The sequence below is a fragment of the Saccopteryx bilineata genome, chromosome 12 (assembly GCF_036850765.1).
Source record: "Saccopteryx bilineata isolate mSacBil1 chromosome 12, mSacBil1_pri_phased_curated, whole genome shotgun sequence".
In the NCBI taxonomy this organism is placed as follows: domain Eukaryota; kingdom Metazoa; phylum Chordata; class Mammalia; order Chiroptera; family Emballonuridae; genus Saccopteryx; species Saccopteryx bilineata.
The window spans coordinates 4,796,607-5,054,412 of NC_089501.1; the positions used below are offsets into that span (position 1 = coordinate 4,796,607).

General features: G+C 38.2%; 2 protein-coding genes, 1 non-coding gene and 2 pseudogenes across 10 annotated transcripts; 1 reads left to right on the forward strand and 4 right to left on the reverse strand.

The window, feature by feature from the left end:
- Positions 1–24,108: 24,108 nt before the first annotated feature.
- SESN1 (sestrin 1) lies at positions 24,109–146,881 on the reverse strand. Of its 2 annotated transcripts, none has more exons than XM_066247675.1 (10): positions 146,171–146,881; positions 46,535–46,600; positions 45,575–45,775; positions 44,434–44,616; positions 34,126–34,368; positions 31,734–31,881; positions 30,619–30,731; positions 27,307–27,497; positions 25,904–26,048; positions 24,109–25,271 (listed from the first exon to the last, which is right to left on the reverse strand). In XM_066247675.1, the coding sequence occupies exons 1-10, from the start codon at positions 146,447–146,449 to the stop codon at positions 25,185–25,187; spliced, it is 1,656 nt and encodes a 551-aa protein (XP_066103772.1). In that variant the 5' UTR covers positions 146,450–146,881; the 3' UTR covers positions 24,109–25,184. The 2 variants fall into 2 exon arrangements, with proteins under 2 accessions (XP_066103772.1, XP_066103773.1); XM_066247676.1 differs by lacking the exon at positions 146,171–146,881 and adding an exon at positions 57,395–57,607.
- A 188-nt stretch (positions 146,882–147,069) lies between these two features.
- CEP57L1 (centrosomal protein 57 like 1) lies at positions 147,070–207,945 on the forward strand. 7 transcript variants are annotated; one of them, XM_066247680.1, is made up of 12 exons: positions 147,070–147,552; positions 148,230–148,333; positions 175,296–175,461; positions 178,356–178,535; positions 180,665–180,786; positions 190,447–190,563; positions 191,836–191,913; positions 192,733–192,819; positions 199,430–199,507; positions 199,624–199,850; positions 200,862–201,006; positions 205,163–207,945. In XM_066247680.1, exons 3-12 carry the CDS (start codon positions 175,299–175,301, stop codon positions 205,376–205,378), a joined length of 1,413 nt encoding a protein of 470 aa, XP_066103777.1. In that variant the 5' UTR covers positions 147,070–147,552; positions 148,230–148,333; positions 175,296–175,298; the 3' UTR covers positions 205,379–207,945. The 7 variants fall into 7 exon arrangements, with proteins under 7 accessions (XP_066103777.1, XP_066103779.1, XP_066103778.1 ...); XM_066247682.1 differs by lacking the exon at positions 148,230–148,333; XM_066247681.1 differs by lacking the exons at positions 147,070–147,552; positions 148,230–148,333 and adding an exon at positions 147,609–147,658.
- Positions 175,871–176,401, reverse strand: LOC136316407 (adenylate kinase isoenzyme 6-like; annotated as a pseudogene).
- TRNAD-AUC (transfer RNA aspartic acid (anticodon AUC)) lies at positions 189,278–189,353 on the reverse strand. Its single transcript has one exon. It is a non-coding gene; the product is annotated as a tRNA-Asp (tRNA).
- Positions 207,946–236,544: 28,599 nt separating the features above from the next.
- LOC136316432 (GPN-loop GTPase 3 pseudogene) lies at positions 236,545–237,046 on the reverse strand (annotated as a pseudogene).
- Positions 237,047–257,806: the final 20,760 nt, after the last annotated feature.

Below are 257,806 nucleotides of genomic sequence, written 5' to 3' on the forward strand. Positions count from 1 at the left end.
GCCATCACAAACTGGACAGGCTCTCTAAGCCTATTAGAAAAAATTTCCAGGAACAAATAGATTTTCCAAGGGCTCTTCTAATCTGGGGCTTATTCCTGATTAAAGCTCAGCAAAATTGCTAGGGACGCTCACCTTATCATAGCCTGTAATTCATAAGTATGCGTGAGTAGATTCACTCCAATAGTTGACATCATTTTAAGTATGAGGAGCTAATCTCTCACAAACATTTAAGGATATTAATATATTTTATCCATAGCAGGCTATATATTCTACTTTCAGTGAAAAAGGTCAAACCATCCCCCCTCCCTAAAACAGCTTCCTCACTATAACTAATGTAACTCATGGTGGAATACCATCAGACCTGTTCTCCTACATACTAAATTCCTCCCCCTCAGGCTCATGTACAAGCTGGTCCATTTGGAACCATAGACCTGCCTTTAAAAAAAATTGTGGTATAAAACACAACATAAAATATTATCATCCTATTTTTATTTTATTTTTTCTGTTTTATCTCATCTTACCTATTTTTAAATGTACAATTCAGTAGTGTTAAGTATATTCATGGTTTTCCATAAAAGATCTCCAGAACATTTTTATCTTGCAAAACTGAAACAACTATATATATTAAACAACTTCCAAACATTTCCCCCTCCTTCTAGCCCCTGGAAACCACCAGTCTACATTTTGTTTCTATGAATTTTACCAGTTTAGATAACTAAGTGGAATCATACAAAATTTGTCATTTTGTGACTGGCTTATTTCACTTGGCATAATGTCCTCGAAGTTCATCCATGTTGCAGCAAGACTGAATAATATCTCCTTGTATATAACACCACATTTTGTTTATCCATTTATCCATCAAAGATCATCTATTATAGGTTGCTTCTACCTCATGGCTATTATGAATAATGCTGCTATGAACATGGGTGTGAAAATATCTCTTTAAGATCCTGCTTTCAATTCTTTTATATATATACCTAGATCACTGGATCATATAGTAGTTCTAGTTTTAGTTTTTTGAGGAACCTGTATACTGTTTCCAAGGAGGCTGTATCATTTCACATTGCCACCAACAATGTACAAGTGTTCTAATTTCTTCACATCTTCATCAACAGTTGTTGCTTTGTTTTCTTGATAGTAGCCATCTTATCTTTGCACTTAAGGAATATCCCACTTAATTAACTTAATGTGCTATTGAATTATCTGCTAGTATTTTGTTACAGATTTTTGCATCAGTATTTATCAGGGCCATTGGTGTGTAGTTTTCATTTCTTGTAGTGTCGCTGGCTTTTATAGTAAAGTGATGCTGACCTCATAGAATTAGTCTGAAAGTGTTCTTCCATCTTTCTTTTTTTTTTTTTTTTTTTTGGAAACAGTTTGAGGAGAACTGGTATTAATTTTTGTTAAATGTTTGGAAGAATTCTCCAGTGAAATTCTCTGATTCTGGACTTTGTTGGAAGGTTTTTGATTATGATTTAGTCTTGGTAGGTTGAGTGTTTCTGTTATCCAATTATTGGTGTACAGTTGTTTATTGGATTCTCTTAAAATCCTTTTTCATTTGTTACATCGGTTTAAATGTCCCCTTCATTTCTGATTTTACTTATTTTATTTTTAATTTCTTTTATAAGCAGTATTTTATTTCTTTTAAATTTATTTTTCAATTACAGTTGACATACAATATTAGGTTCAGGTTTACAACATAGTGATTAGATACTTATACAGTTGTCCCTCATCATATTGTGGTTCACTTTTTGCAGTCTCACTGTATCGTGGATTTTTAAATTGTGTATATCTAATTTTGCATCATGAGTTTTTCGCTATATTGCAGGATTTTGCGGTATATTGATTATTTTATATATTTATTATTTTAATTATTTTTGCTTTTTCTAGCGTAAAAAATTGAAAACAATATAAAAACAATATAAAAATATTAATTAAAACATATTAGTATTCACTGGTGAGTACCCATATGGAATTTTATATGTTGTCAAAATTACATAGGTTTAAGAGTGTAGAAAGTGTTTAAGAGTAAAGGAAGTATTTATAAAAGTGTGGGAAAGGTTTATAAGTGTGTGGGGAGAGTTTATAAAGCCTTAAAATATATATAAATAATAAAATAAATATAAGGTCGCTACTTTGCGGATTTTCGCCTATCGCGGGGGTTCTGGAACCTAACCCCCGCGATAGATGAGGCACCACTGTATACTTTACAAAGTGATCACCTGATAACTCTATTACCCATCCTACAACATAGTTATTATTACAATATTAATGACTATATTCCCTATGTTGTACTTTACATTACTTTATATCCCCATGACTATTTTAATAACTGGCAATTTGTGCTTCCCTTTCAGCGTTTCACCCATCTCCTGACACCCCTCTCAGCTGGCGACCACCAATATGTTCTCTGTATTTATGAGTTTGTTTTCTTTTCTTTTTTTAATGTATATAAGAAGTTTATTAAAAGTATCAATTCTTGGGTTTTATTCCCAAAGAATATGATTCTTTCTATCTAGGGTTGGGCTCAGGAATCTGTATGTTTATTTTATTTTATTTTAATTTATTGTGTTTACATAGATTCTAGTGTTCCCCCAAATACATCCTCCCCTCCCCCATGTTCCCTACTACATCCCTTTTGTCCCCCTCCCCATAACACCCTCCCCCCTCCCCTCCAGGATTTGCTTATCTGCTCTCATCCCATCCTATCACCCTATCATCCCCTTTCCCTCTGTCCGCTTTCCCTTTGGTCCCTTTGATCCCACCTCTGTCTCAGTTCCATTCCTCAGTTCATATTGTTCATTGGATTCCTCAAATGAGTGAGGTCATATATTTTTTTTTTCTCTGCCTGGCTTATTTCACTTAACATAAGAGTTTCTAGGTCCATCCATGTTGTCGCAAAAAGTAATATTTCCTTCTTTTTCATGATCCCATAGTATTCCATTGTGTATATGTACCACCTTTTTAATCCACTTGTCCACTGACGGACACTTGGGCTGTTTCCAGATCTTGGCTATTGTAAACAATGCTGCCATAAATATGGGGGTGCATTTCTCTTTTCAGTTATTGCTATGGTGGTTTTGGGATATATTCCTAAAAGTAGGATGACTGGGTCAAAAGGCAGTTCCATTTTTAATTTTTTGAGGAATCTCCATACTGTTTTCCACACTGGGTACACCAGTCTGCATTCCCACCAGCAGGGCAGAAGGGTTCCCTTTTCTCTACATCCTCGCCAGCACTTATTATGTGTTGTTTTGTTAATAAGCGCCAGTCTGACTGGTGTGAGATGATATCTCATTGTAGTTTTAATTTGCATTTCTCTAATGATTAGTGATGTTGAGCATTTTTTCATCTGGTATTGGCCATCTGTATGTCCTCTTTAGAGAAGTGTCTATTCAATTCTTTACCCATTTTTTGATTGGATTGTTTACCTTCCTGGTGTTGAGTTTTACAAGTTCTTTATAAATTTTGGTTATTAACCCCTTATCAGAAGTATTGTTGAATATGTTCTCCCATTGTGTGGTTTGCCTTTTTATTTTGTTCATATTGTCTTTAGCTGTGCAAAAGCTTTTTAGTTTGATATAGTCCCATTTGTTTATCCTGTCCTTTCTTTCCCCTGCCTGTGGAGATAAATCAGCAAATATATTGCTGCGAGTGATGTCGGAGAGCTTATTGCCTATGTTTTCCTCTAGGATGCTTATGGTTTCACAACTTACATTTAAATCCTTTATCTATTTTGAGTTTATTTTTGTGAATGGTGTAAGTTCGTGGTCTAGTTTCATTTTTTTGCAGGTAGCTGTCCGATTTTCCCCAAACCATTTGTTAAAGAGACCATATTTACTCCATTTTATGCTATTACCACCTTTGTCAAATATCAATTGTCTATAAAGGTGTGGGTTTATTCCTGGGTTCTCTGTTCTGTTCCATTGATCTAAAAAAATTTTTTTTTAATTTTTTTTATTTATTTTTTATAGAGACAGTGAGTCAGAGAGAGGGATAGACAGGGACAGACAGACAGGAACGGAGAGAAATGAGAAGCATCAATCATTAGTTTTTCGTTGCATGTTGCAACACCTTAGTTGTTCATTGATTGCTTTCTCATATGTGCCTTGACCGTGGGCCTTCAGCAGACCGAGTAACCCCTTGCTTGAGCCAGCGACCTTGGGCTCAAGCTGGTGACCTCGAGGTCTCGAACCTGGGTCTTCTGCATCCCAGTCCAATGCTCTATCCACTGCGCCACTGCCTGGTCAGGCTGTTCCATTGATCTATATGCCTGTTCTTATGCCAGTACCAAGCCATTTTGAGTACAATGGCCTTGTAGTATAACTTGACATCATGAAGTGTGATACCACCCACTTTATTCTTCTTTTTCAAGATTTCTGAGGCTATTCGTGTTTTTTAGGTTCCATATGAATTTTTGGAATATTTGTTCTATATCTTTGAAGTATGTCATTGGTATTTTAATAGGAATTGCATTGAATTTATAAATTACTTTGGGTAATATGGACATTTTAATAAAGTTTATTCTTCCTAGCCATGAACACAGTATATGCTTCCACTCGTTTGTATCTTCCTTGATTTCTTTGATCAATGTTTTATAATTTTCTGAGTACAAGTCTTGAACCTCCTTGGTTAAACTTACTCCTAGGTACTTTATTTATTTTGTTGCAATAGTGAAGTGGATTATTTTCTTAATTTCTCTTTCAGACAGATCATTGTTGGTATATAAAAATGCCTCTGATTTATGAATGTTAATTTTATATCCTGCCACCTTGCTGAATTCATTTATCAGGTCCTGTAGTTTTTTTACTTCGACTTTAAAGTTTTCTATGTACAGTATCATATCATCATCAAATAATGTTAATATTACTTCTTCTTTTCCAATTTGGATGCCTTTTACTTCTTCTTATCTGATTGCTGTGGTTAGGACTTCCAGAACTATGTTGAACAAGAGTGGTGAAAGGGGGCACCCCTGCTTTGTTCCTGATCTTAAGGGGATTGCTTTTAACTTTTGCCCATTGAGTATGATGTTGGTTGTGGGTTTGTCATAAATGGCCTTTATCAAGTTGAGGTATGTTTCTGTATTCCCACTTTGCTGAGAGTTTTGATCATAAATGGGTGCTGGATTTTATCAAATGCTTTTTCTGCATTTATTAATAATATCATGTGCTTATTCTTCTTCCATTTGTTCATGTGATGAAGCACATTGATTAAATTGCAAATATTGTACCAGTCTTGCCGCTCCAGAATAAATCCCACTTGATCATGATGTATGATTTTTATCCTGTATTGCTGGATCCAGTTTGCTAATGTTTTGTTGAGAATTTTAGCATCTAAATTCATCAGTGATATTGGCCTATAATCTTCTTTCTTTGTGCTGTCTTTGCTTGGTTTTGGAATCAGAATGATGCTCGCCTCATAAAAGGAGCTTGGAAGTTTTCTCTCCTCTTGAATTTTTTAAAAATAACTTGAGAAGGATAGGAGTTAGTTCTTCTTTGAATGTTTAGTAGAATTTGCCTGTGAAGCCATCTGGCCCAGGGTTTTTGTTTGTTGGGAGTTTTTTGATAACTGTTTCGATCTCATTTGTTGTAATTAGTCTATTTAGGCTTTCTGAATATTTCAGATTGATTATTTTTAAAAAATTATATTTTTTAAATATTCTGAATATTTTTTAAAAATTATATTTTTCAAGGAATTTGTCCATTTCAGCTAGGTTGTCTAATTTTTTGGTATACAGTTCTTCATAGTATTTTCTTACATTCCTTTGTACTTCTGCTTTGTCCATTGTTACTTCTCCACTCTCATTTCTAATTTTATTTATTTGAGTCATCTCTCTTTTTTCTTGGTGAGTCTGGCTAAGTGTTCATCAATCTTGCTTACCTTTTAAAAAAAAACCCAGCTCTTCGTTTCATTGATCCTCTTTTTTTTTTTTTTTAGTCTCTATGTCATTTATTTCTGCTCTGATCTTTATTATTTCCTTTTTTCTACTTCCTCTGGGCTTTACTTGCTGTTCTTCTTCTAGTTCTTTTAGATGTAGGGTCAAATTGTTTATTTGAGCTTTTTATAGCTTCTTAAAGTATGCCTGTAGTGCTATGAACTTTTGTCTCAGTACTGCTTTTGCTGTGTCCCATAAATTTTGAGTAGTTGTATGCTCATTATCATTTGTTTCTAGAAATTTTTTAATTCTTCTTTGATCTCATTGTTAATCCATTCATTGTTTAACAGCCTGCTATTTAGTTTCCATGCGTTTGAGTATTTTTTAGTTTTTCTGTTGTGGTTGATTTCTAGTTTCATGCCATTGTGATCAGAGAATATGCTTGATATTATTTCAGTCTTCTTAAATTTGTTGAGACCACTTTTGTGCCCTAACATGTGGTCTATCCTAGAGAATGTACCATGAGCACTTGAAAAGAATGTATATTCTACTGCTTTAGTGTGAAAGGTTCTGAAGATATCTATTAAATCCAATTGATCTAGTGTGTCCTTTAAGTCTGCTGTTTCTTTGTTAATTTTCTTTCTTGATGATATATCTAGTGATGTTAGTGGGGTATTGAAATCCCCTACTATTATAGTATTGTTGTTGATCTCGCCCTTTATATCCATCAAAGTCTGCTTTATATATTTAAGTGCTCCTATATTAGGTGCGTAGATATTTATAATGGTTATATCTTCCTGTTGGATTGCTCCCTTTATCATTATGTAGTGGCCTTTTTTATCTGTTATTATAGCCTTTGTTTTAAAGTCCATTTTGTCTGATATAAGTATTGTTACCCAGCTTTTTTTCATTTCCATTTGCATGAAATTTTATTTTCCATCCTTTTACCTTCAGTCTATGTGCATCTTTTGTTTTAAGGTGTGTCTCTTGTAGACAGCGTAAGTATAGGTCCTGTTTTCTTATCCATGCAGCTACCCTATGTCTTTTGATTGGATCATTTAATCCATTTACATTTAAGGTTATTATTGATATGTAGTTGTTTATTGCCATTTTATTCTTTAAAGTTGTATTCCTCTTTTGCTATATTCTTCTCTCACCTTAATCTGTTTACAACAGGCCCCTTAACATTTCCTGAAGCATTAGTTTGGTTGTAATGAATTCCTTGAGTTTTGTTTTGTTTTTTTTTTGTCTGGAAATTCCAGCTTTTTATTTCTCCTTCAATTTTAAATGATAGCCTTGCTGGATAAAGTAGTCTTGGTTGTAGGTTCTTGTTCTGCATTACTTTGAATATTTCTTGCATTCCCTTCTGGCCTCAAGTGTTTCTGTTGAGCAGTCGGATGTTATCCTTATGGGGGCTCCTTTGTAGGTGATAGCCTTTTTTCTCTAGCAGTTTTTAATATTTCTTTTTATCATTTACCTTTGGTATTTTCATTATGATGTGTCTTGGTGTAGATTTCTTTGGATTTCTCTTTAATGGAATTCTCTGTGCTTCTTGAACTTGTGAGAGTTTTTCCTGCATTAATTTAGGGGAGTTTTTAACTATATTATAATGAACAAAGTCTCTATATTTGTTCTTTCTCTTCTTCTTCAGGAACCCCTATGATGCGATGTTATTTCTCTTCATGTTGTCACAGAGCTCTCTAAGAGTTTCCTCAGACTTTTTGAGTCTCTTTTCTTTTTTCTGCTCTGCTTCCATGCCTTTGTTCAACTTGTCCTCCAACTCGCTGATTTGATCCTCAGCTTCATCCATCCTGTTTTTAATTCCTTCCATTGTGGTCTTCATTCCTGATATTGTATTTGTCATCTCCAACTGATTCTTTTTTAATATTTCAATGTCCTTTTTTTATACTTGCTATTTCTTTATTTAGGTGTTCGTAATAACCATCCATTGTTGTTCTAAGATCCCTAAGCATTCTTACAATCATTATTTTAAACTCTGCATCTGGAAGTTTGGTTATTTCTATATCACTCAGTTCATTTCCTGGAGGTTTCTCTTGTGGTTTCATTTGGATTGCACTTCTCTGTCTTCTCATTATGTTGTGTGTTTGGGTGTATTGTTTGTAGACTGGCTGAGTCTAGGCTTGGTGTTGTCTCTGTTCCTGATCTTAAAGCAAAAAGTTTCAGTTTTTTACCACTGAGCTAATGCTATGAGTTTGTCATATATAGCCTTTATTCTGTTGAGATGTTTCTTCTACTCCACTTTGCTGAGAGTTTTTATCATAAATGGATGTTGGATTTTGTCAAAGGTATTTTCTACATCTATTGACATAATCATATCATTTTTATCTTTCACTTTGTTTATGTGATATATTAATTGATTTGTGACTATTACACCAAACTTGCTTCCCAGGAATAAATTCCATTTGATTGTGGTAATGTATTGCCAAAGCCAGTTTGCTAATATTTTGTTGAGGATTTTTGCATCTACTGAATATGTTCATGAGGAATATTGGCTTGCAATTTTCTCTCTCTTTTTATAGTGGGTAATTAGGGTAGTGCTGGCCTCATAAAATAAGTTTGGGATCCTTCATTATTCTTCAATTTTTTGGAGTAGTTTGAGAAGGACACATATTAATTATTCTTTGAATGTTTGATAAAATGCACCTGTGAAGCCATTTGGTCTAGGACTTTTCTTTGTTTGGTCGGGGCAGGGGTGCTGTTGATTACTGATTTTATCTCATTATTACTATGTCTATTCAGATTTTTTTTCATAATTTAGGCAATTTATTACATAAATTGGAAAGCAGTGAAGCATAATTTTAATAATCTTCAAAATAAACATTTTTCCCAAAGTTCTTTCATATTGCAATTTTGTTTCAGAAAACATTCTTACCTGTATAGACCTGGGTTATAGACCTGGGGGCAAAGGGACTCCTTACTTGAAAAAAGATGGAGATATAATAATGACTGGCATCCTGCTATTGTACCAGATTTAGCCTTGGTACATCCAGGCTGAGGGGGACACATACTTAGAATCTGTCTTTTTCTCTCCTATGATAACTTAATTTAACTTCTGTGGTTTCCTACACAAGATCTTCAGCACTGAGGTCAAGGTCAGAAAAAGGAAAGCATTTAAATATCTAGCCAATAAGCCTATCTTACAGTAGATCTAGACCAGAAGATTTGAAGATTTTTATTATTCCATCTGGGAATGGGAAGGGCATTTGTACTGTCCCTTCCTGTACTTGTGATGCACTTTACATTATTTTAAAATACTTTTTATATTGCCTGACCAGGCGGTGGTGCAGTGGATAGAGCATCAGACTGGGAGGCAGAAGACCCAGGTTCAAAACACTGAGTCATCAGCTTGAGCATGAGGTCATAGATATGACCCTATGGTTGCTGGCTTGAGCAAGAGGTCACTTGCTCTGCTGCAGCCCCCCACCCCAGTCAAGGCACATATGAGAAAGCAATCAGTGCACAACTAATGTGCCTCAACAAAGAATTGATGTTTCTCATCTCTCTCCCTTCCTGTCTGTCTGTTCCTATCTGTCCCTCTCTCTGACTCTGTCCAAAAGAAAAAAGATACTTTTTATAAATTTTGTCCCACCTCTTAAGAAATCTGATAGGTTATAACATGTCTCTATATTTTTCAGTTTGTATGTGAGAATTTTCAAAACCCCACTTTGTAAAGTAACTGATTAACTGGCAAGTTTGTACTTTTATTTTCAAGCTGATCCTTGTGTTTTTTTTATTTAAAAACTTTTATGAATTTATTGGGGTGACATTGGTTAATAAAATTATACAGGTTTTGGGTGCATAATTCTACAATACATCATCTGTATATTGCATTGTGTGTTCACCACCCCATGTTAAGATTTTCTGTTTCTTCCTGATTCAGTTTTGGAAGATTATATAATTCTAGGAATTTATAAATTTCTTTCAGGTTGTCCAATTTGTTGGCATATAATTGTTCATAATGTTTTCTTATAATCTTTTGTATTTCTTTGGGCCCTCCTTTTTTTCTGGGGGAGTTTGCCTAAAGATTTACTAATTTTATCATTTCAAAAAGCCAGTTTTGGGTTTTATAGGTCTTTTCTACTTTTTAAAGCTATTCTGTTTCCCTCTAATCTTAATTATCTTTCCTTCTATTCACTATAGGCTTTATTTGTTCTTTTTCTGGTTCTTTTAGGTGTGCAGTTAGACTGAGATTTTTATTTCTTGAGGTAGGCCTGATTTGCTTAGAACTGCCTTAGTTGTGTCCCATAGACTTTGCATTGTTGTATGCTCATTTTAATTTGTCTCAAGTTAACTTTTGAATTCTTTCTTGATTTCACTGTTAACCCATTCATTGTTTAGTAGCATGTTATTTAGCCTCCATGTGCTAATTTTGTATCATTGTGATCAGAGAAGCTGCTTGATATTACAGTCTTCTTAAATTTATTGAGACTTGTTTGGTCTAACATGTAGATCCTGAAAAATATTCCATGTGCACTTTAAAAAAATGTATATTCTGCTGCTTATGGGTGATATCCTCTAAAAAATACCAATTGAATCCTCTGGTCTAAAGTGGCACTTAAGGTCACAGTTTCCTTGTTGATTTTTGGCCTGGATGACTAATCTGTTGATATCAGTGGAATGTTCAAGTCCCCTACAATATACTGTCAACCTTACCCTTTTTGTCCATCGGCAGACGGTGGGGCAAAAGTAGGTTTACAGTTGTGAGTATACAAAACATTCTGTTTTTGTATTATTATTGTATTATATTCATATGAATAAGTGCAAACCTACTTTTGCCCCACTCTGTATTTGCTCCATGTATTTAAGTGCTCCTACATTGGATGCATAGATATTTATAAGAGTTACAGCCTCTTATGGATTTGATCCCTTTATCATTATGAAATGCCATTCTTTGTCTCGTTAGTCTTTTTTTCTTTTAAAGAAGTCTATTCCATCTGATAAAGTATTGCTACCTCATATTTTGCCCTGCTCATTTTCATGAAATATCTTTCTTCATTCTTTACTTTTAGTCTGTGTGTGTTTCTATCTGAAGTAGGTCTCTTGTAGGCAACATATGTATGGGCCTTTTTATCCATTCCGCCACCCTGTATCTTTTTTTTTTTTTTTTTTTTGTATTTTTATGAAGCTAGAAATGGGGAGAGACAGTCAGACAGACTCCCGCATGCACCCGACCGGGATCCACCCAGCACGCCCGCCAGGGGGTGACGCTCTGCCCGCCAGGGGGCTATGCTCTGCCCATCCGGGGCATCGCTCTGCCGCGACCAGAGCCACTCTAGCGCCTGAGGCAGAGGCCAAGGAGCCATCCCCAGCACCCAGGCCATCTTTGCTCCAATGGAGCCTCGCTGCAGGAGGGGAAGAGAGAGACAGAGAGGAAGGAGAGGGGGAGGGGAGGAGAAGCAGATGGGTGCTTCTCCTGTGTGCCCTGGCTGGGAATCGAACCTGGGACTTTTGCACGCCAGGCCGACGCTCTACCACTGAGCCAACCAGCCAGGGCCCACCCTATATCTTTTGATTGAAGCATTTGATCTATTTTTATTTAAAGTAAATATTGATAGGTATGTAGTTATTGCCATTTTATTGTTTTCTGATTGTTTTTGTAGTTCTCTGTTCCTTATTCTCTTGCTCCCTTCACTTTTATGTTACTTTCTATAGATGGTGTTTGGATGCCTTTTTTTATTTTTTGTATATCTCTTGTAGATTTTTGGTTTGTGGTTACTATATGCTTCATATATACCAAGCTATGTTTACAACCATTTATTTTCAGTTGATGATCACAAGTTTGAACACATTCTAAAAATCACTAATTTTTTACTTACCTTTTCTATCTCATGTTTTCCTCATGTGTGTATATTTTTAAACTACAAATCATCTTGCTACTTTGCCTTTTAACATTTATTGTAGCTTTATATATAGTTGGTTGATCCACTGCTTTTTATTGTGTTTGCCTTTGTCAGTGAAAATTTTTTCTCTGTCTTTTCTTTTTCATATTTTTTATCTTCTTAAAGAAGTCCTTTGAACATTTCTTGTAATGCTGGCTTAGTCTTTTTTTTTTTCCCCATGTCTGGGAAACTTATTTTCTCTCCTTCAATTATAAACCTTAGCCTTGATGGGTAATTTTGGTTTGTAGGTCCTCGCTTTTCATCACTTTGATCTATTTCATGTCAGTCCCTTCTAGCTTGCAAACTTTCTGTTGAGAAATCAGCTGACAGTCTTATGAGAGCTTTCCAGTAGGTATCTAATTGTGCTTCTCTTGCTACTTTTAAGATTTGCTTTGCCTTTAACCTTTGGCAATTTAAATATGATGTGTCTTGGTGTGGACCTTTTTGGGTCCATCTTGTTTGGGACTCTGTGTACTTCCTGAACTCGTATGTCTATTTCTGGTCAAGAGAGAAAAGTAGGTAAAACTCTATGCAGTCCCGTTCTTCTCATATGCAGTGGCTCTAGTTTTCACAGCCAGGTGTTATGGGGACTCTACTTCCTGGCAGTGATGCCTCAACTGGAGGAACTAGGTATAGAGCTGGGACCCTTAGATTCTCAGACCAGACGTCTGCAGCTGAAATACCTCTTCCAAATCTTTTTAGTGTGCATACACATGAGAGAGAGACAGGAAAGGAGAGAGATGAGAAGCATCAACTCATAGTCACAGCACTTTAGTTGTTCACTGATTGCTTCTCATATGTTCCTTGACCGGGGTGGGTGGCTTTGCCAAGCCAGTAACCCCTTGCTCAAACCAGTGACCTTGGGCTTTAAGTCTGTGACCTTTGGGCTCAAGACAGCAACCATGGGATCATGTCTGTGACTCCACAGTCAAGCTGCTAAGCCTGCACTCAAACCTGTAACCTCAGGGTTTTGAACCTGGGTCCTCAGGGTCCCAGGTCGACACTATCCACTGTGCCACCACCTAGTCAGGTCCTCCCGAATCTCAATCGACTCACCACACTATTTAAGATCTTCCCATTCTGCTCCTCCATCTCTCCTGCTCAATGTGGCTGCTTCTTTATATCCTTAGTTATAGGAATTTTGTTTAGTCTTTTGGTAACTCTCAATGATGTAATTTAGTTGTAATTCTGATGTGGTCATCTGAGGAGGTGAGCACAGAATTTTACCAACTCTGCTATCTTGACTGTAAGTTATTCTTCCTTTTTTTCTCAATCTATTTAAGAGTTTGTCAATTTTGTTGATCTGTTCGAACAAATTTTTTTTCTGTTGTCTATGTCATTTATATCTGCTCTAATGTTAGTATTTCCTTCCTTCTGCTAGCTTTGGGTTTAGAATGTTCTCCTTTCTCTAGTTCTGAGTTGTGAAGTAAGGTTTTCTTCTTTTTTAATGTAGAGATTTATAGCTGTATCTTATCATTGCTTTCACTATAATCCTTATTGTTGGTATATTGCTTTCATTTTAATTTGTCTTGAGATTTTCCAATTTGCTTATGATTTCTTTGATTCATTGGTTAAGAATATGTTTAATTATCACATACTTGTGAATGTTTTTCTTTCTGCTTTAGATTGCTAGTTTTGCATCCTGATTGAAAAAGATACTTTGTATGATTTCAATCGTTTAAAATTTGTTAAGACTTGTTTTATGGCCTAATGTGGTCAATTCTGGAGAATGTTCCATGTACATTTAAGAAGAATGTGTCTTCTGCTTTTGGGTGAAATGTCTATATGTCTGATTAGTTCAGCTAGTCTATAGAGTTGTTCAAGTTCTCTGTTTCCTTATTTCTTCTGCATGTTTTATACATTATTGAAAGTAGTATATTAAATCTTTTACTATTATGGCATTGCTATCTATTTTGCTCTTTAATTCTGTTAATGTTTGCTTCATATATTTAGCTCTGGTATTTTGTACATATGCATTTATAATTGTCATATCTTCTGGTCAATTGACCCTTTTGTCTCATATTAGCATAGCCACCTGTGCTGTTGTTACCATTTGCATGTAAAAAGCTTTTTCTGTCCTTTTACTTTCAGCCCATGTGTGTCCTTAGACCTAACTATATAGTTAGTCTTCTGTAGACAGCATAAAACTGGATTCCTTATTTAAAAACTTTTATTCATTCAGCCTATCTATATCTTTTGATTGTGGAATTCAATGTACTTATATTTAATGTAATTACTGATAGGGAAATACTATTGCCATTTTGTTGTTTTATGTATGTTTTGTAGCTTCCCCCCCTCCTTTGTGTTTCATTGATTTATTTTTGTAGTGATTTGCTTTGATTTTCTTCTCATTTCCTTTTGGGTCTGAAATATATCAATAGAAAAGAAAGGCTCTTAGCATGAATAATTTTTGGCAGAACTTACTTTTTCTAAAACAAAGAGACTTTTAGCAGAACTTACTTTTTCTAAAAAGACTCCCTTTTCCTGGCCTTGAGGCTGGTCTCTCAGGCTGTGGCCTTGGGCTAGCTTTGCAAGGTTGCAGGTATTCTCAGAATGTTTCTCCCTGAATTAACCCTATAGATAAACATTGTAAGACAGCTTGTTTCATTGCTTTGTTTTACTGCTATGCTTCCTCTCCTCCCCATTCCTCAATCAGTATGTAATTTTGTCTTTAAAAGCTAGTTCCAAACTGTGTTTGTGCCACATTGATTTGAATGACGTAAGTTTCCATGCAATTGCACAGAGGCTAATAAAGCCTCCTTAATTTCTTAATTTGGCTTCTTGATTGTATGGCAGGATGTTTGTTTCTCACTGTTCCAATACAACAAATTGGAGGCCCCAGTGAGATTTTGTGTCCTCTGGACACATTTGTCTTTTTGTCTTTGCCACACAAGTGGGCCGGCTGACCTCCTCAGTCTGACTGCCAGGAACAGAAAACCCAGCAGGGGAGGTGTCAACTGAGACATTCCAGGGTCCCACTGGTCTTTTCTGTCTGGCCAACAGATGTGGACAATCAGCATGCCCACCCTCCCATTTGGAGTCATCAAGAAAGCCTCTGGGGGTAAGCAGAGCAGATTTGCAATTTGCTCAATTTGTGGTTTGTTTGTGACTAGCTGTTTGTACTATTGTGATTGAGGATGGGACACAATCACACACAATAGGCTCTCCAGTGCCAAGATGTTGGTGGAGAGTAATTTGGAAGAGGGATTTGTGTGCCCTTAAGAGGACAGTTGCTGGGACTAGGTCTCACCTCAAACTTCTCAGGACACATTTGGATTTGTTCTCTCATGTTTGCCATCTGCTGGTTTTGTCGCTTTTGTTTATTTTTACAGGCTGTCCTATAGGACATCTCCTGGTCTGGTCCCTCTTCAGGATCTCCTTCCTGAATTCTTCACTTGATAGAGGACATTTATTTTCAAGGGTCCCTCTTGATTACTCCTGCCAAGAGCTCGTTCTTCGCTTTTGTTTTGTTATTCTGTCTCTATGCTGAAAACCCCTGAGTAAATGTGTGAATAATAAGCTCAGGTACCTGAGCCTGAGTTTCCATTTTGTGGCTCCTCACGGGCACCCCCTTCCCTTTGTCTGAAAGTTCTTTGTCCTTTGGTTCCCCAAGGTATCCAACGGGGGACATTTTAAAAAACTGGCACAAACCTCAGTTCTTGATCCCTTTTATAATCTTAGGAAGCTCATTTGTACTCATATTGTTTGTAACAATGGGGTAAGGGCAAAATAAGAGTCAAACTCCTCTTGAGTGTATACTTAAGAATTTCAAAATTGGATTTTCTGATGATTATAGTGTAAAAAACTAGGCAAGGGGAGACTTCAAACTCTTTGTGAACTAGAATAGCCATCCTTTGGGGTGAAGTGGCCAAAACAGGGCTCATTAGATCCTGGAAATATCAGAGCTGTATAGAGTGTAATAGCTAAGCCACCAGGCCACCCAGACCAGTTCCCATATATAGATTAGTGGAGGGCCCTAATAGAGAATCCTCCTCCCTGGCTGAAAGGCTGTACTGTCAGAGATGGTCATCATGTCTTGCTAGCAACAGCCCCAAAATCAGAAAAGAAGGTCCCTGTTTTACAAGCTATTCAGGAAGATTCAGAATTGCACCCTCCATATCTTTCTCCTCTGTCAGCTCCACCAGCCTCAGAAAGCCCAGAGCCAGTACCTAGGTTGACTAGGAGGCAAGAAAAGAAAAAGGAAGCAGAGCCTCTCTTACCCTTAAAAGAAGCCCCATTAACAGAGGGAAGGGAAAGGGAAGAGACTTATCTTGTTTACATTCCTTTTTTGCTCTAGTGACTTGTATAATTGGAAGGCTCAGAATACCCCCTTCTTGAAGAAGCATCAGGTTCTAACAGGACTGTTAGAATCTGTGCTGTATGCACATTGCCCCACTTGGGATGATTACCAGCAGCTTTTTTTTTTTTTTTTTGTATTTTCTCTGAAGCTGGAAACGGGGAGAGACAGTCAGACAGACTCCTGCATGCACCCGACCGGGATCCACCCGGCACGCCCACCAGGGGCGACGCTCTGCCCCTCCGGGTCATCACTCTGCTGCGACCAGAGCCATTCTAGTGCCTGGGGCAGAGGCAAGGAGCCATCCCCAGCGCCCGGGGCCATCTTTGCTCCAATGGAGCCTTGGCTGCGGGAGGGGAAGAGAGAGACAGAGAGGAAGGAGGGGGGGTGGAGAAGCAAATAGGCGCTTCTCCTATGTGCCCTGGCCGGGAATCGAACCCGGGTCCCCTGCACACCAGGCTGACGCTCTACCGTTGAGCCAACTGGCCAGGGCCTTACCAGCAGCTTTTAGTCACCTTGCTCACTACTGTGGAGAGAGGAAGAATCAAATCAGAGGCAAGAAAAGCTTTCATGCTAGGGAGAAATAGCTCTGAGGAGGACAATCGGGACCACCTTGAAAAGGTATTCCCCATTGTCCAGCCTAAATAGGACCCTAACACCACAGCAGGATGGGAAGCTCTGAACACTTTTCACCAGTTTCTGTTAGGATCAAGGGAGCTGCTAAGAAACCCATGAATTTGTCTAAGGTATCAGAAGGTATCCAGGGCCCTCAGGAAACTCCCTCAGCTTTCTTAGACTACAAGAAGCTTAAAGGGTCTATACACCTCTAGACCATGAAGCACCAGAAAATGCTAGGACAGTTAACTTAGCTTTCATATCCCAGTCAGCTCCAGATATTAGGAGGAAGCTACAAAAATTAGAAGGCTTCCCGGGGATAGTAATTTCCCAATTGTTAGAAGTAGCTCAGAAAGTTTATAATAATAGAAACACCCTTGAGGACAAACAGATTAAGAAGATGACTAAGGTAGTTGTAGCTATTTTAGAACATCAGAATAAATAGAAAGGGAACCAAAAAGGAAGAAAGCCTGTTAAGAAAAAAAAAATCAATGTACTTATTGTAAAGAAAAAGGACATTAGAGGAAAGACTGTCCAAAAATAAAGTCACAGCAGATCCCAAGAGTCCTTAATCTAAAGGAGGACTAACAGGGCCAGGGCTCCATACCTGTTAGCCCCCAGGAGCCCAAGGTAATGTTACAAGTAGGGTCTACTCAGTAGACCTCCTCACTGGCACTAGAGCTTCTCATTCTGTTCTCATTGCCCTCCTCGGACTGCTCTCAGGGGAGGAAGGACTCATATTAAGAGACTGTTAGAAGCTGGTATTCTTGTTCCTTGCCAATCCCAATGGATACTCCTTGACTGCCTGTCCAGAAACCAGGCACCAGAAACTGTCATCCAGTCCAAGACTTACAGGAGGTAAATAAATAGGTTGACACAATACACCCAACTGTGTCTAACCCCCACACACTCTCTTGAGCCTGTTGTCACCGGATTTGAAATTTTAGTCTTAGATTTGAAAGATGCTTTCTTCAGTATTCCCCTGTCCCCTGTAAGTCAGCCCATCTTTGCCTTCAAGTGGACTGACCCAGAGGCAGGCATTTCAGGTCAACTAACCTGAACCAGATTACCACAGGGTTTCAAGAATTCACCAACCCTCTCTGATGAGGCACTACATCAGGACCTGCTCACTTTCCACATCCAGAATGCACACTGCTGCAGTACGTAGATGATTTGCTTCTAGCTGCGGAAATGGAGGTGAGCTGCCAGGCTGCCACTGAGTCTTTTACAAACATTGCAGACTCTGGGGTACCGGGTGTCAGCTAAAAAGGCACAACTCTGCACCTCTAAGGTGACCTATCTAGGCTACCACATTGAGACGGGGAAGCGTACTCTCTCTTCCAGTCGTATAGAGGCAATCCTTCGAATTCCAACCCCCACTAGCAAGAGACAAGTTCAAAAATTTCTCTGGGCATTTGGATATTGCAGGTTGTGGATTCCTAGGTTTGCAGAGATAGCCAAGCCTTTATACTCCTGTACAGCAGGAAGCCAAGAGTTAATTTGGACAGATAAGGAACAAGAAGCTTTTAAACTCACAGCCATAGCAGCCACTGCCATACTAGTAAGAGAGGCAGATAAATTGACTATAGGGCAAGAATTGTTCCTGACAACCCCACATGCAGTAAAAGCTTTGCTTAAAAGAACTCCAGAAAGGTAGATGTCTAATACTAGGATCACACAGTATCAGACTCTGCTCATAAATCAGCCTCACATTAAGTTTGTCCAGACGCAGGCTATCAACCCAGCAAGCCTAACGAGGATCCAAGCATCCCCTTACATGACTACTCTGAGATACTTGACTCTGTTCAAACTGCAAAGCCAGACCTCACTGATAAACCCCTAGCTGGTGTAGAAGAACAGCTATTCACAGATAGTAGCAGTTTTGTCTTGGATGGGGTTCGACATACGAGAGAAGCTGTAGTGACTCCTGATGAGACCATAGGGGCCTAAGCCTTGCCCACGGGACATTGGCTCAGTGGGCAGAACTTATTACTCTCACCCAGGTGTTGAGGTGGGCCAGAAGAAGGGTCAACATTTACACTGACAGTAGGTATGCTTTTGCTACTGCCCATGTTCATGCAGCAATCTATAAGGAGAGAGGATTTCTAACATCTGCTGGTAAGGACATTAAAAATGAAGAAATTTTAGCCTTACTAGAAGCCATTTGGTTACCAGAGACTGCAGCCCTTACTCATTGCCCAGGGCACAATAAAGCAAAAAAAAAAAAAAAAAAAAAAAAAAAAAAGTAGTTGTAAAACCAGTAGGGCCTTTAGAAATTTTAGTAACTTTACTGGAACGCTTGTTGCCAGAGGCTCCTTTTTATAACTAACTTGAAGATTTTGCTAACAAGAAAGGAATGTCTAAAATTAAAGGAGGATAGTTATAACTGCCAGATAAGTAGTAAAAAGAAATAGGGAAAGAGGAGCTTTCCCAAAAGAACATTAGAAGATAGATTTTACTAAAGTAAAGCACCTATTAGTTTTTATTGACACCTTTTCAGGATAGGTAGAAGCTTTTGCTACTAAAAATGAGACTGCAGTAACAGTTGTTAAGAAATTACTATATGAAATTATTCCCAGATTTGGCTTGCCCAATATTAGGTCTAATGATGGGCTTGCATTTGTATCCAAGATCTCACAGCTAGTTGGAAATTACATTGTACTTACAGGCCTCAGAGTTTGCACTGCTGGTGGGAATGCAGACTGGTGTGGCCACTGTGGAAAATAGTATGGAGATTCCTCAAAAAATTAAAAATGGAACTGCCCTTTGACCCAGCTATCCCACTTTTAAGAATATATCCTATGAATACCAAATCACTGATTCAAAAGAAGAAATGCACCCCCATGTTTACTGCAGCATTGTTTACAATAGCCAAGATCTGGAAACAGCCCAAGTGTCTGTCAATGGACGAGTGGAGTAAAAAGCTGTGGTCCATATACACAATGGAATACTACACGGCCATGAGGAAGAAGGAAATTTTACCTTTCGCGACAACATGGATGGACCTGGAAACTAACATGCTAAGTGAAATAAGCCAGGCAGAGAAAGAGAAATATCATATGACCTCACTCATTTGAGGAATCTAATGAACAATGTGAACTGAGAAGCAGAATAGAGACAGAGGCGGGATCAAAGGGACCAGAGGGAAAGCGGACAGAGGGAAGGTAGAAGATGGGATCAGAGAAGGGAAAGATATTAGTGAAATTATATATACATAACATAGCATTATAGAGAGCAGGACAGGAAATCCTGGAGGGGAGGGGGGAAGGCATTGGGGGGAAGGGGCATGAGGGGGCCGAGGGGAATAAGGGGGTGGGGGGAGATATATTCGGTGGGACAGTTGAATCGATGTAAACACAAAATAATAAAAAAAAGAAAAAAAGAAAAGTAGCTTATGTGCAGCATTAGGAGAAACGTGTTGTTTCTATGCTAGTAATTCTAGTGTAATTAAAGAAAGCCTATCTTTAGTTGGGGAAAACAGAGAAAAGAGAAAAGGAATTTGAACATTCAGAAAATTAGTTCCAAAGAATATTTAATTATTCACCATAGCTAACTACCCTGTTATCTACTGCAATCGGCCCTCTTACTCTAATTTTATCTTGTCTAATATTAGGACCATGTTTAATTTCATAACAAGGTTTGTTCGAGAAAGGATAAACTCTATCAAAGTAATCAGAAGTTAATATATATCTATACAAGAAGATAGCAAAAATAAATCAATTATTTGATTAAAATTTATTTAAACCAGTAGAGAATGAACTACAGAAAAGAAAGGCTCTTAGCATGAATAATTTTTGGCAGAACTTACTTTCTCTAAAACAAAGAGCCTTTTAGCAGAACTTACTTTTTCTAAAAAGACTCCCTATTCCTGGCCTTAAGGCTGGTCTCCCAGGCTGTGGCCTAGGGCTAGCTTTGCAAGATTGCAGGTGTTCTCAGAATGTTTCTCCCTGAATTAACCCTATAGACCAGTGGTAGTCAACCTGGCCCCTACCGCCCACTAGTGGGAGTTCCAGCTTTCATGGTGGGCAGTAGCGGAGCAACTAAAGTACAAATAAAAATATAGTTTTAACTATAGTAAGTTGTTTTATAAAGATTTATTCTGCCAAACTTAGCGAAAATCGACATAAAGTACTTGGTAAGTAATTATTATATGCTTTAACTTACTGTAACTCTTGCTTTATAAATTTTATAAAGTTACTTCCCTACTTTATAAATCACCATTACTGTGGAACCGGTGGGCAGTTAGAATATTTTACTACTAACAGAGATACAAAGTGGGTGGGAGGTATAAAAAGGTTGACTACCCCTACTATAGATAAACATTGTAAGAAAGCTTTTTCAATGCTTTGTTTTACTGCTATGCTTCCTCTCCTCCCCTTTCCTCAATCAGTATGTAACTTTGTCTTTAAAAACTAGCCCCAAACTGTGTTTGCTGCCGCATTGATTTGAATGACTTAGGTCTCCATGCGGTTGCACAGCCGGCTAATAAAGACTCCTTAATTTCTTAATTTGGCTTCTTGATTGTGTGGCAGGACATCTATTTCTCGCTGTTCTGGTACAACAGTGCCAACTCTCTACAGATATTTCCTTTGGTTACCATGTGGATTGTATTAAAAAATCTTAAGGCCATGACAATCTATTTTAAACTCGTATCAACTTGAATTGCATACAAAAACTCCTTTATAGCTCTGCCTAGTCCCACTTTGTTACTGATGTCACAAATTATAAATTTTGTACCCGTCAACACAGATTCTTTATTTTTTTATGCTTTTGTCTTTCAAATTCTATTTAAAAAACTAAATGTAAGTCAGAGATCTGCCTTTTTAAAAAGTATTTTTTTTAAAATTACAGTTTACATTCTGCTTTTTCCTGCATTTCTTTATATGGAGATTTTGTTTCTTAGATTGGAGCCATGGTCACCTGTCTATATGCCTCATGAACTCTATTGAGATATGAGCACTTGCAAAATAGGCACCTCTTCAAACCTTTACAGCTTTGCCAATCAGCTGGGCTAGAACCTCTGCGACCTCCCAAACTTTTTCTGGGGACGGATCATCTCTGAGCTTGTGTGTGTGCTTTTATTCCAGGATATACATCTTTTCTTAGCTGTCTTAATTTCCCTGAGAGACTTGACCCAGTTTCTTCTCAGGAGCTCTGGTTCCATTTCTGCTGTGTTCCCGTCTGTACTTTTTCCCACCCTCTGCCTAAAATACTGTAGACTCCCTGTTCTTCTAATGCACCTACCTCTGTGCTCCCTTCTGATTTCAGTGGCCTTGAAGCAGCATCCAAACCATGCCAACCTTCCCACTAGCCCCACTTTGCGAATCTGGTCCTTCAGGCAGCCCTCACACAAAGCAAAATGTTAGACACAAGTTCTACTTTTTTCTTTATTCTAGAGGAAGAGCCAGAAATTGGGAGTTTCCTTTCAATTGCATCATACTCTGTGGAATCGTGGGAGGGGCTATGATGAGCAAAATGCCACAAACTTTTTGGTGCAGTCTCTTCCTGGCTCTGTGTTCACCTGGGTATTATAGCTTCCCAACTCATTTCCAAAGTTTGGTCCTTATATTGTTAACTCTCCATGGGGAATGAACACCTGGAGCTTCACTGGCGATAAAACTCCCCATCTACCTTCCTGTGATGTTTACTAGTCACAAATATGCTAATTAAACTTTCAGAGTATCTTAACGATAAAAAAAATGCTTAAAAAATGCTTCTCCAACACATTTTATTTATCTACATATCTACCAATGGTCTGTACCAAAATTAATTTGAAATAGCTAAATCATTAGAAAATCTTTTTACCTTTTAAATGAATTTTAAGTTTAAAATATTACCACTGTTGATATGAAGTTAAATTTAAATAATTGTGGTAAATACAGAAGTGTTTGGAATTTAATTTCATACTTCTAGTAAGAGATACTAAGTTTGACTTAGTAAAAAAGTTCCCCAAATTTTACCCCCAAGCCCTCAGATTTTAAAAATGAAATCCTGGAAAACTCAACGAGAAATTTTTTCATGATTATTTAAGAAAACATTTTCAAAATAATTATTTTTATTCCTGTGGAATGAGGATTTTGATAGCCCATACAATATTCTATTTCACCTTCCCTAATTATTTTGGAAACTATTAGCTTCAAAGATTATAGTAACATGAGAAATCCACTACATTTAGTTTTGAGAAGACAGAGTAACAGGAAGCACCTGTTAAATGGGAGGTAGTGAAATATCAACTTGTATCACATGCATACCTTTATTATGTAGGTTTAAGCACACTTTTTTACTCATTAAAATTTTCAGTCTGACTTGTGATTTCTAAGTGATTATAAATTTCAGTGGACTAAGATAATGCACTCAATTGATCTTGTTTTGTGATCACAATCTCTATTAGAAATTTTGTATTTTCAAGACAAAGCAGAATGAAGTAAAAATTTCACTATATCCAGCACAACCTTACTTGTTGGTTTCGCCTGTATTGATATGATGAGATGATCAGCAGCAGACAGAAGAGGGCAAAGGCATGATGCAAATTCAATGGGTAGGACCATGTATACATTACTGTAAGCTAACTAGAAGTGGACTTACACGTTTCTTTAAATATAAAATATACTGAAGAATCAATTGCTATTTAATTAGCGATAGTTTCATCTTACTAAGGTGTGTGTGTGTGTGTGTGTGTGTGTGTATATATATATATATATATATATATATATATATATACTCATATATATATCCTTGAAGGCAGGAGCCAGCTCTGTTCAAAATTGTGCCTTCCATTGCTACCCCCAACCCACACATTATAAATTGGTAAGACAACAGACTGAGCTCAATAAATGTTTTAATAAGTAACAGTTATAACAACAGCTTTGATTGAATTTAGAGCTATTTCTAGTTGTCATTTTTTTTGTTATGTAGTCACTCTCTAATAAGTCCTTGTTTCTAGTAATTTTTAATAATTCTATTTGAACTCTAAAACTGGTTTTTCAACTTTTTTACACTTTTTGACCAGTGAAATAGAATAATTTCAGGAATCGCTACGGCTGCAAGCAGCTTGAGCATAAGCGAATTCAACTAAGACCATCTGTCATCTGGATCTGTCATCTTCATACAACACCAGGGTTGTTAACTCTTTTGTGGACTGGCAGTTGAAAAATACTGCTCTAAAACATCTCTGCTTAAAAGGGACAACTTGTGGGACCATGCCAGTCATTTTCAAAATAAAAGCAGTCTTACCTAAAGGGCCACTTTTCTTTGTATCCTTCAAAATAAGTTCAAATTTGCCATTTAATAGCAGTCCTCTGATAACAGCATTATTTGAGTGTGCATCAACCTGGCTAATGACAGTAAATAGAAACCCAGAATTGTTACTGCTTGTGAAATCATGACTTTTTAAGAGATTGAGACGGCAAATAAAATTGGAGAAAAGTTATTCTTTATTGAAAAATACCGATAATACTGACAGACTTCAAAAGCAATTCACACTTCCAGAATACAAAGTACTTAATACATTTTTTTAATCTGTTTGCATTTCAAAGTTAGCATTTTTGTAAATTAAATTGGATAACCTGACTAAAAATATTTTCCAGCTTTATTATTTAAGGAGTGCACAACCTTTAAGGTGGGGACAATGAGGCAGGCAGGAGCAGAATGAACCTGGGTATGTGCAGTAGTCGACAGCAACATTTCCCACAACTTCCATGCTGGAAACAAAAATACTGCGCAAGATAGCTGCCCTCCAGTGTCAGTGAATCTTGGGAAACAGCATATCAAGAGATAGCCAGCTTTTCTTTTAATTTATGCATTTTTATTTAAGATTGCTTTTTGAAGAAAATCTTTAAGAATGACACAATAATTCAATGTCATCCAATAACTCAATTTAAAAAACTATACTGAAAGAATTGAACTGTTACCATAAAACGGTCTTTGCTGAGCTATGAGTAATAATTCTATACTTTTTTTTAGATGCAACAAAATTAACACATATGCAACTTTAATTTGCAACCACACAAATTATGTACGTAGGCTCAGGTAGTAGCAGTGTTCACTTTTATTACTAATAGCTTCACTGGAACAGCCACTCTATTCATTCCACCAGCAGGAATAGCAGCACCAAGATCTAAAATTCTTTACGTAAAAAAGCTTATGTCATTAATCCAAGTCTCATTCTTTTCACGCTCCAATTCTTGTTATCTTACTTAACATAAAAGCAACAGGATTTGGAGAGTTTGCTGTATTAAAACAGGTATACAGCATCTTGTACTTCAAAAAGCAAAATACTGTGAACGGCAACCCTTCTTCACAGCTCTAAACTTGAAGCTGCCAAGCATTCACTGCTCATGCCAACAGTGGTATTCCCACAGTAAATTGGCAGAAACTAAAGGAATCATGGCACAATGTATTTCTGAATTTTTATCTACCATTGGTCCTGGGATTTAGAACCTTCCCCTTGTAGACTATTTCTACTGATAATTCCATCATCTTTAATGGAGGAAAGGCATCAAGTCATATAGCGGGTAATGGCTCTCAGAGCGTAAAGGAGTTCTGCTTGCATCCTAGCTTCTACAAGAAGCAGATTAACATGAACCTGCATATAAAACACAACATAATTTAAGGTAGGGTTATAATCACTCGCAATCAGTTTTTCAGTGCATCTAATTAATAAACAAAAATCAAGTATATTTTCTGTGCCACTGAGTAACGCAGAAGTCTTTCTAAGGGTTTATTGAACAGAATAATTTCTCAAAACAAAAGCTATCTGATGTTCTTTTTGATAGGTGAGTTTTGAGTTTATATTTGGCCACATCTCTTTTTGGAGATCTGTTATATTTCAAAAAATCTAGACAGTGCTTTTATAGAATACCAATTTTCCTTGCCAAATCATCATTCAATAATTTCTACTGCAACAAATCAAAGACCAGACCACATATTTTGATCTAAAAGCAATGTAAAGGAGCTCTTATAAAACAGCCCTCCTTCTCCTAAGTGGTGACAGCCATGCCAACAATCTGAACATGGACCAGGCCACCTGTCTTCCAGTCTTGCGTCTTTTACTCTAGCACCCTAATGAGGCTCCCTCCCAAGGGGTGTCAGAGAGTTGAGCTGTAATGTTGTCTGGGTTGGTAGGGGTGATGGAAAGGTTTGAGATGCTTTAGATTAGGTGAAGGGGAATAAGAATCCCTGCAAAGTTAGAGTAAACAAGCCACAATGGGTGCGTACCTTCTCGGAGTGCTTGAACTGCCTCCAGAAGCTATCATACATTCTTTTGGTAACCTTTTCCGGAGTGCAAACAATGGTTTTGATATAAACTTTAAAGCTACGATCCAATAGCTGGTTAATTTCACCATAGTCATAATCATCATATCTGTTAAAAGACAAAGAATTACATTTTCAATGTATAATGTTTTCTTTCTACAAAAGTAAAGACACTAATAGTTAATGCCGTCTTCTTTCCCCCTCTTTGTGTAGGCAGCTGTCCTCACAAATAACTTTACAACATTTAAATGGGAGTGATGAGTGAATATAAAGGAATAAGAAACAGAGAAGTTAGGGAAGTGGACAAAAAAAATTTGTCAGTGCCTAAGCAACAATATATATTTACAGTCATGACCAAGCAATCACACTGAGGCATAAATTCAGGAAACAGTTTATGAATATTGATGAAATTAAGAAATTAACCAGATAATATTAGTTATTACTGGTACTATCATATGATATATACCTTGTAATCCACTGTATAAATAGAATTAGAATGATTTTTCTCATGTTTCCCAGTTTCTGGGGTGATATGAGTAAAAAGAAGGGTGGGGGTGTCTCAGAAAAAAGGAGGCTCTATGGATGGACTCAGTGTCTACTATCCTTAGGAGATGCTGTTCTGCTTTCAGCCAAGGTGGTCCAGGGCCCGCGTCTGCTCCACTACTGGGAGATGATTTCTAGAACACCCCTGAAATATCCTATTTTGTTTTCATTGGAAAAGGGAGAAAGTTCTTGCAAAGCTGGTCCTAACCACTCACAAGGCTAGTTAATAGTCTGGTCACTGATAAACAGCAAGAGAAAGCCTGACTTTACAACTAAAATAAGCAGAAAGTACTGTGGCATGGAGTTTGTGTGCATGTTAGAAGATGTATATAATGGCTGCACTTCCTATATAACAGAATAATGTGGCTGAATACCTAACAGGATGTGAAATGTGCATTTTGATGAAGTCTCATGGGAGTAGGGAGCAGCTTCAGAAAGAGCCTGAGAACAGCCAGAGGGGTATTATAAGGATACTAAGTTCCAAGAAGGTAGAACTATAAGTGTGTCAGGAAATAGATGATACAAAGAGAAAAGCCAAGGATGTTCAGTGACAAACTTGACCTCGTCTTCTCTATGTTTTCTAGGACCAGCTTGCTTGCATCTCCCTCCCCTTCCCTGGAAGCATCTTGTCAATGTCCCTAATTCTCCTCCTGCCAGCTAGGAAAGAGGAAACAAACCAAGCTGTAATAAATTGGTTCTCTGAAGCATAAACATAAAAATAAGCTACGGGAGAGGGGATCGTTCTGTGTGTTTGTGTATGTGTTCCAAGTACCTGAATAATTTAGTCTAATGGAAAACACATAAACATAAGAAAACAGACTAACCTTATTCCAAACATGCAGTGAATATAGTTCCAAATAGCCCGTCTGAGCGTTGAGGTATCAACATCTTTGTGCATTGCCATTGTATTATAAGTAAGATTGTAAGCAATGTGAAATTTTTCATCAATCAATTGTCCCACATCTGGATAAAGACGATTTACCAAAGAATAACCATGGTCTTCCCAGCAATAATCCTAAATACAGAGAATAGAGTAAATGCGAACAAGTAAAATGTGTCCAAGTATAGTTCTGTGTCTACTGCTCTGCAGTGTGGTGATACTATTGTCAGTTGGAATGCACTGCCGTTCTAGCTATCCCTAGCTCCCAGCTTCTCTTGAACTCCAGTCTGATGTTTTCAATTTCTACACTACAACGTACAAAAGGTTATGTTTTAGAACTCGGCAAATTTAAAAACCAATGGAGGTAGAGCACTGGCCCGGTGTGTGGAAGTACCAGGCTCGATTCCTGGTCAGGGCATACAGGAGAAGCAACCATTTGCTTCTCCACCTCTTCCCCTCCTTCTCTCTCTCCCTCCTGCAGCCATGGCTCAAACGGTTCGAGCAAGCTGAACCCAGGCACTGACAAGGGCTCTGTGGCCTCACCTCAGGTGCTAAAATAGCTTAGTTGCTGAGCAACAGAGCAGCAGCCCCAGATGGGCAGAGCATTGCCAGGTAGGGGGTTGCTGGATGGATCAGAGTGCATGTGGGAGCCTGTCTCTGCTTCCCTGCCTCTCAATAAATGAAATAAAGTAAAATAAAAAATCAATAGAATTTCTTTCCCTTACAAATAGGCTACCGTTTTCAGCTTCCTCTGTTTCCTCATTCAGCATCCAGAGGTTACTATCTTGGAGTCCTCCTTTTCTATCACTGTACCTATTCAAATGGTTCTCAAGTTTTTTGTTTGTTTGGTTTTTTTTTTAGAGAGAAAGGAAGAGTAAGAGAGATGAGAAGCATCAACTCATAGTGCAGCACTTTTAGCTGTTCATTGATTGCTTCTCATAAGTGTCTTGACTGGGCGGCTCAGACTCAGCCAGTAACCCCTTACTCAAGCTCAACACCTTGGGCTCAAGCTCAGGACCACAAGATCAGTTCAGTGATGCCATGCGCAAGCCGGATGAGCCCCAGCAACCTCGGGGTTTTGAACCTGGTACCTCAGTCCCCGGTAGGCATTCTATCCACTGTGCCACCACCGATCAGGCAGTCCTCAAGTTTTGTTTCAATATATGCATCACTCATTCCTCCTACCCACTCCTCTGATTCTCAGCCCTGTTAACTGAGTTTCCTAGTTTTCCCACATTAAATCCCCCTGATTATTTTCTTTCCACCTCTAACAAAACTTAATAATTCCCCACACTTCTATGTTGCTCCCATGTTTATTTTCCTAACACACCTCTTTGATATTATGTAATGACTCTGGTCTAAACCTACAAGCCTGACCAATTTTAAACTAATTTCCCAGTAGACAGAAGTAGGGACCTTTGCTTAAAGCTCTCCACAGCCCTGCCCATTACTTTATGACTTCCCCCTACTACATCCCTTAAACTTTGCTCAATTATTGTCCTCTGCTTATAATGTCCATGTCTGTGGACCACTCAACTATCTCAATTCCTAATCTCCCTCCATAAAACTTCCAGCCCTCATGATTTCTTCAATTCTAATCTGTTCAGAACACAATTTCACTATCAAGTAGAATATTCTATAACTCTTCCTGTGCCTATTTTTGTTCCCTTAAATAATCTTAGCTCCTTGAGCAAAGAAATATTGTATTTCTCAAATATTTTCATAATTCTGATAAAATAGTTATTACTTAACACAGGCCCATTGAAAAAGTTGGGAATATCAACTGATCTGAATTAAATATTTAGCTATTTAAATTAAATATTTATGCAATAGATTATTCTAAAAATACCTTTAAACTACAGTATATTTCTTCTAATGGACTGGAAACAATCTTATAAACTAGAGTAAATAATAAATATTTGCTAATTAGCCTGATGACTGTCAACTTTTTTTTTTTTTTTTTGTCTTTTTTCTGAAGTTGGAAATGGGGAGGCAGTCAGATAGACTCCCACATGCGCCCGACTGGGATCCACCCGGCATGCCCACCAGGGGGCGATGCTCTGCCAATCTGGGGCGTTGCTTTGTTGCAACCAGAGCCACTCTAGCGCCTGAGGCAGAGGCCATGGAGCCATTCTCAGCGCCTGGGCCAAACCTGCTCCAATGGAGCCTTGGCTGTGGGAGGGGAAGAGAGAGACAGAGAGGAAGGAGAGGGGGAGGGATGGAGAAGCAGATGGGCGCTTCTCCTGTGTGCCCTGGCCGAGAATCAAACCCGGGACTCCTGCATGCCAGGCTGATGCTCTACCACTGAGCAAACTGGCCAGGGCAACTGTCAACTTTTATTCTGGTCCTAGAGGATACAGCTACTGTTGCTTCTGAGAGACACTTGCAGAGCACTTAACACAATGCTTCCTGCAGAACAAAAACAGGGAAGGGGCCTGGTATCCTGGTGGGTCACCAGGTCCTTAAATTTCCATGGACTCAATATATACAGAAGTGTCCTGGGGGAATTTACTATGTATTTCAAAGTTAATTATTTGGGAGCTAAAGAAACTGGGCCCACCAACAATTCTATCCCTACACCACTAACTTTATATACTTTTAGAGATATGTGTTAATTTTGGAATAATATCTATATGAACCCTCCCAAGGTTTAAATTTGAAACGCCTAAAATTCTCATTGCTTCAAGTAACATTCAGTTCATATTTTAAAGGGAATTGGAATACTATAATTGTCATGCTTTATTTTCTGTGATATCTGTATTTAAACACATGTTTCAGTGATTTTCTTTTCCCTTTCTCTCCACCCACACATAATGCTTGATATGCTGAAGACATTTCTCTTGTCACTAAGGCCTGGTGCATATCAGGGCAGAAACAACCTTACTTTAACACTGGGGTCATAAAGGAATGGGAAAAAAAACAATGCTATAAATTAAAATACATTCAAATACAACATATTACATTCAAATACAAGTTATATTAGAACTTTTGAGGTTTTATATATCATCTGGAAACCCACCCATCATTGTAATTTTAATAGGTGAATGTTTTGAATTCTGAGCAAGTGATTTATGAACTTTATCAATACAATAAATACACCTTTAACAATACAATATATATACCTAAGGGAACTGCCTGTACATAGAAAAGTCACTTCTTTCTGCAACATTTTATAGTTCTCAAATCCACGTGGCTCTCTAAATCAAACTGAGTTATTTCAAACCAATCATGTGCATACAACCTGTTGTAATTTTACCTGGACTCGAAATGTTGGAACGTGCATCCCATGTCTAGAGAAATCCTTATAACCATAACTAGTATCCTCAAAGTGACGAGAAATATCTCTTGCTGGTGTACCTTCTTCATCATCTGAAATAATAAAAAAGTCACTGAAAGCTTTTCAAAAACAGGGTGCTAGTTAAAATTCATTTTACCCATGACAAGTAAAAACAGGACAAACCTTTCTTTGACCCTTAGTAACCAGTATCAGCTAAAATAGTCTTAAAACTATAAATAGTTTGCTTACCAATAAATGGAATATAGTAAAAGTAGATTTTTTGTTATAAAAAAAAATTCATGGTTAAATTTTTTAAGCTTTTCATTCAGACTCATTCTCCCTCTGGCTCCACTCCAATTTATAGATACTAGGGTCTACTTAAAAATATGAACAATCTTTTGGATAATCTTTATGGTGATAAAAATTAGCTACACTCTAACTTTTGGCACTTGGACTATTTTTTTCTTTAATATTAATGTCCTACAATATATACCATTATTTCTCTAACAGCTAAAAGGTTTTAAAATGGTGAATGAAGGAAAGAGAGGTGGGTGTAGGTGTGTATGTGTCAGTCATCATTTTTACAATGTTTCCCACACTGTTCTAAGCCTTTCTGAACTACCTATGTTTAGGAGGTGACTATAGTTTCAGGTAAATAAAAACAAGAACTTTTCCTCAAAGAAAAGCTAACATCCAACCTCCATTTACAAGGAAGACCTCATTGTACTGCACTTTGTAGATGTGTTTTTTACAAATTAAGGGCAAGACCTTCCACCAGCAAAAATACTGTGACTCACATTATTGTGATACCTGCTTTACTATAGTGATCTGGAACTGAACCCACAATATATCTAAGATATGCCTACATACAAATTAAGATTTTTACAAATGTCCTTCCTCCTAGTTTAGTGCTATTATCACTATAACTTCCTATTCTAGGTTGCCTGCTTTATTTACAAGTAGGAATATCTATGTAATCACCTCTCTAAAAGGAAAGACATATTTGGATTGATGTTTAAAAACTTTTTAAATTCTCTAAGTAAAAATTTTGTAAGCTATAGAAAATTTATCAGTATGTTAACAGTTGCTTTTACCTGAAGAGAAGTCAAACATGCTTTCTCTTTTTTCTATTTCAAAACGTGAAGCCATCTCTTCCTGACTTGCCTCTTCTTCATCTCGACATTCCTGTAATTGCCTCATCTTTTCCATGAGGGCTTCGACCTCAAAGAAGGAATCACTTACCTAAAGAGAAAATACAATTTTGATTTTAACAGAATAGAGGAGCCCTGGCCAGTTGGCCCAGTGGTAGAGCACTGGCCCAGTGTGTGGATGTTCCGGGTTCAATTTCCAGTTAGGGCACACAGGAGAAGTGACCATTTGCCATGCCACCCCTCCCCCTCTCCCTTCTCTCTCTTCTCCTGCAGCCATGGCTTGGTTGGAGCAAGTTGGCCCCAGTCACTGAGGATGGCTCCATGGCCTCGCCTCAGGTGCTATAATAAAATAGCTTAGTTGCCGAGCAATGGCCCCAGATGGGCAGAGCATTGCCCTGTAGGGGGCTTGCCAAGTGGAGCCTGGTTGGTGCGCAAGCAGGAGTCTGTCTCTCTGCCTCCCTATTTCTCTTAAGAAAAAAAAAAAAAAAAGAGGAAAATATATTTTTTATAATTTTAATATATGTGCAATCAAAACTTGGTTTAGGCCCCTTACAGAGAGACACAGATTTTAAAACAAAAAAAAAATATATTTTTTAATAATACATTCTAATATTTTTACCTTAGAAAATCAGTAATAATGTCATTACTATTAATGCTAAACTTTAAAAATTAAATTTAATATTACTTGTCAATTTAAAACAGAACTGAACATACAAATATTCAGGGTTTTTTTAAGTTAGAGGAGGGAAGATAATGAGACAAACTCTTTCATGTGCCCCAACCATGATCTACCTGGCAACCCCTATCTGGTCGCCTATGCTGGAATCAACCACGCTATCCTCAGTGCTCGGGCAACACTCAAACCAAAAGAGCCACTGGCGGGAAAGGAAGAGGGAGAAAAGGAGAAGAGGGAGGTGGAAAGAAGCCGATGGTTACTTCTTTTGTGTGCCCTGACAGGGAATCGAACCTGGAACATCCATATGTCAGGCCACGCTCTATCCACTGAGCCAACCAGCCAGGGCCAGAACTGAATATTTACAAGTTGGTCAATCAGTTTAAAGAAGCTACACAAAATATAGGTGGTTTTGCATCAGCTGTGTACACTGAGCATATTGTCAATATATGTCTATCACCTTTAAATTACAGTAGTCAACTTTTATCTTTCCAATTTACCAATTAAGAATGAAACACATCCTGACATGGCTGGAGTTGTTCACATGACCTCTACAAACGGGGCTGGCAGCTGTCACTTACTGGGATGACTACAGTAGTAACACATTTGTAGTGACAGGTCTGACCCAAGAAGACTGGCCAAGTGGTCTTAAATTTGCCAAACAATTTACACTTCTCTACTCTGCTGCATCCTTACTATGAAAGCTGGATCGAGTTTGAGGAATTTATATATATAATTAAAAATACAGTAAGAAACCTTAAAATTTCAAATCTCAGTGTTCAAACACAAAACCAATGTTTTCCCCTTTATAAATTCCTTTTGCTAGGGATGTTCTTCTCCCTGCTCTTCCACTCTCTTCCTAGCTTACATCTACTGGCCCTTCAGGTATCAGGCGACATGTTTCTTCTGAGCCCCCACCCCCAACCCAGCCACCATTATTCTTCTCAAACAGCACAGCTCTTTCCTTCAGGGAGCCAATCACGGTTTTTAATTGTTATTAAATGATACTGGATTAATGCCTGCTTCTCTAAGATTACACCTTTGTAAAGGCAGGGCACTTTGTTTCATTTATTAGTAATTCAAAACCTAGCACAGTGCCTGGCACATAATAGATATTGAAAGAAATATTGATTGCAGAATGACTGTCAGGATAATTCTACATTAAGAGAAGTACTTTCTATTTTCATAAGATTCTGACAATTAGAGAAAAGGATGTGACTGGCATTAGGAAGCCAGTACTACCATGTAGCATCATTCTCAGCCTTCCTTCCTCTCACTGCAATAGCAATTCAGTACTAGCTGGCTCTGATGGGGCATGCTGGTAGCTCCTAATCCTAAAATTACTTGAATATAACTTCTTATAGGGCAGCGGTTCTCAACCTGTGGGTCGCGACCCCCATATGTATTTTCCGATGGCTTTAGGCGACCCCTGTGTTTTGGTTGTTCAACCCCCCACCGGGGTTGCGACCCACAGGTTGAGAACCGCTGTTATAGGGTCTTATAATTTTGTGTAGTCCTTTGTATTAGACTGGTGCTGGGCATTTGGAGACAGTCAATAAATACTTGCTGAATGAACAGATATAGGGACCAAATGAAAAAATAATATAACCGCAATTATTGTGATTAATCTTAGACAATCCTGTAACAAATAAAGATACTTACCGAGACATTTCCTGCTAAGTTGACCTGATTTTCTTCCACACTGTGATTGCCATTTGTAATGTCACAGATGCAGTAGTTACTAACAGAAGGAGGTCTGAATGTGTGGCCACCATCACAATGAATTTCTGGACTGATTCCACAGCCAAATGTGAATGAGGCAAGAGAATGATAGTGTGTGAGTAGAACTACTGCATGTACCAGTTCTGCAAGGGACCAGCTGTGCTCTTCTGCTTTTAAAAGTTGCTTAGGGGGGAAAAAAATGAGAACATATTTTTAATCTGGGGTATGATGTTGGTGAAAGTATATAGTTCATCTTGGTAGTTAATCTATTGAAAACAGAATTAGTCATTCTTTAAAACTTTGTGTAAAATTACAATTTGAGATATATAGAACTCAGAATTTGCTAATTTTTATAGACATGTATTCACCAATAGACCTTAACATAATCTGAAGATAGTCATTACCATTTTGATTTTCTGAAACTCTGATATATTAATAGAATGCATTTTGCAGTATAAACATATTAAAAGCTTATATTGACATATTTCAGACACTAGATTATAAATAGGTTAATTATGTTGTTCAAAGTTTCAAACCAGAGAGGGAAAATGGCAATGGAATAGGCAGATGTTACAACTCCCATCTCCCAGAACCAAAGTGGATTACAACTTAACTTAGGAATAATCATCTTGAAAAACCAACTTTGGACAAAACTAAGAGGAATCTATAACCAAGCATCACCAAAGGAACCACACTGAACTGGTAGGAAGGGCAGAGATGTGGAAAGGGCAGTCCTACTCCCAGGAGTGAGAGGCAGCCTGGAGGGTCTCTCATGGCGGGGTGGGTTGCCCGGAGAATTGCGGGTCCTCAGCCCCAGGACCGGAACCCCAGGCTGGAGCCCCAGAGACGAGAGGAAGCTTAGGGACAGTATTTAGCTGAAAGAAAAGCCAGGTTACTGTTTGTGAGAGGGAGACAGAGCTCTTAGACCCAGGCTCTACCTTAAAGGGACTGTACAGAAAACCTCATTCACAGCCACTTACCTGGGGCTCCAGGAGCGGGGAGCACTGAGAGGACTGGAGTACCAAGAGGAGAGTGTGATCTCAGGGGCACAGGAAGAGACTGTGGGAGACAGCCACCCTGACCTCTGTACTGGGTCACTCCCCAAACCTAAAGTGATCATTTTTCCTGGGAGAACCAAGCCAGCAAAGGGAAGCAATTACCCTGCCCACCAGAGGGTCTCCTGCTCGTCAGTGCAGGGAGATGCTTAGAAGCAAGGGGTACATCAGAGACACAGGTTTTGAGTGCTGAGGTCTGGCCACATGCCCCCCCCAACCTGCTGAATACCCTCCAAAGGGTGGGAGGGCCTGGTTGTGGCAGTGGCCACGGTGCTTGGCCTGCACGGCGGAGGGGGATGGAGCCCAGTGAGGAAGCATACATAGTGGCGGAGGGGGGCAGAGCCTGGTAACCCCGGCAGTGAGCAGCTAGGGGCGGAACTGGGAGAGGCCCCCTGCATGCTTGCAGGAGGTGAAGCCCTGTGGGGTGAGGTAACCAGCATACCAGCAGGGCAGAGCCCAGCAGGGTGAGGCATCCTGTGCGCCTGTGGGAGGTGGAGCCTGGAGAGGTGTCCTGCGCACCCACAGGAAGCAGAGCATGGAGAGGCAACCCACATGGCTACTGGGGGTGGAGCCCAGTGTCTTGTGCGGCAAGGTGAGGGGCAGAACCTGCATAAGCAACCCTTGTGCCTGCGGGGGGTGGAGCCCAGAAAGGCAGCCAATGCTCCAGGGGGGAGCAGAGTCCAGAGAGGCGAGGAGTCCCCTGTGCCAGCAGAGTGGCCGGAGCTGCAGCCTGCAAGCCCACGTGCCCAGCAGTGCCGGTGCCCGAGTGCCCAAGGAGGCAGAGGCAGCAGGGGCCCGGCAGAAAGATCACATCTCAGGAATAGAGAGGCCACACACTCTGGCCAAGAGTAGATAAAAGCCAGCCTAGGAATGCAGCTGATATTTACAATGGCATCAGGGCCCAACAGAGGCAGCTACAAATTCTGAATCACCTGTAGCTCCAATAAGGTTGCTAAGGGCCAGTCCAAAGCAGTGACCCCCACAGGTCTGCACCAGGTTCTGGCCTGGGAGGTCCAGGGCTAGTAGATCCAGCAGCCAGATACAAAGAGCATCAGCTCAGGACCAAACAACCTTGTCAGAGTGGTATCTTAAGGAAAGGCTCCTCACACCTGACCACAAAGCTAAGGTATAGAAAACGCCATCACAAACAGCAAAAAGAGCAGTAGCAGCAAACAAGTACCTACAGCGGATTAAAAACAACAGCTGAAGCCAACACAACTGAAAGCTGGAGGCAGACAACACCAACCCTAAACTCAGCTTGCTACACAAACAACACATCCAAAGGAGCAACCTAGAGACAAAATAGGAAGACAGAGAAATGCAATTCAAATGAATCAACAAGAGAAATCCCCAGAAAAAGAACAGAATGAGATGGAAATAACCAAGATACCAGATGCAGAGTTTAGAATAATGACTGTAGGATGCTCAAATCTTAGAGCAACAATAGATGAACATAATGAACACCTAAACAAAGAGATTGCAGGCACCAGAAAGGAGACTGAAATCATAAAAAAGAATCAAACAGAAATGACAAACACAATATCAGAAATGAAGACTACACCAGAAGGAATTAAAATTAGGCTGGATGAAGCAGAGGATCGAATCAGCGCTTTAGAGGACAAGATAACAGAAAGCATGGAAGCAGAACAGCAAAAAAAAAAAAAAAAAGGCTCAAAAAGTCTGAGGAAACTCTAAGTGAGCTCTGTGACAACATAAAGAGAAATAACATCCGCATGATAGGAGTTCCTGAAGGAGAAGGGGAAGGAGAAGGGAAAGAACAAGGGATAGAGAACCTGATTGAAGAAATCATAGCTGAAAACCTCTCTAAATTGATGAAGGAAAAAGTCACACAAGTTCAAGAAGCACAGAAAAACCCATTAAAGAGGAACCCAAAGAGACTCACACCAAGACACATCATAATTAAAAAACCAAAGCTAAGAGATAAAGAAAAAATACTAAAAGCTGCAAGAGAAAAGCAGTCAATCACCTACAAAGGAGCCCACATAAGGATGACATCCAACTTTTCAACAGAAACACTTGAGGCCGGAGGGAAATGGCAAGAAATATTCCAAGTAATGCTAAACAAAAGCCTACAACCAAGACTTCTTTATCCAGCAAGGCTATCATTTAAAATTGAAGGAGAAATAAAATGTATGCCAGACCAAAAAAAAAAACAAAAACTCAAGGAATTCATTACAACCAAACCAATGCTGCAAGAAATGTTAAGAGGCCTGTTGTAAACAGAACAAGAGGGGGAAAAATCTAGTAAAGGAGGAATGTAGATTTAAAGAATAAAATGGCAGTAAACAACTACATATCAATAATAATCTTAAATCTAAATGGATTAAATGCTCCAATAAAAAGACAAAGGGTAGCTGCATGGGTAAGAAAACAAGACCCGTACGTATGCTGTCTACAGGAGACCCATCTCAAAACAAAAGATAAACACAGACTGAAAGTAAAGGAATGGAAAAAAATATTTCATGCAAGTGAAAATGAAAAAAAGCTGGGGTAGCAATACTTATATCTGACAAAATAGTCTTTAAAACAAAGGCTATAGTAAGGGATAAAGAAGGTCACTGCATAATGATGAAGCAATACAACAGGAAGACATAACCATTATAAATATATATGTGCCTAATATATATTAGGAGCACCTAAATATATAAAGCAGACTTTGATGGACACAAAGGGTGAGATCAACAGCAATACTGTAGGGGATTTCAATACACTACTAATATCACTGGATAGATCCTCAAGAAAGAAAATTAACAAAGAAACAGCAGCCTTAAAGGATGCATTAGATCAATTAGATTTAATAGATATCTTCAGAACCTTTCACCCTAAAGCAGCAGAATATATATTCTTTTGAAGTGCTCATGGTACATTCTCTAGGATAGACCACATGTTAGGACACAAAACGAGTCTCAATAAATTTAAGATTGAAATCATATCAAGCAACTTCTCTGATCACAATGGCATGAAACTAGAAATCAACTACAATAGAAAAAAACACTTGGAAACTAAATAGCATGTTATTAGATAACAATGGGTTAACAATGAGATCAAGAAAGAAATAAAAAATTTCGTTGAAACAAATGAAAATGAACATACAACAACTCAAAATTTATGGGACACAGCAAAAGCAGTCCTGAGAGGGAAGTTCATAGCTCTACAGGCATACCTTAAGAAGCAAGAAAAAGATCATGTAACCAACTTAACCCTGCATCTAAAAAAAAAAACTAGAAAAAACAGCAAGTAAAGCCCAGAGGAAGGAGAAGGAAGAATGTAATAAAGATCAGAGCAGAAATAAATGACATAGAGGCTAAAAAAACAATAGAGGATAAATAAAACCAAGAGCTAGTTCTTTGAAAAGGCAAACAAGATAGATGAACCTTTAGCCAGACTTACCAAGAAAAAAAAAAGAGAGGACTCAAATAAATAAAATTAGAAATGAGATTGGAGAAGTAACAATTGACACAGCAGAAATACAAAGAATTTTAAGAAAATACAATGAAGATTTGTATGCCAAAAAATTAGACAAAGTAGGTGAAATAGACAAATTCCTTGAAACATATAATCATTCAAAACTCAATCTGGAAGAATTAGAAAACCTAAAAAGAACGATTACAGCAAATGAGATTGAAACAGTTATCAAAAAACTCTCAACAAACAAAAGTGCTGGGCCAGATAACTGGCTTCACAGGTGAATTCTACCAAACATTCAAAAAAGAACTAACTCCTATCCTTCTGAAGCTATTTCAAAAAACTCAAGAGGAGGGAAGATTTCTAAGCTCCTTTTATGAGGCGAGCATAATTCGGATTCCAAAACCAGGCAAAGACAACACAAAGAAAGAAAACTACAGGCCAATATCCCTGATGAATTTAGGTACTAAAATTCTCAACAAAATATTAGCAAACCGAATCCAGCAAAACATGATAAAAATTATACATCATAATCATGTGGGATTTATTCTAGGGAGGCAAGGCTGGTGCAATATTTGCAAATCAATCAATGTGATTCACCATATAAACAAAAGGAAGAAGAATCACATGAAAATATCAACAGATGCAGGAAAAGGATTTGATAAAATCCAGAACCTATTATGATCAAAACTCTCAGCAAAGTGGGAATACAGGGAACATACCTCAATATGATAAAGGCCATCTATGACAAACCCACAGCCAACATCACACTCAATGGGCAAAAATTAAAAGCAATACCCTTAAGATCAGGAACAAGGAAGGAATGCCCCCTTTCACCACTCTTGTTCAACATAGTTCTGGAAGTCCTAGCCACAGCAATCAAACAAGAAGAAGAAATAAAAGGCATCCAAATTGGAAAAGAAGAAGTAAGATTATCATTATTTGCTGATATAATACTGTACATAGAAAACCCTAAAGTCTCAGTCAAAAAACTACTGGACCTGATAAATGAATTCAGCAAGGTGGCCAGATATAAAATTAATATTCAGAAATCAGAGGCATTTTTATACACCAAAAATGATCTGTCTGAAAAAGAAATTAAGAAAACAAACCCCCCTTCACTATTGCCACACAAAAAAATAAAGTACCTAGGAGTAAATTTAACCAAGGAGGACCGTGTTCATGGGTAAGAAGAATAAACATCATTAAAATGTCTATATTACCCAAAGCCATCTATAAATTTAATGTAACTCCCATTAAAATACCAATGACATACTTCAAAGATATAGAACAAATATTCCAAAAATTTATATGGAACCAAAAAATATCACGAATAGCCTCAGCAATCTTGAAAAAGAAAAATAAAGTGGGTGGTATCACAGTTCCTGATATCAAGTTATACTACAAGGCCACTATACTCCAAACAGCTTGGTACTGGCATAAGAACAGACATACAGATCAATGGAACAGAACAGGAACCCAGAAATAAACTCACACCTTTATGGACAATTGATATTTGACAAAGGAGGTAAAAGCATACAATGGAGTCAAGACAGTCTCTTTAACAAATGGTGTTGGGAAAACTGGACAGTTACCTGCAAAAAAATGAAACTAGACCACCAACTTACACCATTCACAAAAATAAACTCAAAATGGATAAAAGACTTAAATGTAAGTCATGAAACCATAAGCATCTTAGAAGAAAACATAGGCAGTAAGCTCTCCAATATTTCTTGCAGCAATTTATTTGCTGATTTATCTCCAGGGCAAGTGTAATAAAGGACAGGATGAACAAATGAGATTATATCAAACTAAAAAGCTTTTGCACAGCTACAGACAATATGAACAAATTAAAAGAACAAACCACACAATGGGGGAACATATTCAACAACAGTCTGATAAGGGGTTAATAACCAAAATTTATAAAGAACTTGTAAAACTCAACACCAGGAAGATAAACAATCCAATAAAAAAATGGGCAAAAGAGGCCCTGGTCGGTTGGCTCAGCGGTAGAGCGTCGGCCTAGCGTGCGGAGGACCTGGGTTCGATTCCGGCCAGGGCACACAGGAGAAGCGCCCATTTGCTTCTCCACCCCTTCGCCGCGCTTTCCTCTCTGTCTCTCTCCTCCCCTCCCGCAGCCGAGGCTCCATTGGAGCAAAGATGGCCCGGGCGCTGGGGATGGCTCTGTGGCCTCTGCCTCAGGCGCTAGAGTGGCTCTGGTCGCAACATGGCGACGCCCAGGACGGGCAGAGCATCGCCCCCTGGTGGGCAGAGCGTTGCCCCCTGGTGGGCGTGCCGGGTGGATCCCGGTCGGGCGCATGCGGGAGTCTGTCTGACTGTCTCTCCCTGTTTCCAGCTTCAGAAAAATGAAAAAAAAAAAAAAAGGGCAAAAGAAATGAATCGACACTTCTCCAAGGAGGACATACAGATGGCCAATAGGCAAATGAAAAAATGTTCAACATCACTGATCATTAGAGAAATGCAATTAAAACCACACTGAGATACCACCTCACACCAGTCAGAATGGCGCTCATCAACAAAACAACACAGAATAAGTGCTGGCGAGGATGTGGAGAAAAGGGAACCCTCCTGCACTGCTGGTGGGAATGCAGACTGGTGTAGCCAGTGTGGAAAACAGTATGGAGATTCCTCAAAAATTAAAAATGGAACTGCCTTTTGACCCAGTCATCTCACTTTTAGGAATATATCCTAAGCATATCAAATCACCGATTTAAAAGAAGAAATGCACCCCCATGATTACTGCAGCATTGTTTACAATAGCCAAGATCTGGAAACAGCCCAAGTGTCTGTCAATGAATGAGTGGATTAAAAAGCTATGTTACATATTGATATATACACAATGGAATACTATCCAGCCGTGAAAAAGAAGGAAATCTTACCTTTGGCAACAACACAGATGGACCTGGAAACTATTATGCTAAAGAAATAAGCCAGCAGAGAAAATAAAATATATGACCTCACTCATTTGAGGAACCCAATGAATGTGTACAGATTGAGACAGAGGCGGGATCAAAAGAACCAGAGGGAAAGCAGACAGAGGGAAGGAGGATGAGAGGATGGGATCAGAGAAGGGAAAAAGATTGGTGAAATTATATATACATAACACAGCGTTATAGAGAGCAGGAAAGCAAATCCTGGAGGGAAGGGGGTTGGGGGCAAGGGGGGTGTTGAGGGGAACGGGGGGGGGGGGATGTATTTGGTGGGACACTTGAATCTATGTAAACACAATAAATTAAAATCAATTAAAAAAGTTTCAAAGCAAATATAAGGTCTACCGGAAAGTTCTGTTCGTTTCTATCACAAGTTTTGACACGTAAGCACGTTTATTTAGCGCATGTGTGCCTCTCTATTTTTATCACTTAATGTATACATACTGACATAGCAAATTAACTAAAACAAAGTTGATTCACGTTAGTCTTATGTGTGAAGCGATAGTGTACCCATGGCTACTGATAAAGTTCATTTACGCCACTGTAATTTTTACGAATTTCAACAAGGAAGAAATGCTACAGAAGCATGTCTGTCGCATCCACCATATTCTCCGGACTTAGCACCCTCCGACTATCATTTGTTTTTGTCCTTACAAAATGTTTTGAAGGGCAAAAAATTCAAAAATGAAGATGATAAAAAAAAAAAATGAAGAAGATATCAAACAAGCACTGGTTCAATTTTTCACATCAAAAGATAAAACATTTTTCGCCTGACCAGGCGGTGGCGCAGTGGATGGAGCGTTGGACTGGGATGCAGAGGACCCAGGTTCGAGACCCCGAGGTCACCAGCTTGAGTGCGGGCTCATCTCGTTTGAGGAAAAGCCCACCAGCTTGGACCCAAGGTCGCTGGCTCCAGCAAGGGGTTACTCGGTCTGCTGAAGGCCTGCGGTCAAGGCACATATGAGAAAGCAATCAATGAACAACTAAGGTGTTGCAAGACGCAATGAAAAACTAATGATTGATGCTTCTCATCTCTCTCTATTCCTGTCTGTCTGTCCCTGTCTATCCCTCTCTCTGACTCACTCTGTCTCTGTAAATAAATTAAAAAAAAAACAAAACATTTTTCAAAGATGGGATATACAAATTGCCCTCACGCTGGCAAGAAATCATTAATAATAATGGCAATTATATTATTTAATAAAGTTTATTGACAGTAAGAAAAATTTGTATTTTGTTTTATTCCAAAAATTGACAGAACTTTCCGGTAGACCTTATATAATTTGTGTTTAAAATGGAAGCTACTGCATAAAATATGCCTATTTTTATTATTATTGTTATCAGGCCTCCTCAAGGAATTTTTAAGATAGTTGTTTGAATAACTTGATTATGAGTATTCATAAATCAAATTATATTTTTAAAATTATGACCAAGGTAATGTCTACAATTCTTCAGGATATTACAATCTATGTCCCTTCTGCTTCATTATCTATTTTATAACCATATATAATTTTTCATTACTAGACAATATGATAGACATTGTATTAATCATATTGAAATCTTTTATCTTCTTGATGTTTTAATTATGTAACAGAATCTAAAATGTTCTATAAAATAGGTAAGACCAAAATGATTTATTTTCAAGAATTTCTATTACATGGTAGTTACTTTTAGAGAATATCAACCTACTTTTATTATCTTTATTAATAAATAGAACCAGAAGGGAGGAATTTAAGATGGTATTTTTAAAAGATATATAATAAGATGCCACTTCACAGCTATCAGAATGGCTAAAATCCAAAACACTGATAACAACAAGTGCTAGCAAGGATACAGAGCAACAGGAATGCTCACTAACCGGTGGGAATACAAACTGGTATAGCCACTTTGGAAGATAGTTTCTTACAAAGCTAAATACAAGCTTACCATATAATCCAGCAATTACAATCCTATTTACCCAGCTTAGTTTAAACTTATGTTCACCAAAAAACCCTTCATGTGAATGTTTCCAGCAGCCCTATTCATAATTGCCCCAAACTGGAAGTAACCAAGATGTCTTTCAGTAGGTGAATGGGTAAATAATTGGTGATACATTCATACATTGTGGACTGTTTTTCAGCAACAAATGAGCTATCAAGCCATTTAAAGTCATGCAGGAATCTTAAATACGTACTGATAAGTAAAAGAAGCTGTATGAAAAGGCTATATACTGTATGATTCTACTAGATGACATTTGTGAAAAGGCAATACTATAGAGACAGTAAAAAAATCAGTAGTTGCGGGAGTTTAGGGGGAAAGAGAGATGAACAGGGATTTTTAGAGCAGCAAAACTGTTCTGTAATCCTGTAATGGTGGATCCATGGCATTATGCATTTTTCAAAACCCATAAAACTATACAACTCAAAGAATAAACCCTAAACTATAGACTTTAGTTAATAGTAATATATCAACACTGATTCACCAATTACAGCAAGGGCACCATACTAAGAATGCTAGATGTTAATAATAGAACTTGGGTGTGTGTGTGAGGGGAGGTAAGAAGTTGAGGGGGTAGAATGTGGAAACTGCCATTTTTCCATAAACCTAAAACTGCTCTAAAAATAGTCTATTTTTAAAAAAACTGATTTTAGAGAGGAGAAAGAGAGAGAAACATCAATTTGTTGTCCCATTTATTTGTGCATTCATTGGTTGATTACTGTATGTATGCTGACTGGGATCAAACCCACAACCTTGGGGTATCAGAAAATGCTCTAATTGAGCTACCCAGCCAGGGCCTAAAATTTTTTTTTAAATGGTCCCTTAGGTATATTACTACTTACCTCAATGTGTTCTTTGGTAATAAGCCAAGGTCTATGGGCTAATACTTTGTTGAGTTCTCCTAAATTTTGTAGTTTTTGAGGAGCATTCTCTAAACCATTAAGCCACTTAGGGTCCCCACCAACATGAAGGAAATCATTTACATGGAGGTTCACTAAGTAGGAGCACTGATGTCTTGCTGCAGCCTTAAGAGAAAACAAAAAGATTATTCTAACTATAATAAAATCTTGAATTACAAAGTCTTTTTTCTTTACAATGTACAAAACGGCTAATTCAGTTTTTGATTAATATGTTTTTAAATTTTCCTAAACTTTTAAAAATAAAGTTTTCATATAAACAGTTTAAAAATTCATACATCTATAGAAAGCACCTCAGAAGTATTCCAAGAACAAAGTATCTGATAAAAGTATTTGAACATCAGAAACTTTATATACCAACTTTCAGAACCTCAGAGTAAGAAAAAATTTAAGGCACCAACCATAAAATAATGGAATATTTACAAATCGAACAGGAATAGTACCACTTATGTCAATGTGAACTATTTATAATAGTGAAGTATGTATATAGTGTTCTATTTTATTGTCTTATTGTTCTATTATTCTCAAAAGTATATAAATACACATTTCTTTTACTGTTACACTTTGGACCAGTGGTCCCCAACCTTTTTTGGGCCATGGACCAGTTTAATGTCAGAAAATATTTTCACAGACCGGCCTTTAGGGTGGGACGGATAAATGCACAAAATAAAATTATGCAACCAGTGTAAAAACTGTGGTATTTTTAAATATAATTGTCAAACTTACGATATTTATTGGGCTAAGTTAAAGGAGGAACGAGCATGTTCTCATTATTCAGGCTGTATTTAAATTTGTTATTCCGACAACGTTTCATGTTATTTATTCTTTCTCTGCAGACCGGTACCAAATGGCCGACGGACCTGTACCGGTCCACGGCCCGGGGGTTGGGGACCACTGCTTTAGACTATACTTTTTAGAAAGAGAAAAAACAGACACTACCTAATAGTAATCCAACTAGAAGTCACAACGTAAGTATTATATTTATCCCTGTGTTTAAAGCATTAACTATCTCTTAAAAAGATTAATAAAGTAGGCAGGCAGAATTTTTTACTGAATGTTCACAAACCATTATTCCAATGTAGTGCCGATAATGTAGAGGTAATGGCCCATCCATTTGCAGTAGATAATGTTGAGTTTTTAAGAAACTTTCTAAATACTGTGGGTGAAAAACCATCACTAATGTAATGTTATCCAAACGACCCAAAGCAGCAAAAGAATCTGCAAATAATGCATGCATCTGTGCGTCTTCACTCCCCACTTGAAGAATCTGTAAACAAGAGAAGAAAACCATGGTTACATAAATTGTAAATTAGTATTAAAAAATATATACACACACTGCATTGTGTCATCTAGAGGCAGATTAAATTTGGCTTAAGAGGTTATAATTCTACAAATTTAACTCACCTAGGAGCAGAGAGAAGAATAAACAGTCACATATTATGTAGAAGGAAATAAACAACAAAGGCTGAACATTTAAGGCCATCTAGATGATCTGCTTGCAGACATGACCAGAATCCAGATAAAGAAGCAGATTTAAGATTATTAAACTTGCAGTTTTCAAACAGATACTAAAGCCTTTCCTTATAACAATGCCTACTTTCCTCAACTGAAGAACTAAAATTGTCTAACAGCAAACAATCTATAAACAAAGCATAGGAATATTTTCATACTCAAAATTAAAGATCCAGTAGAGCACTGATACCAACCTGTGGAGATTGTCAAGACCAAGGAACTCAGCTACGGGTGCACCTAAATAACATCTAAATATAATCCAATAGATTATCATTGGTCAAAACAAGTTTTGCCTTTCCTTGATTAAATAGAGGTGTTAGAAATACTAGAAATCAACATGACTACAACAGCTTTCTAATCCCACAGATTCACTGCCAAAGCACGATGATTAACTGTGATCAACTCTGCGTAAAACATGTTGTTGACTAACAGTTGTTCAGATGCCAAGATGTAGGTCATGAAAGCTTTTCCTTAAAAGCACACAGTTCACTATGTACTTTCACAAACAACATACCTCCTTTTCTGGGATAAATCTGCTTGGTCCATGTCCTAGTGGTCGAGGAATTCTAATTCCAAGTTCCTAGAAAAGAAAATCACACCATCTCAGGTCTCCAGCAGTAAACAACATGAACTGAGGCTACAGGAATGAGGAGGAAAACAACCAGTTGAACAGAGACAGACTTGTTTTGGTGGTTTGTTTTCATAGCCATATATACATACCAACTCCCCTGTATCACACAGCTGACAACATCTTACAATAAGACTCTGACTAAAAACAATGAAACCTGTTTCACTTAAATCAGAGTTTTGCATAAAGTACTTGGCAAAAAGTCTAGAACAGAAAGTTCAGCACATAGCAGCCAACCCTGTGGATTGTCAGTGAATCAAAATAAGACCAATGTGTTTGTACATCCAAAACACAACCAACCAAAATATCAATTCCTGTGCATCTTGGCAGGAAATGAAAAAGCAGTAACCTCTATCTAGATGTCTTAAACTGAAAGAAGCATAATTATTGTTAAATCTATAGTAATGGTTCACAGTAAGAACAGGAATATTATGAAAAATAAAAAGTAGTTATTTAAATCTACAAAAAAGAAAGTACTGCAGGACATGTTTTCTCTGTAGTTGAATAAAACAATTTTAGAGAAATTAATTTTGTTTGTAAGCCTTATAAGATTTTATTATATTTACAAGATGCCATCAAACTTGCTTATATTTTAGGGAAGTTCAAGTAATTGAGAAACAAATGGTTTTCTGCTTCTTGAAATAGTAAATCTAGAATCCTGTGCCAGGAATCTAGAATTTTATACCCTATGTGACAGTGTAGTATGGTTAACAAAACCCAAAAATCTACAGTTAAGGCCCCCCCCAATGTAGTGTGCTTACAAAAACAAAATCAAAATAATTCAATTTTTTCTTTGAGGCTTATCAATCTGGTCTCTAAAAACAAACACGCAAAAACTTCTTAGCATTTTAACAACTAAAGATTAACCCTTGCTTAGATAAGAATCACATTACATACAAAATTACAAATAATATTTCCACCCTCTCAATACTGCCAACTCCTTTATTTAATCAAGTCCTCATTATATAAACCAGATGATTTCCTTTTAAAGAAAAAAAAAAGAGAGGGGGAATAAAGGAGGACATGTGGCAGCAATTCTAGAAATCTGGTCCAAGTGAATGAAACTCATGAGCAGAATGGAGTTTTAAAAATAAGGCAGACAGGACAAAACTGAAGTGAATCTTTATTAGGAGAACTCAGGATTCAGATTCAAAGTAGGCAATATATTTGCCAAATAAATCTAAATATATTCAAAAAATCTTTTATTAGAGGTCAGTGATTTCTTAATCTGGTTATTTCACACTTATACTAAAGACAGTAGTGTTCTAACAACCATACACACACTTCATTAAAGGAGGCACTCAATTCACTGGTCTGACATGTGTTTGATTTTAATATCCTGTAATAAATGTGAAGGAAAAGAACCCCACATTCCTGCTATTCAATAAATCATCTTGATATAATTGCAGACATTTATATTAAATGATGATTCTATTAGCTTTTTTTAACTGCTGAATTTTTTTTAATCTAATTACAGTTCAAACAAAATATACTAGGCAAAACTTTAAGGCTAAAAATCAGTATTTACCCCTTTTCATTTCTTTACTATCTTATTTAAGCAAAAATGCATTTGAAGAAAATATCTATTTCAAGGGTTTATTATTCGTTTTAAAACAGATATTCTTGAGACTTTAGTATATAAAAAGGTGGCATATCAAATGAGGGAGATTATTCAACAAATGATTTTGGGACAACTGAATAGCTAACTCAGAAAAAAATGAAGTTGGACTCCTAATCATACTTTACGCCACAATAAATCATAGTTACATGTGTATATATATATAAATATATATAAAATAAATAAAAACCACACAACAGTGGAAGAACAAAATACATATGAGATGAAATAGGCCTAAGAATACCACAAAATCAAGTCATAAAATATAAGATTCATAAATTTAATGATAAAATAAAGCCTTTCACATGGGAAATATAAGCAAAGTCAAAAGCAAACAAAAAACTGGGAAATACATCTGCAACACATATATAAATTTCTTTAATACATCAAGAGTCCTACAAATCAATGAGAAAAACCCCAATAACCTGGTAAGAAGTGAACAAAGAACACAGACAATTCAAAGAAAAGGAAATACAAATGGCTAAAAAAATGATCGCTCACAATAAAACAAATGCAACTTAATTACACTAAGATATCTTTTTTTTTTACCTAAAAGACTGCTGAAAATCAAAAAGTTTGATAACAGGCCATGGGGGTGGGGTGGAGAAAATATCATTCATTGTTTATACATTTCTGATGAGAGTGTTTTAAAGCATGAAGAAAAAAGATCAAGAATTATAGAAGGAATATAAATCACAACTTCTAGGGAGGGAAATTTGCAATAATGATCAAAATGAAAATGTCACAATTCCATCCTAAGCATTAACCTATAGTCATATATTGTTTGAAAATATCATCTCCCATTTAGTTGGCTGTCTGTTTTGTTGAGTTTCTTTTGCTGTGCAGAAGCTTCTCAGTCTGATGTAGTCCCATTCATTTATCTTTGCCTTCACTTCCCTTGCCTTTGGGGTCAAATTCATAAAATGTTCTTTATGGCCAAGGTCCATGATTTAGTACCTATGTTTCCTTCTATGTAGTTTATTGATTCGGATCTTATATCTAGGTCTTTAATCCATTTTGAATTAATTTCTGTGCAAGGAGATAAACTGTAGTCAAGTTTCATTCTTTTGCATGTGGCTTTCCAGTTTTCCCTGCACCATTTATTGAAGAGGCTTTCTTTCCTCTATTGTGTGGTTTTGGCTCCTTTATCAAAGATGATTTGACCATATATATGTGGTTTTATTTCTGGGCTCTCTATTCTGTTGCATTGGTCTGTGTGTCTATTTTTCTGCCAGTACCATGCTGTTTTGATTATCATGGCTCTGTAGTATAGTTTGAAGACAGGTATTGTAATGCCTCCAGCTTCGTTTTTTTCCCCTTAGGACTACTTTGGTTATTTGAGGTTTTTTATGGTTCCATATACACCTGATGATTTTTTGTTTCATTTCTTTAGAAAATGACATTGGAATTTTGATGAGAATTGCACTAAATTTGTATATTGCTTTGGGTAATATGGCCATTTTAACTATATTTATTCTTCCTATCCACAAACAAGGAATATTTTTCCATTTTATTCAAGGGCCTAATATCCAAAATATATAAAGAACTCACAAAACTCAGCAACAAACAATCCAATAAAAAAATGAGAAAAGGACATGAACAGACACTTCTCCCAAGAAGAAATACAAATAGCCAACAGATATATGAAAAAATGCTCATCTTCACTAGCTATTTGAGAAATGCAAATAAAAACTACAATGAGATACCACCTCACACCTGTTAGATTAGCTATTATCAACAAGACAGGTAATAACAAGTGCTAGAGAGGCTTTGGAGAAAAAGGAACCCTCATTCACTGTTGGTAGGAATGTAAAGCAGTACAACCATTATGGAAGAAAGTATGGTGGTTCCTCAAAAAATTAAGAATAGAACTACCATATGACCCAGCAATCCCTCATTGGATATATACCCCCAAAACTCAAAAACATGGGAACGTAAAGACACATGTACCCCCATCTTTATCATAGCATTGTTCATGGTGGCCAAGACATGGAAACAGTTGAAATGTCCTTCAATAGAGGACATTATAAAGAAGATGTGGTACATATATACAATGGAATACTACTCAGCCATAAGAAATGATGACATAGTACCATTTAAGACAACATGGATGGACCTTGTTAACATTATACTAAGTGAAATAAGTAAACCAGAAAAAGCTAAGAACTGTATGATTCCATACATAGGTGGGACACAAAATTGAGACTCATGAACATAGATAAAAGTACAGTGGTTACCAGGGGGAAGGGAAGTGTGGAAAGGGAGGCGGGTGGGGGAATGGGAGGGGCTTAAAGAGAAACAAAATATAGGGTGACAGAAGATGATTTGACTTTGGGTGATGGGTATACAGCACAATCGAATTGTCCAAATGATATGAAGATGTTTTCTCTAAATCTATGTACTCTGGTTTACCAATGTAACCCTGTTAAATTTAATGGTCTAAATAAAAAAATAAATAAATAGGAAAAAAACCCCAAATAACCTATAGTCATATAGGATACATATGTGAAACGTTATATGTAATAGGATAACCACTGTAACATTGTTCTAATGTACTATTATCAGATATAAAACAACCTGTGTTCATCAACAGAGGACTGTTTCAATACAGTTTAATATAACCATAGACTAGAACAGTGATGTTCAACCTTTTTCATCTCTTGGCACACAAACTAATTACTAAATTCTGCAGCTCACCTTAAATTTTTTGCTGATTTGACAGAAAAAAAGTATAATTTTGGTTCATTCACACCAGAAGGCTATTACTGAGTTGGCTGTTGTCTTTTTTTTTCTTTTTTTCCACAATCTAAGGCAGTGGTAGTCAACCTGAAACAGCCCACTAGTGGGCGTTCCAGCTTTCCTGGTGGGCGGTAGCAGAGCAACCAAAGTATAAATAAAAAGATAGATTTAACTATAGTAAGTTGTTTTATAAAGATTTATTCTGCCAAACTTAGTGAAAATCTGACATAAAGTACTTAGTAATTACTATTATATGCTTTAACTTGCTGTAACTCTGCTTTATAAATTTTATAAAGTAAAGTTACTTCCCTACTTTATAAATCAGCATTACTGTGGAACCGGTGGGCGGTTAGAAAATTTTACTACTAACAGAGATACAAAAGTGGGCGGTAGGTATAAAAAGGTTGACTACCCCTGATCTAAGGGAAAAAGGTCACACTGTCTCTGACTAAATAGGTATTTTGTTTTAAAAATTCTTGTGGCACACCAGCTAAAAATCACTAGACTAGAATAACATGCAGTCTTTACAAAATTAGGCACTTCCATATGGATTAGCTTTCAAAGATCTCCAAGATATATTATGTGGGGGCAAAAAACTAGACTGTATAGTATGTATAATTATGTCATTCTTTGTGGAGAGTGGGAAAAACCTAGCAATTCCATTTCTAGGACTTTATTCTACAAATATAGTATTAGCAGCATGTAGGTAATAAAGTTTTTTAGTGAAACCCAATTAATAGCACATGGGCCTCAAATGAGGTTGAATTACATTATTTTGGGTTTTTTTATACCAAATGTATAGTTTTATACCAAACTATTATAAATCGATAGTTTTACAATTCTAAGAAAATTGCTATCTATGTTTCAGAAATACAGTATTTTCCTATAGGTAAGAAAGGGTCTTTCCTAATTATCCTATGTAATCCTCAAATCTTTGTAAGTTCATCCCTACAGGTATAGGGATTTAGTGGCCATATTGTTACCACTAGTAACCAGTGGTGGGATTCAGTAGGTTCACACCAGTTTGGCAGAACCAGTACCTAGTTTTTTGTTGAGTTCGGCGAACCAATTGTTAAAATGGCACTTGTAATTAGGGTTCTCATGAAGGCGAGTGCCTGGGCAGCCACCTACTGTGGAAATCATAAATTTACATTCCTTCCTCTTTTTTAACATTTATCTGCGCAACGGTGTATTCTAAGCACCTGCAGTAATGTTCATTCCATCTATAAATGAAAAAAATTGTGAGGATGCCAATCAAGAAGCAATATGAAGCCTGACCAGGTGGTGGCACAGTGGATAGAGCATTGGACTGGGATGTGGAGGACCTCGGTTTGAAAACCTGAGGTCGCAGGCTTGAGCACGGGCTCACCAGCTAAAGTGCGGGGTCGCCAGCTTGAGCACGGGGTTGCCGGTTTGAGCGTGAGATCATAGTCATGACCCCATGGTCGCTGGCTTGAGCAAGAGGTCACTCACTCTGCTGTAGCAACTCCTCCCCACTCCTGTCAAGGTACATATCAATATAAGAAATCAGTCAATGAATTAAGGAGCCGCAAGGAAGAACTGATGCTTCTTATCTCTCTCCCTTCCTGTTTCTCCCTATCTGTCCCTCTCTCTGTCTCTGTCACATAAAAACAAAAAAGCAGTAGGAAATACCTTAAATAACAGTTTTATTGTTTATTGTTTTTTAATATCTTTACATTAATATTTTAAAACTCATAATCTAGTTTTGTGTACCTCTTTTATTGTTCTTAAGTATTAAATGCATAAAATAATAACCTTTCAGTATATAGTTTTTTTCATACTTAAAATGGTCATTAGGACAGAGAACCAGTTGTTAATTATTTGAATCCCCCATTGCTGGGGGAAATCCATTCTTTTATGCCTGATCAGGCAGTGGCGCTGTGGATAGAATGCCAGCCTGGGATCCTGAGGACCCAGGTTCAAAACCCCAAGGTTGCCAACTTGAGCGTAGGCTCATCTGGCTTGAGCGTGGGGTCACTGGCTTGACCCCAAGGTCGTTGGCTTGAGCAAGGGGTCACTCACTCTACTGGAGCCTCCCCCCCAGGTCAAGGCACATATAAGAAAGCAATCAATGAACAACTAAGGAGCCACAATGAAGAATTAATGCTTCTCATCTCTCTCCCTTCCTGTCTGTCTGCTTGTCTCTCTTTCTCTCACAAAAAAAACCCCCAAAAAACAACAACAACAACAAAAACTATCCTTTTAAAGTAAAAAAACTAGGTGTTTTAAAACAGGATGTTAGAAAACCAAATATTTTTGGGAATGGATTATAGATCCATTATGTTAATAACCTCTTAGTGTAAGATCCTCTTCATTCCTTGATGAGGTACCAGTCTGATAAGAAAGCTTAATCTAGGCCTGACCTGTGGCGGCACAGTGGATAAAGCATCGACCTGGAAATGCTGAGGTCGCTGGTTTGAAACCCTGGGCTTGCCTGGTCAAGGCACATATGGGAGTTGATGCTTCCAGCTCCTCCCCACCTTCTCTCTCTCTCTCCCTCTCTGTCTCTCTCTCTCTCTCCCTTTCTCTATCCTCTCTAAAATGAAAAAAAAAAAAAAAAAAAAAAAAGCTTAAGCTATAAAAAAGAACTGAATATCCTGACCAGGCAGTAGCACAGTGGATAGAGCGTTGGACTGGGGCGCAGAGGACCCAGGTTTGAAACCCTGAGGTCACCGTCTTGAGTGAGGGCTCACCTGGTTTGAGCAAGGCTCACCAGCTTGAACCCAAGGTCGCTGGCTTGAGCAAGGGGTCACTCACTCTGCTATAGCCCCCCCCCCAGTCAAGGCACATATGAGAAAGCAATCAATGAACAACTAAGGTGCTGCAATGAAGAACTGATGCTTCTCATCTCTCTCCCTTCCTGTCTGTCCCTACCTGTCCCTCTCTCTGTGTCTGTCACACACACACACACACACACACACACAATAGAAAAGGGGACAGAACAGAAAAAAAGAAAAAAAAAGGAAATGAAGTCTCTGACATTCAAGGATACGATTTCATTGTTTTACCTAAGGCTAGTTCTAAGCAAAACAGAATTTTACCCAGCTCACTCTTGGCCTACTAGGGTCGATTTCCTACTAAATTGAAGAGGTGGTGAGATGTTTGTGCCATTCTGTAAAAGCAGAAAGGGAAATGGTAGGGGGAAGAGAAGAAGTGAACAAAAAGGTAGAGGGGAGGGGTAGGACATGGACAGATTTTTAAAAATTAAGTCTTTCCCAAACAGAAAGTGTCAATACCAAGATTGATAAAATGGGAAACTGCTATTCTAAAACTCATATCAACTTATTCTCCTATATTTAGAGGCAGGACTCAAAAGATGTCTTTTGTTCTTTCTCTTAGTTAATAGACTAGGTACATGAGAAAGATACAAGAACATGATATGATCTTTTCCACTTAATCTCATGCCCAACTGAGACAAAAGGTTAACCTGGGGTGCTCTTGATAAACCATGAGATTGCATCCTAATCTACCCTAGTTCAGGCACTTGCAGGAAGCAGATCACAAATTCCATCTAGCCTCCCACTGCACACAAATTGAGTTCTAACTTCTGGGAAGAGTAAACAGGTGACAATTACCTTGAAGACAGTCAGGAAGTCTGGTTCTAGAGGTAGTGTTTTTTGAGCCTCTTTAAGAGTTTTGATACCTTAAAGGTCCTTTTAGATACCACTGTACTTATACAATAGTATTTTTGGTTTCTAAAGGTTAAAAGTTTCAATTTTCTGGAAAACTCCTTTTTGAAACACTGCTTTCCCTAATCACATGACAAATTAATTACTACGCTATTTTCTAGCAGGTGTTGATAAGAAAAAAAAGGCACCACAGGTTTTCAATGGGGTAATCATAAGCCAAACTAAGTGCATTTCATAACTTCCTCAAGGTTACTTCAATTATGACTTCATCTGTTTCTGTTAAGAAACTGAATTATAGATTTTGATCAAATTTTGGCCAATCCAGATTCTGGGAAGCACAACTGCCAACAGAAAGCAGCCTTGTTGAAAAGCAGATGTAGATGCTAATCATAGCATAAATGTCTTTGGCTCTTGGTAAAGGTGTGGCTGGAAAACTAACATGGGAACTAATAGTCCTTTCCTCAACAATCCTCCTAATCAGCATCTTTTAAAGAGACAGCAATCCACCATCACAACATTGCTGCAAATCTCTGCAAATTAGTGTACAATACTAACACACTCACTTTCATAGTATGAAAACTCTTAGTAAATATTGACAGTACCACAGAAAGACTATGTATGTAATATATGTGTATGAAAGTAGTCCTAATGAGATTTTTAAATTTTGTTAAAGATACATTCATGAATCTATATAAATATCATTAATGAAAGAAGGAACTTGCCACAAATGCAAAATGAAAGCATTTGTTGGCTTATGGCATCTACCTACCACTTGCAAAACAAGTTAAAAAGTACAGTTACTCAGATCATTTAAATTATTGTATTTTTCTCACTGCACTTGGTACATTTTAAAACTATCTAGATGTTTTAATACTGATAATCACAACACTGATATTAATTGGAATATGTACTTTTTGAAGTAGTTCAAGATATAGTGTGTCAAAGTAAAAGTTCCCGTCCCACTCACTCTTTTTAGGGAGAAGAATCATTGCCTACAGCTGGGTGCTAGTCTTTTGACATTCAAAAATTTTAAACAGAAATAAAAGAAATATATAAGTGTTATAAAGAAATATTCCTACTATAACAAAATATACTACTGTTTCTTTTTAAATTGTCATTAACTCTACTAGGGAATTTAGAAAGTTCAGGTACCTCATTTTCAGTATCTGGTCTTTCATGAACTATATTCTAGAAAAATAAACACTCACTGACTTCCAAGTCCTAGATTTGTAAGGCTGACTTGGTTCCTATGTGTGCCCTATACTTTAGTAAGGAGTGTCGTTCCTGGAAAGTATTTAATATAAAAGCACTATGGAAGCTTGCTATTTGAAATAGTTGTGTTATTAGTTCTTTAGTAAAGTAAATCACTTTCCTATAAAGCACTGCTTCCTAATTTATCTTCTCACATGTTGGATGTGTTAAAAATGAAATACGACAACAAAGCTTCCTGGTTTCCTGAACACAATCCCATGGATAATCGATGTGCAAGCTAAAATGTTATCTCTTTATCTTCCAGTTTACATGGCTATATTTAGAGAGTCTAGATCTGGCAAAATCCAGGATTCTGCAACACAAATATAACCAGAAATAACATATCTATTCAAGCACAATTATTGAGAGGCACACTTCTCAAAATCAGAAAAGATCTTTATAGCCTGCAAACAGAAACTGTAAATGCTATTTCAACACCTTCACAGTGTTTTCTCTTTGGTAACATTTCCAAAGCAAGTTATAAGAGATTATTTCAGGCTGTTGTATTAACTGTAAACAAGGACGGAGCATATTATATATCCATGAGTGTTAAAACCTGGAAAAAGTATTTGCTGTTATACAACTTTCAAGGAAAAGTGTCTTCATTCAAATTTATATGAAGATACAAGAATTCTCACAATGTAGATTCCGTTTAAAATACTATGAATACTAAAACTGAGTCATTTTAGTGGGCAAAGCTGCAGAGGGATGACTTTACATTTAGATTTCTTGAACTAAGGCACTACAGCATTCTGATTTCAACTTAAATTTTAATGATTATTTCTCTACTTTGTCCCTTGTTACATTCTGAACGAAAGCCTTTCAAGGTTCAAATTTTGATATTTTAGGAACTCTCAAATGGTGCCTTATTTGCAAGCACTTAGGAAAACACAAAATGTTACAATTAGCTCTTTCTGAAGACCAATTCAGACGCAAAACGGATGGTAATAAACAAGAGTAAACGCCGTGCATAACGTCATGGATCTGGCAGGACATACCTATTCTAGTCAACATTATTTTTTAACTGACTCAATGTATTCTTTTTCTTCTTTCTCTTTCTGAGTAGGAAGCAAAGGGAGTGAGGGTCACTGGATCGTCGGGTCTGACAAGACGCTGAAGGGTAAAAGCCACAGGCTGTTCCACCGTGAGACTAGAGCTTTGTTCGGTCTCTGACTTGTGGAGACTTGTACGAAGGCAACGTTATTTACGTTTGGGAGACTTCCATCTCAGTGACCGAGACAGCTGTGTCCCCCAGCAGCAGAGGGGCCGGCCCGGGGCCACGGGAAACTGTCGCCCACCCCTCACAGGCCGCCCTGCACCTGGGGGGCGCGGAGCAGCCCGACGCCGCGGGCAGGAGGCCGTGCAGGGCCGTCCTCCCCGGGCAGCGTTCTCCAAAGATGTTCAGCCGGCAGGTGGGAAGGCGACACGACCGCCCCGCAGCCCAAGCAGCCCGACTGGGCACCCGCCCGCCGGCCCCTCCCCCGGTACCTCGTCCTGGCCGCGGCCCCCGCCACACTGCTTGCACCCTAGGAGCTCCGAGACGGCCAGGGAGGCCGCGTACGCCTCGTTCGCGGCGGTGGCCAGGCGCATGTCGGCGTGGGGACGGCTGCGGTGGTGAAGAGCAGTCTCGGCGGCTCGGAGGAGGCGAGCGTTGGGCTGCTGGCTGGGCTGTGGGCTGCAGCGCCTCAGTCTGCACGGAGGCGGGGGGCAGAGCGGCCTGGGGAGGGGCGGGGCAAGCAAACAAGCCCAGTCCCGCTGTCACTCAGCCGGCTGGAGTGCCGTGCGCACCAATTCAGACCCGTGAGGCCCTGAAGCCCTGCCCTCTTGGTGCGGAGGGGCGGGTGTTGACGGGGGTTCTGATGCGGACCTGGCGAAAAACCACCACCAGCGGCCCAGCTCCCCAGAGCAGCTAATTCTCTCTGGTCCAGGATGGGCTAGGTAGATTGGGAGGAGAGAGTGCACAGCAGCGCGAGCCCCGGCGCTTCACTGAAAGAACATGCTCCTCCTGCCCCGCAGCACCAGCAGCCGTGAGCCCCCCACCCCCACCCACCCATAGCACCAAAGAGCAACCAACCTAGACTGACCCTCACCACATTTTATAAACTATTGAAATTTCCCTTCTTCCTCTCCAGTAAATGCCCAATAGGCAGCAGAATGCAGGAACAAGAATAGGACCATGGTCTGCCTATTTTCAATGCAAAATTATTTTTGGTAAGCTATACAGAAACTATAAATATCACTCTCCTACACAGATAAGTTTTGGTAGCAGATTTCTCCCTCTTTTTTTTCAAGTATATTCGAAGGCTTTAAAATGTCTTAATGTTCCTTCATGAGCGCCTGGGGTTCTGCAGAATTTCTCTCTGAAATATGATGAGGAACTTGAGAAAACATAGGTTATAAAGTAGCACAAATAATTGACATTGCTGGATCCAGAACGTAAATCTCTCAAATCCTGTGTAACAACAGTTCTCTACATAGCTCCATTAACTTTTAAAAAATCAACTCAAATTACATCTCTTTTAGCATGTTTGCCTGTGTTTTCAAAAGTGTAGATGCTCATGTTAAAAAAAAAAAAATGTTGGTATATTCTGACAGAGGAAACAAGTGAAGTTTAAGTCAATAATTTCTGGCAAGACCTGTGGTGGCGCAGTGGATAAAGCTTCGACCTGGAATGCTGAGGTCGCTGGTTCAAAACCCTGGGCTTGCCTGGTCAAGGCACATATGGGAGTTGATGCTTCCTACTCCTCCCTTCTCTCTCTCTCTCTTTCTCTCTCTCCTCTCTAAAATGAATAAATAAATAATTTCTGGCAAGTACAGAACCAGAATTTATAAATGAAAATAAGTTTCAGTCTTAGGAGTGAGGTTACAATGTCTCAGGTAAGACTAAGTTACTCTTTTTGCTCAAACTGTCATATTTTAAAAGTAGCAGGTTAAAAATGGTTACTTTTTTTTAATCTTCCCAATTAAATAAGATAAATGTGCTCAGACACTACTATTATAAATTGATAAAGCATTCAAGATATTTTTACTGGTCAAGAAAAGCAATTTGGGGCTACTACCATAGGAAAAAAAAGCTACAGAGGCTTCCAAGCTCTCTCCCCCTGAGCATAGCTACAAAAACAAACAATATAATCAAATGCCCACTCAGCCACAAACAGGCAAAAATAAACCAAGTAAATCATCCAATTTGCAGCAACAGACATACCCTCCAAGATAAACTGATGGTAGATGAATATTGGAAACACAAATGGATTTGTATGGGCTTGTGAGCTATAAAGCCAGTTAATGAAGTATGTGAAAAATGAATGGTTCTAGAAGAGCTGGCCTGTGCTTTTCTGGAAAGAATAAAATAGTGGGGTTAGGTATCTGTTTGTGACTTTAAAAAAATAATGTCATTTGCATACTGGAGAATGCTTACCTTTCTATTTTTTTAAGAGAGGCAAAGAAAAAGCATGCATTTAGCTAACCCCAAAATGGTTTAAAATAATTAAATGCAAATTAAAACTGAAAACTATATACATATAGTAGTGTTTGATACTTAGTGCTTGATAAATATTTATTGAAGTATATGCTAAAATTGTATAGGAAGTTCCAATTAGGATTCCTTTTTTTAAAAGAAAGTTTCAGCTTATTTATTTCAGTACTTCCTTAAATAAAAAAAAATAATTTTAACATTCTAATTTATTGATTTACTGAGGACCTTCTAGCCATTAAATGTCAATATTCCTTTATGGCCTCTATAAAGATTGAGCTAAGTTCTTCAAAGAATGCTAATTTCAGCTCTTTTTGATTCATCACTCTATTCTCCAACATAAAAAGGTGGTCTCCAAGTAAATCTACACTAACCAGTAAGTCCAACAAATGTATTGGCTTGAAAATGTCACTGTGTAGATTTCATTTCTGGAAGTGTTTTGGTAGACTTAGCTGTATCAAAGTGAGGTTTCTGCATCTGTCATTAGCAGTAGTGGTCTCAACTCTAATTTTCTCAAAAACAAGCTGATACACCACATAAAAGCAGAGTGATGTCAATGACTTAATTCGAGCAGAGAACTATGAAGTATTAAGAGAGTCCAGACTTGAAGTAGTAGTTCAAGATAGGCTTCCTGAAGAAAAAAAACATCTGAGGTAGGGCTTAGGGAATTGCAAGAGAGGCCTTGGCAAGAATATTGTGTGTGTTGAGGGAGGTTGGTTGGGAGAGTAGAAACAGAGATCTAAGCAACAAAACCAGCATGTGCAAAGGCCCAGAGGCAGGGGAAAGAGAGTGGTCCATTAGGGAAGCAGAATAAAGGAAGTTCATTGGGTCTGAAGCAGAGAGTATAAAGAGTAATGGATGGAATTTAGGTAAAAGATAAACAGAAAGCAGGTGTTAAAGAGTCATTGAAGAAAATAAATTTCATTCTTAAGTGGAGTATGGAGTTATTCAAATCTTAAAGAATAGAACAACATTGTATTTGCATTTCAGCTAAGCTTTAGTAAACTATTGAATATATTGGAAAGGGCAAAACTGGAGGCAGAAAGATGAGTTAGAGAAAGGGTGTTGAGGCAATTTTGGCAAAGCAAGAGGGTGGTCTAAAGAACAATGAGAATGAAGCAAAGGGTAGGAATGAAGGTGGATTTTGTTTGAGAAAGGAAATCATGCCTCATTTTCTTGTTTTTCAGATTTAGGAGATAAATCTCAAATTATCTGCTTTTCTGATCAAACGGCTTTTCTTATTCATTTGACTTGAAAAAAATGTAGCCAATTCATGAAAGAGAATAAATGTTTTAATAGAAAGAATACTTACTCATCAGGCCAAAAGGCATAATCATGTTTTCATGGACCACATATTAAACCTTCTTTTTCATTTACCCGAATAATTAAAGTACTATAGATTTATATTCATTAGAATAGGAATTATATTTAGTAATTGATTAGAAAACACAAATAGCAATGGTTTCAGACATTGAACCAAAGAACTTTAAGAGAGGGAGTAGGGGGGAAAAAAAGGGAGGGAGTGGGAGTGGGATTTGTTCTATTTATGTGGTTTAAGCATTCTTGAAAAATGCCCTATTGTCGTTTAAAACCTTTCATTTAGAATGAATGCTGGTTTATAAGATTACTTCTGCTTCCTAATTTTGTCAAGATTTTTCTTCTCTAGCTGATATCTTCCTGTTTTTGTAAATATAGCTTGTCTGCTAAGCAGTTTTTTTCCTTTCAACATCATGTTTTGGGTACACAGAGATCCTTTTAGCACTGAACTTTAGTTTTACATTGTTTTTATTTCTTTTCTACTTTTTTCACTTCTTCAATTTAATTTTTAGAATTATATGGCTTATAAAGGAGCACTAATGTTGAAAAATCTTTGCTCTTTCCTTTTATATTTTTAATTCAAATATAATTGACAGGCAACATTACATGAATTTCAGGTGTATAACATGATTCGATTTTTGTATATATTGTAAAATGATCACCACAATAAATCTAGTTAATGTCTGTCACCATATGTAGTTACAAAATTTTTTTTGGAATGAGATCTTTTAAGATTTAGTCTCTTAGTGTAGGCTATCTTTTACAAATGTAGTTTTAAATATCCACACAGGCTTTCAGAAACATAGGCCATCCGTCTCCCATTTGTAAATAAGCAGTATTCTAAATAGTGTCAGTGGTTTTAAATTAGAAAATTATCCCCCCCCCAAAATAAGCATGTTCAATCATGGGTCAGGTTTTCCAGGCTAATGATAATAAGACCAATAATTTATAAACTGCTAGATATCAGACACTAAGCACTTGATATAATTGTTTTACACATTTATAAAACAGAAATTCATAAAGTTTGGGTAACTTATCCAAGGTTATAAAAGTAGTAAGATGCAGACTGAGTTTAGAACCTAGGTCTATCTGAATCCAAAGCAGCAGAAGCTGGGCTACTTCTTTTAATGATTATTTTTAAAATTTTGATAACTATGCATTAGCTTACGTTCTTGATTGTGAGGACAAGAGGATAGAAAGAAAGGGAAACTCAGCTCCCTTGTTTATACTCAGGATGAGATCTGGTTAAAGGAAAGAGAGAGAGAACAGAAGGGGGCACAGGGAAGGGAAGGGAACAGAAAAGTGATCTTGTTTTTTGAGAGCTTCTCTTCTCTGTCCCTGGCACTCTTCTCAGTGTCTTTTCCCAGGCATTTGGTGACTTAATGCTACCAAAGCTCTTTCAATAAATAACTCACCTGAGTCTACTCCAGTGTTTTTCAACTGCTGGTCCACGGACCAGTGCCAGTCCACCAGAAATTTCATGCCAGTCAGCGAAAGAGTTGAGCACCCTGATGTTGTATGAAGATTTATAGACCCAATGATCTTAGTCAAATTCGCTTATGCTCAGGGTGATTTCTGCCTTAGCAGTCTCCGAAATAGTTCTCCTATTTTCACTGGTCCCCAAGTGTAAAAAGGTTGAAAACCACTGATCTACCCAACCTCTTAAATGCTCCTCACATTATCCCTATTCCTTTCAGAATAACTGGTAGGCATTAAGAAGAAAACAGGATTCTTAAACTAACACAGTTTATTGTATAAAGGCTGTTATCCCACACTAATTCATTTATTTAGTCTGTCTCAGTAGAATGTAAGCTCCATAGAATCAGAATGTTTGTCTTTTTTGTTCACTGCTATAGTTCCAATGTCCTAATGTGAGCACGCAGTAGACCCTCAATAAGTGTGTACTGAATGAATGAACTCTGCAGAGATGTTTCCATTAAAAACACAAAGCCCAACTCAATTGAAAGCTTTAGTGAATTTCAAGTTCAATATTAAGTTTATAAAAGATGTGGGCCATCTACACGAACATTTTTTGAAAGCTTTGGGGCCATTACATAAGCAGACAGGCTCTGCATGGGTATCAGATTGTGCTTGGGTTCAATTCTGCTACACAGCTTCTATTTTTTTATTTTTTACAGTGACAGAGTCAGAGAGAGGGATAGACAGGGACAGACAGACAGGAACGGAGAGAGATGGGAAGCATCAATCATCAGTTTTTCGTTGCGGCACCTTAGTTATTCATTGATTGCTTTCTCATATGTGTCTTGACCGTGGGCTTTCAGCAGACCGAGTAACCCCTTGCTCGAGCCAGCAACCTTGGGTCCAAGCTGGCGAGCTTTGCTCAAACCATATGAGCCTCAAGCTGGTGACCTTGGGGTCTTGAACCTGGGCCCTCCGCATCCCAGTCCGATGCTCTATCCACTGTGCCAATGCCTGGTCAGGCCACAGTTTCTATTTTTTATAGTCTCTTATATTCTTGGGAACCCACAGATACTCCCGAGCTTCTTTGATTTTTTTCTGTACTTGCTCTTTTTCACGATACCCAGATAGCAGCTACATAGGTCAGACACTGCCTGTATACATACCATTATTGGCAAGATTCATAAACATTCTGTAACGAAGTTTGGCTTTATACATTCTCTAGCTTATCGAAGGTGAAATGACAGGAAAAGTGTCTGTTGAAATATCAGAATTAAATGGGAGAATTCATTCAGAAATATTACAGCTTTTAGAGGCTAATTACTTTTTGGCATCATTGTTGAGTTAAATAAGGACAAAGAGATTTAATATGGAATAAGGTAAGATATAGGAAAAAGGTGAATGTAGTAAAATTGAGAGTACTTTATCCCATATTTTATTAGGAGCAACTGAAGGTTTTAAAGATGGAGAAAGAGGAAATAATACTAACCAAAGAAAGGCATTTCTGAGATTATGCATATATACTAACTAAATTATATAATTTTAAAAATAGTAATCAAGGGGCTGGATTTCATCTACACCTAAAAACATGAAAATATTTTTTAAATTCTCAGAGTTCTTCTGTTAGTGGACACAGGAAAGACCTGGCTTTAATATATAACCTGTAATTTTAAATCCAAGTAATATATTAGTCTGGCACAATACAAAAATTTATCTTTTCAAAATATGTTAAAACCATTTCTAGTATCTTCTTCTTATTCTGAGTACACAGATTTGATGGAACTGAACACTTAAGTATCTATTTCCTTTATAAATTGAATTTACCTGTAGTTAAATATTTAGGCTAAATGTATATTGAGTCATCTTAATCATGTCTGAATTTTGAATGTTTTATTCACACTAATTTTGATGCAGAAAAACAAAATCCTAATGGAAATACTCTAAAATCTTTTCATCAAGTTATTTTTTACTTATAAAGGCTATGCTGACCTCCCTGTTCATGTCCTACCCCCATGATTAATACTGCCAAGCAGTGAATACAGTTCTGCAATATGTGCTTTTCTTATGCAGTTCAAATAACTCCCACTAAGTTCCTTTGTGATCATCTTTAGCTGTAGGTCCTTTAATCCTTTAAATCACCTTTCACTGACTCCTTCTAAGATCTTGCTTCCCAAGAGGGTATTAAATTGTAGATCCTTATCCTGGTCACAAAGTACAAGGCCACATCTAGAGACTACTTGCATGTTATTAGGCATTTTAGAAATAAAATGCCATTCACTGAACTTTCCCATCTGTTCTGTCTTTCCAATTCTCACCACACTTCTGTGGGCCATTTCCCCCTTTACCCAAAGAATGTGGGTAAATTCAAGGCACTGTAGTTCAGCAAATAAAAATGTTCATTTTTGCCCTGGCCGGTTGGCTCAGTGGTAGAGCATCGGCCTGGCGTGCAGGAGTCCCGGGTTCGATTCCTGGCCAGGGCACACAGGAGAAGCGCCCATCTGCTTCTCCACCCCTCCCCCTCTCCTTCCTCTCTGTCTCTCTCTTCCCCTCCCATAGCCAAGGCTCCATTGGAGCAAAGTTGGTCCGGGTGCTGGGGGTGGCTCTATGGCCTCTGCCTCAAGCGCTAGAATGGCTCTGGTTGCAACAGAGCCAGAGCGACGCCCCAGATGGGCAGAGCATCGCCCCCTGGTGGGTATGTCAGGTGGATCCTGGTCGGGCCCATGTGGGAGTCTGTCTGACTGCCTCCTGGTTTCCAACTTCAGAAAAATACAAAAAAAAAAAAAAAGTTCATTTTTGCTTATCACTACTATCTGTTTTTTTAAAACGTATTCAAAAAGAAATAATGCTACTTTAAAAATTACATTTTTTACATGAGCTTAAGTTTGAACACAATTCAAAATAATTTCATTTGTAGTACTAGGAAATCTGATTTTCCTAATTTTTGGCAAATAATTAAGAAATATTGAAATGGGATTATATATATATATATATATATGACACAAACTGGAGAAGGTAGTATTTTGTTATAACTCTAATTTAAAAAATACATTGGCATAGGTTTATGTATGGATGCCAATGCTATTATTTTTCCAATTAACAGAAAATTTAATATTATAAAACAACTTAGCTTTCAATTATTCATTACTGGTCATTTTTACTGAGTATTAATTATATACATTTAATTTATTAAAACCTATGAACAAGGAGAAATATCTTAATTTAAGATTGGGCATCTTTTATTTAGACTTAAACTTCTTAAGTTATACATATTAGGACTCTATTAGAGAGCATTAAATGAGAAGTCATCTAGTTTATTGTCTGAATCAGCAAAACAATAACAGAAGCCCTCTCCCACCAAAACAAAAAACCAAACCCAGTCTGGAAATCTCTTAACAATCCTTCTAAGTTTTAGTTCCCTCAAATTTAAAATGAAGGGAAATTGAACTTCATAATATCTCAAACTTTATTTCAGCTCTAAAGTTCTAATCTGTTAGCATAACTGCTGATTTTAATTTAGTATATGTGCTGCCAAAGCGAGCACCATAACTGCTGATTTTATCAAGAGTTATATGCTGTAAGCTAAGTAGAACCTCTGCCTATACCAGCCTTCTTTGTACATTTCAAATTCTTTCTTAGGATTCATCCCTTATAAGTACTTTAGAGATATTATAAAATATTAGGTTTGTGATTTCTTTTTAAAGGTAACCTACAAATATATATATCAATATTGAATACATTGGAAACCAACAAAATTATTATTTATTGCTCCTAATAATTCAGTTACTGGACTAAATAAAGTTTCTTCCATCATCTCTGTGAGCACATGCTTGAATTGAATATTCTTATGTGTCAGGGATTAGGAAGGGTATAGTTAGTATATTCTAGCCTTTTAAAAAATGCATGACTGTCTGCATTTTTGGAGTAAAACTATAGTAGGGAGTGAACTGCTATAGCACATGAATCCAGATTTCCTTGATATTATGCATACAAGAAAAAAATCAGAAATAATACGGCACCATAATCCATAGCCCCTTCAAATTTCTTTAAAACATAAAATGGTCTCATTGTTCTCACTAATTGGCTTGATAAATAACATAATTTTATTTACTTGAACTTACAGGTATAATGTATTAATAAAATGCCAGTTTTAGATATTATGTATTATCAGAATTCTGGTACTATTGACTAAAGAGTATGCTGACAAAAATAATGTAGTAATATACTTGAAAACCACTGCTTTACATATACACAATTCTGTACACTAGAATTCTCACAGTGAGTATGAAGGATCCATGTTAGTCTATTGCTTCCTACATTACTCACCTAAGTCTTGGGTTAGGTTTTAAGGGTCAGCAATGCTCAAAGGATTTTGCTGGTTCCAGCAAAGTGCTAGGACAATCTAGTTCAAAGTCTGATTCCCATCGATGCCAAATAGAGCCTTAAAGAGGAAAAGCTCTTAAAATCATGTTTCATGATGGTATACTAAATTATAGACCAAACTTGCCTTCTAGTAGAACTTTAATTTAGCCTGTGCTGGATCTGGTCTATAACTAAAAGGATTATCAATCCTTCTAGCCCTTCTTCAGAAAACATGAGTAAAGTCAATATTATCCTTCAATGGCAACATGCCAATATGATCAATAATAGCTTTTATCCTAAATCACAAAAAGTTGATTTAATAAATTTTTCAGTGAAATACTTTGGAATTTTTAAAAATTAACAATAAGCCCTGATCAGGTGGTGACACAGTGGATAGATCATTGACCTGGGTGCTAAGGACCCAGGTTGAAACCCTGAGGTTGCTGGCTTGAGTGTGGGCTCATCCAGCTTGAGCACAAACTCGTCAGCTTGAGTGTGGAGTCACTGGCTTGAGCGTGGGATTATAGACATGACCCCACAGTTGCTGGCTTGAGCCCAAAGATCACTGGCTTGAAGCCCAAAGATCACTGGCTTGAAGCCCAAGGTCACTAGCTTGAGCCCAAGGTCACTGGCTTGAGCAAGGGATCACTGGTTCAGCTGTAGCACCCCAGTCAAGACACATATGAGAAAGCAATCAATGAACAACTAAGGTACTGCAACTATGAGCTGATGCTTCTTGTCTCTCTTCCTTCCTGTCTGTCCCTCTCTTTATCTCTTGCTAAAAAAAAAAAAGAAAAAGATATTATTATTACATTTTTCTTCGAGAGAGATGAGAAGCATCAATTTGTAGCTGCACCACTTTAGTTGTTCATTGATTGCTTCTCGTATGTGCCTTGACCAGGGGCTACAGCTAAACCAGTGACTCCTTGCTCAAGCCAGCAACCTTGGGATGGGATTATGTTGATGATCCCCTGCTCAGGTCAGTGGCCCCATGCTCTAGCTGACAGGTCTGCATTCAAACAGGATGAGCCCACATTCAAGCTGGTGACCTTAGGGTGTTGAACCTAGAACTTCAGCATCCCAGGTCGATGCTCTACCCACTGCACCACCAGTGGTCAGGCAAGGATTTTATTGATATCCAAATAATCCTTTGTGTGTGTAACAGGCAGGTTTTTAAATAATGTATTTTTTCTCTACAATTAAAACTTGCTTTATGTCAGGAAACTAAACTTTCAAATATTCAACCAGATTTTAAAAATTAAACCACAGTACTTTAATTTGTACATTAGAAATATACAAGTATAACCTAAAATATTGCACACTAAGTTAACAAATTGGTGAGTTTAACAATATCTAAGCTTTAAAAGATAACAGAAAATAGTATGTGGATCAGGAGAAAGAGCAAAACAGTCAAAAGCAGCAGGATGTTGTTCAAATAAGGTCACATGCAAGTTCTAACTTTCCTAAGAAGAAAAAAAACAAGCTTAGCAACAGCTTCCAGCCAATCAGAAAGCAGACAAACAGGTAAGGACTCAACTGTTCCAGATACCAATGAGGTCCAACCTTTATTCAATGTTTTGTTCTTTTTTTTTTTTTTTAAGTTATATAGTGTTAGAGCAGAGCAAAAGTTATAAAACACAACATACTGTACTGGGTTAAAAGTAACAAAGATAAAATCTCTTCATCAACCCTTATAAAAATATATCAGATTTTAATAACATACTGATAATTTTGTTTTCATTACTGTGTCAGATACTATGTACATTAAACTTATGTTTAAAATATAAGTGTATTTGTAATAAAATAGAGAATTTTCTTTGTAGAGAGAGAACACGTCAATTGACTTTTTTTTTTTTTTTACAAACTCACAAACTGAATCTATAAAAAGTAAATAAAAAAGATGTAAAATAGATGCCACAGAGTTTATATACCAAGGCATATATGCTGTACTCAGGCAAAACCTTTGGCTTACCTCTTTGGAAAGCAATTTACTTTTACTTTGTACAAAAGTATAGCAAACTTGTTTATCTAGTTTCTAAGTCCACAGTGATTTAGGAGGGATAAGGGACTACTGTTTAAACTGACAGCAGAAAAGAATGATAATTAACCACTTAGTCACAAGGGAAGAGTCAGAAAAATTCTAAAAAGCAGAAATAAAAACTTGAATGCTACAGTAGCAGGAGACATTTACTATAGGGTACTTAGTTCTGTAAGCCTTAAGAAGCTCTGTTAGCAACATTCTCTGACAATTTAAGGTAATAATAACCTCCATAATAGTGATTCTTACCAGTGTTAGACAAAACACTTAAAAATATTTTTGTAAAAAATACAATTTAAGGCCCTGGCCAGTTGGCTCAGTGGTAGAGCGTTGGCCCAGTGTGTGGAAGTCCCAGGTTCGATTCCCAGCCAGGGCACACAGGAGAAGCGCCCATCTGCTTCTCCATCCTTAACCCTCTTCTTTATCTCTGTCCCACTCTTCTCCTCCCACAGCCAAGGCTCCATTGGAGCAAAGTTGGCCCGGGTGCTGAGGATGGCTCCATGGCCTCTGCCTCAGGCTCTCAAATGGCTTCAGTTGCAACACAGCAACACCCCAGATGTGCAGAGCATCACCCCCTAGTGGGCTTGCTGGGTGGATCCCAGTCAGGGGCATGTGGGAGTCTGTCTCTGCTTCCTTACTTCTCACTTCAGAAAAATACAAAAAAAAAAAAAAAAAAAAGAAATACAATTTAAAATGTGTGAGTGAATTGGCAAAGTAACCAGAAATCCTCATCAATAAAAAATGACCAATAGGAGGAATCCAAGAAAATAGTGATTACTGAGGCTGCTAGCTATAGATCCCCAGTAAACTAGAGCAGCAGCATGGAGAACAGAAGACAAAGGTTGGAAGTTGTGTGTGTGTGTGTGTGTGTGTGTGTGTGTGTAACAAAAACCCTATCATAAAGCCAAAATGCAAAAAGCTAGGCTATCAATAAAAGTATAAACTAGGAAAAACACTCATCTACAAAAGGAGATAGAAAATTTTCCTGTTTCACCTTTTGTTCCTGGTGAAGGAGATGAAATCTCCCCTGAAAATTCATAAACATAAAGCGGCTCACAGATGAAGAATCAGGGCCTAAATTCTCTATTACCTGCCTGGTCTTAAAACAAAACAAAAAATAAGGTAAAGATCCAGTTAAAATGGAGTGGTTATGTCCCCCCGGATCCAGTAAAAAATATAGGTTATCTGTAAAGGAGATAAAATTCCAATAACAAAAACTTACAATAATAAAACATACTATGAAAAAAGGCACCATTAATGAGGGACAGAAGAAGCAATAATCACCTGACTCAGACCTGTAAGACTTCAAGTGTTGGAATTATAGATACAGAATACAGGGTGAATATGTTTTTAAATTTTTTAAAGGAAATGGAATGTATAAGCAAGGAATAAGAAATCAAAAAGTAACCAGACAAATTTGAAAATGAATCAAATGCAGATTTTTATAATACTTGATTACTTAAAGTTCAATATAACATATTCAGCATAACTGAACAAAAAATTATTAGTAAACTAGAAAGTAAATCTGAAAAAATAATCCAGAATGTGGCACATATAACAGAGAGAGAGGAAATATGAAAGAAAAAAATAAAAGATATGGAGGATGAAATAGAAGGTCTAATAGACATCTAACTGGAGGTCCAGAAGGAGAAAGGCAATATTCTCAGAGATGATGGTTGAGAATTTTCTAGAACTGATTAGAGACAGCAGTCCCCACTTTTTCTCAGGAAGCACAATGAATCCCATGCAGAAGTATTGAAAGGAAATTAGTATCTTGACAAAGAGTAAAACTGAAAAATTTCAAGAAAAGGGAAAAGATCTTAAGAGATGGACCAGATGACCTACATAGGAAAAAACTAAACTGACAGCCTAATTTTTAATGATAGAAGGCAGAAGATCAAGGAATAATATCTGAAAGAAAATGCTCATTTTTAAATTGCATGACATATGAAACTATCTTTCAAGAAAGTAAATGCAAGAAACACATTTTAAGAGATAAGAAGAACCTACCACCAACAGATCCTCATAGAAACAGTGCCAGTCAAGGAAGAAATAATAATCCTACAAGGAAGGCATGTAGTTGGTAGAGGCCAGGGATGTTGCCAAATATCCTACAATGCACAGGCCAGCCCCTCACAACAAAGAAGTATCTGACCCAGACTGTTAAGTGCTGAGGTTGAGAAGCCATGGTGTAATAATATCTCATTGTGATTTTAATTTGGATAACTATTGATATTGAAGATCTTTTAATGTGCTTATTTATATATCTTTTTATGATGTGTCAGTTCAAATCTCTTGTCTGTTTCTTTTTTTTTTTTTTTTTTTTTTTTTTGTATTTTTCTGAAGCTGGAAACGGGGAGAGACAGTCAGACAGACTCCCGCATGAGCCCGACCGGGATCCACCCGGCACGCCCACCAGGGGCGACGCTCTGCCCACCAGGGGGCGATGCTCTGCCCCTGGGGGGGGGGGGTCGCTCTGCCGCGACCAGAGCCACTCTAGCGCCTGGGGCAGAGGCCAAGGAGCCATCCCCAGCGCCCAGGCCATCTTTGCTCCAATGGAGCCTCCTTGGCTGCGGGAGGGAAGAGAGAGACAGAGAGGAAGGGGGGGCGGGGTGGAGAAGCAAATGGGCGCTTCTCCTATGTGCCCTGACCGGGAATCGAACCCGGGTCCCCCGCACGCCCAGCCGACGCTCTACCGCTGAGCCAACCGGCCAGGGCCTCTTGTCTGTTTCTTAAAAAATTGGGTTGACGGTTTTCTTGTTACTGAGTTGTGAGTGTTCTTTATATATTCTGACCAAGCACTTTGTCTGGTATATGTGTTACAAATATTTTCTTCCAGTCTGTGGCTTGTCTTTTCATTTTCTATAATGGTGTCTTTTGAAGATTGTGTTTTTCATTTTGAAGTCCAATTTATCAAGGTTTTCTTTAATGTCTTATGTTTGTGTATTCTAAGAAACCTTTGCCTACCCCAAGGTCACAAAGATTTTTTTCCTGTTTTCTTCTAGAAGTTTTATAGCTCTGGGTTTTACATATTTAATAGATCACATACATTTTATTACATCTGAAAACCAAACTGTTAGTGTTTTTCATCAGGGAATGTGATTATGGGTGAATGCTATTCACTTATATATCTATTGATTTGACTATATGCTTGCTATAATTATTAAAAATTCCACATTGCAGAGAAATTTTTGGGTGGGGGCAGAAAGGAAGGGAGAAGTATAGCTCTAACAATAGGGCTAATTTTGTTTTTCTGCTCTAGGGACAAAATCTGACCCTGAAGTCTGCTGGTACATTGCATGTATGCAGTTAAATTAAGTACTCTGTGATGACTTTCTAGTACATTAACTCCTTACAGCTAAAAGTAAAGTGGTCTTTCTACCAGAGATGAGGCAAAAATATTGGAGTAAGACAGGGTTAAACAACATAGTTTTACTTCTAGTACCCTAGGGTCATAAAAAAGCATTTCTTAAATGCAATATTAGCTGATGCCATGTGGAAATCTGGGAAACAAATACCATAAAAGACAAAGAGATATATACTATGGAGTACTACTCAGCCATAAGAAATGATGATATCGGATCATTTACAACAACATGGGTGGACCTTGATAACACTATACTGAACAAAATAAGTAAATCAGAAAAAACTAAGAACTATATGATTCTATACATAAGTGGGACATAAAAATGAGACTCAGAGACATGGACAAGAGTGTGGGGGTTACGGGGTTGGGAGGAGGAGAGGAAGGGGGTTTGGGGAGGGGAGGGGCACAAAGAAAACCAGTTAGAAGGTGATGGAAGACGATTGGACTTTGGGTGATGAGAATGCAGCATAATCAAATGTCAAAATAACTAGAAATGTTTTCTCTGAACATATGTACCCTGATTTATCAATGTCACCCTTTAAAATTATAATAATTAAAAAAAAAGACAAAGAGAATCCACTATTTAAACTGACTTCGCCAATCCCAGGATCTGGAACACAACATGAACCAGGGCATGGAAGCAGTGTTTGGACAAGGAGATCCTTTCAAAAAACCTTCTAAATCATGGCTGTTTGTAGCAGAAAATAAGAACCCCCAAAACATTCCAAAATATCTGCAGCTGAAGAAATGAAAAAATAGTACTGGATCGCACAATGGTGCATATTGATGAACATGAAAGGTGTCTTTGAACTGGGTTTGAAGATTACCTTGAAAAGATGTACATTGTCTCTTATAGATTTATATTCTAAATTGTTCACTTGATGGTAATCCAAAATTCTTAGTTTCATGCCTACTTTAAAACAGAGCTTTGGTGTATAAAGATGATGATTTCATCCCTGGCCAGCTGGTTCAGTGGATAGAGCATCGACTCAGTGTGCAGACGTCCCAGGTTCGATCTCCAGTTAGGGCAAAAATGAGAAGCAACCATCTGCTCCCCCTTCTCTCTCTCTTCCCCTCTCCCAGCCAGTGGCTCAACTGGTTCAAGCGTCTTCCCTGGCACTGAGGATGGTTTGGTTGATTCCAGCATCGGCCCCTAACGACAGTTGCTGGGTGGATCCCATTCAGGGTCTTATTTCCTCTCCTCTCACTCAAAAAAAGGAAGGAAGGAAGGAAGGAAGGAAGGGAGGGAGGGAGGGAGGGAGGGAGGGAGGGAGGGAGGGAAGCAGGGAGGGAGGGAGGGAGGGAAGAAGATAATTTCAGGATACTTTTTACCCTCTCTGCTTAAGAAAATGATTTACTAAAGAAATTTGCAGAAATGTCAGTAGTAAAGGAGGAACTAAAGTAACAAGAATGGTTCTAAATTCTATAAGGAATTTCAGAGAGCTACTATTTAAGGAGTATAGCTCAGTGTTCTAGAAAGACTATTTTCCTAGCCACTGATGACTAAAGATGCTATTAAGAACAATGGAACCACAGTTTCAAACACAGTAATTAATTGTACCAAAAATGTGGTCTCCAGAATAATGCACTTGACTCATGGCAATTTTAACATTCAGAACAATTCCTGAGTAGCAGGGATGATTTTGCTTTATTAAATCCTTTTCACTGAGTGTGAATTATTGCCTAAGATGCTGTGAATACTGAATTTAAAATGTTGCCACCTTTTTAGAGGGAAAGAGCGAGAGAGACAGGGATAGACAGACAGACAGACAGGGAGAGAGAGAGAGATGAGCTTTAACTTGTTGTCGTGGCACCTTTAGTTGTTCAGTAATTGCTTTCTCATACATACCTTGACTGGCTGAGCCGATGACCCCTTGCTCAAGCCAGCAACCATGTGGACATGTCTGTGATCCCACACTCAAGCCAACAACCCCACACTTAAGCTGGTGACCCCACACTCAAGCTGGTGAGCCCCTGAGCTCAAGCTGGTGACCTCAGGGTTTCGAATCTGGGTCCTCAACGTTCCAGGTCAACGTTCTATCCACTGTGCCACCTCCTGTTCAGACTGTTGCCACCTTTCTAACCCTTTCCCTTTCCCCAAATTTCTCCTTTCCCTCAATAATAATAATATTTGTCTACTGTTTTCTTAGTGTGGAAGGAAATGTTCATTATTTTCCTATATGAATTTGTATTCAATTAAGGTCTATTTTGCTGATTTTCTTCAACCCCTCAATAAGGTTCTTCAATTTAGACAGACAGATAACATGAATGAATAGATATTAAGGTAACCAACCCTTAAAATGTTGGGCTCTCTCCTCTATACAGTATGACTTGTAGGTAAAAATTAATAATAGAGCTTTTACCTTGGCCACAGCTTTTCCTGACACTGGGACTTAGAGGCATGTGCCTGTCTCCTCTGATTCTCCACTTTTTGATCCTACATTAGCATGAGCAAGATGGCTAGCTCTGGAGCCCTCAGAAACAGCTCGAGTGCCTTACAAGACGTCATCACTAGGACCCCTGGCTCTGAGAATCCGGTCTACGGAGAGATATGAAAATCAGTAAGAAGAAAGGGGTCTGGAGAATCAAGGGTATCAGAAAAACTGCTTTAGAACTACAAATGCCCTTTGTAAAGGCACAAAGAGCACCTAGGTTCTGCCAGTAATATGTTCTTATGCATGCAGAGTACACTGGGAGAGAAGACAGTAGGAAATTTCTTCAGTGTATCAATTGATTAGGCAACTGAATTTTTTTTAAATAAGTGTTTTTTAAAATTATTTTTATTTATTCATTTTTAGAGAAGAGAGAGAGAGACAGAGAGAGAGAGAGAGAGAAGGGGGAGGAGCAGGAAGCATCAACTCCCATATGTGCCTTGACCAGGCAAACCCAGGGTTTTGAACCAGTGACCTCAGCATTTCCAGGTCGACGCTTTACCCACTGTGCCACCACAGATCAGGCGGCAACTGAATTTTTTCATGTCTCAAAATATTCTTTTCTCAGAGGCCTAAAATGACTTCATAAGTCTGAGGACAGGGGAAGAATAGGTGAAGCAGAAGAATAATAACAAGAACCAGAACCTGGATTAGAGAAAAATATATCACAAAGAAAATATACATCTGAAATTTTCAAGATTCTAAGTCTTGGAACCATAAAATCTCATATTATATAATGAATATGACTCTACATAGGAACTGCAGAATAAAATGTAAAAACTATATAGAGCAGCAGTGGCTTTAGGCGACCCCTGTGTTTTGGTCGTTCGACCCCCGCCGGGGTCGCGACCCACAGGTTGAGAACCGCTGATATAGAGCTTTACAGCCACAAATTTCACACGGAGTGACTTGCATAATTTCTCACAACACCTCATAAGATGAATCTCATTATTCCTGTGTTACCCAAGGAAAAACATGTCATGCAACTGGTAAGTGACAGAGCTGCAAGTCAAATGCAGGTCTGTCTGACTTTAGGTCCACTGCTCTGTCCTTTCCTCAGCAATTTAAAGTGTAGCTTCAGAGCCAGGCCTCAGGGAGCTTAAAACCCAGCTAATCATAAAAGACTAAGAAACAATCAAAGGACAACACTAGGCAATGTGTAACTCTGTGTTGAATCAAATGCCATAAACTGCAAATATCCAAGAGTAGAGAGCCAGTCAAGACTTGAAAGATGAGTAGAGGGGAAATTGCCATAGAGGAGAAAATAAACTGGATGAACTCAAGAAACTGTAAAGAGATTGTATTGGCTCTGGCAGGGGGATGTTAGTAATCAGTGGGAAATAGGTTAGGGTCACTTTTAGGGAACCCAGAAAGCCAGTGAAAGAGGAGACTGGACAAAGCAGGAGGCGATAAAATGGAGCCCAAGAATATTTCTGAGTAGTAGCATAAAGTGGTGAAAGCAGTGACTTTCACAAGTGTGCAAGATGAGCGCCAGCAAAGGAAATCTGTGTACTTTAAGGAAGAGGTAGTGAGACTTACCACTCCCCTTCCTCTTTACAGGCTCATGATGTTACTGAACTTCACAGTCCACCCAGAGGGATCATTACTGGGCTGGTGCACATGCTCTTTCCTCTGACTACAAGTCGGGCCCCTCTAAGCCTGGCCGTCTTCTTAACCTCAGTCTGAAGTTAGAAGTCACTGCCTTGGAGAACCTTCCTCGATGCCTCCCCACCCGGGATCAATATCCCCTGTGTTTACTCCCCCTGCTATACAGCACTTCTCTCTCTACACTGTGATTCCAAGTGTACTAGCCAGTCTCCCTTATTAAACCAGAAGCTTCAAGGGTTAAGAAATATTCCATCTTTTCTAGCACTGAATCCCTTGGCAAATAATGGGTGAGTCAGAGGAAGTGAAGAGGGGTGTAAGATCAGGAAATAGATTTAAGGGTTACTTTCCCTATGATTATATGAACAAGAAAAAGGTTGATACAGATACTGGTATGTTAAAATAGGAAATAATGTAATTTGGATGATGGCCTTAACCTCATGAAAGAGCTGTTCCAAACTTTTTTACTTCTATCTACTCAAGCCCCTTAAGGAAGAGGAGAGTTGGATCAGGGCCATGGCAAAGGTAGGAAAAAAGATATACTTTTTATAACCACTGCTTGAGGATAATAGCCTATGATTTTCTTTAAAATCATATTTTGGCCTTAAAGAGAGCAAAGAATTCAACAACTTTTACTTAACACAGTGCTTTGCAAGAACCCATACACAGTATTTCAGAGTATACAAAGATGAAAGAAACACAACTGAAGCCCTAAGAAGCCTTATAAGCTAATAAAAAAACATATACAGGGAAATTATTTTAAAGATATAAGCAGTGCTATGAATTCAGATGAAGAGAAAAAGTCAAGGGATCATTAAAATGTTTCAAGCAGGGAAATTAGGTGATTAAGCTTTGATTTTAGAAGATCAGGAGAAACCTTTAGGAGGGTCTGATTTATGGGGAGAAGCTAAGGCAGTTAGACTTTAGCTTTAAGGCAGCGCAATCAATGGTCTAGTTAAGATGTAACTGGAGACAACCCACTGAATGAGAGAACATAATCACTGATTCATCTGATAAAAACTATCCAAAATTGGCCCTGGCCGGTTGGCTCAGTGGTAGAGTGTCGGCCTGGCGTGCAGAAGTCCCGGGTTCGATTCCCGGCCAGGGCACACAGGAGAAGCACCCATCTGCTTCTCCACCCCTCCCCCTCTCCTTCCTCTCTGTCTCTCTCTTCCCTTCCCGCAGCCGAAGCTCCATTGGAGCAAAAGATGGCCCGGGCTCTGGGGATGGCTCCTTGGCCTCTGCCCCAGGTGCTAGAGTGGCTCTGGTCGCGACAGAGCGATGCCCCAGATGGGCAGAGCATCGTCCCCTGGTGGGCATGCCAGGTGGATCCTGGTGGGGTGCATGCAGGAGTCTGTCTGACTGCCTCCCCGTTTCCAGCTTCAGAAAAGTACAAAAAAAAAAAAAAACTATCCAAAATTTACAAGGAACTTACAAAACTCAACACCAAGAAAACAATAACAAAAAAATCCAGTTAAAAAATGAGCGAAGGACCTGGACATTTTTCCAAAGAAAACATATAGATGGCCAATAGACATATGAAAAGATACTCAACGTCACTAATCATGAGAGAAATGCAAATTAAAACCACAATGAGATACCACCTTACATCTGTCAGAATGGCTATCATCAATAAATCAACAAACAACAAGTGTTGGCGAGGGTGTGGAGAAAAGGGAACTCTCTTTTCTATAGTTCCATGTATAATCCCACTGCTGATATTGTGGGTATTTGCAGGTCTGTCTGACCCTTGGGTATTTGCAGTGGGATTATAACAACGAACTCCCATGCCTTGTTGGTGGGAATGCATATTGGAGCAGCCACTGTGAAAAGCAGTATGGAGTTACCTCAGAAAATTAAAAGTGAAATTGCCTTATGACCCAGCAATTCCATTCCTGGAAATGTATTTAAAGAAACCCAAAACACTAATTTAAAAGAATATATGCACCCCTGTGTTCACTGCAGCATTATTTACAATAGCCGAGATTTGGAAGCAGCCTAACTGCCCATCAGTAGATGAGTGGTTAAAAAAGCTATGAGACATTTACACAATGGACTACTACTCAGCCTTAAAAAGGGAAATCTTACCTTTTGCAACAGCATGAATGGGCCTAGAAAATATTATGCTAAATGAAATAAGCTAGTCAGAAAAAGACAAGGACCATGTGATTTCACTTAAATATGAAATCTAATGAACAAAATAAACTAACAAAAAAAATAGCAACAGAATCTTAAATATGATGAACAGACTGACAGCTGTAAAGGGGATGGGGGTTGTAGGCTGGGTGAAAAAGGAGAAAAGGCTAAGCAAAGAAAAACACTTGTAGACACTGACAACAGTGTGGGGGCCTCAGGAGGGAAAGGGGGGTAGGGTGAGGTGGAAGAAGGTAGAAGGGTACAGATGGTGGTGGAGAGAGACTTGACTTGGAGTGGTGAACACACAATGCAATATACAGATGATCTATTATACAACTGAAACCTGTATAATTTTATTAACCAATATCACTCCAATAAATTGAATATATTTTTTTAAATAAAGAGGTAACTGGAATTTAACACAGAGTGATGATGGTATAAATGACATGCAGGTAGCATATTTAATAATTTAAGAAGGTAAACTCTTAAAAATTGATTATTAATTATAAGAAGAAATTTTATTCCCTAAAAAGCCTTTTGTTTCTTTCCAATTTATATATAAACAAATATAAGGCAAAAGTGGTGTTGACAAAGACTATTTTGATAGCCTGGCCGGGCGGTGGCACAGTGGATAGAGCGTCAGACCGGGACGCAGAGGACCCAGGTTCAAGACCCTGAGGTCGCCAGTTTGAGCGTGGGTTCATCTGGTTTGAGCAAAGCTCACCAGCTTGAGTCCAAGTTCACTGGCTTGAGCAAGGGGTCACTCGGTCTGCTGTAGCCCCACGGTCAAGGCACATATGAGAAAGCAATCAATGAACAACTAAAGTGCCGCAACAAAAAATTGATGCTTCTCATCTCTCTCCCCCTTTCTGTCTGTCCCTATCTATCCCTCTGTCTGAGTATCTGTCAAAAAAAAAAAAAAAAAAAGACTGTTTTGATAAAGACGCTTATAGATAGATACCGAGGTTACTTTTATTTGTAACTGTACATTTGTAGACAGATATCTCAAGCTGTTTCTATTCCACAATGATCTTTAGAGCTTAAAGCAGCATAATTAAGTGAAAAGAATCTGAACTTTAAAATAGAACATTTGAATTCTAAACCAGCACGTTATCTCCTCATGGCTTGAACTTTTCATTTGTAAAATGAGAGTTACTTACTTTCATGGGATTGCTTTAAGAAAAAAATGTGATAATATGAAAACTGTTAGAAACCAAAGAGTTACTCTATTTACAGTGCCAACATTTTGGCACTTTCATACTATAAGGTTGCCATGTGACAGAAGAAATAGTCATGATAAATAAGAAAAAGCGTTCAGTTATAGCACTGTCTCAATTGATTCCAGCTGTGTTTCTATATAGATACAACGTGACAATCAGATAGATTATACTATTAAACACTTATAAAGAAGAAACAGTAAAGTATAATGGCTAAAAGCATTGGCATTAGGCCCAACAGCCCTAGGTTCCAAGGATAATTAAATTAGTCTCTCTTAGCCCTGATGTCCTCACAAGTACAATGGGAATGATAATACAGTGAATGACCATAGAGGATAGAGGATTACATGAAATCATATACAGTGACTGTAACAGTAAGCAGTCAGAAAAAAGTAAGTTGTCAGTAAATATCAGCAGTGGGATTATACATTAGGGCTATAATATATTGAGCTGGCAACACAATTTTACTTAGAATATAAATGAAACAAGTGTTCAGCACAGCATTTTATTCCTCTTTGTGGTGTTTTTGTCCTGAACACCAATTTTTAGAATAAAAATTATTAGGTATTGATGCACTTTTTAAAAATTAGTATTTGTACTGCTATAGGAATTCTAATTAAAATATTTACTAAGTATCTGCAAATTATTTAATGTTAAAAACAACTTAGCCTCAATGATATTAATAATAATATCGATATTTTAAAAGAAATATAATATTGAATATTTTCTCTAATTTAACAATTCTTTGGCTACCCTCTATCACTGGTATTTTTCCAAGAAAATCCATTGGTTAATGTGGTAGCAATGGCTAGTTGTCCCTGGCATCTGCTCTCTGCTTCTTCCATGGTTAAAAGACTCCCAAATCTTTCACTGGGCACACTGCCCATCCGAAAAAAGATATATTACCTAGTTTTCCTTGCAGCTAGGTGTGACCTAGTTAGTAAGCTTTGGCTAATGTGATTATAAAAGGAAATGGCATGTGCATATTAAATGTCACCAGAGTGAGGATGTGTGTGCTCATTCTTCTAGTAAATTCTTCCCTATCTGGAATGTGGATGTGATTCTAGAGCTGAAGCAGCCATACTGGACATCCGTCTTAGAGATGCAAGCCCCGTCTTGAGGCTACTGGAAAACACAGAAGGGATTCAGGTACCACGGAGCCTTATTAAATCAGTCCTGGATTGCCTTCATGTATATGAAAGAGAAACTTTCCTGGATAAAAACTCATACTGGGTTTTCTGTCACTGGCAGCCTAATCAAATCGAATCTAATTTTAAAAATACAGACAAAATAAGAGCCAAACTTTAAGTTCACTTGTTAATAAATTTGTTTTGAACTTATATATGCCCAGTCTTTTTATGCCCCCTTTGTTCTTATTCCCAATGGAGACTTGTGAGCCCCTGTAGTTAATTCCTATGATTCATGTCTATGGTGTTAAGGAGAGAAAAGGGATGAGTTCATTCAGCTCTTCCACCACTGAATTAGTTCACATCATATTCCTAACCTATCCTTTAGTCTACCTCCATTCACTGTAGGGTCCATTTTTCCTTAATCCTAGAATTTCAACTCCATAAAAGAACTGTCCTCAAAAACAGCATCTGTCTGTTCGCTACTCACTCAAACATTTGTTAGAGTGACTACTATGTTCTAGGCATTGTTAGATGATGAATAAAACAAACCCTGACTTCAGAGAGCTAAGTCAGGCAATATTTTAAAATGTAGCTTGAATTGTTTTATTATTTGTACACTATATCTCTGTGGTCTCAACTTTTCCTATAGATCAAAGTAAAAGCTATATGTATGAATCTAGAATACATGTATGAATGTGGAAGATTGGGAGAAAGCAGACATATGGAGAGGGAATAGGATGTGGGAGGTGTAGAGGAGGACTTTTAGGGGTAAGGACAAAGAAATAACTGTATAGCCAAGGAAGAAGAAGGGAGAAAGAAAAGGAACGCATATTCATTAAATTTTACTGTGCTTCATATATCCCCACAACTTCTTTCATGTATTAATGACTAACAGGGACAAGCTTATTGTTAAACTTCTAGAACTTCAAGAGCATAGCAACTTCCCTCTTTATCATTGCATCTGCCTTTGCAATACTGAAAACAAAGGCTTTCAGAAACCCTCAAAAGGCTCCCCACAATTCTTTCCCAATTTTAGTCCTATTCACAGCGCTACTCATTCCCACCTCTCATTAGAACTTTTCTCTCTCAGTGTTTCCTGAAGGAAGAGGTGATTCTGCAGAATGGAGAGGGAGTACTGTTGAAATCCCCAGTAAAAATGAAACCCAGTAGGTTTCATTTTCTCATAGAAATATGGCTAAAATAGAATGTAAAACTCATTTATGCTACTAACTCTATAGTTCAGCAACCTCATGCAGATAAAATTAACTGGGTTGTCCATAGAATTTGCCAGAATGAGAAAATAAGTTCTTAGCTTCAAATAACAATGGGGAATAATTTTTCATTTTTTCTGTTGCATGAGGTTTTAGAACTTTTTCTATATATTTCTGCATCGCTGATTCCAAATCTGAAATCCATTTTTGGTGCATACTCTAGTTTTTATGCAATTTTAATTTCTTTTTGTTACAGTTAACGGCATGCGTTGGTTTTTAAAAAAACTTTATATTTTTAGTAAACTCTTATTTTTTTTATTTTTTTATTTTTTACAGAGACAGAGAGTGAGTCAGAGAGAGGGATAGACAGGGACAGACAGACAGGAACGGAGAGAGATGAGAAGCATCAATCATTAGTTTTTCATTGCGCGTTGCAACACCTTAGTTGTTCATTGATTGCTTTCTCATATGTGCCTTGATCGCGGGCCTTCAGCAGACCGAGTAGCCCCTTGCTGGAGCCAGAGACCTTGGGTTCAAGTTGGTGGGCTTTTGCTCAAAGCAGATGAGCCTGTGCTCAAGCTGGCGACCTCGGGGTCTCGAACCTGGGTCCTCTGCATCCCAGTCCGATGCTCTATCCACTGCGCCACCGCCTGGTCAGGCATGCGTTGGTTTTTAAATTGGATGAAGTTAAAGGGCAACGACTCTTGGATTGAACATAACCACAAGGCAATTAATGTTTTACAAACATCACTTTTACATAATTGTAGTTGTTTTTAAATGTAAAAAATTATTATCTGGTAAAAACACCCTCTTATTTTGTTTTAAGATTGAATCATGGCTTCTTCAAGTAGCCGTAAATATAAGAATAGTCCTGACACCTTCCATTATATATGTGGCTGTTACACACTTCAATGTCAAAGGCACAATATTTCATCATTTGTGACACGTGCATATATTGCCTATTTTCAAGTTCCCCTTGGTGATCAAGACAAGAATTGGGTTCCTCATATTGTGTGTCATAATTGTGAGGAAATGCTTCATGACTGGACAAAAGGAAAATGCAAAAGAATGCCTTTTGGTATTCCCATGGTTTGGCATGAACCTAAGGACCACAGCAGTGACTGTTATTTCTGTCTCATCCATACAAAGGGCATTGGCAAGAAAAAACGGCATATGATCGCATATCCTAATATTCCTTCAGCAATACGACCTATTCCACACTCTGAGACACTCCCAGTTCCAGTTTTCAATGGTTTTATTTCTTCTAAGGATGAAGAAAGTGAACATGGTGATCAAGTGTATTTTGATAAGATGCATGAGGAAATGGTTGTAGAATCTGAAGGGTCTTCTTCTGATGCCAAGCAGTCATTAACCCCTCAGCAGTTTAGCCAACCCAAATTGAATGACTTAGTAAGAGATTTGGGCCTATCAAAGATAGCAGCTGAGTTATTAGCCTCCAGGTTTCAAGAAAAGAATGTAGTTCACTGGTCAGCTCAAGTATCCCATTTCAGGAAACGTTAACAATTTTTTTTGGACTTTTCTTCCAAAGACTAACACTTTGTTTACTGTCATGATATCAGTAGTCTTCTTAGCTAGCTAGGTGTTACCGTCTGAAGACAATGGAAGAGCGTTATCAGGGGTGATGGGACAGAAATATGATGGCAGACTACTGCTGGAGCATCAAAAGAGATTGTCCTCAACAAGTACACAAACGCAAGAGCTACAAATGCAAATTTTTGCCTGACTAGAATTTAAATAAGTTTTGCACAAATTTTATGATTAAAATAAGTGTTTTAATATGTTCTATTTCAAAACTGTAGACAAATTCTGATGCAATCATATCTTTTAGTGTATTAGTGTATTTATTGCATTATATAAATTATTATATTTTCACAAAGATGATGCCCAAGAAGACATTCTACTTCATTGTGTTAAACTAAATGTTGAAAATTTTACAATAAGATGAAAACCTAAAATCTTGAATTGCAAAAAAAAACCTGTAGCTTATAGAGAAAAACTAATGTCATATTTGAGATCAGCACACTTGAATTAGGTAAGAACAAGTGTTTTTGTGGATGCAACAAAAATTTTGTTCCCCAGTGTAATTATTATGAATTTTAGCTGTAGTTAAAAGGACTGTAGTATCTTTCTGAGACACAGAAAACCTGAAGGTCATTCTTCACCTAAAATATAAAGATGGTACCACCATTGCTGGACACATGGCTCCAGAAGAATGAAAAAACAAAAAATACTACCCACACACACACACAAAAAAACAACTAGTGATGTTGGGATTAGGTGCTTATTGTTGCTGTTTTTATCTCAGGTGAGGGGAAACATTTATTAAATTCTGCTAAGCCAGCCTGACCGGGTAGTGGCGCAGTGGATAGAGCGTTGGACTGGGATGCGGAAGACCCAGGTTTGAGACCCTAAACTCACCAGCTTGAGCCCAAGGTCGCTGGCTCGAGCAAGGGGTTACTCGGTCTGCTGAAGGCCCACAGTCAAGGCATGTATGAGAAAGCAATCAATGAACAATTAAGGTGTTGCAATGCGCAACAAAAAACTAATGCTTGATGCTTCTCATCTCTCAGTTCCTGTCTGTCTGTCCCTGTCAGTCCCTCTCTCTGACTCTCTCTCTGTCTCTGTAAAAAAAACCCACAAAAAACTGCTAAACCAGTTCGACTGTGACATTTAGTTCTTAATACTCTATGACATTATGCAAAGTTGTTTTTTTTTCTTAGATTGTGGCTTTAACACTTCACAAGTAGTTTCTTTTCCTGTGAACTTTCAGACAACTCTGCTTAAGCTTGAACTAAATACCTGGAGGAAGTGTTACCACAGTTTTACCTTTCTTATTTCCAGTTGAGCAATATTACTCTCAGCTTTTCTCTGTTAGGAAAGTATTGTAAGTTCACTTACAGTTCTCTTTCTAACCTAATAAAATGCTCTTAAAATAATATAGTAAAATAATCAACTATATATCTGAGACACAAAAAGAGAAACACTACCTCATGAGTATTAGCAAAAAGGCTCACAGGACACTCAGAAACTTTCTTTGGCTTTTGTTCAGCATCTGAAGTCAAAAAACTCTTACTGATCAAGGTCCCGTCTTTTTCTACAAGGTCTCTGCTCATAATATGCAGCCAAAATGTAACTTTTATTATATTCCTAATACAGTATAGGAGAGCACAAACACACTGTAAGTGGTAAAACAATCTTTCCCTCCCCAATTGGTCAGAAGTCCAGAAAAACAAGTTACCTCACTTATGAACCATCTATTTAAGACTCAATGATGCACTATATTGCATTACTATTTTCTATAATAATGTATTCTTTCCCCTGACCAGGCGGTGGCGCAGTGGATAGAGCATCAGACTGGGACGCAGAGGGCCCAGGTTGAGTGTGGGCTCATCTGGTTTAAGCAAAAGCTCACCAGTTTGGGCCCAAGGTCGCTGGCTCGAGCAAGGTGTTACTCGGTCTGCTGAAGGCCCACAGTCAAGGCACATATGAGAAAGCAATCAATGAACAATTAAGGTGTCGCAATGCGCAATGAAAAACTAATGATTGATGCTTCTTATCTCTCTGTTCCTGTCTGTCTGTCCCTGTCTATCACTCTCTCTGACTCTCTGTCTCTGTAAAAAAAAAAAATTCTTTCGATCAAAATCAACTCAAATGTTGTCCAGCAAGGTTGTAAAAATCTATTTTTTCCTCTTATTCTTTCAAACCAAATTTACAGCAAAGAAAATAGTATTCTTATTTCACATAATAAACACCATAAAGCCCTATAAACTATAAATCTCTCCTACTGGTATCTCTGCATAGCAATAATTATGAAAACTTTAATGCATAGAGATAACTCTGAAGTACTGCAAGATGTTTAAATCCCGTCTAAAAATGTTTGATGAGCAGAAGTAGATACATTTGCATAAGTTAATGTATGAATGATGCAACTCCTTTCTTAACAGCAGGTTGTGATGGCATATTAGGGCAGAAGAAAAAAGAATAGACTCTGAGCCTGAGCGCAAGGAAGGACTCTATGGGGGTGGAATGGGGAAAGACCATGGCCAAAGGTAAGATGTGCCTACTTCACAAACTTGTTTAGCATATACATATGTGTATGCTACATAAAACTTTAAGTCATAATGGCTTATTAACTATAACCTCCTACCTTCTCAACCTGACTGATTACTGACAATTTACTGCAATTTTCCTTTACCTTTGCAAATAGCAACTATTAATGCCAAAGAGTCATCTTTGTATTTTTCTATTTTCAGTTCAAGATGAAATCCAATTTAAAGTAACTTGAAGACAACAAGAACATCAAATTTGCAAATCAGGGAGTTGTCTTGAGACTGTTTGTGTTGACTACTGCAAGCCAGTGCAGGGCTATCTTTATCTTGATAAGCACCACTAAAAACATCTCAAGTGAAGGGGTCATGGTCCTATCACTAGTATTAAAAATCCTAAGTCACCAAATTATATAAAGCAGTGTACATTTACACACTCTAAACTAGTCAATCCAAAATGAAGTTGATGGAAATGGGAACAAGTATTTTCATGAGTTTACAAACTAAGTATCTATTAAAAGTTCTTTTGGCTACAAATTCAGTTTTCCAAGTCCTTGTTGATATTTCTTTTTTTCTAACTAGAATCTTGTTCATGCAGAACAAATTAGTCAAGAGAATTATTGTGCCTTCAAATCTAAAAAGGAAACGGAGGGGAGAGAGGAGAAAGTGCAGCTGAGGGGGCTTATTTCATGGCCACACACTGCTGCACTGACAGCTGAGGCTGGATTCACAAATGTGTATGTACTGAGGACTGGAAGAGAATATGGATGGCTGAGCTCCCTTAAGAATCATGACTAGGAAAACAACTAACAGAAAACACATGGCCTTTTGATACCAACCAAGTGTTATCTTTAGCATGAAAACCTTGGTAATGAGATTAGATTATTATTTGAATTGCTAGTCTACTTCAGCTATAGCTGGAAGTTATTTAAGCAACAATAACAAAGCATCTCTGCCTTCTTTCACAGAAAACAAATAGTTTGTCACATCTCTCATTTACATGATATTCCTTTTTTTATTATTTCTCTGTATACTTCTTCAAGAATCAAACTCAAGTTTTGGGGAGGCAGTGATGGAAGCTGAGAAAGAATGAAAGAGTTGCATTTAATGTTTAGGCTTTTTATTTCTCTGTCAACTTAGATGTTAAATGTGGAAAAGTTATAACTTTATCATTTTAGCTGTGCTACTCTGCTCTTTGTGTAAACATTTGTCCAAGGACTCTTGGGGCAACGCCAGCAAATTACATCAGGTGTTTTTGCCAGAATGATTAAATTAAAACAGGAGTCCTTGGTATCACTTCCTTGATTTTATTTTAACTTCTTAAAAACAAATGAAATGTTAACCATATATATGACAAACTAGTATAATCTTTAATAACATATCCTCAATTGGCAGAATGTGCATCATTTTAAATTAAAATATAAAAATAGACATTTTACTATTTCTTCTCTCCAAGAACTCAGCATTCACCTGCAAATACTTGTGCCACGAACAAGTAATCATTGTGCCATGAAAGGGATTTTTAAGGCAATGAAAGAAGTGGTAAAAGTTTCCAGAACATAATGAATCAAAGTTCAATCACAAAAATTCTTTGTTATGGGGCAACAATAGGGCCTATAATCAATATGTAGATAGCATTTTTTTTTTCATTTTTTTTTTTTTTTTTCTGAAGCTGGAAACAGGGAGAGACAGTCAGACAGACTCCCGCATGCGCCCGACCGGGATCCACCCGGCACGCCCACCAGGGGCGACGCTCTGCCCACCAGGGAGCGATGCTCTGCCCATCCTGGGCGTCGCCATGTTGCGACCAGAGCCACTCTAGCGCCTGAGGCAGAGGCCACAGAGCCATCGCTAGCGCCCGGGCCATCCTTGCTCCAATGGAGCCTTGGCTGCGGGAGGGGAAGAGAGAGACAGAGAGGAAAGCGCGGCGAAGGGGTGGAGAAGCAAATGGGCACTTCTCCTGTGTGCCCTGGCCGGGAATCGAACCTGGGTCCTCCGCACGCTAGGCCGACGCTCTACCGCTGAGCCAACCAGCCAGGGCTGATAGCATATTTTAATAATGTAGCTATGATCATTTTATAATTGATTGCTTAATTAAGAATTCTGGAATCTCTTCTTTCTTAAACTATGTCATAATTTCTGAAATATTTTAAAATTTCATCAAAAAATTCCAACATAGCATTGAGAAACGATATTTTAAATAGTAGCAGTAAGAAAAAGGCAACAGACCTGGGGTATAAATTAGTCAAACTAAGATAACCTAGTAGGCCCTGGCTGGTTGGCTCAGCAGATAGAATATTGGCCCGGCGTGCGGATGTCCCGAGTTCAATCCCTGGTGAGCACACACAGGAGAAGTGACCATATGCTTCTCTTCCCCTCCCACTTCCCTCTTGCAGCCAGTGGCTCAAATGATTAGAGCCATTGACCCCAGAAGGGGGTGGCTGGGTAGGTCTCGGTCAGGGCGCATGGGAGTCTATCTTCCCTACTTTAACTTAAAAAAAAAGAGAGATAACCTAGTAAATTTCCCAAGCATCTAACAGCCCTTGCTCAAGAGCTTATACAAACAATTTGGAATACTGATGATGAATACATCAATGCTTAGGTAGGTAAATATTCAAATATTTCTAGTTTCAGCTTAAATACCACAGAAAAATGGGAAGATTCTGGTGCATAAGATATATTTTATTAAATAGCATACATACATCGTAAATAGGAAATCTACCATAGATTATATATTTCAAGTATTTAAATTAAGACTTATTTGGAAATGATTTTTTTCTAACAATTTTAAAAATCAATTATTATAGATGAGAAACATAAAAGCCTGTTCTCCCTTGCTAAAGGACCATGAAAGAGACAGCCTAGCAAGACAGAGTGTTTTTAAACAAAAGCCACTCTACTGCAATCAAATACCACCACCACCAAACTCAGGCCCTGTTCCCACTCAAACTAGAAAAGGCTAATGGGGAGATTAGACCTCCACCGTTGCCAGGCTATAACAAGGAACCCTAAACTCCCAGCCAGGGTAGTGTCAGAGAAGGTCAAACAGGGAACAGGCACTTTCATTTGCACGGGCAGTAATACTTCTCACCCTCCACCACTGGCAATATCAGTGGAGGAGATGACCTGGACGTCGACTCATACCAGAAGCAATGAGCATCCCTCCTTCCCTGCTTGGGTGGTGCTGGAGGAGCCCTATGAAAGAGTCAGAACTTTCAACACAGCCCATGCATTAAGAAAGAAAAAAATTTAAAAATAATTTAAATTCCTACCCTCAAGAACGTAGAGAAAGCAATATAAACTGAGAAACAAGCAGAAAATAGGAATAAAGATAAAAGCAAAAGTCAATGAAATTGAAAACAATAAAAGTAGAGAAAAACCTTACAAGCTAAGTACTGCTTCTTTGAAAGAAAAAAAATTCAGAAACTTCTAGCAAGACTGACAAAGAAAAAAAATAGGGAAAACACAAATTATTAGGAATAAAATAGATGAGGATTATCATTAAAGAATCTGCACAGACCAAAAGATAATAAAAGAATACTATAAATACTCTACACTCATAAATTTGACAGTTTAGATGAAATGAATGAATTCCCAACACCACTCCTACTATGAAACAGACCATTTGAATAGTCCAATAACTATTACGAAAACTGGTTGTGATTTTTTTAAACTCCCAAAAAGATATTTCCAAGTCCAGATTTCTACTAATCATTTTTTAAAAAATTAATACCAATTTTACAGTTTCTTCCAAAAAATAAGAGCACACTTCCCAATTAATTTTATAAAGCAAGTATTAAATACCAAAACCAAAGACAGTACAAAAGAGAAAAAATAAACAAGTACAACCCTCATAAATATGGATACAAAAATCCTTAACAAAATATAAGCAAATAGAATTCAGCAATATTTTAAAAGCATTATACACCATGACTTAGTGGGATTATTCCAGGAATGTAGTAAGGCTGGATCAATATCTGGAAATTAATCAGTATGTTCACCATATTAACAGGTTAAAGAAGAAAAACCACATAATCATATCAATTGATGTAAAAAAGTATTTGGGTAAATTCAACCCTGAATCATGATTTTAAAAAAACTTTCAGCCCTGGCTGGTGGCACAGTGGACAGAGCATCATCTTTAAATGCTGAGGTCACTGGCTGGATCACAGGGTGGCCAGCTTGATCCCTAGGGTGCCGGCTGAACTCCAACATTACTGGTTTGAGCCCCGGTCAGGGCATGTATGAGAAGCAATCAATGGATGCACAAGTAAGTGGAATAGCAAGTTGATACTTCTCTCTCACACACACTCCCCCACACCCTTACCTTGCCCTTCCTCTCTCTCTCTCTCTCTCTCTCTCAAAAAAAAAAAAAAAAAAGAAAAGAAAAAACTTTCAGAAAAGTAGAAGCAGAGGGGAGTTTCTTCAATTTAATAAAGAGTGTTTACAAAATACCTATAGATGATTTTATACTTAGTGATGAAAGACTGAATGTTTTTCTCCTAAGATCAGAGATAAGACAAGGATATCTACTCTCGTCATTCTTAGTCAACAACAGTACTGGGAGTTCTAGCTTGTGCAATTACATACAAAAAGGAAATAAAGGGCATACAGTCAGAAAGGAAAAAATAAATCTGTTCTATTTGCAAATTACATGATTTTCTATACAGAAAATCCCAAGGAATTTACAGACAAAATCCAGGATACAAAATTAATATATAAAAGTCAATTGCTCTCCTATATACCAGCACTAAACTATTAAGATTTGAAATTAAAATTACAATAGCACAGAAAAAATAAAATAGTTATAAATCTAACAAAATATGAACAGGATTAAATGTTTAAACCTATAAAACTCTCATGAAATAAGTCAAACTAAAAAAATAGAGAAATACTTCATGTTCATGAATTAGAAAATTCAATACTGTTAACATGTCAATTCTTCCCATCTTGAATTATAGATTCAATGCAATTCCAGTCAAAATCCTGGTAAACTATTTTGTAGATATCAACAAACTGGTTCTAAAGTTTATATGAAAAGATGAAAGACCTAGAACAGCCAACACACTACTGAAGAAGAGTTACACTATTTGATTTCAAGACTACCTATAAACCTACAGTAATCAAGAAAGCATGGTATTAGTGAAAGAATAGACACATATCAAAGGAACATAGTACACAGTCCAGAAATAGACCCATATAAATAGTCAACTGATCATTGGCGAAAGAGCAAAGATAATCAATGAGGAAAGGATAACCTTTTCAACAAATACTGCTGGAACAATTGGACATCCATATATTAAAAAAAAAAGCCAAAAGAAAAGAAAAAACTTAAACACAGACCTAATACCTTTCTCAAAATTAACTAAAAATGGGTCATAGATGTAAATGTAGCAAACAAAATTATAAAAATATTCTACAAGAAAATATAGAACATGTAGATGACTTTGGATTCTGCAATAACTTTAGATTCAACACCAAAAGCATGATCTATTAAAGAAAATATTGATGTACTTTATTAAGATAAAAACCTTCTGTTTTGCAAAAGATACATTTAAGAGAATAAAAAGACAAGCCATGAATGAAAGAAAATATTTGCAAAACATATACAGTTAGGTACTATATAACGATGCTTTAGTCAATGATGGATCACATATATGATGGCGATCCCATAAGATTATAATGGAGCTGAATTTCCTGTAACAAATGGAAGGATATGTGGTTCAGAAGGAAATTTTCCTCTGATGGCATGGGCAATAGATTCTCTCTCACTCACAGTCCCTGAGCTTGGAATGCACAGGTTAAATCCCAGTCAGCCAGCCACTGGCCTGTTTCAGCACACAGGAGCCTGTCCCTCCCTCACCCCCCGCCCCGTACTGCATATTCACAGGTCCGCTATAGCCCTCTTAGATCTAGTCTGATGGCCTTCAGAGGACATTGCTATAAATTCTTTCTTGAGGACCTAAGATCCTGTACAAGGGCATAGGCACACAGAAGTTACCTTAACAAGTATTAAGTGCCATTGCCACTTTAGTAAAAGCTTTCTGTGGTAGCATGGAGACAACCTGCCCTGTACTTTGGAAATATTTTCAGGCTTAAGTTTTATTTCTTACATCAGTTCAATGCCAGAGAGAGAACTTTGTGTTAGATAGGGTCAATGGAACCAAAAAAATTTTCCAAAGTAAAAATATTGAATTCTCAGTTCTGTACCCTCTTCATGTTAATCCCCCCCTTTTTTAATGAATACAAACCACAAAATTTCTGACTACTGCTCCAACATGCAATAGCCAAAGCCACAGCACCATTACAAGCCCCTATGTTCCTTTACTCTCCATCTTGATTTTTTTTCCCTACTGATCCTCAGGCCACCTTTCTCTCCCCCTGACAGTCACTACTATGGTGATCTATGCCCTACTCAGCCAGTATCTCTTTCCAATCTATCCAGCCTACATCCTTGTTCATGGAACAGTATTGACAGCTTCAATGTTCTATTTCTGACCCTGTCAGAAGGGAGTTGGGGTGGGCGGGCTGTGATTCAGTGTTTATAAATCTATAATAGTGTAATAACATCCGAGGTCTTCACATTCACTTGGCACTCACTCACTCACTGACTCACCCAGATCAACTTCCAGTCCTGCAAGTTTCATTCATTGTAAGTGCCCTATACAGGTGAACCATTTTTTTTCAGGTGAACCATTTTTTATCTTTTATACTTATTTTTTCAATATTATTACTGTATCTTTATTAGATTTAGATACACAAAACTTGTGTTATAATTGCCTCCAGTATTCAGCACAGTAACATGCTATAGAGGTTTACAGCCTAGGACCAATAGGCTATACCATATCGCCTAGGTGTGTAGTACGATACCATCTAAATTTGTATAAGTGCATTTTATGATTTTTGCAATGATGAAAATTCCTAATGATGCATTTCTCAGAACGTATCCCTGTCATTAAGTGATACATGACTGTAGTTGATAAGACTTATATCTAAAATGTATAATTTAAAAACCTCTTAAAATTTAACAATAAGAAAAAACTGAATTAAAAACAACTGAATTAAAAAGTGGACAAAAGACTTAAACATGTACCTTACTAAGAAAGATAAAGCGATGGCAAAAAGCATGTGAAAAAATGCTCAATGACATCATTTGTCATCATGAAACTGCAAATTTAAATAGCAATGAGATATCATTATAGACCTATTAGAACAACTAAATTTTTTTTTTTTACACAGAGACAGAGAGAGAGTCAGAGAGAGGGATAGATAGGGACAGACAAACAGGAACAGAGAGAGATGAAAAGCATCAATCATCAGTTTTTCGTTGTGACACCTTAGTTGTTCATTGATTGCTTTCTCATATGCGCCTTGACCGTGGGCCTTCAGCAGACCAAGTAACCCCTTGCTCAAGCCAGCGACCTTGGGTCCAAGCTGGTGAGCTTTGCTCAAATCAGTTGAGCACACACTCAAGCCGGCAACCTTGGGGTCTTGAACCCGGGTTCTCTGCGTCCCAGTCTGATGCTCTATCCACTGCGCCACCGCCTGGTCAGGCAGAACAACTAAATTTTTTAAAAATTGACAATAACAAACACTGGTGAGGATGTGGAACAATAAAAACACTCATTCACTGCTGGTGGTAATGCAAAACGGTATAGCCATTTTGGAAGGCAGCTTCCTAGTTTCTTACAAAGCTAAAAATAATCTTTTTTTTTTTTTTTTTAATAAATTTTTATTAATGGTAATGGGATGACATTAATAAATCAGGGTACATATATTCAAAGAAAACATGTCTAGGTTATTTTGTCATCAAATGCTAAAAATAATCTTAACATACAATCCAGTACTCATGTTCCTTGGCTTTTATTCAACTGATTTCAAAACCTGCACATGAATGTTAATACCAACTTTATCCTTAAATGCCAAACACTGGAAGCAACCAAGATGTCCTTCAATAGGTGAATGGATAACTAAACTGTGGTATAACAATCAAAATAGTATTAAGTGATAAAAATAAACTATCAAGACACAGAAAGGCATGGATAAATCTTATATGCATATTGTCAAGAGAGCCAGTCTGAAACGGCTTCATACTGTTATGATTTCAATTATATGACGTTAAGGAAAAGGCAAAACTACAGACTATACAAAGATCAGTGGATGCCAGGGGTCTGGAGGAATAGGGGAAGGCTGAATAGGTGAAACACGGGTACTTTTTAGGTGGTGATATTATTCTCTATAATACTGCAATGGTAGAATTTTGACATTATGCAATTGTGAAAACCCAAAGAACTTTATAGCACAAAAAATAAAATTTAATACAAATTTCACAAAATCATTTAGAAAACTGAGGGATCCCAGGAAGGAATGCAGACTGTGACAAGAGAATGTAACTGAATTACAAAAGTATGAAACAACCTCTTTTGAAGGGGGTAGAGTGGTGGTTTTATCTTCATGCAGTATCAGGGTGGTTAACTCCTTCACAGACTGCAACAGTCCTCAGACTGGCAAATGAAAAACATGGGGGTACAGGAAAAGGTTCTGACCTAAGTATTGTATTTCCCCATGTATAAGACGCACCCTTTCCCAAAAATTCTGGGGTCTAATATCTGGGTGCATCTTATACAGTGGTTGTCAATATCTTTTACTTGCACTTCCCGCTTTTTTGACAGTGATGAGGAAAAGTTGTATGAATTTTATGATGAATAAAACTTGAGTTCAATAACTTTATGTAATACTATTTTTTTTCAAATTTTGGGCCCCAAAATTAAGGTGAGTCTTATACATGGGAGCTTCTTATACATGGGGAAATACAGTAACTTTAAAAATGAGTTTACAAAACTAAAGCAAAAGGAACTGCATGCAAATACTGTACTCCTATTGAAAAAGTTGTTTCCCACAGGAATATGAGTAACAATTTGGCTATTTCTGTACATGTATACTAAAATTGAAAAATTAAATAAATGGATGGTGGATGGTATGAGCCATCTTTAGAGATAAGGGGAAGAACCTAGGATGGTCCATGTGGTAACAGATTAGAATTAGAGATGTCACTACAAACTCATGATTAGTGTAATACAGAGATGGTTACATATAGAAATATTGATAGATACATGTACATACACAGATCAGTTTATACATATTTCATTATTCTGTCTGCTAAGAGGGCCTAAAAGAAATGCGTGAGCTCTGGCCAGACAGCTCGGTTAAGTAGGACATCGTCCTGAAGCACAGAGGTTGCCGGTTCAATTCCAGGTCAGGGCACATACAGGAACAGATCAATGTTCCTGTCTCTCTCACTCTTCTTTCCTCTCTCATTAAAGTCAATCAACAAAAGTTTTTTTAAAAAGCAATGCATAACATCCTGTAGCAATAAGCACAGCTAGTTGATGTCTTTAGTCATTTTGGTAGCCTGAAACTCATTAAGTAGATTCTACAGAAAGTGCTCACAGGAAATAGATTCTCTGAATTCTTACATGTTGATAATAGTTTAACAGTTTTTGTGTTTATACTTAAAAGTTATAAAGTCTTGCATGACCAAGCAGTGGCACAGTGTTTGAAACATCTGCCTGGGATGCAGAGGACCCAGGTTCAAAATCCTGAGGTCTGGCCCTTCCACATAAAACCTGAAATAGTTTTAATCAAAAGAGGACAAAGTAAAACCCACAGTTCTAGTTCAAAACAAAACAAATTTAATGAAAACTGCACCATAAGAATAAAATGCTAAAACAAGCATAAATATCCAGAGAAGAGGAAGTAAATAAAACTATATGTGTGACTTTGGTTGAAACCTATGTTAAAGATTTAAAAGAAATTTTAAAATGGAGATTCATAAATGAAAGTGTTGTAAAATATAAGAAACAAAAACAAGAATAACGGAAAGGTGGTAAGTATAGGAACAACTGATTTTTAAAACAGTGTCTCTGAAGTAAAAATGTTGGGCAATTCAGTGAAAAAGCCAAAATGGTTATTAAGCATCTGACTTAACTACTTTTTCAATTTTTAACAGGTTATGTGGCACGTCACAAACTTGCCCTAATCACATAACAGAGACAGCCAGTGAAGGACGAAACTTTAAATCTAAATGTGTTCAAACAGAGCAATAACTGGTCCAACTAGGAGCTGCTCAAGGACTGACCAGCTGTGCTAACTGAGGTGGCATTTGTCTGCAATAGCATCTATTAGGCAGCAGTAAACACATTCCCAACCTAGAAAAAACACATGGAATTTTTTTTATCATTAAAAAAAGTCATTTCAGTTTATAGTAAGTCAATTTATCATCTTGCTAAGGATAGAAACAGTATGGTAAGTCTTTAAATATTAAAAATAGACTTTAAGTATATAAAAATTATTGCAAGAGGAATAAAGTTGGAATGGTCTAAAAGGTTGATGAAATTATCTTCCTAGGAGAAGCAGACAAATACCATCTCACAAATCACAACATCAGTCTTAATGACACAATCCTAATAAAGCATGAGGAGGGATAGGAGGAGGAGGAGGAGGGGAGGAGGAGGAGGGATAGGAGGAGGAGGAGGGGGAAGAGGAGGAGGGATAGGAGGAGGAGGGGGAGGAGGTAGAAGAGGGGGAGGAGAAGGAGGGGGAGGAAGAAGAAGGGGAGGAAGAGGAGGAGGAGGAGGAGAAGGGAGAGGAGGAGAAGGAAGGGGAGGAGGAGGAGGAGAGGAGGAGGAGGGGAGGAGAACATTCCATGCAGACTTAGAGGCACAAGAAAGGCTCTGCGACAGAGGGACTTCCAGGAATCAGAGAGCAAGCAACAGTAACAAAGCCAGTGAACTAAGCAGGAACACAGAGAGTAAGGGGAAACATGGGGATGAGATAGGGTGTGGTAGGACCAAGGGAGTGAAAAAGTCCTCATGGATCACATTAAGGATGTTGTTGGCTTTGATCCTAAATGCAATGAAAAGGCACAAGACCTTTTTACTGCTTTCATTTGAAATTCAAAAACTGAAGAGGAAGAAAATTCACAAAGGTTGGATTGAATGAAGAAAGAAATAGGGGGATGAATATTTGCTCAGTTTTGAGAACATTTTCTGGGATCTATCATATCTATGTCTAAGTTTGAATACTTTAGGAACAAAAGTGTGGCTTTTAAATACCTTTTAAAATAAACTCAAAAAACCCTGGCCAGGTAGCTCAGTTGGTTAGAGCATCGTTCTGATAAGCATTTGATCCCTGGTAAGGGCATATACAAGAATCAACCAATAAATGCATAAATAAGTAGAACAACAAATCTCTCTCTCCCTCTCTCTCTCTCTCTCTCTCTCCTCCCCTCCTTCCTCTCTCTCTAAAACCAATAAAATTATTTTAAAAATAAACTCAAATGTAGATAAATTAAAAGATTTTTTTTTTCTTTCTGGGTCTAATGTGCAACTACCGAAGACAGTTCTATACAGGTCTAGAAAATGGCATTGGGCTTGGTTGTAACAGGTATGAGCCAATCGGCTGATATTTAATACAGAGGCATGTGGAGGTTCCAGGGCCCAGTGAGTAAGTAGCAGGGAGAGTTGACAAGGATTTCAGACATAGCAGTAGTCTCAGAATGATGGTATCACAGAATTATAAAAATGAAAACAGTAAATGTAACATTGAGACAAAACTGTATGTCATGTAGAAACTGTGTTACTTTTAGCAGATTAGGTAACAAACCTATTGTAATCTGTTAATATGCAGATCAATTGCTATATTCATTTAAGCAGTTCTTTGAAGCCCATAGGTTCAGAATATTTGACTCCACATTTCTGATTCCTTATTAATTATGCCAATTATGACTTTTATGATTCAACTGAATTCTATGATCAATTATCTATATAATATAGTTCCATTATAATCAATTTAATTTTTTTTCAGTTTCTTGAAACTATTTTCATTGGAATAAATTCTCTTCCCATAAATTTTACAATAAAGTTTTGATTCATCCAATCAGGTTTTTTTCTCCATATCAAATGTTATCATCCATATCAAATTTGATCAGTTCTGCCATTGTGAGTTGTCTTCTGTGGCTAGCATTTTTACCAAGTCTAATTTTCTCAAAGGTGATGAGAAAATTTGATTTGCTTTTTTTTCTTTTTGGTAAACTTATTTTATACAGTTTTAGTAGTTTTCATCTTTATTGTGAAATTATTTCTTGCCCACATTTTTCCCTTGTCAATTTTTAATGTTACCAGCAAAAATGTTTCTTTTCTTTGCATTTAGTGTTTTTTGGGGGGGTGAAAGAGGGGGTGGGTGGGAAAGGTCTGCTAAAATTCCCTGAACATAGTTCTAAGTTATTGTTCATTTAATTTTGTTGATTATTTATATCAGTGATAAACCACAAATTCTCCCAAATCTAGAACTAAGACTTCTACTTATGGAATAAAATGTAAAGGTTGTAAATCTTAGAGAATACAAAATAGTAACTTGACTAACAAAAACAGGATGAAAGAGAAAGGAATAATAAATTCATTAATTTTCTCAGTTTAGTAGAAGAGAGCAGAGTCTAAAGTTCAAACACCTAGTTTTTAAAGATTTATTTATATCTGACTTTTATAATCCTTTTAAAAAGAAGTTGAAGCATTCCATTAGAGATCTATAGTCAATATTATTTTGTTCTAAGTACAATGACTGAATAAAAAGGTATGAAAATTTGTTACATCAATTTACATGCAGTATATTCTAACTTACATGAGGATTACTACTTTTTTTAAAAATGTTCAATATAGTAGGGAAAAAAAATAACCACTTAAAAAATTTCTTGTATAGGGTGGGGTGGAGGAGGGTATATAGGGAAAAAATGGAGATGGAGGAAGCTGGACTTGTGGGGGTGAACAAAGAATATGGTGTACAGATGTGCTGTAAAATTAGACACTTGAAACCTATATAATTTTGTTAACCAGTGTCACCCCAATAAATTCAATTTTAAAAAAAATTTATTTTATTATTGTGAACTTAACCTTTTTGCACATTTGTTGGTATTTTTTGCTTATTTATAACATCTATTTTTGCCTTTTGATTTTTCATATTGATTTTAAGAGCTTTTAATACATTAAAAAATATTGTTTTTTTGCACCTGATGTAACTTTTGTTTCCAATCTGTGGTTTATATTTTAACTTTATGGTATTTTTTTTAGGTATGTAATTTTTATGCATCCATAACTATCTTTTCTGTTAAGTTTCTTCCCTTGTCTTTATTCTCCAAAAGACCTTCCCTAATTTGCAGTCAAATTAAGTATCAGTTATATTGTTGGTGTGAGGTAGGTTCAAACTCCCTTATTTTCTCCAAGAACTTTGACAGTTTACTTAGTGCAGTTATGGAACAAGACTCCAATGTATTTTTGATGTTCTAGGTACCAATTCTCACTTCTGCCCGTGGCTATGTGGCGTATCTTGCTCTTCAGCTTTATTTTCTGCAGAGAGGACTATTTTTACATGGTCTCAGGGTAAAGAGGAAAGTGAGGGGTAAGATACTCTGGTCCTAACCTCCATTTATTTTTGTATCAACTTCCTCCACCTTCCTTTCCTACCCCTCTTGGGCCCTCAGTTTATTTCAGATTCTACATTGATGTTTTCAAGTTTTATGGTATTTTTCAGAAATGTAATTTGATATTAACTACTAAAGGAATATAGGGGAAACAAATGTGGTTAGTCCAATCACCAATATGGTTCACAAAAATTTAGTAATCATTAGAAAGAAAAAAAATCACCAAGGGAAACAGTGCCTGGCAGAAATCCTTTCAAATTTTCCAAAAATTGTATGTTACTAATCTAATTGTATATGATAATATGCTGGGTTCAGTAAATGTTTGTTGTAGGGAAAATTTATCTTTTTAGGTCTAAAAATATAGCTATTGGGTGGTTTCAAATTTCAGAATTTTTACTGCCAGATTTTTTTGCAAACAATATAAAATACAGAAAAAAATAACCTAACCTAAAATTTCCTCTTAATAACCCATATTGTGATTTATAATTAAGTAAATTTCAGATATTTTCTAATAGCTAGTCACCAATAAGAGCTTTATAGATGTAACAACTAGAGAAATCACTACATTAAAAAAATTTTAATTCTGTAACTATGCATGGTGATAAATGTTAACAAGTTATTGTAGTGACCACTTTGGAATATATACAAATTTTGAATCATTGTTGTATACCAGAAACTAATATAATGTTGAATATCAATTATATCTCAATTAAAATTTTTTTTTAATTTAGGTCTCCTCTTATTCATACTTTTATTGATTAAACCTTCTCCCAGAAAGCTAAATGTTACTCTAAGAATAGGCAATACAGGCAAATTAAAATTAGTTACAGCCATCAAACACCTTGGAAGTGGCAAACAAAGGACCTTGGGACAAACTCCATTTCTCACACCCTCTGCCCTGCCTATCTCTATGACACTTGATTTCTGAGCCTCCTTAGAGAAGCCACATTACAGAGTTCTGGCCAATAAGACACAAACAGAAGTCTTCTAGCATTGTCTCTTTCTTTCCTTCTTACTGACAGAAACCTACTTATGATATAAGGAAGGCAGCTTCCAAGATGGCCCCAGTGACCCCTGCCTCCCTGCACATCTTTGCGCAGTCCTCTGCCATACTGTATCAGGGTGTGTGATGAATATGCTATGGCAGAAGTGATAATATCTCACTTCCAAGATTAAGCTATAAAAGACTATACCCCCACCGCCTGCTTTGGACCACTTGCCCTGGAGAAAGCCCACGGCTATGTCTTGAGCACCCCATGTGGTTAAGGAACTGAAGCTTCCTGCCAAAAGTCATGTGAATTTGCTTGGGAGCAGACATCCAGCTCAGCCAAGAAAGGCTTTACCGGACGCCAGCTCCAGCTGTTATCTTGACTGAACCTCATGAGAGACTCATAGCCAGAACCTCCAACCTAAACCACCCTCAATTCTTTACCCTCAGACACTGTGTGAGATAATAAGTGTTTGTTTTTAGCTAATATGTTTTGGGAGGGTGATTTGTTAAACAGCAATAGATAACAAGTACAGTCATGCTTGAAGATATAACAGCCATTTGGTGACCCTGAGAATGAGAATCACATTCTAAGGATGGTAAAGGGTCATTATTAATATACTTGAGCATCAGCATCAGCTCTGGATTACCTAAATTAAGGTTCTTATGGAGGGGTACCTCCATTTTTTTAAGCCACATAGTAAAGTTTTCTGTTACATGCAGCCAGATACATTTTTAACTGACCCACTCAACAATTCTTCCCCAAACCCAATTATAGTTTCCAAAGAGAGGTTTCTTTTATTCAAAGATCTGCCTCTGCTCAGAAGTTCATATTTCTCTCATCTTCTGGAACCCAGCTGTTCATTTTCTGACCCAGAAAAGAGACCCAGGCTGTCCTGCAGGCACTCCAGACATTTAAAAGCAATGACTAGGCCCTGGCCGGTTGGCTCCGTGGTAGAGCATCGGCCTGGTGTGCAGGAGTCCCGGGTTTGAGTCCCGGCCAGGGCACACAGGAGAAGCGCCCATCTGCTTCTCCACCCCTCCCCCTCTCCTTCCTCTCTGTCTCTCTCTTCCCCTCCTGCAGCCAAAGCTCCATTGGAGCAAAGTTGGCCCGGGTGCTGAGGATGGCTCCATGGCCTCTGCCTCAGGTGCTAGAATGGCTCTGGTTGCAATAGGGCAACACCCCAGACGGGCAGAGCATCACTCCCTGGTGGGCATGCCGGGTGGATCCTGGTCGGGTGCATGCGGGAGTCTGTCTGACTGTTTCCCTGTTTCCAACTTCAGAAAAATACTAAATAAATAAATAAATAAAAAATAAAAGCAATGGCTAGGATTATCCCTATCATTCAGCTAGCAATTACAGTTCCTTCAGGAGAAGGTCTTACTTCTTAAAATATGTCTCCCTCTGACATATCCTTTTTATACCCTTTCCAGCTATACCCCAAAACACAGAGAATTCAGGAATAGATTCTAAATTGTTGGATTATATAATCCATAGGAAAATGGGTTTCTCTTATGATACTCTGCTTTATCAAATGGATTCTAGGAACAGGTTTCAGCCAAAGAGTAGAAACTGGCTGTTACTACCATTACTGAAGTACATACAGAAAAAGGGAGGCTTCAGTTCAAAAAAATCTCCTCTCCTAAAACCCCCAAATTCTTCCTCCTAACTGCAAATCTCTCTCTAGATGCCAAAAGATCCCAAAACTGTAACATATAACAGAAGGAAAGTTTTATTTGGCACAGGAGTAAAAGTAATTTAGATCCAGTGACCTTACTTTGTTTTTTTTTCATTCCAAGTGCACAACTGCTCAGAGATAGAGGCAACATGGCCCCAGAAGAGGAAGAAAAATTACAGGAAATCCTGATCCACAATTGTCCAAAATCATCAAAGAATCTAGGCAACTGGTATTCACTCATATGAGAGCTTTCAAGTTGTCAGTAATTCCTGGCAAATGTAAGAATAGAAAATAACTTTAGCAACTCTGAGCTCTAAAAGGCTTAGAGTTCTCACGGGTCTCTTGCCCTTAGAAAAGGGGGGTGGGGTAGGGTGGGGTGGGAAGAACCTAAGTACATTTAGCCAGAAAAATAAACCTGTTCTAAGAGATAACATGATCCACGATACCAGAAATGCTATATTTGAAGAAACACCAAATTTAATAGTTTTTCAAAATGTATGCAAATATATATATAGATATGTAGATAACTTCTTAACATTTAAACAACCCAAGGAAGCCATTTCTTAAAACTTAATTTTAAGAAAATTTCATTTGAACATTGAGATGTAAAAAATATTCGGCACTCTCTGAAGCCTAGATTCTAATAGTAGCTTAATCATACATAGTCAAACAAGCACAAAATGTATTTCATAGAAATGTGATAGGTGCTATTCCAATGATCAGTAAGTAGATTTGATTATAATGTTTAACCAATTGCATATGTTCAGAACAAATACGACATGGCCTGATAAACATAGAACAGGTCCTTGATTTTAAGATGTGATCATCTGCACAACAGCTATGCACATAAAAAAGCAGAACAGGCAAGGGAAATTTGAAAAGCAATTCCCATCTCACAGAGACCTACACAGCACTTCTTATGTTATACTTAGAGAAGCTATCAGATTGATACATATTTCTGCTTTTGATCCTGTGGAATTTAGGATTAAATTCAGTTCTAATTTTTATTCTCCCCTTTGCTGTCCTACCAACCCTTCCAATAACAGACAATAACTTACTGTTCTAAAAAGTTACTTATGAGCCCTGGTTGGATGGTTTGGTTGGTTGGAGCACTGTCCCAATATGCCAAGGTTGCAAGTTTGATCCCCAGTCAGGGCACATACAAAAACAGATCAATGTTTCTGTCTGTCTCTCTCCGACATCTCTCTCTAAAACCAATGAATAACTTAAAACTAAACAATAAAAAGTTATTTATGATAATATTCCTGAGACTTTTCTGCAATTTGAGTATTTCTTGCATTCACAGGAAGACAGGCCTAGACCATAACAATGAAAGCGAATTCCACCAGAGGCAAGACAATGTGAGTAAGCTCAGGGACTTCCCCTTTGCTGTGCCATGGTACTCTTTGACCTACTTTGGTCAAATCGCCACCTTACTTCTTAGCCTCAAAGCACCAAGGCTAGGCCTCTGTTAAGCACTGTGTATTAATAAACAATAACAACACACATAGACATTTATATTAATCTGTAGAAAAAACCACACCACTAAATAAAACATTAACAAAGGATAATTTGTTGAGGATTTTCTTTCCAGAAATATATTCTAAAACATTTAAAAGGACACATACTTTTAAAAGACATATATAAGAAATGTTGTAATAGTGTTTTTTAACCTTTTTAAAAATTTTAATTTTAATTTATTGTGTTAACATATATTCATGTGTCCCACTCAATATAACTCCCTCACCCCCCACCCCCTTCTCCACCATTACTCCCCCTTTGCCCCCACCCCTTAACTCCCTCCCCCCTTCCCTCTGGGATTTGCTGTCCTGTTATCTGTATCTATGTGTTATGTATATATGATTTCACTAATCCCTTTACCTTCTCTAATCGTTGTAATAGTGTTTTGGTTTTTTTTCCCCATTTTTCTGAAGCTGGAAACAGGGAGAGACAGTCAGACAGACTCCCGCATGCACCCGACCGGGATCCACCCAGCACGCCCACCAGGGGGCAACGCTCTGCCCACCAGGGGGCGATGCTCTGCCCACCCTGGGCGTCGCCATGTTGCGACCAGAGCCACTCTAGCGCCTGGGGCAGAGGCCACAGAGCCATCCCCAGCGCCCGGGCCATCTTTGCTCCAATGGAGCCTTGGCTGCGGGAGGCAAAGAGAGAGACAGAGAGGAAAGAGCGGCGGAGGGGTGGAGAAGCAAATGGGCGCTTCTCCTGTGTGCCCTGGCCGGGAATCGAACCCCGGGTCCTCCACACACTAGGCCGACGCTCTACCGCTGAGCCAACCGGCCAGGGCTGTAATAGTGTTTTTAAACTAAAGCTTCATGTGTGCATTCCTGAGCCACAGATCCCATTTGTCTAAGTTCTTTTATTGAAAGAGTCTGTTTATAAAACTTCACAATTTCTAATTGGAGTAGGAGAGACTGGCCTGCCAAGTCCTCTTTCCTATGAGAGAAGATGAACTGTGCCTCTTTTATGGATTAATTCAGTACTATGGAGTTTTACAAAGATTCTAGAAAAGGATCATGTGAAAAGAAATAGCAATGACAGCGAACTAATCCCTTTTAGAGGGAAAATCCCTCAAAGGCAAAGACAATTCCCTCCTTCATTTACCTTTTCAGGTCAGAAAAAGTAGGCCATTGATGACTATCATTAGTACAGAATCTGTAGGATGCTCCACTCTAACTACATAGAATAATTTAATCTTATTTAAATTATGATTAAATGTGATCAGAACTGATTGTTTCACATGGAGCCACTAGTAAGCCTCAGAAAATCTGTTATTGGAAGACAGTAATTTTTTTTTACTAAGACAAGTGACCAAGAAAATCAGAAATAGTCACATTTTCCTGTCCCCCTATGTTCAATTTATGCCTTTCAGTATATCAAGAGGAAAAGTATACACTACTCTTTTTTTTCTTTTTCTTTTTAAGTGAGAGGAGGGGAGATAAAGAGATTCCCATATGTGACCAGACCAGACTCCTATATGTGATCCAATGCTTAAGTTAACTGAACTATTTTTAGTGCCTGAGGCTGACATGTTCGGACCAACTGAGCTATCCTCAGTGCCCGGGGCTGATGCTCAAAACAATCAAATCACTGGCTATGGAAGGGAAAGAGGGAGAAAAGGGGGAGAGGGAGAGGATGAGAAGCAGATGGTCGCTTCTCTTGTGTGCTCTGACCAAAATCAAACCTGGGACATCCATACGCCTGGCCAATGCTCTATCCACTGAGCCACTGGCCAGGACCACACCACTCTTTCTAACCTCTCCTCTCAATCTTTCTATCAGGATAGGATGACTTTAAATCAAATAAATGTAAATGATTAATTCAATAAATGCACATGAGACTTGATTTAATTTGTGCTTAAAATTGCTAAAACAGAAAGTTAACATTTTCTTTAAAAAATGCATTCAACTCTTGAAAATATCTTACACATATTACTCAGATGTATCTATGTGATTTTAAAATGTGTATAATCTAAAATTAAAGCAATAAGTTTCTTTTTCTAATTTGAAGTTCCCTTAGGAAGAAAGAATAATTAACTAATACAGAGACTTGTAAACCACATCTGAGCCCACAGATTAAACCTAAATAATTGAAAGGCATGTTATATAAAGAAAAAACAGCCTTGAGCAAAAAATTTTTTTCAATAAATTGACTGTCTTGGAACCTTTTATTATTGTATAATGTAAAAATAAAAAATTCTAAAATTTTAAACACCTCCAATTATGACTATAAATGTATTATTATTTTTTTCAGATTATACTTTTATTCATTTTAGAGAGGGGAAAGAGGGAGGAAGAGAGAGAGAGTAAAGGGGAGAGGAACAGGAAGCATCAATTCCCATACGTGCCTTGACCAGGCAAGCCCAGGGTTTTAAAGTGGCGAGTTCAGCATTCCAGATTGACGCTTTATCCACTGTGCCACCACAGGTCAGGCCAATGTATTATTTATTTTAAACAAAAATTATATGGGACATATCAGAACTGACTTCACCTAAGTATTCTGGGTTATGCACTAAATCTGATTTTTGACTTTTAAATTAATCCAGCAAATATTTATTTATCTTTTACTATGTACCTACTGATTTGTGGAGAAATAAATGATGAGAAAGCTTGGCATGGCTTCTACTGTGGTGGAGGAGAGACATTAAACCAAGAATGATCTAAATGTGATAAAGTATGGTGCTCTGAGGAATAGTGAGACAATGGATTTAGTCAAGAAAGTTTGAGAGAGCTAACCTGAAGAAATTACAACTGAGATCTGAAAGAGTAGGAATTTATTAGGTGAAAATCAAAGAGAAAAAGCTGTCCAGGGAGAGGAAAAGGCATGAATAAAGGCTTTCTAGTATGATTAAGCACTCAGAAGCACAGTAAACTTGAAAAAAAAACTGTAGACAGCCTGTGAACCTGGGACATGCAGAGCAAGAAAGAATACATTGAAAGACGAGGCAACAGGGTTAGTGGAAGCCAGATCATGTAGAATTTTATAGGAAAGGTGACCATTTATCCTGGTTTACTCCTGTTGACCTGGCATAATCCATACTCTCATACTGTCCCACCTTGAATGATAAGTTTCATGAGGCTATGTATACAATTTTGTCTTTGACCAAAACACCAATGGAAATCATATATAAGAATTTTAGGGGATCAGAAGATGGCAGCGGAGTAGGCGGATGCACAGACGCCCAGCTCTCAACACCAAACTGGAATACAAATCAATTTAGAAAAAATCAGCATGAAAAACCAACACTGATCTGCAAGAACAGCTCTCAAAAACCAAGGAGCAAAGAGGAAGCCACAATAATCCTGGTAAGGAGTGCCTGAATCTCCTCTGCTTACAGGAACAGAAGGAGGGGGGTGAGGCTGAGAACCCAGAGAGGATTTCACAGAGGAAAAAGAGCAGAAACTACTGCTCACAGCCACTTACCTGGCGACCCGGGAGCAAGGTGGGTTGAAAAGACCAGCTTATCTCCCAAGTGGAAAAGACAGGGAGAGGGACAGACTGTGAGGGGCTAAGTATGCAAGAAACGAAATAAAAAAGCTGACTCATTCGTGCTGGAGGCGGCCATAGCTGGGGGAGGGACTGAACCTTTCACAAAACAGAGCTGAAGTGCTTCCGGATCAGAGATCTCCGGACATCTATCCAGTTCCAATCAGCACAAGACACAGCTGAAAACAAGAAGTGGGGAGGAGGGGCAGTAACTCAGGTCTCCATGGAGATCTGAGATACACCTCCCCCTACTGAAGCTGAGAGAAAAAACCCTGCCCCCAGTGAGATTAGTTGGTGGAAGAGACCTTCAGCGTCTCAGGTTACACCCATAGCATTCCTGGATACAGTTTCAAGGAAGCCCCCTGCTGAGATCAGTTAACAAGACTATCACCTGTTAAGAAAACAAACAAATCAAGACTTCAAAGCTGCCCAAATCCGAAAGTGGATTACAAATAATAGCTGATACCAACTCACAAAGACCTAAAAATAACACAACTGAAAACTGGAGGCAGACAACACCAAGCCTAGACTCAATCAACTCTACAAATAAAAAAATAAAAAAATAAAAAAAAGAAGATGAGAAGACAAAGGAGTGCAATCCAAATGAAACCACAAGAGACACCTTCAAGAGATGAACTGAGTGATATGGAAATAATCAAACTTCCAGATGCGGAGTTCAAAATAATGATTGTAAGGATGCTTAGGGATCTTAGAACAACAATGGAGGGGCAGTTTGAAAACCTAAATAAAGAAATAGCAAGTATAAAAAAGAATCAGTTGGAGACGACAAATACAATATCAGAAATAAAGACCACAATGGAAGGAATTAAAAACAGGATAGATAGAGCAGAGGATCGAATCAGCGAGTTAGAAGACAACTGGAATGAAGGCATGAAAGCAGAGAAGAAAAGAGAAAAAAGACTCAAAAAGTCAGAGGAAACTCTTAGAGAGCTCTGTGACAACATGAAGAGAAATAACATCCGCATCATAGGGGTTCCTGAAGAAGAAGAAAAAGAACAAGGGATAGAGACTTTGTTCAATCATATCATAGCTGAAAACTTCCCTAAATTAATGCAAGAGAAACTCTCACAAATCCAAGAAGCACAGAGGACTCCATTAAAGAGAAACCCAAAGAAACCTACACCAAGACACATCATAATTAAAATACCAAAGCTAAGCGATAAAGAGAAAATATTAAAAGCTGCAAGAGAAAAAAAAGTTATCACCTACAAAGGAGCCCCCATAAGGATGACATCTGACTTCTCAACAGAAACACTTGAGGCCAGAAGGGAATGGCAAGAAATATTCAAAGTAATGCAGAACAAGAACCTACAACCAAGACTACTTTATCCAGCAAGGCTATCGTTTAAAATTGAAGGAGAAATAAAAAGCTTTCCAGACAAAAAACAACTCAAGGAATTCATTACAACCAAACCAATGCTGCAGGAAATATTAAGGGGCCTGGTGTAAACAGATAAAGTGGGAAAAGAATACAGAAAAAAAAAAAAAAGGAATACACCTTTAAAGAAGAAAATGGCAATAAACAACTACATATCAATAATAACCTTAAATGTAAATGGATTAAATGATCCAATCAAAAGACATAGGGTAGCTGCGTGGATAAGAAAACAGGACCCGTACATATGTTGTCTACAAGAGACACACCTTAGAACAAAAGACACACACAGATTGAAGGTAAAAGGATGGAAAAAAATGTTTCATGCAAATGGAAATGAAAAAAAAGCTGGGGTAGCAATACATATATCAGACAAATTGGACTTTAAAACAAAGGATATAGTAAGAGATAAAGAAGGCCACTACATAATGATAAAGGGAGTAATCCAACAGGAAGATATAACTATTATAAATATCTATGCACCTAATATAGGAGCACCCAAATATATAAAACAGACTTTGATGGATTTAAAGGGCGAGATCAACAGCAATACTATAATAGTAGGGGATTTCAATACCCCACTAACATCACTAGATAGATCCTCAAGAAAGAAAATTAACAAAGAAACAACAGACTTATTGGAAACACTAGATCAACTCGATTTAATAGATATCTTCAGAACCTTTCACCCTAAAGCAGCAGAATATACATTCTTTTCAAGTGCTCATGGTACATTCTCTAGGATAGACCACATGTTAGGGCACAAAAGTGCTCTCAACAAATTTAAGAAGACTGAAATCATATCAAGCACTTTCTCCGATCACAACGGCATGAAACTAGAAATGAATCACAGCAGAAAAGCTCAAAAATTCTCAAACACATGGAAACTAAATAGCAGGTTGTTAAATAATGAATGGATTAAGAATGAGATCAAAGAAGAAATAAATAAATTCCTAGAAACGAATGACAATGAGCATACAACAACTCAAAATTTATGGGACACAGCGAAAGCAGTGCTGAGAGGGAAGTTCATAGCACTACAGGCACACTTTCAGAAGCTAGAAAAAGCTCAAATAAACAACTTAACCCTGCATCTAAAAGAATTAGAAAAAGAACAGCAAGTAAAGCCCAAATGTAGTAGAAGGAAGGAAATAATAAAGGTCAGAGCAGAAATAAATGACATAGAGGCTAAAGAAACAATACAGAGGATCAATGAAACTAGGAGCTGGTTCTTTGAAAAGGTAAACAAGATTGATGAACCTTTAAGTAGACTCACCAAGAAAAAGAGAGAGAGGACTCAAATAAATAAAATTAGAAATGAGAGAGGAGAAATAACAACTGACACAACAGAAATACAAAATATTGTAAGAAAATACTATGAAGAACTGTATGCCAAAAAACTAGACAACCTAGATGAAATGGACAAATTCCTTGAAACATACAATCTTCCAAAAATCAATCTGGAAGAATCAGAAAACTTAAACAGACCGATTACACCAAAGGAGATCGAAACAGTTATCAAAAAACTCCCAACAAAGAAAAGTCCGGGGCCCGATGGCTTCACAACGGAATTCTACCAAATATTCAAAGAAGAACTAACTCCTATCCTTCTCAAACTATTTCAAAAAATTCAAGAGGAAGGAAGACTTCCAAACTCCTTTTATGAGGCGAGCATAATTCTGATTCCAAAACCAGGCAAAGACAACACAAAGAAAGAAAATTATAGGCCAATATCTCTGATGAATATAGATGCTAAAATCCTCAACAAAATATTAGCAAACCGGATCCAACAATATATGGAAAAAATCATACACCATGATCAAGTGGGATTTATTCTGGGGAGGCAAGGCTGGTACAATATTCGTAAATCAATCAATGTGATTCATCACATAAACAAAAAGAAAGAGAAAAACCATATGATAATTTCAATAGATGCCGAAAAAGCATTTGATAAAATCCAGCACCCATTCATGATCAAAACTCTCAGCAAAGTGGGAATACAGGAAACATACCTCAACATGATAAAAGCCATCTATGACAAACCCACAGCCAACATCATACTCAATGGGCAAAAATTAAAAGCAATACCCTTAAGATCAGGAACAAGGCAGGGGTGCCCCCTTTCACCACTCTTATTTAACATAGTCCTGGAAGTCCTAGCCACAGCAATCAGACAAGAAGAAGAAATAAAAGGCATTCAAGTTGGAAAAGAAGAAGTAAAACTATCATTATTTGCAGATGATATGATATTGTATATAGAAAACCCTAAAGTCTCAGTCAAAAAACTACTGGACCTGATAAATAAATTCAGCAAAGTGGCAGGATATAAAATCAATACTCAGAAATCAGAGGCATTTTTATACACCAACAATGAACAGTCAGAAAGAGAAATTAAGGAAACAATCCCCTTCACAATTACAACCAAAAAAATAAAGTACCTAGGAGTAAACTTAACCAAGGAGACTAAAGACTTGTACTCGGAAAATTACAAAACATTGATAAAAGAAATCAAGGAAGATACAAACAAGTGGAAGCATATACCGTGCTCATGGTTAGGAAGAATAAACATCATTAAAATGTCTATATTACCCAAAGCAATTTATAAATTCAATGCAATACCAATTAAAATACCAATGACATACTTCAAAGATATAGAACACATATTCCAAAAATTTATATGGAACCAAAAAAGGACACGAATAGCCTCAGCAATCTTAAAAAAGAAGAATAAAGTGGGAGGTATCACACTTCCTGATATCAAGTTATACTACAAGGCCATTGTGCTCAAAACAGCCTGGTACTGGCATAAGAACAGGCATATAGATCAATGGAACAGAACAGAGAACCCAGAAATAAACCCACAGTTTTATGGACAACTGATATTTGACAAAGGAGGTAAGGAAATACAATGGAGTAAAGACAGCCTCTAACAAATGGTGTTGGGAAAATTGGACAGCTACCTGCAAAAAAATGAAACTAGATCACCAGCTTACACCACTCACAGAAATAAACTCAAAATGGATAAAAGACTTGAATGTAGGCTGTGAAACCATAAGCATCTTAGAAGAAAACATAGGCAGTAAGCTCTCCGACATCTCTCAGAGCAATAAATTTGCTGATTTATCTCCACGGGGAAGTGAAATAAAAGACAGGATAAACAAATGGGACTATATCAAACTAAAAAGCTTTTGCACAGCTAAAGACAACAAGAACAGAATAAAAAGACAAACTACACAATGGGAGAACATATTTGACAATACGTCTGATAAGGGGTTAATAACCAAAATTTATAAAGAACTTGTAAAACTCAACACCAGGAAGACAAACAAACCAATCCAAAAATGGGCAAAAGAGATGAATAGACACTTCTCCAAAGAGGACATACAGATGGCCAATAGGCATATGAAAAAATGCTCAACATCACTAATCATTAGAGAAATGCAAATTAAAACCACAATGAGATATCACCTTACACCAGTCAGAATGGCGCTTATCAACAAAACAACACAGAATAAGTGCTGGCAAGGATGTGGAGAAAAGGGAACCCTCCTGCACTGCTGATGGGAATGCAGACTGGTGCAGCCACTGTGGAAAACAGTATGGAGATTCCTCAAAAAACTGAAAATCGAACTGCCTTTTGACCCAGCTATCCCACTTTTAGGAATATACCCCAAGGACACCATAGAAGGGCTCGAAAAGGAGAAATGCACCCGCATGTTTGTGGCAGCATTGTTCACAATAGCGAAGATCTGGAAACAGCCCAAGTGTCCGTCAGAGGACGAGTGGATTAAAAAACTTTGGTACATATATACTATGGAATACTACTCAGCCATAAGAAATGATGACATCGGATCATTTACAATAACATGGATGGACCTTGATAACATTATACGGAGTGAAATAAGTAAATCAGAAAAAAAAAACTGAGATGAATCCATACATAGAAGGGACATAAAAATGAGACTCAGAGACATGAACAAGAATGTGATGGCAACAGGGGCGGGGGGTTGGGGGAGGGGGGATGGGGTGAAGAAGGAGAGAGGGGTTGGGGGAGGGGAGGGGCATAAAGAAAACCAGATAGAAGGTGACAGAAGACAATCTAACTTTGCGGGAGGGGTATACAGCACAATCAAATGTCAAAATAATCTAGAGATATTTTCTCTCAACAAATGTACCCTGATTTATCAATGTCACTGCATTAAATTTAATAAAAAAAAGAAAAAAAAAAAGAAAAAAAAAAGAATTTTAAAGTTGTGTGTATGTATATGAGACAGAGAGATAAAAAAAAACACAGCAATATTATAATATGAATTTAAACATGCAGGTAAATATATAATTTCTAGAGATCCTTTCACCTGAAAAGTCTGAAATGTACTTCCTAGTCGGTCTCAAGGAGAATAAGATGTCTGGAAATGTACCAAATGAATGAGCAATAAAACCTTTCTGCAGAGTGAAGCAGCACTTCGGTGGCTGGCCACTGGGAAATGGTTTGAGTCTCATTTCCCAGCTTCCCTAGAGGAGTTGGGCAGGCTTCTGGCTGGAAGAAGAAGACAGAAGTATGTCTGTCAGCTAGAAATATGTCATATGTGAGAGAAAGGAAGCTCCCAGGATAGGCCCAGGAGTAACTGTTTCAAGAGTCTGTTTACCCCAAATTCCCCATGGGCCTTACGTGGCCAGATCAATGACAATGATGGGTGGGAGAGGATGAACATAATGTGAAAATGTTCATGAAGGATGAGAGCAATCAAGAGAAAGTTTAGGGTACTACAGCTGAGGAACTCACTATCATAACATTTCTCTAAATCCTTGAATCCTCAGGCTTTCTCTGAAATTAAAACTGTGATCACTGCTGTTTCCCTTTGCATTTTCTGGTATACCTTTGCAGATTTAAAATTTGATACCTTTGCATACTGTGCATCTGTGTTACATTTTCTAATTTGATTATCTTGCCACCCAGTTTATAAATTCTTCAGCAGGGGAGTTTTATCATTTGCATAGAAAGATATTCATCATATATTGTGAAGTTAATAAAGCATTTTAAGGAGAGACAAAAACTTCACAAGTCATCTGGTATCTAAAATCATCTGAAAACACTTTTAAAGCTAAAAAACCTTTGATAACTGAAAAAATTTAGGGTTTCTTCTATTTTACTCCAACTTTCAGCCTTTCACTTTACTCATATCAATTCTAAATTAGATGGCAAAAATAAAACCAAGCCATGTGTATAATTCTGGATCCAAAGAATTCACATTCCTGACAGAAATCAACAATAAATGGTAAAATCATCACGAAGTAGTCTTAGAATCTTAGTAAACTAATATTCAGCCTTTTCACTAAACTGGCTTGATATCTGACAATTTCTAGGGTTCTGCAACCCCCTCACCTTTTTCCTATGGGCTATGATTACTTCAAATCCTATGACAGCCATACCCTTATATCTTTTAATTATATGCCAAAAGTGTACACAAAAGCTTACAGATGACTACAGAGTCCATATTGATTTAGTCAATAAACCAAAAGGTGACTCAGGCCACAGGTATACCTCAGGCGATACTTGGAGGTAGTACACCTGATCCCAAAGCATCATGGATTCAGATACATTAGCAATATCCTGACCCATGATATACTAATTGACACCAACATAGAAAATGATCTGTACTTCAGAACAAAAGGCAAGATCTGAAATCACAGTCATCATCAACCACCAAATCAAAGCATGGGTCATATCAGTTGTTTGTTTGTTTTTCCTTAACCAGCTTAGAGAACATCAAATTTTAGAAGGAAAAAAAAAAAAAAAGAAAACCATAAAGAGTATATTAAGTGCAACCAGGTCTACATCACTAATAATATTCTTTCATGTTGGCAAATCTGTGTAGTGATAAACTAGTAACACTTCAGTGATCCCTACCTGTGTAAGGAGGCAAAATAACGGCAAGGAGCCCTTTTCTTTTCCACCTTCTACATCTATCAGTCTCCAACCTTCAGAATGCCAAACATACTGTGGTAATTTAAAAATAGTTACCAATAATAGTACTGTGTACTCTTAGTTTTTTCATCAAGTGCAACATATAGGTTACAATTCACGAAAGAAACTGTATTTGAGAAAGACACATGAAATAACTTGGGTAAGTTATTTACACTAATATTTACCCCAACCACTTCTCCTGCTACTGGACCAAACTCCTGATCAAACTTAAAATTTTACACTTCTACTTTTTTTCCCTCCCTCCTTTCCTCCCTCCCTCCTTTCCTCCCCTCCTTTCTTCCTTCTCATTCCTTCTTTCTTTCTTTTTTTGTGTGTGTATAGATGAAATTTTATTTAAAATTGTAAAATCTAGTGCCTTACTGTTTACCCATAATTATGAGACTATCTCTTTTTTAAATTAATTGAGTTTATTGGTATGACACAGGCTTGCAAAACCATATAGGCTTCAACTGTACAACTCAATAAAACACCATTTGCACACCACATTTATACTTATTTTCAATATCTCTCCCCTTCAATCTCCCATTTTAATAGCTCATTAACTCTATAATTCTATTTTCCTATTATTTATTTTCTTATCTATTACCTTAACTTTCATAAGGCTATATTTTCCTTAACTATAGGCATATTTGAGATTATCATTATTGGTCTTTTTATAAGTTTATAAAAATATTTTCCCACAATGATGGTATTATTTATTATGATGCTTCTCCGAGATTTGTAAGAATGATTATTGTTATTTTGTTTGTCCTTTTCCTACTTCTATTTATTCATTCAATCTTCAAGGATATATTTCTTTTTATTATTCAATATTAAAAGAAATAATAATCCATTGTACTTCAAAAAACTAAAATATAAACTAATTTAGTTTTTAAAATCATTTAATTGTCCCATAATCATATTCGATTATGAAGACATGGGAGGAAACTCTGAGTAGAGTTGTTGTTCTTTAGAAAGCAGATTTAAAGAGGGAATGAGATGACTAGAAGATTTAAAAAAAAAAAAAAAAGACTATTGTGCCTCATAGGACAAGGCTGCAAGCCAAAAAATAAAATACTTGTGTACACAGGTGTAGAAAAGGCTCTGGATCACACGTTTGTCTTTCAGACATTTGCAGACAGAGTGACAGTAATAGTCTCTGTGTCATAAAATACTGCTCCTTTATTAAAGACAGAAGAATACAAAATTTAAAAATAAATTTTTTAAAATATAGTAACATCTTTTACTTATTATAACACAAAATTCTATTAATAATTATAGTCTAAAACCAACACACTGAAGGTTTTTTGTTTTTTTTTTTACAGATTAGAACTCCTTTTAGTCTAATGCAGTGGTTCTCAAAATGTGTGCCACGGCGCACTGGTGCACCCTAGAAGATTTCCAGGTGCACCCTATGGTATTCCAGAGAAATATGTGCCTGTTGGGGACTAAAAAACCAACAGGGTTTTTGGAGTTTAGATTTTGGGGGGGACAGAGATGTGGGGAATTGGCTGTAAGCTGACAGTCAGCCCAATACCCCACCTCACTTGCCTGATTAGGTTACAAAAGGCTCTTAAGCTGTGGTGCTGGATTGTTTACACTACTCCTCATGTTCCCCAGAAAGACTGGAGGCAAGTTTCTTCTATCCTTTGTTTGGTGTAAAGTTAAGATGATATGTATGATGGGGTTTTCTGAACTTGGTAAATGGGTTGCCTTGGAAATGTAATCAGAGACCACTGATTTGCTAATGGCCTCACTTTGCCCTATAAATAAAGCAAGATGTGGTTTTGGAGTGCACTTTGTTCTTGCCAGCAGCAATTACAGGGCCCTCCCGACCCCCGTATTATCTTAATTCCGTGTATTTTCTTAATTCTGCACCATTCCCACTCAGGACCTGGAATTACTAGCTGTGCTGGTTTGTGGCATGTGCCCAGATATAAAAATAAATATAGTTACTCTATTATACCATTTCATTATGGAAATACCACTCTTTTTGTTAACACGTCATTATTATATTTATTATTAACACATCATTATATTATTTATGTTTCTCATAGACACAAGAATGAAAAAACTTAATACATTCATGCCAGGACCTGCCAAATTTACTAAATCTTACTAAGAATGTATCTATATATATAAAAAGATAACATTTTTGTCATTTTTTTATTTTTGAACTCTTCTTTTTTACAAATTCTAAAAAGCATAACTCAAAAAATGTAACAATAAAAATGTTTTTAAATGTCAGAATTTTGTCATATTTATTTTGTTTAATTACCATAAAAGCACGCTTGGACTTTATATTTTTTCTTTAATATTTGACTTAATTATTATAACATTTCTCAGAAATTTTTATATAATGCGCCTACAATTATTTGTAGGATTTTAAATGCACACCGACTTTAAAAAGTTTGAGAACCACTGGTCTAATAATGTAAGAGCCTGAAGTAGCAAGGAATGAGAATTGTCCCTTAATTTTGAAAAAGACACCTTTAAGATAAAAGAATGACTATTATACACACAGTGGATGGTAAAATTATGAAACTAATATAAAACTCTAGAAATCCTGGTTTTGCATTCAAATTATTTCTCTCAAATTAATATTCATATTAGCAGGTAATCCTTTTTTAGATCCCGTATCTTAAATTTTTGGCTTAATAATATAGTCATTAACTAATAATAAAAGACAGAAACCGGCCCTGGCCGGTTGGCTCAGCGGTAGAGCGTCGGCCTGGCGTGCGGGGGACCCAGGTTCGATTCCCGGCCGGGGCACATAGGAGAGGTGCCCATTTGCTTCTCCAGCCCCCACCCCCCTCCTTCCTCTCTGTCTCTCTCTTTCCCTCCCGCAGCCAAGGCTCCATTGGAGCAAAGATGGCCCGGGCGCTGGGGATGGCTCCTTGGCCTCTGCCCCAGGTGCTAGAGTGGCTCTGGTCGTGGCAGAGCCACGCCCCGGAGGGGCAGAGCATTGCCCCCTGGTGGGCAGAGCGTAGCCCCTGGTGGGCGTGCCGGGGATCCCGGTGGGGCGCATGCGGGAGTCTGTCTGACTGTCTCTCCCCGTTTCCAGCTTCAGAAAAAAAAAAAAAAATAACAACAAAAAAAAAAAGACAGAAACCTACAATTTCTATCCATATCTTGTTCTCCCTAGAGCCTTTGCTGTAGCTTCTGAATGGAAGGAAAAGCAATCCCAAGCCTGTTTAGAAAACACTAATGTAAGTCACTAAGATTTGGGGATGTGTGTGTAGGGGTGTTACTATCTCTCTTCTTCTATAGAGATGATAAGGGAAGCATGTGACTCCATCTGGATTAAAATGAAAAAGAAAGTAAGCAGGACTTATATAGGAGTCTAGTCTATTTCCCTTAGGAAAATTTGAGTAACTAAGAATCTGGACATGTATCACAGCGCTAATATTATCTGATGGTGTTTAAATTTAATAAAAGATGAAGCCAATGAGATAATCTTCTATTTTCAGGAATGTGTGATAATATGAAGTGAAGAAAATGTACTCATCCTGGAGGAAATTATGAAGGAGCCACTAATGAAAAACAATGGCAAAGTAAAGGCAGAGTGAAAACCCCCCAAAATTTACCAGACAGTTATTTAATTTTAGGGGACAAAAAATGTTAAAAAATTTTTAAAAACAAGATGAAATATGTTAAACACTTATTCTTAGGAAATCTATCATAGAACTACCAAGACATCAGAAGACCAAAAATCTAACAAGATAAAATTAAGAACATTACAACACTCTAAACTGATTAACTTAGGTGTAAGGAACAAGTGTTAAAACTACCAAAGGGGAAGAGAGGCTGCAGGAGGTCCATGAAGACAATTAAATGGAATAATAGAAATATAATCACTATTTTACACTATAAAAGAAGAAATAATCACTGCCCCAAAAAGGAATGCATGGCAATGGTGAGAAACAGTATTACACTTAAAAAGTTTTAGAGAGTACATGCATAGAAAAATCAGTTTGCCTGAGTCAAGTGACAATGAAGACTTGTAGAGTACAGCCAATATAAAATATACATCATGCCTGAAGTAGCAGAGATGCCAGAACACAAAAGAAAAGTGCAGATCTGGAAAAAAGATATTAAAAGCTATCAGCACCTCATTATCTCCTTGGACATGATTGTTCTGGTGCAATACTAACAAAATCAATTATGGTTCTTAAGACAGGTTTAATTAAAATATGTTCTTTTAAACTCTTCATTCTAATATCATTTAATTTAGTTGCTTTCCTGATGAATGAAAGATCATGTAACTCCAAGAGCCTGCAGTTTGGATGTCCCCCTGTCCTGCAGCGCTTATTATTCTACAAATAACCGGAACCTCAGTGTCTCCTCACTCATCACCCCCCCCACACACACACACACACACACACATCTACACATCTAGTCTATCTGGACACAAATGAATGTGCCGCCTTGACTTCCGGTTCATCCACCCTGTAACACACTTCCTTGAGCTCTCATGGCATTCTCCCTGCAAAGTACCCACTCCACCATCATTTTCCAAAGCATCACTAATATATAGCCAAGTACAGAAGTATTTTATGGACGTTTTGGAGGTAAAAGATAAGAGTTTATGACATAGAAAAAGAACACTTCCTAAAACTGGATGCTAAATATGATTGTCCTCCAAATTCAAAGAAAATAAGAACAAATGTAAACAGTGCAAAGGAATCCATTTCATTGGCAGGCCCTAATTCCAATGGCTATATCCCTATCTTATTATCCTCCCTCTCTCTACACTTTTCCATCTCTCTTCCCTTGTTTCTGAGTCCTCAAGTCTTAAAAAACTCTCCTCCCTCAATTGATCTCATCTTGACTCTTCACCAGAGCAATTAATTTTGCTGCTGCCTTCTACTAGATCAGCCTACAGCGCTACTCTTTCCACAGCCCCAATGCACCCATGAAGATGTTTTCCTAAAGAGCATGAAATAGACACAATATAGGTATGCCAAATACTCCCGGCCTGTCCCTCCAATTTTTCTTTCTGACTTACTCTTCTTTGTTTTGTGCTTCAAAATACCTCTATCTATGTACTCTATCATTGGGGTTTCTCTTGTCATGTGGCCTATAACTAGGTTCTTCTAATGGGCGGCACTAACAGATCAAAGGACAGGAGAAGGTCAGGGTATTTATTCCTCTGCTTCTCTTCCTGCAGGCTGAGAGCTAGCAGTGAGTATATTCCTCTACTGAAGGCCACAATTCCTATTAGGCAGGCAGCCTTTTTCTATAGCTGTTAAGTTTCATTGGGTCCAGTAACAGCTCCCAACCCTTACCCCTTGAGATTGATAGCTGCTACTAGTCTAAAATGCTTTCCATCCTTAGTTGATTTCCCTTATTTCACTGACACTCTTCAGGTCCCCGCTGTGAGTGTCACCCATTCCTGCCAGGACCCTAGCTGCTTCAGCAGGGAGGGAAAAAAAAACTAATTAAAAAATTATATTGACATCCTTGGATTACAGAGAATAAAATGCTCATAATACAAGAATTGGTTGTTCTGAGAAAGGAACAATCAGAGAATAGTTTTTGAAAATTAAAAACATGATTACTGAATAAACATGTAAATAGAAGAATTACATAATAGAACAAGCATAAGGGAAAAATCTGTAATTTGAAAGATAAATTCAGGAAACTCTCCAAGGCATAAACTGAAAAGACAAAAACAAAAGGACATATGAGAAAAGGTTAAGATGGAGGTCTAAACACTTATCTAACAACAGGTCAAAAGGACAGATACAACAGTAATAACAGAGAAAAAGAATAGAAGAATTTGAGATCAAAATATTTGTATTGGCCCTGCCAGTTGGCTCAGTGGTAGAGTGTCGGCCTGGCGTGCAAGAGTGCCAGGTTCTATTCCCGGCCAGGGCACACAGGAGAAGCACCCATTTGCTTCTCCACCCCTCCCCTTCTCCTCCCTCTCTGTCTCTCTCTTCCCCTCCCACAACCAAGGCTCCATTGGAGCAAAGTTGGCCCGGGCGCTGAGGATGGCTCCATGGCCTCTGCCTCAGGCACTAGAATGGCCCTGGTTGCAACAGAGCAACGCCCCAGAGGGGCAGAGCATCGCTCCCTGGTGGGTATGCCGGGTGGATCCCGGTTGGGCGCATGCGGGAGTCTGTCTGACTGCCTCCCCATTTCCAACTTTAGAAAAATTGTATTAAAATAGTCCAAGTGTAAAGGATCAATAATAAAAGGTAGATGGGAGAGACACACACTCTGACATATACTAATAAAATTTCAGAACTTTAAAGATAAATGAAAAAAATCTTAAACTCTCAGAATGTCCTTGTTCTTAAGAAATACATAATAAAGTATCTAAGGGTGAAGTGTTTATAACTTTCAAGAGGTTCAGCAAAAGGAAAGAAAAAAATTAGAGAAAGTCATATGGCAAAATGTTAGTATGTGAATCTAGGTGAAGAAAAGAGATATTTACTGTATTATTCTTTGAACTATTCAAGAGGTTTTAAAAAATTGGAGAACAACACAAGGCTCCCAGAGAGAGGCAAAAAACAAACAAAGACAAATATTATATAAAAAAAGAATGCGATTCAGACTGTCACAAGATTCTCACCATAAACACTAGATGCTAGAAAATATTGTAACAATGTCTTCACAGTTCCAAGAGGAAATTATCTTAACCTAGAATTCCAGTGAACGATAATGAAACCTGGGAGCAAAGTAAAAATCATTTCAAATATTCAAGGACCAGAAAGCTCAATGCCTACACATTCTTCAGGGCCAAACAAACAAAAAAAAAAATTGAGTTTAGGCAATCTAACCTGTGGTTTGCAACTGCCCGTCCGTCCGTCGGTGGAAGAGTTAACTACCCTGATAATCTTCATACAACATCAGGGTGGTTACTGAACAACACAGCAGTGAGACACTTAAATGAAAAAAACTAATTGAAACTGTGTCTTTGTTATGATCATGCTAGCCCAAGCATTGTATCAATTATTGCTGAAACACTGCAACAGCCTCTTAACTGGGCTTCCATTGTTGTAACCTTCCTATATCTTTCAACACAGGAGCCAATGTGATTTTATTTTGTTACAATTTAATGTCCCATTTTGTTTATTCATTTTATGTAATATATTCACATTGAACAAAATACATTCAATGATTTGAAAATAGAAGATGCAAAAAGGTATTACATCTCTGAGATCCAGACAATGGGGTCCCTACACTAGAGGGTCCGCTATAGGCCTCGTCCAGCAGCATCTCTTCAATAGGTGAAGAGTCCACACAGCCTAGGGCATGTACCCATCCAGAGCATGTACTTGGATCCTGGGAGTCTCTGTCCAAATGGGCTGAGCCCAGTCCCACGGCCTGCAATTATGTTGTCCTTTCTTTGGCTGAATATAGGACACACTGACATACCCCTAAAGCTTAGGAAGTGGGTAAGTGGAGGCTATATGTGGGGTGTACACAGGGTCCTGTGTGAGAGTGGGGTATCCACCCTTCATGACTAGGTCTGAGAGTAGGGTTGAGGTGGGAGGACAGTGTGGGGAGGCCACATGCTGGCCAGAGCCCCCTGTATCAGAGTGGGCCTGGGAACACATACATAGCGAAAAGCTTCAGGCCTATCTCTATCCCCAGCCAAAAGCCTTTCCTTCCCAGAGACAAACACTGTTTCTGATACATGAATGATCATTTAAAACTACAAATCTGATAGTGTAATCTCTAACCTAAAATATTTTAGTGGCTCTCCATTACTGTTGGGATAAAATCCAAAAACCTTAAAATGGTCAGCGTAGTACTTCTCAAACTATCATATACACTAGTCACCTAGGGTTTCAAGTCTGATTCAGTAGGACAGAGGTGAGGCCTGAGACTCTGCATATCTAACAGCCTCTTGTGTAACACAGATGCTGCTGGTCTGAAGGCCACAGCTTGAGTAGAGAAGGCCTAAGAGAGATGAATACTCTTTGAAGCTATGATTTCAGCTACTCCAGCTAGAGAGACCTCCTTCTTGGCCTACCAATCTCATTTAAAAAGCTATAGCAGCTGATCTAGCAGATGGGAATGAGAGGGGTGATGACAGAAATTGCCAAGTAATAATAATAGCTAACATTTATTCATTTATTTAACAAATATTTATTGGACATCTGTTTGTATGTACTAGCTCTGGCCTAGAAAGCCCAGCAATGAACAAGAATAAGTCTCCATCTTCATGGAGCACACAGTATAAAAAGTAAATAAATAACAGTATCTGGTAGTGTTTGGGGCTAAGAAGAAAAATCAAGATAAGGAACTGGAAGGTAAGAAGGTCTATACTAGACAACTGAGGCATATACAAAGATAGATTTAAGGGTTTTTGCCATAAGTACTAAGGCAGGCACTGTCTGAAAACCTTACAGAGAGCAAGGCACTATTATCTCAGTGACATGAGATGCTGTTGCCTTATGTTGCTTATGATAAAACTGAAGCTTAGAGATGTTAAGTACAATAACTTGCCTAAGTTTCAACAGCTAGGCAGAACAAGAATATGGACCTGGTAGTCTGGCTATTACCAATTTCTGTATTCATTAGCTTTTTGCTGAGGAAAAACACAACCCTGATACCTGAGTGGCTCACAGGTATGTACTGCTCATGTTAACATAAGGGTTGGAGCTGAGCTGTGCTCAACTGAGCTCCCTGTGTCTTAACATTCTTGAAGCTCGACTTTAACTTCTAACCTCTAAATTGCCAGTTGTGGGCCTGACAGAATATGATAGACATTCTAAGTAATTCAAGTACAGTATCACCAGACACACCACAAAAGGATCAGCAGACCAAGAAGGATATATTCATGTTGAATCAACAAAATTTTCCCATTGTTGGTTTAAAACTCTCAAATTTCAATCACTTAAACTTTTCTTGAAAGTTTAATATGTAGTAGGTCACTCTAGTTTTCACAGTGGTTCTTAATATTTAGGGGTTACAATCTCTTTTAAAATCTGATAAAGCCTGACCTGGTGGTGGCGCAGTGGATAGAGCGTCGGACTGGGATGCGGAAGGACCCAGGTTCGAGACCCCAAGGTCGCCAGCTTCAGTGCGGGCTCATCTGGTTTGAGCGAGGCCTACCAGCTCGAGCCCAGGGTCGCTGGCTCCAGCAAGGGGTTACTCGGTCTGCTGAAGGCCCACAGTCAAGGCACATGTGAGAAAGCAATCAATGAACAACTAAGGTGCTGCAACGCACAATGAAAAGCTAATGATTGATGCTTCTCATCTCTCTCTGTTCCTATCTGTCTGTCCCTGTCTGTCCCTCTCTCTGACTCACTCTCTGTCTCTGTAAAAAATATATAAATAAATAAATAAAATTTTATAAAATCTGATAAAACCTGGGCTCTCTTCCAAGAAAAACACTCATAAGTCTACACAATACTGAATTCAATTTGGGGGTTAAACAGTCTCCTTGAAAAGCCATAATCCTCAATATGAGAAACCTTAAACTGTAGCACCTACTAAAATAAATTTTTGCTCTGAAAATGTCCTTCCATTCCCTGGTGGACAGAGTGCTCTTCTTTTTACTAATTATTTCATTTAATTAAAAGACAGTTAACTCTGTTAGCATAGTAAAAACATGGTTTTGTTATCTAAAACATTTCTGTAGCAAAAAAGAATGGGGGCCTAGCCAGCTGGCTGTCTAGAACTACTTATTTCAGCTTCCCTGAAGACAAGTTTTGCTTATCGATTACTTATGTGTAAATTAGTCATCAATATTTTTATTCTAAAGTGGCTGATTCTTCCTCTATACTCAGTGGCTTAGAACAAGTATGCTATTGAACACAATTCTAGTCCTTGAGAAATACAAGTATAATTATAAATTATCCTAAATTACATTAAATTATATATATATTATTTAGAGTAAGGTAAATTTGCCCCTTCCTCCCCCAAATTATGAAACACATTCCTAGACTACTAAGAAATGATTTAAAGTTCTGTGTCATTTTCGGTTACAGAGTGTATTGTTGACTTTATTTTTTAATAAATAGAGTACAGTACTACTAAAATACAAAATGACAAAGTGTAGCAAGCAGGTAAGTAAAATAATAACTTTTGATACTTGATACCCTATGTTTCATTATACAACAACTGAATCACAATCTGGTAGAGTTCTTATTAAAACAACATATCCAAATTACTTACATAGAAGGGCTATAAAGATGCTTAAATATATACTTAAACAAGGCCAGCTATGTTTGTACTTTAATCTACATGATCTTAGAAGACCTAAGACAATATGATAGTTGACTACAGAATCATTAAAAAAAGAGGCATTTTATTTATTCAGCATTTGGGGGGGGGGGTGACAGAGATAGAGACAGAGAGAGGAACAGATAGGGACAGACAGACAGGAAGGAAGAGAGATGAGAAACATCAGTTCTTCATTGTGGCACTTTAGCTGTTCATTGATTGCTTTCTCATATGTGCCTTGACCAGGGGGCTACAGCAGAGTAAGTGACCCCTTGCTCAAGCCAGTGACCTTGGGCTCAAGCCAGCGACCTTGGCTCAAGCCAGCAACCTTTGGCTTCAAGCCAGCAACCTTTGGGCTCAATCCAGCGACCATGGGGTCATGTCTATGATCCCACACTCAAGCTGGATGAGCCCGTGCTCAAGCAGGAACCTCAGGGTTTCAAACCTGGGTCCTCTGCGTCCCAGTCTGATGCTCTATCCACTGCGCCACCACCTGGTCAAGCTATTCAGCATTTTTTCAATAAAGATGGGAATATTTGAATTGGATAGACCTAGGAATAATTATAAATAGATAAGTGAATTTATATTATGTGCATTCAACTGAATCAGTAATAACTCTTTAGAGCTGAGAGACAGTATGGTGTTGAGATGTGCGAGTCTGAATCCCAGCTCTTCTGCCTACATTAGTTAGGTGAACAGGGGCTAAACAAACCTCAATGTGCTTCAGCTTCCTCTTACTAAATGGGTGAGTTAATGGGTGAATGCAAGCATGAGCTTAGAATGGCATCAGGGAAAAAAAAATCCAAGCACTGGAATGTAAACTCTATGAAGGTACAGATTTTTATGTCTTTGCCCACTGCTGTATGTAGTGCCTAGAACAGTACCTAAAGATAATAGGTGCATAATAAATATTTGTGGCATGAATGACTGATACATTTTTATTAATATAATGATTTCTGGATAGATGGAAAAATTGAACCCGTTAAGTTCTGCTGTTTAAACTTGGAAACGCCCTTTCTCCCCAAACTCTCCTTTAAAACAAAATGGGAACATAAGCATTTGTAAGTTGCACACTCAATTCTTCTAAGATTTAGTACCAAAATATGACTGCTAAACTAGATTTCAGTTGAGCAAGAGTGCCATCTAGTGCTCGTAAAAGCTACAAGCTGAGAATTTGGAGTAAATTCTCAGTGTTATGAAGACAAACAAAAAAACAAATGCAAAATTAGGGAAAAAAATCTGCTATCAACAGCCAAAGTCTTTTAAAAAAATGAATATCTAAAGTACATTAAAGAATTTCAACTTTTAAAATTAGTATATTCTGTATTAGAAGAAACTTATTTCAGAGAGTATATTGAAGTTCTATTTATAAGTCATTCTGCTAAGAATAGAAAGTGGTATACTGACCTATTTATTTTTATTTTCTTTTAAATAACATGTTTTAGTATTATTAGAAAAGACAGAAGTACCCATTATGAACATTTTAGAAAAAAATGTAGAAAAGCATAAACCATGGTCCAGAAATAAACAGTATTTGGAGATTAAATATATATATTATATATATTTCAAGATTTAAAATATATGTGAAAAAAATATATTTTAATTAAATATTTGGTCAAGGTATTAAAAAGTAAAATATAAGAACAAAAAAGATATGTAATCATTTTGGTCTTTTCTACAATAGTCAAAATTCATACAGATTGGGACATATACAATAAAAAATATCTATGTAAATTATATCATCTGTTCCCTTTTAGACACCACTAAATTGTAGTACAATACCTTGAGTCTGGGAGATTTGAATAAAAATTTGGATTTGCAATAATGTTTAATCTCATGCATTATTCATTTGAGAATGGTCATAAAAATTTTGCACTTTATTTTTAATATGCTTTTCCCTCAAATCATAGACATAGCTGAGATCTGGTTCACAGCTCATTACATAACACTTGGGAACAATTTTTTTTTTTCCTGTTGCATGAGGTTTTAGAACTGTTTCTATATATTTCTGCACCGCTGATTCCAAATCTGAAATCTGTTTTGTGGTGCATGCTCTAGTTTTTATACAATTTTAATTTCTTTTTGTTACAGTTAATGGCGTGTAATTTCTTTTTGTTACAGCTAATGGCGTGCATTGTACACAAATGCAAGAGCTACAAATGTAAATTTTTGCCTGAATAGACTTTAAATAAGTTTTGAGCAAATTTTATGATTAAAATAAGTGTTTTAATATGTTCTATTTCAAAATTGTAGACAAATTCTGATGCAATCATATCTTTTTATTTACTGCATTATATAAATTATATTTTCACAAAGATGATGCCCAAGAAGACATTCTACTTCATTATGTTAAACTAAATGTCGAAAATTTTACAAGATGAAAACCTAAATTCTTGAATTGCAAAAAAAACTGTAGCTTACAGAGAAAAACTAATGTCATATTTGAGATCAGCACACTTGAATTAGGTAAGAACAAGTGTTTTTGTGGATGCAACAAAAATTTTGTTCCCCAGTATAATCATTGAATAATGAAAAGAAAGCTGTTGGCCTCTTCCTACCTTTCAGACAAATACTATTTTACTTTTACTACAGAAAATGGAAAGTAGGAAATTTCCTAGGATCACACAGGAGTAATGGGGAAACAGAAGAGTCGTGGGAGAAGGTACAAAAGAAAGAGACATGATCAAGAACTACTAGAGGTAGGTGGGGCTGGCCCCAGCTAGTGAGGGAGCCGAGCCTAGAGAAGGGCATCCATTGGCCAGGCAGATGTGAGGTTTCTTTTTCTGGAGACTGGATAAAGGAACAGAGCCTGGGCTCACACTGTCACTTGCTGGACCACACTCTTTTCTAGTCATTAATTAGGTTCCTGGGCACATAAGCTAAATCCTAACTCTCTTCACAGTAAACAAGGAGGCCCACTTTGTCAAACCTCTAGCTTCACAAGACAGTTGTTGTAGCTTGCTTTTGAAATGGTTCCTAATGATCCCTATCTTCTGGTATTCATTCTATGTATAATCTGCTCCCTTTGAGTATGAGCTGGACCCAGTGACTTCCTTCTAATGAACAAACTAAGGCAAAAGTGATGGTATGTCTCTTCAAAAATTATATTATAAAAGACTGTGACTTCTGTCTTTTTGGTACTTTACTGGTACTTAAAGTCTGTGGCTCTTCTCAGGTGCTTTCTCTGAATAAGCAAGTTTAGAGAAGCCCATGTGGCAAGAAACTGAGAGTAGCCTCCAGTCAATTACCAACAAGAAATTAAGGCTCTCAATCCAATAGCCCTTAAGAAAGTGAATTCTGCCAACAACCATGTGCATTTGGAAGCAAGTCCTTCCCCATTTGAGTCTTCAGATAAGACTATAACTGGCTGCCACTTTAATTGCAGCCTCATTAGAAACTCTTGAAGCAGAGGTCCTTGCTAAGCTATAGCCATATTCCTGATGCACATAAACTGTGAGATAATGTGTATTGTTTTAAAACATCAAATTGGTTATGAAACAACAGATAACCAATTCAATTCTTAAAGAAAAGTTGCTCAAGCCCCCCTGAAATACTATACCCTGAGAGTCTCTGTACCTGGCTTGTGGCCAGTACCCTTCTCACAACTTCTTTTGTGGGTTTACAGATTAGGTTCTGAGTTCACCTGCGTGACTTCTCCCACCCATCTGAAGGCTTCTGTAGCTCAACATCTGAAATGAGTAACAGGGCATTTCGGAAAACTTCCCAGTTCCAGCTTCAATAACCAGACCAGCTTAGAACCTCAGTGCCTGTGTGGTTTCTAAGATAAACCACCCATCTTGACTATGTATTATTAATTTTATTGCTTTTGCAGTTTCTATTTACAATTTACCAGCTGGTATAAAAATACTTCAGTATTTCAACACGTACTGTTGTGCCAAATGAATGCTGGTTGAGCATCAGCCCTAGTTTATGCTGCAAGGTTAATTCACCAGACAGACTCAAGGTCTTACCTATATAGTTCTACTTCCTTTCAATGAGCTTCAAAATATAATTAATATAAATTTTACAACTTCTTTTAGCCATCTCAATCTTTAAATTATGAAGGTATTACTATATGGAAACCTCCAGGCTGGATCTGTTTCATTTATAATGCCCAACACTATAGTGAGAAAAATCTCTGATAAAAGTCAGAGTTACATGTTCATACAGATCTGACAGGTGATGGAAATAAAAGGGGCCACAAAAAGGAAACAAAGATGAGGCCAAAACTTAGTCTGCAAGTAAGTGTAACAGAGCATTAATTGCTTCCAGCCAGTCATCAGAAGTTTTGTTTGGGCATGTTGGGGATAGAAACAATGTACACTTGTATAAACAAACAGATGAGCTGAAAAGGAAAGTTAATTATTACATTAACATTTATTTGTTCCATTAAGCTGTCCTCATTGTTCTAATCCATCCTGATCTTCCCTTGCTTTGAATTACTGTAACACTCCATATATATTTTCCACAATAATTTTAATCATTCCCAAAAATAAAAGTAAAACAAGCTCATTAAAAGAAGGGGGGAGGATACTATAGGAAAACAGATTAATGGTGAAGAACAGCCTTAGGAGTCAGATATGCATCCTGACTCCCAGAATTCACTACTTGAGTTAAATTACTTAATCTGTTTCCTCATGCATAAACTGTAAAACTCACCTCATAAAATTGCTGTAGGTAAAATATTAGATACTGCAGGCAAATGGGCTTCCCATACAAAGAAAATGCATAGGTTGTATAAATTCTTCCAGAATGTGGATGTAAACCCAAAGTGTGTGTGTGTGTGTGTGTGTGTGTGTGTGTGTGTGTGTATATATATATATAAAGGCAATAGTGTACCAAAAATCGAGTGTTGCAACCCTGGCATGACCCAGACAGTGTTAGCAGCAGTTGTACCCCCTTTAGGAGAACTGAGGACCAAGGAGAGTAGCACCCAGGCTCAATGAGAATGCCTAGCTTGTGAGCCGTTCTCATTTCGTGGCTCAGGGAATGGTACTTTCATATTCATCTATTTGTTTTGTTTTGGAAAAACATCTTCCTCAAAACCTGTAACCCACCTAAAACTTTGTAAATGTTATATGTAAAATGCTTATAATATTCTAGGCACATAGTAAGAACTCAATATAATTAACTATTCAGATAGTAACGATTATTATAAAAAGAAAAATTGGCCCTGGCCTGTTGGCTCAGTGGTAGAGGGTCAGCCCACTGTGTGCATATCCTGGGTTCGATTCCCAATCAGAGCACACAGGAGAAGTGCCCATCTGTTTCTTCACCTTTCCTCCTGCTCTCTTTCTCTCTCTTTTCCTCTCCCACAGCCATGGCTCGATTGGCTCAAGCAAGTTGGCCCCAGGCACTGAGAACGGCTCCATGGCCTCTGCCTCAGACGCTAAAGAAATGGCTCCAGTTGAAACGAAACAACGGCCCCAGATGGGCAGAGCATCGCCCCCTAATGCGCTTGCCAGGTAGATTCTGGCCTGGGCACATGCGGAAGTCTGTCTCTCAGCCTCCTCTCCTCTCACAAAAACTAAAAATAAAAAAAATAAAAAAAAATAAAATCTCCAATAATCTCATCTCTAAAAGAGAAGGTTAAGGTTAATATTTTGGTGCATGTAGGTTTCCTGACTTTTTGTCCTCTTTATACAAGTATATATACTTGGCATACTGCTTTAAAAGTTGCTTTTCCATATATGTATGTGTGTATATATATTAATATATATAATTATAAATATATATATTTTTAAATTTGATAACTATATTAGTCCCTTATACAAATGCACCATAACTTAATCAACCCATAATTTAAACTGAATATCTAGATTATTACCCACTCATATATAGAGATAATACACTTATATAATAAATAGTGGTATAATAATTATCATTGTAAATCTTTTTTCAGAAGATTTCCTAAATGTACAATTACCATGTACATACTCCCTCACCAACAATTTCACTGTTGTCAAGGTACTACCATAAAATTTAACATTTTTAGTCACAATCTTGCTTTGTCCTTACATTTTTTTCCTGCAAGTCACTGCAAAAGGGTAACATTGTCTTCTTCTTTTCACATTCCTCACAGTGCCAGAAAAGTATCAGGCACAAATAAGGATTTAAAATGAATTCTTACTTTAAAAAACTATATGCATTTCAGCTTTAGATGTAGAGGGAGGTCAGCTGAGGGTGCTGTGGGATTTAGGGGAAAAATAATCCCGCTATTACATATTTTAACAATAAAAACCTAACCATATTTTATGTAACTTCATTCAAAGCATTTAATATAAATATGTAGTATCAAAATGACATAATATTTATCTCAAGGTTTGACCTTTGATATTTTACTATGCACCTACTTCCACACTCAAAGAAAGAGCCATCAAAGATAAGTGTAAATTAGAATTAGACACATTACTGCTAAAGAAATAACACACTAAAAGGAATTAAAAAATAAAATAAGATCAAGATTAAAATATTCATTGCTTGAAAAAGCCAAAACCAATTCTAGCTTGGGGTCAATCTTTTGTTTAAAAGTTATTTTTATACATTAGACTGAAAAAAGAAAGAAAAGGACTTACCTGACATTCATACTCGGTTACCTTAGTACAGACCCAACTGTGCAAGATTTGCTTATATCAGCACTAAGGAGGATGAACTAAGCTTTTAATGCACAATTTAGGAAAAAAGCAAATGTAATCATTTGCGAAACTGTCACTAATGAAGGCAGTATAGAATTAAATTTCCTATCCTCTTTGACAATATTTGTTGTCAAAATCATTTCATTTCATCATGCTATGCTGAATTTTTAATGCCTGTGTCATAGATATCAAAACTCTGAACAAATGATATTCAAAAATATACAAAATGGCACTTACTACTATGAGTTTGAAAATATTTTGTACTTAACAGTATAGTTACAATGTATATAGGATTTATAGTTAGAAACTATCAGTGAAGTATTTTAAAACACTTCAACAATTATGTTAGTTTAAGTACACAGCTCATATGATCCTAGCCAAAAGCCAAGAAGCAGTAAATACACAGTACAAATTGGATAATTTCTTGCAATCATTATATAACTTAAATTAGTTCCCAATTTAAGAAAATCAAGATGAAAATGTTCAAATTAGATCAGATAAATAGTGAATTATGGGATGAATAAGAAAAAAGAACTTTTCTACACTGTTTAAACACCATCATTTATGGTTCTAATTTTAATTTTACATATTAATTGACTAAAGAAACCAAAGATTTTACAGTATGCATGGGAGACACAAAAGTGGAAAAATGATTGCTCTATGAGCACAATGTATGACATAATCTGAGGTTGATTTCTAAAAAGACAATTGAGGCCCCCTTTTCTTTTTAGCTGTAAACAACTTGCTGTATGACATGTAATGCAATACCATATTTTGGGAAATTTCAAACATTCATAACCCACAGGAAAAATACTCCACACTCCTACATTATTTTTTTAAGCCCACAATAGTGCAGTCTTTCAGCTACAAAGCCAGAAGCCAGTTATAAAACCAGTATTTTTCCACTGGAGTTACTTGTAGGGCAGGGAAGGGGATGTTCGGCATTGCAAACATTAGGGTCTAAAATAAGATCATTGCAAGGAGTTACTACAACACTCACCCTGCCAGCACTGTCATGGCAACAATGAACTAGCTAAGAGAACGCTCTTTTAACATTCAAAGCTAATCCTGACTCTATTCCTCATGGAAATAAACCAAATTTTCTTTCAGGAAGATCACTAAAGAAATCATCTTACTTAGTAATCTCTAATGTAAAGATAAGCCTTTCAAATACCATACTTCTAAGATCACAGTGCAGAGCCACTTTGCAATCAGCTGAAATTTATCATGACAACATAATGAAAATTAACACACCACAGTGAAAGGTGAAGATTTGGCAGGGTTCAAATGCAATTTCAAGATGGGTGAGAGTTTAAACAAGAATTTGATGTGCAATTTAATAACATCTGAGAATGTAGTTTCCCCTAGAAACATCAAAGTTTTACATTTCATCCTGAAGGAAAAATAACTTAGAAAAGAAATATATGTTTTCACTGTTGGGAACCTTATATTACCAAGATAGTTACCCAGAATGCTGTATAATGGGTGAAATGTGTAGACTATGCAGTCTCACAGCCTGGGTTTGAAATCTGGCTCTTCCTCTTCCTAGCAATGATGCCTCGGGAAAGTTATTTGACCTATCTGGGTCTTGATTTTTTTCTGATACATAAAGTAGGGATAATAACACCTATTCTCATGATGTTGCAGTAAAGACAATGAATAGATAAAAAGGGCTAGCCTGGTTTGTGGTGGTACAGTGGATAAAGCCTTGACCTGGGTTACTGCGGTAGCCAGTTTGAAGCCCTGGACTTGCCTGGTCCAAGGCACATATGACAAGCAATCAACGAACAACTAAAGTGAAGCAACTATGAGGGGATAATTCTCACTCCATCCCACCCCACCCCCATAAAATCCATAATTAAAATCTTTTTTTAAAAAAGGGCTAAAAACTAGGCTTCACGAACAATGCCTATTCATATTACATTCAAAAGTATACATTCTACAAAAGTAGAAAGATTTAAGAGACTGCTGAAAATGATTTAAGATAGCTTGGTTCCACTATAGCAGGTGACAAGAGGGGCAGTCAATGGACTCTCAGGAGTCCCAAAGACACCTGTCACACACAATCAAGCAAATTCAAGAAATTGAATGTAGTACAAAATCTCTTCAAGCCCTGTTGCCTCTTCTGGTGTATCTTTGTGACAATGTAATTTTTGCTTAGTTACACTGTTCTTAATCAATAACAAGCTATCTAGGCTGGGCCAGTTATCTTGCAAGAGTGAAAAGACAGTTTGGGGGCTTTCTGCTTAATACGTCAGAGTCTCAGTTGGGGGAAGCAGAGTAGGGACACTGACAGTACAGCTCTGATCTCCTAGCAGATCTTCAAGGCAAGCAGTCTTTGTGGTGGATAACTTGCCTGAAGTATCAGAACAAATCAACCAGGCACAGAGGCTTCCATTGCTTACTGACAACATTAGCATCCATGCCATCATTTGCTTTCCAATATTGTGTCCCTGAAGGTGTATTTGAAAGTCAAATGTTCATAAGTGAAATAATAGACTAACATGATATCAGGAGAGAAATCCAGTTCCCAGAGAGCTAAAACAAATATTTATAAAATCCTTAATGTGGTTCCTAGAGGTGCAACTTCCTCTGGAGTGCTATTCCCTAGAGCAGGGGTCCCCAAACTACGGCCCACAGGGCCGCATGCGGCCCCCTGAGGCCATTTATCCGGCCCCCGCCCCACTTCCGGAAGGGGCACTTCTTTCATTGGTGGTGAGAGGAGCATAGTTCCCATTGAAATACTGGTCAGTTTGTTGATTTAAATTTACTTGTTCTTTATTTTAAATATTGTATTTGTTCCCGTTTTGGTTTTTTACTTTAAAATACGATATGTGCAGTGTGCATAGGGATTTGTTCATAATTTTTTTTTATAGTCCGGCCCTCCAACGGTCTGAGGGACAGTGAACTGGCCCCCTGTGTAAAAAGTTTGGGGACCCCTGCCCTAGAGCCTGGATAGTAGGTAAAACTTCCCCAGTTGTCCAAAGACTTAGGGTACCCTAAAGTGCATACTGTGCCATCGCACTGTGTGCACAGCACATAATACTAATAGTTAACATTCACTGGGTGCTTACTGGGTTCCAGTAAGCATTGCACATGTTACCTCATTTAATCCCCACAAATTCTGTCAGGGAACTGAGACTTAAGAAGGTTATGTAATTTGCCCAAGGTCAGAGTTTGGCAGAGCAGGATTTAAAGCCAGGTCTGAGTAACTCCATAATCCATACTCTTAACCATCATCCTCCAATGGCACTCAGGAACTGAAGCACAGGCCTTGGCCATGGATCTCTCCACGTGCACCTGACCACCTGGATGACACATGCAGCTGCCTGCTTGCAATCCCTCCTGCTGGTGCGATGCTGACATACAAGAATGGTGTTGGACTCCAAGGAGGGGATAGATGCCATAGATGTGCCAGCACTTCTGAGACAAAACTGAGCAAGTCCTACACTTACCCTGGAGCACTGACTGGTTAGAAGAACTGGTTATATGCAACTCGATAAAGTTGCATATCCTCATTAACTAGCTAACACATAAAATTTTAGTGTACAAAAGGCAATTAGGGGTGTTAATACCTGTAGATACAAAATGTGTGATGTATGAAAAAATTATACATACATAAAAATTTAAAAGTAATGCTAATTTGGAGTTTGACTGTTTAACTAAATGATGAGGATGATGAATGGTCATTTCATCATCATCATCTTATTCACCATCATCATCATCACCAATATTTGTTGAGCACTTACTATGTATCAGGCCCACTTCTATATGCTTTTCATGTTATTTCTCAAAACTAACCATGAGATTGGTATTATTATCCTCATTTACAAATAAGTAAAAGTTGCAAAAAGTTTATTCATAATTTGTACAGTATATTGAACTTTGCAAAATGTGTTAGCAATATAAACTTTAATTTTTATAACCATATCACAAGGTAGATAAAAAAACACAAGCTTTTTTTTTTTTTTTTTTTTTTTCATTTTTCTGAAGCTGGAAACAGGGAGAGACAGTCAGACAGACTCCCGCATGCGCCCGACCGGGATCCACCCGGCACGCCCACCAGGGGCGAAGCTCTGCCCACCAGGGGGCGATGCTCTGCCCATCCTGGGCGTCGCCATGTTGCAACCAGAGCCACTCTAGCGCCTGAGGCAGAGGCCACAGAGCCATCCCCAGCGCTCGGGCCATCTTTGCTCCAATGGAGCCTTGGCTGCGGGAGGGGAAGAGAGAGACAGAGAGGAAAGCGTGGCGGAGGGGTGGAGAAGCAAATGGACGCTTCTCCTGTGTGCCCTGGCCGGGAATCGAACCCGGGTCCTACGCACGCTAGGCCAACGCTCTACCGCTGAGCCAACCGGCCAGGGCCCGCTCTTTTTTTTTTTAAGTAGAATCACTACTAAAATTAAGTGAAATTTACAGCCTTTCCTTTGACTTGTCAAAAGACAGATAAGCATAGTATTTGGTACATAGTAGGCACACAACAAACACCTACTGAAATGAGAAGAAATAATTCACTAAATTCTCTGGTGAAATCTATACTGGTTCAATAAACTTTCAATTATTTCTTATATTCATAACCTCTGTCATCAACAAAACTGAATAAATTTAAGTTATATTTAATAATTTAAGTCTGCCAATGTGTATACATTACTTGTTAGCTGAATAAGTAGGTACAGCTTAATTTAGTGAGGTGTAATCACTATCAATGACTTCAAGAGACCTATTTTGTGAAAAAACCTGTCTATCACTTTTTACTTTTGAAAGGCTTCCCCTAAAAATGCCCTTCAGTACCATTGAACATATCACTCGACCACTATTTTGCAAGGCTTGGTCTTTATCACATGATCGGAAGAATTTCTTTCTGTGTTTAGGCTATGAATAGCATTTGAAAACTTACTCGGCTATAATTACAGACAGCTAACACCTGCCAACCTGCTAAAAAATGAAATCATGTAAAATTTAAAGATGAACATGCCATTCTTGACAAACATTTAAGTATCAAACAGTAAATGCTCACTTTTAGTGGAGTAAACTAAGACTAATTAGACTTTAATGAATATTACACATAGAATTGACAAATTATCCTAATTTTTTAAAAGGCATATATATCTATTTACTTATTAGTTTGTCAATTTAAACAGCTAGCTAAGTTAAAAGACTAAGTGAATACTATTCGTTTAATGAATATTTATATATGAAAGTTGAATTGGGTAATAAAATTGACAAAACTCACATAAATTTTATTTCCCTTTAGTATGATTTAAAAACTTAGGAAGTTGTTTTAAAATAATTTTATATATAAATAACAATTTATAAATCCATGAAGACCTTTCTCTCTTTAAATTAAAAATAGAGTAAGATTTATCCGCTGAGCCACCAGCCAGGGCCAACCTTGAGGTTAGAGTAAGATTTAAATAAAATATAAAACTAAAAATGTCTTATTTTTCTAAGGTAATTCCATATTTCACTGCAATCTAATCAGATTTTTCTATAAATTGGTATATAAAAGAGATTAGAACATGAGAAGACAGATAATTCTTGTGTTGCCAAATTTCACAAGTTCTTTTCCTATAAATTGAAACATCCCAAACTGTGACAGTCTACTAGTAATACACAGTTTTCACAATAAAAATGCTAACTAGGAACATTCAATAAATGGTCCTAATTGTTATCCCACAAAAACTCCCTAAATATTTCCAGTGAAAGGGCATTTTTGTAAAAAAAGTATATATCTAAAGACTTTTTTCTATACACAAACGTCACGGTAAATGTGTCTTTACTGACACTAGTTTAACCTGGTGTAGTAACCAACAGGAAAAAAAGAAAAACATGAAATAATGATCTCATCATATGCCTATCTGGCTGAGGTTTTCATACTTAAAAGTTCCAGTCTGCCCCTAGCAATACCATCATCAAATAGTCTGAAGAACCCTTGGACGCCCCTGAGCATACTGTGCCAGCATGATTTCATCAAGGTCAACCAAGGTCTTTCTCACTTAATGTAATAAGTGATCTAGAAAAGCTGGGTCAAAGTAAATCCTATTTTCTATTGACTTCCATTAAAAAAGTAAATATTTTACCATGGTGTGAAAAAATGGGCTGATTGAAAACTTGTGATAAAGAAGAAATTAAAATTGGTGGCAAGGCTTGCTGGGTGCTGATGTACTTCCAGCAGTATTTTTATCCTTCTATGTATTTTAAGTATTGCCTCCCTCTCCCCAAGCATCTCCCCTTGTCCTCCCACAAATTCTAAGTTTTCCCACACTTACAGTTCCTCCAGTCCATGCTAATTTGCTACCTCATAAACATTTTCTGTTTTTAACTATGAAAACTCTTTTTGATTAAGACATACCACCACATAGAGCTCTATTGTGTCAAAGTTTTAAATGATTAATAATCCTTTATTCTACACAAGATTCCATCCACAGCTACCTTCTGTCAGGTCAAAGTTTCAACAAATTCTTAAGTTAGTTGTTTGAGTTACTAATTTATTATCTACTCAAACGGTTTCAAAAATATCCTGCAAATTTCTAATGGCTTACCAAAAGGAAAATATTACTCTGAAACAAGGAGAACAGCATACCTATTTCCTAATTTTTTTTATTCCATGAATGACCTGTCTAGCACTTTAAGGGCACAGGTGTTAAAAATGAGAAAAGCCTAACTAAGCTACACTGTTCTTTCAGGTAGTCCTCCATGATATCACGAACAGCCCATGACCTTAAATCAAAGCCTAATAAACGAGTCTTTAACATCCATTTTCCTACAAAACACTACTTCCCATTTATAACCCAAACAATAGCTATGTTAGAAAAATATTTTTTAAATTAACCATTTTGGGTTTTTTTCCTCTCATGCTAGAGATCATTTGGGACACTGTAAAAGAAATATTTAAAATCCTTGTTAGTTTCAATCCTAAAAAGTGAGAACAAAGGAAGGAGACAGGAAGTACCAGATTTCCCCATGTGTTAGATGCACCTTTTTTCAAAAAATTTGGGGTCTAAAAACTGGGTGCATCTTATAAAGTGGTTGTAGATTTTTTTACTTGCATTTCCCACTTTTTCGCGCTCATTGTTGGAGACAGTGATTCATCATCACACACGAATGAGGACAAGCTAATGGATGGGAGTTTTGAACGTGATGAGGAGTTGTATGAATTTTATGATTAATAAAACTTGAGTTCAATAACTTTATGTAGTACATTTTTTTTTTCAAATTTCGGGCCCCAAAATTAAGGTGCATCTTATACATGGTAAACATGCTATTTACATGTTATAAAGAAGACAGAGGGTAGATAGTGCATATGATTCATCCTGTATGCCAGTGGGTTAAAAAAAAAAGAGATAGGCTCTTTAACTTGTCTTCAAATCATTTAGAAATAAAAAAGATTAACCTTCAATTTCTTCACATCTTCTATTCAAAAAAGCCCAGACAACCTGAAAGTAAATAGTATTCTCCTTTTAGCTTAAAAACAAGGAAAGAAAGTTGTCAAAGAGGAACAAGGGGAAGTACTGAGCCAAGAAGTAAGCCTGGACGCTTTCTGAAAAAAAGGGACTGAGCTCTCAGGGTATCATTGAAATAAGAAAGGCCAAAAATAGTGGGTATGGAAGACAGAAGCTTAGTATAAATACTGAAAGAGGAATCTCATATCTGCTGTAATCGAAGAATCAGCAGTGAATATTTGAGATGCACCACCTTAACCTTTGTGCTTCGACTAGACATAGCAGTAAAAAAGAAATCAAAACAACCATTTAAAAAGGTCAAATATGCTTTTAGAATCTCCCTAATCTGTTATAATTTATAGCATTATTATAAATTAATAGTTTCTAATCAAATAGAATCTACATCAGGGGTAGTCAACATTTTTATACCTACCGCCCACTTTTGTATCTCTGTTAGTAGTAAAATTTTCTAACCGCCCACTGGTTCTACAGTAATGGTGATTTATAAAGTAGGGAAGTAACTTAACTTTATAAAATTTATAAAGCAAAGTTAGAGCAAGTTAAAGCATATAATAATAATTATTCACCAAGTACTTTATGTCAGATTTTCGCTAAGTTTGGCTAAGTTTATAAATCTTTATAAAACAACTTACTATAGTTAAAGCTATCTTTTTTATTTATACTTTGGTTGCTCCACTACAGCCCACCATGAAAGCTGGAATGCCCACTAGTGGCCAGAGGGACCAGGTTGACTACCACTGATCTACATTATAACTAGACCAAAACATTATCTAGTTAGATATAGGAAGAGGTGAGTTTTTTTGAAATAAGGTTTTTCTTTTCCTTTTAAAAAATTTTATTTATTGATTGTAGCAAGAGAGGAGTGGAGAGAGAGAGAGAGAGACAGGAACATCGATCTGTTCCTGTATGTGCCCTGACTGGGGATGGAACCAGTAACCTCTGTGCTTTCAGATGACACTCAAACCAACCGAGCTACCCAGGCAGGGCAGAGCAGCTTCTGACTAAAGGTGACTACCTTCTGTTCCCCTCTTCCTCACCAAGAAAAATTCTTTGTTCAAGTGATGGGGCTCTTCGGCTCTTGGGGGCTGACTTCAGATTAGTACAAAACAAAAGTAAGAATGCCCAACTTTCTTGCCAATGACTGGCTTAGAAAAGGTCATGTGACCCAACTCTAGTCAATAGAAACTAAGAAGACATATGCTGAGGGTTTCTGGGAAAAGCTTTCCTTCCCTGATAGCCATAGGGGAAGAAATTCTTCGTAGCTGTACAGTAGATGGTCATGATGCCTGTAACTGCTGTACCAGTCCTGCAACCATGAGCAGAGACAGCACTTGCTATGTTCAGAAAAGAAAAACAAAAAAATGGACGCAAAAAACTAATGTACTTTGTTAATGAAATTGCCCAACCTCTAGACTTATTATGCAAAATAATAATCCTCTTATTGTTAAAACTACAAAGTATAGCCTGACCAGGAGGTGGCGCAGTGGATAGAGCATCGGACTGGGATGCAGAAGGACCCAGGTTCAAGACCCCGAGGTCGCCAGCTTGAGCGCGGGCTCATCTGGCTTGAGCAAAGAGCTCACCAGCTTAGACCCAAGGTCGCTGGCTCCAGCAGGGGGTTACTCGGTCTACTGAAGGCCCGGGGTCAAGGCACATGTGAGAAAGCAATCAATGAACAACTAAGAAGTCGCAACGTGCAAGCAGAAACTGATGATTGATGCTTCTCATCTCTCTCCGTTCCTGTCTGTCTGTTCCTGTCTATCTTTGCCTCTGTAAAAAAAAAAAAAAAAAAAAAAAAAAACACTACAAAGTATATATTCCCCAATTGGATACCAACTGGATACTCCCAACTGCAACTCTAACAACTGTAAATGTGCACCATACCCAAGAGCTTAAGTTTCATTTCCCACAGGAGTGTAACAATCACTTCACTAAGGAAAGCCTCCTCTATCCTACTTAAAGATAAATACTTCGTTGTTGCTTCGTCTACATTTTCTATCCTAAGCCAAATTACTTTCAGACATTTTCAGACAAAAATGAAACTGATCAAATGACCATTCTAGGAAATGTATATCGCTATTTTGACTGCTCCTCATAATCTTTTGATGTATTGATATATACATACCCTCACATTTCCCTCCCTAATTACATGCATCATAAAGGCTACAGTTTACCAGTGGACTCTATTAGTCTTTTGGGCCAGTGAATAACTTCTGTTCCTTTGTTTAGAAAATCAAGCATATCAAAAAGGTATTATAGGGTTAAATTTTAAAATAAATAAAGCCTCCTGTGAGAATAGAAGACCTTCCTTAAAAGCAGGGAACAAATATTACTGATCTTCCGGTCCACAGTTCAGTGCCTGGCACAGAACAGTTCTCAAAATATGTGTTGAACAAATTTAAGTATGTTGATGTGAAATCAATAAATTGAGAATAGGAATGCAAAAAATGCATTCTCCTAATGCGCTTTAAAAAAAAACAGGTTTAGCCATTTTAAGTTGAATTCATCCTACCTTTTGCCCACCATTTCTCCCTTCCTAACTATTGTCCTCTGAGATGACCTATAGCAATTAAGGGTCTTCAGGAACACCTGCAGGAATCACAAAGGCAATTTATCTTCAGCTGCTTAATTAACGAATAACAAAAAGTATTATGGAGTGCTACATTTGAATTATGTGGTTTCCATGTGAGGTTGATGCTAGGTTGTGAGCGGTGAGGCTAGGGCAGTAAGTGGAAGCCAGATGATGCTGGAAAAAGCAAGCAATCCAATTAAAAAATAGGCAAATGACCTGAATAGTCACTTTTCTAAAGAGGACATACAGATGGACAATAGACATATGAAAAGATGCTCAACATCACCAATCATCAGAGAAATGCAAATTAAAACTACAATGAGATATCTCCTTGCACCTGTCAGAATGGCTATCATCAATAAATCAACAAACAAGTGTTGGCAAAGGTGTGGAGAAAAGGGAACCCTTGTGCACTGTCAGTGAGAATGCAGATTGCTTCAGCCAATATGGATAGCAGTATGGAGTTATCTCAAGAAATTAAAAATGGAACTGCCTTTTGATCCCACTTCTGAGAATATATCCTAAGAATATATCCTGAGAATATATCCTATATACACACCCCTATGTGCATTGCAGCATTATTTACAATAGTCAAAATCTGGAAGCAGCCCAAGTGCCCATCAGTAGATGAGTGGATAAAAAGCTATGGTACCTGGACATGTATACAATGAAACACTATGCAGCCATTAAAAAAAAAGATAAAAAGAAATCTTACCTTTTGTAACAGCATAAATAGACCTGGAGATTATTATGCTAAGGGAAAAAATTCAGAGAAAGACAGGTACCATGTGATTTCACTCATATGTAAAGTCTAATGAACAAAATGAACTTACAAGCAAAACAGAGACAGATTCATACACAGAGAGCAGGCTGACAGTTATGGGGGGGGGGAGGGGAGGCTGGGCAAGGAAGGTGGAGGGATAGAGCAAAAAAGGACAGAAAAATTCCCTCATGGACATGAACAGTAGTATGGTGATTGCTGGGAGGAGGGGAGGTAGATGAGAATATGAAGGGATAAACTGAATTGACAAAGACTCGACTGGGTGTGGGGTAGGATGAATACACAATATGGTGTATTTAACACTGGTGATACTGCACATCCACTGATGTGTTGTAGAATCGGGCACCTGAAACCTGTATAATTATGTTAACTAGTGTCATCCTAATAAATTCACTTTAGAAAAAGAAGCTTAGCTTCTATACTATTTTAAAGGACTTTAGGCAGGAGAGTAACACGGTCAGATTTTCTTTTTAACTAAGTGGCTCTGCAGTTACATGAAGGATGGTTATAAAGGTGGAGCATGGTTTAAGTCTGGAGAAGTGAGACATAATGACAGAAGTAGAATAGTGGTAACAGGGGCAGAAATCCCTTCTTAAGCTATTTCTAATAGGATGTAACACTGGCAATGTAATCTCAACATGTCTAAAACAACACTCATCATTTCCTCTAAAATGACTCCTTTGTCTCAGACTCAGGAAAAAAATGAACTATTCATCAAGTAGTTAAAGCCAGAAACTTTTGAGCCATCCTTGATTTTATTTTTCCCACCTCCTATATCCAATTAAACACTATCCTGTGGTTTCTAACTCCTATCTATCCTCAAATCCATACACTTTTCCCACTATATCCTACTTCACTGTCATTTTTTCTTTGAGGACAACCTCCTGATACTGCACATCCACTGATGACCCCTGAAATCCATTCTCCGCACTGTTTCCAAAGCAATCCTTCTAATTCATGATGAATCATATCACCGTTTTGCTGAAAACCCCTCAGTGACTTCCCATTGTTCCTTGAATAAAGTCCACAGATCTTAAGAAGGCTTAAAAGATTCTTTTTTATCTTAAACAGTAAGAATTCCTAACATTACTGAGAGTTTCTTAGGTGCTAGACACTGCGCTATGCTTTGCAAACATTAATTCCTTTTATTCTCATTGTGAGGCATGAACTATTAGTGTTATCCTCATTTAGCAGATGAGAAAACTAAGTCAAGGAGAGAGTATGTAATTTACCCTAAGGTTAAAGAGCTAATAACGCGTTGAAGCCAGGTCTGACTCCAGAGTAGGTGTTTAAGCTTTCACACTCCCACCAATTTGTATGCCCCACACTGCATTACTTTCAGTTCCTACAACTCATCTTTTCTTTCTTGCCACGAGGCTTCCATACATACTGTTTCCTATGTCTGGAATGTCCCCCTCTAAAATCTCACTTTTGCCAGGATAATTTTTGTGCCCAAATTGTTTATCATTGGTTCTCAGTTCTTAGTAATGGCTTTACCTGGGGTTCCATAAACACTGGCTGACTGAGGCATGACTGAATGATGTGAGTGAGGGTGGAAACTCCCTAATTTGGTAACTTCATATATTCAGACTGATAAGGAAGAACAACAAAAAAAAGTCAAATATAAGGCCCTGGCCGGTTGGCTCACCGGTAGAGCGTCGGCCTGGCGTGCGGGGACCCGGGTTCAATTCCCGGTCAGGGCACATAGGAGAAAAGCCCATTTGCTTCTCCCCCCTCCCCCCTCCATCCTCTCTGTCTCTCTCTTCCCCTCCGGCAGCCAAGGCTCCATTGGAGCAAAGATGGCCCCGGCGCTGGGGATGACTCCTTGGCCTCTGCCCCAGGCGCTAGAGTGGCTCTGGTCGCGGCAGAGCTACGCCCCCCTGGTGGGCGTGCCGGGTGAATCCCAGTCGGGTGCATGCAGGAGTCTGTCTGACTGTCTCTCCCCGTTTCCAGCTTCAGAAAAATACAAAAAAAAAAAAAAAGAAAAAGTCAAATATAAATTTTTTCATCCACTGGATATTTATTTAGTGGCTTCTAGGTCCAAGCCAGTACTCTTGAGAACTTAATCGTGCTCCTGGGGGAGACAGACACATAAACATGATTATAACATATTATAAGTAAAGTGCTCGTTAAAACTGTGGCAGGAATAAAGTGCAATAAATGCAGAGATGAAAAAGAGAGTATAAATCTATGGGAGACCTTTACAGTCAAGGAGATTATGGAATCATTTTGCTGGATGGAAAAGTCCTGAAATATCCTATATCACATAGTCCAATGATTTCACTTGTGGAGGAGGAAAGAATCATCCACCATGTAGTCGTGCACTTTAAATCACATTTAATATTCACAACAGGCTCTGTGTTGTTGTTGTTATTATTTTAGCAACACAGAGGTAGAGACAGACAAAAAGGAGATGAGAAGCATCAATTCTTCGTTGCAGCACCTTCGTTGTTCCTGGATTGCTTTCTCATATGTGCCTTGATGGGGGGGGAGGGAGGGGTAGCTACAGCTGAGCCACTGACTCCTTGCTCAAACCAGTAACCTTGGGATCATGTCTATGATCCCATGCTCAAGCCAGGGACCCTGCATGCTCAAGTTGGTGAGCCCTCGCTCTAGCCAGATGAGCTGGTTGGTGCTCAAGCCGGCAACCTCAGGTTTTGAACCTCGGTTCTCTGCTTCCCAGACCCACACTCTATCCACTGTGCCACCACCTGGTCAGGCAACAGCTCTATGTTATTATTCCCGTTTTACAGATGAGCAAATCCAAGCTAAAAAAAATCAAGTGACTTACTTGTCCAAGGTTATGTCTTACATTAATAAAAAAGATAATTTTAGCCCTGTTGACTCCACTACCTATTTACTCACCACTAAATTAGTCTTTTGACCACATACTCCCCAGAGCCTAATTACTTTTGTTTTCACTATAACATAACAAAATTGGTTATCTTTGGTTTCTCATTTTAACAGAAATAAGCAGCAAAATGAAAGGTTAGAGAAGAAACCAAAGTCAAGTATACCAACAGTAAGGGATGGGATTAAACACAGAAACTGAACACAATTTAAAAACATGGATCATATAATCATATACACTCTACCCTCAGATATGCAACAGTACTTGATGTACACAATGATGACCCCATTACACACACACACAAAAAAAAAAGGGAAAAAAGAAAGGTTGTAGTCACTAGAGTCTATGAAATAGAGAAAAAAGTTTTGCTGCTTAAAAGAATTAACTTCAAGTATCTAAAAAATTAATTCCTTTCTGGTTACTCTGAATTGTAATTATTTCCAAAGTGTTTGTAAGAAGAAATATCCCAAGATCATAGAGAGTCTTCATTTTATGGACATGATTTAAACTACATTCAAGACAGAATAGAAAAACTGTCAATCTTAACTTCCATATGTACCCAAGTAAATTATAAATTTTAAAAACTCACATTATTTGAACAACACATGTAGATGGAGTAATTTAGACTGACAAGCATAGGTTATTGAGTATTATTGATATTTAAAACCAACCTCTCTTTTAAAAAGAGTCCTTTTAATAATTCTTCCAATAAAATGGGATAAATTGATTATGTATAACAAACAGGAGGAAAACTATATGTTTAACTTGTTGCACTCACAGCTATTATGTATGTGAAAATGAAAAGAAACAACTTAAGCAAACACAGAGAAAGCTGATTGAGTAATTTACCATGAAAGTGTTTCTACCATACAGTCCACCTGGGTCCAAATTTTAAATCTGAAGATGTCAGCTTTTATAACATAAGCTTTTACTATTTTATGTAATTCTTTATTAAAAGGAAAAAAAAAAGGCTGCATTTAGAGAACAGATCCTGGATTTTTTTTTTTTTTTGCTTTGTTTTTAAGAACAAGAGAAAATTACTTCACCAATTATCTTGAAAAAGCTGACAAGGAAACATTTAATGTCCTTTATCATTGTAGAGATTTTTAAATGTGAAACGTTCCACACAGAACAATTTGTTAACAATGTGAAAAGCATACTGACTGCACTTCCCAACAACATGTAAAAATGAATAAGGAAAAGCAAATCTTTACTTGCAACTAATTGTAACTTTCACATATTTTTCCAGGAGGAATGCATTTTTTGCTAAAACTCCCTAGAATGATAATACTCATTTACTCATATTTTAAAAGTGCTTTTACTTTATCTTGTACAATTTTGGCCCCAAGTTCAATGTTTTACAGAACACTCTAAATTTGTAGAATGAATTCATAATAAGGGTTCATATAAATGACCCATTAGAAATAAATACAAAGTAAATTTACGTGCAAGTAAAATTTCACTACACTTTATAGACAGTTGTAGTTACAATACTCTTCCTTACCTGGACGCTCTTCAAAATAAACTCACTTTTCTCTCTTACATCTTTAAAGGGACATCTCTTAGAAAGCATAAGCAGATGAGCAAGGAGCTTATTCAACCCATTCAAAGAAACAGCATTTGAAAGCTCGTCCAATGGACGATCAGGTGTCTCTTTCGCCGAACGAAGATGCTCAGTTTTTCTCAAAATGATTTGTCTAATGGTTTCCAGGGCTGTCTCTCTAGTAGTTGAATCTCTACTGCACAGTCCCTCCCATCTCACTTCATTCTCTCCTTCAGCCATGACAATTGGAGATTTTCTTTGCAGTCTTCAGTTACCTTTCAGCATGTCCCCAAAAACACTTTGTATTTTTAAAATGAGAAATGTATTAATAAAGTCAGAGAAATCAAATCTTCATGAAAACACACGTCTGGGTGACATCTGGAACCAGAGTGTCTTTTTCTATTGATGGCTTTCAAGCGATCTACAATATAGAGCTCACCCTCTCCTTAAACACGAAGGGGCAGTTCTCTGGTCAGAGACCGAAAAAAGAAAAGTTGGAGTTGAAACCTTCCAGTGCTGGCTGTGCTGGAGAGGGAAGTGTTCGCCTCCGACTTGCGGGGTCAGCGGATATCCTCACGTAGAGGAGCTGTCAAATCCGTGCTCTGCCCAAAAAGGCTGGTACCACTTGAACGCCCTCCAGCCATTCGGGGTTTTTTTTTGTCCTGCAGCCACGGTGTTCTCGGGAGCGTCCCCACCCCGCCCCTCCTCCGGCACCAGCCCCGCCTCCGCAGCTCCTCCCTGAGCCTCCGCGGCCGGCTGGACGCTGGCTGGGAAGGACCGTCGATCCCTGGCTCGCTGGCCGCCGCGGCCGAAGATCCAGGCGCTCCCGGGGGGCGGCAGCCTCCAGAAGTCGCTGTCCTGCAGCGACGTTGAAGGAAAGCGTCTCCGGCCCCGGCAGTTCCAATCCCTTGGGCAGATACCGTCCTTTTCCGATCTCTGCGTCCTCGACCACCGCCTGCTACACCAGACTAGCACCGGATTGTCCCGCAATCCCCGAGTGCGGTGTTGGGCCACGGCGCTGGCAGAGCCGCGGGGCCTGAGGCGTAGAGCCCGCCCCTTCGCCCAGCCCCTTCGGTGGGGCTCGTCCCAGAGGGCGGGAGCAGGGAGGGGAGATGGGGTCCTCACCCCCAGCCCCTCCCCTTTCTCCGCCCGGCACAAACCAGAGAGGTCCCTGCCCTAGCGCCCTCTTCCCCGCCCAGACAGACACGACCCGCAGAGGCAAAGCCATTGGAAAAAGCCCCGCCCTCCGTAGCTACCTCCAGACCCCTAGTCCGCGCGCCGCTGCCAACGGCTGCCCGCTGCTACGCATGCGTGATGGCGAAAGGACGCATGCGCCGTGAGAGGTACTTAGTCTGCACTGTTAAGCGCGAGGGGCGGGGAGGTTGGGGGGGGGGGGGACGTTTTCGGTACCTTGACGTTTGGATTCTGTGGACTGGATGAGAAAGAAAAGTAAGAAGGAGGCCCTGGGCGGGTAGACCAGCGGATAAAACATCCATCAGGCACACCAAAGGTTGCGGCGCCACCGGGTTAGGGCACCCAGGAGAAGCAGTCAATGAGTACATAACTAAATGGAACTGAGTGAAACAAGGAGTTGAAGCTTATCTTTCTTTCTCTCTATTAAATCAATGGAAAATTAAAAAAAAAAAGTAAGAAGGAGTTGAAGCATTGTAACTTTCACAGACAAAACAAGCACAGCAAAGTGGGCAAACATGCATTCTGGAACAAATTTAATTTTAAGATTAGCCTAAAAATAGTGACGGTCTCTTTTATTACGCCCAACCCCTTATTTAAGGAGGTAGGGCGTCATCACATTGACTTCTGGGAAATGTAGTTTTAATGCCAGTGGCGCGTTCTGTTTGCGACAGAAACCACAATCTCCAGGAGTCACTGCAAAGTTTCCGGTGGCGGCCTGTTCGTCAACCGTTAGCGCACACCGAGAGCGTGGGCTTGGTGAGAGAACTGTAGACGTAGCTGACACTTTTCTCTTAGCAGGATTTTTCCTTTCTCCATTTCCTCGTAGACTTTGGATGGGAAGCTATCTACAGCTGTCCCTATAGTACAGGGACTCCAGTAATCTGCGTGGGAAGGACCGGTGTCCAAGTCCGAGGGCACGTGGAGCAGAATGTAGGAACGGTGGTGATCCTGAGGGTCGAAGGAGAAGCGTAAGGCAGGCGAGGGAGATGCTGCTGTAGGAGGAGGTGCTCCCGCTGCTGCCTCCGTTTCAGCCCTTTCTGGTGGACTCGTGCCGGGTGAATTGGGAATCCCTGTGCAGTTGCACCTTTGACTTTGCATAGGGGTGTTTTGTGCTTTATTAAGTCAGCCAAATGACATCCCACGCAGGGCTTTGAAAGCGAGTTGTCAAATACATTTTATGTGAGACTAAAGCGGAAAGAATATGTAGTATTCCGTGGTATGAATATTTGCAGGCTTTAAGGATATTATGTGAAAAAAGACCCATTAAAAATCTTAAAATTTTAGTATAGTTAAAGGAGTCAACCTTTTGTTTACAAAGTAAGGTTTGTTTTAAAAATAACTCCTTTTAGGAAAAGTTGTGTGAAAGGTTGTCAGTGAACTTGTAACCAAATTATATTTTAATTCTTCACATTGCAGAATCGATGAATTTCAAAAAATTTAGCTTTTTAGGATACTGAGGATACAAGAGTGAAAAAGTCACAGCCCCCACCTAAGAGAAACGAATGGTTGAACATACAGTTATAGTACTGTTTGGTATCATTGAGATTAGGCTAGAAACATGATCCCTTAGCCCAGTCTTTGAAAGTCAGGGAAATCTTCATCCCAGGAAAAGGAAGGATCAAAAGAACAGCATATGGCAGTGGCTCTCAAAGTGTGCGCCAGGGCGCACTGGTGCACCCTAGAAATTTTCCAGGCGCGCCCTATGGTATTCCAGAGAAATATGTGCTTGTTGGGGACCAAAAAACCAAAAGAGTTTTTAGAGTTTAGATTTTTGGGAGACAGAGGTGTGGGGAATTGGTTGTAAACTGACAGTCTGCCCAACCCCCCACCTCACTTGCCTGATTAGGTTGCAAAAGGTTGTTAAACTGTGGTGCTGGATTATTTACACTACCCCCCCCATGTTCCCCAGAAAGACTGAAGGCAAGTTTCTTCTATTCTTTGTTTGGTGTAAAGTTAAGAGGATATGTATGGTAGGGGTTTTGGATTGATGATTAAACAGAAAGAATTGTCTCTTAAAGCCTTTTGGATTTCTATAAAAGAAGAATATGTGGCAACATCTAAAAAAGCTTTGAACATTTTACTATAATTTTCATCATCCTATTTATGTGAATTAGGATTTTCTACCCTAAACACAAGAGTAAAAAGAGAGGAATTCTTCAATGTATTGACAAGGAAATGAGAGTTTGCCTTTCAGATATATGTCCACCAAACGTTGAAGAAATCACTAGGACACAGGCTCATGTTTCACATAAACACAAGAATGAAAAAACACATTTGCGCCACAACCTGCCAGATTTACTAAATCTTGCTAAGAATGTATCTATATATATAAAAGATAACTTTTTTGTTGTTTTTTTATTTTTAACCCCTCTTAAGAATTCTAAAAAGCATAACTCAAAAAATGAAACATAAAAATGTTTTTTAATGTCAGAATAAATTTAATTTTGTCGTATTTATTTTGATTAATTACCATAAAAGCACACTTGGACTTTATATTTTTTCTTTAATATTTGACTAAATTATTATAACATTTCTCAGAAATTTGTATATAGTGCGCCTACAATTATTTGTAGGATTTTAAATGCGCCCTGGACTTCAAAAAGTTTGAGAACCACTGGCGTATGGTGAGGCAAGAAGTGAGAGGTTGTATTTTCAGGAAACTGCAGTAAGACAAATCATGTATTGTGGGAGGGGTACCTTTTGTGTATTGATGTCCTTTGAATCTGCAGAGACAGGTACTGTGCATTTCTCACATTGATGCTGAAAATGACCTACCCTTGAACAGATTTATAGTCTCAAAGAATTTGGTCTAATTTGGAAAGGCTTGCTACATTCTGATGCTACTGATTTAAGTCAGAACTTAGAATCATTAGAATGTAGTATGATTTCACAAAACAAGCAAAAAAGTTATTCCTTTTATGTCTTCTTTTTTGGACTCATCATCATTCGTCCAATCCATAAAGGGTAGGGTAGTTTATTAAGGCTATGCTCCTTTTTTACTGCATAGTAGAATCTTGATACCCATACCAATGCTTTCACCACCATCCATGACTGTTAAATATATAATTCCATCAAGCTTCACTTTCAGCTCTCATATATCTTTCTCCTTGATGTTACTTCTTGGATTTCTCAAAAGCACCATGAACTTAACATGCCTAAAACTAAATTCATGTATCTCTTATGAATCTGATTCTTAGTGGTACCTATTACAGTTAAGGACACTACCATCTCCTTGTGAAAATTTGAAACCTAAGTATTCTTGATTTCTTTCTGTCCTTCATACCTCTATAGCCAAATTATGTGTATAGTCCAATTACCACTATGTTCCATCAGTCTTATCTCTTAAATATCCCTCAAATTCATCCTTTTCCCTCCATCTACATATGAGAACTGCCATAGCAGAGCTTTACTTACATTTAATTTTTGCCTTCTCTGAGTTTTGAGTTTTTTTCTTTTTTCATTCCTGCTACTTTCCTGCCTAGCCACAGAGGTTTGCAAAAATCTGCTTTTGGTTTTTCTCCAGTACTTTTACCCTTTCTACTGTGAAACACTGAAGCCAGTTTTATATAATATAATGACTGAATTTAAGTTTTTAAAGGAAATTTTCCTAATTATCTACCATTTAGTAATATTAACTGTTTTGTCTCCAAATGCATTACATTTGGTTTTTCTTATTTTGGCTTGTTCTCAAAGCTTGCCAGTCAAGCATTATGCATGTACCTTGATGTATGTGTATGTCTGTGTTGCCCAGATAAATCATAAAGGCTTTTGCATTTTGAGTCTTTAAATTTTATTTTTAAGGTATCTTTAACAAAATTGATTTGAATTATCAATAGTTCTTTTCAGCCTTTAAAAAACCTACTTTCTAAAACACTGTAATACATACTATTCACAGAATACAGTCTTTCTCTTATTTCATATTATTTGCATCTTTTATGGATAAACCACTTAAATCAAGTTTACTCTTTAATATTTTCTCCAGTTCTCCAATCTTTGGTGTATCCATATTTACTGTAATGTGCTTCAAATGTCTAAACCTCCAATATTTATGGCATAGTTTTAAATATTTTTTAAAACAATAAAATTATTTCATCTGTATTTATTTTATCCTAATGAAAGATTTATAAGCCAACTCGAGCATATATACCCAGTTTATGGCATTAATGTTACAAGCCAGTCTCAATGCTGGCTTCATTATTATATTCCTACTCATTTTCTTTATCCACATTATTTATATGAACATATACAGAAGATACTAAAATTCTGCATCATTTAAAAAATATAATAAGCCTGACCTGTGGTGGTGCAGTGGATAAAGCAGTGACCTGGAATGCTGAGGTGGCCAGTTCAAAACCCCAGCTTTGCCTGGTCAAGACCTTTACAAGAAGCAACTACAAGTTGATGCTTCACACTTCTTGCCTCTCCTTTCTCCCCCTCTCTCTCTCTATCTCTCTCTCTTCTCTCTAAAATCAAGAAATAAAATCTTTTTAAAAACTAAAAATGTGTTTAGTATTTCAAACAGAAAGAAAAAAATAAACATCCTTTTACCTACCCCTAGAATGAACAAATGTTAACATTTTACCTCATTTGCTTTATTATTTTTTAATGCAATATATAATTACACATGTGAAAGTGCCCTTGGCACCATAATATAGTCTTTATATTTAAAAGAACTTTATATAAGATATTTTATGATATCTATCATATATAACTTGCTTTTTTTTTCTTTTTCTTTTTTGTTTTACTCTACAATATTGTTTCAAAGCTTATCCATGTTGCTAAATATAAATTTCAGGCTTTTTAATTTTAGCTGCAATTTGGTGTTGTATTTTATGAATATGACAAAATTTTTGCATTCCCATTATTTTTCAATTTTTTTCTGTTGCAAGCAAAACTACAGTGAAGATCACTATACACATCTCCAAATTAATATGTGCAATGTTCTTTAGGATTCATTCATAAATACTGAGAAGTGGATTTTCTGAGTTACAGGATATACACAGTATACAATTTTAAAATTGTCTTCCAAAAATTTTCATAAGTTCACACTTATACCAGCAGTTCATGAAAAATGTTCATCTCCCCACATCCTTGCCAGATATCGACAGGTTTTTTGGTCAAGTAATTGTTATAATTTTTCATTGTTGTTTTAACATACATTTTCCTGTTCATGTTGCATTTCCTGATTACATTGCATTTCCTGAAGTTGAGTACCTTTTTGGGTTTTTGGTTATATTTCTCATCTGCTCACCGCTTTTGTTCCTTTATTAATTAAGCTGTTTTGTCTTTTTCTTTATGGTTTATAGAATAGGAGTTGTTTCTGTAATTTAGATGCTAATCTTTTATATATAATACTCACAAAAATGAGGGGATAAGTGAAATATCCCCTCATATTTGTGAGCAGTATATATTGCCTTTTTTTTTTTTTGCCTCAAAAGAATTTAATAACTACAATTTTAATGTAACAAAGCATCACAGTCCATAGCAAGAAAGAGGATTGACATTAGGAAGACAGATATACCAAGGGTGGTCTCACAGTGACCACTTCCTGAAAGTTACACCACTGGACATTTTCAGCACAAACTTCTCCTAATTTTCATTCAGGTTTCACAACATTCTTTTTGGCTCCTGGCGATCAGCCTCCTTGGCCAGCCTGTCTGCCCTCAAGGCCACAGCCAGTCTCTCTCTCTCTCTTCTTTTTTAATATAACCATTAATTTTAATGAGGTGACATTGATAAATCAGGGTACATATGTTCAGAGAAAACATCTCTAGGTTATTTTGACATTTGATTATGCTGCATTCCCATCACCCAAAGTCCAGTTGTCTTCTGTCACCTTCTAACTGGTTTTCTTTGTGCCCCTCCCCTCTCCCACCCCCCTCCATCTCCTCCCCACCCCGTAACCCCCACACTGTTGTCCATGTCTCTGAGTCTCATTTTTATGTCCCACCTATGTATGGAATCATATAGTTCTTAGTTTTTTCTGATTTACTTATTTCGCTCAGTATAATGTTATCAAGGTCCATCCATGTTGTTGTAAATGATCCAATGTCATCACTTCTGCTTGAGTAGTATTCCAGAGTATATATGTTCCAAAGCTTTTTAATCCACTCATCCACTGACAGCCACTTGGGCTGTTTCCAGATCTTCACTATTGTGAACAATACTGCCATAAACATGGGGGTGCATTTCTTCTTTTCAAACAGTGCTATGGTGTTCTTGGGGTATATTCCTAAAAGTGGGATAGCTGGGTCAAAAGGCAGTTCGATTTTTAATATCTTGAGGAATCTCCATACTGTTTTTCACAGTGGCTGCACCAGTCTGCATTGCCACCAGCAGTGCAGGAGGGTTCCCTTTTCTCCACATCCTTGCCAGCACTTATTCTGTGTTGTTTTGTTGATGAGCGCCATTCTGACTGGTGTGAGGTGATATCTCATTGTGGTTTTAATTTGCATTTCTCTAATGATTATTGATGTTGAGCATTTTTTCATATGCTTATTAGCCATCTGTATGTCCTCTTTGGAGAAATGTCTATTCATTTCTTTCGCCCATTTTTTGATTGTATTGTTTGTCTTCCTGATATTGAGTTTTACAAGTTCTTTATAAATTTTGGTTATTAACCCCTTATCAGATGTATTGTCAAATATATTCTCCCATTGTGTAGTTTGTCTTTTTATTCTGTTCTTATTGTCTTTAGCTGTGCAAAAGCTTTTTAGTTTGATATAGTCCCATTTGTTTATCCTGTCTTTATTTCACTTGCCCGTGGAGATAAATCAGCAAATATATTGATGCGAAAGATATCAGAGAGCTTATTGCCTATGTTTTCTTCTAAGATGCTTATGGATTTACGGCTTATATTTAAGTCTTTTATCCATTTTGAGTTTATTTTTATGAATGGTGTAAGTTGGTGGTCTCGTTTCATTTTTTTCAGATAGCTGTCCAATTTTCCCAACACCATTTGTTGAAGAGGCTGTCTTTACTCCATTGTATGCTCTTAACACCTTTGTCAAATATCAGTTGTCCATAAAGGTGTGGGTTTATTTCTGGGTTCTCTGTTCTGTTCCATTGATCTATATGCCTGTTCTTATGCCAGTACCAAGCTGTTTTGAGTACAATGGCCTTGTAGTATAACTTGATATCTGGAAGTGTGATACCTCCCACTTTATTCTTCCTTTTCAAGATTCCTGAGGCTATTTGTGTTCTCTTTTGGTTCCATATAAATATTTGCAATATGTGTTCTATATCTTTGAAGTATGTCATTGGTATTTTAATTGGTATTGCATTGAATTTATAAATTGCTTTGGGTATATAGACATTTTAATGATGTTTATTCTTCCTAACCATGAGCACAGTATATGCTTTTCTTGTTTGTATATTCCCTGATTTCTTTTATCAATGTTTTATAATTTTCCCAGTACAAGTCTTTAATCTCGCCGGTTAAATTTATTCCTAGGTACTTTATTTTTTTTGTTTAAATTGGTGAAGGGGATTGCTTCCTTAATTTCTCTTTCTGACAGTTCATTGTTAGTGTATAAAAATACCTCTGATTTCTGAGTATTAATTTTCTATCCTGCCACCTTGCTGAATTCATTTATCAGGTCTAGTAGTTTTTTGACTGAGACTTTAGGGTTTTCTATATATAATATCATATCATCTTCAAATAATGATAGTTTTACTTCTTCTTTTCCAATTTGGATGCCTTTTATTACTTTTTCTTGTTTCATTGCTGTGGCTAGGACTTTCAGAACTGTGTTAAATAAAAGTCGTGAAAGGGACACCCCTGCCTTGTTCTTGATCTTAAGGGGATTGCTTGTCATTTTTGCCCATTGAGTATGATGTTGGCTGCGGGTTTGTCATAGATGGCTTTTATCATATTGAGGTATGTTTCCTGTATTCCCACTTTGCTGATAGTTTTGATCATGAATGGGTGCTGGATGTTATCAAATGCTTTTTCTGCATCTATTGAAAATATCTTCTGGTTTTTCTCATTCCTTTAGTTTATGTAATGAATCACATTGATTGATTTGCAAATATTGTACCAGCCTTGCCTCTCAAGAATAAATCCCACTTGATCATGGTGTATGATTTTTTTCATATATTGCTGGATCCAGTTTGCTAATATTTTGTTGACAATTTTAGCATCTAAATTCATCAGGGATATTGGCCTATAATTTTCTTCCTTTGTGTTGTCTTTGCCTGGTTTTGGAGTCAGAATTATACTCGCCACATAAAAAGGAGCTTGGAAGTCTTCCTTCCTCTTGGATTTTTTGAAATAGCTTGAGAAGGGTAGGAGTTAGTACTTCTTTGAATATTTGGTAGAATTCCCTTGTGAAGTCATCAGGCCCAGGACTTTTCTTTTTTGGGAGTTTTTTGATAACTGTTTCAATCTCATTTGTTGTAATTGGTCTGTTTAGGTTTTCTGATTCTTCCAGATTAATTTTTGGAAGATTATATATTTCAAGGAATTTGTCCATTTCATCTAGGTTGCCTAGTTTTTTGGCGTACAATTCTTCATAGTATTTTCTTACAATATTTTGTATTTCTTTTGTGTCAGTTGTTATTTCTCCAGTCTCACTTCTAATTTTATTTGAGTCCTCTCTCTTTTTTTCTTGGTGAGTCTGGTTGAAGGTTCATCAATTTTGTTTACCTTTTCAAAGAACCAGTTCCTGGCTTCATTGATCCTCTGTATTGTTTCTTTAGCCTCTATGTCATTTATTTCCGCTCTGATTTTTATTTTATCTTTCCTTCTACTACCTCTGGGCCTTACTTGCTGTTCTTTTTTAGTTCTTTTAGATGCAGGGTCAAGTTGTTTATTTGAGCTTTTTCTAGCTTCTGAAGGTATGCCTGTAATGCTATGAACTTCTCTCTCAGGACTGCTTTTGCTTTGTCCCATAAATTCTGAGTTGATGGATGCTCATTATCATTCATTTCTAGGAATTTTTTTATTTCTCCTTTGATCTCATTGTTAACCCATTCATTATTTAATAACATGCTATTTATTTTCCAAGTGTTTGAGTATTTTTCAGTTTTTCTGTTGTGGTTGATTTCTAGTTTCATGCCATTGTGATCAGAGAAAGTGCTCGATATGATTTCAATCTTCTTATTATAAATTTGTGAGACTGCTTTTGTGCCCTAACATGTGGTCTATCCTAGAGAATGTACTATGAGCACTTGAAAAGAATGTATATTCTGCTGCTTTAGGGTAAAAGGTTCTGAAGATATCTATTAAATCAAGTTGATCTAGTGTGTCCTTTAAGTCTGCTGTTTCTTTGTTAATTTTCTTTCTTGAGGATCTATCTAGTGATGTTAGTGGGGTATTGAAATACCCTACTATTATAGTATTGCTGTTGATCTCACCCTTTAAATCCATCAAAGTCTGCTTTATATATTTAGGTGCTCCTATATTAGGTGCGTAGATATTTATAACGGTTATATCTTCCTGTTGGATTGTTCCCTTTATCATTATGTAGTGACCTTCTTTATCTCTTACTATAGCCTTCAATTTAAAGTCCATTCTGTCTGATATAAGTATTGCTACCCCAGCTTTTTTTTTCATTTCCATTTGCGTGAAATATTTTTTTCCATCCTTTTATCTTCAGTCTGTGTGCATCTTCTGTTTTAAGGTGTGTCTCTTGTGGACAGCATATGTATGGGTCCTGTTTTCGTATCCACGCAGCTACCCTATGTCTTTTGATCGGATCATTTAATCCATTTGCATTTAAGGTTATTATTGATATATAGTTGTTTATTGCCATTTTATTCTTTAAAACTGTATTTCTCTTTTGCTATATTCTTTTTCTCCTTTAATCTGTTTACAACAGGCCCCTTAGCATTTCTTGCAACATTGGTTTGGTTGTAGTGAATTCCTTGAGTTTTTATTTTGTCAGGAAATCTTTTTATTTCTCCTTCAATTTTAAACAATAGCCTTGCTGGATAAAGTAGTCTTGGTTGTAGGCTCTTGTTCTGCATTACTTTGAATATTTCTTGCCATTCTTAAGTGTTTCTTTTGAGAAGTCAGAAGTCATCCTTATGAGGGCTCCTTTGTAGGTGATAGCCTTTTTTTCTCTAGCAGCTTTTAATATTTTCTCTTTTTCACTTAGCTTTGGTATTTTAATTATGATGTGTCTTGGTGTAGATTTCTTTGGGTTTTTCTTTAATGGAGTTCTCTGTGCTTCTTGAACTTGTGAGACGTTTTCCTGCCTTAACTGAGGGAAGCTTTCAACTATGATATGTTTGAACAAAGTCTCTATCCCTTGTTCTTTCTCTTCTTCAGTAACCCCTATGATGCGATGTTATTTCTCTTCATGTTGTCACAGAGCTTTCTTAGAGTTTCCTCAGACTTTTTGTCTCTTTTCTTTTTTCTGCTCTGCTTTTGTGCCTTCATTTATCTATTCCTCTAACTTGCTGATTCTCAGCTTTATCCATCTGCTTTTAATTTCTTCTAATGTGTTCTTCATTTCTGCTATTGTATTTGTCATTTCTGACTAATTCTTTTTTATTATTTCCATGTCCTTTTTTATATTTGCTATCTCGTTATTTAGGTGTTCGTAATGACCATCTATTGTTGTTCTAATATCTTTGAGCATCCTAACAATTGTTATTTTAAACTCTGCATCTGGTACTTTGGTTATATCTGACTCATTCAGGTCCTTTTCCGGGGATTTATCTTGATTCATTTGTGTTGCAGTTCCCTGCCTTTCATTTTGTCTGTGTAAAAGAAGGTTTTGGCCACTGGGGTCCACTTTGTGTGGCCTCTGTGTTCTTTACATGTGGTCTGTCTGCAGGCCCACCACCCCTTCTGCTGTTGCTGCCTAGGGCGTTGGGGTTTGGGTGTTGCCAGTGCCTGCCATTGGGGCTGTTGCTGTGGTTTTTGCCTCTCCTTCATGGGAGTGACTGTGATCACGTGCTCGGGTGTACAAGCCTCGGTGGCCTTGGCCTTTGCCCGACCCCCGCAAGTGGTGTTATGCTCGGCCCTGAGGGCAGAGGTGAGCACCTTTGCTCAGCTGCGGTTCTCTGCCTGATTCCGGGCTTTCGCCCCACCCCTGCAGGAGCAGCCCGCTCACAGGACAGCTGCAAGCCTTGGCTCCACAGGCCGGGTGGGACTGCATGCCCACACTCAGTAGTGGGACTCCGCCTGTTCTGGGTTTTTCGTTCCACCCCCGCAGGAGGATCCGGCTCCCAAGTCAGGCCACAAGCCTCAGTTCTGCAGGCGGGGCAAGGCTGTGCTCCTGCACCCTTGTTGAAGGGCGGGTCTCTGCCCCTTCCGGGGCTCCTACTCTTCTCCCATAGGCTGGATTGCAGGGGGCCCGCAACTGGCCTTGAACACTTTTGCACATCCCCTTCTCCCCAGCTGGGCAAGACCGATCCCACACCTATGCCTCAGTTGTGGCCAGGCGGCTTCGCCCTTGCCAACAGAACCACATTTCCGTTTCCCATGGCTGCCCGCCCTTTGGCAAGCCCTCAGCTGTGTGGGTGGGGATGCTGCAGCTCAGACCCTAAGACTCACTACTGTAGTCCCGAAAGCTCCCTCCTTCTAAGCAACTCTGCTCTGAGTGCGACTGGAGAGCTTGTTTGGCTGGTGCCCTGCTTCCCTTTGCTGGTATTGCTGTTTCCAGGGGAAATATTCACTTCAGATTTGGGGAGTGACTTGTCCCAGGGGTTAGGGTGGCTGTCTCTCAAAATGTTTCTCCTTGTGCCTCCTAGATTACACTCTCTTCCTGCTGCTCTGGTCCTCTCCTCTCTCCCCCCGTCCCCCTGGAGACCTGGGTGAGTGGTTGTGAGAGTGGTTTTCTGCACGGTCCCTTTAAGAAGAATCCTGGAAATCAGTCTCTTTCTCACAAACAGTATCCTGTCTTATTTCCAGCTAAATACTGTCCATACGCCTTTTCTAGGCACTGGGGCTTTGTTCCTGGGACTCATGACCCTCCCTTCTCTGCTAAACTCACTTCCTGCCATGTGAGTCTCTCCCGGCTGCCATTCACTCCAGGGTACTGGGCAGCCCTCTCTGTGTTTCCGCTTTTCCTACCAGTCTCAGTGTGCCTTCCTCATTGTTCCTTGGTTGAAGAGTCCTCTTAGTTTAGTCTAAAGTTGTTTTTTTCAGATGATGGCTCTTAAAATTAGTTTGTAATCCACTTTGGTTCTGGGAGGTGGAAGTTGGTACGTCTGCCTATTCAATCGCCATCTTGTCTCTCTACATTTTGCTTTTTAAAATAAATGTTGTCAATGGTGTTTTTTGTTGCACATGTTTTAATTTTAACACAGTTTGTTTTATCACTTTTCCTTATCTTGTTTTTACCATTGTCTTGTTTATTATAGAAATCTTTCTTCACTCTGGCCGGATAGCTCAGTTGATTAGAGCAGTGGTCTCCAACTCCCGGGCCACGGACCAGTACCGGTCCATGGGCCTTTTGGTACCGGTCCGCAGAGAAATAATAAATAACTTACATTATTTCCGTTTTATTTATATTTAAGTCTGAACGATGTTTTATTTTTAAAAAATGACCAGATTCCCTCTGTTACATCTGTTTAAGACTCAGATACATTTATTCCTCCCATCCTAAAGGCTGGTCGTGAAAATATTTTCTGATGTTAAAGCAGTCTGTGGCCCAAGGAAGGTTGGGGTCCACTGGGTTAGAGCATTGTCCTAAAGCATAGAGGTTGCTGGTTCTATCCTTCGTCAGGGCACATTCAGGAACAGATTGATGTTCCTCTCTCTCTCTCTCTCTCTCTCTCTAAATATATATATATATATATATATATATATATATATATATATATATATATGAAAGAAAAGGAATCTTTCTTAACCAAAGTCAGAGACATATTTTATATTTTATTTTAAAACAGTTAAATGTTTGTTGTTTATATGTAGGTATTTGTTCATTTTTGTGTTTGGCATGGAGTGGAGATAATGATTTTGTTTTGTTTTGTTTTCAAAATAAATAGCATGTTAACCTGCCACATATTGAGTAGCTTATCCTTTCCCCGTGATAATGCCCTCTTTTTCATTTATCAAATTCCCATTATGTCAAGGTCAATTTATAGACTCTTTTCTGTTTCATTAGTCTGGATTTTATTAACAATGCAGTAGAAAAGTCAATGCTAGTTGTTTTCTTTATATATATTTGTATAGTTCCTCTTTATAGTTCTATGTCTGATTGTCATAAAGCTTTAATAAGAAGTTAACAAAAAGAAAGTTAACCAAGAGAAAATTTGTTTATCTGAAATAAAGTATTGTTTGAAAGTATCTCCAAAAAAGTATTGGAGAACAGGCTCAAAACATGGTGAAAACTGTGAATTGTAGAACATTTATCTCAGTCTAAGCAAAATTCCAAACAATTTGACAATATGTACCAGAAATATTAAAGGTGTCTTTAACTTAACATTATGATTTCTAGACTGTATCTTAATTTTTAAAAACTGTAATGTATATATTTGTCTACTGCCATAAAAAAATACCTTAAAAGTATATTTAGCCTGACCAGGCAGTGGCTCAGTGGATACAGCATCAGACTGGGATGTAGAGGACCCAGGTTTCGAAACCCCGGGGTCACTGTCTTGAGCATGGGCTCATTTAGCTTGAGCGCAGGCTCAACAGCTTGAGCACAGGGTCTCTGGCTTGAGTGTGGAATCATAAACATGATCCCAAGGTCGCTGGCTTGAGCAAAGGGTCACTTGCTCTGCTGTATCTCCCTCCTCCCTCCCGCAAGGCACATATGAGAAAACAATCAATGAACAACTAAGGAGTCTAAGAAGCTGCAACGAAGAATTGATGCTCCTCATCTCTCTCCTTTCCTGTCTGCCTGTCCTTATCTGTCCCTCTCTCTGTCTCTGTCACAAAAAATATATATATTTAATGACATAAGAAAATGTTGATCATGTAATATTAAGTAGAGAGGCAGTTTACACACACATTGTGTGGTACAGTCCTAACTTTGGTTAAGTTAATAAAAGACTGATTTGTTTACTAGATACCAAAGCATCAACAATATTTCAACAATCTTAGGTGGGTAGAATTTATAGTGATTTTAATTTTCTTCTTAATTTCCAAGTTTTAGAGGGTGAGTATGTATTGCTTTTATAATCAAACCTCTTTTCAAATACTTTCACTCTAGTCTCATAAGAAGGATATTAGTAGTGATTGAACGTACCACTGCAAATGGTTTTAGCTGTACTTTTTGGTTTTGCCATGCTATAATCCTTCTCTGTCTTTTTATGGACTATAATTTGCAGCTTTTAATTGAAGGATGAAAGTTGGTCATATTAAAGGAGGCTGGGACTGTCTTAGCCAGAGCTAGTCTGGGCTGAACTGGGAAACTTGGCCAACTACCATGATGAAAGCAGCATTGGAGGGTCAACTCCACTTTTTTATGGGGCACCAAATTTGTATTAGCTTAGGCAAGGGTCCCCAAACTACGGCCTGAGGGCCGCATGCTGCCCCCTGAGGCCATTTATCCGGCCCCCGCCGTACTTTTGGAAGGGGCACCTCTTTCATTGGTGGTCAGTGAGGAGTTTTTATAGTCCAGCCCTCCAACAGTGAGGGACAGTGAACTGGCCCCCTCTGTAAAAAGTTTGGGACCCCTGGCTTAGAGCAAGTTCACAGCCCCCCAGTTGTTTATGCATTCTCCCCAGACTATGACCTCTTCCTCTCTCTACTTTCACCTCTAAGCACAAAATCTGGCACATGTCAGGCCTCAACATATATTGTTAGAATTTTTTTTTTTAATTCAGTGAGAGGAGGGGAGGCAGAGATAGATTCCCTGACCAGGATCCACCTGGCAAGCTCACTAGGGGACAATGCTCTGCCCATCTGGGGCATTGCTCCATTGCTCAGCAACTAAGCTCTTCATAGCACCTGAAGAGGAGCCTTCCTCAGTGCCCAGAGCCAATTTGCTTCAATCAAGCCTTGGCTGCAGGAGGGGGAGAAAGAGAAGTGAGAAGTGGAGGGGTGGAGAAGCAGATGGGTGCCTCTCCTGTGTGCCCTGACCGGGAATCGAACCCAGGACATCCACACACTAGGCCGATGCTCTCTCACACTGAGCCAACCAGTCAGGGCAAATAGTGTTAGAATTAAAATGGAATTAAAACTGAAAATTATGCAAATTCCTAACATTAGATTTACTGTAAACTTACCTCAATATTAAATGAATTGAATTTTGCAGACACAGTCACAGGCAGCCTATATTTGGATGCAAGCTAGTTCTTAGCAGTAGAGAGCTCATGTTTAGCCATGATAGGGTCTTTTTTATGCCTCTTATGTTTTGGCTGCTAGGGATACATTGGAAGGCCCTTAGCACTTTTAGTATTTGGCACAGTTAGCTAGAAGTAAATTTGGAAACCGATAAAGAACTAGAACATTTAAGAGGAAGGTAATGCAAATCTTCATGGGTATATTTAAAGTGAAATATATTTTGATCAGCTTAATTAAGTTTTCGCCTCAGCTAGGTAGGAAAATCGGATTTTGTCCTTTTGCCCCTAGTGCTATTGAACAACATATGCTCTTTCTTCTGTTAAAACCTAAACAGCTGTGCCAACAAGTCTAGTTTGAAAAAACGTTATGGGCTTAATATTCTCTTTACAGATAAGCCTGTCAACAATTCTGTCAATAGTTACTTCAGCCCTTTAGATCAGTTCAGTTCACTTCAGACATATGGTCAAAAAGTTGGTGTGGTTAAGGTACTACAGCTTGTTAACAAGAGTAAGAATCAGAATGAAGAGTATGGTCTGTTGAATGCCAATAAAGTAATGTTATGGCAAACCTAGGTGGTTGTGTTGCTTTTTGACAGAATAATTCAGACACTGCTCTTAGTGACTAAAACCTGTTTGTCTGAATGGCATAGACATCTTTCTTTTACCTTTTATTGAGATGACTTGTCAATAGGACTTGTATCTTGGAGCTCTACATGGCTTTCAGTCATTTCAGTTTAACAAGTGTTAAGTATTGAATTAGGTGCTAAGGTTACAAAGTTGAATGAAACTCCATCTCTGTCTTCACGGCTTTCAGTTTAATGGGGAAACATGAACAGATTATTTTAATATATGAAGCATATAGGTACATACAGAGGAGAATTAGCCCAGCCTCAGGGAGCCAGAGAAGTAAAAACCTCATGGACAGATTAACTGATAAACTGTGCCTTGCATTGTGAATAAGAATATTCTAGCAAGAGAGATCCATGTGAACACCAGAAACGTGTTCCTTCAGTAGAGGCAGGAGAAAAGAACTTCATAGAGAACAGGTCATGGAGGGGCCCTATATTCCCTGAGAATGTGCTTGATCTTTGTCATTTTATTTTATTTTTTTAAATGAGAGGCAGAGAGACAGATCCCTGCATACACCCCAACTGGCATTCACCCGGCAAGCCCCCTACCTACTGTGCTACTCTGCCCATCTGGGGCTGTTGCTGAGCTCCTTTAACACCTGAGACGAGGCCATGAAGTTACCCTCAGCCACTGGGGCCAAGTTGCTTGAACCAATTTAGCCTTGACTGTGGGAGGGGAAGAGAGAGAGAAGGAAGACAGGCAAGAGTGGTGAAGCGGGTGGTCACCTCTCTTGTGTGCCCTGACAAGGAATTGAATCCGGGACATCCACATGCCGGGCAGATGCTCTACCATTGAGCCAACTGGCCAGCACTGATCTTTATTCTGAAGGCAATGAAGAGTCACTGCAGAGATTTAAGCATTGAAGTGATTTGTCTAGACTGTAATTTTAGGTAGATCAGTCTAGAGGCAGAGTAGAGGTTGGTTTGGTGAGACAAGGTTACTTTCAAGGAAATCACTTAAGAAGGCCCTTGTAATAGCCCAGACAAAAATTAATAAGGGCCTCAGCTGGGTCACACCCAGTCAGTGGTGGTAAGGATAGGATAGTATAGGTGATTCAAATATTTAGGTATTGAAATATTTAGGACTCAAAGATTGGGGAGTAGGAGAATGATACTATTAAGTGAGATTAAAAGTACAGAGAAACTTTTTAGGGGGAAAAGGCTATATTAAGTTTCGGATATGAGTTTGGGGTTTGTTTGTTTTTTGGATATTCAAGGAGATATAAACCGTTAAAATTCAGAGAAATAGTAGTCAGTAGTTGATTTTAAAAAATAATAAATTATCATCTTCAGCAGAAATAAAAAATTATTCAGGGAACCCTCCAAGGTAATATTGTCACTTGAAGAGCTAATCATGGAGAAGGTATTAGATATAAAACTTGAGTTTGAAAAACAGCAATGTGAAGTTACAAGTAGGTGAAAAATTGTGGGGAATGGAGCACTTTACTTTGTGAAAAGTCATATAGCATATGGATTACCTATTTGGAGGCTTTAGGACAGGGGTCGGGAACCTATGACTCGTGAGCCAGATGTGGCTCTTTTGATAGCTGCATCTGGCTCGCAGATAAAGCTTTAATAAAAAAAGTAATAACGTTAAAAATATAAAACATTCTCATGTATTACAAACCATTCATTTCCTGCCGCTCATGTTCATGTTTGCGGGTGGCTGGAGCCAATCACAGCTGTACTCTGGGACAACACCAAATTTTTATTGGATAATGCATAACGTACATGGGTCATTGTATGGCTCTCATGGAATTACATTTTAAAATATGTGGCATTCATGGCTCTCTGAGCCAAAAAGGTTCCCGACCCCTTCTTTAGGATGTAGTATGGCATAATATTAATACTGTATTAATTTAGGTTTTGATAGTTCAAAAGGGATTTTGTGGTTTCTTAATATCATGCACATCAGTGATTATACTGACAAAATTTTGGATGTGATATCCAAAATATAAAAATTTTTAGATATTAATAGTAACTGAGAGTTATTAAGTACTTACTGTGAGCCCAGCTCCATTCTTAGAATTTTATGTTAATTCATTACATATAATTCTCTGAAATGGATAGTTTTATTACCATTTTATATACAGGGAGAAAACAGAAAATTTAAGAACTTGCCTCAGATCATACAATATTCATCCCCAAGGAGTCTTGCTGTGGAGCCCATTTTTAAACCACCAGGCATACTGCCTTATCAGATAATAAAGGTTATACGTACATTTGCTTTTAAGGAAGAATGGAAACATGAAAAGGTGTTATACAAACAAACATTCCTGTAAAGCTAACATTCCTAGAAATGTAAAGGTCAAAGTCTACAGGAATAGTTTAATATCAAGAATGCATATATATATAATTCAAGAGTAATTATGTACATTGCTTATTAGGCAGACTGCCAACCTGACAAGTCAGAAGACCTGGGGGAACAAATATAAGAAGATGAATTATTACAGGGAGGAAAGGGACGAGTTTATGTCTGAGTTAATGTTTGTAAAGGCTGGGTTGTAAGGAAACAAACACCCAGAAATGATAAAGAGTTTATCACTGCTACTTCTATCACTGCATATTTACATAATACTTTATATTTTTCAAAGCCAAGAGAAAGGTAGTGACTTAACTGAGATTATATGCTATATAAGTGTCAGAAACAGGAAATAATTCAGGACTTCTGAGCCCTTTCTATGTCGTCATATTCCTTAGTGGAACCATGCAGATTCAGTTGTGTCCTCAGATACTTAAAAGTAGAGGGGTAAATGTCTAAGAAAAGAATTGGTCTTATCATTACTGAATCGAAGAAAGTAGCAACAATTCAGAGGAATGTAAGATGAAGAATGTAATTGAAAAGATTATCATTTCAAAGAAGTCATATCAGGGGAAGGTAAGAAAGAGATAGAGAGAAAGGAGAATGGAAAGGGTAGAGAAGCAAGTGGGCACTTCTCCTGTGTGCCCTGGCCAGGAATCAAACTCAGGACTTCCACACACCAGGCTGATGCTCTACCACTGAGCCAACCAGCCAGGGCCCTTAACTACATTTTTTTCAAAATTAGTAAGAATTGAAGAGAAACAAGATGGTGATGGAGTAGGTAGACGTACCAACTTCCACCTTCCAGAATCAGAGTGGATTACAAACTAATTTTAAGAACCATCATCTGGAAAAACCAACTTTGGACTAAACTAAGAGGACTCTTCAACCAAGGAACACTGAAGAAGGCACACTGAGACTGGTAGGAAAAGAGGAAACGCAGAGAGGGCTGCCCAGCTCCCCGGAGCGAATGGCAGCCGGGACTCACATGACGGGAAGTGAGTTCAGCAGAGAGGGGAGGGTCCTGAGTTCCAGGAACAAAGCCCTAGCCTGCAGCCCCAGAGGCTAGAAGAGGCGTATGGACAGTATTTAGCTGGAAACAAGACAGGATACTGTTTGTGAGAAAGAGACTGATTTCCAGGATTCTTCTTAAAGGGACCGTGCAGAAATCCTCTCTCACAACCACTCACCCAGGGCTCCAGGGGACAGGGAGAGTGGAGAGGACCAGAGTAGCGGGAAGAGAGTGTAATCTAGGAGGCACAGGGAGAAACATTTTGAGAGACAGCCACCCTAACCACTGGGAAGAGTCACTCCCCAAATCTGAAGTGAATATTTCCCCTGGAAACAGCATTACCAGCAAAGGGAAGCAGAACACCAGCCAAACAAGCTCTCCCGCAGCACTCAGAGCAGAGTCGCTTAGAAGGAGGAAGCTTTCGGGAATACAGTAGTGAGTGTTAGGGTCTGCACTGCAGCATCTCCACCCACACGGCTGAGGGCTCCCCCGAGGGTGGGCGGTGGCAGGACACAAAAGCGCGATTCTTTCAGCAAGGGTGGAAGCCAGCTGGCCACCACTGAGGCCCAGATGTGAGTCTTGCCCAGCTGGGGAGGAGAGGACATGCAAAAATGGTCAAGCACAGCTGCGGGCCGCCTGCGGGGGAAGAGCAGGAGCCCCAGAAGGGGTGGAGACTTGCCTGCGGGGGAAGAGCTGGAGCCCTGGAAGCAGTGGAGACCTGCCCGTCAGCAAGGGCACAGGAGCACAGCCCTGCCCTGCCCACGGATCCAAGGCCTGTGGCCTGACTTGGGAGCCGGCTTCTCCCGCGGGGGTGAAGTCAAAAGCCCAGAACAAGAGGAGTCCCGCTACTGAGCGTGGGCACGCAGTCCTGCCCGGCCTGTGGAGCCAAGGCTTGCAGCCATCCCATGAGCGGGCTCCTCCTGCAAGGGCAGGGCAAAAGCCCAGTATCAGGTGGAGACCCACAGCTGAGCAAAGGTGCTCACCTCTTCCCTCAGATCCAAGCAAAACACCACCCGTGGGGGTGGGGCAAAGGCCAAGGCCAGAAAAGCTTGTATACCCGAGCACGTGATAACAGCCACTCCCATGAAGGAGAGGCGAAAACCACAGCAACAGCCCCAATGGGCAGGCACTGGCAACACCCAAACCCCAATGCCCTAGGCAGCAACAGCAGAGGGGGTGGCGGGCCTGCAGACAGACCACACGTAGGGAACACAGTGGCCACACCAAGAGGACTCCAGTGGCCAAAACCTTCTTTTACACAGACAAAATGAGAAGACAGAGAACTGCAACACAAATGAATCAAGATAAATCCCCGGAAAAGGACCTGAATGAGTCAGATATAACCAAATTATCTGATGCAGAGTTTAAAATAACAATTGTTAGGATGCTCAAAGATATTAGAACAACAATAGATGGTCATTACGAACACCTAAATAAAGAGATAGCAAATATAAAAAAGGAAATTGAAATAATAAGAATCAGTCAGGAATGACAAATACAATAGCAGAAATGAAGAACACAATGGAAGGAATTAAAAGCAGATGGATGAAGCTGAGAATCAGCAAGTTAGAGGAATAGATAAATGAAGGCACAAAAGCAGAGCAGAAAAAAGAAAAGAGACTCAAAAAGTCTGAGGAAACTAAGAAAGCTCTGTGACAACATGAAGAGAAATAACATCGCATCATAGGGGTTACTGAAGAAGAAGAGAAAGAACAAGGGATAGAGACTTTGTTCAAACATATCATAGTTGAAAACTTCCCTCAGTTAAGGCAGGAAAACGTCTCACAAGTTCAAGAAGCACAGAGAACTCCATTAAAGAAAAACCCAAAGAAATCTACACCAAGACACATCATAATTAAAATACCAAAGCTAAGTGAAAAAGAGAAAATATTAAAAGCTGCTAGAGAAAAAAAGGCTATCACCTACAAAGAAGCCCCCATAAGGATGACTTCCAACTTCTCAACAGAAACACTTGAGGCCAGAAGGAAATGGCAAGAAATATTCAAAGTAATGCAGAACAAGAGCCTACAACCAAGACTACTTTATCCAGCAAGGCTATCGTTTAAAATTGAAGGAGAACTAAAAAGCTTTCCAGACAAAAAACCTCAAGGAATTTACTACAACCAATCCAAGGCTGCAAGAAATGCTAAGGGGCCTGTGGTAAACAGATCAAAGGAGAAAAAGAATATAGCAAAAGAGGAATACAGTTTTAAAGAATAAAATGGCAATAGACAATTACATATCAATAATAACCTTAAATGTGGATTAAATGATCTGATCAAAAGACATAGGGTAGCTGCATGGATGAGAAAACAGCACCCATACATATGCTGTCTACAAGAGACACACCTTAAAACAAAAGATGCACATAGACTGAAAATAAAAGAATGGAAAAAATATTTCACGCAAATGGAAATGAAAAAAATACTTATATGAGACAAAATAGACTTTAAAACAAAGGCTATCATAAGAGATAAAGAAGGTCACTACATAATGATAAAGGGAACAATCCAACAGGAAGATATAACCGTTATGAATATCTACTCACCTAATGTAGAAGCACCTAAATATATAAAACAGACTTTGATGGATTTAAAGGGCAAGATCAACAGCAATACTATAATGGTAGGGTATTTCAATACCCCACTAACATCACTAGATAGATCCTCAAGAAAGAAAGTTAACAAAGAAACAGCAGACTTAAAGGACATACTAGATCAACTCGATTTAATAGATATCTTCAGAACCTTTCACCCTAAAGCAGCAGAATATACATTCTTTTCAAATGCTCATGGTACATTCTCTAGAATAGACCACATGGTAGGGCACAAAAGCTGTCTCAACAAATTTAAGAAGATTGAAATCATATCGAGCACTTTCTCTGATCACAATGGCATGAAACTAGAAATCAACCACAACAGAAAAACTGAAAAATACTCAAACACCTGTAAACTAAATAGCATGTTTTTAAATAATGAATGGACTAACAATGAGATCAAAGAAGAAATTAAAAAATTCCTAGAAACGAACGATAACGAGTATATATCAACTCAAAATTTATGGGACACAGCAAAAGTAGTCCTGAGGGGAAAGTTCATAGCATTACAGGCATACCTCAATAAGCTAGAAAAAGCTCAAATAAACAATTTGACCCTGCATCTAAAAAGAACAGCAAGTAAATACCAGAGCTAGTAGAAGAAAGGAAATAATAAAGGTCAAAGCAGAAATAAATGACATAGAGGCTAAAGAAACAATACAGAGGATCAATGAAACCAGAAGCTGATTCTTTGAAAAGGTAAACAAGATGGATGAACCTTTAACCAGACTCACCAAGAAAAAAAGAGAGAGGACTCAAATAAAATTAGAAATGAGACTGGAGAAATAACAACTGACACAACAGAAATACAAAATATCGTAAGAAAATACTATGAAGAACTGTACGCCAAAAATCTAGACAACCTAGATGAAATGGACAAATTCTTTGAAATATATAATCTTCCAAAAATTAATCTGGAAGAATCAGAAAACCTAAACAGGCCAATTACAACAAATGAGATTGAAACAGTTATCAAAAAACTCCCCCAAAAGAAAAGTACTGGACCTGATGGCTTCACAAGTGAATTCTACTAAATATTCAAAGAAGAACTAACTCCTATCCTTTTTAAGTCATTTCAAAAAATCCAAGAGGAAGGAAGACTTCTAAGCTCTTTTTATGAGGCGAGTATAATTTTGATTCCAAAACCAGGCAAAGACAACACAAAGAAAGAAAATTATAGGCCAATATCCCTGATGAATTTAGATGCTAAAATTGTCAACAAAATATTAGCTAACTGGATCCAGCAATATATGAAAACAATCATACACCATGATCAAGTGGGGTTTATTCTTGGGAGGCAAGGCTGGTACAATATTTGCAAATCAATCAATGTGATTCATCACATAAACAAAAGGAAGGAGAAAAACCACATGATAATTTCAATAGATGCAGAAAAAGCATTTGATAAAATCCAGCACCCATTCATGATCGAAACTCTCAGCAAAGTGGGAATACAGGAAACATACCTAAACATGATAAAGGCCATCTATGAGAAACCCACAGCCAACATCATACTCAATGGGCAAAAATTAAAAGCAATCCCCTTAAGATCAGGAACAAGGCTGGGTTTCCCCCTTTCACCACTCTTATTCAATATAGTTCTAGAAGTCCTAGCCACAGCAATCAAACAAGAAAAAGAAATAAAAGGCATTCAAACTGGAAAAGAAGAAGTAAAACTATCATTATTTGCAGATGATAATGATATTGTATATAGAAAACCCTAAAGTCTCAGTCAAAAAACTACTGGACCTGATACATGAATTCAGCAAGGTGGCAGGATAGAAAATTAATACTCAGAAATCAGAGGTATTTTTATACACTAACAATGAACTGTCAGAAAGAGAAATTAAGGAAGCAATCCCCTTTACCATTTTAACCAAAAGAATAAAGTACCTAGGAATAAATTTAACTAGGGGGATTAAAGACTTGTACTCAGAAAATTATAAAAATTGATAAAAGAAATCAGGGAAGATAAAAACAAGTGGAAGCATATACCGTGCTCATGGTTAGGATGAATAAACATCATTAAAGTGTCTATGTTACCCAAAGCAATTTATAAATTCAATGTAATACCGATTAAAATACTAATGACTTCAAAGATATAGAACACATATTCCAAAACTTTATATGGAACCAAAAGAGAACACGAATAGCCTCAGCAATCTTGAAAAGGAAGTATAAAGTGGGAGGTATCACACTTCCGATATCAAGTTATACTGCAAGGCCATTGTACTCAAAAGAGCCTGGGCCCTGGCCTGTTGGCTCAGTGGTAGAGCATCGGCCTCGCATGCAGGAGTCTCGGGTTCAGTTTCCAGCGAGGGCACACAGGAGAAGCACCCATCTGCTTCTCCACTCCTCTCCCTCTCCTTCCTTTCTGTCTCTCTCTTCCCCTCCTGCAGCCATTGCTCCATTGGAGCAAGGTTGGCCCAGGCGCTGAGGATGGCTCCATGGCCTCTGCCTCAGGCGGTAGAATGGCCCTGGTTGCAACAAAGCAATGCCCGAGATGGGCAGAGCATCGCCCCCTGGTGGGCATGCCAGGTGGATCCCAGTCGGGCCCATGCGGGAGTCTGTCTGACTGCCTCCCCGTTTCCAACTTCAGAAAGAAAAAAAACCAGCTTGGTAGTGGCATAAGAACAGGCATATAGATCAATGGAACAGAACAGAGAACCTAGCAATAAACACACAGCTCTATGGACCACTGATATTTGACAAAGGAGGTAAGAGCATACAATGGAGTAAAGACAGCCTCTTTAACAAATGGTGTTGGGAAAATTGGACAGCTACCTGCAAAATAATGAAACTAGACCACCCACTTACACTATTCACAAAAATAAACTCAAAATGGATAAAAGACTTAAATGTAAGTCGTGAAACCATAAGCATCTTAGAAGAAAACATAGGCAATAAGCTCTCTGACATCTCTCACAGCAATAATTTGCCGACTTATCTCCACAGGCAAGGAAATAAGAACAGAATAAAAAGACAAACTACACAATGGGAGAATATATTTGACAATGCGTCTGATAAGGGGTTAATAACCAAAATTTATAAAGAACTTGTAAAACTCAATATCAGGAAGACAAACAATACAATAAAAAAATGAGCGAAAGAAATGAATAGACACTTCTCCAAAGAGGACATACAGATGGCTAATAAGCATATGAAAAAATGCTCAACATCAGTAATCATTAGAGAAATGCAAATTAAAACCACAATGAGATATCACCTCACACCAGTCAGAATGGCGCTCATCAACAAAACAACACAGAATAAGTGCTGGCAAGGATGTGGAGAAAAGGGAACCCTCCAGCACTGCTGGTGGCAATGCTGACTAGTACAGCCACTGTGAAAAACAGTATAGAAATTCCTCAAGATATTAAAAATCGAACTGCCTTTTGACCCAGCTATCCCACTTTTAGGAATATACCCCAAGAACACCATAGCACTGTTTGAAAAGAAGAAATGCACCGCCATGTTTATGGCAGCATTGTTCACAATAGCGAAGATCTGGAAACAGCCCAAGTGGCCGTCAGTGGATGAGTAGATTATAAAGCTTTGGAACATATATACTATGGAATACTACTCAGCCATACGAAGTGATGACATCGGATCATTTACAACATGGATGGACCTTGATAACATTATACTGAGCGAAATAAGTAAATCAGAAAAAACTAAGAACTATCATATATGATTCCATACATAGGTGGGACATAAAAATGAGACTCAGAGACATGGACAAGTGTGTGTGGGGTTACCAGGTAGGGGGGAGGAGAGGGAGGTGGTTGGGGGAGAGGAGGGGCACAAAGAAAACCAGTTAGAAGCTGACAGAAGACAACTGGACTTTGGGTGATGGGAATGCAGCATAATCAAATGTCAAAATAACTTAGAAATGTTTTCTCTGAACATATGTACCCTGATTTATCAGTGTCACCCCATTAAAATTAATTTTTAAAAATTAGAAAGATTTATTGTTAATTAACAAAAAACAAACAAAAAAAGCAGTCATAACAGTTTATATTTCTACCAGGTTACTTTCTTGCCCTTAAGAGAACTTTGAATGTTTGAAATATAAAATATGATTATTTTCTTGTTTTCTTTTAAAATAAGTATGTTTTCTTTATATTTAATTTTTTATTTTTTTGGCACTTAAATTTTGAAATTAAAGTGTGGATATTTTTCACAATATTGAAGAACATAATTACAGCTAAATATTTGCTTTTCTTTGTATTTTTCCTGAATAGTATGTTTTCTTTTTAAATAAGTGTGGCTCTCATTGTTGACTACATATTTTGCTTACAGAAAGTGTATACTTTGCAGACATAAATTGTAAGTGTTTTAGATACATTATCTCATTTTATCTAATTATAACACTTTTATAAGATAGTTACTTATCCTAATTATATAAAGAAGGAATTTGAGGTCCAGAAAAGTAAAAAGATGTTAAGTATCAGATACAGAATATGAACTGAGGTCACACTTTAAAAGTTATTTTTAAATTGGATTTAACTGCTTTTCTTTGATTATTATTAAGCTTTATTGGCCACATTCTTCTGTGAATTGAGTGTCTGTAATCATTGGCCATTTTTTATTATGGTGTAGTATTTTTCTTTTGATTTTTTTTTTTTTTTTTTTGTATTTTTCTGAAGCTAGAAACGTGGAGAGACAGTCAGACTCCCGCATGCGCCCGACCAGGATCCATCCCGCACGCCCACCAGGGGGCGACGCTCTGCCCACCAGGGGGCGATGCTCTGCCCCTCCGGGGCGTCGCTCTGCCACGACCAGAGCCACTTCAGCGCCTGGGGCAGAGGCCAAGGAGCCATCCCCAGCGCCCGGGCCATCTTTTGCTCCAATGGAGCCTCGGCTGAGGGAGGGGAAGAGAGAGAGAGGAAGGAGGGGGGGGGGGTGGCTGGAGAAGCAGATGGGCGCCCCTCCTGTGTGCCCTGGCCGGAAATCGAACCCGGGACTTCTACACGCCAGGCCGACGCTCTACCACTGAGCCAACCGGCCAGGGCCTTTCTTTTGATTTTTAAAAGGTTTTTCTTCATTGACTTATATTAGACCTTTGTCCTTCATGCAGATATTTTCTTCTGCTCTTCTTTGGGCTTTCAATTTTGTTCATAATTTTTATATGTTGTAGTATGAATTTTAAGAAGGTACTGAGATAACTGAAAATTTTGCAATTCTCAAAAGCCAAAGTAGGCTAATTATATAAATTAAAATATGTTATTTAAATTTATATTTTAAAGCAAGATTTTTTCCTTAAAATTGTGCTGGCGAATAGTTTTCTATGTGAACAAGTATAGCCTTGTTTTTTCCAATGTGATTATGAATTCATTTAATTAACATTGACTATAATCTATTAAGTAGAATACATTTAAATTACAGAAAGGAAAATAGAAAGCGTTAGAAAAATTGGATAAAAAATTACCTGCTAAAATGATTAAAAGGGCTGTCCTGCAAATAGCCAAATAGGAGAAAAGTAGTAAATAAGAGACACACCAACACAAGCCCAGAATAAAAAAATAAGACTTTTTTAGTAAGTCTATTTTAGATTCTTTAGATTTGAAACCATTCTAAACTAGATGATTAGAACACTAGTGCATTCAGTGGAGTTGTGTCTTACATTTAAGGATTAGATTCAGAAATTGATATATCCAAAATTACTTTTGGAAATCTTTTTGGAAACCTGTACATCAGAGTTCAACAGCCAGTCTTACAAAAGTAAATTATATTGGGTGCTTGCTTTAAAAACTACATTGTCTTTTAGAATATATATTAATACTTTCTTTTTGAACCCTAGAGTCACTCTTTTCATAAAGAAATGCTTATATGATGAGACATACATATGTGAACTTATGATACTGAGAAAACAGAAAATTCACACCACCCATGTTATGCTCACTCCAGGACATATGCTCGTTGCAGATCAGGCAGAACTGTACATACTGTGTAGATAAATAGTTATTTTTCTTTCTTTTTTTGCTGAACTTACATTATTATACTTGAATTTGTGAGACTTAAGTTCATAAAGATACAACTCTACAGTATATGATTTTATTATATATTCATGTGAAAGTTTCACCTGAATATTTGTCTAATTTTTTTGTCATTCACAAAAGAAAGAGTGATGCTATACTATGTAATTTATTTATTCTCTACAGGTAATGGATTCTGAATTAACACATAGTATTGTGGGAAGTTATCTTAAACCTCCAGAAAGATTGTTTGTTCCATCCTTCACCCGGAATGATGAATTATCTCAGAATCACCACTCTGTGACCTTTGAAGTCACTGCTCCTAAAATGCTTCATAGTCCCAATAGCCAAGGTAGTATTAACATAAAATCTTACTTAAAATTAGGAAAATGGTACAAAGTATATTATATAAGACTTTTCATTTTTATGTGAATATACTATAATTGTGTTTTTAACCAATCTTAATTAAACTAATTTTGTTTCTGTTACAAGTTTCTACAAAGTTAGACAAGTTACTTAACTTTAATTTATACTTTAGCAATCGAAACATTAAATGATGGAAGAAAGTTTTTTGTTTCAATGTTTAATAACACTAATTATACTTGAGTTTGTTTAGCTTCTTCATGAGGAAAAAGCCATAAACCTTTATTCTATCCACCTACTAGTTGTGTAGCACAATTTTAATAAAGTTTTACTGATAATTAGACAATTTATATGATGTGGGCAGAGAAATATTAGGAGTGATTATAAAGAGGCCAGTCTTATAAGTCAGTGGCTATATCTTTGATCCATTGTTCAATCCACTTCAATATATAATTGATACTGTATTATCCTCTAGAAGATCTTCTGATTTATTGCTGAGCAGCTGATGTACTATTTCTTACTTATAGGATGCTAATGTTTCTTCATAAGGAACTTGAAAAATTTCACACTCAACATTATCTTTTAGTTTCTTCTAATTATAACCCCTTGTTTCAAGTCTTGTACAATTCACTTTTATCTGTTGTTAGCACAAAAATGATATGAAATCAGCATTCAGGGAAGAAATCACAACTGTGATAATCAACAATAACTCCACCTTCACCAATTTGGTTTTCTAACTCATCAACTACTCTATCTTCATTTAAAATGAGACAGTCATATTCTTCATCGTAGCCATCATAGAACTGCCCTTCTTGAGCTAAATCACCCACGTTAATGTATTTCAGTCCTGATTTTGATGCAAGTTCTTTGCCTAGCATGGTTTTTCAAACCCCTGATGTACCAATGAGCAGAATGTTTGGAAGCAACATAGCCCTCAAGGCAATGGCTCCAACATTTTTTATTTTGATGTCAGCTATAAGATAACATATATCACAGGTTTATTATAAAAACATCATTAGGAAACAAAAATATTTTGAAGACTCAAAGGTCAGATTTGGAATCCTAAAATAGAAGATTAGAATGCTAGTGAATTAGGTAGAGTTGTGTTATATTCAAGGATTAAATTCAGAAATTACATATATCCACAGTTACCTTGAAAATCCCTGTAGAAACCATTACATTGGAGTAACTAAAAAATATAAATATTGTAACTTTTAAAATATAAATTTAGGCCTGACCTGTGGTGGCGCAGTGGATAAAGCATCGACCTGGAAATGCTGAGGTTGCCGGTTCGAAACCCTGGGCTTGCCTAGTCAGGGCACATGTGGGAGTTGATGCTTCCAGCTCCTCCCCACCTTCTCTCTCTGTCTCTCTCTCCTCTCTCTCTCTCTCCCTTCTCTCTCCTCTCTAAAATGAATAAATAAAATTAAAAAAAATAAAATATAAATTTAGGAGGATTTTAAAAATGAATTAGGAAAATACTTGTGACAAGGCATACCTTGTGCCATTCAAATTACTTTCTAAGATGCTGATTATCACTTTGTTTTTTAGTATTCTGTGATAGTTGATGCCATTAATAAATAGACTAGCCTTATGGAGTAAAACCACAAGAAATAATCCAAACTAATGAGCCAACTACAGGTATCATATACAGGGCAATAAATATAATTTATCTCACTTATAAAAAATAGATGATAATATCTAGAAAACATCTTTCCTTCTTCCCTCCCTCCCTCCCTCCCTCCCTCCCTCCCTCCCTCCCTCCCTCCCTCCCTTCCTTCCTTCCTTCCTTCCTTCCTTCCTTCCTTCCTTCCTTCCTTCCTTCCTTCCTTCCTTTCCAAGTGAGAGGAGGGGAAATAGAGAGATGGACTCCCACATGCAACCCAACTGGTATCCATCCAGCAGCCCCTGACCGTGGCCAATGTTCTGCCCATCTGGGGCATGCTCGCAACTGGGCTATTTTTAGCACCTGAGGTGGAGACTCCAGAGAGCCATCCTCAGTGCCTCGGGCTGACACTGAACCAATCAAGCCATGGCTATGGGAGAAGAAAGGGGAGGAGGGAGCAGTGAAGAAATAGATGGGTGCTTCTCCTGTGTGCCCTGAGTGGGAATCAAACCCAGGACATCCACACACTGGGCCAACACTCTACCACTGAGCTAACCGGCCAGGGCCACAGGCATCTTTCTAATTAAATATAAACTGTATGAAAGATAGCCTGTAACATGTATTTGTATTCCATTCATTTCTAGTTTTATAGTTTGAAGTTATAACTGAATAGAAAGTATAAGATAGTGTTTAAAAAATTTTTAGCCAAATTTATTTGAATTATGAAGGTATTAACATATCTGGAAAAAATCTTAATAGTTCGTGTGTACTACTTATAATTTTCAAGCCTGATAATCAGGTAAACCACTAGATGATAATTTTTTCCCAATGGAAGAAGCTGTTCTTTCTCATATGTCCTGATTATTAACACTGTATCTAAGAAAAAGGAAAGGAATAATAAGAGTTTATGGTTTGATGGAAACTTAACACATCAATAACTGAAAAAGCCTTTAATTTTAAACCTAAATTTTCATGTTAGTTAGTGTATACTGTATTTTAATTTTCTTTATTCATACTCAGAATCTTAAGCTTCCTAGACTGTGCATTATCTTTAAGTATTTGATCAAATCTAGAAAAATCACTAAATACAATTATATTGTTTTTACAAGATATGTTAGAGAAAATTTGTTCCTTTTCAGAGTTTTAGCTTATTTTCTTTTTTTATGAGGAATATGTATTATACATTTTTCTGGCTCACTAATAAAAATATACTGCTAACTTTTATATAAGTGTTCAAAAGTTCTTGTTTATAATAGCAAGCAAATTTTTTTTCATAGCTCTTGTTTTAGCCTTAAAAACTCTTCAGGAAAAGATTCATCGTTTAGAGTTAGAAAGAACACAAGCTGAAGACAACCTGAACCTTCTTTCCCGAGAAGCAGCGCAGTATAAAAAGGCCTTGGAAAGTGAAACAAATGAGAGGAATCAGGTACACCAGGACCTGATAAAGCAGAAAAAAGGTGAGAAAAGTCAACAGTTTTCAGAAACAAGGAGTTACTAAAGTTTCCAATTTGGAAATAATATGCCCAATCTAAGCTGATTTACTCAGATACATTTGTTCTTATATATACATTCCAACCCTGAAGCCTTGTTCTCAGACATTTTGATATTTTCAAGAAATGGATATAACTTTGAGTTTATTTCTATTATATCTGTTTTATCCCAGTTCATAAATTTTTGAGATTAAAAGAAAAATTAAGTTTTTAGGCAATTTGTGCTCAGAAATTAGAATGTTTTCAGAATTCCAACAAAATCCAGTTTAACCTACGTGTAATTGGACTACTTTATAGTTTCAGTTAACACATTTTTAAAATTTGAAAATATAAGGCAACACTGGTAATTAAATATAAAAACAATAAAATTAATTTTAAAAGAATTTTATTTAATTTGAGAAATTAATTAGATGGAAAGGACAGGTAGTTGGAGGTTCTGTGGAAATTATGAAAAAGATACCTGGACACAGGTTATAGAGATTTTTTTTTTTTTTTTTTTTTAAAGAGTTTTTTTTTTTAATTTATTTATTTTTATTCATTTTAGAGAGGAGAGGGAGAGACAGAGAGGAGAGACAGAGAGAGAGAAGTGGGGGAGGAGCAGGAAGCATCAACTCCCATATGTGCCTTGACCAGGCAAGCCCAGGGTTTCGAACCGGCGACCTCAGCATTTCCAGGTCGACGCTTTATCCACTGCGCCACCACAGGTCAGGCAGGTTATAGAGATTTAGAACATAAGTTCTTTATATAATTCCACTTCAATATGTGTGGCTTTCTTTTTGTAACATAACACTCATCCTCAAAAACAAGGTTCAAATTTGTATTTCAACTTAAAAATAGGATGAAGAAATGTAGAGAAATATTCTTCTGAGGTAATTGAACAAAAGTATAAAAAACAGCTGAGAAAAGTAATAAAGTATTAAAAAGAGGTTGTTTACAACTTAGACTTACCTGTGCTGTCCACAGTCGAGAGCGGAGGGAAGTGGGAATGGTAGAATGCATATACAGTACCTGAGTTTCTTGAAAGAGAAGAACTCTATTAGTGTGAAGAGACTTTGGGTTCTCTACTTTTCCAGTTGGTGTATTTCCCTGGAACAGCTAGGATTTTTATCATCCCATAACTCACATCTTTCCTTTCACATGTATGCTCTCTGCGTTTTTAGGGGGAAATGGTGTTAAATCAGCTATATATAATTAATAAAATATTTTTTAAATGTATGATTATAACTCTGGGAGAGTCAGTACCTAGAACTAAAAAAGTCTTGAACTTTTAACTCTTGATTGAATTCATATACAGGGATCCTCGAGTATACATATACAACTATGTTGTAACACAGTTCTGTTCCTACGACAGTGATATAACCCAAATTTTGGTGTAAGTCAAAACACACCCTAGCCTAAGTCACTTACATAATCTAACATAGTTGTAAAATCATAATCTAGAAAATAAAACTAAGCTACAAAAAAAAGAAAAGGACATAAATATACTGTACTGTACACTGTACTGTAGTAACAAAAAAATGACAAAAAATGAGTGTAAAAAATAATTTCTTACCTTTATTCCTGTGGTTGGCTTGCACACTGGAAGGGGCATTGCAAGGTAGGAGAGAGTAACCTATTGGGGAGGAGGAAGCTGGAGAGGCAGGAGAACCTGCAGAAGGTGCTGGAAATACTGGGTCAGGTGAATCAGGATTGCCTAAGGAACATGCAGGAGATGCTGGAGACGATCCTATGTGTACTACAAGTGTTTCATCTTGAGAAGTAGCTGATGTAGAGGGTACAGGCTTCTCTACCTTCTTAAAGAATTGTTCCAGGCTAGTCTGGGGGATACCAACCCCTTCCCTCATATGCCACATTACTACGTATTCTTCCACTGCACACAACCAAACTAGTTCATCCACATAGTCCGTAAGTGCGACGCTAATGGCATAAGCCAAAACACGTTTTAGTTTTAAGTTTTTATGGGAGTGAACATTGTAAACCCAAAATATCGTATGTAGAGACTGAATCCAAGGACCCCCCTGTAGTGTATTTCTTACGGTAACCAAATCTCTCATAATAAACTAATTGACTCATTGTTCCTTTCTCTTTTTTCCCAGATATAAGTATACAGTTAAGCTCAGCTCAGTCTCGCTGTATACTCCTAGAGAAGCAACTAGAATATACGAAGAGAATGGTTGTCAATGTAGAGCGAGAGAAGAATATGATCCTAGAACAACAGGTGAACATATTTTCTATAAGAAATGTAATATAATTTAATATGTTTTTGAAGAATATTTAATGTCTGTATGGTGACAGGTGGTATTAGAATTATTGATGTGATCATTTCACAATGTATATAAAGGTCAAATTACTATGTTTGTACACCTGAAACTAATATAACATTGTATGTTAATTATACTTCAATTTTAAAAAAGGTAAGATGTAAATTAGTTGATACAAATTAAATACACAATAAAATCTGGTAAATTTGCCCTCAGGAAAAAAAGAATATTTAATGTTGTGCAAAATTGTCATTTATAATCTTAAGTAAAATAGAATATAAAGCTGTATATAGGAGATTTCCACTTACAGTGATGTAGACTAGGTCATTTAGATCAATCTTTCTATAGAGGAAAGCAAGAAATACTGTATAAAGTATCAAAAAGGGACAATAGAAAAAGGAGAAAGAAAAAATGCACAAAGGCTTTAGAGAAATAACATGTTGATGAAAAATCACCAATTTGAAATCTGTGTGCAGACTTAAATTCAGAGAGGTAGGCCTGATATTTAAGGTCCCTCAGAGGGCATTTCTGATTCCGGAAGAGTCCATTGAGAGGCTAAATAATGCTTTTGATGGCCATCCTTTTGGGGCTACAGAAATTAAAGTTAGAATCCAGGGCCTATCAGGAACAGGAACCCTAGTGTATCCTCTCTGCTCAGTGCTTTGTAAGGTGAACAGTGAGAAAAAAAGCCAAATTACAACTCTGTTTGAGGTTATGAAAACAGCTCGAAAATCTTAGTCCCTGAAATTTGATTAAAGACAGGATTGAAGTTTTCAGTGAACATTGGAAACCATAAAATGGCAGAACAGATTGGACAAACACCAAATAAAAATTAGAGAACTGAAAGACATACTAACTCAAATTTAGAACTCAATGGATGGATCTAACAACAGATAAGAAGAGATAGTGAACTGGAAGGTGAAACCATCCAAATCAATGAAGAAAAAAATAAAGCAATTTCAAGGAAAAGACTGGGAGGCATAAGTTAGAAGTGAAAGGTTAAGTTTATGTGTAATTGGAGGTCCAAAAGAAAAGAGAGAGAGAGACTGAGACAGAAGTGATATTTGAAGAGATAATGGCATAGAATTTTCCAGAACTGATATAAAAAAGAGTACACCACAGATACAAGAAGCCTTATAAAACTAAAGCTGGATAAATAAAAAGAAATCTCTATCTAGATATCTCAGTATAATATAAATAATGAGGCAAAAAAAAAAAATCTTAAAAGCTTCCTGGGGCCCTGGCTGGTTGGCTCAGCGGTAGAGTGTCGGCCTAGCGTGCGGAGGACCCGGGTTCGATTCCCGGCCAGGGCACATAGGAGAAGCGCCCATTTGCTTCTCCACCCCTCTGCCGCGCCTTCCTCTCTGTCTCTCTCTTCCCCTCCCGCAGCCAAGGCTCCATTGGAGCAAAGATGGCCCGGGCGCTGGGGATGGCTCTGTGGCCTCTGCCCCAGGTGCTAGAGTGGCTCTGGTCGCAACATGGCAACGCCCAGGAGGGTCGCAACATGGCGACGCCCAGGATGGGCAGAGCATCGCCCCCTGGTGGGCAGAGCGTTGCCCCATGGTGGGTATGCCGGGTGGATCCCGGTCGGGCGCATGCGGGAGTCTGTCTGACTGTCTCTCCCTGTTTCCAGCTTCAGAAAAATGCAAAAAAAAAAAAAAAAAAAAAAGCTTCCTGGGGGAGGAGAGTTGCATTCAAAGGACAGTAAAATGACAGCTGACTCTCAACTAAAAGTACTGAATCCAGTGCAACGCTAATGGCATAAGCCAAAACATCTAGCCAGTGGACTGACAGAATTATGATATTAAAAGAAAAGAACTGCCCTGGTTGGTTGGCTCAGTGGTAGAGCGTCAGCCCAGAGTGTGGATGTCCCAGGTTCAGGACACACAGGAGAAGTAACCATCTGCTTCTCCACCCCTCCCCCTCCTGCTTCTCTCTCTCTCTCTCTCTCACCTTCCCACATCCATGGCTCAAAATCGAGCTAGTTGACCCTGAGTACTGAGGATGGCTTCATGGCCTCTGCCTCAGGTGCTAAAAAATAGCTCGGTGGCCGAGCAATGAAGCAACAGCCCCAGATGGGCAGAACATCACCGAGTAAGGGGCTTGCTGGGTGAGTCCCGGTCAGGGATGCAAGCAGGAGTCTGTCTCTCTGCCCTCTCCTGCTCTCACTTACTAAAAAAGAAAAAGAAAAAGAAAAAAGAAAATAACTGCCAGTTGAAAATCATGCCTGGGAAAAATATCTTCCAGATATAAAGGTGTGATAATGACATTTTAAGAACAAAAACAAATAATTTGCTACTGGGAAATTCATCCGAAAGGAAATACTAAAGGACATTATTCAGAAAGAAGGAAAATTATTTCAGATGGAAGGTCAGAGACTCAGGAAGGAATGAAGAGCAATGAAGATGGTAAACTTGTAGGTAAATGAATATTATATATATTAAACAACAATAATGATGTTTTATGTGGTTTAAATATATACAAAGGATAAAAATTAATTAAAATAATAGTTTATAAATTAGGAAGAGGAAAACGTAGTTCAAAGTGTTCTAAGGTCTTTGCATTGTCTTGGAAATGGGTAAAAGGTACCAATTAGTGCTGGTTTTTAATCAGTTGGGTATTTAAATAGGTTTTTCAAGGAACTAGAGAAATTGATTCTAAAATGTATATGGAAAAGCAAAGATCCAGTAGCCAGACTATTCTGAAGAATAGAGACCTTGCTCTACTATGTATTGAAACAAACTATAATGTGATGAACATTTATATGATATTTATATGAATAGACAACATAATTAAGAAGTAGAATGTACTCAGAAACAGACCTACTTGTATGGAGACTCTATATGAGATAAGGGTAGCAGTGCAGATCATTGGGGAAAAGATAGACCTTAATTTAGTTCCAAGAGATTAATACTTAAGGAAAAGGTATTACTATCATGGAATAGGATATTTCCTTTAAGCATACTTTCTGGTACTTTCTATTTTTTTATTAATCCCAATAAATTAAATTTACATTAATCAGACTGAAAAGAGCTATTCAAAGTGAGTATGTATACAGTCTGCCGGAAAGTTCCGTTTGTTTTTGGAATAAAACAAAATACAAATTTTTCTTACCATCAATAACCTTTATTAAATAATATAATTGCCACTGATTCTGGGGAATTTTGTTATCCATATGAAAGGGGGAAAATGAAATTGTATCCCTACCTCATACCATACACAAAAGCAGTTCCAGATGGATTGAAGATGGAAACATAAAAGGCAAAACTTTGAAACTTTTAGAAGCAAATGCAGAACAATGTCTAGATGACCTTGGGATAGAGACAGATTTCTTAAACAAGGCAAAGAAACAAAAATGGACAGTTATAAAAAGGCATTTTGCAGGAAAAAAGGAATCAGAAACAATTACATCTATAGAAAAGATGATTAGTCTCATTAGTAACCAGGGAAGTAACAAATTTAAAACACAGTAAGATACTACTTCACATCTACCAGATTGGGAAAAATTTAAGTCTGACAATTCTGTGTATAAATGAGGATACAACAACCAGAAGAGCAACCACTTTATCTTTTAAAGTTCAGCCTGCACATTCCCAATAACCTAGAAATTCCTATTCTAGCATAGATCAGTGAAATAAGTTTTTAAAAATGTTTTACTGATATAATTTACATACAATAAAATGTACAGATCTTAAATATACAGTCTAGTGGTTATTGATAAGTGCATATACTCATGTACTCCAAAGCCCTATCAATAATAGAACATTTTCATCAGAAATATTTCATATCTCTTCCAAGTTACTCTGTTCTCTCCCCCCTCCCAACAAGACAACTCTTAATCAGATTTATTTTACCTTAGATTAATTTTTCCTGTCCTAGAAGTTTACATAAATTGAATCATAGAAAATATGCTCTTTTGTATCTGGTTCTTTTTTTAGCATGAAGTTTTTGAGCTTCATCCATACTGTATGTATCAGTAGTTCATTCCTTTTTATTGCTGTGTAGAATTTCATTATGTAGATATGCCACAAGTTGGTTATCCATATTTCTTTTGTTGGACATTTGGCTTGTTTCCAGTTTGGGGATATTATAAATAAAGCTGCTATGACTGTTCTTACACAGATCTTTTTGTGGACATATGTTTTAATTTCTCTAGCATAAATATATAGTAGTAAAATTTATAGTACTGAGCCACACAGTAGGTGTATAAAGTTTCTTTAACTTTACAAGAAACTACTAAACTGTTTTCTAGAATATGTTTTTCTAAGAGCTTTATATTTTTGTTTTTCTATTTAGGCCTATGATCCATCTGGAATTAATTTTTGTATGGAAAGATAAAATGTTCAAGGTTAAATTTTTTATCATGTGGATTTCCATTTGTTCCAGCTCTATTAGTTAAAAGACTTTCCTTTCTCCCTTTGACCTATTTAGCACCTTTGTGAACAATCAATTGAATATATAGTTAGGGTCTGTTTCTGGGACTCTGTATTAACTATTGTTTTAGGCCCTTTGAACTTGTATTTACATTTTATAATCAGTGTGACTTTTTCTACAACTTAAGTCTTCAGGAATTTTGACTGGGATTTTGTTAAAGCCATATAGGGTGGGGCAAAAGTAAGCTTACAGTTTATATATAAAAATATAATCAGTTTTTGTGTGATTATGGATCTTGTGACCTTGCTAAGTTTATTACTCCCAGTAGTTTTCGTATTTTCTAAAGATTTTCTATAAACACAATCATGTCATCTTTGATTAAAATTGTCTTATATCTCCTTTTTTTGAAATTTGTCTTTTATTTTTTTCGCCTTACGGCACTATTATAGCTAATAGTGTTAACTATGAGTGCTAAGGACTTTATAGCCTTGCTTTGTTTCTCTGATCTTTGGAGAAAGCTGCTTACTAGTCTTTCACTATAAGTACGATATTGGCTATAGGTTTTTCATAGCTGCCCCTTACCAGTTCTGGAAATTAGCTTTTATTCTTAGTTTGCCAAAAGTTTTTATTGTTACCAGGTATCACTGGATTTTGTGAGTTGCTTTTTCTGCATCTAATGAATTGGTCATATAATTTTTCTTCTTTATTCTGTTAACATGGTAACCATGTTACATTGATTGTGTTGTTTTGGGGACTTTTTAATTGATTTTTAAATGTTAACCAACCCTGAGTTCCTGATACAGACAGACCTCAGTTGGTCTTGATAGATTATTCTTTTTCTACATTGCTTGATTTAGTTTACTTATATATTTTTGTGACTATGTCCATGAGATTGTTGAGTAGTAACTTTTTTGTTGTTGTTGACAGAGAGAGAGAGAGAGAGACAGAGACAAGGACAGACAGGGACAGACAGACAGGAAGGGAGAGAGATGAGAAGTATCAATTCTTCGTTGCAGCTCCTTAGACTCCTTAGTTTATTGATTGCTTTCTCATATGTGCCTTGACCCGGTGGTGGGGGGGGGCTGCGGCAGAACAAGTGACCCCTTGCTCAAGCCAACAACCTTGGGCTTCAAGCCAGCAACCCTTTGGACTCAAGCCAGTGACCATGGGATCATGTCTATGATCTCACTCTCAAGCCAGCGACCCCGCTCTCAAGCTGGTGAGCCTGCGCTCAAGCCTGCGACCTCAGGGTTTTGAACCTGGGTCCTCCACATCCCAGTCCAGCACTCTATCACTGCGCCACAACTTTCTTTTAATGTCCAGTTTTGGTGTCATAGTTTTGCCGACCTCATAAAAATAAATGGAAAAGATTCCTCATTCTGTTTTTTGAAAGATCTTGTATAGGATTAGTATTATTGATATTTCTTCCTTAAATGTTTGATTAGCTTCTATCAAATTTGAATTCTATCTGGAGTGGGAGTTTTCTCTGTGGAAAGTTTCTAAATTATGAATTCAATTTATTTAACATATAAGGCTATTTGAATTTTGTTTCTTGTATTTTTAATGCTATTCCCTATTTTATTCCTGATATTATTAATTTTTATATTATTTTTTTTAATTACTGATTTATCACTTTATCAATTTTATTGACCCTCTCCAAAGAACAGTTTTTATTTTTTTATTTTTAAAATTTTATTTTGTTTCATTGATATCCACTTTATTATTTCCTTTCTTTTACTTATATAAGGTTTAATTTGCTCTTTTTTCCCCCCTAGCTTTATATGTTGGAAACTTAGATTATTAATTTTAAAACATTTTTCTCTTTCAATTATATATTCTCTGAGTAAAGCTACCAATTTCCCTCTAAACAGTGTTTTACCTGCACCCCAAAACTTTTAACGTTTTGCATTTTTACTGTCATTCAGCTAAAAATATTTTCTAAGTTCTCTAGTAATTTCTTTTAAAATTGAATTGATTTCTCCTCTTCCTCCTGATCCCTTCTTCTTCATTTTAGTAGCTGCTCTACTAAGAATACAATACATAGATATATTCATACTTTAACACAGTCTGCAATGAATTAGTATTAAAATACTTTACATGTAATATAAGATCCTCACTACAGTATGCTTCCACTTATCTCCCTTTTTTTCATACATTTTATTTGGAATTTAAATAACTTTTTATTTTTTAATTACAGTTGACATACATTATTATATTACTTCATGTGTATACCCCAGTGACTAGACATTACATAATCTTGATACTATACATTATTGACTATATTCTCTACGCTGTACTTTACATCCCCATGCTATTCTGTAACAACCAGTTTGTACTTGTTAATTTTTTTCTATATATTTTATAAGCTACAATACATTGCTATTATTTCTGCTTTAAATGGTTAAATTAGGTTCCTGGACCATTTTCCTGTGTGTGGGTGGAGGAGGTTACCCACACCAACCTAAAGTATGTCCAAGAATTCAACTCAATTTTAACATTACCTGGAAATAGCATCAGATCCCACAGGTTAAAGGTTGAGGCCTTCAAGATGTGCTGCCTCCACCCCTTACCCTCTTCCAGACTGCAGACTCCAGTCACAAGTTCAGGTGTTACCTTTACTTCTGACTGACTTGCTATAAATCAGAGGTTCCCATGACCCCCTTCTCAGGTTCAGTTAATTTACCAGAACAGCTCTCAGAACTCAGAAAAACATTTTACTTACTAGATGACTGATTTATTATAAAAGGATGTAACTCAGGAACAGCCTGATGGAAGAGATGCATAAGCAAGGCATAGGGAAGAGAAATGGAGCTTTCATGCCCTGTCTGGGCACCACCACTCTACCTGGATCGACATCTGCTCATCAGCCCAGAAGCTCTTTGAACCCCCTCCTCTTAGGTTGTTATGAAGGCATTATTACATAGGAATGACGTCATTGGCCACTAGCATTTGATTCAACTTCCAACCCCTCTTCCTTCCCTGGAAAGGAGGGGAGTGGGGCTGAAAGTTCTGACACTATAATTCCATGATTGGGTCTCCAAGCGAGCAGCCCCGCATCCTTAGGTACCTCCCAAAAGTCACCTTAGTAACATAACAAAAGATACCTTTACTGCTCTCAACGCTAGAAATTCCAAGAGTTTTGGGAGCTGTGAGCCAGGAACTGAATGAAGACCAAATATCTTACAAATTACAATCAGTTATTCTTTAAAGAAAATTAGAAACAAGAAAAAAAATATATTTACTCACATTTTTTATTTTTTCAGTGCTTTTTATTTATAGAGATTTGATTTTCCATTTGGTATCATTTCTGTTCAGTCTAAAGTAACTTCTTTACAAGTATGCTAGAAATTCTTTTGGCATACATTTGACAAGAAAAAAGTCTTTATTTCACCATCATTGATAAAGGATATTTTCACTGGGTGTAGAACTCTAGGTGACAGCTTTCTTTTTGTTTCAGCACATTAAATATGTCTCAATTGTCTTCTGGTTTTATAGTTTTTAATGAGAATTATCTTCATTCCTCTATTCATAAGGTATCATTTCTTAGGCTGCTTTTAAGATTGTCCCTTTATCTTTGGTTTTCAGCAATTTTTTAATGATATAACTAAATGTGGTTTGCTATTTATTTGTCTGCTGTAGTTAGTTTTGAGATTTTTCAATCTGTCAATTTATATTTTTCATCAAATTTGGGGCATTTTTAGCTATTACCCTTCCAATAATCATTTTTTTTTTTTTTTTTTTTTTCATTTTTCTGAAGCTGGAAACAGGGAGAGACAGTCAGACTCCCGCATGCGCCCGACCGGGATCCACCCGGCACGCCCACCAGGGGGCGACGCTCTGCCCACCAGGGGGCGATGCTCTGCCCATCCTGGGCGTCGCCATGTTGCGACCCTCCTGGGTGTCGCCATATTGCGACCAGAGCCACTCTAGCGCCTGGGGCAGAGGCCACAGAGCCATCCCCAGCGCCCGGGCCATCTTTTGCTCCAATGGAGCCTTGGCTGCGGGAGGGGAAGAGAGAGACAGAGAGGAAGGCGCGGTGGAGGGGTGGAGATGCAAATGGGCGCTTCTCCTATGTGCCCTGGCCGGGAATCGAACCCGGGTCCTCCGCACGATAGGCCGACGCTCTACCGCTGAGCCAACCGGCCAGGGCCCCAATAATCATTCTTGTTTGACTTCCCTCTCCTCTTCTTCTGTGACTGCAATTGAATGTTAGGCCACTGATCAAGACTGTTTATCAATTGTTTCAGTTTGTTTCAGTTTTTTTTAATAGACTTTATTTCTAGAACAGTTTTAAGTTTATAGAAAATGGAGTGGATAGTAAAGAAAGTTCTTATATACCCTTTGTCCTCTCACAGTTGCCTTTATTATCAATATCTTGCATTAGTGTGGTAATAAATACCATTGCAAAACACTAGATAGATAAAGATGTACAGAGATGTATAACTTTCCTTTTCTCCATGTTTTCTGGATGCTTTATATCTCTCATAGCTGCTTTTCTATGTTACTGAGAAAGGATAGGTCAATGAGTAGGTTTGGTCACCCTGTTGTAACACTTCAATATAGGATTAACTGATGATGTTTTCTTTAGTTGCAATGTTATATAAAGATATACAGAGCAGTTTGTTCAATTGGTGCTAATATAGCACATCTTTTATTGCACATTTTATTTCTTCCTTAAGACTATTTTATTTACTTGGCTTTTACTCATAAGCACCTCAAGTAGGTGCACCTATGAACATATTTCTTATGACATATTTATATCGTGCTTGAATTCTCAGATTGTGGTTTTTTGTGTGTTTTCTTGTTGTTGTTGGGTTTATTTTGGTATTTTTCTGAAGTGAGAAGTGGGGAGGCAGACAGATTCCCACATGTGCCGGACCGGGATCCACCCAGCATGTCCACTAGGGGGCGATGCTCTGCCCCTCTGGGCCATTGCTCCAATGCAACTGGAGCCATTCTAGCACTTGAGGTGGAGGCCATGGAGCCATCCCCAGCACCTGGACCAACTTTGCTCCAGTGGAGCCTTGGCTGTGGGAGGGGAAGAGAGAGAGAGAAAGGAGAGGAAGAAGGGTGGAGAAGCAGATGGGCGCTTCTCCTGTGTGCCCTGGCCGAGAATTGAACCCAGGACTTCCACACGCCAGGCCGATGCTCTACCACTGAGCCAACCGACCAGAGCATCAGATTGTGTTCTTGAGCCATTGGCATCACTTGCCAAATTTAGATTTTGTTTTTATCCTTTCTAGGCTCAGCTTCAAAGGGAAAAAGAACAAGATCATATGAAGCTGCAAGCAAAACTTGAAACACTTTATGTCTTAGAAAAAGAATGTTTTAAACTTGCAACAACTCAGAAAATTGCTGAGGTAAGCTTCCATTTGTTTCTTTGAAGTAATGATGCCAGCACTAAATCTTTAGTATTAGGCCTAATTGGCTCTTTTTGTGAATATACAATAAGTCTTAGGTTTGTAATACTTCGTTAACAACTTTTCATAACCAACATGACTTTCTGCCTATGGAGATGAAAAGCTAATGTAGTAATAGTTCTGTCACAGTGTGAGTGAACTTACCTGTTGATGTGAAATTGTAATTTTGGCTTCTCCTGAGATGGCAGAACATTTTCATTGCAGATAATTTACCTAAAGGATATTAAGAAGATTATCTTTCACTACTTGCAGTTAAGCCTGTCCTAGGTCCCACCCTGAAAGGTCCTCTCCTTTTTCTATCCAAATCCTATCCATTCTGTAGGACTTCCAAGTCCTACTTCTTCTATGAAGCTTTTTTTTTCTTTTTCTTTTTTCCTTTTTTTGCGAGAAAGAGATGAGGAGGTGTGTAGAGTGGTTCAAGCCAATCCAGGGACCCCCTGCTCTAAGCTAGTGACCTTCGGATCATTACAGTGATCCCACACTCAAGTCAGAGATTCCCCCCCCCCCCCCCCCCCCCCCGCTCAAGCTGGTGAGCCTGTGTTCAAGCCCGAGGAGCTGATGCTGATGCTGGTGGCCTTAGGGTTTTGAACCTGGGACCTCAGTATCCCACCCAGGTCAACACTCTATCCACTGCACTACCACCAGTCAGACACCATGAAGTTTTTCTTTCTCCAACACTCAGGCAATTCTTCCTTTGAAATAGTACTATCTTCCTGTTCTGAACCACACCAACATTATAAGATGAAATAGTTTTGTGTATAGGTATATACATGGTCTGGGTCAAATTATATTCCTTGCTTTGTTGTTTGTTTCATTCATTGCTTTGTTGTTGTATGTACTCTTGGTTTCCTACATGTAATATAAGCTCTTAAGTAACAATAATATATCTTATATTTTTAATGTCTTCCTCCAACAACTGTGCCCTTGTTGTATGCACATGATAGATATTTATTGTGATTTGTCTGTGTTTTGAATGAACCACTGAGACCCAAGATTATAATTATTTGACCTTCTAAACATTTAATACCACCCAAAGTTTGATCATTACGGTTTTGTTGCTGGAAGTTAATATTGCCTATGCATGTTCATTCTTTGCTTTCCTTTTTACTTTCTGCTTTTATTTACCAAACTGTTAAGAGCAAAAGACCCTAAGAACTCTGCTTGGAAAAGGAAGAAAGGATATTTGGCTCTAGTTATTTTATTCTTTTGCAGGACAAGATTAAATATTTAGAGGAAAAACTTAAGGAAGAAGAACATCAGCGTAAGCTATTTCAGGACAAAGCTTCAGAGGTAAATGGAGCACTGTATCTTGTATCACAGTAAAGCACATACTGTATTTTTTTATACTTTCTTTTTTGTGTGTGACAGAAACAGAGACAGAGAGAGAGACAGGGACAGACAGACAGGAAGGGACAGAGATGAGAAGCATCAGTTCTTCATTGTGGCATCTTAGATGTTCATTGATTGCTTTCTCATATGTGCCTTGACCCAGGGGCTACAGCAGAGCAAGTGACCCCTTGCTCAAGCCAGCGACCTTGGGTTTAATCTGGTGAGCCGTGCTCAAACCAGATGAGCCTGTGCTTAAGCCAGTGACCTCCGGGTTTTGAACCTGGGTCTCCTGTGTCCAAGTCCGACACTCTATGGACTGTGCCACCACCTGATCAAGCTTATTATACTTTAATTTCTTAACTGAAGCTTAACTAATTTCTGCTTCCTAGCTTGTTAGTTTTGTTATTATTTTTAGTTTGCTGTAATGAAAATCTCAGTTAGCCAGCCAGTACATTTATATACTTGAATGCATTACCAAGAGGTCCTTTGATGTTTTGAAATGTTGGCACACACACACACACACACACACACACACACTAGCTCCTAGTTTTAGATTATATTTGGTTTGGTTGATATATACATATATTAAATAATTCATTCTCTTATAAACAGAAAATTATTGTAATTACCAATTGATTTATTGACTTTCACATGTACGAAAATGGTATTTTGAGTTTTCTTTTTTCAAAAAGCGTTTTTACCTTTATGAACTGAGACTTGATCTTCTCATTGTGAAAAAGCTTGTTCCGTTGTATGAAGTTTTGTCTCTTAATATTGTAGCTTCAAACTGGACTTGAAGTCAATAGAATTTTAATGACTTCCATATCAAATCCAAAACGATTTAAGGAAAAAAAGAAATCTTCAAAGGTATACAAACATTTTATTTTTATTTGCTGATATTTATTCTCTTTTAATATTTATACCTATTCATTTCCAAAAATAATTTATAATAACAGATATGCAATACTGCTATGAAATGGAGATAAAAATATGAATCAAGTGATGATGGTTTGGGGTATAAGGACAGAAAGTTCCATAAACCCTCAACAGCATTTGAGCACAAAACCTAGCTGAGTTTACTTGACAGCGAAAGTAAAAAGGAATATATAATGGGCAACATATCTGCTTTTGTGAAATAACAAGAAGCATTCCAGTTTTTCTAGAAAGACAAACATTTCCTAGTACTAAACTCTTAGAGAAATGTATTTTGTGGTATTTTATAAAAGAGGCACTTAAATAATACAATAGATGCCAAGAACACAATAGATCCTAGAAGCAGTTTTATGTAATACATGTGCAATAAAAAGAGAAGATTGTATAGTATTAAATTATAGATCTGTTAAGTAATTTCTCTAGAGAATTTATTTGTCCCTTTTATGCTCATATCCTTGACAATTGCCTAAAAATAAGAATTGGGAAATTAGTACATTATAGATTGACCAATATTTTATTTAGATGAGTTGATGTTTTAGATAAATTGTATTAAACCTTCTTAATTATCTGTGATGGTAAGGAAAAAGTTTTAATTCCTTTTAATCTTATGTTTCTAAAATTATAGTTTGATTAGCATTATTACTGTTTATTCAGTATATGTGTAGAATGTTTCTATGTGCCATTTGCTATGGGAGCAGAGATGCCTTTTGAGAATTCTGGCTACTGCCATAGGCTCACGCTAAGGATACAATGATGGAGACGGCATTATATTTAACGTTGGCTGCTCTTTTATTGCATAAATAATAATTGCGGTTCAATAGTCTGACTGTATTTGTCATAATTTATTTTTTCGACAATTTGCAAACTGCAATAATGAAAAACATTTTTCCAGTGACACTTTGTGTTGACTTTTTTTTGCTTATCTCCTTCCTTAAATATTTGTTTTGTATCTTGTTTGTATACAAGATTAAAGCTGCAAAGCCAAATAGAAAATTACTATAAGTTATTTGCCAATGGAAAAAATAACTTTACTTTTATATTTATGTTTTATGGCATCCGTTGATGATTTAATAGAATTTTTTTTATTCTTCTATTTATTATAAAAATAGTGAAGGTTGAGGGAGAAGAAAGGTAAGAGAAATGAAGGAAGGAAAGAAAAGATAGCTTCTAAAAGAGAAGAAAAAGAATGATTACCAGCAAAATCACTTTTTTTTTTAGGTGAGAGGAGGGAAAATAGTGAGTCAAACTCCCACATGTGCCCCGACCAGGACCCACCTGGCAACCCCATCTAGGGAAGATGCTCGAGTACCAAGCTATTTTTAGCACCTGAGGCTGATGCACTACAGTGGAGCTATCCTCAGTGCCCTGGGCCAAGCTAGAACCATTCCAGTCTCTGGCTCCAGGAGGGGAAGACAGAGAGAAAGAGTAGAGGGAAGGTGGAAGAAGCAGATGGTTACTTCTCCTCTGTACCCTGACCAGGAATCGAACCCAGGACGTCCGTCTGCCGGGCGAGCGCCCTGTCCACCAAGCCACTGGCCAGGGCCCAAAATCACTATATAAAAATAGTTCAATTCCCAAAATCATAGGGTCCACAAGAAATAATGCTTCTTTTAAAAGAATGGTACGAGCAATATTGCTGAAATTTGAATCAAATCTTAGAGGCCTCTACGAGATTCCTGCTTATCTTACTTACTAACATTTTTTTCTATATCCTAAGCATAGTTCATTTAACTCATACATCTTGATTTACATAGACTGGTGTCTCTAGGTGGTAAAGAGATAAATAAGACATAAATTTATAGAAGCAAATAAATATACAAATATGAGATAAAGTAAGATAATAACTTAAGAGAGGTGTAAACAAAGTGTTATAATTCTGTACAAACAAAAAGCATGTGAAAGGATCATGCAAGAAGCAGCATTAAATAGACAGCCTTGGAGAATTAACAGGTATTGATAGAGATGAGACGTGCATTATATGGTCTGAGGATATAGTTGGTTTTTCTACGAACTCATAGCTAATTGTCCAGTAATAGGGGTGAAATGATGTCATGGTGAGAGTTAAAGTTGGAAATATAGCTTGAGATAAGATTGTGGTTGACCTTCAATGTCATGTTAAGAACTTGAAGTTCTGTTCTGTAAGCAATTGGGAAACATTAAAGGCTTTTGAGATGAGTAGGGACGTGATTAAAGCGTGCAGTTCTAGATAGTAACTGCAGCAGTATGAGAAGGTGATCTTGGAAGTGAAAAATCAGACTTATGAATACCATAAGCAATGGTGGAAACCTTTCCTGTGAGGTTTACATTATTCTCCTAAAAGGTTAGATTGTAATCAATCAGCGATCTCATTCAGTGTGGTGACTAGAATTAAATTAAAGTTTTTTTGCTCTTAATTCTAATCACTTGAAATAGTCTTAGACCAGGCCATTATTTCTACTACTTGAAATTCTACGAAGGTACAGAGCTTGAATGATTGATTGTCCAAGGTCACCAAGCAACTCTGAGTAAATAAGAACTGACTTAAACTGTTGTGTTTTATCTACCTTTAAGCCATTTTTATTCTTTAATTCTCTTCTTAAAAAAATTAATATTTATAATAGTTAAGATATATAAATTTCCACTTTGAATTAGGAATGTTTTTTCATTCTGGATTATGGTCATTTTGTTGATTATGTTCTTTTGCTGAAGTATTAAATAATACTAATTAATCCCAGTTTTCCTGAGATTTATCTTGTTTTAGCACTGAAAAATCTGTGCTTTGTGAACTCCCTCATCTTGGGCAATTTGAGACAAATGGTCACCCTAGTTTAATCCCTCCAACAAAAATAATGAAATAATTTAAATTATTCTTTCTGGGGAGGGGGAGAGAGCAAAGGGTGAGGGAAAGAAAGAAGGTGGGAGGGAGAGACAGGAAGGGAGAAAGGTGAGAAGCGTCAACTCGTAGTTGTGTCACTTTACTTGTTCATTGATTGCTTCTCTTACGTGCCTTGATGGGGGCAGGGTTCAAGCAGAGCCAGTGACCCCTTGCTCAAGCCAGCAAACTTTGGGCTCAAGCCAGAGGCCCCGTGCTCAAGCTCGTGACCTCAGGGTTTCAAACCTTGGACCGCAGTGTCCCGGGTTGATGCTCTATTCACTGCACCACCACCAGTCAGGCTGAAATAATTTAAATTATTCTTAAGAGCTTAAGAATGTAGTTTAGCATTGTCCTTTTAAAAATGTTTTATTAGCCTGACCTGGTGGTGGCGCAGTGGATAGAGCGTCGGACTGGAATGCGGAAGGACCCAGGTTCGAGACCCCGAGGTCGCCTTCTTGAGCGCGGGCTCATCTGGTTTGAGCAAAAGCTCACCAGCTTGGACCCAAGGTTGCTGGCTCAAGCAAGGGGTTACTCGGTCTGCTGAAGGCCCGCAGTCAAGGCACATATGAGAAAGCAATCAATGAACAACTAGGGTGTCGCAGTGCACAATGAAAAACTAATGATTGATGCTTCTCATCTCTCCGTTCCTGTCTGTCTGTCCCTGTCTATCTCTCTCTCTGACTCTCTCTCTCTGTTTTTTTTTTTAAAAAATGTTTTATTAAAGAATATATATAACTAAGAAATGTCTGCTCAAAGGATAACAATAAAATGAATACTGTTGTACTCATTGCTCAGCTTAAAAAATAGAACACTAACAGCATTAGTAAAGCTATAAACCAAAATTAATTTTAAGCCCTGGCCGGTTGGCTCAGTGGTAAAGCGTCAGCCTGGTGTGCAGAAGTCCCGGGTTCGATTCCCGGCCAGGGCACACAGGAGAAGTGCCCATCTGCTTCTCCACCCCTCCCCCTCTCCTTCCTCTCTGTCTCTCTCTTCCCCTCCCGCAGCCAAGGCTCCATTGGAGCAAAGATGGCCCGGGCGCTGGGGATGGCTCCTTGGCCTCTGCCCCAGGCGCTAGAGTGGCTCTGGTCGCAACAGAGCATTGCCCCCTGGTGGGCAGAGCGTAGCCCCCTGGTGGGCGTGCCGGGTGGATCCCGGTCGGGCGCATGCGGGAGTCTGTCTGACTCTCTCCCCGTTTCTAGCTTCAGAAAAATACAAAAAAAAAAAGAAATTAATTTTAGACTTTAATAGAGAATGAAAAGCATTTATTTTAGCAAAAAGGAGCTGTAGCCTGGGAGACACAAATTCAGGTAGCAACCTAAACTGTGTGTCACAGAGACAAAGGGAGGCTGTCTTTTATAGCTGAAGTTCCCATCCACACTCTCAGGTACATTGTATGAAACTCAGGTATCCAAATCATGTAGCTCTGATTGGATGGGGCAGGTCTAAGTCTGTTGGTAGAAAGAGGAAACCAGGGTTCCCTGCAGTGGTTGAATTAGATGTCATAAACAAGCAGGTGTAGTGTGGGAAGCTGAGAGTTCAGTCTGGGTTCTTTCTGTAATACAAGTACGTGAGAAGTTCGTCAGCAAATAGTCACTAGAGTTTGCGTCCTTAGTTGACCATAGGGAGTCCATCTCAGCCGATGAATTCCTTCTCAAGTTTCACATCAAATGAGTCTTTCTTTTCAGGGTTCACAAAGCCCAGCATTGTCTCCTCCTAAATTGTATCATCTCCCCCCCCCTTCCCAGGGCTAACCACAATTCGGATTTTTAATGTTCACTGGCTTTTTAAAAAAAATCACTTCATCAAATAGGTATTTACAAAAAATATATTGTTAATAGGTCTACATAACTCTGAACTTTATGTAAATGAACTTTTATTTCTCTTTTTCAGCAACTTGCCTTTTCCACTCAACATTAAGTTTATGAGATCCATCCAATTGATGCATATGCCTGTGGTTCACTGCTTTTTATGGCTATAAAAGCTTTATTTATTCTTCATCCTTTCATGATTATTTAGATCGTTTCTCACTTCTTGCTTTTATAAACAATGTCATGAACATTTTGTCCCTGCCTCCTGGTGTATATGTACAAGAGTTTCTCATAGAGGCTAGGCCATAAGAGTTGTGCGTCCTGAACTTTACAAGATAATGTCCTAAGGAATTGGGCCAGTTTACATTTTAGCCAACATTTATGAGTGTCCCATATCCTTACCATAAATGCCTTTTTTTGTTTGCTTTGTTTTTACTTTTTACTTTGAAATAATTGTAGATTCACAAATTACAAAAATACATATAAGGAGGTCCCCTCTATCTTTAACCAGTTTCCCACAATGGCAATATCTGGCATGAATATACTATAGTATAAAACCCAGGATGTTGACATTGGTACAACATACAGAACTTAATCACATCACCAGCTTATATTCACTTATTCGTATATGTAGATGTGTGTGTGTATGAGTTTGTATTGTTTTATTACATGTGTAGATTCATATAACCATGACCACAATCAAGATACAGAGCTAGTAGAGCGTCGGCCTAGCGTGCGGAGGACCCGGGTTCGATTCCCGGCCAGGGCACACAGGAGAAGCGCCCATTTGCTTCTCCACCCCTCTGCTGCGCTTTCCTCTCTGTCTCTCTCTTCCCCTCCCGCAGCCAAGGCTCCATTGGAGCAAAAGATGGCCCGGGCGCTGGGGATGGCTCTGTGGCCTCTGCCTCAGGCGCTAGAGTGGCTCTGGTCGCAACATGGCGACGCCCAGGATGGGCAGAGCATCGCCCCCTGGTGGGCAGAGCGTCACCCATGGTGGGCGTGCCGGGTGGATCCCGGTCGGGCGCATGCGGGAGTCTGACTGTCTCTCCCCGTTTCCAGCTTCAGAAAAATACAAAAAAAAAAAAAAAAAAAAAAAGATACAGAGCTATTCCACCACCACAGGGCTCTTTTCATGCAATCCCTTTACAGCTCTGTATCCCCTTTCCTAACCCTTGGCAACTTCTGATCTGTTCGCCATCTCCATTAGTTTATTTCAAGAATGTTATATAAAGGGTATCATACAGCACGTAAACTTTGAGATGGGCTTTTTCAGTCAGCTAGTTTCCTTGAGATCCATCCGAGTATCGACACAGTCTTTTTATTTCTTTATAGCAGTCCATGTTAATGGATGTACCACAGTTTAGTCATTCACCTATTGAAGGACAGTTGGGTTGTTTTCCAGTTTTTTACTATTGCAAATAAAGCTATTATAAACATTTGTGTACAGTTCTTTTTATGTAAACATAAGTATTGCATTTTCTGGGAGAGATTTCAAAGAGTGCAATTGTTGGATCATATGATAAGTACATATTTAGTTTTACAAGAATCATCCAAAGTTGCTGTATTATTTTGTATTCTTACCAACAATGTATGAGCAGTCCACTTTCTCTACATCCTTGCCAGCATTTGGTGTTGTCAATATTTTTTATTTGGTCACTCTGATAGGTGCGTAGTGATATTTCATTGTAACTTGCGTTTTCCTTAATAGCTAATGATGTTGCATCTTTTCATGTGTTTATTTGCCATCATTATGACCTCTTCAGTAAAATCTGTATTTTGCCTATTTTCTCATCGGGTTATTTATTTACTGTTGAGTTAAATTTAATTTCCCAATTTTAAAAAAATGTATATTTTGTTTACTTTTTCCCCTCTCAATATTTAGAAAACGAAATGTTTAAAAAGAGGACCACCTCAGCACATTTATTCAAAGTATGGATCAGTGCCGATGGTGACTGAGAAGGTGAGAGGGAAAAACGAAGATACTTGTTCAAAGCAAACTCCTGCTTTGTTGTTCAGTTTTATTTAAATGCTATCAGTTGTTTGAAATGGTTCTCAGCTATTTGTTTTCCTCTAAAGTCTGCCAGTGCAAGTATGCAAAACCTTCTGCTGATGATGCAGCACTATAGGCAACATAGTCTTCAGAAACCTGCTGAAGTTACTGAGCCCAGATGTCTCTACAAGCCTCTTAGAACAACTTCCCAGTGTAAAGCTGTGCTTCCTGACTCAGAAAATTCTGTTTCCATTGGTGACAATTTGTCTGAACTTCTGATGGCAATGCAAGATGAGCTGGACCAAATGACTGTGTAAGTATGTTTTTATTCTCTAGCAGAAGTAGCAAGATATTTAGGTATCTTTTTTTCCTTCTTAGTTTTAAGAACAGTGCCACTTGTAAATTCTTAATGGCCTTATGTAGGCATTGGACTTACTTTGATCTGCAAATTTTGTGTCACTGATTTTTCATTGTATTTATGAATACTACTGGATTGGATTTAAATGTTCAACTGTATATAATTGCTACTGTTTCAATCTAAGCAGTTTCTATATTCCCAAGCTGAATTTATAGACCAATATTACTGTCATTCTAACAAATGTGATCTGATTATCTTAAATTATAACTCACAAAAGCTTTTATAAGAAAGATTGTTACATCTTTTTATAAATCTTTTAGTTAAATGAATAATTTCATTAGACAAGTAGGAATGCAGTTTTCTGTTTTAGACTCTGGCTGGTCTGAATTACAAGTTGAAGTATCCATAACAACCAAGATTCTGTATGAGATGCATATTTTTAGCTCCAAATTTAAATATATATTTGACAAAATTCCAGAGAGTATGTGACTTCTCTGGCCAGCTAATTGAACTAAGACCAATGTAGATGTGACTAGTTCTATTGACGGTATTTCTTTAAGTAGATTATCACCTAATCTAGGGATTTCTCTGGCAAATACTTCTTTAGCTGGAATTCTTCCATAGATCTTACATTAATAACTCCAAAGTTGGAAGTAAAGAGAGTACTCTAACGCCTCTAGCTAAGGACATCAGAATATTTTGCTACATTTAGCTATGAACATCAAGAATTCAAACTTTTTTTTGAGACATTTAAGATATTTCTAAATGTATCTAATCTCAAATCACAAGAACCTGCTTATATTTACCATAGGGTTAATTGAATAACCCTAGTTATAGAAAGACACTGTCTTTGAAAGTTAATATTTAACTGACTAAAATTTATGGTTGAACAAAATATTGTTTAATTATGGCAAAGACATATACCATAAACTATAATAGTGCCTAATATTTGCTTTTCTTTCATAGAGAGCACGAAGAACTATTGAATCAAATGAAGGAAACTGAAAGCCATTCAGTCTGTGAAGATATAGAATGTGAACTAGAGCATTTAGTCAAGAAAATGGAAATTAAAGGAGAGCAGATTTCCAAACTGATGAAGCATCAAGACAGTGTAAGAAGGCTTTAGTAAATGATTTTAATAAAAAGATAATATACCTGGGTTCAGTGTTACTTCTCTGTCTGACCTTCCAGATTTGAGGTCTGTATGTATGACTTAGGGAAAAGATGATAAACAGGAGTCTCTCAGGCCTATTATAGAATAGAGCCATCTGTCCCATTAGAATGACATGGCCTCCTACATAACACAGTGAAGATAAGACAGTGAAGGAGAAAAAATGGTTAGCTATGCATTCAGAAATGTCTTTGGGAAAATTGTGAGGTATGCTGAATTTGCTTTGCTGCTCTCCATTACCCATTCAGCACTTCCCCCCTTATTTCTCCCTCCCCTAAAGGCATAATGACCTGTTGGCAGGTCTCTAATTCAGTACCAGTCATAAACCTGGGTCCTCAAGCAGTACCCAACCCTACCCCACTATTTCCACTTTCCCAGAACAAGTTGTGCTGTGTTGCATTCCCTGAGGAACTGTGCCCGGCTAGCTGTAGTGAAATGGTGAAGGGGACTCTTTCCTTCATGTGAATTCTTAATAATTAAGAGTAGCTTAACGATCTTAATATTTTAACAGAGGAATCATGGAATATTATATTTTATCTCAAGACAAGGACTGCATAGGTTGGATTACTAGCACTGTTACACTGCTGGAGCTGAAGGCAGAGGGAGCCTCCAGGAACCCTCATGTCACATAGTGTACCTTCCTGCCTCTTTAATAATCACATTCATATATCATATTTCCCCATGTATGAGACGATCCCACATATAAGATGCACCTTAATTTTGGGGCCCGAAATTTGAAAGGAAATGTATTACATAAAGTTATTGAACTCAAGTTTTATTCATCATAAAATTCATACAACTCATTCGTGCAAAAAAGTGGAAAATGCAAGTAAAAAAATCTACAACCATTGTGTAAGACGCCCCCAGTTTTTAGACCCCAAATATTTCAGAAAAAAGGTGCATCTTATACATGGGGAAATACAGTAAATTGGTGATATATTAACCTCACAATTAAGCCCCCTCTTTATAGGACAGTAATAAAGGATGCTGCATTGTACTGCCTTTATTCTATGCTCAGTAAAGAAAGAAAGAGGAATATGACCGTTTTGAAGCAAATGATTTTGCTTTACTGGCTTTTAAGGCTATACTAAGTAAAAATGTATGTTTGTGTTAGGGTGAGGATTACGTAACATACTTTCTTAGGAGAAACTTGAAAGAAATAGAAAGGTAGTCATTTTATATTTTTATAAAGAGAACTTTTATTTGTTGGGTTTCATGCATGAAATACCTCAAATGTGTTCTCTTGATTCACTTTAATTAATTTTAACAATACTGAACTATCCTATTGTATTAGTGACATCATTCTCCAAAGCAATTTAAATTAGAGTAATAAGTTTAATTTGGTTTTCTCTAACACATATTTGCGGTTTTTTATTGAATTTATTGGGGTGACGCTGGTTAACAAAATTATACAGGTTTGAGGTGCACAACTCTACTACACAGCATCTGTACACAGCATTATACGTTCACCACCCCAAGTCAAGTTTCCGTCCATCACCATGAATCCCCCGTACCCTCCTCCTGCTCCTGCCCCGCAGTCACCACACTGTTTTCCATGTCCATAAGTTTTTTCTTTTTTGTCCCTTTTTGCTCGATCCCTTCCCCCTTACTCAGCATACACACAGAGAGCTGTCAGCCTGCTTTCCATCTATGAGCCTGTCGCTATTTTGCAGTTCATTTTGTTTGTTAGAGTCCACATATGAGGGAAATCATATGGCACTTGTCTTTCTCTGGCTGAATTATTTTACTTAGCGTAAGGCTTCCAGTTCCGTTCATGATGTCACAAAAGGTAACAAACAGAAAATGTTGGTGAGAATGTGGAGAAAAGGGAGCCCTCATGCACTGTTGGTAGCAATGCAGTTTGGTGTCGCCACTGTGGAAAGCAGTATGGAGTTAACCTCAAAAAATTAAAAATGTAACTTTCTTTATTATCCAGTGATTCTATTTCTAGGAATATATTTGAAGAAACCCAAAACACTGATTTGAAAGAATATATGCACCCCTATGTTCACTGCAGCATTATGTACAATAGCCAAGATTTGGAAACAGCCCAAGTGTCCATCAGACGAGTGGTCCATTTGCACAATGGAATTATGCTCAGCCATAGAAAAGTAGTCATTTTTTAAATGACTGTTTAGGCAGTCTGTTCATAAATTGTTGTTTGGGATTTTTTTGTAGGTTTTTTTTTTTTTTTTTTTTTTTTTGTATTTTTCTGAAGTGAGAAAGGGGGGAGGCAGACAGACAGACTCCCACATGCACTCAACCAGGATCTACCTGGCATGCCCACCAGGGGGCGATGCTCAGCCCAGGGGTGTTCCTGTGCTGCAACCAGAACCATTCTAGTGCCTAAGGTGGAGGCCATGGAGCCATCCTCAGTGCCCAGGCCAACTTTGCTCCAATGGAGCCTCGGCTGTGGGAGGGGAAGAGAGAGACAGAGAGGAAGGATAGGGGGAGGGGTGGAGAAGCAAATGGGTGCTTCTCCTGTGTGCCCTGGCCGGGAATTGAACCCAGGACTTCCATACACCGGACCGACACTCTACTGCTTAGCTAACTGTCCAAGGCCCATAAACTGTGTTTTGAAAATATTATATATGTGTGTGTGTGTGTGTGTGTGTGTGTAATTTATTTATTTATTTTTACAGAGACAGAGAGTCAGAGAGAGGGATAGATAGGGACAGACAGACAGGAACAGAGAGAGATGAGAAGCATCAATCATCAGTTTTTTGTTGCGACACCGTAGTTGTTCACTGATTGCTTTCTCATATGTGCCTTGACCGTGGGCCTTCAGCAGACTGAGTAACCCCTTGCTCAAACCAGCGACCTTGGGTCCAAGCTGGTGAGCTTTGCTCAAACCAGATGAGCCGCGCTCAAGCTGGCAACCTTGGGGTCTCAAACTTGGGTCCTTCGCATCCCAGTCTGATGCTCTATCCACTGCGCCACTGCCTGGTCAGGCGAAAATATTATTTATATTTCATAATAGCTGTAGCAGCATAAATTTTCAAGCATCTTATTGTGATAAATTTAATGTCTGCAATTAAAATAGCCTTGACAAGTAGAACGTCAGGTACTTTGCCTATGTCTGGTCAGCTCTACAGATTAGGCCCATGCATAAGTGCAGTAGACTAAGTAATAGACTGGACTTTGAAGAAATGGGTTTTGACTGGTTGATAGGTTTTGTTTTAATTCTGTCTACCCAACCTTTACTAGATGCTACTTAATGAGATAAGGTTATTCCCTTGATTTTTGTTGTTGTTGTTACTAGCATTCCATAGTACTTTAAATTCAGGAATACTTTTAAGAAATATGTCTATATATTTGACTCTATAAACTTGATGCTCATTCCTAGCACCAGATTTTTGCTGTTAATATCACCTGAAAGGTCCCTTTCTGTCCTCTCTGTCTTAGTGTTTTGTCTTTTTTCAATGAGAGACAAGGAAGGAAGGGAGAGAGATGAGAAGCATCAACTCGTAGTCAAGGCACTTTTAGTGGGCTATTGATTGCTTCTCATACATGCCTTGATGGGCGCAGGCCCTCCAGCCAAGATAGTGCCCCTTGCTTAAACCAGCGGCCTTGGGCTTCAAGCCAGTGACTTTTGGGCTCAAGCTGATGACACTGCTCTCAAGTCAGAGACCTCAGGTTTTCAAGCCTGGGACTTCAGCAGACCTCAGTGTCCCAGGTCAGTGTTCTATCCACTGTGTCACCCTCCACTGGTCAGGTTCTGACTTCTAGTTTTTACCCATTTCATTTTCTTCATAAACCTGTCTCTCAGCTTCCCTGCCCACACTGACCTTGCCCTCTTTGGCCTTCTCAGATACACAGTTTTGTCCTACACTGAGGTATCCCAACTTGAATTATTCTCTAGCTGTCACGTATGTGCTTTTCTTTCACTAATAAGAGCAGTAAGATTCTTGAGAGCAAAGGTTTTATTTATTGTATTTCTACCTGACTAGCACAGTAGTAGGCATGTAATAGGTATTCAATAAATAAAAACTTAATGAGCTTTTTAATTTTATGTTGTTTTTAACCATCCAGTTCATCTCTTACAGGGTGCATTTTTCATGCTTTTGACTAAAATATTAGTTTTTTTCCCCTCTAGGTTCGTAAACTGCAGCAAAAAGTTCAGAACTCAAAGATGAGTGAAGCTTCAGATGTTCGAGAAGATAGCAGCCCTCAACGATCAAAGAACAAGAAAAACAGCCCCAGAAAAAGTTTGCTAAATAATTCTCTTCAGAAGAACAGTAGCTTTCGTCCAATACAAGTCCATAATCTTCAAATGAAGTTGAGAAGAGATGATATCCTGTGGGAACAGTAACACTATAGCAAACCGCCACCTTAAATGAATTCTGTCAATGAGATCTTGAATTGTCTAAAGTGGCTTTAATATATCTTGATGAAATTTTGAATTATGGTTTTAGCCTCTATAAAGTGTCAAGTTGTAGTATTTTTTAATTAATGCCCAATGACCTCCTAAGAGTCCCAAATAATATATGACTGCTTTTTTTTATTGACGAAATATTCATCTCACCATATTTTTGAAACATTGTTCACTTTTCAGATATCTTTAAGCTAAATCTAAAAAATTTTTATACTGGATTGGTGATATTTAAAATTGAGTTAAATTTTAAATGCCATTTCAAGTACCATTCCACTTTTCCATTTAGTAGGCCTGTAAACCCTATGAGCCAATGTAAAATGAAGAGTGTGGAAAGGTCTTTTAACTTTCCTGGTACAGTGGTACCTTGAGATACGAATTTAATTCGTTCTGTAACCAAGCTCGTAAGTCAGTCAACTCATATATCAAACTGCCGATACTGGACCCATGCGCCAACGCACCAACTAGCAGCAGCTTCCCGAATCATGACTCGTATCTTGGAATTTCACTCAGATCTCAAACAAAAATACGGACCGAGTCACAGCTCGTATCTTTAAAAAAAAATTTGTATATTGGTCTGTTCGTATCTCAAGGTACTACTGTACTTTATCCCTATTTTGTTTTAGAGCTGTGAGATGTTTTTCATTTCGGAAAATGGAAAAGCTTTTTGAAGAGGCCTTTAGCTCCAGTTTCTATGACAATAACAAATGAATACTCATAGTTACTTCATGTTTAGATGACAACTCAATTATAGAAGCTTTCCTCTAATATTCCCATTCTCTTAGAAATCTAGTTTTAGAACTACAACTTCTGATGACTTTTAGTTTTTGCATTACATATAATATTCATTAGTATAAATTGAGAGTGTGAATTTTCAGGACCCACAAAACTGGCATATTTTTTTACAGGAAAGTATAGGATGAAGTTGGGCATTTCATTACCTCATCCAGCAAAAATTTGGGGAAATATGGTACATTCTTATTTTTCCTATTTTTAAATCAGTGCTTACAAAAGTGATTTCTGTGCGTTTGTGTGCTTTATAATAAATTTACATTTGTTGGCCTATCTTTCCAGAAGCCTATGAAAACTAGTGTGACTCTTCTGAACTTTTTTGGTTTCTCACTGAAATCTTTAGAGACAACTAGAGATGGACTCATTAACGAAAATAAAAATAGAAGACAGACAGAAAAGGCATACTGGAATCAAAGAACTCAGAAAATAGGGTAACAGTTTAAGAAATGGTGATTCCAAAGGGACAGAGTTGGAGGTACATCTTTATTTATTGAGTCCACAGCTGAGGGAATGTTCAAATGATAAGTGTTAAAAGAATTTTGGGTCAGGATCTTAAAAGCTAAAAAAAAAACAACCCACCAATTTTATTTTATTTTATTTTATTTTTGCATTTTTCTGAAGCTGGAAACAGGGAGAGAGTCCGACAGACTCCCGCATGGGCCCGACGGGATCCACCCGGCACGCCCACCATGGGGCGACGCTCTGCCCACCAGGGGGCTATGCTCTGCCCATCCTGGGTGTTGCCGTGTTGCAACCAGAGCCACTCTAGTGCCTGGGGCAGAGGCCACAGAGCCATCCCCAGCGCCCGGGCCATCTTTGCTCCAATGGAGCCTTGGCTGCGGGAGGGGAAGAGAGAGACAGAGAGGAAGGCGCGGCGGAGGGGTGGAGAAGCAAATGGGCGCTTCTCCTGTGTGCCCTGGCCGGGAATCGAACCCGGGTCCTCCGCACGCTAGGCCGACGCTCTACCGCTGAGCCAACCGGCCAGGGAAAACCCACCAAATTTAAAAGACAATCTTTATGTCCTAGGAAATTCCCCAACAATGTATGTAGGTGAAGGGGGTAATTGTGATCTTTCTGGGGAGAACTGTGACTCATTCTCTGTGAGAGATGTACTAGGTTAGAAGACCTTTCCATACCTGAAGTGGGAGATGACTAAAAATAGGCAGATTGAACCTTGGAATTGTCCTTGAAAATAACTAATGGCAGAGATAAAAGTTTTTCCCCTGGTTTAACTAAGTACATTTGCCCTCCACCAGCGTTCATTCCCCCTCCATCCATCAGCGCCTTCAGCCCAGAGATGTTCCACAGAGCACGTCATCTGAACTCAGTTTCATCACCTTCCCTGTTTTTCCATTGCCTTTCATTCTCAATAGTGTGAGTTCTATAGTTTATACTGAGCAAAACAAAACACCTCACCAGGACCGTAATGTAGCCCTTTTTAAAAAATTATTTTTAAAATTTTTATCGTATTTATTAGGCTGGCATTGGTTAGTAAAATTATACAGGTTTCAGTTGTACAATTCTACATACAACACATCACCTGTATATTGCATTGTGTGTTCACCACCCCAACTCAAGTCTCCCCCATCGTCACTTACCCCCTTGACTGTCTCCCCCACCCCCGTTTCTCTCTGGCAATCCCCTTACTGTTGAATTTATTAAATGATTAAAGTACATATTTGTACAGCCTTTTGCACTTACCATGCACTCACCAGGACCATAATGTAGCCATATTTTTCTGTGCTTTTGTTTTCTTGCACTTAAGAAGGCTGAGTGTATTCAGTTTATTAGTACTAAAGTCATTACTTGTGACTGTACTATGTGTACATACTTTAGGAATGTATCTCTAAAACAAAATACCATAAAAAATTTAAAGCCATTTTTAAAAATGCTTGAATATTTCAATTTAGAATTTTCTTGCAAAAATCGGTATAGTGTGGTAGAATAAACAATTTCAGAATTAGGAGACTTAGGTTCAAATTACACTGCATTTTAGTAACTGGGACATCAAATGAATTTTTGGAACCTCTGTTTCTTGTGTGTAAAGTGAGGATTATATTACTGTCTACCTCACAGGGTTATTGTGAGGAGCAAATGAAACAACATGTTAAAGAACCCAGCACAGAGGTTTGCACTGAGTAAAGACTCAATAAACGTTAAATCTGGGGCCGGGGTGGGAGGGGGGGGATGTTAAGAACCTAACCACGCGACTTAAAGCCTGAGAGCAAGGCAGAAATGTGTTCTTCCTAAAAAGTGGGAGTATTCCAATTTACTTCGGGTTTTTTTGGGGGGTGGGTCTTTGTTTTTGTCATTTTCTTTTTCTATGTGCCTGGGAAGAAATTGCTTTGGCTTGTTCCCTAGCTCAGGTTTCTAGTAGGAGGGGTAAAGAATACAATCCTACCATGGTGCAGAAATACGTCACACAGCAGCTCGGTTTGGGGTCTCTTGGTTGTTGGAGTGACATTTCTTACTGAGAGACAATGCAGAATGGTCTTTTGTTCCTCCATCACACCTACTGGACTAAAAATGTGTCTCGGCTCATACCGCTGCTTGCCAGAGCTTTTGACTCCGCGGGTGGAACAGACGATTTCCTTCCTGGACCGGCAATCAGTGGTCAGTGTGCAGAGTGGCTGTAGTAACCCTGCAGCTGTGATCTGCCTGGCAGAAACTCGGTAGGATATCATTGATTTTGTTCTCTTAAGTGAAAAACAGGTTGTTTGTCTGTTATTTATCAGAAATTGAAAACGTAAAAGTGGAACTTTCTAGCCAAAATGGGTCTCAGCTTCGATGAAACTGTGAAACTAGAAAGTTGAGTGTTTAAAGCAGCAGATACACTGAATATTCTGATCCTGGAAATAGGCGTTGGAATCTTGAATTAACTACTTATTTGGGTCGTTGGCAAGCCAGCCGTCCTTACTAGGTTGTGGGAGAGACAGAGGGAAGTGCTCAATGTTCGGCCATGTGATATTGGAGGAGATGCTTAGTGCCGTGAGCTAGCTGGCGAGGATGCTGTACTTCGTAATTGCTTTTGAGCTTTTGTGTAGCCTTTAAAAATACAATTTTAACTGTAAAGTATTACTCTTAATTTTTGGATAGGACATGAAAAATTAAAACTTGACCTGTGAGAAATCAAACTAAGAGGAAAGGGTTGATTTATCAGGCACAACAGGAGTGCACACTGTAGCCAAAATGCACCAGCTGCCATTGGTGGAGTAAATAGTGAAACTCCTGATGGGCTTTCCTGGGACTCTCTTCAGCTGCAACTAAAACTGTACCTACTGAGAACATTGAATTGTGTGTGAGGTTTAGATAAGTACCAGCTGACTCCCAGATGTACAAAACAAGCCTTTCTAACATGGAATAGCATCTGTAAGATGAAAGAAAAAAACTCAGTGGGTGCCATGGCATCTTTTATTAAAGTGAGGATAAATAAAAACAATATTGACTATCACTGATCTGAAAATAAACTTACAGTACTTCTTTCTAATTAAATAGGCCTTGCCTGCCCAGGCCTCAGCAATTACCTTTATAACCTATATATTATTTTCATGTCACTTTTCTCCTTTAATTGCTGTGTGTGTGTGTTTTATTATGTAAGGAGAATTAGAACAAAATTATAAAGTTAAAGTTTTAAAATATTGCCCAGGCCAGAGTTTGTTTTTATTATAGCTATAGGCTAATTGTTTAAAGAATTGGGTGGCTTTTGTTTTCCTGGCGGGTACTTTGGGAGTGTTCTTATTGATATTGAGCCATTGAATTTTTATTTGGCGAAAGATCCTACTAGATATCCTAGGCAATCAGAATTATAAATAAGCATACCCCCACTGACAAATTTATTTTATTATATATGCATGTTCCATTGTATACCTATGTGTTTAGCAGTTTTAATAGAAAACAGTAGAGAATCAAATTGATCTCTTGTTACCTTATGCACTGAGGCAGTTTTGTGACAATATAAGACTTTCTAATAACCAGTTCAACAGTCATGTTGGGAGGCTGGATCTAGGGGTTAGTGATTGGCAGAGGAATGTTGGGCATTATGAATTATCAAAGAAAGGTAAAAAGTTCTATGAATGATATAGTCTGCTTTCTAGAATCTTTTAGAATAAGGATGCAGTTATCCACCATATTATCTGCCTGGATTTTCTTGCCTAGCTTTGTCATCTAGCTTTTCCTCTTTGGATCTCAATTTACTGGTTCCTCTCAGAAGCCCTCTCTAAGCCTCCCCTTCACACCCTTGCCTTCTCCAAAATCTTACTTAGCTGCCTCTCCCAAGTATTTCTCCTGTCTTTACACTTAGCATAATTTCTTGTTACTGTTTGTCTTCCTGTGGACTGAAAGCTCCCTGAGAACAAGATTCTTTCCTGCTCAACTATTGCCCAGCACCTCACACAGTACCTGGCCCATAAGTAACCTCTCAATAAGTATTTGGTAGGTTAGTTCATGATACATATTATTTGATGGTCTCATCTAACTGAGCATATTGGGTCAGATAGTGCCGTTTCAGGCACCAGTTTACCTGTTCTGCTGTTTCACCTTTTAAGGATATATGATTATATTTTACACGACCCTTGGTCAAAATTAGTCCTGTACTTTACTGTATATTTATCTGACAGCACAGACAATGGGCATTCAGAATGATGCTTTCTTTATTATAATGCTAAAAGAAAGAATTTTGAGAACCAAGCTAGCTATTTATTTGTATGTCAGTGTGTTTAATTTGTTCAGTCAGCAAGTATTTATCCATCTCTGATCAACTTTTTTTATTTTTTATTTTTATTTTGCGAGAGAGACAGACAGAGACAAACAGATAGGAAGGGAGAGAGATGAGAAGCATCAACTCCTAGTTGCAGCACTTTAGTTGTTCATTGATTGCTTTGTCATATATGCCTTGATGAGAGTGGGAGGGCTCCCACTGATCTGGTGACTCCTTGCTCAAGCTAGCGACCTTGGGCTTCAAGCCAGTGACCGCTGGGCTCAACACGGCAACCATGGGGTCATATCTACAATCCCACACTCAAGCCAGATGAGCCCACGCTCAATCCAGCCACCTCAGGGTTTTGAACCTGGGCCCTCTGTATCCCAGGCTGATGCTCTATCCACTGTGCTACTGCCTAGTCAGGCAAGATGTATTATTTTTTAATGTGTTGTATTCTATTTGCTAGTATTTTCTTTAGGATTTTTGCATCTGTATTCATTAGGGACAATGATCTGTAGTTTTCTTTTTTGTGTCTTGTCCTTGCCAGGTTTTGGGATCAGGGTTATGTTGACCTCATAAAATGTGTTGGGGAGGCCCTGGCTGGTGGGCTCAGTGGTAGAGCATCAGCCTGGCGTGCAGGAGTCCTGGGTTCGATTCCTGGCCAGGGCGCACAGGAGAAGCACCCATCTGCTTCTCCACCCCTCCCCCTCTCCTTCCTCTCTCTCTCTCTCTCTTTCCCTCCTGCAGCCAAGGCTCCATTGAAGCAAAGTTGGCCCGGGCACTGAGGATGGCTCTATGGCCATCCTCAGGCCTGCCTCAGGTGCTAGATGGCTCTGGTTGCAACAGAGCAATGCCCCAGATGGGCAGAGCATCGCCCCCTGGTGGGCATGCCAGGTGGATCCCGGTCGGGCGCATGTGGGAGTCTATCTGACTGCCTTCCTGTTTCCAACTTCAGAAAAAAATAAAAAATAAAATGTGTTGGGGAGTATTGGCTTCTTCTTCTAACTTTTAGAAAACTTTGAAAAAGAGAGGTACCAAATCTTCTTAGGAATATTTGGTAGAACTCACTAGTGTAGCCACCTGGTCCTGGACTTTTGATTTTTGGGAGGTTTCTGATAGTCATTTCTATTTCCTCCCTGCTTATGGGTCTATTTAGGTTTTCCACTTCTTCATGACTCAGTCTAGGAAGATTATATAGTTCTAGGAATTTATCCATTTCCTCTAGGTTGTTGAATTTGGTGACATAATCTTTTATAGTATTCTACTGTGATCCTTTGTATATCTATGATGTCAGTGGTAATTTCTCCTCTTTCATTTTGGATTTTATTTATCTGAGTTTTTCCTCTATTTTCCTTGGTAAGTCTAGCCAGTGGTTTGTCAATTTTAGTGGTCTTTTCAAAAAAACAGCTTTGTTATATTAATTTTTTCTGTAGTTTTTTTGTTCTCTGTTCCATTTATTTCTGCTCTGAATTTTACTATTTTGTTTATTCTGACTTTGGGTTGCCCTTGTTCTTCTTTTTCTAGTTGCTTAAGGTGTGATATTAGGTTGTTTACTTGGGACCTCTCTTGTTTCTTGATATAAGCTTGTAATTATATAAACTTTCCTCTTATTACTGCTTTCACTGCATCCCAGAAATTTTGATATGTCATGTTGTCATTTTCATTTCTCTGGATATATCTTTTGATATCTACTTTTTTTCTTCTTTGGCCAGTCATTTTTTAGCAGTATGTTGTTTAATTTCCACATTTTTTGTGGGTTTCTTTACTTCCTTTTTGCAGTTAAATCTAATTTCAAAGCCTTATGATCAGAAAATATGCTTGGTATAATTTCAGTCTTCCTGAATTTGTTGATGTTGGTTTTGTGGCCCAACATATGGTCTAATCTTGAGAATGTTCTATCACACTGGACAAGAATGTATAATCTAATGTTTTGGGATAAAATGTCTTGGAAATGTCTATTATGCCCATGTGGTCCAGTGTGTCATTTAAGACTGATATTTCTTTATTGATTTTCTGTTTGGATGATCTATCTAAAGCCAGTGTTGAGATCTCCAAGTATGACTGTGTTTTTGTCTGCTTCTATTTTTAGATCAGTTAGTAGATGTCTTATATATTTTAGTGCTCCCTGGTTTGGTGCATATATATTAAGAAGAGTTATGTCTTCTTGATACAATCAATGTCCCCTTTATCATTATGAAATGTCCATCTTTTTCTCTTGTTACCTTTGTTGGCTTGAAGTTAGCATTGTCAGATATGAGTATGGTGATACCTGCTTTCCTTTGGATATTATTTGCTTGGAGAATCATTTTCCAACCTTTCACTTTGAATCTACTTTTGTCCTTGCAGCCTAAATGTGTCTCTTGAAGGCAGCATATGGTAGGATTTTGCTTTTTGATCCAATCTGCTACTCTGTGCCTCTTTATTGGTGAGTTTAGTCCATTTATGTTTAAGGTAATTATTGACACTTAAGGATTTCCTATAGCCATTTTTATATTTTGTTTTTTGGTAGCTCTGTGTCTTGTTTGATTCTTCTCTTTCTGTTAGTTGGTTTGTACAATGGTATTCCATACCTCTTTTCTCTGTTTCTTCTTTTTTTAAGCTGTGTGTTTCAGTAGTGGCTTTTTTGTGGGTGGTTATTATTAAGTTATTAAAAGAAAAATGTCCATATGTACAAGTGTCCTTTGTCTTATGAGTGCTCCTACACTGCATCCTCCTTTACTACTGCAGATCTTTATCCTCTCTGCTTTTATGTTACTGTTGTCACAGATTATCTTTGTTTTTATTGTGACCTTGTGGGAGCTTTTACTTGTAGATTTGATTTGTTTTTTCCTTTGTGTCTGCTTGAATAACCCCCTTGAGTCTTTCCAGCAGTGCAGGTTTTCTGGTGATAAATTCCCTCAGCTTCAGTATGTCTGCAAAAATTTTTTTCTCCTTCATATTTGAAAGACAAGTTGGATGGATATAGTATTCTTGGTTAGTAATCTTTCTCTTCTGGTACTTTGAATGTTTGGGTCCACTCTCTTCTGGCTTGTAGAGTTTCTGATGAGAAGTCTGATGATAACCTAATGAGCTTTTCTTTATATGTTATGGTCTTCTTTTCCCTAGCTGCTTTGAGGATTCTTTTCTTGTCATTGATTTTTGACAATTTTATTATAATGTGCCTTGGAGTAGGTCTGTTTGGGTTTAGGTAACTCGGCATTCTGTTTGCTTCTTGCATTCGAGGCTCTCACTTTTTCCATAGGCTTGGGAAATTCTCATCAATTATTTTTTTGAATAGGCTCTCCATTCCTTTTCCCTCTCTTATTCTTCTGAGATACCCATTCTTATATTGCTCTTTCTGATGAAGTCAAATAATTCTTGTAGAGCACTCTCGGTTTTTAAATTTATGAGTCTCTCTCCTCTTCTCTCTGTAGCATTTCTAGTTGCCCATCTTTGGTGTCACTGATTCTTTCCTCTATCTGGCTTGTTCTATTAGTTAAACTTGCTACCTCAGTCTTTAATTCATGCATTGAGTTCTTCATCTATGTTTTTAAAGTTTCAGTCTCCTTTCTGAGCTCATTAAGTTGCCTATTGGTGTTTCCTCACATCTCATTGAGTATTTTTAGAACTTTCATTTTAAATTCTCTATCATTTAACTCCAAGGTTTCCATGTGATTGAGATTTTTTCTAGAGATTTTCTATTTTATTTCTGAAATACGTCTCTGTTTTCTGTAGCCATGGTATTCTATTTCTTCTTCATTGATGGCATTTGAGAGTGGTATTGTTACAGACTCTAACCAAAAAAAAAATCCTTAAAAAATGAAAAGTTAAAATTAAAATATATAAAAAATTTTTAAATGTCACAAATAATAATGAAAAAAACACAGAAAACAAAGATTGAAGACAAAAAACAATAAAAAACAAAGAAATATACCCACAAAAACATAAGAATAGAAAATATAAAAATTAAAGAAAATGAAATTCAAAAGAGAAAAAGAAAACAAAGAAGAAAAAAAGAAGAAAATTTTAAAATAGAAAATAAATTTTAATTTTGAGAGGTTTCTTTTAGTAGGTGTCGCTGTATTGCAAGTTTTAGTCTATGAAATTCCTGGACTGTCCTCCGCTGAGATGTTGCTGTCGCAATGATGTAGGCAGGGCTGCAGTTGCTTTGGTGGATGGGGCGTGTTGTGAGGGCTTTACAGCTTCGACTTTATAGCTTTAGAGGTCTGGCAATGGAGAGCTCTGGCCTCCAGGTGCTCCTCCCCATATCTCAACAGACCTGGGGACCAGACATGGAGCACCTCTGTTCTTCAGGAGAGAAAATGGCTCTGGAGAGCTAGCTGTGGGGTTGTCTCTGCCATTCTTGGTATGGTGAGGTCAGAGAGACAGGATCTGGGAGGGTGGGGGCTGCACTTTAGTTTTCTCTGTCTGCAAAGTGCAGGCTCCAGGTGGACCATGGAAATACTGGCCATGACCTCTCCCTCTGACTGCATTGGTTTATCTCCCCCTATGCCCCACTATCTCACCACTCCTCCCTGCAGAAGGAGACCCAGTTTAAGTTTCCCTCTCTGTACCCCTCAGACAAAATCCAAACAGCCTGAGCTTCCCTCTTCCCCATAGTCTGGCAGAGAGAAAAAAATCCAGTTAGTCTGGGTTTGTCACCTCTCCAGAGCCCACCATGAATGCATTTTATCTCCTGCCCTCCTTTTCAACCTGTCCCACCTTTAGTCCACTCAGTACATGAATCTTTCAGGCATGCCTGTGAGCCCAGCTGCAGTTCCATCACTGTGTTATAGTTGTTCCACTTGTTGAAATTTCAAGGAAAGAGATCAGGAGTATCTCTCATGCTGCCATTACTCTGATGTCATCTCAACATGAATTGTTTAACAAATTATCTCACTATTCCTCAGCCATTGTTGCTGTCTAATCACTACCTCTGTGTAGAATCTAAGTATGGGGCTAAGTGTTAGGAAAGAAATTTGTTATGCAGGTGCTTGAGACAGTTCTAAAATTCATAAATATATAAGGTTTGTGGGCAAAACTATGTTCATGTATTGAATCTGAAATGAGCAAAGCTGTATCCCTTGACAAACCCTATTTATCTGAGCATCAACAGCCAACAGCACTAAAAAAAACTAAAAACCTGATATACCACCAACATTGTACTTTTTAAAAACATGCCATTTTACTGAGCAAGACCTGACAGAATATTTTTTAATGAGTGAGTAGAGTATGTAAATATCTCACCTAAAAAACAGCTCCATTAAATAAAGTAACTACTAACCTAGAGGCTGTATTTCTGAGACCCTTTTTTTTTTTTTTTTTTTTTTTTGAGTAAGAGAGAGACAGTGACATCAAGCTTCTCCTGTATGTGCTTTGACCGGGGAATTGAACCTGCAATCTCTGCACTCTGGGACAATGCTCCAATCAATCAAGCTATCCAGCCAGGGCTTAATTTTTTTTTTTAAGAGACAGAGGGAAGGAGAGAGAGGGGAGGGGAAGGGAAGCATTCATTTGTTCCACTCGGTCATGCGTTCATTGGTTGTTTCCCATGTGTGCCCTGACCAGGGATTTAACCTGCAACCTTGTTGTTTCAGGACAATGCTCTTAACTGACTGAGCTAACCGGCCAGGGCCTCTGTGGCTTTTAATATTTTTTTCAACATATTTTTTTGTTTGTATCAGCTCTGAGCTATGGGCAGACCATAGGAAGAGAACTGCCACCCCTGTGGCAACATCAATGATGTTAATAATGGAATTCCACCCACTTGTAAAAGTTTACACCATTACAAATTATTAAAGTTGTTTAAATAGTTTTGAAAGAGAGATTTTAGTCTTTATAAAAAAAGAGGATTGTAAAGTGAGACAGACCTTCTAGTAATAACTACAATAATATACTTTTGAACTAATTTTACTTAATCTGGCTAAGTAAATTTTAGGATAACTCTGAAAAATCTTGTAAGGTATTTTTGGTTAGTTTTTTTTTTGTTTGTTTGTTTTTTCTCCAAAGTTGGAAACGGGGAGGCAGTCAGACACCCGCATGCGTCCGACGGGGATCCACCTGGCTTGCCCACCAGGGGGCGATGCTCTGCCCATCCGGGGCATCGCTCTACTGCAATCAGAGCCATTCTAGCACCTGAGGCAGAGGCCACAGAACCATCCCCAGCGCCCGGGCCATCTTTGCCCCAATGGAGCCTCGGCTGCAGGAGGGGAAGAGAGAGACAGAGAGGAAGGAGAGGGGGAGGGATGGAGAAGCAGATGGGCGCTTCTTCTGTGTGCCCTGGCCGGGAATCGAACCCGGGACTTCTGCACGCCAGGCCAACACTCTACCACTGAGCCAACCGGCCAGGGCCTAGTTTTTTTTTTTTAATTAAATGTATATTGACTTGTAGGATATTTCTTAGAAAAATCTATTACTGAACTAGCACAGAATGTAAAACATTCCTTGCCTGAAAATAAGCTTAATGTTTACAGGGCTGTTGTCCAGAATTTTCTGCTGACTTTACAAATGTGTTATTTAAAACATAAGTCATATTGGTACACAGGAAATACATTTAAAATTACATTTAACGACACTCCTGAGAATTCCATGGAACATTAATGATTTTATAGTTTATAATTTCTAGCAAAAGAAAAAGTACCTTTTGTATCTTAAAAACATTTTTTCAGAGATAGCTAAAGCCAAAATATGAAATATATGTAAAAGAATAGTAGTATTAATACCTTAAATATTGAATGCTTAAACACAGCATAAAAACATTATTACCTTCAATTTCCAAAAAATAAACTACAAATTTAAAGCTGGGGAATTCACTACCAGAGTTAAAAGAATTTATTTCTAGGTTATGAATGACTAGTTTTCCTTTAATCTCAAAAGTAACTGATCTTTTAAAAACTTAGTCTAGCCTGACCAGGTGGTGGCGCAGTGGATAGAGCGTCGGACTGGGATGCGGAAGGACCCAGGTTCAAGACCCCGAGGTCGCCAGCTTGAGCGCCGGCTCATCTGGCTTGAGCAAAGAGCTCACCAGCTTGGACCCAAGGTCGCTGGCTCCAGCAGGGGGTTACTCGGTCTGCTGAAGGCCCATGGTCAAGGCACATGTGAGAAAGCAATCAATGAACAACTAAGAAGTCGCAACACGCAACGAGAAACTGATGATTGATGCTTCTCATCTCTCTCCGTTCCTCTCTGTCTGTCCCTGTCTATCCCTCTCTCTGACTTACTCTCTGTCTCTGTAAAATAAATAAATAAATAAAAAAATTAAAAACTTAGTCTATGATTTTATGTATAACGTCTCTGTTTGATAAACTTGGAAGAATACATATCAGTATTCCATACTTTGAATCTCTCTTATGGTATGGTTTAAATATTGGGCACAGAAGCTAAAATTTCATTGCGGGTTTTTTCCCTCCTTGCTTTTTTATAGTATAGCTCTGAAGAAGGAGGGTGTGCCTCTGGTATTTGAGTAGGATATTTGCCTATGATTTCTAATTCTTAGAGCTACTTCTTAGCATTCCTATGAATATAGAGTTTGATTCTCTTAGCCAGGTTACTACTGCTTCAAATCACCACCTGCTGAATTAAAACATAAACCACTCAGAGACCAAATTATTTAGAAAAGAAAAGGTGTTTATATGCAAGGGAAATTTCCAAGAGAGTCCAAGCATTAGAAGCACAACCTTATCAAATTAAAAATATAACAAGTATTTTTTTTAAGTTACAAAATTACCAAAGTCACTCCGTTTACAGTTATTCTCTTTGAGGTGGAAACAGCAGTTTTCTCACATCACTGTTATATCTGAAAGGGCATTATATAATATATCTTCAGACATCCGCATTCCCAGAGTCAGGGAAAAAGTTGTCTTAGAGAGTAACTTACAGGAAAGACTCAAGGTTTCATTTACTTGGGGGAACTAGACAGGGTGGCTTTGCTGTTGTTACCTCATCTCAGGGTTGCAAAGTGTATTTTTAGGGGTCCCCAAAGACTACCTTTGGGTTCAAAGATTTGCAAAAGGCACATAGAACTCAGAAAAGCTGTTGTATGTACCGTTATGATTTATTACAGTGAAAGGATACAGATTAAAATCAGCCACTGAAAAGTGGACATAGGACAAAATTCAGGAAACACCAGGCATGAACCTTGTCCCCTTCCAATGAAGTCATGCAGACAGCCCTTAAATCGATGTGTGGTGTTATACTTGGAGTATTGCCAACCAGGGAAGTTCCTCCAAACCTTAGTGTCCAAGTTTTTTATTGTAGGTTGATCACACATGTATGGCTGGCTCGCTGTGTGGCTGACCTTTAGTTTCTAGCCCCTTTAGAATTCAAGCTGGTGCTTCATGGCCCAAGGCCCCCTCATCATAACTCATGTTGTCAGCCCAGACTCTGGCAAAGCCCAAGTTCCCCAGGTAAACAAAAACATTCCTATCAGGCAGGATATTCCAAGGGCTTAGCAGGAGTTATCTTGCAGGAGCTGGACAAGGGCCAAACCATTCTTTGGAGTATGAGAGGTTTGTATAATCTAGACATGCTGCGTTAATCTTTTACTGCATAGTGCTGTTCTATTTTGTTTTCTGACTCTGGAATGTGATGTGCATTGCTTACTCTTCTGGTTAAGATGTCCATTTTGCCTCCAAATTTCCTCCTAAGGCATGGCTTTGACCACATAAATTTGCTTAGTGATTTTCTGAGACAGTATCACCATTTTGATGTTTTATTTTATTTGACCAGTTTTTTATATGGTCAAGTAGGTGACAAAAGGTGATGCTTAGTGCACAGAAACCTTGTGGAGTATACCAAACGTGTCGAATAATTTTTAGTATCCATCCTTTTATAGGATAAATGAGCAAACCTTTGTGCTGTCTCGCAGCTGGTCAGGTAACCCCCAAAGACAATTTTGGTGTGGAAGATATAGTAAGAGTTCATTATTGTGAGTTTGAGGGCTGAATTTTGTAAATGTAATCTCAAAAACAGAGAAGAAAAGATACAATTAAGTAATTAAAAACATTAGAGGCAATATTTAAAATAAAACAGGCATCACCCTGGCCAGATAGCTCAGTTGGTTGGAGCACCATTCCAAAACGCAGAGGTTGCCAGTTTGATCCCTGGTCAGGACACAGACAGGAACAGATAGATGTTGTTCTCTCTCTCTCTCTCTCTCTCTCTCTCTCTCTCGCGCGCGCGCTCTAAAACCAATAGTAAAGGTTAAAAAAATATAAAATAGGCTTCAAGTAATTATCTTTACTAGGAACTTTAAAAAAGATAAGTAGCTTTCGTTTAAAAAAAAAGTTGAGCGACATGGCAAAAGTACAAAGTGATAGCTTCTCAGGAGTATTTTGGTGATATAAAAACCCTCGGCAGTTTAGGCTCTGGCTGCCTTCCAACTGCTTTTTGTTCAGGGGAGACATATACTCAAAAACCAGTTTGTCAAAAACAAAAACAGAAAACCACACTTGACACAACCTGACGCCCACAGCAAAAGACAGCAAACTAGGAAAGAATATCCCCCACACACACAAAAGCACCCTCTACAGGGGAAATCATACTTAGTAGGGAAAGACTGAATAGTTCCCCGCTGTGTTAAAGAAACAAACAGACAAAAAATCAGTTTGTCAATTTAACAGAAAAAAACCCACACCCTGTTTTTACTTTTTTTGGATGCCATCCATATTTTGTAGAATAGGATTCACAAGTCATTTTTCAATCTTATGAATAAAAACATTTACATGTATATCTAATTAATTTTATAAAATAAATTAATATATTTTATATTTCTTTCAAACACATTATTTGCAGGTATTATAAACCAAGGCAAAGTACATTTCCTTTTATACCTTCTACAAACTATTGTATACCCTCAAATCAAAATCATCAGGAGGAAAAAAACATTACTTTCTAAAAAAGCAACAGACATACAAACTGATTTTCTGATTGAAATGATGAAAGCCAAAAGACAATGAGAAGACATTTCAAGTAATGTTTAAAAAAATAAGCTTATCTTCTATTCAATTAAAATATCCTTGAGAAATCATGGTAAAATAAAATATTTATCCAAACAAATAATATATTGTTTGGAGAATATATCAGTACCAGACCCACACTGTAAAATATATTAAAGGAAGTTCTTTAGACAAAAGGAAAATGGACTCAAATGCAAGCATGGATCTTCAGGAAAACAGAGCAACTGAAAAGATAAATATGTGGGTAATTTTCTTAACTGACTTTAAAAACAGCAAAAATAAAATGTATTTGTATGCAGCCATACAATGAAATAATATTTGGCCACAAAGAGGAATGATATCCTGATACGGAACCTTGAAAACATGCAGAATGAAGGCAATCTCAAAGACCATATATTTTATGACTTCATTTCGATAAAATTTCTAGAATGGGAAACTCTACAGAGATAAAAAGTAGCTCAGTGGCTGCCTATTGCTGAGGGTGAGTTGGCTTGGAGAAGGATGGGGAGTGACTGCCAGTGGATATGGGTTTTCTTTAGGTTGTGATGAAAAATTTCTAAAATGGGTTGTGGTGATGGTTATACAGTTCAGGGAATACTCTAAAATCATTGAATCGTACACTCTTGGGGGAAATTGTACCTTTAAAGCTGTTAAAATATTAAAGAATATTGTGAATAAACCTTACATCAAAAATGTGTCTACTTAGGTGATACGTTCTTTTAAACAATCTTAATTAAATAGACACAAAAAATATGAATATACATAATCAGTTAAAGATATTAAATAGGTAACTCAACACCCTCCCATAAAATTTCAGGCTGAGATGTTTCACAGGTGAATGAATTTAAACAATAAGGAAAAAGTAATACCAGTCATAAACTTTCTCCAGATAATAGGGAAGGGAGCTTCACAACTTTTTTATTTTTTACAATATTTTTAAATTTTTTTCCCCCCCTTAAGCTGGAAATGGGGAGAGACAGTCAGACAGACTCCTGCATGCGCCCGACCGGGATCCACCGGCACGCCCACCAGGGGGCGATGCTCTGCCCACTAGGGGGCGATGCTCTGCCCATCCTGGGCGTCGCTATGTCGCGACCAGAGCCACTCTAGTGCCTGAGGCAGAGGCCACAGAGCCATCCCCAGCACGTGGGCCATCTTTGCTCCAATGGAGCCTTGGCTGCGGAAGGGTAAGAGAGAGACAGAGAGGAAGGAGAGGGGGAGGGGTGGAGAAGCAGATGGGCGCCTCTCCTGTGTGCCCTGGCCGGGAATCAAACCCGGGACTTCTGCATGCCAGGCCGACGCTCTACCACTGAGCCAACCGGCCAGGGCCAATATTTTTTAAAATAAAATTTATTGGGGCAACATTAGTTAATAGGATCATATAGATTTCAAGTGTAAATTTCTCTGACATATGATTTGTATATTGCATTGTGTGCCAAACTTTTAAAAAAGAGGGTTGTAGCCTGACCAGGCGGTGGTGCAGTGGATAGAGCATCAAACTGGGGTGCGGCAGGTTCGAGACCCTGAGGTCGCCAGCTTGAGCACAGGCTCGTCTGGCTTGAGCAAAAGCTCACCAGCTTGAACCCAAGGTCACTGGCTTGAGCAAGGGGTTGCTCAGTCTGCTGAAGGCCCACGGTCAAGGCATGTATGAGAAAGTAATCAATGAACAACTAAGGTGTCGCAATGAAAAACTGATGATTGATGCTTCTCATCTCTCTCCATTTCAGTCTGTCTGTCCCTATCTATCCCTCTCTCTGACTCTCTCTCTGTCCCTGTAAAAATAAATAAATAAATAAAAGAGGGCTGTATAATCTTTATACCAAAATATGACAGTATTGTAAGAAAATATAGGCCAATTCAAAAATTCTAAACAACATAGTAGCAATTTGAGTCCACTTTTCTTTCAAAAAAGATAAATCATGACCAAGTAGAGTTTATTCCAAGAAAGCAGTTTTAGATTAACAATCAAAAATCTATTAAATTCACCACTTAAATAAATAAGGAAAATCATATTATCTCAATAGATGCAGAAAAGAGATTTTATACAATTTAATACCCATTCAAGACTCTCAGTAAACTAAGAATAAAACCAGCTTATTGAATTCAGACCACCAAATCTGTCATGTGTCCCCTCACCCAACCAAAGGTCACGTGTATAGCACCTCTGAAGAAAAAGCACTAATGTATTTTTCTAGACATTGCCTAGGGGATGGTGGAGCTGATTTGGTAGGAACCTGAGTCCTTGGATGACCAAGAGGAGCAGAGCTGTTCTGTTACCTGAACCATTCACATCAGCATCATTACATTAGACACAGTTAAACAATTTTTTTCTAAAGCCACTGATGATTGTGTCTTTTTATTAAAACAGCTTAGCCTTATTTTTACTGTTCCAGGAGATGACATGCAATGTAAAGAAGGAGAAATTTCATTTGCACACAGGAAGAACATATTTGATGATCAAAGATGACCAAGCATCAAACATGTTTACTCGGCCCTGGCCAGTTGGCTCAGCGGTAGAGCATCGGCCTGGCGTGCGGGGGGACCCGGGTTCGATTCCCGGCCAGGGCACATAGGAGAAGCGCCCATTTGCTTCTCCACCCCCACCCCTACTTCCTCTCTGTCTCTCTCTTCCCTTCCCGCAGCCAAGGTTCCATTGGAGCAAAGATGGCCCGGGCGCTGTAGATGGCTCCTTGGCCTCTGCCCCAGGCGCTAGAGTGGCTCTGGTCGTGGCAGAACGACGCCCCAGAGGGGCAGAGCATCGCCCCTGGTGGGCGTGCCGGGTGGATCCCGGTTGGACGCATGCGGGAGTCTCTCTAACTGTCTCTCCCCGTTTCTAGCTTCAGAAAAATACAAAAAAACAAACAAACAAAAAAACATGTTTACTCAGGGAAGTTACAGAGCATGTATCCATGCAGATCTTCCTGAAGAAGGTTGACCATGTGGGGCCAGCTTGCTTATCTATTTAAATTCTGGCATTTGCTAGAATAAAATCCATTGTTTTGTTTTGGTACACATCTCATTACCAAATTTTAGGGGCTTTAAAAACGCTTGAAGCTGTGTTGATTTATGTGTTTAACAGATGGGCTTAATCCATTCACATTTATTACAATTACTGATATAGTTGAATTTATTTCTACCATACTTCTTTTTGTTTGCTTTTTTTCTCTCTTTTCTTGCCTTCTATTGGACTTAAAAGACCTATTCCTACCTTTTAACCCCACCTGTTTGCAAAGCTCTAGGCTGCATTTCTGTTCTTTCAGTACTCACTTTCACATTTTGACAAACATTATACATTTTTCTAGCTGAGTCTAAAGTTACTCAGTATGTATTTATCTTCTAAACATGCCTGCTTTAACTCCATCAAAGTCCATTTTAACTGCCCAATGAACATCTTTAAATCTTGCTTAAACTAATCTTACTATCTTTCTCTTAGAGCTTGAATTTTACCACTAAACACAAAAAAAGGGTTTTTTTGTTTATAATCAATGGTTATTACATTTACTTATTTATTGAAAATACTTGTGAAGTTGGTGGGCAATGGGGGAAGGTCACATGAGGAACCAGGTCCGGGACTTTGGCTGGAACTGCCCACACCCATGTGCACCAAAAGAAACTTCCCAGGAGCCCTTTGAAAAGGAATGACTGTCTGTCAGCCAATGAAATTTTGCCACTTTCGTATCAACTCGCCATCACTTTACCGACCCCATAAATTACCCCCACGCAGGATAATCCGTGGGACTTCTCTGGCCCCTGTCTTGTGGACCAGAGAACCTCGTTGGGGAAGCGCTCTACTAAATAAAGCTTTGCTATTCCACACTTGGTGGTTACACCCTTCCTTCTTCCTCGGCGGGGAAGATATCTTACAGTACTATTAAATAATTCTTGAGAATCTGTTTTCAGAGACTTTAAAAGCCCAACACAGACTAGGTGCTCAATAAATGGAGCCCTACCCTATCCCCTCTCTGGAAATAAAGTTGTTTGTCTCTTTAATGCTAGATATGAGTGCTCAGCAGGCATGGATTCCTCTGAGTTGGATCCATTTCATGAACAGTTGGCAAAGACTGACCTCTCATTATGTTAATTTTGGGAATACTGTACTTGACTGTGTAGCGACCTAAATGGTGCAGGATTAAATGTTCTCATTTCTGAGCTGTGAAGTGTTGAAACTGATCAGGAAATGAAGGCAGAATGTCTATCCTTTGGGAGAAGAATCAACCAGTTTATGTTGCTGCTGCTCTTGGCTGCGGGTGGAATGCAGCTGTTAAGGCAGCTGTTTAACTTGTTTGCACAACTTGAAAGGACGCTGCCAAGTGGCAAATATTTTTCATAACAACAATGCACTTTTGCTGAGAACAACAGTGCGTTTTATTGAGTTCCGGCAGTGTGCCAAATATGACAGATTTATTACTCAGCAGGTTCACAACCTAGGAGGAACATATATGCTCCTTTCCATTTTTAATATTTATTAAAAGAACAAACAGGCTCCCAAAGGAAGCCTCTACAGCTTAATAATTTGTTGGAACAGCAGCAGATTGACTTGAGAAAATGAAATATCTCTGAAAGGAAAACTAAAAATGCTAGAAATGCCAAAAGAAAAAGGAAGGTTTAAATATTTTAAACCTCTGTAATGTGGCCTGAGAGTGACTTGTCCCCTACTTATCCAGGACAAGGGAGGACAGCAATAGTGCAGAACCCATACCACCTATTGAGTCCCCTGTGGTTCTGGGTCCCTGGCTGGCTCCTGCAGTTAATCTGTTGTTAATTAGAAGTTGAGCCCTGACCTGTGGTGGTGCAGTGGGTAAAGTGTTGACCTGGGAACACTGAGGTCGCTGGTTCAAAACCCTGGGCTTGCCTTCTGTTCCTCTCCCTTCTCTCTCTCTCTCTCTCTCTCTCTCTCTAAAAACTGAATAAAGTTAAAAATAAAATATTTTAAAAATGTTGACACTAGGTACTTTGTAAACAATTATGTTGAATTTGATAAGGTGTGACCTGGGTGGAGAGGAGGATTCTCAACTATTTCATTTAATGGTAAAAGCAGTATGACAAATGTAAGTATCTACAATTAAGAAAACACATTCAAATGGATAAGTATGATTTTCTTCCGAACCGAAAAGTGCACGGCTCATGACCATGTTAGAAGCTCTCCATCCTCAGTATATTCTCCCTAGTCAGAAGCTCCTGCCTCCAGAAAGGCTTCTGGAGAAAAGGTCTAGGCACACGGTGCGATCCTCTACATACCTGTTGTTTGTGACAGTGGAAGTGATATTAGAAGTCAGCAATAAACGCTGTTCATAGCATCTCGTGTGTAATCCCCATACCTTTATGAAGACTACAAGGGTCTGACCAGGGGATTCATTTTCATTTAATAAACCCCCACAGTGAAAGCTGGAGCTGAGAGGTTCCTGAAGGTGAACTTGGCTGAACAAAGCTATGTCCAATGGAGAGTCTAACTTACATTTTCTCTACTGTTTAACAATTAAATCATAAATGACAACAGTCTAGTGCAACTATTTCTTCAAATTGCGAAAGCATACATTTCCACAAAGTTGACATGCTTTCTTGAACAAAGATAGTCAAAGTCCCACACACTGGGTAATGGTCAAGCTTTGTGCTCTTCTATTTCAGGGATACAGAAAAACAGCAGATGCAAGCCATGCATGAAGTTTATAAGATCACTTCCACAGAAAGGACCCAGATGCTGGAGAAAACACGGCTGTGCAACTGACTGAACTGAAGTCTGAGGTAGAAGAACAGGGGACTCTTGTGGGAACAGCTCATCAAGCTTACAGGTGAATAGAGGGAGTGCAAAGGCATGGTCTTTAGGGTCTTCTATCCCCATGAGTACCCCATACTCTCCACTAGCCCCCTCTTTACTTGAACAATTGGTATTATCTCCAGCTCCGACTTGATTGCTGTCGTTAAGATTTTCTTATCTACTAGAATTGTCAAGGCATTTAGAGACAAAGTCCTACCAAAGCAAGTGGAAAACTGCTCTTACATTTCACAAATACCATTGTCTTAAAGTTCCAGAAGCTACTATATTATAACAAATCATACTCAACGAAAAGAGATCTCATTTCCTTTAATAACATTTTAGTTGAATTTGACCTTGATTTTGATGAGAAATTTCAAAACTGAAATAATGCTAGGTATTTGGTCGTGAATTCTGCAAAATGATGTTTTGTTAGGAACTATTTTCTAGATGAATGCTGCTGATGATAGCAATTTAATTCTTTTAAAGAAACAGGGTAGCTAGATCAGCCTTTGAGTAGCAAGTCTCATGGGCCCAGGACCTTGATATCCCTCTGTTTCTGTTCTGCCACAGTTGGCCAAGAGGAACAATGATAAGAATTCTGTTAGATTGTGTAGCTGAGTAAACAAAATGGGAATGAGGAAGGTTGGGGAGGGAAGATCAGGAGAAGCAGTAAGTAGGCGTGTTAGTGTATCATTCCAGAGGTGATTCTGAAGAATCGATATTTAGTGTGTTTTGTAACTTGGTAGTGAAAGCCCTTGGTATGTGAAGCAGATTGAGGATGGTGCAATGAAGTGGAAAAGTAATGGAACCATGGGAGTCATAATTTCTCTCAACTTTGGTCTCTCTATTTGAAAATCGAGGTTTAACATATGTACCTTGCCTACTTTATAAAGATCAATTGAGATACTGTAATGCATGTTAATCCACTTTGAAAACTAGAAAACACCATACAGAAGATGAAGTGCTGATATTGTTACAACTTAAATGTCAGAGTGTCAGGGAAGTACATTGTGATAAGAAATTGTAATACACTGTGTACATTGTAATAAGAAAGGCTTCCTGAAGTTCCCTTTAGGATAGAATAATGAGAAACTTCTAAGTACTGTACCTGTATTTCTCAATTCTCCCAAGCCACCAAATACTGCAGCCGGAAGAATCTATCTATTAATCCAACAAATACTTATTGAGCACCTTCTGCTTGTGAGGAGTCATGCTAGGTTCTAGAGTCCAAAGAATATGGAGACTGTCCACTCCTGATAGTCTATTGAACACTGTACCTTAGTCATCTTTCTTTCCTTTATAAAACTCTTTTTCTCGTTTTACCTGCTAAAGTGCAGACCATGGTAGTGGTTAAGTGCTTCACAGATGCTTGCTGAACGGATAAATGTTACAAGAACAATGCTTGATGAACAAATAAGTAAACCCCTTTGTGGGCGGATGTACAGAGCACTCACCAGACTCTTTCAGGTCATTCACAGACACTCTGAGATTAACTGAAAGGAACGACCTGATCTGAGTAAAAAAGGGTCGGGACAGCTAAGCCCAGGACCCCACTCAATCTCTCAGGGCACCAGAGAGTTCAAAGACGAGAGGGCAGTAAAGGGGTGAGCGTCTTCTGCTTCCCTGGCTGCTTGTGTGGTAGCTGGTCCATGCTGTAGCCGGTTACTGCTTCTGCACCGTGAGGCTGCAGCCAGGGTTCAGGTACCCATAATCACAGAAATTTTATCTTTGATTTATTAATGCTTTTCCTCTCAAGGCCTTTTCAAAGCTTGCCTTGGTTTTGTTGTTATTGTTTTCTTTGTTTGATTCATCAAAGCCATGATGTGATGAGATAGGGGAGACATTATCTCCAATTCAGTTGGAAATTCAACACCAGTGGCTCAATGGATGCTCTCTCCACAGGACCACTGCATCCAGCGGGAGAGGAGGGGGGCTGGTAAGTATACAAACTAGAAGTTTATTTTCATCTTCCTTAAAGCCTTTTCATGAGGATTATAGAGTTATATAAACAACATTAACCTAAATTGTACTACCTACAATCTCCCTCAAATCTCGAGGTGGTTTCTCACACGTGTGTCAGAATGTCCTGCTGTGGCTCCCTTGCCAATGTTTGCGAAGTCCTATCCTAATACACTAGGATTGCTGTTCCCTGATGTTCCAAAAGCTGCCAAGCCTTGGGGTGTATCTTACACCAGATAGGGAGAGCTCCTCTCTTCCTGACCCAGGGTCCCCCCGCTCGTTACCCCTCCAACCCACAGTGTTGCTTGTGCTTCCACATGTCAGAGCCCATGTTGCAAACAACTCTCTCATGATGTGACTGGGATAGCTGTCCCCAAGGCTACTGAAGCAGGTACTTCTGCCAAGTCTTTCCTAGGGATAAATACTTTTCTGAAGCAGGAAGGTTGATTAAAATAATTTCCAAAGTATATCATGTTTGATATTTAAGGGTCATTTTCACCTCCAGGTACTTAAACAAGAACATAAAATTATGATTGTTTAAATAATCAGATGCTGGTTTTATCTGTCAACTAAGGTGAGATATAAGTCTGATAAACACAATAGTTTTTAGAGATAAAGTTACTAGAAGAAATACAGGCAGGGAAAAGAAGAATCTTCATCATTGTGCCTCTCTCTGTACTCCGGAGTTGGAAACAGCGGAGTAAAGTAGGAGTAGCAGGAAGGACTGGAGAAAGGATTAGCAAACATATGGTATAAACAAGAGGATCTGACTAAGACAGAAGCATGTGGCCTTTACATGGCCCCAGCAATTCAGTATAATATATTTATTTAAAAGAGTGGTGAAAAATCACAGATTAATCAGGACCCACATATAATCTGATCTATTACAGCTTCTATTGCGTAAACCAGGGGTCCCCAAACTTTTTACACAGGGGGCCAGTTCACTGTCCCTCAGACCGTTGGAGGGCCAGACTATAAAAGAAACTATGAACAAATCCCTATGCACACTGCACATATCTTATTTTAAAGTAAAAAAACAAAACGGGAACAAATACAATATTTAAAATAAAGAACAAGTAAATTTAAATCAACAAACTGACCAGTATTTCAATGGGAACTATACTCCTCTCACTGACCACCAATGAAAGAGGTGCCCCTTCCAGAAGTGTGACGCGGGCCGGATAAATGGCCTCAGGGGGCCAGATGTGGCCCACGGGCCGTAGTTTGGGGACCCCTGGCGTAAACCTTCCTGCAGCTCTGTTTGAATACCAGAGGACATTTCTTACTATAGAAACAAAAGACAACTGGCCTGAAAGAAAACTTTGCAGGTGAGTAGGAGAGTGGGCTATTTCAATACAACAATAAGTTAGATTTTGCTATCTTGTGGGAAGCTCTTCAGAAAAAGTTTATTTTTACAAACAAAGGGCTGATGTTACTGACCGCGGTGACGACAACAAAGCAGCCCAATAATCATTGCTGGATCGGAGCAGACCGCTACTTCTTTGGAGAGATCTGAATTTTATAATGGTGCCTTGATTTGTGATGTTAAAATGTATTATTTAGAAACTTATGTATAACAGCATAATCTGTTGTGTAAAAACTGTCAGACACTGCATGTCCTTTTCTGTCATACACACTAATAGTTTTATTTATTTATTTCTTTTGTTTGCCCCGGAGTTCAGGTAGCTGTCAAAGCCCCTTGTCATTCAAGAAGATGTCCTCAAGAGGGAGCTAAAAAGCTGCCTAAGAAGAGAAAGCACTCTTGAATATTTACCTTTGCTTCTCTTGCAGCAAAACAGTCATTTTGCTGTTTGAAAAACATGTCTGGAATTTAGTAGAAACGTATGACCAAAGCTGGCTTTTTGGTATATCCACTGGCCAGGCTAGGGTTTTCTCTATATGTGTGGTTTGCAGAGTTTGGCTTGTGTAAATGCTCCTCCTTGTTAGAGATACGCCGTAGTTAAGTTCAGTCACTAAACAAGTGACTGTCTACTTGTTTCTTCCTGTGTTGCTGTTCTGAGGTAATATAACATTGACTAAGACAGTTTTAGTCCCCAAGAAGCTGTGAGTTGTCCTATGAAAGATATTTCTGGAACTCTGTCTTAGGAAAATATGGGGAAGAGCGTTTTCCATGAAGATTATTACTGTAACATTATACTAATAAAAGTAAGAAAATGACTAAATGTCTAAGAATAGGAGGAGTTAGGAAAAGTAGTGTGATACTTGATAGAATATTGTTCTGCCATTAAACATTTTTTTATATAAGAAAAATTTATATTATGTAATATTAGTCAATAAAATGAGTATGTATGTATGTGTGATAATAATAGTCACATAATGTATAGATAGATCACTCTGAGGACATAGATCAAGATATTAGCAATCACTGTCTTTGAATGGCAAGATAATGGATTTCCTTGTTTTACTTTTATATATTTTCTAAATTTTCTACAATAAGCATGCTGTGTGTGTGTGTGTGTGTGTGTGTGTGTGTGTGTGTGTGTGAGAGAGAGAGAGAGAGAGAGAGAGAGAGAGAGAGAAGGACAGATAGGGACAGAGAGATAGGAAGGGAGAGAGATGAGAAGCATCAGTTCTTCATTGTGGTACCTTAGTTGTTTATTGACTGCTTTCTCATATGTGCCTTGACTGAGGGGCTACATCAGAGTGAGTGACCCCTTGCTCAAGCCAGCAACCTTGGGCTCAAGTTAGTGACTTTGGGCTTCAAGCCAGTGACCTTTGGGTTTGAGCCAGTGACCATGGGATCATGTCTATCTATGATCCCACACTCAAACCAGCAACCCCATGCTCAAGCCAGATGAGCCTGAGCTCAAGCTGGCGACCTCAGGGTATCAAACTTGGGTCCTCTGCATCCCAATCCAATGCTCTATCCACTGCACCACCACTTGGTCAGGCCAGCATGTATTGTTTTGATTTTTAAAGTTTTCTGTTATTTATTCCTGTGTTATATGCTATATTCTCACTATGCATACAAATTAATTCATTAGCAACTAGTTAGAAATTAATAAATGCATCAAAAGGAAACAAAAGATGTTGAGGTTCTATTTGCAAGTCAAATTGCTGTCATTATCTCCATCCAAGATTGTGTCTACCTATCATTTCTGGCACTCTTTCCTTCTTAGTGTATAATAGTGGTTCTCATTGGAAAGAAGGAAAGGGTGAAGATGGGACATTTGTAAATAGCTGGAAACATTTTTGTCACAATTTGGGAAGGGGAGTAGGTTGCTACTGACATCTAATGAGTAAAGACCAGGAATGCTGCTAACATACTGCAATGCACAAGACAATTTCCACCACAAAAAATTATTCAGTCCCGAATATCAATAGTGCTGAGGCTCAGAAACCTCTGTAGAATCTAAGTTTCTATATGATATCATTTTTCTCCTGCCTAAAAAGCTTGCTTAAACATTTCTTGTAGTGTAGATCTGCCAGGGACAAATTCTTCTAGTCTGTTTTTTTGAAAAAAGTTTTTATTAACCTTCCTTTTTTTGTTTTTTGCATTATTTTTTTTAATTATTAAATTTAATGCAGTGACATTGATAAATCAGGGTACATATGTTGAGAGAAAACATCTCCAGATTATTTTGACATTTGATTGTGCTGTATACCCCTCACCCAAAGTCAAATTGTCTTCTGTCACCTTCTATCTGGTTTTCTTTGTGCCCTTCCCCTCCCCCAACCCCTCTCTCCTTCCTCGCCCCCTCCCCCCTCCCCCCACTCCTCCACCCCCATTGCCATCACATTCTTGTTCATGTCTCTGAGTCTCATTTTTATGTCCCATCTATGTATGGATTCATATAGTTCTTAGTTTTTTCTGATTTACTTATTTCACTCCGTATAATGTTATCAAAGTCCATCCATGTTATTGTAAATGATCCGATGTCATCATTTCTTATGGCTGAGTAGTATTCCATAGTATATATGTATCAAAGCTTTTTAATCCACTCGTCCTCTGACGGACACTTGGGCTGTTTCCAGATCTTTGCTATTGTGAACAATGCTGCCATAAACATGGGGTGCATTTCTCTTTTTGGAGCCGTTCTGTGGTGTTCTTGGGGTATATTCCTTAAAGTGGGATAGCTGGGTCAAAAGGCAGTCGATTTTCAGTTTTTTTGAGGAATCTCCATACTGTTTTCCACAGTGGCTGCACCAGTCTGCATTCCCATCAGCAGTGCAGGAGGGTTCCCTTTTCTCCACATCCTCGTCAGCACTTATTCTGTGTTTTGTTGATGAGCGCCATTCTGGCTGGTGTGAGGTGATATCTCATTGTGGTTTTAATTTGCATTTCTCTAATGATTAGTGATGTTGAGCATTTTTTCATATGCCTATTGGCCATCTGTATGTCCTCTTTGGAGAAGTGTCTATTCATTTCTTTTGCCCATTTTTGGATTGGATTGTTTGTCTTCCTGGTATCAGTTTTACAAGTTCTTTATAAATTTTGGTTATTAACCCCTTATCAGACGTATTGTCAAATATGTTCTCCCATTGTGTAGTTTCTCTTTTTATTCTGTTCTTATTGTCTTTAGCTGTGCAAAAGCTCTTTAGTTTGATATAGTCCCATTTGTTTATCCTGTCTTTTATTTCACTTCCCTGAGGAGACAAATCAGCAAATATATTGCTGCAAGAAATGTCAGAGAGCTTACTGCCTATGTTTTCTTCTAAGATGCTTATGGTTTCATGGCTACATTTAAGTCTTTTATTTATTTTGAGTTTATTTTTGTGAGTGGTGTAAGCTGTTGATCTAGTTTCATTTTTTTGCAGGTAGCTGTCCAATTTTCCCAACACCATTTGTTAAAGAGGCTGTCTTTACTCCATTGTATTTCCTTACCTCCTTTGTCAAATATCAGTTGTCCATAAAGCTGTGCGTTTATTTCTGGGTTCTCTGTTCTGTTCCATTGATCTATATGCCTGTTCTTATGCCAGTACCAGGCTGTTTTGAGCACAATGGCCTTGTAGTATAACTTGATATCAGGAAGTGTGATACCTCCCACTTTATTCTTCTTTTTTAACATTGCTGAGGCTATTTGTGTTCTCTTTTGGTTCCATATAAATTTTTGGAATATGTGGTCTATATCTTTGAAGTATGTCATTGGTATTTTAATTGGTATTGCATTGAATTTATAGATTGCTTTGGGTAATATAGACATTTTAATGATGGTTATTCTTCCTAACCATGAGCACGGTATATGCTTCCACTTGTTTGTATCTTCCTTGATTTCTTTTATCAATGCTTTGTAATTTTCTGAGTACAAGTCTTTAGTCTCCTTAGTTAAGTTTACTCCTAGGTACTTTATTTTTTTGGTTGTAATAGTGAAGGGGATTGTTTCTTTAATTTCTCTTTCTGACTGTTCATTGTTGGCGTATAAAAATGCCTCTGATTTCTGAGTATTGATTTTATATCCTGCCACTTTGCTGAATTCATTTATCAGATCCTGTAGTTTTTTGACTGAGACTTTAGGGTTTTCTATATACAATATCATATGAAAATAATGATAGTTTTAATTCTTCTTTTCCAACTTGACGGCCTTTTATTTCTTCTTCTTGTCTGATTGCTGTGGCTAGGACTTCCAGGATTATGTTAAATAAGAGTGGTAAAAGGGGGCACCCCTGCCTTGTTCCTGATCTTAAGGGGATTGCTTTAATTTTTTCCCATTGAGTATGATGTTGGCTGTGGGTTTCTCATAGATAGCTTTTTATCATGTTGAGGTATGTTTCCTGTATTCCCACTTTGCTGAGAGTTTTGATCATGAATGGGTGCTGGATTTTATCAAATGCTTTTTCTGCATCTATTGAAATTATCGAGAGTAATGGCGTGGTAGGAAGCGATACCGATAAATCTCCCCCAAAACTCAACAAGATCTTCAACCAGAAACAGGAAAACCTATCCTTGGAGCCTCCAGATGTTTTGCAATACACCTGAAGGTATGGTCGAGCGAAAAATTGGCTAAATATATAATCAAACCCCGAAGGAAATAGGGAGTAAGAAATGCTCCGCCTTCCTCACTAACCTAAACAGGGCGGCTTTCACTGGGAACTGAAATTATCATATGGTTTTTCTCCTTCTTTTTGTTTATGTGATGAATCACATTGATTGATTTACAAATATTGTACCAGCCTTGCCTCCCCAGAATAAATCCCACTTGATCATGGTGTATGATTTTTTCCATATATTGTTGGATGAGGTTTACTAATATTTTGTTGAGGATTTTAGTATCTATATTCATCAGAGATATTGGCCTATAATTTTCTTTCTTTGTGTTGTCTTTGCCTGGTTTTGGAATCAGAATTATGCTCGCCTCATAAAAGGAGCTTGGAAGTCTTCCTTCCTCTTGAATTTTTTGAAATAGTTTGAGAAGAATAGGAGTTAGTTCTTCTTTGAATATTTGGTAGAATTCAGTTGTGAAGCCATCAGGTCCCGGACTTTTCTTTGTTGGGAGTTTTTTGATAACTGTTTCTATCTCATTTGGTGTAATCAGTCTGTTTAGGTTTTTTGATTCTTCCAGATTGAATTTTGGAAGATTGTATGTTTCAAAGAATTTGTCCATTTCATCTAGGTTGACTAGTTTTTTGGCATACAGTTCTTTATAGTATTTTCTTACAATATTTTGTATTTCTGTTGTGTCGGTTGTTATTTCTCCACTCTCATTTCTAATTTTATTTATTTGAGTCCTCTCTCTCTTTTTCTTGGTGATTCTAGTTAAAGGTTCATCAATCTTGTTTACCTTTTCAAAGAACCAGCTCCTGGTTTCATTGATCCTCTGTATTGTTTCTTTAGCCTCTATGTCATTTATTTCTGCTCTGACCTTTATTATTTCCTTCCTTCTACTACATTTGGGCTTTACTTGCTGTTTTTTTCTAGTTCTTTTAGATGCAGGGTTAGATTGTTTATTTGAGCTTTTTCTAGCTTCTGAAAGTGTGCCTGTAGTGCTATGAACTTCCCTCTCAGTATTGCTTTTGCTGTGTTCCACAAATTTTGAGTTGTTGTATGCTCATTGTCATTCATTTCTAGAAATTTTTTTATTTCTTCTTTGATCTCATTCTTAATCCATTCATTATTTAACAACCTGCTATTTAGTTTCCATGTGTTTGAGAATTTTTGAGCTTTTCTGTTGTGGTTGATTTCTAGTTTCATGCTGTTGTGATCAGAGAAAGTGCTTGATATGATTTCAATCTTCTTAAATTTGTTGAGAGCACTTTTGTGCCCTAACATGTGGTCTATCCTAGAGAATGTACCATGAGTACTTGAAAAGAATGTATATTCTGCTGTTTGAGGGTGAAAGGTTCTGAAGATATCTATTAAATCGAGTTGATCTAGTGTGTCCAATAAGTCTGTTTCTTTGTTAATTTTCTTTCTTGAGGATCTATCTAGTGATGTTAGTGGGGTATTGAAATCCCCTACTATTATAGTATTGCTTTTGATATCACCCTTTAAATCCATCAGAGTCTGCTTTATATATTTGGGTGCTCCTATATTAGGTGCATAGATATTTATAATAGTTATATCTTCCTGTTGGATTACTCCCTTTATCATTATGTAGTGGCCTTCTTTATCTCTTACTATATCCTTTGTTTTAAAGTCCAATTTGTCTGATATAAGTATTGCTACCCCAACTTCTTTTTCATTTCCATTTGCATAAAATGTTTTTTTCCATCCTTTTACCTTCAATCTATGTGTATCTTTTGTTTTAAGGTGTGTCTCTTGTAGACAGCATATGTACGGGTCCTGTTTTTTTTTTTTTTTTTCCTTTGAATGTATGTACCCTGATTTACCGATGTCACCCCATTAAAATAAAATTTTATTTATAAAAAACAAATACATTATAATAATTTAACAATAAGGGATACTAAATAACTCTACAGTTTGTGAAATGTCCAGAATTGCACAATGATTAACAAAGACTGTCATCTGTTTGTACCCATGACTGAAATAGCGACAATAGATTTATCCTCAAACCTTGAATGACTCCACCATAAACTGGGAATCAACCAGAAACACTCCACAGACTCGGAACTCCCACTGTTCCAGCTGCTGGACTAGTTGTTTCATCACGGGCAGGTGCGTATACAACTCAATCTGACCTGGACAGTCAAAAAGGATATAGTCGTCCTCTACATGGCCAAGGCAGCTCTCTAGCCAGTCAAAATTATTGGCAAAGTACTCCATGCAAAACACCAATCCTCCATTGGGACCGAACCTCAGAGAATCGTCCTCCATCACATCATCCACCTCAATCAGTTCCCGGATGTCAGCCATTACAGAGTAGTTGAAGTGTTCTGCTGCAGGATCAAGGTTCACAACTTGGACAGACCGATTGAGGGCTTCACAGTGCTGGACCATAGTGGCGCAGTAGGTGCTCTTCCCGCTGCCTGCTGGGCCCATGACCAGCTGCGCATACCGAGGCATGCCGGCTTCCCGGCTTCCTAGGGCCGCCCTCCGATCTGCCTCTACCCAGTCTCGGGTCCTGTTTTCTTATCCACGCAACTACCCTATGTCTTTTGATTGGGTCATTTAATCCATTTACAGGCCCCTTAACATTTCCTGCAGCATTGGTTTGTTTGTAATGAATTCTTTGAGTTGTTTTTTGTCTGGGAAGCTTTTTATTTCTCCTTCGATTTTAAACGATAGCCTTGCTGGATAAAGTACTCTTGGTTGTAGGTTCTTGTTCTGCATTACTTTGAATATTTCTTGCCATTCCCTTCTGGTCTCAAGTGTTTCTGTTGAGAAGTTGGATGTCATCCTTATGGGGGTCCTTTGTAGATGATAGCTTTCTCTTGCAGCTTTTAATATTTTCTCTTTATCGCTTACCTTTGGTATTTTAATTATGATGTGTCTGGGTGTAGGTTTCTTTGGGTTTCCCTTTAATACAGTCCTCTGTGCTTCTTGGACTTGTGAGAGTTTCTCCTGCATTAATTTAGGGAAGTTTTCAGCTATGATATGATTGAACAAAGTCTCAATCCCTTGTTCTTTTTCTTCTTCTTCAGCAACCCCTATGATGTGGATGTTATTTCTCTTCATGTTGTCACAGAGCTCTCTAAGAGTTTCCTCAGACTTTTTGAGTCTCTTTTCTTTTTTCTTCTTTGCTTTCATGCCTTCATTCCAGTTGTCCTCCAACTCGCTGATTTGATTCTCAGCTCTATCTATCCTGTTTTTAATTCCTTCTATTGTGGTCTTTATTTCTGATATTGTATTTGTCACCTCCGACTGATTCTTTTTTATACTTGCTATTTCTTTATTTAGGTGTTCATAATGACCATCCATTGTTGTTCTAAGATCCCTAAGCATCCTTACAATCAGTATTTTGAACTCCGCATCTGGAATTTTGATTATTTCCACTCAGTTCATCTCCTGAAGGTTTCATTTGGCTTGCACTTTTTTGTCTTCTCATTGTCTGTGTTTTGTTTGTAGAGTTGGTTGAGTCTAGGCTTGGTGTTGTTCTGCCTCCAGTTTTCAGTTGTGTTATTTCTAGGTCTTCTTGGATTGGTATCAGCTATTATTTGTAATCCACTTTCGGATTTGGGCAGCTTTGAAGTCTTGATTTTTTTGTTTGTTTTCTTAACAGGTGATAGTCTTGTTTACTGATCTCAGCAGGGGGCTTCCTTGAAACTGTATCCAGGAATGCAGTGGGTGTAACCTGAGACTCTGAAGGCCTCTTCCACCAACTAATCTCTCTGTTTTCTCAGCTTCAGTAGGGGGGGGTGTATCTCAGATTGCCATGGAGACCTGAGTTACTGCCCCTCCTCCCCACTTCTTGTTTTCAGCTGTGTCTTGTTGCGCTGATTGGAGCTGGAGAGATGTCTGGAGATCTCTGATCTGGAAGCAATTCAGTACTGTTTTGTGGGGAAGGATCAGTCCCTCCCCCAGCTATGGCTGCCTCCAGCACGGATGAGTCAGCTTTTTTTTAGATCGTCTCCTGCATTCCTTAGCCCCTCACAGTCTGTCCCTCTCTCTTTCCTTTCCACTTGGGAGATAAGCTGGTCTTTTCAACACACCTCGCTCCCTGGTCACCAGGCAAGTGGCTGTGAGCAGTATTTTCTGCTCTTTTCCCTGGGGTGAGATCCCCTCTGGGCTCTCAGCCTCACTCCCCCCCCCTCCATTCCTGTAAGCAGGGGAGATTCAGGTGCTCCCTACCAGGTTTGTTGTGGCTTCTTCTTTGCTCCTTGGTTTTTGAGAGCTGTTCTTGTAGTCCAGAGTTGGTTTTTCATGCTGATTTTTCCTAAATTGATTTGTATTCCAGTTTGGTGGTAAGAACTGGGTGTCTGTGCATCCGCCTACTCAGCTGCCATCTTCAGGTCCTCCCTTAACCTTCCTTTTAAAGAAGTATTGAGAACATTATAATAAGTGAAATAAGTAAATCAGAAAAAGCTAAGAACTATATGATTTTACACATAGGTGGGATATAAAACTGAGACTCATGAACATAGATAAAAGTGAAGTGGTTACCAGGAGGAGAGGCAGTGGTGGGGGAAAGGAGTTAGGGGGGACAAATATAGGGTGACAGAAAATGTTGTGGAGATGTTCACCTGAAGCCTATGTACTCTTATTGCTCAATGTCACTCCATTAAATTTAATTTCTAAATTAAAAAAATATTTTTGTGTATATGGAATTGTATATTAATAATTTTTCTCTTTTATCGCTTAAAAGATGTTGTTCCATTGTATTCTGGCTTGGATCATTTTCGTTTCCTAACATATGTCCTTTTTTTCTCTCGGTGCTTTTAAGATTTTCTCTTAACGGTTTAAGCTATTTGATTAGAATGTTCCATGATAAGGTTTTCTTTGTGTCTCCTCTGTCTTGAAGCGAGTTGAAATTCTTGGATGGGATCATGTCATTTTAATTTTTAAAAAGTGATTTTTTTTAATGAAACCATTATTATTTCAAATATATTTCCTCTCCCCATCCCTCATTCTGGGGCTCTAATTACACAGATGTTAAATTAATTCATATTGTTCTATAAATCATTGAGACTCTGTTAATATGTTTTCAGTCTCTTTTTTCCCCTCAGAGGTTTATTTTGATGTTTCTATTGCTGTATCTTCAAGTCCATTAACTTTTCTTCTTTACTGTCTAACTGCTGTCAATTCTATCCAATAACTTTTCCATTTCTTATATTTAAGTTTTCCTTTCTAGAAGTTCTATTTGGTTGATTTCTATATTTTTAATTTTTCTATTTATGTTCACATTTTCCTTCCACTCCTTGAACATACTGAGCTATTAATAACAGCTCTTTTAAAGTAGGGGTGTTTTTTTGTTTTGTTTTGTTTTTGCTAATTTCATCACTGGTGCCACTTCTGGGTCTGTTTTGCTTCATTAAATTTTCTCCTGCTTATAGGTCATATTTTCCTACTTTTTTGCATGTCTAGTAATTTTTTTTGAACATTAAACATTGCAATTTTACATTATAAGATGCTAATTTCTTTTTTTATTTTTGTATTCCTTTAAAAAGTGTTAGACTTTATTCTGGCAGACAATTAAGTTGTAGATCAGCTTTATATATCAAGGCTTGATTTTAAGCTTTCTTTGAACAGGTTTAGAGTAACTTCTACTCTATGGATAGTTTATTATTAAACTGTGACCCCCTCTGATGTCTCGACTGGATGTCCCACGTGTTCAATGAGAATTTTCCCCTCAGTCTGTTGGGCACTTGAATATTTCCTAGCCCAGTATGAGCTCTGAAATCTGTTCGGTTTACAGCTCTCTAATCAGTTCTTTTTTGCACAGCCTCATGGATTTTCACCCTCTATATCCAGCGCTTAATAGCAGAAAACTGAAAGGGATTTCTATGCAGATTTCTGAAGCCCTTTTTCTGTGTAACTTCCTCTTCTCCAGTACTCTGCCCTGCAAAGTCTAGCTGACTCAGCTTCCCAAGCTTTCAGTTTTGTCCTTAACTAAGAGAAACCGTCATGGTGTACTTAGGACTCTCTTTGCTTCTCCATAGTTCAGAAATTGTCTTCTTCAAGCAGAAAACTAAGGTTATTGTAGAGCTTATTTCATTTATTTCTCCCAAGTCCTGCAGTGCTTGTTGTCCCAAGTCAGAAAAAGCAGTTGCCTTGTTTTTTGCTGTTTTTGTTGTCTTTTTGTCCTATTTTCTAGTTGTTCATGATGGGAGAGGAAGTCTGGTCCTACTTATTCCATCATAGCTGGTATTATTTATAATATCAGAAATGAAACAGTCAAAAACAGATATGACTTATTTAACTACTTGGAAGTACTGTATAAATAAAATTTCTGGCCTAAGGTTAAAAGGTACAATCTTACCTGTAATGTGCTTTGTATTTTAGAATCATACCTTCCTTTTCTAAAGAAATTTTAAGCTCAGTTTTAGACAAATTTACAGGCTTTTACGTGACTGCTAAAATTGTTCACTAACTGATAAGTGGAGCCACAGTCTGTTGGATTGGCAATAGAGATGTAGAATTAGAAATGCCGACTTGCTTTATTTAAATCTGAATGGTGTCTTGGGCCAGGGTTTGTAATTTTATAATCTTCATGTAGGAAAATCTATCTTTCCAAAATACCCTGAGACCGATTTTCCTCCTGTTACTGTTTTTTTAGATTTAATTCAGTCGTCCTATTATAATTGTATCCTAAGTGTTAATTTTTGTTGTTGTTAAAGTATCTGTATTATACAGAGATAATTACCCAGCTGGCCCTGTGTAAATATTTACACAGGCTTAGGTGAGAGAAGTTTTGCCAGCACAGTAAGATCACAGAGCAACTTTATCCTCTTTACAAGATAGGAAGCCCATGAATCACCTGTGGGGCTCTTTTTCATATGAAACAAAATGGCTTGTCAATGCATTATTATTTAGTCATCATGCCTATACACCAGATCTCCTAGACTTATTCATCCTATATAACTGCAAATTAGTACCCTTTGGCCAATCTCTCCCCATTCTCCCCAATCCCCAGCCCCTGGTAACCACTGTTCTACTCTCTGCTTCTATGAGTTCAACATTTTAATTTTTTAGATTCCACATATAAATGAGATCATACAGTATTTGTCTTTCTCTGTCTGACTTATTTTACTTAGTATAATGTTCTTCATATGTTGTTGCACATATTAGAATTTCTTTTCTCATGGCTCAATAATATTCCATTATATATATATATCACATTTTCTTTACTCATTCATCCATCAATGGACTTTTAGATTGTTTCCATTTCTTGGCTGTTATGAATAATGCTGCAGTGAGCATAAGAATACAAATATTGTTTGACTTAGTTTTCTTCATATATATACTCATGTATTTTTAATTTTTTAAGAAATCTCCATACTATTTTTCATAATAGTTGTACCAATTTACATTCTCATCATCAGTGTAACTTGTCAATTTTTTTAAAATCATAGCTAAAAATGGGAAAGGAACGAATGGAGGCCTGTTCTACCTGTTTTTACGAATAAGATTTGAGGAAGCTTTGTATGATAGAAAATAAATGTTTCTTCATAGACTTATTCCCCTCTACTATAGGTAAAAAGCTAAGAGCCAACCCCAGTTACCAAATATCCTTATGCACTGACTTTTTGCTGGAATGTGTCTCCTTCAAAGTCCAAAGAATGACTACTGCCCTTATCAGTCAAATTCAGAACATAAAAGAATTTTGATATTCCAAGAGTCCATTATTTGGCCTCCAATAGTATTGCACTATGCATGGAAGCAAATAATACAAGAAAGTAAAGCTTGCAAATAACCAAATTCAGTCTTTGTATCTCTCTTAAACAGAAACAAGGTGCCTACATTATTCAGTAGTACAATGATGCCCTTCAGGGACCTGATAGGTTGTTGGTTGCACAAGAAAACTTCCTAATGGGAAAAAACAACCCTTCTACCTTAGTGATGCAGGAAGATTTGACTATTTATACAAAGTGGTTAGCATCACCTACACTCACTCGAGACATTGACCACTACCTGCAGGTACGTAAAGCACAGTAATGTCACGATGCAGAGCCCTCCCAGGGTGACCAGCGCATTGTTTTCTCACACCTGTCACTTAGCTTAGGATTGTCAATATTTGTATTTCACCTACCCTACAGATGGCAGGAAAATAATAGGTCATTAACCCTTTTCTTTGAAATCTTTGAAATTATTTTCTTTTGGAACCATTAATTTAGCTTTCTCAAAGATGTCTCTGTTGTATATAGTTCATAGTCACTCCATAAGTTCTTGTTTGTCATCTTGTTCAGGATTTATGCTCTTCAATTTCAATTCAATTTTTTTATTCAGTGTATCTAATGAGGGCCTAATATATGCCAGGCACATGTCTTGGGCCATGGAGGGAAGATTTAGTCGATGCTGAGAAGTGAATGGGTCCCCGGATGGTAGGAAAATAGACAAGTAAATGGCCAGCTGAAATACAGTGTGATAAGAAAGAATAGAATATGTATAAGTATAGGGTAAAGAGAGTCACAAAGGAGAGGCACTAACCCAGGCTAGAGGAATCAAAAAGGAATGACATGATCACGCCACTTAAATCTTCTCCTATTCCTGTATGCCTTATCTGGGGGATATCACCACGTACAGAGTTACCCAAACCAGTAACCTGACTATCACCTTGACATTATCTTTCCCAGTCTGTCACTGTAGGGTCCACCTCTGAATTCTCTCTCCCCACTTTCTTCACTTTTGTATCCCTGCCAACCTCACACAGTACCTTGTCCATTAGGGGTGCTTGATCACTGTAGACCTGCCTAGATAGAGGTTAAGGTCACTTAGAGTTGGTGATACTACTGGGCCTCCCAGATCCAGATTTTGCCTCTTGGGATTGGGCAGGTGACTGAGGCACCCCTCTGCCTCCCCGTCCTCTGTCCAAGCCAAGGGCTGCTCCTGAACCCAAATCTGAGAGTTTGTGAGAATTGAGCTGATGTGTGGTCTGTTGGTGGTGCCCTTCTGTAGGCCCTCCAGGATTTGTCCATCTCCAGTGTGCTGAGTACATCTGCTGACACGGTCTTGGGGTTCAGAAAATGAAAAGGTCCATGTCAATGCCATCAGTCCTGATACCCAGGGTTCTGCATCTCTAGACCCTATAGATACGAGCATTTCAGGTGAGAAATTAGTCTCCTTTCCCCTAGAGTAATGTGGAGAAAAGGAGACTGTGATTTTATACCTGTGCTGTTTATTGCTGTTTTGTCATGTGATCTTGCTTGAGATTTTTCTATATATAAAAAAGTTATATCTTCTTACTAAATAAGTGTTCACTTGATATATTCTTTTTTTTTTTTTTTTTTTTTTCATTTTTCTGAAGCTGGAAACAGGGAGAGACAGTCAGACAGACTCCCGCATGCGCCCGACCAGGATCCACCCGGCACGCCCACCAGGGGCAACGCTCTGCCCACCAGGGGGTGATGCTCTGCCCCTCCGGGGCATCGCCATGTTGCGACCAGAGCCACTCTAGCGCCTGGGGCAGAGGCCACAGAGCCATCCCCAGCGCCCGGGCCATCTTTGCTCCAATGGAGCCTTGGCTGCGGGAGGGGAAGAGAGAGACAGAGAGGAAAGCGCAGCGGAGGGGTGGAGAAGCAAATGGGCACTTCTCCTGTGTGCCCTGGCCGGGAATCGAACCCGGGTCCTCCGCACGCTAGGCCGACGCTTTACCGCTGAGCCAACTGGCCAGGGCCACTTGATATATTCTGATGGAAAAAAATTAACAGCTTTTCTCTTACACATTACTGCCATCTTTATAACTAGCAAATTAAAAGAGAGGGGGGAAAAGCAATGAACTTGAAGTGGGCCTGCTTTTTCTGTTGTAGGCTCACTATAGGTCATTTCATATCCCTGACCCTTACTTTACTCATCTCCAAAATAAACCTTTCAGATTAAGTGACCTCTAAGACTTATTTCACTTTTAATATCACATGGTTTTAAAAGACTTTTCTTATCTGAATCAATAGTCTTCCTGCCCTTACCTTGTGTTACAAATGACTAAAAATCTGAGCAGGTTTCGCCTGACCGGGCAGTGGCACAGTGGATGGAGCGTTGGATTGGGATGCGGAGGACCCAGGTTCGAGACCCCAAGGTCGTCAGCTTGAACGTGGGCTCATCTGGTTTGAGTGAAACTCACCAGCTTGGACCCAAAGTCGCTGGCTCGAGCAGGGGGTTTCTCGGTCTGCTGTAGCCTCACGGTCGGGGCACGTATGGGAGGGCAGTCAACGGACACCTAAGGTGTCGCAACGAGGGACTGATGATTGATGCTTCTCATCTCTCTCCATCCCTGTCTGTCCCTTGCTCTGACTCTCTCTCTGTCTTTGTAAAAAACAAACAAACAAACAAAAACTGAGCAGGTTTCTATTCTGAGTGACATACTTGCTAAGGGCAGGGACTTGGCCCATCTGGAGAAGCAGCCAGCCCTGCGGGGAATCAGAGATGGTGGCTCAAAGGAAGAGAGTCCAAACTAGGACTGGTAGAGATGAGTAGGAATGCGCCAGGCGAAAAGAGAGGAAGGTTCTCACCTTCCTCTAATTTGTTGGTTGATTTATAAGTAAAACTCTTCATTTACCATGAAGGATCATAGGTAGATCTGTTCCCCCTGTGTTCTTCTCCACGGGGTCTGTTGCTTCTCTGGTAGGCTGTAAGAAGGGTAGGGGGTCCTGGCTACCTCACCCAGAAAGCCAGAACCAAGAGTCTGTCGTCAGCCTGGCCCAGTGTGGTGCACTCTGTAAAATGTGGCCGAGAAGGCTGGGCAAGGAGCAGAATGGTCCTCCCCGTCAGCAGAGGCCCTGCCTCCAGTAATCCCACATTTCTCTTCCTGTCTGGTGTTCATTGGTCTTAATGCTCTTGACTTTGGATTTTTTTGTTTTCAGGGTCGATGAGAACAGAAGCTGCTTTCATCCTACCCCAATGCACAATGAAACAGAACTGAAACCCCAGCTGAGGCTCCTGCTTCCCATTTCAATATCCCGTAGACGTGGGCGCTGAGGGACACGGCTGCGGAAATGGAACTCATTCCTGGGTACTGATAGACCCTTTCTCAATACTAATATAGGTGTTCATGAAAGAAACACTAGCAGTTGCCACAAAGTTGGATGTTTATACTGCCACAATTGTTTTTGGTTTTTTTTTTTTTTTATTCTTACCTGTATTTATTTATTTATTTTTATAAATAAATTTTTATTTTAATGGGGTGACTTCAATAAACCAGGGTACATACATTCAAAGAAAACATTTCCAGGTTATCTTGTCATTTAGTTCTGTTGCATACCCATCACCCGAAGAGAGATCGTCCTCCGCCACCCTCCATCCAGTTCTCTCTGTACCCCTCCCCCTCCCCCTCTCCCACCTTCCCTCCCCCCACCCCCCATAACCACCACACTCCTGTCCATGCCTCTTAGTATCGCTTTTATGTCCCACCAATGTATGGAATCCTGCAGTTCCTGTTTTTTTCTGATTTGCTTATTTCACTCCGCACAATGCTACCAAGACTCCACCATTCCACTGTAAGTGATCCGATGTCATCATTTCTCCTAGCTGAATAGTATACCATGGTGTATATGTGCTCCATCTTCTTCATCCAGTCCTCTATTTTTTTTTTTTACAGTGATTAAAAGCCTTTAAGCAAACTCTTGGCCAATACAGCAAGAATCCATAAAAGAGTAGTGTCCTTAACATGTTCACTAAGTCCAAGTTGGCCCCATCAAATCCCTGAAAAATGCAACCTAACCACAGTTCAGTCTGTTAGGAGCTGTCACAGGGAGCAGCAGTCCAGGAAAATTCCCCACAGGAAAAGTCCGCATGGCACTGGAATTGTTGTCGCCATTCTATACTTTGCAGCTCATGTCCAAGTCCCAATGACCGCTGCTTCTAGCTGGTAATGATTCAGGTAGACTGGAAAAAGCCATTTGCAGCATGCGTGGATATGGAGCTTCTGTTCTCCTCTGCCTGGAGAGTTAAGACCAGGTTGCTTTTCCCTGGAGCTCTGTGACTGTGGCCTGGTAAAGAGAACCTTGGGATACACTAAGCTGGGTGGCAAAGGTAAATTCATAATACAAGTTGGCAAAAGGAGGAAAGAGAGCTCTAAATTAGGAGTAGGTCCCAGCCTGAAATATGAGTGGGGCATTGAGGTAGGAGGGATAAAGGAAACACTATATATTAAGCAAAGCAGCAGAAAATAGGACTATCAACACCCACAACAGAGAACTTTGAGGTAAGAATAAAAAACCTAACTATTCAGGCAAAACATAGTTAAGTGGCCCTTGTGCAAATGAGATCAGTTTACCTGCTTCTTGGAAGAAATACCCTAGGCTCGTCCACAGTGTCGTAGATGGGGCCGACGGCCCTGGGCACCTTCAGCCTTCAGTGGCAAACCCCAGCTTTCTGGGCAAGGTTAGGTCATAGGTGGCTGGAGCAGGGCTGGAAGAGACTGAACCCTCTCTTAGAGGAGCGAGGGGGAAGCCTACCTTCCAGTGTCCCTGTTTCCTCACAGCAGAGGCGTGTAAGCCTGGCAGGCTTTAGCTCAATGACCTTCCTTTCCACTATTGAAGCAGGACGCAGATGGCATCCTACGAGACCCTTTTGGGGCATTGGAGCCTTTAAGGGTGTATCCTAAAAGCTGGTAGTTCCCCTGATCTCTATTGGGCTTTTTCTGCCTCTAGGTATCTTAAAAGCCATTCTCAGAAGATCTCGCTGAGGGGTTTGAGGATCCCCATCCACCTATATAAATCTTTTCCATATATCTGGAGCTATTTGGAAAAAGACAAAACAGTGTTATTAGCTGGATCTAATAAAGAAGGTAGTAGTTTGCAGGCGAAAAAGATTTGGTGTCTCCTGTTCATCAGCATTCAAAAGAAATGTAAATTTTTTTTTTTTTTAAGTAAAAAGCATGATATCGTAGACCCGTTGGAGTCATTGGCCTGGTGTGCAGGATTCCCGGTTTCGATTCCTGGCCAGAGCACACAGGAGAAGTGCCCATCTACCTCTCCACCCCTCCCCCTCTCCTTCCTCTTTGTCTCTCTCCTCCCACCCGCAGTCAAGGCTCCACCGGAGCAAAGCCACCCCGGGCACTAAGGATGGCCCCATGGCCTCCGCCCCAGCCGCCAGAATGGCTCTGGTTGTAACAGAGCAACACCCCAGATGGGCAGAGCATTCCCCCCTGGTAGACATGCCAGGTGGATCCCAGTCAGGCGCATGCAGGAGTCTGTCTGACTGCCTCCCCATCTCCATCCTCAGAAAAATACAAAAAATAAATAAATAAAAGAAAAAATACTACAAAAAAAGGGGGGGGGATTCCCTTGTGCTAAAGCTCCAGGGAGCATGGAGTGAGCTTGAGTATGTCCTATGAAACATGGAGCTCTATGTTGACATATAAGTCTTTGAAGAAGGAGGAACTGCTGAAATAGTGTATCAGCATTTGTCCCTAAGACAGCAGTCTTTATAGTGGGAACACCATACGTAAATATTTGCTGTCTGTCTATAGATTAAGGGGGGAATATGGCAAATGCTGAAAAGCCATGATCTTTGTGCCCCTCCCCTCCCCCAGCCCTCTCCCTCTCCTCCCCCCACCCTGTAACCCCAACACTGTTGTTCATGTCTCTGAGTCTCATCTTTATGTCCCACCTATGTATGGAATCATATAGTTCTTAGTTTTTTCTGATTTACTTCTTTCACTCAGTATGTTATCAAGGCCCATCCATGTTGTTGTAAAAGATCCTATGTCATCATTTCTTATGGCTGAGTAGTATTCCATAGTATATATATACCAAAGCTTTTTAATCCACTCGTCCTCTGATGGACACTTGGGCTGTTTCCAAATCTTTGCTATTGTGAACAATGCTGCCATAAACATGGGGGTGCATTTCTTCTTTTCAAACAGTGCTATGGTGTTCTTGGGGTATATTCCTAACAGTGGTATAGCTGGGTCAAAAGGCAGTTCGATTTTTAATTTCTTGAGGAATCTCCATACTGTTTTCCACAGTGGCTGCACCAGTCTGCATTCCCACCAGCAGTGCAGGAGGGTTCCCTTTTCTCCACATCCTCGCCAGCACTTAATCTGTGTTGTTTTATTGATGAGCGCCATTCTGACTGGTGTGAGGTGATATCTCATTGTGGTTTTAATTTGCATTTCTCTAATCATTAGTGATGTTGAACATTTTTTCATATGCCTGTTGGTCATTTGTGTGTCCTCTTTGGAGAAGTGTCTATTCATTTCTTTTGCCCATTTTTGGATTGGATTGTTTGTCTTCCTGGTATCAGTTTTACAAGTTCTTTATAAATTTTGGTTATTAACCCCTTATCAGACGCTATGTCAAATATATTCTCCCATTGTGTAGTTTGTCTTTTTATTCTGTTCTTATTGTCTTTAGCTGTGCAGAAGCTTTTTAGTTTGATAAAGTCCCATTTGTTTATCCTGTCTTTTATTTCACTTGCCTGTGGAGACAAATCAGCAAATATATTGCTGCGAGAGATGTCAGAGAGCTTACTGCCTATGTTTTCTTCTAAGATGCTTATGGTTTCACGGCTTACATTCAAGTCTTTTATCCATTTTGAGTTTATTTTTGTGAGTGGTGTAAGCTGTTGATCTAGTTCCATTTTTTTGCAGGTAGCTGTCCAGTTTTCCCAACACCATTTGTTGAAGAGGCTGTCTTTACTCCATTGTATTGTCTTACCTCCTTTGTCAAATATCAGTTGTCCATAGAACTGTGGGTTTATTTCTGGGTTTTCTGTTCTGTTCCATTGATCTATGTGCCTGTTCTTATGCCAGTACCAGGCTGTTTTGAGTACAATGGCCTTATAATATAACTTGATATCTGGAAGTGTGATACCTCCTGCTTTTTTCTTTCTTTTCAAGATTGCTGAGGCTATTCGTGTTCTCTTTTGGTTCCATATAAATTTTTGGAATATGTGTTCTATGTCTTTGAAGTAAGTCATTGATACTTTAATCGGTATTGCATTGAATTTATAAATTGCTTTGGGTAATATAGACATTTTAATGATGGTTATTCTTCCTAACCATGAGCACGGTATATGCCTCCACTTATTCATATCTTCCCTGATTTCTTTTATCAATGTTTTATAATTTTCCGAGTACAAGTCTTTAATCTCCTTGGTTAGATTTATTCCTAGGTACTTTATTTTTTTGGTTGCAATGGTAAAGGGGATTGATTCCTTGATTTCTCTTTCTGACAGTTCATTATTAGTGTATAAAAATGCCTCTGATTTCTGAGTATTGATTTTATATTCTGCCACCTTGCCAAATTCATTTATCAGGTCTAGTAGTTTTTTGACTGAGACTTTAGGGTTTTCTATATACAATATCATATGAAAATAATGATAGTTTTACTTCTTCTTTTCCAATTTGGATGCCTTTTATTTCTTCTTCTTGTCTGATTGCTGTGGCTAGGACTTCCAGAATTATGTTGAATAAGAGTGGTGAAAGGGGGCACCCCTGCCTTGTTCCTGATCTTAAGGGGATTGCTTTTAATTTTTGCCAATTGAGTATGATGTTGGCTGTGGGTTTGTCATAGATGGCCTTTATCATGTTGAGGTATGTTCCCTGTATTCCCACTTTGCTGAGAGTTTTGATCATGAATGGGTGCTGGACTTTATCAAATGCTTTTTCTGCATCAATTGAAATTATCATGTGGTTTTTCTCCTTTCTTTTGTTTATGTGATGAATCACATTGATTGATTTGCGAATATTGTACCAGCCTTGCCTCCCAAGAATAAATCCTACTTGATCATGGTGTATGATTTTTTCCATATATTGCTGGATCCGGTTTGCTAATATTTTGTTGAGGATTTTTGCATCTAAGTTCATCAGGGATATTGGCCTATAATTTTCTTTTTTTGTGTTGTCTTTGCCTGGTTTTGGAATCAGAATTATGCTCACCTCATAAAAGGAGTTTGGAAGTCTTCCTTCCTCTTGAATTTTTTGAAATAGTTTGAGAAGGATAGGAGTTAGTTCTTCTTTGAATATTTGGTAGAATTCACTTGTGAAGCCATCAGGCCCAGAACTTTTCTTTGTTGAGAGTTTTTTGATAGCTGTTTCAATCTCATTTGTTGTAATTGTTCTGTTTAGGTTTTCTGATTCTTCCACATTGATTTTTGGAAGATTATATGATTCAAGGAATTTGTCCATTTCATCTAGGTTGTCTAGTTTTTTGGCATACAATTCTTCATAGTATTTTCTTACAATATTTTGTATTTCTGTTGTGTCAGTTGTTATTTCTCCACTCTCATTTCTAATTTTATTTATTTGAGTCCTCTCTCTCTTTTTCTTGGTGAGTGTAGTTAAAGGTTCACCGATCTTGTTTACCTTTTCAAAGAACCAGCTCCTGGTTTCATTGATCCTCTGTATTGTTTCTTTAGCCTCTATGTCATTTATTTCTGCTCTGATCTTTATTATTTCCTTCCTTCTACTAGCTCTGGGCTTTACTTGCTGTACTTTTTCTAGTTCTTTTAGATGCAGGGTTAAGTTGTTTATTTGAGCTTTTTCTAGCTTCTTGAGGTATGCCTGTAATGCTATAAACTTCTCTCTCAGGACTGCTTTTGCTGTGTCCCATAAATTTTGAGTTGATGTATGCTCATTATCGTTTGTTTCTAGGAATTTTTAAATTTCTTCTTTGATCTCAATGTTAACCCATTCATTGTTTAATAATGTGCTATTTAGTTTCCAAGTGTTTGAATGTTTTTCAATTTTTCTATTGTGGTTGATTTCTAGTTTAATGCCATTGTTTTTTTTGTTTTTAATTTAATTTTATTTTTTTTTAGTTTAATGCCATTGTGATCAGAGAAAGTGCTCGATATGATTTCAATCTTCTTAAATTTGTTGAGCCCACTTTTGTGCCCTAACATGTGGTCTATTCTAGAGAATGTACCATGAGCGCTTGAAAAGAATGTATATTCTGCTGTTTTAGGGTGAAAGGTTCTGAAGATATCTATTAAATCGAGTTGATCTAGTGTGTCCAATAAGTCTGCTGTTTCTTTGTTAATTTTCTTTCTTGAGGATCTATCTAATGATTTTAATGGGGTATTGAAATCCCCTACTATTATAGTATTGCTATTGATCTCGCCCTTTAAGTCCATCAAAGTCTGCTTTATATATTTAGGTGCTCCTATATTAGGTGCGTAGATATTTATAATGGTTATATCTTCCTTTTGGATTGCTCCCTTTATCATTATGTAGTGACCTTCTTTATCTCTAACTATGGTCTTTCTTTTAAAGTCCATTTTGTCTGATATAAGTATTGCTACCCCCGCTTTTTTTTCATTTCCATTTGCGTGAAATATTTTTTTTATCCTTTTATCTTCAGTCTGTGTGCATCTTTTGATTTAAGGTGTGTCTCTTGTAGACAGCATATGTATGGGTCCTGTTTTCTTATCCACGCAGCTACCCTATGTCTCTTGATCAGATCATTTAATCCATTAACATTTAAGGTTATTACTGATATGTAATTGTTTATTGCCATTTTTTTCTTTAAAACTGTATTTCTCTTTTGCTATATTCTTTTTTTCGTTTGATCTGTTTACAACAGGTCCCTTAGCATTTCTTGCAGCCTTGGTTTGGTTGCAGTGAAATCCTTGAGTTTTTTTTTTTTGTCTGTAAAGCTTTTTATTTCTCCTTCAATTTTAAATGATAGCCTTGCTGGATAAAGTAGTCTTGGTTGTAGGTTCTTGTTCTGCATTACTTTGAATATTTCTTGCCATTCCCTTCTGGCCTCAAGTGTTTCTGTTGAGAAGTCAGAAGTCATCCTTATGGGGGCTCCTTTGTAGGTGATAGTCTTTTTTTCTCTAGCAGCTTTTAATATTTTCTCTTTATCATTTACCTTTGGTATTTTAATTATGATGTGTCTTGGTGTTGGTTTCTTTGGGTTTCTCCTTAATGGAGTTCTCTGTGCTTCCTGAACATGTGAAATGTTTTCCTGCCTTAATTGGGGGAAGTTTTCTGCTATAATATGTTTGAACAAAGTCTCTATCCCTTGTTCTTTCTCTTCTTCTTGAGGAAACCCTATGATGTGGATGTTATTTCTCTTCATGTTGTCACAGAGCTCTCTTAGAGTTTCCTCAGACTTTTTGAGTCTCTTTTCTTTTTTCTGCTCTGCTTCTGTGCCTTTATTTATTGTGTCCTCTAACTCACTGATTTGATTCTCTGCTTCATCCATCCTGCTTTTAATTCCTTCCATTGTATTCTTTATTTCAGATATTGTATTTGTCATTTCTGACTGATTCTTTTTCATTATTTCAATGTCCTTTTTTATATTTGTTATCTCTTTATTTAGGTTTTTGTAATGCCCATCTATGGTTGTTCTAATATCTTTGAGCATCCTAACAATCGTTATTTTAAACTCTGCATCTGGTAATTTGGTTATATCTGATTCACTTAGGTCCTTTTCTGGGGATTTCTCTTGGTTTATTTGTGTTGTATTTCTCTGCCTCCACATTTTCTCTTCACGAGAGTGGCTGTGATCACGTGCTCGGGTGCACAAGGGTTGGTGGCCTTGGCCTTTGCCCCGCCCCCGTATGTGACGTTATGTTCGGTCCTGAGGGCACTGGCGAGCACTTTTGCTCAGCTGCGGGTCTCCGCCTGTTTCCGAGCTTTCGCCCTGCCCTTGCAGGAGAAGCCCGTTCGAGGGACGGCTGCTAGCCTTGGCTCTACCGCCGGGCAGGACTGCGTGCCCAAGCTCAGCTCTGTAGCGGAACTCCGCCTCTTCTGGGCTTTTGGCTCCACCCCCGCAGGAGGAGCCGGCTACCAAGTCAGACTGCAAGCCTGGTTTGCACAGGGCAGGGCTGTGCTCCTTTGCCCTTGCTCCGGGGCTGGTCTCCACCCTTTCTGGGGTTCCCACCTTTTTCCTGGAGGCTGGATTATAGGTTGCTGGCAGCTGAGCTTGACCGCTTTTGCACGCCCCCTTCTCCCCAGCCAGGCAAGATTGAGCTCACACCTGAGCCCAGTGGTGGCCAGCCGGCTTCCTCCCCTGCCAGCAGAACCGCGCTTTTGTCTCCCACTGCCACCCGCTCTCCGGTGCGCCCTCAGCTGCGTGGGTGGGGGTGTTGCAGCTCGGACCCTAAGACTCACTACTGTAAACCTGAAAGCTCCCTCCTTCTATGCAACTCTGCTCTGAATGCTGCGGGGGAGCTTGTTTGGCTGCTCTCCTGCTTCCCTTTGCTGGTATTGCTGTTTCTGGGGAAAATATTCACTTCACCTTTGGGGAGTGACTCGTCCCAGGGGTTAGGGTGGCTATCTCCCAAAATGTTTCTCCCTATGCCTCTTAGATTACACTCTCTTCCTTTACTGTGGTCCTCTCCTCTCTCTCCCCGTCCCCAGGAGCCCCAGGTGATTGTTTTTGGGAGAGATGTTCTGCGCGGTCCCTTTAAGAAGGATCCTGGGTCTGAGAAATCAGACTCTCTCACAAACAGTATCCTGACTTGTTTCCAGTTAAATACTGTCCTTACGCCTCTTCTGGGCTCTGGGGCTACAGGCTGGGGCTTTGTTCCTGGGGCTCAGGACCCTTTCCCCTCTGCTAAACTCGCTTCCCGCCACGCGAGTCTCTCCCTGCTGCCGTTCGCTCCGAGGAGCTGGGCAGCCCTCTCCGCGTTTTCATGTTTCCGCTTTTCCTACCAGTCTCGGTGTGGCTTCTTCAGTGTTCCTTGGTTGAAGAGTCCCCTTAGTTTAGTCCAAAGTTGGTTTTTCCAGATGATAGTTCATAAAATTAGTTTGTAATCCACTTTGGTTCTGGGAGGTAGATGCTGGTACATCTGCCTACTCCAGCGCCATCTTGTCTCCAAATTTCCACAATTGTTTTTTGTTTTTTTGGTTTTTTTTTTGTTTTGTTTTGTTTTTCATTTTTCTGAAGCTGGAAACAGGGAGAGACAGTCAGACAGACTCCCGCATGCGCCCGACCGGGATCCACCCGGCATGCCCACCAGGGGCGATGCTCTGCCCACCAGGGGGCGATGCTCTGCCCATCCTGGGCGTCGCCATGTTGCGACCAGAGCCACTCTAGCGCCTGAGGCAGAGGCCACAGAGCCATCCCCAGCGCCCGGGCCATCTTTGCTCCAATGGAGCCTTGGCTGCGGGAGGGGAAGGGAGAGACAGAGAGGAAAGCACGGCGGAGGGGTGGAGAAGCAAATGAGCGCTTCTCCTGTGTGCCCTGGCCAGGAATCGAACCCGGGTCCTCCGCACGCTAGGCCGACGCTCTACTGCTGAGCCAACCGGCCAGGGCCTCCACAATTGTTTTTAAAGTGATAAATATAATAGTAGTAGGTGAGATTTAGATTAGCAGTTGAACTTGCTCTCTGCAAGAGTAATGACACTCTTGAATATCCAACCCAAAGGGTTCGTAGCACTTATTTTTCTGCAGGATTTAAAGAAAAGGTAGGTTATAGTCTATAGTAGGTGATATAAATGTAGCCAAGATGTGGTTAATTTGCATGGTAGTGCTGTTAGTATCCAAAAGTCCTTCAATTCTTAGAATGTGTTGCAATAACTTTCCTATTGGCAAAATGCTTTATACTCAATAGAGTATATATTGTGTACAGATTTTTTAAAGAAACAAAACATGATTTTATTTTAATATACAACCAAAAAATAAAACACCACTGTAAAATGACAGCAAAAAAACATGGTATTTCATTTGCAGTGCATGACTAATACTATCTTTAGTTATAAATGAGCTTTGGAAACCAGTAACAAAGACACTAGTATTCTGAGGGAAATGGGAAAAAAGTAAAATAATACAAATAACTATAAAAGATTAAGAGTATTATGAAGGTGGTTGAGCTAAACAGTGACAGAGAGCAATTTCTCTGCATAATCACACTGTCGAAGATTAAAAACACCGATATCTAAGGTTTGTACAGTTTTGAGTGTAGTGATTTTTAAAGTTATGCAGTCTGCTCTGCTATAACACAATGTTACACTTCCTTTAAAAATTCATATTCTCAGAAGCCATGTTAAAGTCTGTTTCAAAGGGAAAAACAGGATTATGGATAGAAAGCTTCAAGTTTATAAAGGAGTTTTCAGCCAGAGATTCAAAAATAAAGATGTTTTTCTAGGTCTGGGTGTATAATATTTGAAAACATATAAATTTTCTGGATAAAACTAGTAAATTGATTGATCCAATCAGGCAAAATTAAAATCTGAATGTTTTTGAAGGCACTCCGTGCCGGAAGGAGCCACTTTACCTCTCTCATCACTTGCCTTGACCTTGAAGTTTCACTTCCATCTGTATTTGTCCCAGCACGGATTTGCTGGACTTACTCCTATTAGGATGTAACACGGACTCTGCTCACTGGAACCAGGAGTATCACATCCTCTGGTTCCTTTGAAAGTTTAGCTTCTGCCTTACTTTTCATATCATCAGCAGCTCTATCTTCAACAGAATACGTCCATGGAGTCTTCTTATCCTCACTCTCGCCAAGTATTATACTAGACAAAAACCAGAATTGGAATAAGATGGTGTTTTTAAAAGTCAAAATAAATAACGTAAACTTTTATTTTTAGACTGTTGTCCATGATAACAAAAGAATGTGAAGGAGGCTGCTGAGCAGCCTGCTTCCAAACAACAGTTTGTTTGTTTTTTTATAAAATAATGAGTTAGCCTGACCTGTGGTGGCACAGTGGATAAAGCGTCAACCTGGAAACACTGAGGTTGCCGGTTCAAAACCCTGGGCTTGCCTGGTCAAGGCATATATGGGAGTTGATGCTTTCTGCTCCTCCCCCTTCTCTCTCTCTCTCTCTCTCTCTCCCCTCTCTATAATGAATAAATAAAATCTTTATAAATAATGAATTATACTTTTGATTTTTCTTATAAAACAATATTAGGTGTAATCATAACTGTGTCCCAAGATAATCACATTGCAACAACTTATTTGTTTATGAAGTGTTCCTATATTTGGGTACTATTTATTCTGTCTAATGTCCTAGAGCAGGGTCAGCAAACCTTGCAGCCCTGTGTCACTGGAACACAGTCTTCCCATCCATTTATGTATCATCTGTGGCTGCCTTTACACTACAAAAGCAGAGTTGAATAGTGGCAACAGAGACCAGTACAGTTTGCAATGGCTGAATATTTTATTTGACTCTTTAAGAAAAAGATTGTAAATTTATAAAGAACTTTAAAACTCATCACCATAAAGCAAACAAGTCAATTAAAAAATGGGCAAAGCTGTCTCCAAAGAGGGTATACAGATGGCCAATAGACATTTGAACAGATGCTCGATGTCATTAATCATCAGAGAAATGCAAATTAAAGCCACAATGAGATATCTCCTTATACTTGTCAGAATGGCTATCATCAATAAATCAACAAACAACAAGTGTTGACAAAGATGTGGAGAAAAAGGAGCCCTCCTGCACTGTTGATGGGAATGCAGACTGGGGCAGTCACTGTGGGAAACAGTATGGAGGTTCCTCAAAAAATTTAAAAAAAAAAAACTGCCTTATGACCCAGTGATTTCACTTTGAAGAATATATCCAAAGAAACCAAAAACACCACTTCAAAATAATAAATGCACCCCTTTGGTCATTGCAGCATTATTCACAATAGCCAAGATCTGGGAACAGCTCAAGTGCCCCTCAGTATAACAAACAGAATAGAAACAGACTCGTAGATACAGAGAACAGACTGATAGCTGTCAGAAGGGAAGTGGGTTGGGGGGGGGGCTGGGTGAAAGAGGTGAAGGGATTAAGTGAAAGAGGAAAAACAAAAATCTCCTAGACACCGACCACAGTAGGGTGATTACCAGAGGGGAGGGGGGAGGGAGTGAGTGGAGGTGGGAGAGGGTAAAGGAGGAGTGAGTGGTGATGGAAAAGAGACTTGACTTGGGGTGGTGAGCACATATAATGTACAGATGATGTATTATAGAATTATACACCTGAAACCTATATAATTTTATTGACCAATGCCATCCCAATAAATTCAGTAAAAAGAAAAAAGAAAAAAGAAAAAGATTGCCACCCCAGCCCTAGTCAAGCACTGTCTCATTGAACTTCCTGCAGTGACGAATATGATCTGTATCTGATCAGTCAAGTATGTTAACCACTAGTCACATGAGGTTATTGAGTACTTGAAATGTGGGTAGCACAACTAAAAAACTGAATTTTAAATTTTATTTAATATTAATAAATTTACACTTTAATATCAAACAAACACACACGGCTAGAAGCAACAGTATTGGATAGCACAGCCTGGGAGGCACCAGCATTAACTGGAGGAATCTTTAGCTCCATGACTCATTCAACTTGCTCTGTTGTTCCAGAACCCTTTGTTGAGGCTTTAGTATGTGC

Coding starts and splice junctions, on each gene's coding strand:
- SESN1 (XM_066247675.1), bottom strand. CDS start 146,449: ATGGCTGAAGGAGAGAATGAAGTGAGATGGGAGGGACTGTGCAGTAGA. Junction 44,617..45,574: donor GGCACTACATTGGAATAATG/GTTTGTGAACAT, acceptor TTTTCTCTTAAG/GCTGCAGCAAGACATCAGTG. Junction 25,272..25,903: donor AGTTCAAGCACTCCGAGAAG/GTACGCACCCAT, acceptor TTTTATATGCAG/GTTCATGTTAATCTGCTTCT.
- CEP57L1 (XM_066247680.1), top strand. CDS start 175,299: ATGGATTCTGAATTAACACATAGTATTGTGGGAAGTTATCTTAAACCT. Junction 199,508..199,623: donor TGCCGATGGTGACTGAGAAG/GTGAGAGGGAAA, acceptor TTTCCTCTAAAG/TCTGCCAGTGCAAGTATGCA. Junction 199,851..200,861: donor GAGCTGGACCAAATGACTGT/GTAAGTATGTTT, acceptor TTTCTTTCATAG/AGAGCACGAAGAACTATTGA.